This window comes from Trematomus bernacchii, unplaced genomic scaffold (genome assembly GCF_902827165.1).
Source record: "Trematomus bernacchii unplaced genomic scaffold, fTreBer1.1, whole genome shotgun sequence".
In the NCBI taxonomy this organism is placed as follows: Eukaryota; Metazoa; Chordata; class Actinopteri; order Perciformes; family Nototheniidae; genus Trematomus; species Trematomus bernacchii.
This window is the reverse complement of record NW_022987727.1, coordinates 4,154,309-4,434,706: the sequence shown is the minus strand read 5'-3', so window position 1 is coordinate 4,434,706 and position 280,398 is coordinate 4,154,309. Positions and strand designations below refer to the sequence as shown.

The 280,398-nt window shown below is 42.0% G+C and overlaps 9 protein-coding genes across 23 annotated transcripts in view; 4 read left to right on the top strand and 5 right to left on the bottom strand.

Moving 5' to 3' along the window:
• samd11 (sterile alpha motif domain containing 11) overlaps positions 1-2,025 on the bottom strand; it is a 47,249-nt gene extending 45,224 nt beyond the window's left edge. For 2 of the 5 annotated variants that reach the window (XM_034145415.1, XM_034145416.1), the window contains exon 1: positions 833-2,025. In XM_034145415.1, the coding sequence (XP_034001306.1) occupies positions 833-1,532 (700 nt within the window). In that variant the 5' untranslated portion in view covers positions 1,533-2,025. Of the gene's footprint in view, positions 1-468; positions 524-600; positions 670-832 lie in introns of those variants that run through there. The other 3 variants (XM_034145418.1, XM_034145419.1, XM_034145421.1) reach the window with 3 other exon arrangements.
• Positions 2,026-49,984: 47,959 nt separating this feature from the next.
• Positions 49,985-171,694, bottom strand: rerea (arginine-glutamic acid dipeptide (RE) repeats a). 7 transcript variants are annotated; one of them, XM_034144811.1, is made up of 23 exons: positions 171,439-171,694; positions 143,840-143,920; positions 119,750-120,251; positions 111,288-111,358; positions 86,950-87,055; positions 85,372-85,468; positions 83,827-83,931; positions 78,390-78,438; positions 77,529-77,653; positions 76,047-76,146; positions 74,957-75,055; positions 66,767-66,847; positions 57,868-58,030; positions 57,656-57,748; positions 56,993-57,192; positions 56,572-56,730; positions 56,371-56,484; positions 54,893-56,280; positions 54,035-54,257; positions 53,235-53,952; positions 52,473-52,634; positions 52,206-52,374; positions 49,985-52,102 (listed from the first exon to the last, which is right to left on the bottom strand). In XM_034144811.1, the coding sequence occupies exons 3-23, from the start codon at positions 120,105-120,107 to the stop codon at positions 52,069-52,071; spliced, it is 4,614 nt and encodes a 1,537-aa protein (XP_034000702.1). In that variant the 5' UTR covers positions 120,108-120,251; positions 143,840-143,920; positions 171,439-171,694; the 3' UTR covers positions 49,985-52,068. The 7 variants fall into 7 exon arrangements, with proteins under 7 accessions (XP_034000702.1, XP_034000703.1, XP_034000704.1 ...); XM_034144812.1 differs by lacking the exons at positions 143,840-143,920; positions 171,439-171,694 and adding an exon at positions 143,175-143,192; XM_034144813.1 differs by lacking the exons at positions 143,840-143,920; positions 171,439-171,694 and adding an exon at positions 136,194-136,695 and having other exon boundaries at positions 52,192-52,374.
• A 1,863-nt stretch (positions 171,695-173,557) lies between these two features.
• eno1a (enolase 1a, (alpha)) lies at positions 173,558-183,068 on the bottom strand. 2 transcript variants are annotated; one of them, XM_034144798.1, is made up of 12 exons: positions 182,870-183,068; positions 180,615-180,709; positions 178,498-178,593; positions 178,282-178,340; positions 177,469-177,538; positions 176,918-177,051; positions 176,244-176,466; positions 175,693-175,890; positions 175,047-175,248; positions 174,843-174,951; positions 174,674-174,732; positions 173,558-174,052 (listed from the first exon to the last, which is right to left on the bottom strand). In XM_034144798.1, the coding sequence occupies exons 2-12, from the start codon at positions 180,697-180,699 to the stop codon at positions 173,989-173,991; spliced, it is 1,299 nt and encodes a 432-aa protein (XP_034000689.1). In that variant the 5' UTR covers positions 180,700-180,709; positions 182,870-183,068; the 3' UTR covers positions 173,558-173,988. The 2 variants fall into 2 exon arrangements, with proteins under 2 accessions (XP_034000689.1, XP_034000688.1); XM_034144797.1 differs by lacking the exon at positions 178,282-178,340 and adding an exon at positions 177,941-177,999.
• A 6,730-nt stretch (positions 183,069-189,798) lies between these two features.
• On the top strand, positions 189,799-194,542 carry ca6 (carbonic anhydrase VI). Its single transcript, XM_034144794.1, has 10 exons — positions 189,799-189,973; positions 190,490-190,669; positions 191,103-191,251; positions 191,668-191,763; positions 192,522-192,588; positions 192,663-192,820; positions 192,921-193,047; positions 193,177-193,260; positions 193,345-193,380; positions 193,721-194,542. The coding sequence occupies exons 1-10, from the start codon at positions 189,880-189,882 to the stop codon at positions 194,341-194,343; spliced, it is 1,614 nt and encodes a 537-aa protein (XP_034000685.1). The 5' UTR covers positions 189,799-189,879; the 3' UTR covers positions 194,344-194,542.
• Positions 194,543-194,639: 97 nt separating this feature from the next.
• Positions 194,640-205,315, bottom strand: LOC117494106 (solute carrier family 2, facilitated glucose transporter member 5-like). Of its 2 annotated transcripts, none has more exons than XM_034144796.1 (11): positions 205,081-205,315; positions 202,355-202,453; positions 201,838-201,998; positions 201,628-201,752; positions 200,934-201,086; positions 200,109-200,422; positions 199,044-199,154; positions 198,862-198,963; positions 197,510-197,585; positions 197,175-197,302; positions 194,640-195,543 (listed from the first exon to the last, which is right to left on the bottom strand). In XM_034144796.1, exons 3-11 carry the CDS (start codon positions 201,993-201,995, stop codon positions 195,319-195,321), a joined length of 1,392 nt encoding a protein of 463 aa, XP_034000687.1. In that variant the 5' UTR covers positions 201,996-201,998; positions 202,355-202,453; positions 205,081-205,315; the 3' UTR covers positions 194,640-195,318. The 2 variants fall into 2 exon arrangements, with proteins under 2 accessions (XP_034000687.1, XP_034000686.1); XM_034144795.1 differs by lacking the exon at positions 205,081-205,315 and adding an exon at positions 202,567-202,837.
• A 350-nt stretch (positions 205,316-205,665) lies between these two features.
• gpr157 (G protein-coupled receptor 157) lies at positions 205,666-216,962 on the bottom strand. The gene is made up of 4 exons (XM_034145404.1): positions 216,400-216,962; positions 213,250-213,463; positions 212,077-212,271; positions 205,666-208,150 (listed from the first exon to the last, which is right to left on the bottom strand). Exons 1-4 carry the CDS (start codon positions 216,774-216,776, stop codon positions 207,941-207,943), a joined length of 996 nt encoding a protein of 331 aa, XP_034001295.1. The 5' UTR covers positions 216,777-216,962; the 3' UTR covers positions 205,666-207,940.
• Positions 216,963-239,809: 22,847 nt separating this feature from the next.
• Positions 239,810-250,566, top strand: spsb1 (splA/ryanodine receptor domain and SOCS box containing 1). 2 transcript variants are annotated; one of them, XM_034145165.1, is made up of 3 exons: positions 239,810-239,904; positions 245,463-246,407; positions 249,027-250,566. In XM_034145165.1, the coding sequence occupies exons 2-3, from the start codon at positions 245,714-245,716 to the stop codon at positions 249,152-249,154; spliced, it is 822 nt and encodes a 273-aa protein (XP_034001056.1). In that variant the 5' UTR covers positions 239,810-239,904; positions 245,463-245,713; the 3' UTR covers positions 249,155-250,566. The 2 variants fall into 2 exon arrangements, with proteins under 2 accessions (XP_034001056.1, XP_034001055.1); XM_034145164.1 differs by having other exon boundaries at positions 239,824-240,000.
• Positions 250,567-253,867: 3,301 nt separating this feature from the next.
• slc25a33 (solute carrier family 25 member 33) lies at positions 253,868-263,511 on the top strand. Its single transcript, XM_034145319.1, has 7 exons — positions 253,868-254,083; positions 255,869-256,042; positions 258,519-258,596; positions 260,481-260,581; positions 260,958-261,024; positions 261,748-262,028; positions 262,138-263,511. Exons 1-7 carry the CDS (start codon positions 254,043-254,045, stop codon positions 262,335-262,337), a joined length of 942 nt encoding a protein of 313 aa, XP_034001210.1. The 5' UTR covers positions 253,868-254,042; the 3' UTR covers positions 262,338-263,511.
• Positions 263,512-272,255: 8,744 nt separating this feature from the next.
• On the top strand, positions 272,256-277,416 carry si:ch211-150o23.3. Of its 2 annotated transcripts, none has more exons than XM_034145211.1 (8): positions 272,256-272,629; positions 273,015-273,053; positions 273,134-273,442; positions 274,002-274,310; positions 275,072-275,386; positions 275,955-276,104; positions 276,195-276,266; positions 276,819-277,416. In XM_034145211.1, exons 1-7 carry the CDS (start codon positions 272,605-272,607, stop codon positions 276,236-276,238), a joined length of 1,191 nt encoding a protein of 396 aa, XP_034001102.1. In that variant the 5' UTR covers positions 272,256-272,604; the 3' UTR covers positions 276,239-276,266; positions 276,819-277,416. The 2 variants fall into 2 exon arrangements, with proteins under 2 accessions (XP_034001102.1, XP_034001103.1); XM_034145212.1 differs by having other exon boundaries at positions 276,195-276,267; positions 276,823-277,416.
• The last annotated feature ends 2,982 nt before the right edge of the window (positions 277,417-280,398 follow it).

Here is a 280,398-nt window from a genome sequence, read left to right as displayed (position 1 = left end):
TCTACCCAAAGGTCAAGTGTGGTGAGCCAGAGAGACAGCAGCCTACTGTCATCTGTCTATAGCAATCGGTATATTAAACTATGAGGCTACCAATTTTGACCTGGGGGCGACACCCTCCCCCCACACATCCTAACGCGTGTCAGTTCTGCCTGAGTAACTTTGTGTGCGAGTGTGTGTGTGTGATGAGGGGGTGCAAGCACAATGTCTAATTATTGCATAAAAATACTATGCTATAAATGCTCACATATAAGATTACCAGAACAGTATCACTGCTCTGATGCCGTCAAAGTTGTTTTACCGGAAAATCTAATAAACTTCTACTATATGTAGCAATAGATGAAAGCAAATACACAAGTAATATTCAGTTAAAAATCGCAATATAATGCATAATCGCTACATTTACCAAAAACTGTGCGGTTAAGATGACAAACAAAACGTTATTTTTAAAGAAGAAATCTCAAACCTTACATGCGTAAAAGTGTCAACACCCATGCACAAGTGCAGTTGCACTTAACGGAACGATTCATCCCATAATAAGGAAAATCTACTGTCATTGAATTATCTATGTCTAACTTTCCACCTCAGTCCCGGACAGCTTACTTGAAATGGCCCGGTTTGGTGTATGATCCAAGGCTAACTGTGTTCGCAGGGTATGTGGAGGATATGCGCCTTTTCTCATCTGTCTCCTTACGCACTGACTGCTGTAACCCTTTCACTCCAAAACCCAGCACCGAGCCACGAGACCTAAGTTTGAACTAAGCGAGCTCTAAAAAGTGTTTAATTGATGGCTAGGGTGCTCTTTACAACGAACCGAGGAGACAGTTGTCCTTACCTTTGTGTCTTATACTCCGTTTCCAATCTTTGGCAGTCTCTCGTCCACTGACAAACTGGAACTCGTTGGGGGTGAGCCACTCGCCCCGGTATTTAATTGAGGGTCCCTTACTACCTTGACACAATTTATTGATATAAAGCAAAGCCTTGTTTTCCCCGCACTCCACCTCGATGCACGGTTCCCCGTTGTCGAAGAAGGGCTGAAAGTCGGGGATGGAGGAGAACCTTTCCAGCATTAAGTCGTCCGTGTGATGGTGGAGGTGCTGGTGATGCAGCGCCGAGTCGTGGAGCCCCAAATACGCGCGGTGATGGGCGAAAATATGGTCGTAGGGCGGTGGATGCGGGGTCACCACGGGGATAGCGGTGGCATTTAAAGGGGCCAGGTATTCGGACTGGTTGAACGCAGTCAATGCCATGTCGTCTCCATCCAGCCTCTCCTTTTTGATGGCAGGCATGTTAGTGTGAGCCGAGCGCCGGTAACAAGTGAAAAGCTGCTCGCCTGATCCAACTTCAGCGTCCTCTCCGTCAGTGAGTTGGGCTGACCCAGACTTGGAGACGCGCCGCTTGGTTTTACGCAGAGCCTCCGTATCGCCGTGAGACAGCAGTCTGCCGAAGTTGCCGGATAGATTCCCATTCAGTAGTTTCCAGCTCGCAGCGGCAGCAGCGCTCTCCGCCAGCCTCGCAGCTCCTACCTCCCACATTTAATCACGCTCGCTCTGTTAATACCTGACATGGTTAGCCCTGAGCCCCGGACATTATGTTACCTACGGTGATCATTACCAGTCGCAGCTATGCGTCGTCTCTTATTTTTTGTCCTTGGGGAAAATATAACGAAGATTTTTTTTTTATTTCACTATAGGCAAAATGTTGAATCGACTGCAATGCAATCTATAAAAAAAAACGGACTTCAATTTAGTTATGGGAAGTTTTCGAGTGCTCAAGATAGGCTACAATGTAACAAATATTAAAGACAATAAACTGATAAATATACCTAGTATATTTAGCCTTTTACTTAAAACAATGTGGCAAATGGCATTATTTAAAGCCTTAAGCCAAACATATCAGGCTTGATATTCCTGAGTAGTATTTTCGCAGGATTTATGCAGTTGAAAGTTTGGAAATAGTTGTTTTTAACCCCTGTGTATGTCGTAGAAGTCACGCTGAAGTTCACAGACCCAGACCAAACAAGATTTGCACTCTCCGCCGCTTCTCAACTTGGCCCATTTAAACAGCGGAGGCTCGGCAAGAGCCACAGCGAAGAGGGGGGACTGCGAGGGACGGCGCTTCAGTGTTAAACGCAGGAACCATCATTAAATAGTGAGGATGAGGAAGTCCACTGTCATTTCAACCCACGCAACTGATTCTTAAACTCGTTTTAAAAGCTGAGTCTTCATATCCACACATCGTAGTCCAACATAATTTATTATCTTTAAATCGTTTCTTCATTTGTTCAATTCATCTGTGTTTATTGTGTGTGGATTCAACCATCTTCATTATATTCCACCTATAGTGTTACCCCTGACCTTTGCTCCACCAACTTAACACTCAGATAATGCAGCCACTTCAGAGAGCCTAAATCTGCTTAACTGTGTGCAGAACTGACAGTGTATACAAAACTCCTACTTAATCATCACAAAACTTGAATAGGCTGTTTTTAATTACGAAAATCTGACAGCATCGGTTGGTGAGATTATGTATGCTTTCACAAAGTGAGTTGTTTCACTTTGAAATAGCAACAAGGTGGGTCTGTGCTTTAGACTTTTCACACCATGGGTGGGATTCCTGAAGTTATTTCTATTAATAAGAATGACCAACAATTTAGCTCAACATTTTTGGAAGTGCTTTGGTTATTATAACAGATATAACTCCTATTACCACTAACCAAAACGTAACCTTTATCAGAGATCCTTGAACTGTTTTATGACCTAATCATGGGGCTACAAGCAAGTGTAGATGTAAAATCTTTCCAAATAATAAATAATGAATATGTGCAACCGTGGCTGCAAACATGCTGCTTTGAGTGAAGTAAATCCTCCTCAGACTGGAACCACATTTTCTGAAAGTTCTTTCTCTGCACGCTGTCTGCAGGGCATGTTTCCCTGAGCTCCTGGAGCTTGTGAGCAGGACCACATCTGACCCCCATCAGTGAAGAACCACCCAGGTGGATCCACCACCAACACATGGAATAGCCATTCTAGCGGCAGAGGTGGGGTCCAAAGCGCTGTGTGTCAGGGGCCTATAAATCAGGCCAAACTGCCTCTGACACACACAGGAAGGAGGCACGCCACACCGCAGGCGGAAGCGGTGCACGGGCAGGCCAGAGACCACAGCCTGGCCAGAACTGGTATAATGCCTACAGCCAGGAACAAGCAGGCAAACACACGGCAGACATTTACAAAAACACATGCCAGCTACCTCACCAAAGACAGTGACGAACCGTGGACTGGCGTTTTTACTTTAGGAACCTAGGAGCTGTGAGGTCTGAAGGGACTGTAATGGCATTAGTGGGTTTGTGGATCAGATGAAGGCAGAAACAGATTTACCTTCACAGCCAAAAAAACATCACTTATCTAAAAACTGTCTTTAAAGTGAACACTGTCTAAAAAAAAAGAGAATTTGAAAGGCAACATTTTTGTACTAAACAATAATGTCACCACCCACATGTTGGCGAGTACACCTAACAGGAGCAGTGACATAAATCACGAGCTGCTGACATTTATGGCGCATGTTTACAGAGCTGATTCTAGGAAGTGGAACACTGCATTTCAGAAGAGAAGCTCTTTGATTCGGTCTGTATCAAACCAGCCCTCACCACATCGAAATGTCTCGATGGAAACCTTGTTGATGAGTGCGTTGGCGCTACAGGTTGCAACATCGGGAGAGCCCTGATGAAACTAGTCAGAAGGGGGACACCCATGCCCACTCCTTCACCCACTCCCTCTCCCTGATGTGACTCATCCTCATGGCTCATCACAGAGGGGTTCCCCAAACATGTACGTTGACAACAATCTACAAAAATTGGCTCATGTAAACTGAGTAGATTTTTCCATCAGCCTGTGTATCACTTTCATAAAAATGTTTGATATGAGGAGACCTTGTTTAACCTTTCTACCAAACTTTTCTGTCTTCTACAACTACAGTGTGGCCGAATACCAAAATGAAAGAAACAAACTAACCACTGAAAAACTCGTACTTCTCCTACACTAAATGAATTTACAATAAACTAGGAAATACCAATATCAGTAGATACTTGAATTACAATACAATGTTTTTGGTCTAATCGGAAAGGACCTTGCAAGAATGGATTCAGATACCCTAGTTATAATAGTCTCTTAGTAATATTTATTATGAAAAAACCTTTAAATAACAGATGTTGTTTTAGATTTTACAGCAAGCATCTCTCAGATACCTCTATTGTCAGACATTTTGCTCCCAATGTTATTTATTTATTCCAGTTTATATCGGTAAGACTTTTGAAGCATATGGTATTCATGTTCCAGTAACTGAATTGAAAATAACCTTTTTTACTTTTTTTTTTTTTACATTAGACATTTATAAAACTCAGTAATACTGCAATAAAATGAAAATAATAGATGATTGGCTGCTGCTTTTTTGTAAAAGTTGCCAATTTGGAAGTCCCATTACATGTAGAGAATCATGGCTGTCTGTCTATAATGCAAATTGTTTGTGTGGCAGGTATCATGGATCAACGTTATGATGGAAAAGCTACAGTATTTTAATACGGGGCCTATGTTTAGTATTGATTAATTAATGGATTACATGATTTTGCCAATAAAATAAAATGCCTCTCAAAGCTTCATATTACCTGATAATGTGACCTACAGTCCAAAACCAGAAGATATTTTATTTCCTGTCATAAAAACTTGCAGAAACATCAAATACTATACTTTTTTTAAATATGAATCAAGCTGCTCATCAAAACTGTTGGCAAAATGTACTGGTGCTCTAATAAACAGTTAACTGAGTAACAATTAATTATTTCACAATAATGGTAATACTATACTACCAGGCATGACATCTCTACGTATTTCTTATTCAAAACGTTTTGAAAACGGTAACTTTGCCATGTTATAATGCTGAAATCCTGTCCATCCTCCAAATGTATTTCATGTCGTTTCATTTCCTCTCATCGTCCATCGCGAACCCCCCTAACGGGGCCCCCGCCTCTGCGCCGTTGTTGGCAGCGGCCCCGGAGCCGCAGCGCTGCCGGCGGGGGAGAGAGGTAATAAATAACCCGGGGAGAGGAGCGGAGACCGCCGGGCGGTGCACAGTCTGACCTGACAAATACTCACTGGAAAACCATCAGAGAGCGAGAGCCCACCCCTAGCGCTTGGAGCCAGCCTTTCAGACATGAGCTGCAAAATATATAGGCCTAGGCCTGCCCCTACTGGAAAAAATAAAGAAAGGAAGACAGACAGAAGCCTCTGCGTCTCTGCCCCCGTCCACATCCAGACACCACCGGAGACATGGCGAGAGTAATTAACTATTTAGAGCGGAGTATGAGACTTTCTTTAGAAAGCCTATGTCTTCTCCAATTAACATAAAATAGATGATAGGAGTAGGTTAGAGAACAATAAATCAACAAAGTTTGTCTTGAGGATTGAAACCAAAATGAACACTTAAACTAAGACTCGAGGAGCCTAAAAACATCCAAAGAGGTTTTCTCTTGGTCACCAGCTCTGTGACTCATATCTCAATGTTAAATCAAAGCTTGAGCAGCAAGTTCACCAATTTAGATGTAAGGCTACCATGTTGGTAGCCTATATCTTATCTGGTGAGATCACTAAATGGTTTACTGATTCAAATATTTCCTTCCTTCTTTTGCAACTCAGTATGTAGCTACAACAGTATAGGTGATCGCAAAACACTTTTAAATTCTGTATTATGTTCATTCTGTTGCAGCCTGTCCTCCTACAGAAAACGACCATATAGGTCGATTGTTCAGCAGCTTATTACCATAAACTCAGTGGCGGCTGGTGGAAAATATTTTAGGTGGGGCTGTGGAAATGGTGACCAAACAATAGGGGGTTCCGGGGGGATGCTCCCCCGGTAAATTTTTTTGAGAAAAGATCCCCTAAATTATGACTTCTGGTGATGTTAGAGGGGGGGGGGGGGAAGGACAAATTGAGGCTTAAAAATATGAGAAGACTGATCAATACCTCCATAATCTTCAGTTCTTAAAATGTAATAAACTATTCATGTGTCCTACTCATTTAACGGGAAGAAACGCAGCTAACTGATGATATGAACCATGTTTACCGAAACAAAACACAAGTCTCACAAGAAGCGTCTAAATGAGCCCTGAGCGAAAAAATGCTAACGCACTCTAGGTATAAATCAATCCATATACTTATCGGATATGCACAAACAAGCTTATGCTAACAAGCTGAGATTCCACAGATTCTAGAAATATAAGTATCATCACTGAGCGATCAGAACTCGTGACAGGGGAAGCAAATACAGACATCACACGACGTAGCTTTAGGTAGCAAAACACGGAGATATGCTCACCTTTTGCTGTTATTCTGATCAAAAACGAGAACGCGACTGAAGGTTAATCCATAGGTTAATCCAATGTGTCTGTCACTTTGAAACAATTATTGATGATCCATAATTACATTTTTATGTCAAAAACTGAGTTTTCATTAGCTGCTAATGATAGCTTCCAGAGTGTATGACAGCTTCCTGTTTTGTCTCCTTGGATACGAGTCCAAACAACTCACAGACTGCACCGGGCGCTGACGTAGGCGCCCTGTGACCATCAGATTTGACGACGCTGATTGGCTGAAATTATGTTTCGGCGGCATAGTTTAAAGATAGCAACAGTTGGCTTCTGCTGCACTTGCTGCACTCTCAGAGGGTAATGATACAGGGGCAAGGCCAGGCAGGAAACATGTGACTTATCAGTAACTTTAGACATCGTAACACAATTTTAAACAAGATTTTATTGTAGATTATACATTTTACTGATACCAATTATATAATATTTACCTTGTTTATTAAAAATAAAAATAAAAATAAAAAATATATTTTTTAAATATTTTTTTTTAATTTTTTTTATTTTTAATGTGGGAAGAGGGGGGGCGGCGCCCCTAGCGCCCCTATGGGCCGGCCGCCACTAGACTGTATATATAATGATTATTATTACGACCCAGAGTCACGTTTTAAAGTGTAGCATCTCTAGTGGTCGTGTAAGAAACAACATGCTCCCGTTGATTGCAAACGCTCCGGAGATTCTTTTATTCACCAATAACCCTCTCTGGAAAATCCTAAATTGTGCAATAGTTTGGCCATTAAAACGCTTTTTGATTAGATTTCTAGCGAGAAGTGTATATTGTACTTTTATAATCTACGTCCAGTGGATGTGTAGGAATAGGATCTATAGTTTGATAGATATTACGAAGATGATTTGAGGTCTCGCCAGGATAACGTGTATATGCGGCAGCTTCCATGTAAAGTTAGCGTCAACCCTCACGGGGTGAAAACAGTATTTCCGGTCTCGAAGTTTTCATAATAAAACCGGATGTATTCCCCTCACTGTCTAATGATTACACAGTGATATCTGCATTACTCATCCACTAAAAAACATCAGTTTATCCTTGTTAATTACACAATATTGATTGGTTTAAATTGTGTACAATGCTTTTGTGTTTTTAACCTTCGATTCGGAGAAACAAATAGTTTTTTCGGAGTTGAGACACTAGAGTTTCCGAAGACACTACACTACCCAGAATCCCCAGCTATCGTTTGGGACTACAACATCCGCCTTGCTTTACAAACCCCGTGATTAGTCCTCAAGCTCTGTGATTGGATGTTGGAGTGGCAGTGCGACAAGGTTACGCCGAGAGTCAAACAGCTCTTTGAAATGGAATGGAACCATGGCAAACTATCCAAAACTGGACTTGGACGGGTCCATTGTAGAGATCACAACAGTATCTTCTTGATATTTTCTATTCTATATTTCTATCATTGACCTTCTACTTTCCCCCTATTTTGTATGTAGGCTACTCTTAATATTTAAATGTTTTCATCAAATATAACATTCAACAACAAAATTCAATAACGTGCTTTAACCACTAGGGTTAAAAAACCAGTGGTCTAGTGGACCAGTGGTTTTTCCCCCCGGTATCGGGGGTGCGGTGTAGAAGAGGTTAATAAAACATAATAATATCAGCTATTGAAATTCTGAATCCATAGATGTGTCTCCCATCACCCAAAACCCCTGACTATTCTCTCAACTCAGTATATTACATTCTTTAATTCAAAGAAAATCAGTAATATCTTTAAAAACTACGAGTCCTTTTATATCAGCTGTGCACCGTTTTGGTGTAAATATAAATCTACCAATTGGATCAAATATAAAAGTCAGCCGAATTAGTGTTGATACTGCAAGGAGACGTATTGTGTGAAAATAAATGGAAGATGTTGTGTAATTGCTGATATATTTATGATCCACGTCACGTATTCGGTTTCGGCGGCATTTCTTCCAGTTTGTCCAAAGGTCTTCTAATCAAGGCTCTATAAATAAAGAACTACGGCAGATGTGTAATATTTAATGCAGCCGAACCGTGTATTACAATGCCGTTATGTGATGACTTCCAAAGAGAAAAGCAAGAACACTCGGAATAAAGTATTATTTAATTTTTTTTAAATGTTTTCCGATTTCATATCGCATAAACACCATATCCCGACGTGCATTGCGGCTAAAACATCCAGGATTATGGGTAGTTCGATGTTTTAGCCTATCAAAACCTCTGAAAAAAGAAATGTGTCTCTCAGAATCGAAAGAGAAAAACCTATGGGAAAAACACAAAAGCATTGTACACAATTTAAAGCAATTAATGTCGTGTAATTAACAAGGATAAACTGATGTTTTTTAGTGGATGAGTACTGCAGATATCACTGTTAAATCATTTGATCATTGGTTTTATTATGAAAACTTCGAGACCGGAAATACTGTTTTCACCCCGTGAGGGTTGACGCTAACTTTACATGGAAGCTGCCGCATATAAACGTTCTCCTGGCGAAACCTCAAATCATCTTCGTAATATCTATCAAACTATAGATCCTACACATCCACTGGACGTGGATTCTAAAAGTACAATATACACTTCTCGCTAGAAATCTAATCAAAAAGCATTTTAATGGCCAAACTATCCTACAATTTAGGATTTTCCAGAGGGTTATTTGTGAATAAACGACCCTCTGTAACGTTTGCAGTCAACGGGAGCACTAGAGGTCGAAAACTTTAAAACGTGATTATAGGTCGTACTAAGCGGTTGAACAAACAACCTATTTGGTCGTATGAGTTGGAGGACTTGTTGTTCTGTTGCTAGCCCAAGCTGTCACATTCAGTTCAGTATAGCCTATACAAGCATTGCATATAAGCCTTATATCTAAATAGCGAATTTCCACGATAAGATAAGCAAATGATGATTGTGTCTGTGGCTTCAGTGGTCTTTGAAGAAGGAATTAACATACCTATTCACTCAGTGACAACAGTGATTTAATATAGTCACTTCCTAAAGATAAACAGAGATTTGTTTGTGCTTGTACTGAGTAACTATGGTATAGCCATGAAAATACTTTTTTGTCAACTGAAGGTTTTTAGAGATTTCCATCACCACAATAATGGAGAAGAATGAAATTGTATCTTTGGTGCTTGAAATATAACATTCAATATCTCTCGGCACACACTGTTAACATATTTCAAAGGACTGTTTCTATTCAGTTTCAATTCAAACTGCTGACATCCAGAGAACCAAGACACACATTTCTAGCCACTTCTAGTTTGTTTGTTGTTTCCACAAAATATAAGTGAGAAATGTTGTTTGTTACAATAACGTTTGTCCAGGAATTGCTGGGCTGAAGCTCCATCACCAGTCACCTGTGACACAAACATACTACATCCTCATCCATCACCCCCACCTCAACAACCATTACTTCCACCTCACTGCATACTGACTTCATGTAATGGCAAAATGGACGTGATGTACTTAATATCTGGGCCATGACAAATATGTCACATTGCTAACCTACACAGTACGGTACATAATTTATGGTTCACCACTTCATCTATCTCAGTTTTTACACCAATATCCTCTGCTATGTGAAAATTAGAGAAGAAAAAGCTAGCCAACACCACTCCCTTCAGGACAGCCTTCTGTTGTAGTCATTAATACTCTTTAAATCTATTAGCTCGCCTGCTACTTTTTGCTGACTCATTCTCATTTTATCTATCCATGATACTTCCTAGGGGTCCTGGAGGGAGTTTAGCCCTCCTAAATTGGAATTTGTGGAATTTAATATCAGAAAATGTTTCAGGGGATAGTCTCTGGGCTTTGAGTTTACTGTGTTTGCAGACATGGAGCAACACCATACATTAGAGGGGGACATTTTGGATCACAGTGCTGAATTTCTGACTAGAGAAAGCAATAATTTTGGCGTGTCTATACTCTCCATCTGATGGTAGTGCAAAACACCACATCATATTTCAAAACTTTTGTATTCTCAGTATGTGTCCCTAATTGCTCACCAGGCGGAGTTTTTAGGCCCCTGTGTGCAGTCTCTGATCACTATCAGCCCCTTCTTTCACTAAGGTTTAAGACAAATTTCCCCTTCGTTTTAGGTTTCAAAACATTTTTAACAGTGTATGGCCCTGAAAACACAGAGAGACCCTGCTGCTATTTTTGTGGTATAACCTAGGCCTTAAGCTAAATCTTCAGCTGAAAACACGTCCAAAAATTCCCCCCAAAAATGTTTTCAAACTGAGCTAGTGTTGGAGTAACACAGTCCTCCAACTCCAGAATTTCAGAGTTGGCAAGCAGGCAGAGTAACATTAGACCCTGGGGGAGGGTTGAGGGGGGGGTTATGCTGTCGTGCCGGCGCCCTTGGCCTCCCCCGGCGGATCTGGGGGGTCAGGCGGCTGTCTGTGATCCCACACAGCGGCTCTTCCACATGGGATTTATTTTCTTGCTGGATGGGCAGGCAGGCGGCCCAAGAGGATTCTCATTTTAGACCAGCGTCTGTAGCTGTCAACGCCAGCCGACAGAGGCGAGCGGACACCCGACCCCGAGTACCCTCCCTCAACACTCCCCTTTGGACTCCCTCCCCTCCTCCTTCTATTCCCTGTTCACACACAAACACACAGCACATGGACAGCACACACACAGAAAATAATGATTTCACAGCCTCTCATTTTGTCTAAATAAAACGCTCACTTATATTATTATGAGGCTGGAAACAACAAATTAAAAAAAAATCTTAAATAATTGTTTATTCAGTTTTTACGTTTGTCGTTATCTTTGATTATAAAGCACTGGGTCTATCTAGCAAAAAATGCACAGCGTCTCCCCTTCCTCCCCAGCGCCGTTAATAATTTGTGCAGTAAAAGATAGCGTGCCTCTCTGAGTTTGTGGGAGTTATTGGCACAGTATTCCCCACCATATTTGTGCGAGGCAGTGATAGGAACATAAATTATTTCTTATCTCTTCCGCAATCCATTTTTCAAAGGGCTCACTCTGTGTTTGAAGGGTAGCAGCACCAGCAGCCAAAGCCCAGATAGTAGGCTACATTAGCCTTCAAGAGATCCGACTCAGTGATTTCAAACAATGCAATAAGAATAGAACTCATTGATATGGGCAGCGCCATATATGACCATAATTTAATACCAAATTAGGCTGCTGGAATCCAACAAAAGATCAAAACAATGGCTAACATTACCACCGCTACAAGGCACGCATCGTTATGGGTGAGGTTCTAAGTGGTAAAAACTTGCATTATACATTTTTGAGAGATTCAATAATATTCAGTGGTGGACAAAGTGGACAAAGTTCCTAACTGTTTAAAATAGTTGTTAACGTGTCTCTGCGATATGTTTTTTATTGTTTAAAATAACTAAACAAAAACAGAAAAAAACTGCAGTTTTAGCAAGTTAAATAGTCCCTAAATTAGAATTGTTAAATTAGCCCTGCTCTGTCCAATGAACTGCTAAATGATCACTTACTAAAGAATGCAGTAGTAGCCACCAATCTACACTGGGAAAAAACTGTTGAAAAGCACAGTAGTGGCTTTGAAAAGGGGGAGAAGATTGAGCCCTCTGAATTGTGTAGTCCCTGTAAATCACATGAGCCACTTTTCCATAACGAGGCCCCTTTGGTGCTCACCAAAGGTCAAGAGTGTTTCTCTCTGCTGGAAACATGCATAAAGAAACACAAGAAAAGTTTTGAGGGAAATTGAAAAGTTGCATAATGACTTAGCCTGGCCAGCTTTCAAAACACTGTTCGGGATCTGGACATTCACCCGGTATTATATTTCTGGAAAGTCTTCACAAGTGGTGTCACTCTCAGGAATTGAGATATATTCTACAGCTCGGGATGATCTGCAAAGATGAAAATGACAAATGATGAATATCATCCCTCCTCTGCAAAGCATTAATGTCTGCTTGCAAAGAGTAAACCCTAGGTCTCCCAGATATTGATTTTTTCTCCCTGTGTGATGTGAAACCAGCAATCAGCACTGCGGTTTGAAATAGCCCTGAAACTAGAGCTGAGACGTCGATGAGTCGCCAACACATTTCAATTAGCGAGCCGCCCTGGCCGATCTCTCCCCCGGGGCACAAAGCACAGAGGGTCGGCACGCCCAGCCACACATATGGTCCTGTGCTGGCTCAAATGAATCTGATAAGACACTGAGGGAGAAGTTATATACACCACAGCCAAGTATTTTTCTATTTCTACATCATTTTCATTAGGAACAAAATACAAATGTATGCATCTTAGTTAAACCAAACCCAATCTCTAAAGAGTGGTTTGTTTGACACGGGTTGTTGGACAGACAAAGACGGCGCAGTGGGACAATATGAACATGTACCAGCTCACATCATTTGATTTTGTGATGTTAACTGTACTTGGCCTTTAGTTACTGCAATTGTTTTGTTTATTTGTCAAGTTAAAGAAAAAAAAGCAAATGATGTGGTATACACACTTAATTTCCTATAACTTCTTCATAGTAAGATTCCTTTGTTATCTTGTTATTTAAAAGCTTTAATATGAAGCTGCAATATGGACTCACAAAACAACACGGCAGGCCGTTCAAAGTGTGGGTGTGTGCAAAGCAGTGCTCTCCATTGAACACAGGAGAAACTAACGTGACAGCAGCAAGTCAACCCCCCCCCCCCTCCTAAAGGCAATGGTAGGGAAAACTGCATGTAAAATAATGTATTAATCCGAAAAAGCCCATGAAATCAAAACATAAATCCCACATGAATAATTATATAATCATCAAAAATGATTATGATTAGTCACTCTGAGAGGGATGGAGTTGTTTGTTGTGTGTTGAGGTTTGTGTGTGTACAGTAGCTGTCCCCCTCCACCCCCTCGAAGCTGTGAAGATTTTCTGATGCTTCGAAGCCCAAAAATTGGTATTCTAAACAATTTTACTCATGAAAACCGTATTAAAAAAATGTCAAATGGTTCCAGGTCCTAAAAGTAACAAGATAACTGGATGAAAAATGCTTGGTGTGTTTGTCTTTCTGTCTTTCACTCTCTCACTCAAAGCCGTGTTGTTTCTCTCTCTGACAGCTCTCATCAACAACAGCAGACTGGTGTTGGAGTTGTGTGTGTGTGCATGCGTGCTTGGGTGTGTGTGTTCGTACTGTACAATCTCCACTGAGGGGCCAGGGGGTTACGGTGGAGCCACGGGGCCACAACGACAACTCGCTGCCCCCCTCTCTCAGCCCACCGAACTCCTCTGGCCTTCTGCTCCTCGCCTGGCTGGCAGCCCTGCATCAGGCAGACACACCACAAGCTCTGCTCTCTCACCCTCCCACAAACACACACACACACACACACACACACACACACACACACACACACACACACACACACACACACACACACACACACACACACACACACACACACACACACACACACACACACACACACACACACACACACACACACACACACACACACACACACACACACACACACCCTCGCTCCAACACCCCCCCAACCCCCGCTCTGGGACGATCGATACAGCTCTTCGCCTTTCATCTGACCAGAGCTTTGTAGGAGCCGCACTTCCTGAAGAAAACCCAATACAGCACTCCCTCTCAGGGTAGCTTATTCTCCGTGTGTGTAAAGTGTGTGTGTGCACTGAAGCTCGTCTACATGTTCTCATGTAGACAAGAAGGAAAGGTTTGGTGTAAGCACATGATATATCAATTAAAAACAAATAGGGTTTGCTTAATTGGATGGGTATTTTTTTGAAAGACATATGACCAGTTGATACAATATTTACACACGTTTGTTGTGATGCTAAACTAGGTTGAGTAGTATTGCTTGATTAGTGCAATATGACTACGCTCATTTTACGTGTCAATTTTATGCTGCCTTAATGCTATAGAAACAGGAATATCTTAAAGCTCCTGTGGGTAAAATCAATTCTACCTGGGCCGACACTCATGTCTGTGAGAGGGAAGTTCAGTCTTAGTGGAAGATTATCATAAATACTTCAGGCAACATTCATTTCTCTCTCTCAATTTCTCCTCTGCTCATCCGACAGCTTCCTGTGTTGTTCGAGGATTGGGAGTCTTAACTCTCTCTCTTTTCTCTGCTTATCCTACAGATTTCATGTGTTGTTTGTAGAAAGGGAATCCTAACTTCCTGTGTGGGAGAGGGAGAGACCTCCTCACTCAGCACCCAGGTGTTAAACAAGAGGGACTGCTGAGGTCACATTCAGGTCAGGAGGAAACACCACCACCCGGGACGAAATGTGCCACATGTGGAAAACTGGTTAAAAAAAGATGATACCATTTGACGAAATGAGCAACAATAAAAGCTGTTTATGACAGAGCTCTTTGTGGGTCAAACATTTTTCCAACCTGAATGGGAACCCTGACCAACACCCAAAGTCAAGATGAATTCTGATAAATACCCTCAAACTCGAACAACCTGATTCAAACGGGACCTAAAATAACTTGTGGCAGTTTTTTTTTTAACTTACGAACTACAAGAAATAATTTAAATGCTGCTGACAAATTGAAGTAAAAATAATAAACAAAACAAAAACAATAGTGGAAGCGCTCAGGCCATGGACTTAAACTAGAATGAAGTAGGGCTGAACGATTAATTGATTTTAAATCATTGATAATCGATTATCAAATCGCAAAGCCTGCGATTTTTTTTCAAACTTTTTTGTTTTTGTTCTTCTTGTGTGTCAGTCATCCACACCAATCAGAAGTGCTGTGCTCCACATGTACCAGCCATTGTTAACCAATCAGAAGTGGCCCATGATAGAAGGTGATAGACAGATTGATCCAATCACCTGCCAAGTATTTTTGAAAGTGCCTGCCTTTTTCCAAATGGCTTCCAACGGAGCTTTCCTAGATGGTTTGGTGAAACAAACCACCTGAGTCAGGTTAGTAATGCTCCATCACATGTTTCTATTACAGGGTGAATCTTAAACTGAAGCTTGACTTTAAAGCAACCCAACGGAAGTTTCATGTAAGTTTAGTTCTTTCACTCGTAGCTCGGGCTGCGGGGGTGCTAGAGACGGGAGCACGTTGATACGACCTTCCTAGCCGGAGATATGGCCGCATTTTACAATAAACTTCCGTTGGGTCGCTTAAAAACAAATATCGCAAATCGAATCGCAATATCTGTCAGAAAAATCGCAATTAGTTTATTTCCCCAAATCCTGCAGCCCTAGAATGAAGTGATAAACACAAATATTGCTTTTGAGTTTTTAGGACGCCTTGGAAAAGCTAAACCTCCATGGAATAAAAACATAATGCAAAAAGTCCCTATTGACCATGTTTGCAGCTCAAGATGCCCAGTCCAATGTTAAAGAGCAGTATATTTGAAAATGGTGATCTGTGTTTTTTCATGGTTGGCCACCAGGACAAACTGGCAGCAATGCAAGTAGCAGCGGTGCATGCGTTCATGCAACACATTCATGTTTTGATCTGATATAATTAAACACAAAAGGTCTTGTCGCAACGATAGTGAAGGCTTTTTCAGTTCTTCTAGGACCACCTATAAAAAAAGTTTTACATCCTATTGTAATGTATATCAAAATATACAAAAATATCTGTCGGGAAAACAAATTCACTAGCTTTCCATTTGTAGTCCCAAATTGACAATATCAGAAATGTTTTTACAATGACTATGTCTCACTACAAGTATGGGTGTTAGAAAGAATCAGACTTTTTTGTACAGTTACGATTAGACGCACATGCTTTCACACCCACACCCATGAAAAATAGCTCTGCTCAGGATGTTGTACAGATGTTTAGTCTGCCCTGAGCAGAGCACTGCCTGGTGTTATTGGCCCTCTGAATCCACTGGCCTTCCACAGACACCTTGGTCACTGCGTCTCCCCCAGCCCGACCCACACAAACGCACGCCAAGCCTTTGAGGTGAAACGTCAAAGGGTGGTAGGAAGCAAGTGAGCTGTTGCCAGATCCACAATACAAGGCCGCTGACAGGGCCGTATAAACAAGACTGAGTGTGGCCACCAGGGATTGGTACATTGTCCCAGTGGAAATGTCTGGCCCTGCATGACTCAGCCTGAGACACAGCAAAGACACTGCTGTGTCCCAAACTGTTTCCAGACTATCCAAAATAGGCCTGTTAATCCCCGGCTGATGGTAACCAAATGTCAAGGGAAGGATGACAGTGTTTGTTGGTTGTAAGGTAGTTTCCTGGTCAAGACAGAAAACTTCCAAACCTTCGTTCTGGGATGCAGCACATGACCAAAGGCCATACATATGTAACAGGCCTGTTCATCCTGTAGTTATTTACCATGAGCATAAATCAGTCGAAAGCATGACATGATTTATGTATCTTTTAGTGGTGCATGTGTGTTAGCAATGACATTTCAACATTCTTCATTCTCTGATCAAATTCAAGAAAACCTAATTAGACCGTACTGAGGTCATTTTTGATGTTTCTCCCAAGGACCATCCTTTCATTGCACATGATACATGAGCACCAATCAGGCACCCAGCACTGAGTTAAGTGCAGCCATGCTCCCTAGTCTGAGTCGTGTGCGAGTTAAGGACACCCACTTTTCCCTGCAGTCAAGAGGGAAGGAGGACAGGCGTTGGGAAGGGAATAAGAAGGGAGGAGATTCAGGAATGCACGGCAGGGCATCTGCCTTGGCAGGTAGACAAAGTGAGGATCACACGAGCCGGCGTGGGGGTGATTAATGCGCAGGGGAACACACAGGAAGGAAAACAAGACAATAAATCAGCTGCTGGGCCTCCATGCTAATTGTAATTGAAATGAATTTGTCTGGCCCATAGAGCAGGGGATTGCAATTGCTATTGACCAATAGGGCCCAAGTGATCCAAGGGAAATGAAAGGAGAGGGTAGCATGTCCGCGCCAAGATCAATGCAGTACCCAGCGCTGGTATTTGTGCCCCGTAAATAAAGGGTGGTTTGGGGGTTCAACGTGTAACAGCTGAGTTATTACGTGGGCTCCTGCTGTAACTCTGGTCAATGTGATGATATAGCTGTTACTCAGGGTATATAGGATTCTCTGACTTTTGGCCACAATTTACAAGTGAGCTGGAATTGTTTGAAATATTATGTGAGAAACATAGAGGCAAGGCTACAGAGGGGAATTACTCCTGAGATTGCTTCAGCTTGAACCATTTGTTGTTGCCCACTGCCTTGAAACAAAAACTGTGCAACATTGCCCTGTGAATACAGCCTACTTTTAGGCTGCCGTGTTCTAAAACCGCAGTGCTGCCAAGCCTCATGCATAAAGTTCAACAAACTTTTTTTAAACCCCAAACCCCAGCCCATCTCCAAAAGCAAAGCAGTTAGATTCCCATTTATTAATCCAATCACTCACTAACTAATTGGGACATGCACAGACCTGTGTGTATTTGAAACTAATTTGAGAATAGAGGACAAAAAGTCTGAAGTAAACACACGTTTTTTGAATGCGATGCACTCAACGCCATTGAATTGAATTTTTCATTTTGATTATTCCTGTATATGGAGCGTTGTTATAAAAGCAGTTTTCTCACAAAGTCAACAAAATTACACATTAAGAGAAACCTACTCCCATTGACTTCAGGCATGACATCTAAGCACATTATGGGGCATTTGCTTGTAAAATTGTTCAATTTTACAGACAAAATGTAGTTGAGGTAACACAATATTTCCTAAATAAATTACTTACAGTTTTAAATGAACTCTAAATAAAAAACCACACTCAAATCTAAAAGCAAAAGTTCCCTTGGATAAGAGGGATCCATGTTGAGCACCCAACGGAGCGTTTGCTGCTCTTTCCTCTCTGGGATTTGTTCTCCATCTTGTGATCCAATACCGTTCCCCCATGAGACTGCAGATAGCATCCCAATCTCGCTGCAGAAAAATAACATCCTCTTCCATCCATACACATAGGAATACTGAGTTTCATAACATACCCTCATCAGGACACACTTAAATGACACCGTAACTTCGTAGTCTACTCATTCACACTATTTCCAGTATTGAGTATGCAAACACTCAGTAAAAGACTGGGAGTAGGAACTGAAGTGAGTTTTTTTGCTACACATGTGGCGATTCTCCAATACATGTTTGAAATTGCCTTGGAAGATTTCACATGCTCTGCGACAAACTACACAACAAGCACTCACCCCCGCAATTTATAGCTCTTTGAACCCTGTGGGTGCAACGAACAATAGGAAGAAAGCATTGTTTTTAAATTGTCTGTGACAGTGTGGGCTGCTCAGCGCAGAGGCCTTCGCCCTAACTACTGGGGCTGTGTTTGCTAAACGAGCCAGAGCAACACCGCGGAGCCCACAAGGCTCCACGCTCTCTGATACGACCAGGGGCTTTTCTCTGCCTGCACACTGCCTCCACCACCATTCCTCCTTCCCCCCATCCTTCCCCTCCGTCAGGAATCTATATTTCATAAGCGAGCTGTGGAGCTCCAGTGCCCAATTATCAGCAGATAAGGCGCAGGAAGCCCTGGAGCGCCGGCACGGCTATTTAGACGGGGAGGGGGGGGAAGGAGCTGGAGAACGAAAGGCAGGCAGGCAGGCAGGCAGGCAGGCAGGGACCCAACCCCCCAGGGGCACTTCGCCCTCACCACGCTATTTTTTTCTTCCTTCTCGTTTTTTTTCTTTTCTCTCCCTTGCTGACAGCCTCCTCCTCCCCCCCCCTTACCTTAGCGGCAGGGTTCAATTAGTGCTGGCGGCGGCTAGCACCCGCAGCCCCACTCAGCCCGGGAGCTGGAGCCTCTATCAGCACACCAACAACACGCAAGGCTGAGTCCAACTAGCAAACTAACGTCAAGGCAAGTTCTAGGTTTGCCTTACACATACAGGCCTGTGCACATATGCGCACACAAAGAATCTGAGAGGCTTTTAGTATCTCCACCATGAGCACAACAGGGTCATCCATATAAAAAATTCAGTAAAACCTGAGGTTAACTTTTCTTTTGCTATTTTTCTTAAAACCACATGCAGTATAAGATGACATCAGCTATACAACAACAATCTATTGGGAGATACATTACCTATATTAATAATTGTAGTTTATAGTCAGACACATTTTTAGGGAAGTACTTTGAACTATTCTATAAACAAACTGTGAAATCATGGCAACAACACCAAGCATTTACTGTTATTTCACAATTTCTCAGATATGTTGTTGCTGCCTCTTCAGACTGGCACATTTAAGTCAGGACTTTTCACACTCTTCAGTGGCCCCAGACCTCTATTAGCAAGGGGGTAAAACTCGATGTTCCTCTAACATTTTCAGACCCCAACAAAAAAAACACACTCCAAGCACCAATCCTGAGCAAGGTCGGCCAGGGGTCAGGCACAGCTCACAGATACGAGACGGATATCGATTTACTAGAACAGGCTGTGAGCGTGCACACACACACACAAGCGAGCAAACGCACACACACATGCACACGCACACACACTTTCTTTCCCCTCCTCTTTCCCTCTCTCTTTCTCTACAGTCACAGGGCAGGCATCAGCCAATAGATCAGCCAGGGGCAGGAAATGGCCCGGGTCAAAGGGGACAGTGTGAGTGTGTGTGCATGTGTATGTGTGTGATGATAAGACTAACAGCCTGCTGAAAGCCGCTCTCACCCACAACTATCCAGGACCTCCAGGCTGCGCTGATTCAAAGAAAGCTCGTAGCAGCAAAGAAAAAGAAAATAGCTCTGACCGAACATTGATTGAGTATTCATCCTACTGCCACTGATAGACATGCATCTACATGCACAATGAAAGCACACGTTCAAAACACTCTAGCCTATGTTTATGATTGTTTTTCTCGTCCTGTTACAGCGTGCCACCCAAGTCGTCATTGTTTGTCAGTCTTCCTATCAGTTGGGAGTTAATATTATACAACACTTGTCACCGCAGGAGGTTGTGTGTTGCTGTTGCTGTCGCCTAGTAGCCTGTGTGAGGGGATTCACCAATAGCAGTGAGACTGGGGTTAGACCGAGGCTCCAGCAGCCCTGGGTAGACTGGAGGCTCAGCTGCACATACAGCGTCAGTGTTGCATGGGTCGCCATGTGTGTGCATGTGCCATGTATGATTGCTGTGCATGAGTGAATAAGTTAAGTGTATGCCTGAGTGTGTGCACACGTGTGCATAAATGTGCATGTGTGTGTGTCTGTGCTGTAAGTGTGAGGGAAAGTCAGGGGGCAGTGAAGCGGAGGAGGGCAGGCAATGCTCCCAGGCATAGAAAGCAGGCCAACTCCATCTCCCACTATAGAGCGCTTCAAAGAGATGGGGCAGTAAAACTGAGGATGGTAGAGTACGCCCGGCTATATCAGTGAAGTTGTGTGAGCTGAGCCATTTTGTTGTACTAGAATAACAAATTGCAACACACACCGACCCTTCAATATCATTGCATACTTGTATTTTTTGAATGGTGCACATCATAGTTTTTATCATCTTTTGATCTTTTTCAGTATCTAATTTTCCAACTTGAATTGAAGGTGTTCCCTATTTCGGTTATGCAGAATGTTAAAAATCGGAGAAAAATAGTTTTCTCCTAACCATGGCTTTTTTACTAATCCCCCACTGCAGGGTCTTTCATCTGCTTAAACCTCGAACTACTGATAGATCACGTCGTTTTGACAGAGTGAATGGCGGAAACGAGCTACAGATAAAGATTCAGAGATACAGACAGACAGAGAAAAGTCAGGGGGAAGCGAACTTCCCCCGCTGACGCTCTTGTTCCACGGTGAGAATCCCCCGGCCGGTAGCCTCAGACATCTGGTTCCAGTTAGCTCTCGGCACTTTGACGCGTTTCCTGTGCTGCTGCTCCACGCAGCCATGGCCACGACACAGCCCTCCCAACGCCACGACAGCCAAACTCTCTGGAGATAATGTACTATAAATCACACACCCAAATACACAATCAAACACATGTCTATTGTATGTTGAAAATGTCCAGAAGACGCTACAATCTCATTTTTTATTCTTGTTTCTCATTGGCCTCAGTCAGTATGTCATAGGTCTAAAAGAAAAAGTTCTGGGGATAGAGATATCATAACAGAGTTAAACTAGTAATCTGTGGAATTTCTAGATGAATGTCATCACATACTAATTTAACAGAGAAATTAGTGATACTCTTCTAAGCAGAATAGCAACACTTGGCCAGGAGGAAGTGAGGAAGAGTTTTATTTATCCAGCTTAAACAGAAAAACAAAAACAGAGAAACAGATCGATTGTTCACAGGAAGATTGAACAGAAGAAGTTTGGTGAAAAGATGACATTGGAACTGATAAAGATATGACTCTTTTCTTTCTGTAATTTTGCCTCAGTTATTAATCTAAATAAATCAATGCAGTGTCGAACAGGTGACGATGGCTATCTTCTATTATGTGTCCCAGAAGCCATGTCAGTGACCCAGCATGCACAATACAAGCACCCTCAAACTGAGTCACCTTCATTGAATGCAGTAGTTTATTATTTTATCAATTGCATGGCTTCGTACCCATGAACTAAATAAAATTCAGTTTGTTAGATAGATAACTAGGTACTGATGTATGTCAGGTGCTATGTTGTTGACAGTCTGTTTTTGTCACATTACTTTTCTTTTTGTATTTAACCCTAAATGATAACACATTGTCAGCATTAGCTCTGCTTTGTAGCTCTGCATTAAATCTTACATTTTGCATCATGTCTCTGTTTGTTGTTTGTTTGGGGGTGAGTGTTGAAGGTACTGTACTGTTGGTTAATAATAAAGATTTAAAAAGACAAAATAAAAAGGAGATAAGAATCCATCTGTTTCTGATTTTAAAATTGCTGATCTCTAGTCTGAAATGCTGAGGCGTTTTTGCTGCATTTATTTATTTCAGATTATTTTGTAATACAAAACTCTAATATGTTAACAAAATTGTATGCTGTTGTTGAAACGTTTTGTATAAATAATGTCAATCCCGTGTGAGACCGTGTTGGACTGACAGTAGCTGCTTCTGCATATGGCATTGTGCGGCAGATGTCTACTGTTCACATTTCATACCTGAGGGGCAAATTCCTACCATCTACGTTGATATGATAATAAAATACTGAATCTTGAGTCTGATACTCAGGAACAAGGATGCTCTGAGGCATACACCGAATTCTGACCTGTCAGTTTTGGGAACTAACAGCCCGGCATGTCATGTCAGTCACACTGTGGAAGCCTGTAACATTTCAGTGAAACTACCCACTAAATCAACCACAATGCCTTTCAGTGAGGTGATTCCCTGTGTGGGGGAGTGGAAAGGGTGACCCCAGAATTGAGAAATAAATATAAGCGGTACCAAAAAATAGAAATCATGAGCCCACACAGCACTGCTGCTCAGCAGAGGAACACGGTAACCTCATAGGCCACGCCGGGGATTACGAGCAGTGAAAGTGAGAAAGAGGGGGTGAGAGGAGAGGAAGAAACAAAAGTGCAATGAAGAGGAGGCGAAGAGACAGGAAGGAGCTTCTCAAAGGCTTTCCTGCGTTGGAGGGACTCCCTACACCGCACAGCTTCTCTATAAGCACTGTACAAAGAGCATTCTCTGCAATCAAGAGTATGAATGGAAATGTACCAAACGTGTATTCACCTTGGCTGCCTGAATACAAAAGTCAAGCGAGTTCAAATTGACATTTACTTGGGGTGTGTTGTAGACCTGAATAAAAACAAATAAAGGCTGGTAGTGCAACTCCTTTGCATTTCTCTCAATTCGTAGGAAATAATAATATACACCTTTCTACACAAATTCAATCTAGGCTAAAAACATGCTTCTTTTTTTTTTACACTAAACTTTAATTGCTCCCAAACGGGGGTGAGCACGAGCAAACGAGGACAAATGAAAGTTTAAGGAGGCAGTATTGATTTGTGTGGAGGTCAGGGGTAGGTCACCCCTATCAGAGAATCAACAAACAGCCGCCAGCAACCTCCTCAGCTAAGCCAATCACCTTCTGACCTGGTCCGCCGTTACCATGGCAAATGACCCTGAACCACACAGACCATATACTCGGCTTCTTACTGAGTGAAAGCAGCAAAGTGCAGCTCTGCAAAGATGGTTCAGCTCCAACAAATCCTTCACTAAAGGCAGTTCACTATGCTGTTGTGTTTTCTCTTATTTCGCGTCACTCTGTAGAGCTTGGGGATAATTCAGTATCCTCGTTAACTGACTTCAAGAAATATACTTTGATGATTTGATCTTATTGAGTTGTCTGAAAATGTCTGAAACGTTTTTGCTCTACATATTAATGATTCCAACTAAACTGTAAATATAAAAAAACAAGTTACTGAATGTTTTCTTTTACTGTACATGTTAGAAGCATTACACTGGAACACAAAACATATTTAGATTTCTATTTCAATTAAATAGAAATCGAAATATTTTAAATGTGATTGTGTCAGAAATAATAATCTCATCAATATTGTAATACTGCAACCACGAAGCCAAGCCAAATTACTCCCATGTCATGCCCTTCGCAATATCCTCTTTTTTCTAGCCATTTTTGGAGGACAAAATCTCAGATTCATCCCTTTACCCGGTCTTTCCATCTTATTCCCCCTCCCTCCCTGGGAGGCAGGCAGGCGCTGGTGGTAACCAAGCCTCTGGCAGTGTGTTCCTATCCTGCAGGAGCCCTCAGGTTCCAACCTGTCAATATCCCAGGCAGCGTATTGGCTCTGCTGAGGCTCAGTTAACCTCCTCACCCACTGCAACCGCACAAGGGGCTCCTGTCCCACTGCCAACCCAGAGACAAGCACGATCACTAACCCCCCCATGCCTCTTTCTCCAATTCACACCGCGCTTATATCCGTAAAGGGCAGCACCCTGGCAGCAACAGCAAGCAATATGGCAGCTGACGGCAGTTATCTGCTCGCTGACGTCTTAGATGTTTCGGATGACGGTCACGTTGGAAGCTCACAGAGGGTAAAGATGGAGAAGATATTGGAGAAACGTTTACAGCCTGAAGGACAGAATAGCTCAGTGACAAAGGTCCTCAAACACCTTGTCATCTATAACAATTTCAGTGAGAAGAAGGGTCAGAGTGAAAAATAATCAATGTATTAACACTTTCTCAAAGGTATTTTAGACTGATTTGGGAGAAGTGAGTCTAAAGTTGTGAGATAGACAGATAGTCAACGGTCGGTCTTAGTGTTGGTGTGTTTGTAATCTACACATGCATAAAGGCCTGATCCCAAGCGAGGTAACGAGCGTGTGGCAGCATGTCACCCCGTCCCCTCACACTCACACTCAAAACACACACACACACTCCTCCGTGCCTGACTGCAAGGCACCGCGGCTGTCTGCTGGGAGCTCAAGTTACGGCCAAACGGCGGGACAGACTTTATGGAAGCCTCTCTCCCACACCCACTCTCCCTCTCCGCACCGCTCCGGAGGAGGTATCGGGTTGCCGGTTCAGCGCCGGCCAGGCTTGGCGCTGGCGGCTGCTTGTGATCTTGGGTGCCTGTGTGTGTGTGTGTGTGTGTGTGTGTGTGTGTGTGTGTGTGTGTGTGTGTGTGTTTTTTATCTCCCACTCTTTGAATGTATCGGCACATAACGCTGCTGTCTCCTCCAGGTATGTAGGTGTGATTTACAGTGTAGATGCTTCACACTCATGCATGCAAAATCCGACCTCTTCCTCTGCTCCAAAGCACCTAGAATATTCTATACTGCAGTTCAAGGTGTAATAAGATGAGTTTTAAACACAAATTACAAAGACACACGTGTTCTCACTTCGCTCTAGGTCTATAGCCATCCAAATAGTTTGGGTTTTATTTCAACTTGAGATATCAGTCTTTTGGATTCTGCTGCCATCAGTGGAGAACAATGGAGGTGAATGTCATTTGACCGCATTTCCTGGGACAATGTCTGGGTCCTTACATTGCTTTTTATACAGCACAGTTTTTTACTGGTAAAACAATCTTTATAAAGACTATTGATAAGAGGGTTTGGTTAATTAGGCATATTGGAAAGACATGTTGATATTGAGATAAACCAATTTCCATTCACCTCTTTTGTATGGATGGCAGCAGAAATCTCAGTGAAACAGACCTTAACATCTGGAAAATGAAAAGCCAAACTCTAGCATGGCTAGATACAACTAGAGGTAAGTGAAAAATATGTTTTTCTTTGTGTCATTTAAGTGAACTGAGGGCCCCGGACGTAGTATTAAACTTCCATAAAGTTGCCCATAAAATAAAATGGTCAAAATGATCGCAGCAAAGGCCAAGATTACTTGACAAATGTGGAAAAAATGGGTTCGCGACACCCGATATTGCTTTCTTAGATTGACAGAACTCCTCTAGAGCCACAGAATACAATAACCTTAAGACAAACTGTAGCCCTTTGTGTGACAAGTACATTTTAATTCAAAATCAACAGTGCGACCCTTTAAAATATACTTGTGTTTCTCTCAGAATTATACTTACTCAACAGAGAAACATCACCACATCATTAATGTGGCTTCCAAATCCCATGATGCTATCTGAGAGAGAGCAACATGCAGCTCTCCGTCTCTATAGTGTATTTGGAGGAAGCAGTTGCAGGGAGGTACATTCACAGGTCAACATGGAAGAGACCTCCTATATGCAAGGACCTTGTGATGGTCGTGCCGCTGGCTCAGTTGCGGCCCGGCATGGAACGGCACTCATGAATAATGCATGGAGACATCTGCCACCTCTGAATTATAGATCTGTGGAGGCCTAGCATATGGGAACAGCCCAGTGAGTGCTAATGGCTAACTCCCCATGACAAAATATGGGTTAGAGACACGTGAATGATACTCGGGTAATGCAACCTTTCCGTCATGTGCATGTGAGGTGGATGGTAAATGTGATTATTTACATGTCTGCATGTGTGTTTGCTATCTGGAATGAGGTAAGGCTCCAATGGGTAAACAAGTTATTGTGAGCATAAACAAGCATCCAAATTAGCAGACTGACACACAAGTGTGTTTGAGCACAGCACTAAATAAGGGATGTAGCTCTATAGCTAATGTTGCATTATAAACTCTTCCCAGAGGGACAACGAGACCTAAGAACTTCCATACAGGGACCAAAAATGTCGCTGTTACATTACAGCTTATTTTTGTTCAGCTAAACCAGTGCATAAAGCTTTAAAATAGCCCCAGAAACCCTCAGCCAAACAAGAAATGGCTAATGTCTTTTTGCAGGCTTCTTCCTGCTGAAGTATAGTCTTCTTGAATATTCTATACTCTCTGGCTGCCATACCTGCTCTTTAAAGAAGCAGAGATGGGACTGGGGGTTGTAGTAGTACGGGGGGGGGGGGGGGGGGGGGGGGGGGGGGCTGTTGTTGCAGCCCAGTTGAGCAGGAGGCCTGGTCTACCGGGGACTAGTTCGATCTCCGCCTTTCTCTCCAGGATTATCCTCTTATCAGCGCTGCAAAAGCCAGGCTAAGAAGCACCAGTAATTAGCCTATCTTTAATTAACGAGCACCTCGCTCCAAAACCACCCACGGTCCATGAAGGCTCCCAGTTGGAAGGCAGTCAGTGCGGCATAAAGATGAGCAGACTTAATCTTGTTTTTGTCTGAGTAAGAGTGAGTGAATGTGTAGAAAAGGCCAAGGTTCATCTTCAAGTAGCTGGGGCGTCGCAGCACGCAGAGCGTCCCCTCATGCTTCCGCGCTCACAAACAAGCCTTTCTACACCGCAGGTTTCAAAGGGAATCCTACCACCCACCACTGTTCCACTTTGTTGTGCATGTGTGTTTGTGATGTGTATGTGTGTGCATTTGAGTGTATACTCAAGTGTGTGGATTACTGCACTCAAATTATGCTACCACTCACCATCACTGACAGACTTTAATTTCCAGGCTTACTAAAGCCTCCTCCGAATCTACAATGGAAACATATGTAGGAGAAGATGAGGGAAAGAAATCGCCTCCATATCCCTCGATGAGGTTTAGAAAGTAGAAGGTTCACGTCCCCACTCTCTAGATTGGAGGAGTAATATATACAGCTTCATGCATTTATAATAGTTTGAAAAAAGTGACACGGTAAAGAATTACACAAACTTCAGCACTATTGGTCTTCTAATTATTGTGCTAATAGAATCAGAGAGGCCTGGGTCATCTGAAGGGGAGTGAGAGCAAGATGACGGCCTGCAGATGAAAAGAGACAAGAGGAGACGGGAGAGAGAACGCCAGCGTTGCCCTGGTCTGGCCTGGCATGGCACCGCCAAGCAGGGGGGGCTGCAGCGGCCCCAGCATGCATACATTAGCGGTGCTTAGGCACACTAATTGCTTCTCACTTAGACAAATCTCCTGCAAATCACGGCTGCGCCGCCAGCACTGCCCGAGCCCCCCGGGAAGGAGAGACGGCAGGCAGGCGGACGGAACGAGAGGCAGAGGAGGAGGAGGAGGAAGAGGAGGGGGTGGCGAGTGGAGCGTGTGTACCAGAGGCGCCTCGAAGCAGGATGGAGGAGGAAGAGGAGGTGGAGGAGGGGGGCGCTCCCAAGAGAATGGAGAGAGACGAAGAGAGAGAGAGGGAGAGAAAAAAGCTCCAACACTTCAAGAGTGCCTCTTTCTCTCTGCTCATCCATAGTCCAGGCTGAGTGCACCCCCAACCTCTTACACCCCTACCCTCAGAAGCACCCACCGCTGCTCTGCTCCTTCAGCGCTCCATCCTTACCCCCCCCCCTCCACCAGCTCTCAGATCTCTGCTCGGCCCCTTGCTCGCCCCTCCTTTCTCTCTCGCTCTCCCTCCCTCTCCATCGTTCTATAGAAAAGTGGAGGAAAGATGAAACTCTACAAAGAGGGAAAAAAATCAATAACACAGATGGATAGCTGGATAACAGGGTCCGGCATGCTTCGGCGGTGAGGCAATCCAGAGGGTGCCCACACAACTTCCACACAGGCGGAGAGACGGGCAAAAACAAGACGCTGGGAAGAGGGTGGTAATCAGCCTCAGGAAGCTAACATCATCCACAACACACACGTACACACTGGTTCACAAACAAGCACACACAACAATGTATGGCTGCATGCATACACCGACATATACGTGACGGCACACTCAAAATATAAATAAAAACAAATACGCTTGTTAAAAAAAAGTTCACATCCATAAAAGCACTCGTCCTTCCCACAGCCCCACGCAGCTAATTGGGGAAATGCTACAAAACAATAGTTATCAGGTAACCTGAGGTGAAAGAAGATAGCTGTGTGTAACAATAGCATAGATATTATACAAAAGATCAATATTTTAGCAGGGCTTGCATTATTTTACTAAAGTTATTTGAGATATTGGGTGGCTTAAGGCAACATTTCTCTTGTTAGCCGTGGCTTACGGTACCACAGGGCCCTATCAAGAACAATGTCTACAATATACTGCAAAAGCATTGCCTGCATTTTAGGATTTATTTTCAAGATATGAAAACAAGCAGCTGGAGCTAATTCACCTGAGTTTATTAAGTCTGTGTAGTTACCACCATTTCGGAAACTTTTCAACTTTGTTAGTAAGAGCTCACAGCTCTGCAGACTCTGATTGGTGGACAGGGTACAGTGGACTGTTGTCATAAAACATAATGACACTCAGAAGAGGTGAGGGCAGAGCCCACCAAAGGAAATTGACTTCAGCTCAACCAAAAACCTTGACAAAAGCCAGTTTCCAGAAATGTTCTACCTCAAAGAAAATCAAATTATTACGTCACGCTTTCCAAATGTTCCCCTGCACAAAAATAACTCTGGTCACTCAGACCTCTGTGGCCTGTGAGATCTAGGTATGCACTATTATTTTTAGGTTTAATTATCTTTGCTGCCGGTGGGGGCTTTTGGCCCCAATAAAGATTTTCATGGTTAGATAGGCATGATCTTGATTCTTTATGGAGAATAAAAGAATAATAATAATTGTATACTTTACTCTTGGTCAATAACTTGAAAAGCCATTCAAGATGGACATATGTATAAATGACTTACTTCCAGAAGTAGTACTTGAGCTTACTGGACATATTCAACTGCCCCAAAACGCATTGCGGCTCTTCATACCATACAGGCTGCGAGGCGGACAGCTTAAATAATTAACAGCTGGATAAAATACTTAAGAATGATGCTATAAAGGTATACTAAATTATTGAATATTTTTATTTTCCATAAAATAAAACTTGAAAATATTCAATTGAGTGGAAAGGTAATGTTGGTTTTATTTGTGATGACATTTGTATTTATTTAACCTGAGCTTGGACTGGTAATGACCTGGATCATTGCAAGCTTGCTACATGTAACCAATCAAGTGAATTAAGCCCTGCTAACTGTAATAATAAAACCCTCAGTGGTACACGCTGTAAAATGCCTAATGGAGGCCAAAGACAATTTGAGTAATGGTATTATATATTTTGATATCCATTCTGATATTTCATATTTAATGAAGCAACAATTGTTGGTAGTAACATTGTAACACATGTATATCCAAATACATCTTACTGTACCTTACAACAGACGCCTATATTCTGACGGGATGTAGATCTTTCCTCCAACTGGAGCCAGTGCAGATTGGGCGTGATGCTTATGGCAACTGTGGGAGAGGTGAAAGGGCGAAGACTTCATTATAATGAATATCAACGAGGACCCCCCATCCCCCATACAGAAATCACACATAAACATGCAAACACACACACATACATACACACACACACCACACACACACACACACACACACACACACACACACACACACACTCTCACACACACACAGAGATTCCAACCCGCTCTCCTCCTACAGTCCAATCTTTGTGGAAATTACTATAATTCTCTCTTGGGCATAGTGGTGATTTTCTGACTAGGCAAAGAGCCATAGGACTGTGAGGTGGCCGATGGAAGCCTGTTCCATCCCTGTTTAGTCATAAACACATTTTATTGCAAGAAAATTATTTCTTAACTTTCAACATTTGCTAAGAATGACTTGAAATACTCCGTTCATTCAGTAAAGATTACCAAGATTGGTAGATGAATTGGAATTGAAGCTTAATTTCAACTTCATATCTTCAAGTTGCTACGCCACATAATGTGTGTATTTAAGTTTTTTGCTTATTCATAGAAGAGACTTCCAATTATGCAGTTTATACAAGGTCTTTCCTGAGAGGATAAATCACTAGCACCACCTACTGTACACTATAATCGTGACAAGAGAGTTTCCTTAAACTAGAGGAACAAGCTCAAACAGACCGAAGACAAGAATATTTGGTTAGAGCTCCATCTTGTGGAGGGAAACGTATATCTCAACTCACAGCTGCCACTTACAGAATATGCAGAATAATATGATGAGATTTTGATTGTATAACTATTAATAACTGTTGATAAAAGCTCAAATATATTAATTAAAATATTGAAATCAGAGAATATTAAAATTGTGAAATTCATGATTTTATTTTGGTAACCCTTACATAAATTAGAACTGACAGTTAATGGTAGTAGATAAATGGTGATTCACAGTGAATACATCCAGTACATGGCTCAGCCTGGATAACAAAGGTAAATTGTAACTTACATTACAAGAGAACAAATATGTTGTCATTTTTATCTCAGATTATAAGATTTTAGACTTAATATTTGACGAGGATGAGGACTGGCTGAACAATTAAATGTACAGACCAGTTTTTTGTCTTATCTGAGGTTGACAAATATATAGTGTTTTGTATTTGTATGCATGTGTTTGTGAATGTTGTTATGTAAATTCTGCCATTTCTTTAATTAAAAAAGTCTAATTTCTTATAGGGTCATGTAACACTTTGGCACCAAATCAATGCAGCAATGTATTTACTAGAGTGGATAAGTAAGACATAGCCCACCTCAAGAGGTGTTTCCTAGTGTATGTATACATTTCTAGGTTGTAGGTTGACAAGATCTGGATGCTATTGCAAATAAATTATACTTTACAATAAGTAAACTGCAGATTTTTTGACAAAATATTAAAGTCAATCAGAAAAAGAAATATAATACTATACAAATAAGTTTGTCCTACCGGTCCAGTGTAGTCATACAATGCTGCAATGATTTGGAGTCAGAGGGTCACATGACATGGAAGCTGTTGAAAAATAATTAAGAATTTTTCAATCAAACACAGCAAACAACATCTCAAATAGACAGTGGCGATTGGTCATTAGGGGCAGGTGGGGCACAGCCCCACCTAGTGTCAGCAGAAAGTATTACAAATAATGATTACAAAAAATGCAAAAAATAAATCCAAAAATATATAAAATATATTTTAAGATCATGTTTAATCATCTGATTCGTCTGTACATTGCTGTTTTAGTCTGTGTTCTTCTAATTAGTGTCTACAGTGTGTGCCTATTGAGCTGTTTAGAGCAGTGGTTCTCAACTGGTCAGGCCTCGGGACCCACTTTTTACTTGGTCAATACATCGCGACCCAACATTTTGAAGCACTCAAATCTATTCAACAAAAAATCGTGCTGTAATATATATATATACGCTTTTGATCATACAATATTAATAAAAGTGAAGTACAGTGCATATATCCCTTATATCCCTTCACAGAACTAAAGTATGCTTTTAAAAAAGGTTTAATGAGATGATGGAATCAAAGCTGAACTATATAAAAAGGCACACATGCTGAAACCCAACCCCAGCAGGGGGGTCTGGGGGGATTCTCCCCCAGGAGATTTTTAGAAATACTAACATAAACTACGCATTCTGGTACACTCTGAGAAGAAAATCGGGCCTTCAAAATAAAAGTTTGACTTTTTCCCCCAAAAAAAAAAAAAAGAAAAAAAATCCAATTTTTTTTTTTCAACTTTTTTTTCTTCACTCACACATCCGCGACCCACTCGAAACGGGTCCGCGACCCACTTTTGGGTCGCGACCCACCAGTTGAGAACCACTGGTTTAGAGCCATGTGGGACAAAACCTGATCATGCCCCTCCCTCTCACTGTCTAAGTGAATGGTGACTGTAAAAACTACACTGCGCATGCTCAGAGTATTTTCCTATTTAATGTGTGTGGCAAAAGAATAATGACCATAGGGGCACTGAGCTGCCATCCCCACCATACGTCATCTCACATAATTCAGAGCTGATTGGCTGTAAGTACGTGTGCCGCGAAAAGTGTGGTGTGTGAAGAGGAGACGAGAGAGGTGCAGTGGGTGTTTCTCAATCGCGAGTACGCTTGCTTGGTAGCACATGTCTGCCGAGCATCTTGCTTCAGAAGCGAGTCAAGAATACTTCCTGACATTTGGAAAACAAAGAGTGGAACAGGCTAGCAAGTGTGCAGGTGTGCGTCATATGAGAGGCCCCGCCTTACATTTTCTGCCACAGATTTTGGAAATTGGTCCGTGCGCAAAGCATTGTGGGGATTTTAAGACCGCGGAGTCTACTCATGTGCAGCCTCGATATTTCTCCAAACGGAGTACGCCGGGCTCGGTAGATTTCCAAGTATGCTGGAGATTGGAACAGTCCTTCGGCGGCACTCAATGACGTAGTATGCTTGAAATAGTGGCTCTGCAGCAGCTTTACTCGCGATTGAGAAACACCCAAAGAGTGGAACAGCCTAGCAAGTGTGCAGGTGTGCGTCATATGAGAGGCCCCGCCTTACATCTTCCGCCACAGATTTGGGGAAATTGGTCCGTGCGCAAAGCATTGTGGGGATTTTAAGACCGCGAAGTCTACTCATGTGCAGCCTCGATATTTCTCCAAACGGAGTACGCCGGGCTCGGTAGATTTCCAAGTATGCTGGAGATTGGAACAGTACTTCGGCGGCACTCGATGACGTAGTATGCTTGAAATAGTGGCTCTGAAGCAGCTTTACTCGCGATTGAGAAACACCCAGTGACGCGTCCTAAAACCAGGAAGTAAGCTGCGCATGGCTTCCCTCGACAAAAAAGCAATGAGATTTCTCCATAGGATTTTAGAAAATAGCTCGAAATAAGATCTGTGGGAAACGTACCTGTTAGATAAATGCACGTTTTGTTCAGCCGGATAATATCCACATGTCTACCCTACTTTTATAATTTTTGAATTATAAATCTATCGATTAGATTTATGATAGACTTTTGAAACTACAAGAAGATAAGGAGGACTTTTACAAAAAAGTAATGGAGATTTTTGTCCAGAAGGATAGGCAAATGGACTTCATCTTCAAGTCAAGGTAAGACCGCAATTTTATTGAAAATGGGATCTTACTAAGAGAGAACAATTCAATATTTAAATGATACAATTACATTTTTTGGGTATCCTTTTGTTGAACTGTCTGTTTAAAATTAATCGAAGCATCAGACAAAAAAAGCTTTTGAAAATAATATTATATTTTGGTTTAGGTCAAAATATAATATTTGTAAACCTGAAGAGTCAGTGCCAGTGCCTCACCAGCCATGAACCTCACTGCACGTCACAGCAGAAGCTTATATATAGACATCTAAGTTTTTTGTGCCCCACCACTTTTGTACATATAAAAACGCCACTGCAAATAGAACAAGCACATCAAACTTAAATAGAAGAAGCCCTGAAATCCAACACAAAAAAAGGGTGTCCTACAAGTCCAGTTTAGTATACAATCTGGTATGGATTTGGATTCACTGGGTCAAATAACATAAATAAATCAGGACAGCTTGATTGTTTACACTAAAATAATCTCCCAGCCCAGTCATAGTCATTTTATGTAACATAAATGTCATTTTAATTGGTTGACTCGTCCCTATTTAAGGCGGTATATTGTTACCTAGTATCAGTGGTGTTAAGAAACAAAGTACATTTACAATTTTGAGGGACTTGTACTTTACTTACATTTGTACTTCTACTCCAATACAATTCAGGGGTAAATCATGTACTTTTACTCCACTACATTTATTAAGTACCTCTAGTTACTTAGCAGATTTGTATTCATGATGTGAAATATAATCAACACTTAAATTAGACTTTAGTTACACCTAGAGTAATACATTCACAAGCTACCCTGCGCCTGCGGTATACCAAGTCATTAAAACTAGCTGCACCTTTACCAGCTTTGATAACACTTGAATGCATCAATGCTAATAATTAAAACATTTATTATATATTATTCTGAAATGGGACAATCTGCATAATGAGTACTTGGTCATTTAAGTATTATACTTAAAAGTACAAAAATGATTAGCATCTAAATGTAGCCTACAGTATGTTTAGATGCTAATACATTTTAGCTATAGCACATAGCCACCGCTAACTCTAGTGAGCAGCCAATTTAGCTAGCTAAAGTAAAACCGGTTAAGGTCATGTTTTTTCAATTCATTACAAGATAATTGTGTGTGATTGTATAATACCCACTCAGTCTTAATCATCCTTTTAGCTGTGTTTTAGGTGAAACTGTTAGAACATTAAAGCATGTTAGCTTACTTTTGCCAGCTCACAGAGCCAAGCTAACGACAGCTCTACAGCGTTAAGCTTCTTCTCTTCATCATGTTGGACAGTTGTGTGTGTCAAGTATTTTTATATGTTTAATGGCCTTTATTAGTGCGTTACTTACCGTTTCTTGATAAACGGCATTGTTTCTTTCACTCTCTAGTTGTGAACTGTATGCACCTGTGTGTGATGGTGAGGTGTGCCAGCAGGTTGCTTCTAAACTGCTGGCTAACTCCACATCCGGGTACTGGTAGTCTTCGATTTAAAATGTTTTTTGTTGTTGTTTTTTTTATTAACGCAAAGGAAGTTAGAGGCTTTTATTGTGAAGGCACAGTCTACATTTCGTGTTTAGAATATGTACTTTCTCTTTAATACGTTTTTAACAAACCTTAACCAAAGTATTCACTCAAAGTAAATGGTTAACTTTTATGTGAGCAAAATAAATACTCAGTGTGAAGAATGTAGCCTGCCCATTTGTTGTCACTAGCTGTAAATAACCTGTAGGCCTAAAAATGCAGTGCTATTTTACTTGCTACTTCACATACTGTTGTTGAGTAGGTGGACTTTTACGCAAAGTGCTGGAAAAGTAGGCCTAAGCCTAGTCTAGTCAAGTACCCTATATGATATTTATATAACCAGGGTCGGCGTCTTGACCAATGACCCCCGACCTTTGTTTTGTTATCATTACGTGGCTGTGTGTTTAGATGAAAGCCCAGTGGCGATCTGTTCATCTGTTATACTGATTATATAGTAAAGCCATCGAAAATAATATGATATACATGTACAGTCAGGGCCGTCCCTCCCTACAGGCCGATTATGCAGGCTGCATGGGGCCTCACATTGCGCAGGGGGCCTCGGCTTATGAGCTTGGCTTGTGCGCAGTTCTCAGCGCAGTTCTCAACGCAGTTCTCCGCGCAAATTAACAGTCATCATCATGTCAACCACAACACAGAGAAATACTGATAGAAATGTGTGTGTAGTTGTTGAAACATTGCTGACAGAGGGAACTACATTTGAATACAGATTGCATGTTTTGTCTTGACTATATTACAACTATATTATGATAAAATAATATAGTATTTATATTATTGAATTGATTATGATTATTATTATTAGTAGAAGTAGTTTATTTGCATTCATTATATTTTAATCTTTTTGAGGCTAGTATTTGGCAGGAAATGCAGACTTATTCACCTGTAAACGCATACTGAATGACATACGTTTTTTTTCACTCCTGTCGGTTGGGGGGGGGGGGGGGGGGGCTCATATCACAATGTTGCTTGGGGCCCCAAGTTGGCCAGGGACGGCCCTGTATACAGTACAGTACAAGTACTTCTGGGCAGGGGCGGACTGGCCATCGGGACGTTCGGGACGAATCCCGATGGGCCGGTACTGAAGTGAGCCGGTCGGACGATGTGGGCTGGTCGGATAAGTCACTAGCACCCCCCCGTCGACAATTTCCTCGCGGTATTTACTTGCGGCACCGAGGTGGGCCGCTCGGATAACTCACTAGCACCCCCCACCCCCCCGTTGATCATTTACCGAGGTGGGCCGGCGGTACCGAAGTGGGCCGGTCGAGAGTCCCGGGCTGATTTGTAGTCCCAGTCCGCCCCTGCTTCTGGGTCTCTGTGTTTCATTCAAGCTCTGCTCTGTGTGTGTGGCACGAGCGCATGTTGTGAGTGCGCGAGCGGTAACGTGGAATGTTGTTGTTAGCATCTGGTTAGCTAGCTATGCTAACGGCTATAAAGAGCTGTTTCTACACCAAGGTGGAGGAGAGTCCTCTCCTGTCAGACTGAGAGGATCTTATAACGTCAGCTCAGTGAGGTAAAGGACTCTCAGTGTTTAGATAGTTAACTTTAGTGTAAGTTATCTCAGTGGGTCTCAAACGGTTTGGTCACCATTTATGTAAACAAGTGTTTGCGAGGAACACCTTTATATGATTATTATAGTTATTAAAAAATAAGGGAATAAATGAAAAACAGGTATGAAATACTATAGGACAATAACACAAGAATACAGTTTAAAAGGGGAGTGATTAGTAAAATATCCATAAAGAAAAAGTACATCTGTTTACAGTTCTGTTTCATATGGGTGTTGAGAGATGTAGGCTATCCATAGATCTCTTAATTTTGCTTTCAAAGTGCACCAGATTGATGCATTTAACTTCAATATTTAAAAAAAAATCTTCCCGGGGGAGCATGCCCCCAGACCCTCCTAGAGGAGGTTAGGTCCACCCCCCACCTAAAACATGTTCACATGGATAGGATACTAAATACATTTGCACACTTTTTATATGGTGGCCTATTTCCATATGTTTCTGTTTTGGTGGTCGTGCCACAACCGTGCATGTATGCACAAGTCATAGGTGCGCTATAAAATAGCACTACACCCCTGCAATGTGTGTGAAAGACAATAGACTTTACAGCATGTTTTTTGAAATTGAAGTTGCGTTGGTGTTTGTGTGTTGGTTGTTGACGGCAGTGTGTGCCCCCCCGTGGTAAATTATTGCCCCCCCATTCGATTTGTTCTAGAGCCGACCCTGTATATAACCCTTTATCACAAATCACAAATTTGCCTCAAGCGACTTTACAATCGCTACAGGATATTACAGATACAGTTTCAGATAAGAAAAAAGAATGGCAGCAAAAACACCCTTTTACAGGTAAAAATGGGGAGAAACCTCTGAGAGCCACTGAGGAGGGATACCACTCCTTGGACAAACAGGCATCCAATATGTAGGCCTATAGTTGCTAGACATTTTCTATTATTCACTGGAGGATTTTGAAATGCATCGTGGGAAAAATGCTGAAGGAAATCCATAAAACAAAGTGCAAAATCAATGTTGGAATGCATTTTAGATGCAATAGAACTGCATAAAAGTATCAACATCATGTAATAGTTTGTTTTCCATATAGACAGTGTGTACAATTCTAACAGAGACATGTGTAGGCCTATTTCTACTTTTCTCAGTGCTCATGTGTGACTGAGTCTATGCCAAATTATATCCCCTAGCCAAAAACAAATGTTCACACAATGTAGCTACAGTATAGTCACACACATACGAGGTTGCCAAAACTACAAAAATGCATGACTTCATACTAGAGAAATAATGAATTGGGCAAATATTGACGTCTTTACAGAGCTGAATAACAGGTACACCTTCACAATCCTATGTTTCTGTTCCACTAATGAGCACACACTGAAGCAGCAAGAGTCAGCAGAAGAGCTTGGGGGAAAAACTACTTTTTAATATGCTTTTCGGTCCTCTGTGCCACTGAAATACTGAATCAATTTTAAAACAGACCTGCTTTTTGGGATTTCGCCACGGACCCCACTGCAGGCCAATCTGACAGGCAACAAAGACCAAAGAAACATCTGGGTTAAGTAGACGAAGCCAAGTCGGGACAGAAGGTCTTCCTTTTAAAAGAGCCAGAGACAAGGTCGACCATGATGAGATTCACAAGCAACGGTGGTGGAGTTTACACACGATAAGCCTTTGTACACCCAGTGGCATCTCGCTTGGTCTCATTTTCCCTTCATTCCCCTTCACGGGATGCCCTCTCTCACAATGTCAAGTGTTTTCCTTTTTTTTGCTCCCACTGAAAGACATTTGGTTTGTTTAAACATGTCTGTCTTCCTGTAGCAGAGCTAGTGCAAGGATATGTTCTCTTTAATGAGAGTGAGCAGGCAATATAAGAGAGTTTTAAAGGCTTTTACTACTTACTTTTATTCATACACGCCTACACAGACAGACACACAGGTACACAAAAGGCAGCTTCCTTGATTCAGAGAGCTTGTACTGTACTGATATGAGGACAGACAGTTTGCATACCAGCCACATTTGACTCCCACACAGTCACTGAGCTGTTTCTGTCAGCAGTGAGTGGGAGAACATGGCACCACAGCGTGTTTGCTAACAGTAAGGAAACAGAGCAAAACACATACACACACACACACACACACACACACACACACACACACACACACACACACACACACACACACACACACACACACTGCACAAACACAACACTATCACTGTTTACACATTCTGCCTGTTGAAGCACATATATGCACAGAGCAACTGTGCAAACTGCTAAATAATTTACATCAGCATGTGTATCCACAACAGCTGGTAATTGTAGAAGTAACCTGTGTTGGCCAGATATACGTGTATAAAAAGCATCTGTCAGATTTAGTTATTTACAGGAAATACTATTATATTAAAGCAGAGTAAACTCCCTTACTGCTCATTCTGCTCAATAAAATTGTGATCTACATGTTGTTGAGAATCACATCTTTGCAGGAGTCAATCGTTTTCAGATAGTAATCTGATCATATTTAAAGGAAGCAGTAGAGCACTTTGCCAAATCAAATAAATTGCTCCGGGCAGAACGCTTAAATACGTGGATTTAAACTCGATTTTCACTTCCTTTTGAAAAATACAACATTCAGAGATTAACTTTATATTGTCATTCATTTGATATACCTTTCAGCCAGTGTGAAATTGTGTATTTTTTCATGTTTGCATAAAAACAGATAAACTTTTCCAGAGAGCTATATCCATTTCCACTTTTTCCACTAGAGGACTCTCTGCACCACTTTCTAACCTGGCAGCATCGTGGAGAACATTGAAAACAGACGGAGGGGTTACAGCTCTCCCTGAAGAGGGCGGCCTTGTCAAGTGCCTTTAAAAAACCTTTGAAATACATCATCCTCTGCTCACATTTCATGAATTAACAGCTTACATACCTACTGTAAAACCTCACATGGTAACAAGAAAGTATACACTGCCTTGCAAACACATAAAATACACCCAAAATGCTACTTTCTTCGAATTATTTTCCAGGGAAAGGAAATGATCAAAAACACTAATAATAGCATACAAAACCCAGAACAGCACATTAACAAAAAGTCAATCAAATAAAACGAATGAACACAAGCTGTAAAACAGTTTAATGGTTAACTTCAGCCCCCGTGGCAGCCCTGCGTTCAGCTCAGGCAGCTTGTAGCTTGTGTGGTGTGCTCGCTGCTCTTTGTTCTAACCAGAGCATATGCCACAAGCCCTCTCTGCTTTTCCTCAACAGCTGGTAAGCCCATTAAATCTGCAGCCAGCCACCGGAGTTGAGGGCTTACAGGGAGGGAGGAGGGCTCCACTAAACCCTGCACTGTTCCTCCATAACCCCAGGGGCTGCAGAGAAATGTTAACATGAACACAGATAATCAGGATGAGCGGCGTGTATCCCGCTCAAACTAATTTCACTGTGTGTGCTGTGTGCTCTGCATGTGTGACCATTAAAGAGGGTTTCATCCCTCCCAATTCTATCTATTCTATTGATGCATCTGCTCTGTGTGCAAGAGAGAAACCACGTCTACTCATCAAATTCAATTCAAATCAGATTATTATGATATAATTCCTGTCATGTGTTTGGATCACATGGTGAGATGATTATCTGCACGGTATATTGATGTAGTCTGGAATAGAGAAAATGCAGTGAGGTCTACTCCACGAGGTGCCTTTAAGGTAGAATGTACGAGTAGTGTGGTGATTATCCTGCATCCATTCTGCATCATTTAGTGGACTAACACTCTGTTTGTTCTGCAGTGCTGCGCCTCAGGCTCTGCAGCTCAATGGCTCCCAGTGCCTCTATTTGCTGTGCTGCAGGATATCACAACACTATTCATTTCCAGGCTTCACATCACCTCATTAAACTGACCTGTCCCCATACACAGTATTAAAGCTTTATGAAGACTTTCCTTTCGTAGGAAAAAATACTCTATATGCCTCTTTTATTTTTGTCTCATTTCGAGGCTCAGTTATTTGCCTGGATTTGCTTCCCACCTCCATCCCGAGGGGGCTTCAGTTTGTTCGTCACCTCACTGCTCTCAGCTGGTGAAAAGCACCTCAGCCTAGGGATTAGCCACTGCCTCTGATTAGCAGCCCACTGCACAGCAAGGAGGATTTATACTCAAATCACAAACACTGCCAAACAAACCTCTGGACCACAATGCTCAAATATTCATTTCCATCCTCATTGAGATATCAACCTTTTCTTGTCATTACATTTTGTTTAACATACTTGCAGTCCTATAATAGAATACGTTTGACAGCCTGACCCCAACAGATGAATCAGGTCAATGTAACACCTAACTTCTATGAAAACCTAGGGAACCATAGACATTTTATTTTGTTGTTTTAGATGTTTAAAAAAATAAGTCATTTCATGTCTATTTGTGTATTGATTGCAAACATACTGTACATATGCAGCTATCTTAATGTAAATGTTAGGTTGGTTCCTTTAACAAGCACCTTGCATTTTTAAACCTACTTGTGTTTTTTTACGTTATTGTATATTTCTTTATTTTGTTTTATTTAATCATCTGCACAAAAAAAGGTATTGTGTTAAAGCTTGCCTTCTTAGACCAAATATTACAATTTAGAGACCAATTCTATTGTTTGAGATTTTATGTTTTTCTTTGACTTGTTTAGCATTTGTTGAACTAGCCACATCATGTAATGTGGCCAACTTGAACTCTTCATGGTGATGAATTCAAACAGAATATGGAAAACATTTCTGCACAGATATGTCCATTTTCTTTAAGCCATTTTATCTCACATCCTTGTTATGTTGTGAAATGGAGCAGAGAACATGTGGTGAAGCAATAGGTAGAGAGAAACCAGCCTCAGTGTGAAATATATGATGGCTGTGTGCTGCAGAGGGTCTATTACTGCTGAATCTTCCCAGAGACGCTGTTTTCCTCCAAGATAAATTGTACTGCAGGGGCAAATATTGTGCTCCTCGCCTCTTCTTTTGATAACCAAGGTGAGGGTGGAGGCCTGCAGCAGCGTGCATTTAAACATCTTCTTTTGCCATCTCCTCGATGGTGCTTGTCCTCTGGGCTTTGAAACCTGAGTTTATCGGCCTGCAGCCCAGAGAGCACTCTCTTCCATAGACTCGCACTGGAGATGAATTACACAGCGGAGGTAAAGGAAAAAACAAAGGCCAATCAATCTGCGTCAGGGCAAGTGGACAGCCCCACAGCGCAGCAGGTGTATGCTCTGACAACGCCATCTATCACAGGAACGGCCATTACACAAACACAAGGTCAGGCTGCTTCCTGTCGCTTCTGGACCCCAAGCCACAGCATGGCAACCCAAGATGCACCTTCAGGCCACTTGTTGGACCATCCTTTCCTTCGCTGTGGTCCTCACAACAACAGGAGGTGAGGCCAACACTGCAGAGAAAGCCAGAGCTGGGCTTCTCCAAGGTAGCAGGCGTCTGACAGCCTGCGATCAGTCCTGGCCCCACAGACTGATGATAGCTGAGGAAATTGCTAAGGAGTAGGAGCCATTTACCGGCTGTGATTTATTTAGCTTTGGTGCTGTTGCTACCCTGAGACAGGCAGGCTTTATGAAGCCACCACAGCAAGTATGACAGGCTAGGGTCGAGCCCGGGTTACTAGAGTGATGGAGACTGTGAAGGCTGCTGAGGGGAAGCATATTAGGTCAGTCAGCTAATGATACCAGCGTTTGATCCTGAAATCACATCCGTGGTGCTCCTGATGAAATGACATTACACACAGATGATACACACTGGAATCGGTACAGTTAACAGAGTGTATGACCTGCAGAGAGCGAATTAAGTTAAATGTTTTAGTGACTGAAGAAAATATCTCACTAGGACACTTTTGAAATATTTTTGAATAAAAAGTCTACTTCTTATTCGACATTAAACATAGTTGCTTAGAGTAAGAAAAAACAGCATTTTAGTCAATGGAAAATGTAAACAAATCCTAAAATGGGTACACAATTGAATAGTTTCTTTGTATGGGAAAAATATAATGAATTTATGTATGTATCAACTACATTTTTAAGTCGGAATGAAGACCTTTTAGTTAAACATTTAAAGGTTTCAGCTTCTTGCTGTCCCTGCTCTTTGTACTACACTTACTTTTGGCTGGACATCAAATAAATGTGAAGACGTCACCTTGGGCTCTATGAAATTGTAATGGATATTTTTCAACACATTAAGGCTAAATGTTTAATCAATAATTTAAATAATCATTACTTACAGCACTAATGAGAATAAGTAGGTGTAAAAAATAATGTGAGGCATGTAGATAATGAGATCATCAGACACAGATCTCAGCACAGCAGAGACAAAAAGGAAGAAGACTCACACACAGGGCACTTGCAGGCTAACACTAATATAATCATTCATGTTAAAGTCACTGTCAGGAATTGATGGTATGGAGCAGACAATCTCCTCTACAAAAAAATGGTTTGAGTGTTTATCAGTGCAAATGTTAATAATTGTTAAATATGTTAAGCTCTGGAGTGAGCATGCAGTGTAGAACAGGGTTACAGGGGTTTAGTTAAAGAAGACGTAAACAGTCACATAAACCCTGTTAGTTGTCTTATATGCATCATTTGTTGGTAGAAGTTCTGTTAACCTGTGATACAGCACATCCTGTTCTTAACACTTCAGCTGCAGTGTGTATACAGGTGACCTCCAAACAAAGTTAGCCCATTATCCTATAACTCATTAACGAAGAACACAATGAGAAGAGAGATTCTCTGTTTCCCACTTCCTTATAACATGAACCGTACTGAATGGCTTGTTTTAGCAGTTTATATATGGAACAATCATTATATTTAACAGTATCCCACTAAAATAAAAGTACATTATGTTCACCAAAGCTTGTCGATTAAACTACAATATTGGAGTATCACTACTAACTTCACAAACAGACTCTAAGATCTAAATATCTTTCGGAGGTTTTATTTGCTATTTGGTGTTTTCTGAGATATTCCTGTAGACACAATGTGCTTTAATCATTTCCAGCTGTGAGCAGTTCCTCCATTTCCTGTGTTGAATGCGTTGTTGGACAACAATGTCTATTAACAGCACTCTAAAAAGCTCATCCATTTTTTCATGCTTTGCACACTGACGCTCGAGTATACCTATTATTTCCCGAATGAGAAAACAAAATCAAACCTTGCTTGGATAATTATGTAATATTCTAGCCCATCAGCTGCAATAGTATAAAAAGTATTGTTTACAGCAGTGCAGAGCAGAAGAGCGAAGGCTTTTATGGGTTAATAAGCTGCCTGACTGCAAAGGGTGCAATGGATGATATGGCAGCAAAATGCACATGTTACACGTAGAAGTAGCTTTGCACCTCCAGCCCTTACTCCTTAAAGGTCACCTATTATGGAAAATCCACTTTCTCATGTCTTTTATATTATAAACATGTGTCCCCTCTGTGTTAAGAGATTCTGAAAGTTTCAGGAAAAAAGATTCTCTCACTTTTTGTCCTGATCAATTTATATAAAAACCTGTCTGAAAATGAGCTGATCAGATTTTGGCCACTTTATGATGTCATAACAATTTTTTGGGCTTGTGCAAACCATGTAACCATTAGCCAATAAACAACCAAGGTAACTACCGCCAACCACCTGAATCTCCTCCTAGAGCACCATTGTGTTCTTTTTAACCAAATATCTCTCAGAGGGGCGTGGGGAGGGGCTCCTTATTTTCATCTAAAGTAACAGACAGAGAATCAGCACTTTGGAAACAGGGCTGAAACAGAGGGGTTTATGGGATGCTACAATGCATGATCTGTTTGGTATTTTGAGGCAAACACTTCAGAGATATGTTTTGTATATATCTGAGACCTATAATATATTGATGAAAAACAGTATAATAGGGGACCTTTAACATGAAAATATGTTTTCTTACTCACCCTGTTGTGTGTGACATTAGAGAAACAGTTATTACATTATGATTTCTATATTCATGGGATCAGTATTTTAATATCTAAAATACATTCAGAAATAAATGTAGAAGGTTCAGTTCATCTGATGTAAAACTGGTGGAATAAATAATTAAAACTAAAGTACTTCATATGAAGTTCATAATGTCAAACAGACATATCTATCATAGGAATGTCATTGAGCCAGCGTCAGTGCAAGTTGGTATGGGATTTATTATATCCTCTCTGGTTTAAGGACTAACATAATTTGTTTGTAGATGCAAGAGTAAAACAAATCTGTTTTTCAGTTATAAAAGGTTATGAAACCCTCATGACTATATTGGGGTAAACCACATGGCAGTATGCAGACTGTTTCTTTAATCCCTTTCCCTCTCTTTTCCATAAAGCAGAGAAGTAAATCAGGAGACAGCTTGAAGTCGTATTTTAATCTGCAAAATAAATTTGAACTGTCAGAAGAACCTACATCCCTCCACTGTCCCAATACTTTGGGATGACAGCAGAGGACATTTCTGTGGACTACAGCCCCAGCAGTCCACTTTTTTCTTCATATTTTCCAGCGGGTGAACGCTGAATTGAAAGGTTGTGCTGTGAGGAAACTGAAATGTCAGGTCTGTGTGTCTCTGACGGTGCACAGACGCTGCAGAAAGAAACATGAACGAGGACAGTTGGAAGGGCAACAGCGACGGCTCAGTGTGCTGCAGCCGTCCCACTGAACGTTAAGTCTCTGCCAGCTGCATGTTTTATGACAACACATTAAAGAGGAGCCTGGAAGTCTAGCGTGTGAGCCTTGCATTGTCCTTCTTCTGCCAGCGTGGAACCCAACCTGGCACGCTTTCTTGAACAAAGAGTTCCTCTGCAGGCTACAGGCTGTTCCCCTGAAATCTAACTCAGGACAATCGAAACAGAAGGGAGAATGAGGGTGGGAGAACTAGAGGCAGTGTGTTTGTGTGAAGTTTGCAGTAGGCGTCGGCAAAGGCCTCCTAAGGGTGTGTGTGTGTTGGGAGTGGGTGAGGAATGCTTGGGTCGGGCCAGTGGCCGCACTGGGTTGATCCACTGGTGCAGACAAGGGGGAATCCAGATCGTCTACGACAGGAATGTGAGAACAGGATATCATTAGACGCAAGGGAGCTGCAGCCCAGGCCTCAAACACACAGCAGGCAGCAACTCAAACAGACATACAGAGATAAACACACACATACTGGAAAAGTCATGCAGCACAATTGATGCCTGAACTGAACATTAAGGTGGATAAAAATGGCAGCCAACTTTAGGTCATGAAATATTATGCTGTGGTATGCAGAGCTGTAGTTTCGCCCCTTCTTCTGTTTCAGAAATATTTGTATTGGTGCCCAACCTAGATGTATTGTGGTGCTACTTATGGTGGCTCTGGTCTCAGGGAGTTCTACAATGAAAAAAGTTGTTTAAACCTAGTTGTAGCCTATAAAGTATGTTTGTGGCTTCAGAGGGAGCTGTGTGAAATCTGATGAATTGCCTCAAGCAATGTCACTGCATCAGTGGTGCTGAAACCTTTAAAAATGAAAAGAAATTGTCGGTGTGGTCTCAGCAGGCTCCTTATCTCTGCTTGAGGCTAGCAGCTACGTTAGCCGCTACTAGCATAACACACTTGAATGTAACGTCTCAACCATAGACTGTATATAAAGGTCTCAACCAAAACCCCCAGGATGAGCAGATTAGCGTATTGGCCAAACGGTGGTACTACATTACGGTCTACTCCGTGACGTCATTAGGCGCGTTCACACCGGAGTACTTTTCCCCGTACTTTTCCCGTTTAGTTCCGTTAGTACCCCTTATGTTGCGTTCACACCAAAAAGAGTACTTAGTGCCGGGAACTTTTACCCCCATTTTTAGTGCCTGCTGAGAGGTGGTACCAAAAAAGTACCAAAAAAGTACCAATTTCTATTGGCTGGGCGAATTGCAAACCACGCCTCGTAAAACACTGAAAAGTTTTGTGAAGCCGCCATTGTATTTGTGGCATTAGCATTATTAGCATTAGCATTAGCCCCGCGCACCAACGGAGAGAGAATAACTTATGGCAACACAAAAAAAAACATGGGAGCGGTGGAGTGATGAGGAGGTGTCGGCGTTCTGGCGATTTACTCGGAAGGCTTCAGTAGAAGCTGCTGGGAGTCCCAGCAGCTTCTACTGAAGCCAGTCCCCAACTCCGGGGACTTCGGGCGGCAGTATACGCCGTGAAGTGGTTTGCGGCCTGCCAGTAAACCCAAAGCAGAAGAAGACGAAGTGACGTCAGTGGCTCATTTGCGTAATCTTCCCTCAGGGAACTTATTCGGGTGTGAACGCGATCTGTACTTAGTTCCATGGGGGTACTAAGTGCCGGCACTAAGTACAGCAAAGTACTTGGTGTGAAAGCGGCTATATTGGCCCAAAAATACCTTTTCACTTACATTGAGAAAGAAGAGTCTTTTTTAAATAAATAAACTAAATAGTAGGAACGTTTTTATAGCCGTTCTCTTAATACATCCATTGTCTCAACGGAAGGTGATTTAGTTGCATTATGGGTGATTTGATAAGGAAAAAACCCAGAATTTACCATGCATTTATTTTTTTAGAATACGAAAATAAACATTTCATCATGCAGAATGGCTACTTTCAGTCTCATACGTAAATAAATGAGGTTTATCGTTATTAAAATGTTTCAACGCATGCCATATATTAGCCCTTTCACGCATAGAGGCTACTACAGTGGACAGCTTTTCAAAAGGTATTTTCTTGTATATGCATGGGTTTTGATGGCATAGTTGCACCATCAGCCACGACATAGGACCCTATTGCATCATCCCATACACTGCCACTCAGTGGAAAGTCAGTGTAAGTGCATGATACATTTCTCTAAACCAAGATGGACGACAAAAAGCCAGATGGACCAAGAATCACTCGTCGATATCTTGCCAATCCTTTTATGGAAAGCGCTCCCTGCAGGTATAACAATGTTGGTGACATCAAGTAACAACTAAGGAATCATATAATTCATAAATTGTCAAAGTATTGATTTTATGTTTGCAGGAAATTATGATTATTCACCTGTCCACTAAAGTGGACGTCATGCATCACTGGCTATATTTCAACTACAATTCATACTGGTACTGCTGCTGTTCTTCTTGAAAATACTTCATTTGCAATATCTTTTTGGGCCTTAAATCAATATACTTATGTTATTATAATGTAATTTTAAGTTTGCACATCTTTATTTATCATTTTTTCCAAATGTACATGTTTTCAGTTCAGACTTTAATGCATACTGTCCACCTGAGTGGACATATAACACATTATTTTTATAAATTTGAAAAAACTAGATAAAAATAAACTCATAATTCATGCATGAAAGAGTTAGTTAATTATTTTGGATTACATTTATTATGAAAAGTAGCTACATTTAGTATACATCTGCAGTGGAAGAAGTCTTCAGAATTTGTATTGAAGTAAAAGCAATACTTAACTAAACAAATATGTGTTTTCTGTTATACTGAGATCATGAAAAAATGTCCTGCCTGATCACATCATTAAAATGTGCCAAAAGGCCCAACATCCTCTCCTGTTTCCAGTTACCAAAGTTTACTCTGAAATCACTTGTTACTGTATAGACTGGAAGAATTAACTCTGGTGGAGATGATCACAGCTTGTGGGAGGAAGAGAGGGTCATAGACAATATGTGGGGTCTTAAATTAAAATCTAAATACAGTTTCTGTCTTTCATGAAGCAGAAGGTTTATTTGCAAGGCAGCTTTGTTTTTTTACTCTGACTTTACAGGCAGAGTTCTTTAAAGCAGCCTGCAACATGACAATCTAAGTATTTTACCATAAAGCAGACTTTAAAAGTGTATCCTCCCAGGTGCAGTTATCATTCCAGTGTTTTATGGGAAAACCTTGCTTGACCTTTCTTTGGAAAACAAATGTAGTTTCATTGATATACATAAAGAGATGTTTGAAATGCAGGGGCGAACCTCGTTTTAAATAAATGCATGAATGCATGTTTGAAACAAGCTCTTTTGAATTTTAGATACGAGTAAATACCTATATTTGCATGCATCAAATTCCAACAGCTGGGCTCAATTTATTGAGTGGAGGTTTTACCACAGGTTGCTTGTTTTAAAAAAATCACTGAATATCAGTTCACAACTGAAGAGCAAACATGAAAGCATTGATTTTAATTCAGCAACAAACACATTAAACAGTGGGATGGTGTCTGGTAAAATAGCACACATGAAACATCTAGTATCCTATTTAATTCTGACTTTGAATAACACCAACAGCAGATTTGCTTCCTGCGTCAGCACAGCTCATTTTCAGATAAACAGGGCAGCCGCTGAGCTACCCGCTGAAGGAGCGCAGCTACCTTCCGACTGAACGCACTAACAGCAGGCTCCTCTGCAACTGGGCATCACTCTGCAGCCGCCGGCCCAGCGGAGCGAGAGGAGAGGCAGGAGGATGGAGGGGATGAGGAGGCTCCGTGTCCGAGACCTGCTGCAGCATATACAATAACACAGCGAGAACAGGACAAGACATATTGCTATTCAGACAGAAAGAGCAGATTGTTTGAGAATATGTATCCCCTTGTGCCTGCCTGAGGGGTACACACAGTATTATGAGAAGGATTTGAGTTGACACAAGTCACAGTCGCTCCGTCGCTGCTGTGGAGGAGGAGGAGGGGATATGAATTATTCAACCAGCCGCCGCTGCTCGGCTCTGACGTCTTGTTGTGTCTTATGGGGAGGTGAGCTGGCGACAACAAGCAGCACCTCCTCACAAGGCGGCCGTCACATGACAGCCCCAGGATAGAGCATCCAAGGAACCTCAATTTTACCGAGGACAGGGCATCATTTCAGAGAGCAGCAGTAGAATAATAGCTCGCTCTCAAAATGACAGCCATCGCTGCGGCACACCATCACAGATTGCTGGTCTATCACTCCCCACACACACAGGATGAAATGACAGCCCTGCCCCGCTGATAGCAAGGCATCTCATCCTGAGCAAGTGCTCCTTCTGGCTTAGCCTGGCTTTGATGTTATTATACCATAGCAGAGCAATATTCAGCTCTCAGATTTACTACCTGCTGCTGGGGTGATCTCCTAAAGCTGTGTTTGTTTGTGTAGCTGAGAAAATGAAAGGCTGGGGAAAAAGTAAGAAACAGGAATGCTTGATCTATTCTGTAACATGTTTCTCCCGTCAAGCAAAAACTCTATTATTCAAGAGCAAATGTAGGACATGAGTATTATCAAGACAGACCCAGCATCAGTCCCTCTTGCTCAGCTGGAGAATCACATTTCACAAATGAAAAAAAAACAAACAGAGGGAATTAAGCGTTTTCTGCTTTCTTTCTTTGCCATTTAGTGACCGAGCGGTGAGTAATCAAAATAGTTTACCCTTATAACAGGATTATTGTGTCTCACGGCTGATGGGATTTAGCAGTGTGCTTTACCTCAGCACACAAACAGACGAGTTCACAAAGAAATCGATATGATGCATCAAAAGGCAAGAGACAAAATACATTTTCCTGTGGTGTAACTTAGTCGTTTATTTTAATTCCACAAATTTTTCAAAAAAATTACAAAATACTCAAATGGAGAGAACACAGGACTCACAATTTTTCTTATTATTTCTACTTTTTGTTTACATTGTGTCATCCCATGGCGACTACTCATATATACAATAAGCTTCAAGATACCAGTATATATATAAATCTTAGCAGTCAGAATTTACATTCTGCTATTGCCGCTTTGAAACAAGAAGCTAAACCATTGACAACACTTAACATCAAAGGTTTTGGAGACACAAAAAGAGGGAGTAAAAGGCAAGGGAATCGTCAGGAAAATGAGGCAAAGATGATGATGAGGAGAGACGAAGATCGGTGGGAGATGGCAAGACAAAGAGACGGGTTGTTGTCGGAGCTTCAAAGACTTTTCGGATTTGTAAAAAGGGGGTGTGAGTTTGATGACATTTGCAAGCATTTAAATGTAAATGATAGTGCTCCAAGGGGAAGATATGGTCACTTTAAAATGCAAGTACAGTTTCTTCATTTGGTAAAAAAAAAAAAAAAATGTCCATGACGGTCAAACAGTCTTAGTGCATGAAACAAAAGCAGAACTTCTTTCATGGCTACAGCAAAACAAAAACTAAAATACTTGAGCTCATGTGCACTGGTATGACAGGTCAACACAACTTGTAACAGTCAGTGGCACACACAATCACACACACCGAGGCCCAGGAGTGTGTGTGTATCCCTAAGGAACCAAGGCATACGGAAACATTGTGAGGAAAACACACACGCTCGCACACAATCATGACCCTCTAGCTCCTGGTGGTCTCGTGTCGGCAGGCCCCTCCTCTAGTGTCACAGTGAACATTATTACAGCCTAGCTGGAGGATTCTCAGTCGGACACGAGCCCTGCATCGAACATGGGTGACCGGACCAGGTGAAGAAAAAGGGGACGTCAACAACACAAATAGCACCGACTCACAAACCATTCACACATTTAAAACAATCCTGAAGTCATGTTAGCCTCCTGATACAATGAACAAAGATACAACTCAGGTCCTGGTCATTTAAAAAACTTGAAGCATTTTAAAATGTCTTCAGCTCAGCCAAATATGTCTCTGGCGTCCACAATTAAAATCTCTGTAAAAAAAAAAAAAAAGGAGAAATGAAATATTACTCCAATGTCTGGACTCTGTTATTGATTTAAGGCGAAAAGAATAAAACCAATTGAGTGGAGCTTAAGGAAATTCTCTCAGTGCAAACTCTTTCTTTAAAATCCATGGCTTCCGTGTGCACTCCACAGAAACCTCGGTGACTCTGTGTCACCTCTTCAAGTCTTTCAAATGATTAACTCAACATGTTGAGTTTACACATTGTGACAACCTGCGGTGTGTCGAAGGTGTGTGATGAATGGATGTGTGTGTGTGACAGGTTTATGGTTCACATGGTGTGTGTGTGTGTGGGGCTAAATCTAACACAGTGATGTCAGAGGAACGTTACAACTGAACCACAACTCTCTCAGGAACTGCTCATATAATGCCATGGTGCTCCCCTCTGAAACAAGGGATAATGCTTCAAAACAATTATATCGGAGGTTGAAACGACTTGGTTTGGAGTCCACACCTAGTAATAATAATAATTATAATAATAATTATATGTTTATATATACTATTTACAGACTCAAAAACGCCATGCTGTAGCTTTTCTTAAAATTATGAAAAACCTTCAACAATGTATTAAAATAAATGTTGAGTTTAAGATAGCACTTTTTCCATAAACGGCCTGACCGGTCTTGTCTTTTTTTTTGTTTATAAGCACAGTGTCTTGTTCTAGCACCTACAAAAAAAAGTCAGGGAAGCTTGTCATGCAGGAGTCTTGATGACGTTGTCACTACTGGCTATATACCAAAGAAAGTAAATGTCTTGAAAAATTATAATAAAGAAAAATAAGGAGTCCTTGACGGGAACAAAAACCCAATATCAGAAGAATTCTCAGACGATCCACTTGGCCTTTTCTGTTCTTCAAAACTGAATGAACAACTCTGTAACATCTTCCCGTGTCCTGCACCTGTCAGTCGCTGCCTCTCGGGCTGGTTACAGCTGCTTGTCACTCTCCTTTTTCAGCCGACTGAAACACAAACAACAAAGTGTTAATATATTCGGGCAACGGAAGTCAATGGAAAACAAAGTGAATGAATCCAAAGGTTTTATAGTCACATTTTTTGTTGTACCTGTAGTAGTCCTCCTGGCCAGGCATGGGTCCTCCGTGCATGTGATGGTGCCCGTGCAGCCACTGCTGCTCCATGGCCAGCCTCTGGAGTTCAGCGGACTGAGCGTGCATGGCCTGCAGCTGGTGGGCTGCGGACATCTGCGGCGGCAGCTCGCGGGGGTATGGAGTACCTGCAGGAGGCACAAACAGGAGATTAGATCAGGCCATCTGGCAGAGATTGATAGATTGGATGGCCTTAAATGACAGAGGATGTTGGCAGAAAGCCTACCGAAGACTGGGTGGCGCAGCATCTCGTGTTCATGCGGGTTGCCTAGCAGAGCGTTGGGGATGGCGCCGGGGGGGTAAGGGAAGCGAGCCAGGTGAGGGCCTCCGAGGGGGTCTACCAGGGGATGGCCCCCGGAGCCTGGAGGACACACTAGACACTCCCCACCTATTAGGGGGCAGAGAATAAGGTTAATGGTACATTCATTTCATTACAGAGTATCACAGACAGTGCATGCTTTGGGCATTAGTGACACACAGCTTAATATAATGTTCCTCCTCTCAAGGTTGACCAAAAGAGTGCAGGGACAGTGTTACTATATTTATCCTCTGTAAAGCATCTGTTGGCTCCATCAGAAATGTTCTGAGTTTATAATATGCCTTAATCTAATCTCATATGTCAACGCTGTACATTCCTACAGAGACAATTAAATATGAACTTGCTTTTCACGCATGTCCAATAAGAAACGATTTATCTGAGTGCCCCTAGGCTCTATTTTTGGTCCTAAAAAATACTTTTACTTATATTTACTTTATAAATATATTTTTTTATCTCGTCACCCTTTCTATGTCAAAATACATAATTTAAGCACAAGATATAACATACTAACATGAATATCACACACAAAAGTGCAAAACTATGTTTTAATATATTAATTTGAATATAATACAATATATAATCTAGTTGTTAGAATTAAGTTAGTTGCTCTGTTATAATGCAGTATTTATAAGTGGTGTTTGCATGCATGTCTACGGGGCTTTCTTTTACCTTGGTGAAGAGGGTCTTGCTGGTGGAGGTGTAGGTGTGAGTGAATATGCGAGTGCTGGTGGTGGTGTGGCGTGACGTTGAACATCTGTAGGCGGGCGATAGGGTCGTTGGCCACTGCGGCCATCCTCTCAGCATGGAGTCTCTCTGCAGCCAACCTCTCTGGGTAGCTCATTTCTGGCCGCAGCTGGGGCCCAGCGAGGGCCAGTCGCTCACGCTCTAATGGGTTCAGGCCCGGATGGAAAGCTGCGAAATGGTGAGGGCCGGCCATGTGGGGCAACGAGATGGCTCCATGCCGGGCAAAGTGCTCCATGGGGTTTGTGGAAGGGTGAAGTGAGTCCATCTCTGGAGGCTTAACCTCGAAACCAGGTTTCATCCTCTCCCTCAGCTCCCTCTCACGAATCTCCCTCTCGCGCATCTCTCGCTCCCGCAGCTCGCGCTCCCGCATGCCCGGGTCAGCATTGTACAAGCCGGGCATGTGATAGGCCAGCAGCGGGTCTGCGGGGTTGAGGGACACAAAGAACGGGTGGTTTCGATTGTTCGGGGACATGACGTGGGGTCGGGCGTACTCGCTGAGTGTTCGCAGGGCAGGAGTGTCGGGGCCGATGTACGGAGGCACAGCTGCGATCGTAGTGGGGGGCCCGTCGTATTGGTGCCGCATGTGAACAGGGCCGCCCATATGAGGGTCACCCATCCTGCCATCATGAGAGGAACTGGCTTTCTGTAGAGAAAGAAACACCGTGTTTAGAAGGATTCAAAAGAAAAAGAATGGTTACTATGCAGAGCAAAACAAAAGCACTCACCACAGCTCGCTCATGCTCCTTTTCTCGCTCCCGCTCTCTTTCTCGCTCTTTTTCCCTCTCCCTCTCTCTCTCCTTCTCGTCCCTAACTTTCTGCTCTGCTTCCCTCTTGGCTTTCTCCAGAGCTTCCTCTCGCTTCTTGGCCAGTTTCGATGAAGCCAGTGGAGTGAAGTAGTAATCTGTCCTAGCACACGAGTTGTACCCCCGGTCCAGGTGCTTGTAGAACCTGTGGTCATGGGCAAGATAAAACAATACTCAGAAAAGTGGAAAGATGTTGCCGTTCATAAATTAATACTGGTTACAAAGCAAACAAAACAGTATAAAGAGATATAAATGTTTAATTGAGCATGTTGAATAGCAGGCTAATGTCCCATCAGATGAAACGATAGCTTGTATTAGCTTACACGGCTCCATTATTCAAAAGGAAACAAACTCCCTTGATATTCACTTTTGCTGCTGTGTTGAGTATGTATTAAAACCCTCATTGCTATTCATTGGCTGTCTGAGAGCCACTTAAGCACAAGGCAACTACAGATACTCATATTCAGATGCCTCGGTTCACTCGCATCTCACTGTAATTAATCTCCCTGCTCTCCATCCCTGATAATTCCTCGCCATCAGCCTCTCAGAGCTCAGGGCTAATTGTGGCCTTGGATGGCTGTTTTGCTGAGGACATCCGATTTGTTGCTTACATCAAAGCCTTCAAATCTGAAGGCAGCGTGTCTTTGTTGTTGGAAGTGTTTGAGAGCTAATCAGCATCCTCAGACAAGACAGTAAGTGCTGATGAATAGCATCTTGTGTAGGTGTGTGTTTTTCTCTCTTACAGATCGTGTTTGTGTAGAAATGTATGTGCAGACGTACCGTGCTGACTGGCTGGCATGGCTGGGCACATTGACGATGGTAGGCTCTGGGGAGGGGCTTCTCTGTGGGGGTGGGGGGCTCTCTGGCTCCTCCATCTCGTCCAGAGGCTCCTCTTTGATGTGTACAGGTGGGAGTCCCGGGCCGGGGCCGGCACACGGGACTGAGGCAGGCAGTGGCATGGAGATGGAGGAGGGAGCGGAGGAGGAAGGCGGCTGTATGCCAGGCATAGAGTTTGATGAGGTGGGGGGAGGGCCTGACGGAGGTAGAACTGTATTGAAAGGATGCGACGTAAAGGTCGGCTGCGGGGGTCCGCCGGGGTGTGAGGCTGCTGCTGCGGAGGAGGGCGGCAGGGGAGGGGCTTGAGGAGGTTGGTGGCTGGCTGATGGGGGCAGGCTCTGGGACTGAGTGAGAACGGGGGGCTGGGCTGGTGGAGGCTGGAGCTGCTGCCCCTGAGGCATGAGCTGTAGGGGAGGGGGGTGTGCTAATGGAGGATGGTGGATGGGTAAAGAACTGAGGGGCTTGAGGGCAGGAGGTGGAGGCAGGTTTGAAGGCATCTGAGGGAATGGAGGCGCTGAGGCGTGGGGCGGGTGTTTGTGAGACTGTGGGTTGGGCATCTGTGGGATGGGTGTGGTTGGGGGAGGCTTGATGTGAGGCATGGACATAGGGGCGGGGGGAAGGGGCTGCTCTCTGGGAGGCTGGCATCCACTCTGAGCGGATGACTGGGACTGAGAGGGAGGCGAGTGCGGCCTCTGCTGTGATTGGCCAGGGATTTGAAGGGGTGGGACCTGAGACTGACCCACAGGGAAGCCCTGAGGGGGCATGGAGTGAGGGTGAGGCATGTGTGAGGGGCCAGGCTGCAGCGGATGGGGCATGGGAGGCATGGGCCCGTGATGCGAGCTGGGTAATGACGGAGGTGGACCTGGGGGGCCAGGAGGCGGAGCCAATGGTGAATGTGGAGAGGGAAGCCTTTGAGGGTGGAGGGACGCTCCTGACTGGATAAGAGACATTGGGCCTGGCTGGGGCAGAGCCAGGGGAGGTAGAGAGGTGGAGGCCGCTGTGGGGGAGACCTGTGGGGGCAGTGAGGGGGCTGAGGTTGTGGGTGGAGGCAGTGCAGCGGGGGCGGCTGAGGGGCCGGGCTGACACTGGATGACTGGGGGGTGCTGGCTCTGCAGGAGGTGCTGGCTCTGCAGGAGCTGCTGGGCGGACGAGTCTGAGTCGCTCTCGTTGTCCCGCGGGCTGGGGATGCTCGGGGAGGAGCTGCGGTTGTCCTGGTCAATGTCCTTAGGGTCGCTACTGAGCTCCTCGTTGACGCTGCGCCCGTCAGAGCTCTCGCCCTCCCCCTCCCCCTCCCCCTCGCACTCTGAGGGCGAGTCTGGCCGACTGAGCTCCTGAGGGACAGAGCAGAGAAAGGTATTAGGACACCAAGTCTATGCATTCCTTTAAAATAGTATAGAACATCACAAAGACCCCAGACTCACTTGTGTCTTGGACTTTTTAACGCCGGCCCTGTCTGGCTCCTCTGTGTCTGAGGCTCCTTTCTCTCGCGGCCGCTTGGCGCTCTTCATAGGTGAAGGAGCCTCCTCTTTAATCTTCTGTGGAGCCAAAGAAGCAGAGCCGTTAGGAGACATTTCACAAAGACAAAGAATAACAACGTTCCCAGCAGTCTGCGCTGTGTTCACCTTGCTGGGCTTCTTCATGGAGTCCGTCTTGCTGTCAGTGCTGTCGGTACTTGCTGCGCTGGGCGAGGTACGCCCACTGGAGCGCAAATCCTCGTTGGTAGGTGAGGCTCTGCCATCAGGACTGGTCTGCTTCTTACGACCACTACGTAGCGTCGACATCTGAACAACAAACAGAACCATGAATAATGAGGAATATGAGGGCGTCATATATTTGGATATAAGAAATAAAGATCCACATTTAAGTTCCAATCCAATTTGTGTCGATCTTTATTTATAAAACCAACATTTGTGAAACAGTGAATGTCAAAGCTGTCCCTGTGCTACTTCAGGAGCAGCCTATTGCTTTGCCGTCTGGCTCCAGGGACACCTCTTCTATGGTTCCTGAAGGTGAAAATAGAGGGACAGATGAGTGAGTACGCACCGAGCCTCGGTTCCGTCGGGTCCTCATGCTATGCTTCCCGCTGAGTCCATCTTCTTCCTCTTTGACAGGTTTGAACATAAATGGCGGCGGGTCCACAGGCTTCTCTATGGGGGGCAGCTCACCGTACTTCTTGAAGTGAATCCGGCAGTCTGTGCAAAGCAAGATGTTCTCCCGACCCCCGTGGTGCCAGTCCTTGGAGGCTGAGGAAAGCCATTTACAGTTGTGAAAAAACACTCACACGGGTAGTAAGAAGATCACACAATAATATTGTCGAAATAAGAGAAGTAACTTTGTAGTTTAACATCTAACGAGATAAATATCTTTCATGCGGTTGATGAATCAATGATAAATGATCTTCACTTTAAGTAATGTACTAATAAGGTCTACATGGGTTAACACCGTGATATCAGTGTTATTAGACGCCCTAGTTGTGATGGCAGTCTGATCAGATCCTGGCACTGTGAGCCAGCTGTGTAGAAAGATAATGAGGTGAACAAGCTGGGGGCTCATGTCTTATTTGATCAAATTAGATTTTCTGATGCCCATCTGTCACACAATGCTGTGTTGTGAGAGCTCACACTGTTGCTAATAAAGACAGGAATAGCCAAAGTGGTTCTTATTGACCAGTATGAGTGTTTGTAAATGTGTAACGTGGTAACCTACTGGTAGTGAAACAGTGGCGGCAGGCGTAGCCCTTCAGCTCCTGTTCGCTGTCTTCACTGTCAAAGTCATCTTCGCTGGCTGAGCTGAGGTCCACTGGAAGAGAGAGGAAGAAAACAAATGTTACAAACAACCCTGGAAAACCAGAATATATCAGGTCAACATGTCTCCCACTTTGCTCTCTGACGGCCAATGAAATGATCAAATGTACTTACAAAACTCGCTGGAGGGGGGGCGTGAGGGAGTGTTGACAGGAGTAGAGGCTGTTCGCGTCTTGATGCGGCGGAAGACGGGCTGGCGGCGGTGTCGGCGGTGGGCTCGACAACTGGCCGCTTCGGGGGTCTTCTTCCAATAGTAGTAGAAGGTAATAAGCTCTCCCTGAAACGAAAAAGAAAACACATTCACTTAAAAACTGACAATTATATCACAGGAACACAAGCAGTCAAAATATTGAAAACGAGGCATCGCTTTTGACCGCAAAGAGGTGACTCGTGAAAAATAAATTAAAGGTCTACTTGGAAAATCTTCACTGTGAAATATCTGCAGTTCAGATGATCAATGATGTGGATAATACACATTAGCAGTCAGCACAGTATTTCAGTGAAAGGCCATGGAGTGGACAAGTCCATGCCGGGATTTGTCACTGGCCGGGATGTTTATGCTGTGGCCCTGTCTGTCCCAGGATTAGTGGAGAGGCTCAGTGAATGCAGGGATATTAGGATCAGTGCATTGGTGGCTGCCTGGGTGGCAGGAGCTTGAATGGGAACAAAAGAACATGTCAGCCAGAGCTTTGGCGCTACAAATAGGGAGTGAAATGGCTCCTCGCCCCTTCACTGGAAGAGTCAATTGAACTTTAATCAAACATTCGGAGGAGCGCGCTTGCCAGCGAGCGAGGCGGATAAATCCAGTGTACAAAAGGCCGCCAGGAAATCAATACCCAACTGAAACATTAACACATGCAATCATGGATCAGAAAGCACTTTGCTGAGGCAGCCTGTGCATATTAACTGACGCTTGCCGGGCACACTCATGACAGACAAGCCTTGAAAATTGGCGACAGGAGTCAGAAACAATGATGTCGTTTCCTGTGGGGCCTTGCCCTCTTCTCCCTTACTCTGACCTCTCACTTGTTAGTGGTCCTCCACAAATTCATCGAGGTGTGGTGCGTTTGTTGGTTGGCGGTAAGTCACCTGTAATCTTTGCAGCCCAGAGGGCAGCCATCTACGGTCTGAGGTCTGTTAAAACTGCTGCTCAACAAAGCTCCCATGGTTTAATGGCTATCGATTGTTTTCCTTCTTCGCCTCAGCTGAGAAACGCAACATAAATTAGTCAGTGCATTGCTCTCAAAAATGCATTAAAGGCTTTCAGCGACAGCTTAACATCTTACCCCAAAATTGTACAGAACAGGAAAGGATATGATGAAATGGTAAGTGGCAATTTCAAAGTGTAAAGGCTGGTATTAATGAAAACATGAGGGTAACTGCTGCTTTAATTTGTTATCTCATGAAATACAAAGCCACTTGAGGCTAGTTGGTTTCCTGGTATAGGAGAAAACACAGGTCAGGGATAGGCCAGCCTTTGCTCCTTTATTGTTCAACAGGTCGTTTGGATATTTGACATTAAGGAACAAGTCAAGTCTCAATCACTGCTTTGATTGGTAGAAAAAGCTCAACTCAGCAGGCGTAGGCTTGTTTAATAAGATCTCCCTTCATGTGGCTCTTAGGGGAAATTCATATCTACTAGTGAGTGTAGGACTCACGTCTTATCAGGCAGAGCAGAGCCGGGAACATTTACTGAGGGTGTCTGAGCTCAATGACACCTTCTCAAATTTCAGGGTAAATGAAGGTGCTGCGCTGTGTCATGCCGGTGCTCCAGAGGAAAAGTGTCTCAAGACCCACTGCTTTAGTTGGGTGTTTAGTACAGAGACGGTTTTACATGTAGAAGCCAAGCAGAGACAAATATATATATTGTTATAATATCTCCAATTGTTTGTCCATGTTCATGCCAAGATCAGAGCAGCTAATTATGATTATAGCTCTTTTATGATGCCATGTTTTTTTGCTTCTCTTTCAGGCTGGTAAGAGAACGTTCTATTCCTTCCCTGTGCGGCCCCCCTCTTCAGCCCCTCGGCCGGGCAGTTGGAAAAGCAGGGCGCAGGTGCTCACTGAGGGAAGGCAGGCGTCCTGATGTGAAATCTAATTGAAATGTGCAGATCAAAAGTCTCGAGTGTTGCCGAGCGCTGGCTTTGCTCTGTGTCTAATGACTGTTCTCAGCAGTGCCTCTCTGCCTCCTCCCTGCAGGCTGACAACTACACGGCCCCAACAACAGCTTGGCAGACGCGGGGAAAGGTCACTCTGCCTCTCCATCACTTACACTGTGTCAAGTGCCCTTACATCAGGCAGGGGCTAATGAAAACATTAACTTGGGCTTTTGAATGTGAAATAACAGGTGCAATGAAGAGCAGGGTATAAATGAAAAAGGGAAAACAAAAGAAGCCGCTTTGTTAAAGTTGACTAAATGTTTTGAGTTGAAAAGTTATTGCCAGTTAAAAATAAGGAATGTGTTATTGGACATATTTTAGCTCAACAGTCCGCACATTTTGCATACAGTCACTGGCAAACTGTAGTGCATTTCTATTTGATGACTGTCACTAAAGTGCAGTCAACAGGAGTTCGACAGATTACCCCTCTTAGCCTGCCTGAATGTCAAATTTGGTTCCCCTGACAACAATTCTCACCTCATACACTGACTGTTCTTTTTGTCATGCTGCCATATTCCCACTCCAACACTTAAACTTCCCTCAACTAGCGTTTCCTCTCCATGATTGGATGTTTAGCCAGTGACTTTGTACGTAGTTATTGAGTAATGTTTTTGTTTCTTCTTAAAATGAAGATGACAGTAAAACTGAAAAGCCCTCCATGAACCTGCAACTAAAACAGTTCACCGGTATCCGCAAAAAATTCAGGGAAATACTTGACATAGAAATGTAAATTGGCCCAGTCCTCCGCACCATAATTTCCCCCCATTCCTGTAAATCACTGCAGAGCGGTACAGAGTGTGCTGCCACTCCGCAGTTCATAAGATAGTGACAACATAAGCTCAGCATTATAAGGCCTTTTAGACTGCTTCCATCTGCAGGAGCTTTCTGCCCACTGGATTATCCGACAAGGAAAGGGCTTACCCTCCTATCACGACTTCCATTCCAGTTATTGCCACTTAAAATGGTGAGTGAAAATGGATGTGAAGTAAGATTATGTACAGTAATGTTTTCATGACACTCGCTGATGAACAAGTTCTTCCACCATAGTAAAACGATTTGCACTCTACTTAATTAGAATAAATGCCTTTAAAAATAATATATGCTTTGGAGTGTATTATACAAATCGTATTCTGCCATTAAAATACACAGTTTTTATATGTATTTATATGATTATATATGAAAACTATATGTAACCCTGTAAATCTATAGTCGACAGGTTTTAAACTCTGTGTTGTAAACTATCTAATTTTACGGTTTGTAAGACTTCTACTGGTATGTTAGCATGAATCCTCTACAGTTTAATTGCTGGTGGGAGTACAGGTTGCGGCTGAGTGGGAGTGCATGGTCCTGCACGGGGCTCGGTGGGCCTGTATGTGCGGGGAAGGGCTGGGGGTGAAGGCTAAACGTGTGTATTTACACCCTCATCCCCTCTCAGGCCCAGGCCCGAACAGATGGTTTCTGTTTTTCCTGGCAGATTTGTGACAGAGCCACAAAAGGCCCCTGCTTTGACATGAAGCCAAACGGTTAAGGCCGTTACTGGCAAGAGCAGGGGAAGGAGGAGAGAACAGGGGCGAGCTGAGGAGGGGGAGGGCCAAGAGGGAGGAATAAAGAGCCAGCAGTGGACAACAATGGACAATTGACATTGAATCTCACCACAACAACTGGGAAAAAAAATTCTCTGCCAATAATAATGTCTGCTAAAAACTAGAAGGTAGCAGTTTAGCTGCTGCGCATGTGGTTTCTGGGTTCTGGTGGCTGATAGTGAGCTGTGTAAACATCCATTAGTGCTGCATGGTCCTGCGCTCCTCCTGCTTCTGCACAGTCTACAGCCGGAGGAGGGAGAACTGCTTCTTGATTCATGTCAGCGAGGTGAAGGGAGACATATTTCTCTGAGCTAAATCAAACCAGGGTTTAATTATGCATGTGCTCGACCCCTGGACTAGGTATTCTTCATCAGCCGTGACAGGTTGAACAGTATCGTTTCAGTGAGTGGTGCTTGACTTTTACATCCTCCTCATGCTGACTGTAACTGTAGGGGGTGACTTTGTAATTGCCAGTGTGGTTAAGCAGGTCAGAGGTGTGTTTGTGATGCCTGCAGGGCCATTTGACATTGAATTGAAAAATTGCATGTTTATTTATCTTGAGCCTAATGACCCCATTCCTATTAAAGTAACCATTAAAGGATATTGATGATTAAAATAATGCTCTATTACTTCAGTTCAATAGTATTTTTCACATAATATGCAGATAAAACGTTAAAAAACATTCCTGCAAATTGAATATGAATACTGGATTAAATCAAATATATATTCTTTGTGACTGAATAGTGAAAGGACATTGGCTTGTGGAGCAGAGTGCGTGCGAAAAGCGTTTAAATAGACAGCCATCCCTGCTGCGCAGCGCCTTTCTGCTGGAGAATGACTGAATAAGCTCTGCTTTCACAGGTCAGGGATGCACATGCTGAAGAATCAGCACTCGTGTTTTTCCTGCTGTAAGCGCTTTTGCCAATGAAAGCAGATTGGATGGCAACAGTGCCTTTCTGCTGGAGGGTTGATCCTACGTGTTCTGCTGATAAGCTGGTTCCCCCAAAAACCACAACATGAGCCTACCAAAGAACTCAATTACACAAGGAGCCCCGGTTCTCCGTCTATTAGGCTGAAGGAAAAAAAAGGATTTTGCCCACACTCTGCTGTGCTAAATTGCCTGTGGTCGCTAAAAGAACATCAATACGTGCTGGTTGAGCTTCTTTCTGCCAAAAGCGATTTCGATGCCTAAACAAGTTATATCATTTACCAAACACAGAAACGTTCTGTCGCACTAATGAGAGCGGCTGCCAACTGGACCAGGCCCCTGTAGTTTGTAGCTGCTTTAATTAGTGTTTGAACCAAAGTATTTATAATCACAGTCATCCCCAAGGTTCTGGCTCGGAGCTGAGGACATGGCAATGGATTCAATTTGACGTTTGTACAGATTGTACCGGGGCAAACATCTGCTGTGAGGTTGTGTTGGGAACACTGTTCTCCTGTCGGACATCCTGTAAATGACAGGGCCCGGGGTGGGGTAGGGTGAGGGGAGAGGGTAAGATGCTGCAAGAGCCGCTCAGCACAAGCAAGGCACGATTTTAAAGCTGGGGTCGTCTATATTAATTTGAAATGATTAACATGCTCTACGGTCACAGTGCCCTTTGTGTACCGACCTGTTCCGTCACCTGCTGCAAGTACGACTGAAAAATGAAGGGGTCATTTTTTCAGCTTTTCCCAGCTGTTTTATTCAACTGTTTGCCATCTAAGAACACTTGTTTGACTAGTGACGTTAACATGAACCATTCTAACACACTGCCACTGGCAGGAAACAGCCGCACTAAAGGTTTCTTAGAATCATGTTTCCCCCGTCCTATAGTAAATATCACTTGCAGCTGATGTTGTGAATGTATTACTAAAACTGTGTTATATTTCTATATAGATGAATATAACTAAACTTTTCTTAATAAATATTTATTTGATCATTTATACAAAGTTTGACTTAAATACAATAATATCACATTTTTTGTGCTTATGCTTATTCTGTACCAATTTATTGAATGAATTTTCATATTTTTAGAGGAGCAGTCACGAGATAATAAACAACAGGATGCAGGAACGGAGCCTCGGGGGAAACTGAACTGATAAACATTCGGGCATGCACAAAGCTATCGACAATAATTTACAATCATAAAACAAAAGCTTTATGGAGTTTATTAGATTGTGGTTGCTCTGTGTGCTATTGTAAAACATTGTAATGATCTATAAATACATAATACAATGATATTTGAACATAAAGTAAATAAATTGCTTGTACGCGTTTCATGTAACTTGTAACACTTCTCACAGAACACGAAAACACTAGCTGTAATGAATACATTTTTAGACACGAGTTGACTTTTGAGGTTTCTTTTAATCAGTGATCCATATTGACACCTGAGAATAGCCTTGCCCCTAAAATTATAAAAATGTAACAAATTAATACAAACAAAAAAGTTTATATAATCTTTATCCAACATTAATTTCTTAACATTTAACTTGGGAACATTTTCCACCAATGAAAACGCTTGGGCCTATCGACAGTTGAAAAGCCAAAACTTTGTAACTCTCCTGTTTAGATGTATCAGAAGGAGCTGAAACTGATACAAATGTTTTCTGCAAATACTATGTGTTGCTATCCCCGAAAACCACCTCAGTGAAAATATCAGGAGCGGAGCAATCGGATCTGCCATTTCAGCACATTTAGTTGTTTAAACACTGGAAGCTCATGTTGCATGACGTCCTCTCTGAAGGAAATGGTGGCAGCAAAGCGAGTAGCAGACGGTCAGACGACACACCCACTCCCCCCTCGGGGCCTTTATGTGACTTTATATAAAGCATTCCTGAGTGCTAGTCATGCCCGGTGTGTTTACACAGCGCGGGGTGCTTACCCTTGGCACCGGGTGTTTCAGGCGCGCTGGCACTTCAGGGGCAGCGCGGCTATTGGGGGTAGTGGTAGGAAAATAAGGGGCAGACACACGGTACCGGACCTCTGGATATCAGCACAAAGGGTTTTATGCTGTGCGCTCTTGCTCAACGACAGTGGTTTGTGCAGGACTCAAGGAAGGAACATAGTTATTTTTCTGCAACAGCTTCTGATTTGAAGGCTTGGCATGCCAGTGGAATGACAGAAATGCGTGCCTGTGACTGGAGATAATGGGAAAATCTCAGGACCTAAAATAGCTTGTTGTGCTCATGTTTCACAGATAGGATTTTGGATTGAGAAGGTACAAAATAAATAGAGCTTTCCTCGGGGTATTGACTTGGCACTCGGTCAGATCAGTATGATCGCACAAAAGTAAGTTTAATCATAAAGAAACAGTTTATTTTGTTCTGTGACAACCCAGGTTTTTCAGTGTCTTCATTGAGCTAACGCCGCACTTCACCCCTTCTCCTCCGGTCGCTGCTACCCTCCCCATGCTCTCCCAGTCCATTTCTCCTCTTTTCATATGTTTAAAGGGCAGTTTATTTTCCATGTGTTGGGGGAAAATTAATCTCTCTCTTCTCTGTGGTGGTGGCAGGCCGTGATCCTGGAGGAGGTCTATTACCTCTCCTGCCAAGCAGACTCCCCCTCCAGGTTGAATTACATTAATACCTCCTTTATAGCCAATCAACTGGACTAGTTGTATATTTCAAAACCACCAAGAATAATTGAAGAAACGTCTTTGAGGAAACTGTGTTCGTACACTTTAATCTCTTATTCAAGAGGTTCAAATTGGCTTTGAGGAATAAAGCATGTAGCACAAAGGAGGTGACAGTAAAGAATTTTTTAGTCAAAATATGACATGAAATGTAGGGGGTGTTTGAGGAGCAGGGCCGACATATCCTCAGCTGACAGCAGACGAGGACATGAAGTGGCGAGAAGTATGACAAACACCTCTGATTTTCCTTTGATGTGTGTGTCAGCGCTGTATGGGTGCACTTCCAGCAGGAGCAGCCCGACAGAAAACAGCAAGGTCTGCATTGCTTTATGAATCAAAATGCTAGGAATAATTTAACAGCTTAGTCAAAGGTGTGGAGGACTCTGCAGAACATGAAACATATACAGCAGCATGTTTCCTTAGTAGTCGAGATCAAAACCCAACACCTCACTTACAGTTTTCCTTATGCAGATATAACGAGAAAGAGATGATAGTGAAACGCTGCAAGACCGTTTGAATAGCAACAACACAGTCTGGGTGGTTGCTATGTTTTTGTTTCCAACACGATTATCACATTTTAAAAGCCTAGCTGTTGTTTATAATTGCTAGTCCTGGATTTGACCCACTTGTACCATGAAACAAGTCACAGTTCAGTAATGATTAACACATTGACGCACGCACACTCACACACAGAGTGAAACTGACGTCCTTCTCCCCGTGTACATGAACAACAAACAGTTCCTCATAGCACAGCAGATATTGATTCACTGTCCTCTTTAACAACATGTTTGTCAGTGTTCTTAAAACTAGCAGGAAATAAGAAGTATAATGCTCAACACAGATTATAATTTACCCTTTCAGATAGTTAAGCACACAATAATCTGTGTTCACAGTAGAAGGTGCTCAATGCTACATTAGTGGTACAAGTTTTAATTTTCAGGTCTTTTAACTACAATGACTTACTCTTGAAAGCAACACCATTTTGGAGTGAGGGAAGTTGGATTTTATAAAGAAAGGCATGTGTCTTCTGTCTCTATAATTGATCTTCAAGTTGCCACTTTGACATACAAAATACTAAAGTTTTCAGCACAACTATTAGAGAAGTTGTTACTGTTATTCACTTCAAAAGGCTCCAATATGAACCTGCTTTTGAATCCTTGTGAGAGCCATTATGCTACACCTTAGAGTTAACTACTCCAAAGGTCTTAAGTGATGCTGAAACACTTACAATCATGAGATAGAGCAGGTCTGAGATCTGCTTTAACACAGTGGCTCACACCACATCTGCACAGCTTGTTTACTACTTGCTAACAGAGGGTGCTAATTAATGTTCAGCGTGTAGTTTCAGTGGCATCTGTAAGGAAAATTAAACCTTTTCTCTTTTTAGGTATAACACCATTTTTTTTATTTGTTCACGTACAGCATTAAGCCTAGATCTGACAATGATGCAGCTCAGTTGTTGGCTGGAAGAACTTCTTATCAATAAGGCCTCTGGTTAGAAGACAGCTCAAATGATCACGAAAACATTTTTACTGCCTGCGTCTTCCATTAGTTACGAGCAAACCACATGTAGCTCGTACGTTTAGTGGGTATAAAACAAATGAAACACACAGTGAAAAAGTTCCACAGTATAGACAAAATGTAAAGGTCTTACCGTTTCTTTGTTGGGCAGCAGCTCTTTCCGGATCCTGAAGAAGTTTTTGCCGAACTGTCTCAACCCTTTAATGAAGCGCTTCTGCAATTTTTTTTACAGAGGAAGAGGGAGGAAAAAAGAGACCAGTTAGTATCCGTGAAGTCAGCTAAACTGCAACCACATTAAGTTAGAGGCTGACACCACACCAAAAAAACATTGTTTTCCTTTTGCTAGTCTGAGGTTTGATGTGTATCTAGAAATCTCTGTCGCCGTTGAAACTCTGGAGAAAACACAGCCATGTCAGAGCAAAACGAGAGAGGAAATGAGAAGTAAAGCAGAGTGCGACGCTGAGATTAAGCCCATCTTTTCATTTAGAGAGAAAAAACTGTTGAAAAAAATGTAATCTAATATAAAAACATACATGACAGTATACATGTTGAATGTGTTGTTAGTAAAAATTCAAAGTTGAAGTCAGAGCCTAAACTTGAGAGTTTAAAGGCATGAAGATGCCTCACTGTGCATGCTAGACAGTTTCTATTTACGTCTGTATTTTTTGGCAATTTAAAAAGCACAGGAAACATGTCAAAAATGAAAATCAACAAATATACCCTTACATGAGTAAAAGGAATTGAAAGGCATGATGACAGAAATTGCTACTTTATAACATCAGATTTAATCTCACAGGAAAAGGCAATGTGAACATACCACCTCAGCTCACTGAGCACAAAAACAACATCACAAATGGATAAATAGCAAAAAGCTGAACTACCTAAATGTATTTCTTCTCCTTTAAGAGCCACAGACCGCGAGCCATGAATAGCGGAGGCTGAAAACATTCATAACCAGCGAAGCAGACAACCAACAGATTTACTTTCTTGTTCCAGAGGCGAGCCCCGTCTCTCAGTGATCTCAGCCAACCGTTTCCACCAAGTAACTCCAGCAAAAAGCAGATAAAAGTCCTCAAGGAGCAGGGCACACACCTCTACGTCCAGCCACAGATATAGGAAGAATTAGGGAGAAAATCCACAATGTCTCTGACGTTAAATCGCTTTTTTCCTGCTTTTCTTTTACAAGCAAGAAATAGCTTGTCACTCTCTGCTCTTCCACTACAAAGGGGAAGGCTTTACATGTGATCTTTCTGCAAGAGAGCCTCTGGTTCGCAGCAGGCTGGAAAACACGGAGTGGATTCCTGTGCTTCATGTTTGTGCCGAGCACAGCGCTCATTTCAGCCTCTTCTTGATCCTCTAACACCGCATGAGCAGGCTTTATGTCTCTACCCCCACACAGGAAAACCAGGCCCATGTTTGTTACAAAGACTACACCAAAGCTGCCCACTTCATTGGAACAGAAAGCACAGCACTCCTTTAAATGCATTCAGAGCTTTGGGTAAGCACGCACACAGAGGCACAAACTCTACTAGCTGCCAGCCGGAGAGGGGAGGCAGGCTGATACAATTTGTGTGGAGAAAGGTCTCGGACATGGTGGAAAGAGACAAGTGAGAAGGAAAACCAGACACGGAGTGTGTCCTGAGGGACAGGAGATTTTCCATGCCATAAACAGTGCGTTATGTAACCACAGTTTACATACCCAGATTTTGATGGGGAACAAAAGGCCAAATTTACAGAAGTAACACAGCCAGCTGCTAAACACAACTGTCTTTTTAGGAGGGATAATTACAGGCGAGAAAAACAGACCTATATAAACAACAGGAAGGAATGACTGTGTTTATCTCAATTACACAAACAAAGTCAATAGTCTCACGTTTTAAAGTTGAACTGCCTTATTGTGAGGGACAAAATATAAAAGGTAGTCCGAGTTAAACCAGACTAAATAATCCAAAATGACAGGCCTGAATGAAATCTAGACGTTTAACAGCTGACAGCTGAATAGAAGCCGGTCCTCATTACATGAGACAGCAGTTCATTTGCATTAATCAGACTGAAGGTGTAGCAGTTGATTAGCCAGTAGATGGAGCCGTCTCCAACACAAGTGCTCCCCCCAAAACATCCGACACCCATATCCGACCACTCAAAGGGGTGAGGAGCAGATTACCGTTTGGACTGTCAGTCAAACTTCCACAGAGAAGGGCAGAGATTCAGAGGATCTACATTACTACTTTGACAGGCGATGACAAAATTAAGTAAACATTTACTTGAAGAAATCAGCTCCCTTTTCCAGCCAATACAAGTGTCACAAGTCATGAAGTTGAATTTAAGTGCGTAGATAATGACCGTTTTATAAAATGTAGTTTTTTAAGAAAGAGGTACAAAGGATGGAGAGAGCGAGAGAGAGAGAAAGAATTCGAGATGAGTATTTTCAGAGGTAGCTTATTTTTTTTAAGACGGACGGGGATTCTGCTGACAGGATTGAGTTTGGTTTCATCACCGAAGCACTACAACTGGAGAGGAGTTGCGATTGAGATTTCTTTCTTTGCAGTGACGGCAGCACTAGTCAATGATTAGACCTGCCCATACAGCCTGTGTGTCTGTCCTAATTATGTCCCCTTAATTATGTTCCCTGACTGTACTATTTACACAGCCTGTGCGTCTGTCTCCATAGAGAAGCTGTGTGCATGATCCCTCTCTCCTCCCCCCTCTCTTCTGTTTTCTTTCTCTCGCTGGCTCCCCCCTCCCCTCTCCACACGTCGGCTCCAGTTTAAGGCTCCATTTCAGCTGCCTGGGCTCACTGCTCTACAGCCCAGCTAATAAATCATCCGCCAATCTGCTCCCTGAATCGCTCTGCCCCTGCTCCTATTGCTCCAGCCCTGCGTTGCTAGGAAACACAGCGGCAGAGGAGGGGCTGAGAGGGCCGGGGAGAGAGAGAGAGAGAGAGAGAGAGAGAGAGAGAGAGAGAGGGAACGATGGGATGAGGAGGGGGGGGGCTGGGTGGAAGCGCTACCAAATGGCCATCCGCTGAGCAAAAACAACAGGCTTCTCTCTGCGAGTGTGTTCCAGGGAGCTGGCGCTTTTCACCCGCCCCAAGTTTCCCCTCGGAGACTAACAGAGCACTATTGTGAGGCAGGAGAGGAGACATATAAAAGGAGGAGGAGGTCCAGAAAAAAAAGATTCAATAGGCCATTGTTGTGTGTGCGCACTTCCTGCTCCAGAGTTGATTGTTGGGAGTTGTAAAACTGGTTAAGATAAAGCAGACAAACGCGCTAAGATGGTATCATGACGACCAACAGGGCGCAGGCTAAGACATGGAACATAATTCCTTTCTAAATGTCATTAAATGAAAACACAGACACAAGCCAGCCAACGGCAAACAAAGCCACTTTCACTCAATATGGAGCTATTATACTTGACTTGTTGTTAAAAGCTGACCTTTTTTAAAGCCTGCAGTGTGTAAACCCCCGAGGGTGGAGGACAATCAGTCAACTAGCCAAAAGCAACGAAAATCACACTGCCGTCTGTTATAACATATCAGATAGTGAAAAGATTAGCCACGGTGTGCCGACAGGAAATCACAACATGCTTTAAGAAGAGAGGGGAGACCGCAATGACTCTAGACTACCCACATCCTCTTTGCACTGACACTGTAAATAAAAACAAAGACCTATGTTTAGAAAATGTTTTTATATGTTTAAAGAGTTATACGTTTTGATTAAAATATCTCCAAAAATGCTTTTACCGACAAACAAATCCTGTTTTTATATTTACCAAATACCAAACTTGAAGATATATTGCCAGTTTAAGGCAGGCAGAGTAACGTCCTCTGCTTTCCTTCGCTCATACTGACATAAGAGGTGACAGGAAATTCCAGCACACACCCATCCTGCCTGCTATTTAGTTACTAAACAACCCTAAAAAGCATTGCTGGCACTGCACCATAAAATGCACTGTTGACAATAAATCTTTGATGCAGCAGACAACACTCCCTCGGCAGACGAGAAACAGCCAAGTAAAGCTGCTCATCTAACTTTTAAATAATCCACAGCCTGCAGCAGGGGATGCGGGGCGGCATGTTGTGTTTTATCTGCCTGTGGTGTTTTCGGTTGTGCGGTGTGTTATTTGGTCTGTAGGCTTGTGTTCAGCCACTGGGGGGCCGCTACTCTCTCTGCCTTCCCCTCATCTTTCCTCCCTCCCCTCCCGCCTCTGTGCTGCCGGCAGCCTGCTTCAGTCATCCATCAGCTAAAGACACAGGCGGAGATAAGCCGTGGCACGGTGCAGCTGGCGGAGGAATAGACCTGCCGCCCCGCAGCAGTCATAGATCAGCCTCTCCGTCTCTGACATGGCGACACACAGCGAGGAGGAGGCTGCTGCTGCTGCCCATTGTTTATATGGCACCTCCTGTTGGCCGATGCATTATTAGCACCACTTATTTACAATCAGGGCTGACAGCAGCTTCATGTAAAGAGAGCAGGAATCCTTCAGTGACCTTAGCCAAGTCTGCAGGTACAGAAGATGTAATACTAAAGGTTTATTTATTCAGACTTATTGAGACGGGAGAGGAGATGGAGATGGAGGGGGGAGATTTATTGAGACACTCAGACTGTATCTAAATAATAAACAAGCGATAGAGAATAATCAAGTCATATGATACTTTGAGTTTAAGGGAAATAATATCTTAAGATCTATAGGTTGAACATCAGACAAAAGAACCTGAGGCTAGGTGAGAATTTAAGGTTTCGAATATTAGATATCATTTTTTAATATTGTATAAGTATATAGGTTATATTTAAATGCATTTGTGGTCATATTTTGTTTTTTTTATAAATGTTTTATTCACCCACAGTTCATCAACTTACTGAACTTAAAAATAATATTTGAGATGATAAAGGAAGGCTTGTGTGGTAAAGAGGTGGACATGGGAGACTTTGCATATTTAAAAAAAAAGACTTAAATATACAAATAAATAAAGGAGATCCAGGCAGTGGAAACAGCAGTAGGTATTTAGGTCTATCACAGCAGCTGTATATAATAATATAAAATATTTAACTATACCTATAGAATACATAATAAATAAATGTAGCTTGCTTGAATTGCAACTTTAATAAACAACTTGTTGCTTTTCACTTTAAGTGCTTTTGGTTCCCGGTTTAAAAATAGTATTTTTTGCCGTTGAGAGAATTGTAAAATCAAAAGGAAGGAAAGAGAGTGGGCAGTGAGCATTGATTTGGTTTCTGATAAAACACACAGAGTGTTGTTGTGGGAATGCCTCTCTCCGTTAGACTTTAGAAAAAGAAATCCGGCTCGCGACTTCATTTTATGTGGCCCTGCAAGAGCTTGCAAATAATATAATACGTTTATTATACGGTTACATGCCGCTTTACAGAAGCACGTTGCCAATAAACGACATTGTTTGTAGCCTTTATTTAACCAGGTTAAAAAAATCCCATTGAGATCAACGATCTCTTTTTCAAGGGAGACCTGCGGTATATGTCCCACAATGCATCTCATTTTGTGACATGCGCACTGAAGAGACTTGCAATTATTTGCCCTAGACTTTTGCCTTCAGACGTAGTTAATTATGAAGTTATTACCCTATCCGATAATAATCCAATGCAGAGGCAATAATGTAATATAATACATTATGTTATATATGTTATATATTTATATAGTCTTAAAGTTACAACCGGCCCTTTGAGTGCAACCATAATGCTAATGTGGCCCGCGATGAAATTGAGTTTGACACCCCTGCTCTAGATGATCCGGGTGAAATATTTACAGTTTTATATTAATTTGTTTTGTAACAATTGAGATATTTTTCTTTGGTGTAATCTATAATCATCACTGATGCATGAAACAGAGCTCACATCAAGATGATGGATTTTCAATTTCTGAAAGTTGTAATAATAATCTCACAGTGAAAGATCGATCTGTTGGTGAAAGCAGCACATCTTACTGAATTGAAATTATTCTCTGTGCCTGCTAGAAGACAATAACAATTAAATAAAATCCCCCCTTCAACACTCTGTCACTTCCACAAAAATGAAACAGCTAGAAATTGAAAAGGGAGTTATTTTTCCTTTTAAATTATGAAATGTTTTAGAGGTAGAGAGTTCAGATGAGGGTTCAGATGATGTGCTATGTGGCAGCAGCTGCACATGAGAGGTGGTGTGGGGGGGGGTGGCAAAAGAAGTCAAAGGGGGGAGGGTGACAAGTGACCTAGCAGACAGGCTGATGCTGTCATTTCAGCAGCCCCCGCTGTCACTTTTATTCACATCTCTGAAGGAATGCAGGCAGGAATAATGAAGCCCGTCCTGGAGGGGATGAGAGGGATGGAGAGGAAGAGGAAGGGCGGATAAATAAATGAAGAGCAGCAGGGCTGGTTTCTGAGAGTGTGTCAGGGTTGGTGCTGCATTTACACCTGTCCCTCAAGGCTGCAGGGCTGAAAAGGCACAACTGGTGATCGGATCACAGGGAAGTGTGTTTCGTCCTTGGCCGGACAGAGACACGCTGCTGCCCCCCCCGGCAGAGACACTGTGGGGCAGGTGGAGCATCAACAGCCAGCCTGTGAGCCTCCACCCACAGACACTGAACATGGGTAACACAGAGTACTGGACTCTCACACACACAACAGCTCTTCCACTTCAGTTACATGATGCTGTCTGAACAAGATGAAGCCCCTCTGTGAAGTGTTGGTGGAGTCACCTTGACCCGAGTAACAGAAATAATTAAATATGCTGAGGACCCAGGGCTGGGCAATAATACAATTGTCATTGAGTGAAATGATATTGCAATAATATGAACATAGCATTTTAACTGTAGGGATAGAGGGAAAAAATATGTGTAGTTCATTGAGCAAATAAAAACACGTAAAACTGAGTTATAATTATTATTCTGTATGAAAACCATTGGAACGTTTAGGCCAATGCGGTTTGGTTTTCAGTTATTCAGTGCCATATTTTGTGCATTCCTTTTCATAAAATTATCAGTAAGGACTAATAAAGTTTTTCTACAAATTTTACAAAATTATTTAATCTAAATTTCAATATTTCTTTTGTTTTACATGTGATTTCTGTTCTAATATGAAGTAGAAAAAGGACACAGGACATGGCAAAAAACATATATGTGCTAATTTACATGTTCTATGCTATGTCTATTGTTACTATTGTTGTGTACATGTCAGCCATAAATCAAAACTAGGTTTAAGGTTTTTATATAATTTGTGCAGCACGCATGTCCCACTGGATAGGACAGTTCTAAAACCCATAAGTGAATAACTGAAGTGACCGCTTTATTTTCTGGATTGACTAACAGCTCCTACTATTGAGCCCCCCCCTGTGCTCCTTTGGCTGGGGTCTGTGGTCGACCTGCTGTGGTGAATGTGGCAGTGAGGCATCATCAACATGGCCGCTCAGAACTCTGATCATCTTCACACAGCAGTTAAGCTCGGCGCCAGCGAGTATGCATAAATAAAGGAAAACTCATAACTAGCCGAGGAAAGGATGCCTGAGTTAATTTGTTGTGATTCGCTGCGGTCCTGCAGTGAGCTCTGGCTTTATTCAAATGTGCCCATCCAGTTCAATTACAAGATAAATACACCCATTCACTTCCTCTGGATCTGAGCTGCTGGATTCAAAGCTCAACAAAAGACTGCCAAGCGTCAGCATTACCAAACAATATCAAAGTGGAAATTCACACAGAGGAGGAGGAAACACTAACACAGCCTTGTGTTTTCTAAGATCTTCAGTCCGATCAGTCAGCAGTGTTATCTTTAAAAAGGATTGTGTGTACTAACATGTAGTGCAGTGTGTCGTAAAGCATCAAGTCGAAAGCAGCAGCTCTCAGCCGTTCTGACATGGTGTTATCCAGCACTTTCCTCCCACCCGCTTCACAACGTGCTGATCGGGAGAAGGGCTGCCATTTTCTGATTTCAGCCCTTCAACAGCTGTGGTGAAATTCACATCTAAATTCAAATGGAGGCTAACATTACCAGCCCTCAATCTTTTTTCCCCTTTCCAGACTTCCACACTCAAGATTTATTCTGTGGTTGATAAACAGGATGCAGCTGCTCTTGGGCCTTAGAGGAGCTGGAAACTGACGAGTGCTTTTACTGATGTCTAGTGAGACTGGGCCAAGGGCAGCCTGTTTAAACTCTCTCTCAACAGCTCCCTCTAAAGATGCAAAGACAGCTCTGACGGACAGCAGGCACCCACGCAATTAATACCAACATCAGACAAACTCCATTGCTTTAGTATATCCATAACTCTATGTTTTCTCGCACCATATTAATGCATTTCCATATTAAAAGGTGAGGTTCTCTTACCACTTCATCCTCAGACCAGCACTTCTCTATCAGTTTGGGTACAGGCTTCTTCACCAGGCGTTGGAGAGCTTTTCCTGCATCGTAGCTGCTCTCGTGAAGCTGAGGATAATCACAACAAAATATTTCAATTTTCAATTTCAAAGGTTTTAATGTCATAGGCACATAAGCTACAGTGTAGAAATGGTAATGAAAATCTTATGACCCGCGCTCCTCCAACGATGCAACATGTATAATAAAATACAAAAATACAATAAAAAAATAGTGCAAGAAGTCTATATACACGTAAATAGAATATGATATATACAAGAACAGAATGTAATATTGTACAGTAAAATGAAATGAAATAAGATTTATTAGGGTGATAACTATTTTGAATAAGTACATTTCAAGATGACAACAGATTCATGTTTATCGAGGCACTTAACAGAGCTCAGCTTGTAATTCTGATACATAATTAAATTGAATTTATAAAAGGCTTTGGAAGATAATATTTTAGCTTTACCGACACAGTTCATTGAGCTGATTTGTATTGCAAACTGATTTTATATCATTTTACGCGAGATCTTAGAGCGATAAGAGAAAAAGCTGTGCAAAGACCCAAGAACCAGACTGAAAATAAACACCGCAGTGACCAAGGCAATCGCCATGTAGCTTTAAGCCCTGTGTCACATTCAATTTGCTAAAACATGCAGCGCTGGAGCTCTTCTTCTGAAAATAAACAAGCATTACTCATTGGAATTGCAAATAGAGGTCGAGAGACAGTGACCTGTCCGCTATGTTAATTTTCTAGTTTATAGAGTCGGAATATAAATGCCCTGTTTATGATGATTCTAATCTCTTTCTTGTGCTTGATTCTTCGGTATTCATTGTCAATGTGACAGACAAATCTCTCATTATGTCTAATGTATTGCGAACCTCCTCGGATGGGTGTGCTACAGGGGGCTACTCTACAGGCTCAGGGGTCTTATCATTCCCCTCACTGCAGTGCTGCATCATAGATAAAACACAACGGTGGAATTTCTGTAATTCAGAAGCCACATTTTACTGTTTTTTATTATGTGCACTTGTGATATTTTGCATTGCTACTTACAGTGTTAAGTGCGTTTAATGTAGTGTCATCTCGAGAGGCTGCTAAACACCCGTCTTCTGTTGAGCCTCCGTCACACATCCCTGCAAAGGCAGCCATGCTCCTGTGGACACAACACACATCAAGTCAACATGGCAACGGGCACTGAGGTCAATGCAGAGTTGTGTTGTTCTTATAAAAGTACATGATATGGCTGGCTTGTTCCAGCAACTATAATCAATTGCAACATTTTTACTGAGCAAGGCTTTGATATCAAGCACATAACAATGCACAGTATAGTGTAGAGAAACATTTAACACAATAAGGGTCTCTACAAAACTGGTAAGCATGAACACAAATATGATATACATATTGACAGGATAATATTGATTGAATTTCACCTTCAACAACTGTCTGACACAGTGATGTATTACACTGTGGCCCCTGACTAAATACTAACATAGAAACAGGTTGACATATAGTACAACTTTCACTGCAACATCTTGATTTTATCACGATTTTATCCCGTGATACACCTGATGATGTGTAACATTAATAATTAGCACTAATATTCCACACCAGCAGGGTTATTATAGTAAACTTAAAGGGGACCTATCATGCAAAATGCACTTTTGTACGTCTTTTATACATGAATATGTGTCCCCGGTGTTCCAGGGAACTCACCAAGTGTCAGAAAACACAACCCTCTCTATTTTCCTCCATACCCAAATCTCTAAAAAAGGGGCTGCAACGGATCTGATAAAAACTGATCCAGATTTGAACACTGTCCTGACGTCAGGACAGTGGCGCTACAGCTATTGGGCCAACTCCACCAATCAGGAGGAGACAGCCACGGCCATTGCCGTTCGAAAGCGCTGGAGACGCTGTAGTACATATGCCAGGCCTGTAGGTGGTGCTGTTCTCACAGAATCAGCCCTTGCAAAAACAGGGGTAAAATAGTGCAAATTGAGCGAAATGAGGCATGGCTAAAATGCATGATCTGTTTGGTATTTTGAAAAAAAAAAAGTATAAATATGCCTTATATAGGTATGGTCCTACACTATATTATTATAATATAGCATGATAGGTCCACTTTAAACTAAAATAAGCAGTCAAATAATAATATGGTCAAATGAAACAATAATTATTTTTTTTACAACCCGAAAAGATGTAGACGGCAAGAATTTCCGTAAACATGTAACTATTCAAACTTTAAAAAAATTAAAAAATGTGTTCTATTGTGCAAAAAATATCGTGAGAAGGTTTTCCTGTTAGTGTGGTAGTGAAAAGAGTACTCTAGTTGTTTCCCAAAATATGTTATCATTATGGTAATTCCTACACAGTGCTTGACTCTTTGATATTTGAAAGTATTATATTTACTTATTATTTCAATACAGTGAGGGAGTTTGGATCTCATATTTTAAAATAACCATCTTGAACTTCATTGATGATTTCCCTTGGATTAGCAGGTTGGCCCTGTGCAGCCCCGCTGTCTGAATGGCTCACCTTGCGGCTCTGAGGTACATGAGAAGATCACAGTCATTGACCCCCGGCATCCAGACCAGCTCCTCGTTCTCGGTCACGGCCTGGCCCCCAGGAGAGGGGAAAGGCTGCAGCTCGGGGAGCTTTGCCTAATTATGTCCAGGGAGAAGGAGAGGGACAGATGGTGACACACTACAAATAGCAAGCTAGCTTTTAAAAAGTATCAGCTTTCAACTCCCTGTCATCAAGTTTTCACAGAGAGGCGAGGTGGGGACAGCGGGGACAAGTTACAGTCACAATGATTGAGTGATCAATATCCTAACACAACACAGAGCTGCAGTACTCGGATCACTTTCCCTTTTGCTATAAACAAAACTTACCTAAATGTAGTGTTATCATAAATATGTTTTAACCTTAAGCAAGTTTGTATAAGTACACACAGTTATTACAGAAAGCTACACCACATTTTAACTACAGCTTTGGCTGGCAGATGCAAATGTTACTGTAAAAAGCTATAATGCAAACTTAATGCAAATTCCTATTTAAATGCGTCTGCTTTAAAGAATCTTGATTCCATCATGGTTAACTAAAGAAAGTGTCGTATTGTATTACATACACACTGGAATCATTATCTGATTTTAAAGTCATTTGCAGATACATTGTGGTAAATCTGAGTGGCAAGACTATAATACATAAATTATAAGCAATGCCATGAATCAGACTAAATAGCAATTAAGGGATTAGAACTTTAAATGTTTTGTGGTAATAAAATCCACAAATCCAAGACAACTTTGCAGCAAAGAGGCTGCTGCAAGCTGTCTTCAACAACAATAGAGAAATCTCTGGAGTCAACAGCTGGCTGATGTGTGCTGTACAATGACTTACTTGGTGACTGGGTCCCACTCGGATTTCCCCTTGTGTGCTGTTTAGTCGCCTGAGAAGAAACAAAGACAGCAGATTGAAACTAAATATTTACTTGGCAACATTTCAAGGCTAGCTGAAAGAAGCCTGGCTGCATTGTGCCTGTTGAATCAGCTAAACAACACAAAGTACAAAGTCACAACTGGGTATCCTTAGATACTGAAACTTCACAAGAAAATGTCAGAAAAAGGAACATTTCATGGCCTGGTCAGGATCAGATACAGAGCGAGGGGACAAGGGCTGTACCTCCTACTGTGGAAGTATTTTCAGATATGTGAGAAAAGCATATAGTGTTTTATTCTGTAAAGCAAATAAAGATTTCAGGAGAATATTCCCAGTCGACCGTTCCTGCACAGCGAGCTGAGCGGAGCAAATTTACAGGCCTGATATTGTGGATGCAGCAATAAAACAGAATCCCCTTAAAAGAAGTGGAGGTGGGGGGAGCTGGCTCTGCAGGGCGAGTGGCTGCAGCTACAAATGTTGGTAGCCATAGCAACTGCAATTTAATAATAGTGTTCAGAATCTCCAGCTGCAGCGGATTAAAGAAAATCACAAGATGTTCCTTTTGAAAAGCCTTTCCCTCTGTTGCCTAGGTAACAGCGCCAATTTTCATGCAGCCAAGTGCGGGGCGGCCCAGAATCTGTCAGCGTGATTTGCACCCCGAGAAGCTCGCACTCCATCACGGAGAGCTGGAAGAAACCTGAGAGGCCGCAGCCCTCTGGACTCTTTACAGTCCTCAGACCACTAAACACTGTGAAGGTTCAGATCTGACCCAACTCCCCTTCTCCCTTCTTAAACAGAGCCGCAGCTCACAGACAGGGGAGAGCGATTAGAGGAGTAATCCATATACTCTTATGAACTATGGCTGACAGACACTGGCACTGATGATATCAGCACAGGCCAATACAAAAAACCTGCAGTAAATGACCCCGGGCCTGCCAGGAACGCCTGCTGCCCCAGAACATGCCGAAATACTTTATTTCATTTTGTTATAAACATTCCCAGTAGGCTAACTTAATGTAAGGCAATTTGGCAGGCTGTGCGATATTGCAGCAATGAATAGGGCTGATAAATATGACTTTCATTTTTTATCAGCATTTTAGATTCCATATTGAAGGTTTTTATAAAGATTTAATAATACTTGTGCTTTACTTTGAGCAGCATCTCTCCTGCCGTTATTTAACTGAACATTTAGGAATTGTTATTACTTGCCAGTAGCAAGGAACTAACAAATGTAAATCCAGAACTACGAGAAGTAATAGATTAGTTTTTAGCTAATAAAGTCATTTGCATTACTTTAATAACTGATATATCGGTTTTCATAAAAAAAAGGTTTTCTTATCAAACTTCCTAAATGTATATATTTTCTGATTTATTTATTCCTTTAAGACAGTGTGGTAAAAAGAATGTCACCTGGGGCTTTGTGAAACACTGAGTGATATTTTCGGACCTTTTATAGACTGAAGAACTTTAGGATTTATCGAGAAATATATCAATATGATATAAATTGCAGATGGAGGCCCACTAATAACTAACAATTTATATGGATTGATTACATTTGAACGAAACTTGAATAAAAATATAAAGTGTCTAGTGTCTTAATTTCTCTTATGTATCTATCTATCTATCTATCTATCTATCTATCTATCTATCTATCTTACAAACGGAATGTGGTACATTTGTACTTTTTATCTACACTGCTGAATAGTTTTACCGAATGAATGCCTGCATGTAGTCTACGGACTACCTGAATGTGAATCTGTGTTCGTGCTGAGAGGAAAATGTTCTACAAATGTGTTCCTGACAATGTGCAGTCGGCCAAGTCTGTTGGCAGGAGACTGTAAGGATGACAAACGAGGACCTGTGCACCAGAATAAGAACAGCCATGTTTTACTCAGGCAAATCCAGACGGCCTACATTCAGAAGGAATGCTGCTCAGGTCCTAAGAGAGGAGGCAGAATACAGATGTATCGCAGCAGGAAGCTCTCAGGAGTTTGCTTAAAGACTGCAGGTATACTTGAACAGAAGAAGCCTACTGAGGCAAACTTACCAACTATTATTATTATTATTAGGCTATATGTGCAGCAAAAATAACATAATATAATATCATAGTTTTAGTTTTTAGCAATCAAACATGGAAGAAGAAATGATACAGAATCCAGTCTTTTAATTTCGTCACTATTTATAGAGCATCATCTAAGACGTATTAATACTGACTTATTTTAGTTGTTTTCTTTTCTACTTACAATAAGCTGCAAAAAGCCTGTTGCCTAGCACAATAAACATTGTAAAACATGCTCAGTTGTTACACAAAACAAAGTCAGATCTAATTCTGCATAAGGACACAGTCTTGCCGAATAATTACAGGCTTACTTATTAAACCCAAACAAAAACAACGTGACAGTCTGGTCAACTTTCTGTGTGTATGTAATCAAGGATGGCCCCGCCCCCCTCTATCAATTTCAGCCAATCACGGCGCGAGTCTGTGGCACACTGACATAATTGCAGCACAGCAAAACAGACCCAACTTGATGGTATTTAACTACCATGGCGGGCAGCGTGCACACAACACAGCTAAGCCGCCGGCAGAGCTTTGTGTGCAGAGCAGCATGCGCCATGTCGTCCCGATTGTAAACAGGAGCTGCAAAATGGAGCCAGGTTAAGGTTAGCATCTCCGGGTGTATCACCGTCATATAAGCAGACTGGCTGCATATTTATCAGCCTCATACTGGTTAATGCATCGCACACAAGATGCATGTATCTGTACTCTGATAGTAACGTATTAATAGAGGTGTGATGCAGCGGCATGTCTATTATTGCAGCGCAAACGCGTAACGGTATGTGCTCTGCGATGACAGCCTGCATGTTCAAAAGCATTCAATGTTCCTGCTACTGACAAAACGTGCACACTCGCTAGCTTGCTCCCCGACACAAAAACATTCGGTTATCACAATGACAACGATGTGGAAAGCTCGGAAACATCATGCCGTTGGACACGAGACTCATGAAAATGAGACAACGCTTACACAGCTAGTAATATCGGCACGAGAAAGCACGAGAATATAATCGAAAACCTACCTCCGGGGACTGAACAAATCGTCCATTTCTGACATCGAGCCCTAAGGTTGGGTGGTGACAATGTGTGTATATTGCTCGTTGGATTTAACTCCCCTCTCCCACCTATTTTAGGTGCTCAAAATGGAGAAGCACGCATTCGCTCCGGAGAGGTATTCACTGAGCTTGTGCTGTGACCTCAGCGTCGCGAGCTCCTCTATAGACACAACTGAGCATGTGCTGCGACCTCACACAGCACACACGCGCACAGACACACACTTACACAGACAGACAGACACGCATGCAGGATACGGAATTCATCTCTCCGCGTCTGCCTGCGCCATAATAAACAAGAGTGAAATTGCAAGGCTGCAGACAACCCGCTCAGAATACCAAGCGAGGAGGAGAGGGGGAGGGAGGGGGAGACTGAGCAGGGCCCCTGAAGGAGGGGGTTCCCAACAGGCAACCCTCAGTGCCAATAACAGGGACAGCCGTCACTGCAACACGTGAGACACCAAACACCACCAGTGCATAATAACAATCACCAATTTAGCCTGAGCACCGATATTAACTGCTCCATTTATCATGTTTAGTAAACCCTTCGACATTTACATTGTTTCTATTGGGAATAGGTGTTAAATTATTTAAATAAAGCTGTAAAAAACGTATGCCAAAATATTTATTCTAATGTATTTCTCTTCTAGCATTACACATATTAATGAGCTTGTCTTGTCTGTCTTGAGCTGTAATCTTCCCCTGTATTTTCTGCAATGTATGGTTATTATGCAAGTACATAAGTGCATTGTCCACAGTTTTGTGGACCCCAGCTCACAATGATCGTAATAAACTGAACTAAACTGAATTTCAACTGTGTGGAGATGTTGTTATTATCAGTGTAACAAAGAATGTAATTAAATACACAAGATATCATAGGGTATCATACTAACATTTAAAACTCCAGTAATACAATAATATTAAATTGCACTGATAACCCAAAACTACTGTATTATTATGAATTGAACTATGATGACAATTACAAAAATGACCAATAATCAACAATGCCACTAGACATGATGAAACAAATGTAGTGTTTTAATATAAGCGCCAGTGGTTTTTCACAGCAGACATTTTGACTTTCCATAACAGATGAAGAACTGGATTTACTAATAACATTAATGATAGCACTTTTTCCCATTGTAATTCGACACTGAGCCAGCATCCACAAAACACGGATCCTAAACTTAAGCGGATAGGCGAAATTCAATCAATATTAATTGTATTTTTTTTTATGTGCTTTTCATACTGTGAGGTGTCAAAATGTCTTGTGTGAAAAAGGCAGGTCATCCTAATCAAACAAGGGACTACCTGATGAGCTTTTCGTGGATTTTTAAATGTTTTATCTTAACATTAACAAAAAAGATCAATGATTAAACTTGACATGTAATTTGACAAATATCCACAAACGCACCCACAATTATAAAGCCACAGGGTTTTCCCCGGCTCATTTCCCATAATGACACCACATTAGAACCATCCTTTGTGCACTGATAACACTGACAGCAGTAATGAGCAGAAAGCATCATTACACATAACACTGTGCAACCAAAGCCAAAAAAGAAGAAAGCACATGCGTAATGAAAATGACAAAATGTACATTGTTAATCTCCCTTTCTGAAATGTGCCGAGTGATACTTAAAAAAGCAAATATCCCAATAAATTTGACTCATTACTTGATATCTATGATCACTCTGAATCTACCTATATGGTATTTATTATAGGGTAACGTTGTGATATCACTCCATAAATACCCATCTTGTCTCATATAATCTTACATCGGTAAACTGCTCAGCTGTAACTAATGGCTATAGTTTCTATTAAATTGAACCCACCCATTAACTTTGACTTCCTAGCTAAAACGATAATGCGATCAATCAAACGAACAGGATGTTAATAATATCTTTGATAATTGTTTAGAAAAACTGGTTAATGTAATCATTGTTTAATACAGTGTAATAATGCTTCACATTACTATACTATTAGTTAAGGCTTTTGACTTGTGAGCTGCTATTCCCTTATGGGATAGATAATATTTTGGGGCTTTGGAATGTTACAAATATATATTTTTTTATTATTTTGAAGAAATCATCTTGGTCTTGAGAAATTGTGATTGCCTTCATCACTTTTTACTGACATCTTATAAGGTTAAATCAAGAAAGAAATTGTTGGTTGCAGCCCTATTTTAATGAAATGATATGATAGTTGCTGAGAGTGGACCTTGCATGTTTGGCCTGCTAGGGAATAAGAAGGGTCTCTATCAGTTGACTTGAGTGGACAGAAAGCTCCTTACCTGGTCTCTGGGTTATATCCGAGGATATAGAAAAAGGAGTCGATGCGGGCTTTGAACTCCCTGGCAGCAAAAATGTCGGAGAAATGCGAAATGTTGCATTTCCCCCTGTGAAAGAGAAGAAAGGCTTTATTAGACAAAACACCAGCATGACAAAGTGATACCCCAGCGGTTCTAATTAAAAGCTCTTGGGCTGTTCATCTATTGGAAGTGACAAATGCAGCAGCAGCAGCAGGTATGTAGTGCCTGTCTGTCAGTGCCTGCTGACTTTTCTGTGAGACACCAGGCTCTGGCTACTGAACCCATAAACACCAGCTGAACATGCCAGTCTTGCAGATGAGGTGTGGGAGACACACACTGCAGGGGTCGGGACAGGAATTCAACCTGTGCGCCTTCCAACACATTCCCCCACTGCCGAGAGGACGGCTCTGAGCACATCTTGATACCATTTCCTGTTTTCAGCACACTGGTGTCTGGCTCTATCTACATAACAGATATCACAGGCATATGGTGCTGCGGGCCTTGCAGAGAAAAAGTATCTTCCTCCCCCTGAAAAGATTAAAGGGCGCTAAGAAGAGCAGTGTTCAGAAAGCTGTGGCATTACAGCATCCCACTGGAATTCACTCCCGTTTATCTAAAGCCTGGAAAATAAGTCAAATCAAAGGCTGCTCTGTGTAGGAGAAGTTGCAGCTAATTTGCCCTGAAATCAGTGGTTTCTAAGAGACATGCTTCTGACTGCCCACTGCTGTTCGGCTCACACATGGTTTCGGTTAAAGAAAAGGGGAAGTGCGAGAGGTGGTCAGACAAGAATGGATGTAGAGGCAGGAACACAGAATATCTGATTTCAGACCAAGGAAACGATGAAGCCTGTGTTCCTCTCTCCTGACACACAGCAGTGCCATCAGTTTCACCAGACAGGCTCATATTCTGACAGGTGTGTGTATATAGGAGTTGATGCACAGTCATTTCAATCAGTGTTTTAATAGAAGACAGCCTGAGGCATGTGTCTCATTTCAGGCTTTGCATCTTTACACATATGGGCTACTTCTACAGCACCTAGTCCCAGCACCAGAGGTTAGTATATCATTTTTTAATTAACAGAGCAATTAACTGGAATTTTTTTTTAGTTGGTTAATGGAAGTTGATAGAAACACAGCAGTAACACTGACATATTACTATTTTGTTGCCACTGCTCAGAAAAATACAGATACGTTGTAATTGTGTCTTACTAGACAAATAGTAAAAGCCACTTTAAAATGATAAAAATTACGACAGATACAGTTGGATATTTAAAATAAAAAAAGGACATAAAAAGTTAAAGATTATGTTTCAAAATTACCAAGAATTATGCTATCAGGATAGACACATTTACAGATAGAATACAATGTATAAAATAAAACACAGTAGAGGTTTTGAGATTTAAGATCACATTTCTTTGAGGAGGTTCTGTATTGTGTCCCTGGAGTCAAAAATGAAAAGCAGTTTTTCAAAGCTCAGTCCTAGCAACATTCACAGTGAGTGTGCGTTTGTGTGTTCCTGTCTGCTTACCTGAGAGCAGCAGCATGATAAGTGTCCACATAGTCAGAGATGAAGAGTTCTCGACTCCTGACCACGGGGTCTGTGATGACCAGCTCCCGGCCAGAGTCTGCAGGGAGAATAAAACCAATGTACTGAATATATCTACATGACATCATCTATCTACGACAAAGAGGGAACAGAGATGAAGTAGCTTTTGTAGTTGAACACACTAATGAAAATCATGAGCATGCAAGTAACAAGTGCCTCTGCAGAGGTCAATAATCTGCCACATAATTCAATAAAGCCAATAAAGTGCATTCCCCTGAGGTGAGGACTTCATGTTCAGTTCTCACTAGTGAAAGCAGCACCAAGACGGGTTGGCACTCGTCGTGACAAATGACCCGAGAAATGCCGTGGTGTTACCGCTGTGCTCGGGCCTTGTGACATCAATTCTAATAATCCTAAATCCCTGCTGCGAGCGCTGCACTGAAGAAGTTTCTGTAGGAAACAGCACACAGTGGATCTGCTCAATGACATAACTAAACTGATCCATGTCTATGATGTAAGTGATACTTGTATTATTGTAGAAAGGGCAAACCGAGGAGCAAACTATTTTTGCCTTGATGTGTGCACATTGGTTCCCTCTTTTGAACAAATCAATAAATTGCAAAACTTTTCTCAAAATCAATTCATTGGTTTTAGTATTTTTAAAGAAAAAAAGTCACCTGGGAATATTTACCTTTTAAAACCAAATACAAATAAATCAAACTGCTTATAAAAAAACAAAACAACCCAACACTTGTTATGTGTTTGATATTTAAGAACATTAATAACATCATCAAATTAGAATCGGATGAAAAATGTTGCAGCCCATGTGATCTTCAAGATTTCTGTACATTGTAATTACTGTAATATCAGTATATTCACCTTTATTTGTATCACTATGATTTTATTTATTTAACTGTTCACTTCGTGGTATACTGTATTTGCTGCCAAGACTGAGCATTTTTTAATTGTTTATAATAATAAAAATAAAACCGTGAAGATAGTTTTGTTGATAAAGAAAAAGCTATTTTTTCAAATCGAAGTGTTAACTGATTATCCCAACTATTACATGTCTATGTTAAATCAGATTTTCCACCATGACCTTTCCTTGGTGTCATTAGGATTAGATCACAGCTGCTAAAGCCCATGGACAGTGCTTGTGTTCCTGTAGATGTGTATGTGTTAGAGTGTGATGAGTTCACTGACACTGATGGTGTTCAGAGTGTGTGCTCAAAGGCCAAATGACACTGCGGCTTATTAACACTCGACAGTGCTGCTGTCTGGCCTGAAGGAGGGTTACCTGGGGAACAGCACGGAGCCACGGGATTGGCTGGGCTGCCTGGGTAACTGTCTTCTGGTTTATATTTGAAATGCAAACACCTCTTATATCCCACAACAATCTGGAGGCAAATGTGTGTGTGTGTGTGTATGTGTGTGTGTGTGTGTGTGTGTGTGTGTGTGTGTGAAGGAGAGAGTGTTGCGTTACAGAGTGAGTGTATTGGCTTTGTGTTTGTGTGTACTGTATATATGCACATGTGTTTTGAGAACAAAAGGCAGCCTCACCGTTTTCATTGTTGCGATCCTGCACCAGGTGCTGGTAGACGGAGTCGGGCACCTCTGACTGGCGGTAGTACCATTTCACATTCATCAGCAGATGGTCCCGTTTACTCTGCAACACAGAGAGACACACAGCGAGTCAGCAGGAGAACAAAAATGATCGGACACCAAGATAAACAGACATCATTTTGTTTGATTACGATGTCACAAACTGGCCTCTTGGCAAACACAGACGCTGCGCAGTAGCTCTGTTTATGACTCACACAGGCTGATGCCAAAAAGCTTGCAGAGCGACCAAGTCAATTAAAAAGGGATTGCCGAGCATTTAGAGCCTTCATAAAGTAAACAGAGGAATGGCTGTTGCTGGAGGAAGGGGAAATAGAGGAACCGGGGGGGGGGGGGGCATGAGTGTTCAATATCTGCCTTCCTTTCCCTCAATGACAATGCTCTTATGATTTTCAAATACTAAGAAGGCTATTAAGGTTTCCTCGTGAACATGCACTGTATCTCTTAACAGTGCTTTGGGCTTTATATTTTATAAGTGCTGCCACCCACTGGCCACTTGATAACGTGCAAATCAGCAAAGGCGTGTAATCCTTTAGATGACCAGCAAGTGGCAGCACTGAGGTGAGAAAAGAGCTTCTCCAGGACCAGTCAATGAACAAACCGAGAGGGAGGGATAAAGGGGGGATGGAAGAAAATGGTAGAAACTGAGGCCAGTGCTGAGGTGAGAGATGAAAAGGGCAAAGTAGTGTTTTCATTTCATGTTATAAAATATTTATTGTGCCTTCACATAAGCCAAACGGACTGTCACATTGCTTTGGAAGAACATTAGAGAGCTGGGTGCTGGACTGCGACACAGTCATCTTTACGAGAGAGCTGGCCACGCTGCACTGCACTAACCGGCTAAGACACCTGCACCGCCGGTGGATTAAAGGAGAAATGAGCATATGGAAAAACGCTAGAATGGGGAAAAGTCTGTGGTAATCTAAGACAGACAGTGTAACTTCCGCTCCTTCCAGGCTCTAAACTGTATCTGTGTGTGCAGGAACATGAGGTCAGAGAAAAGATATTTAAAGCCTTTAGAGTACATTGTTCTGTTTTGCCACTGGGGAGGAGGCTGAGCACACGCAGCCAAGCAAATCATCACCTCCCTAAACCCTCCAGCCCACCTCTGGTTTTCCCATTTTCTCCATTGCTTCCTCCTCTTCCTCCCTGCCTCAATCTCCATCTTTCTCATTCCAACCCTCCACTTCACCTCCTCTCCATTTTCTTCCCCTCGTTCCTCCCTTTCTCCATCCTTGAGCATGGAGGAGGAACGACTGAGTAAGTGAGCCTGGACGTGTTAAACAGCAGCTGGCACGCAGTCAGTCAGCTGCGTTAACTGCTCCGGATGATTGTGAGATATTGTACACGCAACATCACACAACATAACACAACCGCACAACACTTTGCTTGTGATTCAGCAGAAAGCCATACTGATGGACCGAGACACAGAGCCCCAGAGCACCTAAAACATACGGTGTGTGAAGAAATGTGTGCAATGACGTCATGTCGCTCCCCCTCCCGGCAGTTAGCCCACCCATATCAATCTCTTGTCTATCCAGTGTGTAGACACTGTTGCCTTTTAGACTAACAGACTGCCTGCAACAGCAGAATGAGTAGTTATCCGCTGCTTATACATAATTAATACTGTAAAAAGACTGTAAACACTGTCAGAGTGCTACCTGAACATTTGATTTTCTGCCTGTAAAACCACAAAATCAAAGGGATTTCTGAGAGCTGGGACATAGAGCCTGATGCAAATAGAAAAGCAGGTGGAGAGACGCAATCACACTCACAGATTTTACACCTTACTCATGAGTAGGGCTGCTCAATTAATCGTATTTTAATCGCAATTACGATTATGGCTTGCAACGATTACGAAAACAACGTAATCGAAATAAAACGATTATTTTTTTATTATTATTATTACTTTTTTTTTTTTTTAAATTACTTTTTTTAAAAATTGGTTTTTCAGTTGAATTATACTTAAAGTTCAGGGTACTCAACTGTTAAAAACATACTGTTCAAATTGTTTTTCTCCAATAAATTGATGTTTTCAAAGTAAATGGATAATCGTTTTGAATAATCGTGATATCAATTATTGACCCAAATAATCGAGATTATGATTTTTGCCATAATCGAGCAGCCCTACTCATGAGCCCACAAACTAAAGCACAGAGAGCAAACGTAACTTCAGCTATCATCAGTATCCTCGTTGCTACATAGCTGTCGCTCTCCCGAGCAGATTGCTGTTTAGAAGCTCACAGCGGCGTTAAGCCCTCTCAGGCAAACGAGGGAGGGAGGGAGATGGAGAGACAGACTGAGAGTGCAACATATGGAGCACGTAGTGGGAGTGAAGCATAGCTTTCAATTATCACAATTCTATAAACATGCGGGGTGGAAAAATGAGTAGATGACGCAAAAAGAGAAAATGAAGGGGGATGATAGACAGCTCAGACTCGCCTTACGAACCACTAGTTGTATTGTCTGGGTTTTTTTCTAAGCCTGCCATAGAAAATAACAGAGAGAGAACATATAAGAGGGAACCACAATGCTGAATTGATTAGAGACATTCCACGCTGCCTGTAGAGAGCTGAGCCCCGCACAATGTCCGCCATCTTTGTCTGTCCTGCCAGAGGCTAAACATGGCCCTGCCCTCCCTCCTCCTGGGCCCTAAACCCTGGGAATGCTGCTCACTGCCGAGAGGCCAAAAGACTTACTAACCCACTACTGAGGGAAAGAAATGAAACAAGAGCAGGAGAAAAGAAAAAAGTGCAAGGAAGCAGAGCAAAGGAGAAATGAGGAGCTGGATTAAGGTAGGAGGAGCAGGACCTTCTCATTTCCTCAGACTTACAATTACAACTATCCTCCTCCTGCTTTACTGAAACCCCCAGGGTACAAGGCTGCCCCTTTATTCATTGAGGAGATATAAATCTGAGAGTCATGATTTGGGGGCTGAGCACAATGGTCCCCCTCCTCTCTCCAGTGCCTCAGCCTGGCCTGTGGCATTCTTGGGCATACTCATCAAACAGGGGTTGGATTAAACGAGGGCCTCAAAAGGTTATAAACGGGATGAGACTTTAAGTATATTTCTTGCAGGATGAATCTAAAATCATTATTAATGTGAAACAAATCACTGTTCTAAAAGCAGCCAAGACAAGTCAGGCACTGTGAGTCAGTTCATTCTCCCTCTGACTAGCTGAAGGTGGCTGGCCCCTTGGATCTCTAATGGCTGTGCAGTTTTCTTTGTGAGGCTGCATGTGTGTGCAGTCAACTCTGGAGCGGGGGCCTCTGTGTACGACCACACCACTACAAAGACTGGAGGGGAGAGGGAAATCTAGAGGGCAGACTTTCCTTTTTAACAAGAACAGGCTTTCACATTTTGAAAAGGAAAACCAGCTCTGTTAGGCGTACACTTAAAAGATGCACTTAGTGTGGGCTTAATTCCACGTTTTCAACTAAGAGAGTGTGAAATCAATACAGTGCTTTTTGATTCAAAACCAATGGCAAGGCTAATGCCATTCACGGCGGTAGCAGTGAGCCCAGGCTTTCTCCAACGTCTGTTTAGAGCGCTCTTTACAATACGGTCATTGCCAAGCCGTACAGTGACACAACTCGTTGTTTCAACCTGTAACCCTCAAACCTGATGCCCTATCGTCCTCCTCTCCGCACTGTAACACTAGAGCTTCTTTTAAACAAAACCAGACCCTCTCGCTCCCACACGACAGGCCCCCAGTGCACCTCGTTAACAGGAAACCTCTGTTTATTTTCTCTGCTTTTCAAACACTCTCTTCTTCCTCTGCTAACCCTGTTAGTGACCCCCCCCCCGCCCCGCCCCGCCCCTCCTCCTCCATCCCTCCCTCCCCTCACTAGTGACATCAGCAGCCCGGGATCTAGGACTTCCTTCAGGAGGTGGCAGCCAGAAGGAAGGAAAGACAGATCCCAAAGACACAGACAAAGGAGAAAGCAGAGAGTGAGGGGGTGGGGGGGGGGGGGAGGGAGGGAGGAGGGAGGAGGTCAAACAGACAAGAGCAGCAGCAGCAGCAGCTCAGTGTTAGCAAGGAATGTCAAGCAGTTCAGCTAGGCTAGCAGGTTGCTGGGCTAAAAGCTCAGTTAGCTAACGCCCCAGGGGCACGGGAGGCTCGTTGCGGTGTGACATTGACAGGCAGGGGCTCAAAATGGCACAGGGGGCGGGTTTCAGGAGTGTTCACCTTGCCGAGCCGCAAGGGGAGAGTAAGCACAAGCGAAGAACAAAAGGCTGATTGTGGCATTTGGAGGTAGAGATGGGATCTGGGAGGACTAATCTGCTGCTCCGACATGATAAGATTAGAGAGGGGAGGCAGGGAGAGCCGGCTAGGGAAGATCACACATACACTGGCATAAACACACAAAGATGACGGATCTGATTGGAAGGGTTTTCCACTCGGCTTTCTCACTTCCTCATTTTCCTCCCTCATTTTCTCTCGTCGAGAAAAAGATATGAGCCAGCACTCAATAAGCACTTCCATCTGGACCACGGAAAACACACACACAGATTCAAAAACTGTGCGTGTGTGTGTGTGTGTGAACGTACACTGGCGGGGTACAAGAGATCTGCTGTGCTCACACAATCTACGACATCTCGGTGACTGACAAAAGAGATTGTTCAAAAAGAAATGCCAGCATGCTGTGTGAGCAAACACACACACACAGACGAGCCGATGCACTCTCTTACAAACACACCCACACGTTAACACACACACACAAATAACAGGCTTTCAGGATAAGCACCGCCATTCTTCTTCCAGCCCCTGCAGTAGAGCGGGGCCGGCTGGGACTCTGTGTCAGAGGTACGAAAAAGCACCTCTAAATCAGGCTGTCAAAGCGGGCCAGCAGCAGGATCCCACTCGGCAATCCTCCTCTCCTTATGGGGCTTCACAGTGAGCACTTTGGCTACTTGGAAGAAGGAAGGATAACCCCCTCAAGCCTCCTTCTCTTAGGCACATATATAATAACACTAAACAAATGCTGATTACAATGTCTGTGAGGAGGAACTGCGCTCAGCCTGCTTCCCCGCCTGGCAACAAGAACAAGAGAGTGTGGGAGGCAGAGGGAGGAGGGGGGGGGGGGAGGTGAGGTGAGTCCCAGCTGTGGTGGCAGTGCTGGCGAGACCTTTTGCGCCGTGCCTACACAGGGGCGTCTCTCTCTCTCTCTCTCTCTCTCTGCCTCTCTTTGGCTTGACCTGTTGGGATATTAAATTGGCGCCCTCTGCTTTGAACACACTGGGCCCATCTGTCAGCCCGGCTCCATATTGGATTGGATGAGCATTAGCCTGTTCAAAGTAGGCAGATTTGCTCTTGTTGCTCTAGGAGTGTGTGTGCCTTTGAACACGAGCGCCCACGCCTGCCTCAAATGTAAAACCCCCCCTCTCAAAGAATCAGGCATAGCCTCATAAATCACTTTACGTCGGACTCACTGGTCGTGTCAGCGTACAGATTGACAGCGACACACTTTAGGATGTTAACAGGTCATATGGGGAAAAAGAGGAAGGGGTGGTGCAAAGAGGGAGAGGAGGAAAGAAGGAGGGGAAGGGTTGTGTCACGCGGAACTCACAAATGATATTAATTAAGGCTTGAGGGCCACTACTGATGGATCATACTGCCAACCACACAGGCTCACTCTACACACTGAGAGTCACAAGCACCACACATGACTGCTACCACTGTGTTTCACCCCATGCGGATAACAAGCAGGGCTAATTGCAACGCTGTTTGCTTCATCTGTCCCTGATTTCAAATGTCCGACTGGGAGAAGTAAGTGAATGTCAGAAATATTAAGAAAGATGTTTGATGTTGACCACGATGCCCTGCTTTTATAGACATAGTGTGCCAGTGAGTATCCAGAACACCACCCTTAGCTGCTCGCTCCATAAAACAACCAGGCTGTGTCCAACTTCAATATTTGTCTTTTTCCTCCAACACACTCCCGCCGCACGGTGGTTATAGCCAAGAAATGTAAGACGAGTTAAGTGATGGTACAGAGAGCAGCACCGTGAAAGGCAAAAAGGAGAGAGAATATAAAAAAAAAAAGACATCCACTAATGATGATCATTATCTGCAGACCACAGACACGGAGCCGCAGGGACCTGACAACTTGTGTTCAGTGATTTAGGCTACACACAAACACACAGGCACCTCTTCTTCGTCCTTCCTTTCTTTTAAGAACACAGACTGAGATCCTTGCAGCACTAGCAGGGTGTAGACTAGAATGCAGATCCAAGTGAGACTTCAAATGTAGGCTGTGCAAGGACAGATGGAGGCGGTTAGGAGAGCTCATATCTCGGTGTTCAGATCATAATACTGACTTTATTTCCCAAGCCCTCCCTCTAAGCCAGACGTAGAGTAAGAGCCTGCCAGAAAACATTGTCATTTCTGCCAGCAGTCTTTCATTTAGTCGCTTCAAAGCCATCTCGCTTTGATACCTGGCTTCCTGTGTGTGTCAGTGTGTTTGCCAGTATGTGTGAATGTGTGTGTGTGTGTTTGCTGTAGCCCGGGATGTTCTCTTGAGAGCAGAGACTTGTCTGGTCTCAAGGTAATGCCCATGAGTCAGGATTTAGAGTTACGAAAAGACTGAAGAATGCGGCTGACACAGGCTTCCTTTGTGTTGTGCAGAGTGTTTAAACGGACTGGTGTTTTGTTTGGAAGGCTGTTTGCTTGTGAGCCATTGTGTTAGCTTTGCCTTGTTAGCATAGCCTGGTGAGGTAATGAGACATCTTACTAATACTGACTGGACCCAGAGAGAGGGGGGGCTGCACACGGTGTGCAGTGAGGATATGAATATTAGGCTTGTGTGCATGTGTGTGTGTGTATGTTCTATTGGACGTCTGCCCAGCCGGCTAATCCAGACTCGGCGCGTGTGTGTGTGTGTGTGTGTGTGTGTGTGTGTGTGTGTGTGTGTGTGTGTGTGTGTGTGTGTGTGTGTGTGTGTGTGTGTGTGTGTGTGTGTGTGTGTGTGTGTGTGTGTGTGTGTGTGTGTGTGTGTGTGTGTGTGTGACTACCAGTGGCAGCCTCCTGAGTACAGCATGGCAGAAAAGGAGCTGTGGGCTGATTGAGCACTGTAATGGAAGACAGGAAATGAGGAGGCTTGCTTAATCCAATACTAATCCGATCCTCCCTTCCACATTAGTATATTTCACACACACATTTTACTTTAAGGCCAAACTATAGATGAATGCAGTAGTTATAAATGTGCAGAGCAAATAGGATTAGGGAAGGATATGTGTGTGTGTGAAAGCTGGACAGGTTCTATGTGTTATATACAACTCAGGCTACATTTACACTAATACGTTTTTGTTTAGCGACGCATTACTTTTTATTCCTTCACAACTACTCTGACGTTTTTTAAAACACTACCCATTCAATTTGAAAAATCTGGGTTGGCCATTAAGTCTGGGCGGATGATAATGGAGACTTTTGAAAAGACAGACACTCACATTAGCTTCTTAACTCTTATATTTTCTTAACCTATCATATGCCCTCTGAGACAAATAGGATTTGTGAGTTTGGGCTATATAAATAAACTTGAATTGAATTGAATTGTAAGCAAACAACTGACACTAGTCGTCTAACAGTGATTTATTTAACATGGATACCAACTTAAAGGCCTTGCTGACCTTGTTATCTATGCTAGTGGCTGATGTGCAGTTCCATATTGCATTTTGATAATGTTATGACTGCCTAAGTGCACAGGATGCAAGCTAATATTAAAGCAATTATCGACAATTCTCTTGACCATCAGTCTTATTCAACTTCTGGTTTAAATCACCAGTCAGTCTTACTCTAGTAAAAAATTCACTGGGGCGACAGTAAGGGGTTTGTGTGTGTGTGTGTCACTCAAAAGACTGATGTGCTTTGAGTGGGATGATGGAGGGGTTTTAAAAAAAGGAGCACAGGGTGTATTTATTTGTGTGTTTCTTTGAATGCTTTTGAGGTATTCTCTTTGTAATATCAACTGTCAGTTCAAGTGTATCTATGGGGAGTGTCTGCTAGATTGACTTGGATACAGCTAAATCAAGATGCTTCATGTGTGTGTGTGTGTGTTGCTCTGTATGTTCAGCACACATCGATACACAGCTAATAGGAATATGTATGATCCTTCTCACACACACGCCAAAGCTTATTTCTGCACACACACCCAGACATGCAACCGTTTCTGGGTAAAAACACAAGCACCAACCCAGGAGAGAGAGGAGTGGCAACACACAGCCGGAGATGGAGGCGAGTAATCAGAAACGAGAAGCGCAAACATGCAAAAACAGATCTTAACGCTGCGTGTGAAACCGGACGGACAGCATTGCAGACGGCCTTGAAGATCTCCTCTCATCACCATGAGCAACCAGTTGTGATGGTATTGTTTTATCTAGCCACTACTTCTGCAGATATCCATCTCTCTGTGCCTCCGCTCTCTATCTCCCTGTTTGAAGGTGACCTTGCCTGTCTGTCAGTCTCTGCTGATGACACTGGCCCTATCAGTAATACATCATGTTAGCTGTGTATCAGCCAGATGCTGCAGTACCCGAGCAGTGGGTGGTCTGTCAGGCCCGCTTGCGTTGTACTATATGCAAATAATCACATGCGAATTACCAACCAATGTGTGTGACGATATATCAGTGTGGATGCAAACGAGGTAGGCTGTCAGACGTGCGTGTTAAACAAAGTTCCACATTTTCCACCGCATACAGTCACAAAAATCAAGAGGCTACTCACAGTGATTTTCATGTGAATACTTGGGGAGGAATGGGATTATAACACGGGTGCACACATATTCTCACACACAGACACACACACAGGCCAGAAGCTTTGAGCAGCCTCCTGCTGTGCTGCAACAAGAGATGTATTGTAGACAACACAGCTGCAATAACAAGGCTGGCCCAGTGCTAGAAGGAGTTGTACTGCATGACTCTCAGTCTAGACCGGCAATAACAGCAGCCATACTGTAACGTGATTACAGAGAGAGTTTCTGAGAGTTTACAGGAGCCATGTTTCAGTCCATTTGAAAACCTGTTTAATTGGAACTGAAAATAAATGCTAAGTCGAAGTGAAACAGACTTTCTGAACATGTTTGCCTCCTTAAAGCTTGAGTGTGATTCTTCTACATGTAAATGAGCGTCTGTTACATTAAAGCTCATTCAAAACCGGTTCACACAATGCTAAGTAACCCTACCTCTGCCAGAGAAAGCACTCAAGTCAAGGTGTCTGGTATCTAAGGCAACTTTTCCATCCTGGCGCAGATATGCCTGCAGGTGAAATATCTGCTCCTCCCTGGCAGTCTTTCCAGGCAATTCTCTCAATGATATAGAAAGTGTTGCCATTCATAGCTATGGGCTTACCCGTATAGTATTTACTCTCAGTGCTGGAGGGGGGGGCGACATCTGTACCTGTGTCTCATTAATTGAAATGTTTATGTAATTCTCCTACACAATGAACTCACCACTAGAGGTTTTATATTTCCCAGTGCATACAAATCAGAGATGTTTTGTCTTTATCTTTGACTGTTAAGTGGGTGTGTGGTATAAAGGATAGAATGAGCTAATGAGGCAAAAAAATGTAAATTAAGAAAATAATCTGAATTAAAAAACAACAATGAAAGCAACCACTGTGCTTTTAATTAGATACAACTGATTCATGTTCTAGACATGGTGTGCGTAAGGGCAAGATCAAATGTGTAAGAAGATATCAATTATTGAATTTATTAAGGCAATGAAACAACATGTTCTGCATTAACTTTAACTAAGCTCACACATCTTAAAAATATCCTCAGATTTCCTTTACCATGTAATATGACATTACATTTTTTTGCATTTGATTAAGTAGCAGAGTTAAGATGCGAATGTAAAATGTACCCATGAATAACCGTTCATTTCAAAATGCTGGTTATGGTAAAGAATACAATTGCTCACTAATGGATTGCATGGATAAAAAAAACAAACACTGGATTCATGATGTGCATAGTGTGTCAAACACATTGGTTGTCGTTCACACGCGCACACGGATAGAGCGCCCACCGAGAAAGAGCACGAGACAAAGAGGTTGAACAACACACCAACATCGCTACCCTCCGTAACCGAGCCACATCAAAGCCTCCTCCGCCCATTTATCTCTGTGTGTGTGCCTGTAAATCAAAAGGCATACTTTAAACATGCACACACATACACACACACACACGCACACGCACACGCACAGGCTCAGACTGCGTTTGCTTTGTGCAGCAGCATCCAGGGCTGGGCAGGGGAGGTAAAGGATTTTGCTGTAGACGGGGGAATTACTTGCCTCAGCTCACTCTGTCAAGGAGGAGAGGGGGACGACTGTTTACCCGCAGTGAGTGAGAGAAAGAGAGGGAAAAAAGAGAAAGAAAGACAAGACAGATCACCTTTTGCTTCACTTTCCCCTCACTTACCCCTGCCATCACTGTCATGTGACACACACACACGATCATCGCTGTTTTAAAAATGTGTGTTAGATAAGAGGCCAGGTCGTTGCAATTAGTGGTAACAGCATGTTTAGGGATAACTACTATATACAGGAACTGTGGAATAAATGCACAAACGCATTCAGAAAACCATCTGAGAGGAAAGCCAAGGAATGCACCCACACAAACACACAGATGATCTGTGCATCCCAGTGTGACCATATGTTTTAGGGGGACTTCCTACCCACCGCAGAGGAAGTGTCCGTTTACAGTGTACAGTTCAGTTGTCCGCCATCACATCCTGTCTCCCAGCTCTAAACGGCAATGTGAAGCCTGCTCGGCTCAGCCCAGTCACGGCTTTGAAGTTAAATCAAGCAGAAAGGAGACACAGTTCACCATACCATGCAATCAGCATCGGCATGAGAGCTGGCTTGCACACGCAAACCTCTGACAACAAAGCAGTGGTGGCTAAAAGAGCTTCATGTTCTATAAGCGTGTGTGTGAAGCCTGTCTGTTTTCCACTGTATAGTTGGCAGATTCTCGCCTTTCCTGCTCTATTGTGGCTGTGTGATTGACATCCACCTGTCCTTGGGTGCAGGCTGATTAGGTGTTCTTACAGCTGGCCCTTTGTAACAGAGTGGATGCTTGTAATAGATTGTGTGTGAGGAGTGATATGATAGGCTGATGATGGAATGATCCGGCTGACATTGACTAACAGTCTGTGGAATACAACAGGGCGGGGTTATTGATGACTCTCTTAAAAGTGGGAATCATTGCCATGGCAGCCCATACATTATCACCGGGCAGCCACGCCCACATCACTAGCGTGGACCAATGGGAAGGCAGCTGCCGAGCAAACAATCCCCAGCAGTGTTGGAATGGTAGCGGAAAGGAGAGGAGAATACTAAATGTGCCACTTCATCTGGTGATTGACACAAAGCCTCTTGTTTACTGGCGCCACAGAGATTTGCATCTTTTTACCGTTGCCCCTCCCTCTCTTTCATTTGTGTTCTTCTCCTCTGCGTCCTCAGCTTCACTCCCACAATCCTCTCTGTTTGTGGCAGGGCTGCATGAAGTGGATATTACCCCACCCTGCTGCTATGATATTGATCAGCCTCCACCCTCCTTTTCCTCCTTTCTCTCTCCTCTCTTCATAGCCCACTGCATTGATTCCACCTCTCCCTTTGAGCCCGCCAGCTAGGAGTGATTACACACGCCTCTCTCTCTCTCTCTCACACACACACACACACACACACACACATTAGAGTCTTTGGTAGGAAGCTGGGGATGTGTAGTTTTACATTAAAAGCTATAAAGCTCAGCGGCTGCTGCCCCAGCAGTATGAAAACACTGCTTCTTTTCATTCAAGGCAACCAATGACTGCAAGTTTAGCATAACATATTAGCATAATAAACATTGTTGTTATAGCATGTAAGCATGTAAGCATAGCACGTCAGCAGGCTGGCGTAGTGCCGGCTGTGCTCTGGTGGTTTTTGTCAGGCTGTTGCTAAAGATGGCTGTGGTAGGGCTTGACAGGTGGGCTCCAGACACCTTGTGATGTTGTGCAGAACCACGCAGCGCTGATACAAACTCCTTATATGGACCTGTGGTGCTGCGCTCACAAGCAGTAGACTTGCAGTTAGCCCACAAAGTCTTAGCAGTTAAATGAAACAGCACAGAAAGCGTGTCAGCACTACATAGACAAACTACTTTATCAAAGAGCCAAAATCAACCATGTATAGTTGTAATAGCTCTGAGGTTTAGATTCATATAAATATATTCTAGCTGAGGGCAAAGCTACATGGCCTCAGTGAATTTCCACACCAACAGCTGAGCTTGGCTAAACTGTGCCAGCACTTGCACATGAATGAGTTAAATACCTACCCTCTCCTGTTTACCAGATAGCATCTCTGCTAACAATAGCTGCTGCAGTGCTAAAGGTTTTGGGGAGTCCTAGCTGATCAGCTAATAGGGGCAGTGTCAGCTGTAGCCACAAGAACAACCACTTATCTCCATGTAACCTCTCTGGCAGCAGCAACAATCCAGCAGAGATTTTACCGGAGCCAAAGACCCCACATATTATACACACCCTCACCGCCACTTGGCATTTAAATAGCATTTTAGCGTGGCAGCAAACAGTTTGCACCTAATTATGGGCAGTAGCTGCTGTGTCTGGAGTTAAGCAGGAGCCTTAAACACAAAGAGCAGGGCTGTTAAATCTTTCCTCTTAAGGCTAACCCATACCTCTGCCTCAATGCTGAGATGGACTGAATGTGAATTGTGATAAAGGGGCTCTACAACATGTGAAATGTTATCAGTCAAACAAAGACAAGGGGAGAGAGCAAGGACAGTGTGAGCGTGTGATCAATAGTAGTAATCAATATTCTCCCTCTGTACCTTTCACTGTTTGAATTAGTATTTGTAATGCACTGCAATATAACCTCTTAGACAGGAGAGTTTATTTTTAGATGTGTGCTCTGATAAACAAAAAGCCTACAATTATTCTACATGAAACACTCAATTAGCAGCTTTATATAAGCAGTACTTTGACAAATAAATAGGATTTTGTATATTTATGGCATAGAAATCCTGATTGTACAGGTATGCATGTTAGGAGATTATGTTTTGGGACAAAATGCCAAACAAGAGAGTCGGCCATCTGTTAACAGCAGGCTCCATCAGGCCCCTACAGGTCCTGTCAACAGTCCACAGAAAGAGGGTTGTAAGCACAAGTATGCGAGATGGGGTGTGCGTTTTGTGTAAATGTGTGCATCGCGGCTCTGTGGGGAGGACAGGGCAAGAGGTCACTGTCTATTCAAGGAGCACACCTACTGAGGGGGGGGTCTTAATCACCTCCTACACCATTTCACATGCTCCACTTGCTGATGGAGAAAGCCTCTCGCACTTATCAACAGACTCCATAACCCACTCCGACATTAAATCATTCCATTTCACCTGGAGAACAGAGGGTGAAGGTAGGCAACGAAGAGGTGGGAGGAAGATGAGAGTTGTTGTTTTTTCTCCAGTGTGTGAACTGATCGGACATGCCCACATGCTGGGTCACCATCAGTAGGGCCCAAATCAGCACCCCCTCCCTACAATCCCACAATGCCTCGAGGCACAAGATTCATCACAAGGACCAGACAGTAGAGGAGAGGGAGAAAGGAGAAAGTCTAAGAGAAATAATGTGGAAGAAGGTGAAGAGACCGTAAGATATGAAAACAGCAAATGATGGGAGCCTATAAAGAGTTATTCACCCTCAAATAGGGAGGGCATTATGGCGATCTATAAATGGGCTGTTAAGCTCAATAGCCCAAGGTTAGCTTGTCGCGCTGCTGCAGTGAAAGTCCATGCTGCTGACGTTGTTAGTCCTACCATAAACACTCAGCCGGAACCATCTGGATCTATAAAAAAAATATATATTTGAAATGATTTTTTTCAATTAGCTCCAGAGCAAGTAAGTAGAGGAAATCAACGGCAGACAAAGCTCTAAACGCAGATGGTCTTAACAACTGTATAGGGGTAGAGGGGAAACCAATGAACAAAAGACATGAGGATTTGACAACTGTACAAAAAAGGGGACTTACGGGAGGTCTGTATTTTCTTAATCATTTCATTAAGATAGTGCTTAGGCTAATTTAACAGTAGGCTTAATAACGCAGACTTTCCTCCCTCTGCTCTGTGCACAAGTGTTAACTGCCTGCTGGAACAAAGGCAGCTCTGTTCACAAACACAACACTGCCAAACTGTTAAGTACATTCCTATAAAGAGAAGAACAAAGAGCATTTGAGCGTGGCGGGAGCAGAAATGAATACAGCTACTGAGGGGATAGCACAGCTCGGCCCTTTGATGCCAGGAAATGTCTTTACCATCGCCGGTAGTGTTTATGCTGCTTCATAGCGTACTGTTTAAGATCGAGGCAACAATCACATCAACTGGTAGAGAGAAATCTCACTAGAGATGATGTTCGAGGAAGGAATGGGGCTGAGAGGTGGGGGTTGTGTAGAGTACATGGTGGTTTGGACTGTTGTGCAAGAGTCCCAATAAGGCACACACACCTAAACACAGAAGGAAAAAAGCGTGTGGTAAAGCGTCTCCAAACCGTTAGAGCTCTTATTGCTTCGGTCCACGTGATCCATTGGCGGTGGCAAACAGGCAAACACAATGTGGACTCGGCCATCAAAGCACATGCAACGCCAGTCACATCCATATGAGGCAGAAAACAAATCATCCTTGTTCTGTGTCCCAGGAAAGGCCAGTCTTAATTTGTCATTAATGCAAATCCTTCTGAGGATTTAACAAATGTACAAAAAGTCCTGATTTGACAGAACAAGCTTGAGTTGTGAGCCTCTCAAGTCTCCTGCGTCGGTTATGGAGCAGCTCCAGTGTCTAAATCTTGATGACATGACTGATAAGACTCTTGGTGTATGAGAAGGTTTTTCTGGTTTACAAACACTGACTGAATGGTATTGTGCTAGACGAATGGCATATGAGAGCTCTTAAAAAGAGTGAAATTCCCCTTGATCAAAACATGAGCATATGTGAGCCAGTTGTGTTGCATTAGATCAACAAGCGTTAAAAGATGGAGAGTAGATAAAGCTAGCAGTGAGTCAAGCTGTAGCACATGTACAGCATGTCAGAGGGTCTTGTCTGAGATGGCAGTGCTGCTGCAGGGAAGCTGCTGGAGATGGCAGCCTGTGGTGGTGTTGTGTTGTTTTAATGGCTATGTGAGGCAGGGCGCTCCAAGGTACAAAGTGTCGACATTCCTCAGACCTCACAGCAATCTCTGAAATGTCCTCCCGTCGTGTCTGCTCCTCTCTCTGACCCATGCCCTTCTCTCTTTCCTTCCTCCCCTCGGTCGCTCTACTGGCGCGAGTTAATTTGCACCATGTGTTCTTTAACAGAGAAAAAGGGGGTGGAAAGTAGAGCCCTAGTAGAGGCGTGTGAACCCGATACCACTGTAAATCTCCACTTCCACAACGTTACCCTCGGCCCCTCCTCCCCCTGCTCTCCTGTTCTCTCTCATTCTTTTTTTTATTGGCATGTCACACATTGGACAAGCTGGAAATTACACCGAGCTGAGCTGCGAACCAGTGGTGAAGCACGCCAGATACCCACTTAAGCTGAGAGAGCGGGGGAAAAGTGGAGGGTGGAAAGGAGAAAAAAGAAAGGACAGGAGGAAATGTAAAGTGGGAGAGGAGGAGGAGGTGGGGTAAAATTAGCCGTCCATTTTCAGAGCAGAGGCCAATCCAATTAAAGCTTGACCAATCCACGCAAATGTGTTTAGTGTCTGGTTACTACACTCGATGGTTGGTCAGGCAGAGACAGATTCCCCTCCAAATACAATAGTCACTGATACTAACGAAGATACTTGCAGCTGAAAAAGACAAACAAAGAAATAATGAAGGGACTCATCTGGTTTTCTACAGTGGGAACCATCAAGCCCCAGTGATTGTTAGACACTATGAACATTAGCCTACTTCAAAGGACCCTTCACCCTCTAATTTAGCGTGCAGCCCCCTACGGAGGAGTCGAATGTTTTAATTTCAAAGGAAGACCTGGTCAGGTAATTAAACAGCCCCTGTCATTATTTTCAGGGTCGGGTGTTCTGTAGGTTTTCGAGAGTGTGAGATCTACCTGCCTTTTCTTGACATTTTGTATCTTTGTTTGTTTTTCCCTTTTTCTCATCAAAGCTGATGCCAACAGAGATAGCAGTCTGTTTGCACTTCTGCTCTAAAGATAAAATATAGTGCTCCAAACCGAGTGGCAGTGGATCTGCTTCAGATGTTAGTGAAGACATCAGAGGAGACATTTTCACTTGTGATGTGCCAGAAAGAAAAAGAAAAGTGTCAGAGGAACCGCTGAATATTTCAACAACTCGGCAACAAGGAGTGAAATTAGCACTTGGATATATAATATGCAAGGCGCAAATGTCACCCGTCACCAAAAAAATGACTCGACAAATTTGCATGCATCTGTCGGTGCGAGAGACGCAGCCAAACCGCTGAAAGTAAACTCAACTAATGATCAAACTCCAAGGGGAAATAGTAGGCAAAAGGCTTCTCTGCTGAATTATTTAGCAGAGGTGGGTCAAAGAGGTGGCTATTGATTGAGTTTTTAAATCGTCTTGTGAAAATGCTATGGCTGCTAGCCTGCCCCTTAAGGCTGACCAACCCCCACTGTCCAGAGGCTGCACCCTCTCCATCTGGGAAGGTAATCACTACTCATAAAAACACACAAAAAAAAACATTTTGATTTCTGTTTGTCTCTCCTTCCTTTCCCTCCCGTCTTCTATCCTAGAGAAGAGACCATCCTATTGGCTGAACAACTAGTTTCCATAGCAGCATTTAGCTAATGCACAGGGAGGGCAGAAGGGGTAAGAGAAGTAAGCGTTATCTGTCCAAAAAGATGAAAAGAGGGGGATACGTGAGAGAACAGAGGCAAGGAGCCAGGGGGAGGGTTGCTTTGGTTTCATTCTCAGGAGCACAGCTGAATAAAGCCTGCTCTCACCGAGTCCTGACTGTGTTGTTATCTCAACCTTGCCATTTGAATTTCTTTATTTATTCATCGATGCGCTTCTGTGGACAATCAATCTTACCTGCCTGCCCAAAAGACAGACAGAGCCGTGTAGCTGTTTGAGAGATGCGTGCCTGTCTTCATCTGATTTGAAAAATGCACCAAGCTTGCAAACTGACACCGGAGAGGGACTAGCACTTGTCAGTCTTGCAGATTGTGTCCGCTTAGGAACGTTCTTGCCTAGAAACAGCAGCTGCTGCAGCTAGTGACCCCAACACTTCGACAAAATGACCTAATGCTGCCACAAAGAACGGCATTAATAGCCTCACCTCAATGAAATTTCAAGAGTGCAGACAGCCAAGGAGGGAGGGAATAGGAGGGGGGGCATACCACCTCATAGAGGAGCATTAATCAACGCGGTCATAATGGGGAAAGTCACCTGATACTGCCAAAGCAGCAGTAAAAAATCCTTTGCTCACAGGCGCTAGTCACAGCCAACTGTGAGGGGGGAAGAGGGAGGGGGCTATTTGTCAGATAAATGGAGGTAATCTGAACATGATTTGATCTGTTCAGATTGAAAAAATGATTCCACTTCATGTGTTAACCTGCTCCAGCCGACCACAGTTAAGAAGTATAATGTCAGCTACAATTTCTGGTCTGTTTTCCCTTTGTAGGTAAGTGACAATGAACAGCCATTCAGGTTTTAGAAGCTGTTGTGTTGTGTCTCTATTGCTTTAAGGCTGCGACTCAATGGGGAACATTACAGGCAGAACACTTCAATCAAACAGCTTGCAGCAGGCTCGGCTGGCCGGCTGTGTCTATAGACGCCTAGATGCCCTTGTCAAAGCTGCTTCCACACAGAAAGCAGACACTTAAGACAGCCCCACACACACAATTGTGAAAGGCTGCACCTCCACATGTTCATGTCTGTAAAATGTACCAGCTCTCTGAAAGCAGCCAAGTGGACGGTGGAATTTAAAGGAAGAGCTGAGGATCTCACACACACATGCACGCACACACACACAGACAAAATTGCCCCTAATGAGGGTAGCGCCCCTATCTCAAGAGATGGCAGCGGCTGCTGCTCTACTCGATAAATATTAACAAGAAGTGCGACTGATGGCGGTGCTCACTGATCCATAATTGCATTTCAAAATGTTTGATGGGGGTGGGGTGGAGGGTGGTTGCGCAGGGAAAAAAGTGGAAGATAAAAAGAGGGAACTCAGCCTTCTAGGCATTGACAAGAGACAAGCGATGCCTGTCTAGTCAACTTTCTAGTATCATCTCAATGGCTCAGCACCAATCAGAGGCTTCTTGGTAAAAGAAACGCAGCGGCTGTGCATTACAGACTGAGGTTTCTCCTTTCATTGACTCACTGCTGCATGCATCACAGAGCACTGTGACACCGCAGCTCTACATAAAGGAGGAAATCTGTGGAAGGATCAGGCGGATGGCGGGGAACTCCACTTATCAATGCCATATCGTACATTAAGTGATATTTCTTTGCATGGATCAGAATGTGCGCAGAAAAGCTAGCCGTGAGGTAATTAGCACGTGGATCGCTTTGTTAAGATCATTCTCAGCACTTGGAAATCCATTAGCACTGTACTCAGGGTCCACAGGAAACATAATAACTGCTCATGTTAAGCATCTGTATGCATGCACATATATTTGCATCTTTCTCAAAAAAAATTGACTATGTGTTTTGAATAGGTGGCATTTTCCTAGGCTGTTTGATAAGCACCAGCTAATCCACCAGAATCAGTTGTGTGGGATAAAATAAACATTAATTGTGTGTACACATGTTGTTTACATGGCAAACATGCCTTTGAATACACATGTAACATGGACAGTGACTATGACCTGGCCACACACTGAGAACTATGGATGTTCAAAAGCAAACAATGCATTTTTTTTAAAAATGTGATCACAATATATTTCATCATATTTATAAAATAATTTAAAGTGTATAACATTTTTGTCTAAAATCATTGTATTAAAACACTGCTGAACAATTAGTTCACAAATATTGTACCCCGTTACAATGTTCCATAAAAGTTTAGGAACAAACCTTTAAATTGTTTTTATTGATCATTAATTTTGAAGTATCATCTGCTAATTCGGTGTTTTGGCAATCATTTCAACACTTTTACAAAGCGTAAATGAGGTGTTACCTTTGAACAAACACCAGAAAGGTTCACCTGTCACAAATGTTGTCAAATAGTTTCAATATTTAGCATAGTGTACATAGCTCGGTGAGAATCGTGTAATCACTAATGTTATTGAAAGCTGTTAAGAAAATGTAAATCATTTAAATGGTAGCTGAAATAGATTTTTTAAAGCAGAGATGCAACAGATTTTGGAAGAACATTTTAAACTACTACTGCTTTATTTGTTTCCAGTGATTAAATGTGAATAAACGGTGATGTTTAAAAAAATCTAAGTAAGCTGCAATACACAACAATAATATGAGTGCCCAGAATGATCCTTAGCTTCAGTTAAAACAACTCAAATGTGTATCCTTACTGATTAAGCATCCAGAGGTCACGTGACCCAACATGAACAAATCCTGGTGATGCGAGGCCCAAACACAAATCAATACGAGCTACTGTTTCTAAGCAATTCAGCATCTTTTCCCAGCACAGCTTTTGTTTTAACACATTTCATCAATTAGACCGACACCTATCAATTTCTTTCAATTACATCCACATGTACAAAGTGCAATGTTATCTGACAGTGCTGTAAGCCCAAACAAACACACTCCATCACAGCATGTTTTAACCAGACAAATACAAACCTTACTTTCACACATCTCACAGTGCAAACAAAACACACTCAACCTTGACATAACATAACCTTTCTCTGTGATTTTAAACTGATGAAGGGCAAACAATGGAAACCAATAGATACAGTACACACACACAGTTTACTGGTGGTTATATGACAAAGAAAATCCCTTATCCTTCTAAGCTGATCAGGCCTGTAACATATGAGCTGGACTCCTGGCTCGATAATTACATTGTACATGGCATCTAATTAAATGTCCATAAGCAGGGAGATCCAGGAGTAGGCGTGTGTGTGTGTGTGTGTGTGTGGTGTGTGTGTGTGTGTGTGTGTGTGTGTGTGTGTGTGTGTGTGTGTGTGTGTGTGTGTGTGTGTGGTGTGTGTGTGTGTGTGTGTGTGTGTGTGTGTGTGTGTGTGTGTGTGTGTGTGTGTGTTGTGTGGTGTGTGTGTGTGTGTGTTGGGTGTGTGTGTGTGTTTGTGTGTGTGTGTGTGTGTGTGTGTGTGTGTGTGTGTGTGTGTGTGTGTGTGTGTGTGGTGTGTGTGTGTCAGAGAGATTTGGGTGTGATTGGGTGTGTGTATGTTTGCGTACTGAGCCCCTCAATCCCGTGTTCCCGGAGGGAAAACGCTGCAATCACTCCATTAGCGAAAGAGGGAGCGGGACAGGGATGCTGGGAGAAAGCAGAGGGAGTAAGAGAGAGGGGTGTGGGGAAGGAAGGGAGGGAGGATGGAACACAGCTGACTTGGCCAATAACAGCAAATGAGGTTAGATACAAGCAGAGAGGGAGGCAGGGGGGGTCAATGAGCGTAGAGGACATGGACACAATGACTAGAACATGGGATGGGAGGAGCAAGGGAGGGAGGTGAGTGACAGCAGATAAAGAGGAGTGGGAACAGGGGGGGGGGGGGTTGAAGTGTAAAAACAGACAGATGAGAGAGTGAGAGAAATGGAGACAGAGGAGACAATCAAGGTAAGAAAGGCAGGATTAGTGAAGGGTCAGATATGGCTGCAGAGTGTTCAGTCGCTGCCAGGCGGCTTATTGTCTCAGGTTCTCCTCTCACAACAACAGCACACTCACATAGTGGAAATGTGAGGAACCCGATATACATGTGCAAAAATGGCATGCTTATAATGTAAGAGCATGTAAGCATACACATGTATAAACACATACACACAGACAGACACACACACACACGTGCACGGCTCACTGCATTACGCTCATCAAATATAGATTGTAAACACATTACAAGGTCATGGCACCGCGTGTAAACTGAAACTAGCCCTTGTGGGGAAACACACTGCAGGATCGTTGGCCTTTAATCGACCTAATTGATCACATGAGAGGGATTTAAAGGCAGTTATTTTTTTTAAATACATCTGAGTACACCATTTTGCAGACTAATTCTATGTGCATTTGTAGTTACTCATTTGAATTGACTTAAAATCAAATTTTTTAAGTCAAGTTATTCCGTCATATATTTCTGTTTACAATTGTTTTACTGCTATAAATTTGTACTGCAAATCATTTTATTATTGTTTTTTTTTATTACATCTTCGCTTTTTTCCATGATCTAAACATGGAAGACAATTAATAATAGATTGGCTTCTTTTCATTGTGTTTCTACCATTTATGATTTTGTTAGATATCTAATGGATAAAATGGCCTCCGACTGGTCAGCTCCGTATCTGGGCAGACATTTTAGGAGAAACACACAAGCTTGAAATCTATATGGCTGGATCAATATGTCACAGAGGTTACTGCGGGCACCACAGTTGACACTGTTGATTAAACAAACTAGGGGAATTGATGTGAAATTGTTAAAAATGACCCCAATAATGCTACAGAATGGATTTCCTTTAATCATTGCATTAATGCTGAATGACTGGGCTGTGTGTGTGTCTGTTTCCAGGAGCAACAATAAAGCACTCGTATAAGCCACAAGAACAGTCTAATAATCAAAATCCAGAGAAAGAAAGATAGAGAGACTCAGAACGGCAGGCTTCAATTCTTGTTCCTCACAACGCAGGAGAGATTGATGGCTGCATTCAGGATTTCTACACACCACTAATTGGATTCACAGGTCATTAGATAATGTACACGAGTGAGACGGTTACAGCCTAAAGACTGAGGGAGGAGAGAGAGAGACAGGAAAAAGGGAGAAGGGTGCGAGATGGGCAATATTGATGAGGTTGTTTGGTTCAGGACCAATGAAATGTCGTCCCCCTGTGCTGCGCCTCCAGAGGCCTGTTTCCCCACACAGAGTGGGGGTTGATCGATAATTCGTGCAGCAGGAAAAAAGCGGGGGTTGGAGACAGAGCTGAGAGGATGGGAAATAAAGAGAGTGAGTTGACGTCTAATGCGTGGTTCACTTACACGGATCTCAAGTTGCCTGTTGTCTCTCCTTTTCAATATATTGTGGCAAGAGAAGGAAATTACACTGACCATTATGTGCCACAAAGAAGTGGAATGAGGGGGTGACAATGTTTTCCCTCCCACAGTATGAAGTCTGTGCCCCTCTAGATGAAGGTTGGTCAGTTTATACCAACGTGTTCAAATACAACCTATAAGCTATCACCCTAAAAGAGGATTTAGCACTGGTCTAGTAAATAGAGCTTGAGGTGAATTGTAGCTGCCGTAGTGACAATCTTTTTATGATGTGTGTCCCAGCGACAGAGTGAGCTCATTTAGAAAACACTGTACTTGTTTAGAGAGCCAGCGGGGCTTGTTGTTTTAACATAGGGGGACAAGGGTACAGTCTGCTCAAACACATACAGGCATGCAGATGGCTGTTCATTAATTACAGATGGATGGGGGGGAGCAATAAAAAGCGAGAGACGCTGACGGAGAAAGAGAGAGAGGGGTCAGCTTGTATTCTCTCTCCCTCCCTGGACAATTGCCTCTGTCTGCCCCAGACCTCTCCTGGCACTCTTAATCAAGGTGCAGGTGCGTGGGCTTTTTGTGTGAATGTGTGTATGCGCATGTGCGGCAGGAACACAAGGAGGGGTTCCTGCCGTCTTCAGCACTCTGTAGCAGCACTCCGATTAAAGCCCTGCTGCTGTGGGGCCTGGCTGTCCTCCCCTCTGCAGGGCCTCACGCTCACCTTAAAACCCCTTTACACACAGCCACTGCCCTGCACACATGAAACTAAAGCCTTTAAAACACCTACCTAAAATGCACACACACACACACATATATATATATATATATATATATATACACATAGACTACTCCACCTTTTCCCAAAGTGGTGTGTGTGTGTGGCCTCGGAGCTGACCTCCCATCATCACCCTGGCTGTTGGAAACCATTACTTTGGCCCCCTGGGGCCCGGCCGCCCCCTCACAGGGCCCTCTGCACTCTGCTTCGACAACCAATCTGTTAAAAGACAGAAAATGCTCGCCCCAGCAGGGTTGTGGCTTCATTTGGCAACATATCCAGTCTTTATTCCAAAAGTCTTTGCACATTAAATGGCAGCCACATTACTGCCAACCTGCAGCAAAATGTGTTCCGCATGCATGGCAGCTGGAAACCTTACAAAGCATCAATTAAAAACAATCAATTTAATGCCTCACCGGTAGGTTAACATTTGGTGAACCCTAGATGGAAAATTCACTCCGCCAAAAGAAACACTTGTATGGTTCCACTGACCTCTGTGGAAATCCAATATGGAGCAAACAATTTGTATTCGACATGTAAAATCACCCAGTTTGATAATATAGCATTTCAAGATTATATATTGATCTAAGATAGTCTGAATGGCTTGCAGGTAGCTGTGAGATATTCATGTTTTCTATAGCAGGCAGGATGTCACCGCATTTCAGTTACATCCTTTTTCATCAGCATGAACAAAGGCAAATCTGTCGGCTGACCTCAAATGCAACTTCCCCTTTAGCAAACATTGAAAACGCAGTGTGGGAAAATCAATTTGTCTGTCTGCGTGTGTGTATGATACATGTTAGGTGTCCTATTGCAGAGGAAACAAAGAGCCACTTCACTAAAATGACTGAGCCTGATGAATAAGCCATCCTCTGTAGCAAATTAAAAACGAATAACTTTCTTTATTCAGCAAAAGAGGCAATTTGGGCACATTAGGTTGTAAAATAAATCAATTAAAATCTGGTGACGGTGTCTTTCGTTAAATCAATTAAGTGCATCGACAAACATCTTTACTTCCATTACAGGCATTATTACACTGCCAGTGGATCGCAAAGGTGCTTAATATTCAAGCCTGATTCTCAGAGGGATTTCTTTCCACACAACCCGTTAAAAGAAAAAACCTCCGGACACAAACTGATTATAAATTACATTTCACTATGATTTTTATTCTAATCATTCTACAACAGTGAAACAAAAATGTGCGCACCAGAATCTCCTTATTACAGTGCACGCCACATTGGAGCCCTGATATCTTCTGGCATTTTTGCTCACTAGGAACAGCAGTTGTTTGTTTTGCAGCTTGTGACACGGATGGGTGAGCAGATTAGTGGTGAAACTGAGGCCAGTTCAAGGACACAAGGTCATAAAACCGGACACACAGGAAGTGAAGATGTACTCACCAGCTTGAAATCCTGAATGCTACAAATGAAATAGGGAGTGTTGGGCCGGCGACTTTCAATGTACACACAATCTGCAAGGGAGAGAAAAAGGGAAAATAGGTTAGCTTGAAAGAAGATGTTCACACTTCCCAAAGCTTCCACATAGAGTCAGTAATAGATGATTTTGGTTGCCATTACCTCTGCTGAAAAGACACTTTTCTCCTCGAGTCAAATTCAATTGGAATGTGAGTAATAGGATTAAGGACTTTTGGAGCGCTACAAGGTTGCCTTTCCAAAGCAAACATTACACCCAAGGGGAACTATGTTATTGTTCCACTTTGTATACACCAGTGAGTAATACTGGCTTTAACCCCGCCCCCCTCCTACAAAATGACATCTCCTGTCATCGCAGCTATACGGTACATGTTCAGCAACATTTGAGTTAGCTTAGCAATGAGACCCAAAAAAAAGAATTCACCTCAGGTTTTTAAAATGTTGCCAAATGACATAACCCTCCCAAGTGTTAAAGCAGCCTGCTCACATTGTGTGAGAGGAGGTGGCCCTGGCCGGCTGTGCTGCTAAATTGAATGTGACTGGTGGTATGGCCAGGTCGCGAACCCTCATCCCCTTAACAAAAACATTCACGCTGCAGAGGACAAAAACACACAGCCACTTCTGTGGAGAAGAAAGAGACGGGGGGGTGGGGGACACGGCTAATGGTTACAGCTAAGCCTGCCACAGTACTTTCAAGAAACAGCCAAGGGTTAGAATTATTAGAGAAAAAGAGATTTGAATCCACAAAAGGCAAATTAGCATAATAGTCTCCCGTTCACCTTTTGCTTTTAGCTGAAAGACAAAACCAGGCGTGATCAAACAAAGAGAAAAATAAAGATGTTTTTTAGTTTAAATAATAATCTGTCAAGGACAGTTCTTGTTTGTTTGACAGGAAAAGCATTTGAAAGCCACCGACACTTAATTGATTGAAATGTACAACACACATTGACCTTGCTTACAGATGGAAGCATTGCACCAAGCTCCTTGACTACTGGTTTGGCCTGTTGTTGGTGCAGCAGAGCGAAGCACTCTCGCTCACATTAACAAACACACACACAAAAGGCCATAAACACAGATACTATCTTAAGCTTTGTCTCAAAAAAGCTACCATAGGTAACATTTGCACTGACAACACAAACGTGCCTGTGCTCATTTCACCCACACAAATGCTGAGCTGTTCCTTGCACAAACACTCGGCTCCACTTTCCCTAACAAAAGATGAGCAGCCAAGCTTTTTTCAGTGACTGACAGTGCCATCATCTGTTATTTATTTGTTTGTGTCAACAGAGTTATCGATCTGGCTGTGGTTTATCTTACCGCTTGCAGAGGAAAAGAGGGGTAGCAAAGATATTAAATGGCTCTGACACCCAAGATACCATTTGTAGAGGGGCTGCTGTGTGAACGAGTGCGTCTGTGAGATCATGGCCTTTGTTTTTGAGAGCGTGTTTTTGAGAGCGTGTGTGTGTGCGTGTGCGTGTGTGTGTGTGTGTGTAACCCCAGGGTGGGCTTGTTATCTGCTGTGGGCTGAATGAGCTGTTCCAAGGGGAGGGGGGGGTTTATCGCCCTTGCTGGCTCTGAGTGACGCATTATATCTCTCTCACTACTGCCCTGTTCTCGCTTTACCCTCTCCCTCCTTTTCCTCCCTCCTCTACACCATCCCTGGAAGTCATTTACAAGATAACATGAATGAAAATATCCATCAGTGCTATTGTGTGATCTTTGAGCAACACAGTGGCGTGGTGTGTGTGTTAAGAGAGACGGAGAGAAGCGGATAGAGGAGGAGGGAGCAATAAGAGGGAGAGGGGGAGGGCCGAGAACAAAAGAGACTAATCTAAATGAGATGACATGTTTCGGAGGAGTCAAATCGAAGGAATTAGGGTTTAGTGTCCCTTCACCTCGTCGGCACATTCATTTAGAGGGGCCAGATCTCTGTGTCTGCACCCCAGAGCGCACCACCAGGCATAAAGAGTCGACTGCGAGAGTGAAAAAGATAGGTTGGTGGGAAAAAAGCGAGAGAGGGATCTAGTTTAATCATTCACAGACAGCACGCAAGTCTATTCTTCGAACGTCAAGAGCACATTTTGAATTCATTCTGGGCACTAAAAAGTCGACTACCTCAAGGGCATTTCTCTGAAAACGACGTGAATCTCTGTGAATGTGAAAGTTAAAACCCACTTAATGCACCAGACTCAGCCGTTCCAACGAAAAGGAGGCTACGGAGCTCAGGGAGGTTTGGCGGGGTGAGGGTGGAGGGGGGGGGGGGGCTTGTCGAAGCGGGCCACAGGGTTCCTCCGGGGGTCTGCCTTGCTTGTTAGACATTCCTGCCATTTTGTGCATTTGGAAGTGGGTCTCCTCGCTCAAGTGGAGAAGAAGTGGAAAAGGGGAGGGACGAGAGGTTTGGCTGTGGCGGGGGTCTACGCGGGGGGATGGGCAGTTTTCTTTGGGGTTGAAGTGTGTGCTCGTTGGATGGATGTAGCCTTCGCTGTAGGAGGGAGGACCACAGCGGGGCCTTTGTAGTAGAGTGCTCTCACTCCCTCTGCAGCTGTTAACTTCTTCTCCACCCCACGATCCACTGCCACCACCCAGACAGATCGAGAGCAGAGAAAGTTCAATACTTTGACACGGGGAGATAATCGTGATGCCAGTGGCACTGACACCTGATCCTGGCGGTCACTGTTTCTCCAATTACATTGTCACTGCTGAGTTCAGACGACAGAATATTCATTGTTGTACCCTCATGACACACACACACAGCAATTTTCTCAGCTGTAGCCCTTTGTTCAGCCAGCCATTCTCTCATGGCTGCCAAGCATGCCTAATCTAAAACACACCTAGCCTCAGCAAAAGAGCCGTGTCCTACTCTCTGTATCAAGCTAAATAAGATGCTGTTTAATTTGCTGCAGCGTTTCAGCGGAGGGGAGGGGGAGTTCTTAGATAATATCAGCCTGGCTTTTTTTTTTAACGAGGCGAGCAACAATGGAAGAGTCACATTCTGAACACGGTTGTAAATGCCAATATTTTGTAAACAGTGGTTGGGCGGGTGGTTGGTGCTGTGGGATGAGATCAGCTTGTTTAAGCCGGGCCTGCAGGTGGTTACTGTTAGCCATGAGGCAGGACGCACCTGCATTGTTAAAAAAAGGGGTGCTAGGCTCAAACTTGCAGAGCGCACACACACACGGTGAAGAAGTGCAAGGCTTTAGCAGAGCTACCCCCTTGAGTGTACTGATCCTAAAATTAAATAGCACAAGGAATGCAATAATGGAACCACAGGGGTGTGAGGGGACTAGAGGGCCAAGATACAGAGAGCATGGACCAAAGAGGGAGACTGGTGTTATTACTGATCCAGCAGCAGCTCTGGGAGGGAGACCGGCTGATGACCAAGGCTGCCTTGTGCCACTTCCTGCTGGGCCGGTCCCAGTGGGGGAGCGTGACAGGCAGACAAGGCCTTGAGGCACACGGACACTTTGATTCTTTCCCAACTTTCCTTCCTCTCTCCTCAGCCACAAGCCCAACAACTCTCGCTTCTTCACACTGGAAAAGCAAGAGGGAAATACCTGGCAAGCGATAGCATCAGCTCTCTACAATAGGGCAGGCCTACAGCTGACTGAGCTCCTAAGGGAGAACAGAGGCTCTTTGACAATCCCCCCCCTCTTCCGCCTCTCGGCTAGCCCACGCTTTCTCATTTAGCAGTCGGCAGGTGGTTGGATTTCACTAAAAAGCCCTTTTCCCAGAGTCTCCAGCGTATGGAGAGATGAGAGAGCAGAGAGGGCTTTTAAAAATAGATCGCTTCAGTTAGCGACATGCTACAGATTCACACTGCTATTTCTTAATATAAGATGACTCCAAGGGCTTTTACCAATTGTTAGCTTGACTGAAAACATAGCTAGCCTTTTTAGCACACTTGATGTGCAATGCTAATTGAGCTCCAGCCTACGGTGTCTTGGCTCTTCTTGAATAATCGATCCAACACATACTGAACATTTGACAGGCTTCTCAAGAGGATCTGTACTGAAAGCAGAATTCAAATGGGTTGTGTTCCCATGAAATGGTTTTATTTTACTCTGAATAGAACATCCATCTGAAAAAAGGCCCTTTTGAGGTTTCAATTCTAGGGTACATTCATTATAATTCACGTTTAAAAGGTAAAGGTCATTGTGCTCCAAATGGCATAATGTAACAATATCTAAAGGTTTGGTTCTAGAGCAACAGCAGAGAATAGGTCAGTCAGCTAAGCCCCTACGCTGGCTGTCCTGGTAAAGCGAGACACTTCAAAATGCTATTGCAGGGTATAAGCAGGAATCCTGAAGTCAAATGTAATACCTTTTAAGACCTTTTTTTAAGACCCTTTCCATACATTTGAAGACCTCATCGCCACTTTGAGTTTTAACCGCTTACATTGTGAGGTACATTTTACCTCACATTTACTATATACAGTATTGACTGTCCTTCCTCCTTATCTTCCAACCATTTGGACGCAAACTTGCATTTCCCCATAACGATGTTGTTTAACAACCGGCGTGAACGGACCTTCGCGCGCTATCAAGCAGTGAGCGTGCGATGTCCTGTTCAGATGACGTCAAATCCAACGGGATGCCATAAATAAACTACACAGAATCACACTACACTCCTACGCAATGATTACATTCAGGCACACTTCAGAATACAACCTCTTTGGACAATTTATATACTTATTGAAAACCAGCTACAAAATGTAATACCTTGGAAAATGCCGTTTAATACTTTTTAATAGCCTTCATTTTCGCTAAATTGATTTATCAACTTTTAATACTTTTTAAGACCCCGCGGACACCCTGTATTGTATTATAAAGCTTGTAGAACAATTTATATTGGAAGATGTAGTTTGGTAGAATAAAAACAATTCTTACATGAGTACTGTTTAAAAGAAGGTGTGTTGCTTATCGTAACAACTGGGTTTGGAGAAATACATTCATCTTTTTCAAATGTAGTTTTTGCACCTCAAGTCATGTGACGTCTAGTTTCATTATATTCAATGAGATATCTCTACGCCTCATACTCTGCAACTTACACCAAAACAAACTAGATTGATAAAGAGCACTACAGGTAAGAGGAAGAATACGCATTTTACATTTCAGGATGAACTGATCCTTTGAAGAAATACTCCCCCAACCCTTTGTCCCAAGCGTCTGAATTTCCCCGCCTATCCAAATAAGCAGTAATGGCGATAATCATTATATACGACGTGAGGAAAATTACAGCCGACATATATTAAAGAGAGAAAAAAGAAAATACACAAAGAACATGGCAGGTTTGTGTGACTGCCAACAGTCGGTCCTGAGTTAGAGGAAAAGGAGGAGGAGAGGGGGGCTGGTTATCTAGCTCTACATGTGTGACAGACATACTCCTGCTGCACTGTGAGCGTACAGTGACACACAAACACACACACACACACACAGACATATACACACACTCCCCAGGGTTCTGTGGTGGCTGCGGAAAGAAGCGCCAGCTGTCCACATCAACTGCTCCCCCAACACTCATACACACAAGGTGTTTTTCTCAGACTAGCTCTGTATAATACACTGCACTACACTAACCTATCACTTTCAAAGAAGAAATTACTGAATGCAATCAAGTCTTTATCTCCCTGAAACTAAGTGGGCCGGCTGAGGCAGTAGTGTTGTGTGACATAAAAGCGAGGTAAAGGGGCAGAAGGAGTGGGGGGTGGGGGGGGCAGGTGGTTTCCATTAGCTCTCTCCATTTTAAACAGAGCAGCCAGCCAGTCAGTTAGGAAGGAAGGAGACATGCTATGGCAACCAGCCGCCTGCAGAGCCAGGCAGAGTCCTGCTGCAGTGGAGAGAAGGGATGAGCAATGTGTTTAGTGCTGTGCGTGCTGGACTGAGCCTGTGTGTGTTGAAGGAGTGTGCTTGTTATCGATATGAAGCGTGTCTGTGACTGTCATAAGCACGCTGTGAATGCGTTTGTGGGAGCATTTATACTGTTGAATGTGCAGAAATACTGGTTATCAGAGTACCATGTATGTGTTCGTACCGACACGTTTTTTGTGTGTCTCTTTGCTCCTAGGGTGTCTCATATTGATCCTCCCATGGCAGTGTGTATAATCTCCAGAGAGGGGATCTATAATATGGGGTGGGGGGGCGAGTGCAGAGAACAGGCTCTGGAGGTGCCTGGCCGGTCCTGGGGAAGTGGAGAGAGCTCAGCCACAGGGGAAACATCGATTAGGCATGTCTGTTTCCCCCGCATCAGGTTGTTCACCTCAGCACCCGGCCGTACCAGTGTCCCGGGACAGAGTCCGCTGGACACCACCCCAGACACACTCCTCCATCCTCTCATAACAGCAGCAGAGCTACAGTTAGCTGCAGGTCTAGCTATTGGCTGATTGCACGTCTCCTTCCAGCCTTCCTCCTCCAATCGATGTGCACTAAGCCGCCTGAAGCCATCTTCAAGGGATAGAAAGGCTGAGCAGAGAGATTGGAAGGTGGCTGGAGATTGGGAGTGTGCAGACCTTTTTCGATACCAGCCGACCTGTTATTTCTTTTGTAATGACATGGGCCTGTATGTTTTCAAAACTCCCTGACACAAAAGCAATCCAAACAGTATTTTGGTTCACATTTTCTTTCCTTTTCTGCATCGCTTATCATTACTGACTTCTTCCCTCTCCCCCCTGTCTGGGGTGGTGCAAATCCCTCTCCAGGGGTGGTTAGTTTTACATATTGTGTGTCACTCGACGGCTATAAAGCGATTTAACATTTAGTAAAGCATAATCCATTGCAGGCTTTGTGCCTGCCTAAGCTGCACACATCAAATCTGATTGCAAGAAGGCTGCTAGCACTGACCAAGCAGGAGGAGGAAAACAGGCACTGCACACGCACACATGCACACGCACACATGCACACACACAGCTTATCACTTGAACAATGAACAGAGGAGACAGCAGGAGGTCAGTGGCTGAGGTGGAGGATCTTCGGCGTTGACAATAGGAGGTAAATTACAAACTAGTGTACTGACGATGGGGCCACCCACTACCCAATCCTGGCTCATCCCTAATCCAAACCAATCTAATAGCAGCTCCAGTCTTTGTGGCGGGGGCAGGCTGTGGCACTCGGCTGCTTTAGGCCTGTCTAACTAATTGAAGGAGAAGACATGAAACATAAATATTACCCATCAACCACACACTGTCAGTACTTTGTGCTTGGATGTGGAAATATAAATATTCGGCAGGGCTAATCCACTGAGACGCTTGACTTTGTTTATATGCCTTTTGAATGTTTCATTGATGTGACTGACTGCCTCCGTTTTTTTTTATAACCCCCTCTCTCTACTCCCTCCTCTCCGCATGGTTAAGTATGAGACAAAGCGCCGGTGCTCTCTCTATTAAACATGAAATGCGGTGCAAGAAAATGCTTGAATGCAGTCAGTTGCAGAGAGTTACAGAAATAGCGAGTGAGCAACAACAACACTTGGGTTCAGTGTGACTGCTTGCTTGAGGACCTCCACTGATACCAGAGCAGAGATAATTTAGCCGACAAGATTACGCAGCTAGAAGGCGAGTGTGGGGTGGGGGGGGTCTCGCTGTTTCACTGCACCCACTCCAAATTGTCCCTTTAGTTGTTGAAAAGAAAAAGCAGGGCTGAATCTTTGTGTGTATGGGTAGCTAGGTGGAGAAGAAAATCACCTCACACACTGGCTGTAATTTCCTACATCTTCCTATTAAGTACCAAAGCAATGTGGGCCGCCCCCTGCTACTTGACCTTTTGCTAGCTGCTAGATAAACGAAAAGGCTATGATGGCGGCAATAATTAAGTTGCAAGGTGGTAGCAGCGAGAACCGTCTACACACACATGAATAGATATCCTGACATACTCCTGGCAGTGAGTGTTGACATTCCCCTCGCTAATATAAGCATTTTTTTAAACAGTAGGTGAAAGAGAGGCTATGTTTACAGCTGCGGAAAAGGTTGGCCCCCTTTTTTGCATCAGACATAATAAAGACACTGCACTGCAGTTTAAACATCTCTACAGGAAACTAGAGTACATTTTTGCCCCAGAGAAGCATTCTTTCAGTGAGTCAGATGGTGCTTGGATGAAATCATGATCATGGCTGTCGTCACTATCACATCATCTAGTGAAGCACCACTTTGCTTTATTGACTTAGGCTAAGACAAAGCAGAGACTGGGTCAACTTGAAATTGATTGTATGATGCATTGGCCTCTAGCCTGAGGGAGAGCTTCTGCTGGTAGAGAGCTGCTACTCTGGAGAATCTGCGATAACTCTGCAGCGTATTGCAACTGAGATTTAAGAACATTAATTGAATTCTTAGGTATAACAAAGTTCGATATAGTGAATGGGATGTTAAGAAGTTGACTATCAGTAAACTGGGATAATTGCAGATAAGTGGACACATTACATTAGCCATGGCGAGGACTTACCTCCGGGTCTGTAAACAACATCGTCTTCTGTGATGAAGGAGGTGATTTCTCCGTTCTCTGTGCGCTCGTAGCGTGATTTCTTTTTAGGCGTCTTCTTCTTGCCTTTCTTGCCGGCCTCCTCGCCCATGCCGTTCACTCCACCTGGGGTGCCATTTTCGTTGTCCTCATCCTCACTGTGGTCGCTCTCTGCATAGTTCTTGGCCCCGCCTTCCAGCGTACAGCTGCGTCGGGGCCTGGAGCTCTCGCTCTCACGGTCGGCGTCCAGCCGGCGAGACTTACCAGACTCTCTCTTGTCCCTATCCCTGTCTCTATCTCTGTCCCGCTCTTTCTCTCTCTCCTTCTCTTTGTCGGCCGTCATGATCCGCCACGTGCCTTCCTCAGTCCTCTCACGGCTGGGCCTCCGTGAAAGGTAGACTGTGAGCCTGGGCTTCAGTCTTCTGAATTTACCAGTCAAATCCAGGGAAAATTTGGCCACACCAACAACCCCAGTGTTTCAGAAAAGCTGTGGACAAGAGAAAAAAGGACAATTAGCATATACCCATGTCAAAAACCACTATCCTTACAGTTAATAAGCTACAAGTAGAAATGGTTGTTTTGTGCTGGAGGATATTTTTTGTGGGTGAGAAATACAAGATTAGTTCCCAGAGATCAGGCAGCTGTGCTGACTCTTCTCAACATCACAGTGATTGTTGGCACTCCCCTCAACAATCATGTATACTCTGGAGAGCACTGAGTAGCTTTATCAAAGAACAGCATCTCTGAGCTTCCTGCTCAAACAGACTTCAATTCTTCCAGAGAGGCAGTAAAACAGATTTATTAAAGGGTAGAAATTGTAAAAAAAAAAAAAAAAAAAAAAGAGAGAGTGAGAAAAACCACAACGACAAGCGCTGTAAACACAATAGGCTTAAGGGAAGTCGTAAGTGAATAAGCATAAAGAGCTAGTGCTGCATTGAGGATGAGGCTGGCAGCCAATAGAATTCCTCAGAGATAATGTGTCGAGGGGCTTTTCGCACAAGACTCTGCTTGTCGTTTGCAATGCCACGGGAGACGCAGCATAAAACTCAATGACGGAGTTAACTGGCTAGCTTCTCTGCAGACCATCTGTGATGACACCAGGCTCAATTTTTACTCATCTGTGCACGTCTGTGTGTGTGTGTGTGTATGTGTACTCTGGCTTACTGGACTGAACCCCACACCACCCTCCTCCCTGGCTGACAGTCACCACTGTGTTAATATAAAGTGACAGCTCTGGAGGGAAGAACACAGCAGTCCGCTGGGTAAGGAAAGGGAGAGGGGAGAGGCTGAGTCAGTCATTTACCACGGCCGGTCTGCTGCCATTTTCAGCTATCGTAAGAAAAAAGGAACCCAGCTACTGCTCTCTCTCACGCCGTAATGAAATCCTCCATAAACAGTGAAGTCGGAAAAACAGCACGCCTTCTGCTCCACACTGCCCAATCACACTGTGCCTACAAGGGAGGCTTCTCATTTACTGCCAGTGTTTACCCCTCCACCCCCACCGCAACAAATTAACTAGAAATAGTTATTACAGCCCCCAGAGGGATCAGACCAGGCAATCAGCACTACGTTACCATGGTGGTGATAGCCGGGTTGGAGAGTGAAAAAACGGGGGGAGGGGGGGGGTAATTGAGCCAGGTAGCAGACTTTGAGTGAAAATGACACATCAGTGCATTTATTGAGAGGACTGACAAAATGTGTAATGATAGAGGGAAAGAAAAAAGGTAGAAGAAAGGATGTTGGCACACACACAGACACACGTATCCACACACAATGAAGGGCGTTTGACTACAGCGCTCCTCAGCAGCGGGTGCTGTCATCTCGTGAGCAGACACCAACTGACAGGGCAGCTGCTCTTGTCGTCGGCTTCAACACAAACACCGGGCCTGATTAAACCGCAGCCTCGTCACAGCCCCATTAATCACCTAATGATGAGTTACCACGGCGACCACTGGGCTGCCGGCATATACACACACACACACACACATTAGTACACACCGTGGACGTGAGGGCTCGAGAGTTTTCATGCATTGTGTAAGGGCGCGCACATGGTCGGATATACACCTCCATTGGTGTGCCAAAATACATACTGTGCCCCCTCCTGTGTCCATATCCAGCAGCATGCCTGGGAGGTGTGAGGAACATGAAAACATTGATGAAGGTAACATTTGATAGCACAGTTCTAATCCTGGGAGCTGCCAGAATCTGTGTATGAGCTAAGCACCTCTTCTTCCCTCTAATCAGTAACATAAGCCTCTTCCAGCGAGAGCAACGAGGACCCTGAACTGCTGCGGATGGAGGGCTGGCCCCGCTTTCCTTTGATGTTGTGGACTGCTAAAAGCCTCCATAAGTATCTTTACAATCTAGGTGCTATTAGTTTGCATCTGGATACACTTTACACAACTGCCTCATTACAAAGTCTGTATATCCAATTACCTTGCTGACGTTAACATGATTGTACTTACAAAATTCCTCACACGGACATGCGCTCGCTCTTAATTGTCTTTTACTAGTCAATTAACATTATGTCCCAGTGTCTGTGGTTAATTTGTTGCACATCAGTAGCTGTCGTCTGATGCAGATAAAAGAGCAAGTTGCAAAAACAAACTGCGTGAGTAAAAAGGAGTGACTCAGTGTGAAGTGAAGTGGTAACACTGTGGCAATGAAAAGTCATAATGTATTGATGGCTGACGGGGAAGAAAAGAGAAAGTGAGACAGAGAGAGAAAGCGAGGGGGAAGGCTCTCCACCCACAGCCGGGGAAACAAAGTGCTTAGTAGAAAGCAGCGCTGGCTGCCGGGCCGATGAATAACGCTGCGAGGGGGCAGGTGAGGTTTGGAGCTATTACACATCAATCACTGGGCCAGGACCCTTTGAAAGATACCAGCTGTCTTAATGGAAAAGAGAAGGAGGGGGCAGTGGCTGGAGAGGGGTTCAGGGGGTCTCAGGCAACGTCACCCTAATCCACAATTTACATTAGTGCAATGGAGTCAAGGACTAGCAGCCAGCAGGACCCTGCGCCAATACATTTCTCTTTTCCAAGGCTGTTGAAATGAGACCTCTGGCCTGAAAAACCACACAGTTTGTGGCTCGATTAACACATCATCCCCCACAATGGCCACACAGCAGCTTTCTGTGGCTAAACACAGCGATTTTTTTTTTTGCTCTCTCTTCATTTTCCAAACAGCCTTTTGAAAAGCTATGTTTTATTCATTCCAATCACTCCCACATTTACCCACATCCAAGCTCATCGCTGGAGTTTTAATCAAAACCTGTCCAAGGATTAACATCCAAATGAACACGCTTTGCTTCAGTACCTATAGAGCCGTAGTGTTTTTTTATTTGTATCCTGCCAAATCTTTGTAATTGATTATCTTGGATTGTAAATGTGCACATATTGGACATTATTTCATAAAGCATTATATTAAACATATAGAAATGTCTACATTTAAATGCAAAATAGATTTGAACAACAATGCCACCCACCCAGCGATCCAATTGGTTTAGGGAGAGTCACTAAAGAAGTCATTCGTGGCATATTCAATTGGAGAATTATGAAGTAGTAAAATGTGATTGGCAAGGATTTAGGGTGGGCTTTGCAAAAGGATTGAATGAAATTCTCGCCTGAATGCAGATTAGAGGAGAACAATGTTAGCATGAATATACCAGGGTTATTAACAATGAGGGCAACTCAAATTGATCCGAATAAACCAGCCAGATCTTCAGCAGTGCACAGATCCTAGCTGTGGTGATGTGGAGCTGCAGCAGGTTTTCATCAGCTCCAATCCATTACTCCAGTACGATCTAATCCAAGCTGCCATCCCAGCCCCTCAGAAACAACAGCACAGTGAAAGGCTCAGCTGGAGGCGAGGGGTAGGCCACTTCACGAGGGATTCTCTGTGGTCTCTGCACGCTGCCTGCTTTGTCTTACCTGCCGCAATCATGGCCTACTCTATTCTCCGAGGCCATCTCTGTTTTAGTTCACATTGGCGGGGCAAAGACAATTGTCTGCTCCACTTGTTTTTCAATTCACTGATGAGTAACTAAATCTTTTTTCCCTCTGCTAAAGCTGTGCTCACAAAGCATCTATTTTTAGTCTGCATCCGGGGTTAGTTTAGTAGGTAAAAGCCACGCTCGAGAAAAGATTGCTTGGGGCTTTCCAACATCAACATTTAAACCTGCCTAGAGACTACCATGGTAAAAGGAATAGCTCGGCTGCACGAGAACAGATTCTCATGCACAATGACACCGGGTGCAACAATAAACTATCGCTGTCTAGAAACATAAGGACAATATACAAAATCTCCCTGGGCAGAGAATAGCTTCTTTCTTCAATATAACAGGATACCAATAAGTCGAACATATTCTCTGTCCAGTCCACAGATACTTTCAACCACAGACACGAGGATCAGACTCAGTGCTCCACAGGCTTTAAGCCTTCCCTCCATCTCTAAAGGAAAGCTAAATCCTCCTCTAGTCCCCGTTTGTGTGCTCTCTCTGAGAGCTCCAAATGGCCCTGAGGGGGCCCCTCCACAACCCAAGGTGTCCATTATCTACAGGGTCTGTGAGCAGGACTTCATTTCGCAGCCTAATACCAGCTACTTGAAGACGCAGTCCCTCTCAGTCTGGCAGGAGGAAGCTGAAGGCCATTTCAGCAGCTCTGACTGCTTCACCGGGCATCATGTTTAGACACGGCTCCTGAGGGAAATGCCAGGGTTGTCTATTGTCAACCTTCCCTTTTCCTTTGGACGAGCCACTCCTGAGAAATGTAATTGTGAGCCGGCCAGTAAAGGACCTCTCCCAATGTGTCATTGATAAGAGAGGCAGCAGAATGTGAGGTATGTGGCGGCAGACAGCGCTATCATGGAGGTGGCTATTAATTGAGTTTGCCTGTAGATTTGTGGGCTGCCTATTTTGCGGTGTGAATAAAGTGTCTGATTTGAAAGGATTTCTAGTGTCTTTTACCTCCCGAGAGGCACTGACAATTCAATTTTTTGGTGAATTATCCTGTTGTAATGGAAATGTACTCAGAGGTAAAGCTGGGGTCAGGAGAGATATAAATATGCACTAGGGACACATTCAGGCCTGACTTGCACTTAAATATCTGTATCATATATGTTTCTTTGTGCATTTATCTCTATAAAATGGAGCAGAGCTGTGAAAGAGGGAGGGGAAATTGAGTTGCATGATATTTTCTCAATCAGATGTGTATAGTTAAAAGATTTACTGGGAAAGGGGGGGGGGGGGGGGGAAGCAACAGTGATTTTGTCCTATGTTGGAGTGAAAGGACTCTTGAGATTTAAGTATTTGAGCACTCAATCATGCACCACTTGCACTGATATTCTGCAATCAAACATCCCCACTCTTCTTCCAAGCTCTGCCTATCAGCTTAACGATCCTATCAGTCAGTTCGACTCCAACTGGTAGTCTAAATGAGCGTGGGTAAGGAGGAAATGTGTTCATATGGCTGCTCTATATCCTCCAGCTCCTCTAATCACTATGCCACAGAGTGACGTTCCAGCACAGAGGGAAAAAAACAACATAAATAGATGAGAGTGACGGATAAGACAGCTCTGAGGTTTCAGACTGACAGCACAGGCAGGCAGGGGCACTGAAGGATGTCTTCAAGAACATTTACCAAAAACAAAGCCATTAGGTCAGCACACAAAACCATTTTTCCGCCTTAATTATTTAGCTATGTGGTGGCAAACTCTTCCCTGTTCTCGAGCAGATGGTCGGGGTGGATAAGGACGGGGAGGAGGGGGGGGGGACTCCCTCTATTCAATGTCTTATAATGATGCGAGCCAAAAAACACCTCCACCTCGAGATACCAAAGGATGGTATTACCTCTAATTAGGAAGGGCTATTATTTGATATGCAAACGCCTCTCATCAAAACACAAACAAGAAACCCGACCAACCACGATTAACTGCCGTAGCAAAAATAAACACAAAGGATTTTACCTCCTCTTTTGTTTGTTACCCTCCATGCTAATTTCCGCATTCTAGCAAGCAGAGCTATAACCCACGAGTCCATGTGTGAGCACTGTAAATAGACGGCGTCAGTGAACCGGTTGGAGATGTGTTTGTTCAAGGAAAAAGAAAGCAGTCGGCGGTGGAGGTGACGAGGAGAGTGGAATATTCAGTGTAGCGTTCAGCCCTGTCATCCACCATCTCAGTCGTGCAGGCCAGTGATCCTAGGCAGAGGGGAAGCACCCTCTGCAGTGTGTAGGGGGGGGGGGTGTATAATGAATCATGAGTCTGTAGGGCCTCCATGCAACTAGCCACGCTACAGCTACAGACAGGTCTGTGTTGTAAATATTGCCTTATTCTGGATGCGTTTCCTCTCCCTCATCAAAAAGAGAGAAAAAAAACAGCTAGGGGGAAGTGGCCGGGAGTGATGAAAACGCTGCTGGAACAAGCAGGATCTGAGCTCAGAGCTCCCATATCCTCTGAGGACAGCTCATAAAACATGCAGTGACTGGGACTGGGCCTCTTACAGCAGCAGTGGCATTTTAGTGCCACACACCAACACACACGTAGGCTAGAAATGCACACAATTCATTTTAAAGTGTCGGACCTGCATGGTTTATTACCTGGACCACAAGCAAATGCTTAGGTCTTACCTTAAAAATACACAACAACTACAAAGGGTAACTATGTTCCATTAGCAGCAGGGGTCTAAAACAATAAGCTTTTAGGAAAAAAAGGAGAATAGAGGCTGGAAATGACGCAGTGTACTGTAGTGATCCACAGATTAACTCTGCCTGTTCATGTGTGAAATGGAGACTTGATCCCTGACTGATAGTGAGCTTTGCCTTAAGCAAACACAAGCTGCATATTTGTAATCTTTACAAACACATTCCAACTGCAATATATCGGATTACACATTGCAATTGTTCCTCTGTGTGACAAAAGTAGCACATTAAAAATGCTGCCCGACACAACGTAGCTGACTCTAAAGGCCTGGTGCCTGGTTTTAAAGTGAAGGTGAACGCAGTCGGCTGTGAGGCTGAGCTGCTGTGAATAAGCCTCAGATATTCCTGGAATGTTAATGTTAGGCTTTGACCATGGCAGCCTCTCCGACTTCACCTCTCATCACTGGGCCATTAATAACAATGAAAATACAATTTAGGCCTGTCTATGTCAATAACACTCACTTTTTAAATATAGAAGATATAAAATAAATGATTTTAAGAATGAAAAAAACAAAGAAGAAATACATTTATAGCGCCGGAGTAACTGCACTCAATTACCACGACGTTATGAGACACAATTGTTAACTAATCCCCTGCTTGCATTGTGTTTAAGCACACCATATGCTGTGCTCGTGCATAGGAAATCAGCCTCGGGTGCTTCTGCCATCGCAGTCGCTTAGTGGAAATCTAGGAGGACACCTTTGTGGAGCTACAGCCTTGTTAAAATAGCTTCCCACTGCATCTGCAGGCTTATAAAAAGCCACTGAGCATATTCACTACAGTACAGCATTCATCCAAGTGTACACACGTGTCAATCTAAACTGTGTTGGCCATTGACACGCACACTTACAAGCATACACATACATATATAAACAACACAAAATCTGCTGCTGAGCAACTGTATTTGCAGTGCAGGTCAGACTATGTGCTCAACCAATAAATGGCTGGAGTGTAATGTGCCTTGACCTTCTATCTTTCTTTCAGCAGCTCCTCACATATATTGCTGTCTCTCCTCATATATCACTCGGGCAAATGGCGCCCTTCACCCTGCTCCCTCCTGTCCCCTCCTTAAAAGGCTGAGGGGACATCCTGCTGTACTCAACTGACAGCTCTGGCAGCGTCCTCACCGAGCACAAGGGGAGGGGGAACAAGGCTCGTCGAGGGGAAATGCTGCAATGAATAATTATGTTTCATAACATGCCCCATCCCCCCCCCCCCTCCCTTATTTGCATCAAACAATAATTAATGGGGAACAGGGGGCACCGAAGAGTCTGCTTTTCCGCTTTCCAGAACAAGAGGGTCAATATGCCCTTCAACCCTTTTGTCTCTGCTCATCGTCAAAGCCTGAGACACCTCATCCCTCTAAACAAAATAAATACTCTTCGCTTATTTATGATACTAGTTGCTCTGCTGGAGAGAAAAAAGCCAGCAGTCCTGCTACTCTCAGCAAAACTGTCCGGATCACTTCACGCAGCAGTTCACTACTTCCATGTCCACACCTCTTCTCAGCAGGCAAACTCAACAATTCAATAATGAATATGAAATGCCTCCTAATTGATGTCTATGGGAGTTGGAGTGGCTGAAAATACAGGCTATCGGACATGGGCTCGACTTGATTAAGTTTTTGTTTCACGTATAAAAAAATAATCTCTGATCAGCAGTAGCAAAGCCAGTCCTGATCGAATTAGCTTTGCACTAAGAGCTCCATTGATCTTGGCACTCATCTGAGCAGATGAGACCCAGAGAGAAAGCCAGTAATCCAATAGCAGCGATGGGAAGTGCTTCAAGGACTATGCTGTGTTTACCCACCTATTTCCTACACAAAGAGGCAAGATGTTAGTGCACGCCAGTCACTGGTCTGATTGGAAACCACGGAGCCTTGGGAGCTCCGGTGAAATGAATAAGAGCCGCAGTGTGACCGAAAGCAAGGTACTTGAAAGCTGAAAGTAATTGCTTTCGCCATAGCGATCATGTAATGAGTAAACAGGATGAATCACGCGGAGCCAAGATCAGTGTTTAAATGAGCTGTGCGGTAACATTTGTGTCTTAATGTAGGCTTCACTTCATAATCCAAGCCAAAAATTCAAGGCAGACATCTATTTAAAGGGTGCATTCACTCCAATGTGAGGTTAGAAGAATCAATGTAGGGAAATCTGTCTTAACACTGTGATAACTTCATTGCGGCAAGCATTGATGCAAGCCTTCGCAATCAATTTTGCATGACATGAATGACATCAAACAAGAACCCAGAGGGCAGGGAGCATGTGATATGAAACAGAGCGAAACTAAGGTAGTGAAGGGCAAAATATACAGCTGTTTCACTTGTGGAAATAGTGAAGTGCGCCTCAATAGAATTGGCGATGTGCATTAGCCGTCTTTCTCACACACACACACACACACACCGGTAATCCATCAAGGATTCATGAGTGAATGCTCAGTAACACACTGAGTGCATTTCTCTGGCTCATATCACTGCAGCAAGAAAAGTGAGTGAGAACTCTTCAGCAGCCCACAGACACACCACAAACACACACTACTCTCATACCACACTAATAACCTTGGGCTGTCTACCAATGCCATGACTTTATGGAACAGTATGGGCTCTAAATAGAAGCTCCATTTCTCACCAGCAGTCAGTAACAGCTCTATTTCAGCCGCCCTGTCATTAAATATTTATCTTAGCAGAGTTGTCGATCATACCAAGGTGATAATCATTAAAAAAAATCGAAATCTGGGGGCTTGTTTCTGTCCAGTAGACCGCCTGTCTTCACCACTGTAGCAATAAAAGACCCTATTTAAAAAAAGATTATCTACAAGTGTTCCTTTAATCAGCGCATGGCGGGGCTCTAGAAATCTCTCAGCGACCGTCCCTGAGGAATACCTTTCTCTGAAGCCCTATCAGGCGGAGGATCTCCTTCACCGACAGCAGACTGAGTGGGAGCGAGTGTGTTTGAGGATGAAAAGATGTGCTGCTACCTTGCTATGATGTCCTCTCCAACAATCTCAGAACAAAGGCCTCCATTTTGAAGTGGAGTTATGATGGTGCGACGCTCTTAAAGTCCTCTGTTGCAGTGTGTCCTATTGCTTTCTATTCTCTTTGTTAGGCCGGTGTTTGTTATGCTAGTGAGATAAGCCACTGTTGTGGGTGGCTGCTGGGTGTACTACAGCAACCGGTGTACTGCTTGAGTGCCAAAGCCGACACTGTGGGAGGGATTGTGGGCGTTATAGATCACTAGGAGACAGATGTCCATTCTTGCCCCGGCGCTGACTCAAACACTAACCCCGAAAACCGTGTGTTTGCAAACTGAACTGCTTCCTGGTGGGTCTTAAGTTGATCTTTATCAGGCCAATAGAGTCAGCTCACTTTATCATAGCAACCTTCCTCTTTCACTGGCGCAGGGCTTAGCGGCTTTTTTTGTAATGAAACATAAGAGGTGGAAGTGTACTGTGCAACAGCCTGATAAACATTACAAGCTGTCTTGTGCAGGCAAACAAGCAACATGATTCTGAAAAAATGACACCAGGCTCGAGCAAACAAAGAAATGTGGGGATTGGATGAATGCAAAAAAACCATTAAATGAATATTGCAAATGCCTCTGGAGACGGATGACTGGCAGGGCATTGGCAAGACACAGCATCATTGTCTACAATGAGCGCATTGAGATTCTCCGCTGCACTAAATAAGTGTCATGCTCCAATAAACAGATTCAAACCCTTTGAGCATCTGTTGTCTTAAACTCTCCCTCTCTTTGTTTTACGGAGCGCCGTCACAGTTAATGATCTCCATTTTCCATATATGATTTACATGTTTGAAATGCTTAATTGAGCATACACAGGTTTCTAAAGCAACCATTACTGTCGAGCAGAATCAAAAAGAGCGTTTGGGCAAAGCTAAGGAATTTCATCTCAAAGGCAAGGTTGATCAAGAGGAAACAGACAAGGTATCAGCATATTGCCTTTCAGTTTCTTCTGGTTTACATATCTGGATTGTGCAGTCATCCCTTCCAGAGAGAACTACTGCCAGAAAAAACAATTACACTACCCCCGCCCGGGCGCTAGTCTCTCACCGACTGCCTCGACTCAGCTTGACAATCAAGCCCATTAGATCTTTCTGTGAATTAAAGCTAGTTAATTTAAAGCACTCGCACACATCAAGAATAGTCATTAGCCTGTCTTTTTAGCATAGAAAACAGGAATGATTTGCCGGTTCAGAGAGATGATCTCCCTACATGCAGCCTGGGGCAGCCCTTACTGTCTACCTCATTATTTTTGGAAGAACAAGGCCACTGATGAATCCAGCTGGGTTAAATGTAAGGTGCTCTCGTTCTGACCTGGCTCACACACAGCAGCAGACTGCTGTAAGCCGCTCTTATTACAGACAAAAGAAAATGGAGTAACTCGCCAACACTGTAAATATACGGATAAATCTCACTCAACTAAGCTGTAAAATCTAAGTGGAATTGTTGGAGTACATCCTTCCCACGCAGCTGCACATTCTGCAGTGGGAGAGCTGTCAAATGTTGGCTTTTTGTGGATTCTCGCTGAGCTGACAAGTGCCAATGATACACTGTGAGTGATAAAGACATTCATTCCTGCTTAGAGAGAGGTTTTCCAGATGTGATAGTCTGCAACGCTCGAGTGGTTCATTACCGAATAGAAAGAGCCCCGTTGCTGTGTTTTCCCATTTACGTTGCCACGGTGACAAATGAAAAGCAGAATCACTCACAAAACTAATCAAATGAGTGAGTGACAACAAGTCAATATTTTCTCATTGCGTGGACAAGCAATACATCTACACAGTAACGGGCTGTGCTTCAAGGCTAAGACATAGCTAGACTTGCACCATTATACTGATAATGTGCTGTTAATGTGTCGGGTGCGTGTCTTCTGACTAGTGCTAATAAAGACACATATCAAAAGAAAACCTTTACCAAGTGTGGGCTAAATTACCAGCTCACCAGACATTGTCTAGACTATCTGTACTTTCAACAAACATACTATTTCGTGTAAGGGCTACAAGCCAACAAAGACAGAACTGTAATTGGACATTGATCTGTCGAGGTCCAAGGATAAACAACTCATCCTTAGAGCAGCCATGAAGAGCGGCCAGCGTGTAAACACACCAACCTTACTGAGATGTTAGAGAAAATGGGCGAATTGAAAACTGTGCTCAAATTGTATCCATTTTGCTTTAATTCCTTGGGGTTCATTTGTCATTTTCAAAAGACAGCTTATTTAAAAAAAAAAAAAAAAAAAACTATTATCTTGCTTTTGATTACATCCTTCACAAAAAACTCTCCCTGAACACAAAATGGAGCAAACATCATCTCTACAAGCCTGGTTAAACACAGGCTAGATCAATGGGGAGATTTATCAGCAAATATTACCATTCGATGCCTGGCAAGTAATCATTAAGGAATGGCACTGATGCATTATTCATTGGCTAATGTATAATTCAGACTTAACAGCAGATTCTATGCATACATAAAGCTGTGATACATTTAAACACATTAAATGTTTACTTGCTAAAATAGGATGTGAATGCGCAGCATGAATGCTTCCCTGCTGCTGTCACTCGATTTTATGCTGACATTGCTGAGGATGTAAGCTGGATACTGGAGTATAGATTCTGACAGCCCACTCATCATAACACATGCACTTAAATGACACAGGCTACTGATATCCATGGTGGGGAAGGGGGAATAATCTGTTGTAGTATAGGTGATTGCAAAAATCCCATAGAGCGTCTTTTCTCTTTGTTCGGCTAAGTAAATTACATTTATGATAGATCAGTAAAACCACCCATTACAGTCCTTGCAGTATACCCAATTTTCTTTTCTGGCACATGAAACTTTATGTACTGTCGTTTTATCTGCCTCTGACATTTGCTTGCGTGTTAAAACATTACAGAAGGATTGTGAGGATATTCTTGTTGAGGTGTCAGAGCTGGTGCCAGAGGGACAGTCAACAGGGAGGAAGAGGAGGCAGTGAGGAGGACGCACAGGCTCCATCTGACGGTGTGCAGAGCGGGCAGCCCTGTGGGGACCGCCATTCCACTTTATGACCATGCACTGAATTAACGAGGCCAGATGTCCCCCCACTTAACATGTGTGAAAGTGCCCTCCAATGGGCTCAGCTGCTTTAAGGATGTACAGACAGAGGGGGGGGGGGGGGGGGGGGGGGGGGGGGAAGAGACCGGGCCTATTTTCAATTATCCCAATTTCTCACTCATCGTTGGCTCCCGAGGTTTATGTTAATTAAAGATATCAGCTCTTCTGCTGTGCATAAAACAAATGAGATGGAATTTTCTATGAACAATCAAAGCACCTCTCCGGACCTTCATCACTCTCTATTTCAGTAGGCACCCACCAGAGGGTACTGCCTCCTTAGCAGTGCTACCATTGTTTCACGTGTACTATGTCAATCAGAGGCTAACATATTCTAAATGCGTCACCGCTGAACCACTGTCTGGAAGGACAATAGGTCAGGAAGTGGGGAGAGGGCTCGTTCCATATAGAAATTACACCCGTCTGAAGAATCAACAAGACCCGAAGAGATTATTCATCGTTCGTCAAAACCATGAGTCTCCTTCTATGTTGGGGGATGGAAATAATACCAACAATGGTAAGGGAGGCCATGACTTCTCATTGATTTTCCGCCGAGCTTTGTGACAAGACGGCCCTTGCATTTCTGTATTGTTGGGGTCAGAAGAGCCTCCCACTTTTGACCCCAACAATACAGTAACTGTGAGCCGTATCTTTTATGTGACGGAGATGTATGCAGTACGGCCACACCTCCATAACCAAATAGCTAGTGTTGTAATGTACCTGTATTTATTTGATACGCCTCTAATAAACAGTTTGTGTGAAAAGTGTCAAACATCACATCTGTTTGAATTGATGTTGCTTATTATAATAAGAGAGATGGAGTTGTGTCTTTGTAATCACAATGGCCTACAGTGGAGATATTCAGAAAGCTATCGAGACCCAATCAGACTTACTCATTAGAAAGACAATTAGAGCCAACATTGCATCAATTACAATTTCTGTGATTCTTTATGCATTACATCATGCCATTAAAACAACAACACACAGACAACCTGAAGGTTTTTCTACTAGCTGCCATCATCCTGACACAGGGAGGAAAAAAGGGGGCAGACACACCGCATGGTGCAATCCCAGTGAGGGCCATCATGCGAGCAGATTAAATAACGTTTTTCCAATGCCCTGTCAAACATTCAGCCGCCTCTGAGGAGCTAGACAGCCGTTACAGCCTCACTCTATGAAGCATCTCTCTCTCTGTATGGTCGGAAACAGCCTCTTTGATCCGGATATCGCCCCTCAGACTCCTCAGAGGTGACACTCATACACGCGCCTGTATGTGAGCTGAATGTTTACTAGATCTCTGTACCTTGTCAGCAGTAAGACTTGTGTTTATGAAGGGGGGGTGACTCATAGTGCCACTATGATTCCCTTTGGTTTACATGAATCAACAACGCAGACTGCAGATTCAGACAAAGATCAAATTGCACATCAGATTTAATTTCCATCAAATACCAGTATGAAGCAGTGCAAATAGAAAGAATGTGAAATGATAGCGACAGTTGTATGGTAGTGTGTAGATAATTAAGATTAAGACTGCTTTATTCTTATCTGATAGGAGTCTTACTGTGAAACCCTCAGTGCTCTCTTCCCATACAAATCTCACACAGCAGAACAACTTGGGCTCTTGTGTACAACTCCATTAAGAGGTCGGACCACTTCCTCGTTCATACAATCCACAAGTAGAGAAACTGAATAGCTATCCTAACCTCTGGGGGAGTGTAGAAAATAACATTTCTAAATGTGTTCAGATGCAAGTTTTCCCACATGATAGTAAATGTTATCAACACAACTAAATTGATTTGTATCTGACTACTGGTTACCATCTCAGACAGAGGCCTACCCCTCAAGTCAGTGACCACCAAAACATTAATAAACCTGAAAAAGTCACCTATACGACTTGAATGCGGGAAAAAAACGTATTGTTTATTTCATCATATTGTCATCCAAGAATGGCTGCCCAAAAAAAACCCATCACCTTGAAAAAAAACATGTATGAAAAAAAATAAACATAATTTAGCAAGATTCCTCCCCTTTAAGATACGAAAGCACACGTAGGCACTTCAGCATTGTGAGTTACTGGAACACTAAGGAGAACAACCACCATTCACTTTTGAACTATAATTGCACCACATGCCTTATATGTCTCATATTCACATTCACATGACTTTTAAAACCGAATGAGCCTTAAATGTTAGTAAATGTCCTTTATGCGTCCAGCAATTATACATTATCTGCAGTGCTGGGGCCATACATTAGCTCATGCAGTGACGTCCCACTCAAGTGGATTAATCACATCTAAATCATTAAGCTAGAGGTCACTTCGCAGCTAGCATGGGGACAAATAAAATGCCACAGGAAGTTGAGCATGGTGGAGATTAGCTCCCCACAATTAGCACTGCAACATCTGAGTCCATGTAATAGCTCAGTGAAAAATGCAGCAGCAGGGGGAGGATTTCAGGAAGGGATTGTTTTTATATGGCGGAGATTGAAGCAATCAATGCCCCCCCCCCCCTCATCCTGGATTTGTATCTTGTTTCAGGGCTGAAGCTTTCTTTGTGCTTATGTGGCCACATAGCCTGTGGATTCAGCTTCTGACTGGAGTCACATGAAGACTTACTATGACCAATTTTACAGTGATTTAAGTAAACAAGCCCTCCTCCCCCTTCTACTATAACTGGAAAACATAAAATAAGCCGCCTTTCAGACAAATAACTGTAGTCTGCTTTCAAATCCTAATCTTCCCCCTCCTAAACACACACACACCAGCCCCCCTTGCTCTTTTCAACAACAGGCCCAGATCTACCCCCCCCCCCCCCCCCCCCCCCCCACCCCACAGTGAGAGCTGCATGTGCTTGGGCCAGAGTTCATAGCCTCTGGGGGGCTGAAGGGGGGAAGTCAAGTTAATGTGGTGGTCCTTCAACAGTTTGCTGGTTCAGCCGGTCTTTTTTGCACAACGTCCCCTTCCCTCAACTTCTTTCCATTAGTACAGTCCAATAATCAATTTATGACACCAGCAAGGCTGTAAATCCAACAGCCAATTATTTTTATGTGAAACTTGGGGAAATCCCACCCATCAAAAATGGATGTGCCACTGACTCATCAAGATCCATTTCAGCAGTTTTCCCTGTCAATGTGCAACTTTTCTTTCCTCAAAGTTGACTTTGAATACACACACCTCAGTAGTTTTTGTGTGTGTATATTTCCTGGCCAGCAATGTTTTCTTTCAAGCTCTGGTTTGTTTACCTCATTATTCAGCTTTAAAAAAAACAATTCGCTGCAGAAGCCCTGTTCCAGGCTGGCCAGGTCATGGAGGTTGCCTGAGGGTCTGCTTCACAGTCCAGAGAGAGCCAAGTTTTACAACAATGCAGCCAACTTTCAGCTCGCCGGAGCACTCAGAAACATTTGACTCGAGGTCACACACGCTTCCTACTCCTGGTATAAACAAAATTAATTCACTTTTTGCTCAAAGTCTAAGTACTCCCCGGTTTTTTTTCATCACAATATCCCAAAATTCCGTTAAGTTATCACCCACACATTGCTCTCCCTGTCTGCGCCCCCCACCCCCTCCTCCTCCTCCTCCGCCTCCAACCACAACCGTCCTGCAATCTTTTTTTGTATTCAACTACTCACCCGCCAGTCTGGTGATTTTTGGAGTCCCAGAGACTGCTTCAAAAAGAGTTCAAAATGCGATCCTAGCCCAAGATGACCCACCGAACTTAAGCCAGCTGGGCCACATCCAAGAACCGGGACGAAACGAGGCGAACAAGGACACTTTTTTTTGTATCCCCCCCGGTTTTTTTTTCTCCTTTTAAACCCGCTGCCCGCACGGAGGGGCTCGGGCGAGCACTTGCTTCAACAAAAGACGGTTTCACTTTACTGAATTACTGTTCGCGTCCGAAATGGCCGAGTAAAGGCACTGTAGCTGGTTCCCGTCTCGGTTCTGCTGCTATTCCCTTTGGCCGTGTTGTTGTTGCTGTCGATGATAGTGTCCACATGAAAAGTAACACAGCGCTGTGAGTTGTTTCGAGGGGTAGGAAACCAGCGCCGTTTACAGGCTCCGCTTCCTTTTTCCACACACACGCGCTCTCTCTCTCCCCCCCCCTCTTCTCTCTCTCTCTCTCTTTCCTATGCACACACACTCTCCACGCTCTCCCTATCGCTCCCTCAGTCTCTGTTAAACCCCCCTCTTCCTCCCCTCCTCCTCCTCTTCAGCTGTTCAACAGACGCATCCACATGGCTGACCTAGTCTTTCTTTATCCAGACACTAGTGAAGGAGAATTACCCCGACCACACTCAAAAAAAGAAGAGAACCGAGCGAAACAAAAACATGGACTGGATTCAAATGATCGTCAGGGACAAAAGGGTGGTGTTGGTTGGGGGGGGGGGGGGGCGCCAATGGGGCTGTTGATTGATGGCAGCCCCGTAGGGAAACGCTTCTGTGTGTGTGTGTGTGTGTGTGTGTGTGTGTGTGTGTGTGTGTGTGTGTGTGTGTGTGTGTGTGTGTGTGTGTGTGTGTGTGTGTGTGCAAATGCACCAGAAAGCGAGATGCAAGGCAGCCAAAGTGGCCCGACCTATCAACCGATCAATGGTAACGCTTATGGGAATGTGACTAAAACACTAAGGGAGACAATGAAAAGCCGTGAAAGCTAGTAGTACTAGTGCCTTGTTAATAATGGCTTAATAACACACTACATGTTTTCTCTCTCTGCACAGTGCCACAAAGCAATGACACGTTTTAATGAACGATAAATAAAAAGAAAACATGAAATGATGATCTTAAATACAGGTCGCTGATTTATATCAGAAAACATTAGTAGCCACACGCATCTGCCGGAAAATACACGAGAGGGAAGAGACTGAAAGCAGCTCAGGCTTCTGGAGCTCATTTGCATTTTTGGATAATGAATTAATTAGTCACCCCACCCATTAAAAAGGCAGAAACAAGCAGGGATGATAATGTGAATAGTCCATTAGCAATATTTGGGAGGCAGATTTTAATGGCTAGCAATGCACATCACATCAAATGTGATCCTGGTAATTTTCCAAGGACTCCGTATTCATTTAGTGTTGATTTGAGCTAGAAAATATACATTACGATGTGTTTTCTTTTTAACTGGAATCTGTCAATCTCAATAACACAGGAGAAGCGTGAAAACAAAGATGGACTGCATTGAGTTGTAAATTAATAGGATGATTTCCATTTTCCCGAGCAAGTAGCTTGACACATTTTCATTGTCTTAAACATGATATTGGATCACTGTCAAAAATCCAATTAACTAAAGCAAATAGTTGGAGCACTGGGTTCTTTTTGCACTAAAGCCAAACACTGGCAGCAGGAGCGGCAGGCAGTAGGGATCAATAGCAATTGAGTTGAGGGTGGTGTGCAGGGGGTCTTTCATTGTGCTACAATCCATGTTGGTCGTCTTTGCTTTGAGAGTGGGGGTGTGCAACAAAGTGCTGCTAAAACCTTATCCAGCTCCTGAGGCGACTGTCCTGAGCAGTCCATCTCCCCTCCATATAGTAACCTAACACCACAGGAACCTCAGCTCCTCCCTTATCACAGTATGTATACATTTCACAAGGTCAATGTTTATGATATGTACACACAGTCTGCCTCCTTTACTGAGCAACACAAACATCTAGAGGATCCTGCATTGATAAGAAGCATGTCCCTCCTTTTCCGGCTATATTTCAAGCTTAAAAAAAGTATTCTATTAGGTGTAACGCAAGGAGTAACCAGGCAACATGTTCAGGAGGTTTCTGGGGCTTAACTTGGGCCAAGACAGCAGTGAAGGGTGAGTGCAGTGAATCCTTTCTGAAGGCAGAGCAGAGCAAAGCTGGATTGGCTGGCGGGGCAGGCTCCCCTCCCTGGCAGATGAGATCCCATTATCAGCCAGACGAGAACTCCACCTCCAGGATTTCACAGCTCCTCTGTTTATCACATGGCTCTGTCAAGTTGGGCACCATTAACCGATAATGAAAGGAGACAACCGGTGCAGTTACAAGCAAAGCACTCCACATTCTACAGGCCTAAGCATGTATCTGGGAAGCTGACTGTGTCTATTCAATTCTGTTCAGCATTCAAACGGCCCATCACAATACCTTTTCCCTGAGCACCCCTCCTACAGCTACAGTGCCTTCGATCCGCAGCAGAACAAAAAACTAGTTTACTTGGTGCCTCTTTTTAATTCAGAGGAAATTACATCTAAGAGAACTGTAGGCTGCCTCGGGGAATAGAAATTACACTTTTCCAAAACAGTCTTTGTCTATAAGATTATTAAAATAGAATTGGTTGTAAAAAGTTAACCAAAACCAGTATGAGGGAGAGACACAATAAAGCAACATAAACTATCATTTGGAAATATGTTTTCTTCATCCACATCAAACATAATTAGTACAAGTGTGACTAAACAAAAAGACTGCAAGACAGCCACTGAATCAAAGGCCAACATGAACCCCCCCCCCCCCCCCCCCCCGTCTGACTACTCCTTTTATGGTTTATAGGATTCTGTAGCCACTTACGCTCATTAAAAATGAATACTTAACAAAAGCTGTGGCTGACACACACTGTTTGCTTTAGCCTGATTTCTCCACAGTGTAGAAAAACAAGCCACTCACAGGCTACAAGCAGAGAGCAAGCGAGAAAGAGACATAGGGAAAGTGCTTGGCGATACAAGTAAGTCAGCCAGTAGCTGAAACAACAGAAAAAAAGCGACATGGATGACTTAGCCAAGCCTGTGAGAGACTTGGCAAGCCTCAGAGGCACTGGCCTCTTAAGCACTCATATCTAGTAACTTCATTTAATACATTCACCAGGGATGAGCAGACAAGTTGAAGGAAAAAAAGGGATTGAGAGAAGAAAACGGACTTGTAAACCAAAAAGGAGGGGTAGGTTGTGGCGGTGGTGGGGGTGTACTTCAGAGGCTCGATTTTTAACACATGACTAAATCTCTACAGTGTAACAAGCTAACTTCCCCGCTGCCAAAACATAATACAAAGAGGAAAACAAACTTGATTGGACCCTGAGACAATTTTACAATTTTCAGGCAGGTATTATCTACAGAAGCTGTTCTTCTCATATTAAAATGTGAACAGTGCTTTTCCAGATGGGGCTTTAAAGCTGCGACTCTCTCTTCGCCACACGTACTAAATCCATAAAGAACAAAGACTCAGTGTGACTGCTGCTTCAAGTTACTGTTCCTCATACTGCAGCAAGTGCTGATAGGCCTCCTCCTTCACTGCTGGGAGGCAAGCAAAAAAAGGCTGACTTCAAATCATTCATTGCTCCTTTTAGCCTTCAAGGATTCTTAAGAGAGCACTTTACAAGTTTGGGGAATCCAAAGGGAAAATAAGGTCCTACACGACTAATTAAAACACAGACTTTGCCTGGAGGGGGCTGAGAAGGGGAAGCAATAAAACAATCCTCTCCAATCTCCCAACAAAGTAACTCGAGGAAATTATATGACTAAATATAGTTAACTACATGCTTGTGGATATTAACATTCAACTACTATTGCTTTAGCTAAAAAGAATAGCTCTCTACAGTCAAATTTCATTCCAAAAATGAAAATGGGACCGTCAAGAATAGTGATTACACTGTTCTCTAAACAAGCAAACAACCCTATTATGGTGACAAAACAATCACTGAAAATCCAGATGTCCTCTGGAGACAATCCAAGCACACAGCTAGTAATTAACCTAATACCTAGCCAGCCTTTTAAATGCGATCATTAACACAGTTGTAAAAATGTGAAAGAAGCCGAGGAATGGTATTTAGCTTCAGGCGATCAGAGCAAGGTCTAGCCTCACGTAGCTATCTTGTTTACTTAGCTATTCACAGTCACATTTGGCAGCCTAGCACAACTCTGAAAACCAAGACACTTGTAGGCTACATATGTCTAATGTCTTTTGCCAAGCTACACACAGCAGCCATTTGGTAAAAACTATTGCATATGAAATAATATGAATGTAAGTAAACCTGATTCCAGATGGAGGTAACTGCCACCTGGCAGACAAAGAACAGCCTTTTTAACTTAACAAAATACAGAAAAACCTGATTAAGCATCAGAAGACTTTGATATTGGGAAAGAAAACAAACTGCAGTTAATGTGGGCTCACATTGTTTCCATTAGATCTCAGCTTGCTGAAATGAAGAATGAAGCCACGGTAGTAGATGGATAGCGTGTGAAATGCTAATGAACCAGAATAAACAACTCTGTATGGCAATAAACTAGCACACATAAAAAGTGAAAACAATCACAAACAAAAGCCCACGTGTAATAACTTAGATTCTATTTCCATAAGCCCCTGATTTTCCACATTCTTCAAGCTCTCACATGGACTTTCTATGTCTGTGTCATTCTCCAGGCTAAACAGGGCCTCATTCATCTGAATAAAAGAGCAGTTCAGCCGAGAACAGACACTGAGGAATGAGACTGTATTTCCAAGAAGGCCACAGAGAGACAGAGTGCAGGCTGTGGCGGAAAGAGGAAGTTTACATTTCAGGCAAATCCTTTTGTGAACAAAGACGCAGCAAGATAAACAAACAGTACATGTGTCTGATGCTTAACTCTGGAAGCAGTTAGTAAAATCTTATTCCAGCAGGGTGAAGCTGCGTTTTAAGGTCATCAGCAGGCAGCATGGCGGGCGGACGGGGGTTCGTGATTATGAAAGCAAAAGAGAGAGTGGCGGTTGGGGTGTGTGATCCTTGTGTGGTTACTGTCTCCAAGCTAATCTGCTCAAATAGCCAGTGACTGCTCCATTTCACACAGAGCACATGGCTGTCTCACCTCCATACACTGCCACCCTATGGAGAGTGTGTGGAGGTGCAGCCGTGTGCTTTGACTGTGCTAAAGGGGGAGGTGGAGCAGTCAGAGGCTGATAATGTGCAAAACAAAAACTCCCAACACTATAATTCATGACAAGCATATTCAAATGCTCAATATGATACAACGGGCCACAAAGCTCTATTTTTCTTCCCCCCCCCCCCAGTACCAATGCTCATTCAGAAATCAATTACTCTCCTCTGGTCACACTTGGCTGCTCTCAGCTCTGTAAGCTAATGATTTAGCCATCTAGTTCACAGATAGATACTGATAACAAGAATACGCACATTGGTTATTAGTCCGGGGGATAAGAGTCCTTCAAGATAATTGTTCACATCTTGAACTTTTACATCTTGCCTTCCTCGCATTTATTTATGTTTCCTCCCAATTTGGCATGAATAATAGCAGAGGAGTAATCTCAAAGGCACATTTTCGGTCAGCATATCAGCGCTGGGCTGGGTGAGAAAAGGATTCACAGAGACAGCACACGGACAGGGTGGTGAGGCTGTGTTGTGAGATTAGACTGTTTTTTGTGGGAGCGAAATGGTAAAATGTGTCTTGTGTGCAGCCGGAGCAGACAGTTGGGAGATCAGTGCTGAGGTCAAGAGGAGCCACTTAGCTGTGCTTTGGCCTTCTCACCCCTGCAGCGCTCAGAATCAACCGCTCAACTGTGGGAGTAGATAAAAAGCTTGGCAGCAGTCTTGCAACTGGAGACGGATACATTTGCTAATGCATGCAGGCTTTATTTATGGCATTTTAAAAAGGTACAAAATAGAAATGAATGGGAATAGGTAGGAAGGTGGGAAGCTTGCTCATTAGACAGAATATATATTAGGTTAGCCTCACTAGTGCAGATCCCCAAAGGCACTACATCTAGAGGCTTGTTATGAACAAACAAAGCAATAAACAATGCACAGTAAAAAAAACTGTACCTCTTTCAATTACAGATAAACCATGAAGGTCATTGATTTCCCCCCCCTTCAGTATTATCACTATCATTTAATACGCAAGGTAATGAGAGTTATAGCAGATTTGATTATTTCCCCCCTATTGTACATTATTATTATAAAAGCAGTGAGACCAGAAGAATATATGTCCCTTTGATGTCTCTGGTTAGGATATAATGTGCGGAAATCTGAGGAAAAAAAAGTGTTCGGTGTCATTTATGATTACATGGCGAGACCACTACTCTTTGTCTGTATTGTTTGGACGTTATGAATTAACTGAGCATGGGAGTGTGCTTCGCATTATGCTGCTTTGGACACACAGCATTACTAATCAGAAGTGGTGAGCTGGAAATTCGGCAAATTGCTTGTTTGGATGCACATACTCTGCATAATGCATGAAGCATCTAACATATTATAGATATGTCTGTGCCCTTCTGTGTGTGTGTGTGTGTGCGTGCGTGTGTGTGTGCGTGTGTGTGATAGGAAGAAGTGAGTGTGGGTGTAAAAGATAGCGTACAAGTGGGAGAGACTGGGGAAATGAGAGATAGGCCAGCGCCGTTGATATTGGACATTGAGCAGGGTTGAAAGCTAACAACATGCGGCATGCTAACTGTCTTTATAATATGAACAGCGGGGAATAGGCAGAGGAGGCTTGGTGCATTAAGTCCACGAGTCAGAGGGATGGATTGAGTAAAGATGGATGGGTAGCGTGAAGGAAGAAAAGACTGAGCCAGGGAGGGAGTGCAAGCAGTAGCACTCTGTTCCTGCACACATCAGCAGCAGGAGGGCAGGGATGCGCGGAGGCCACAGCAAGCCAATTACCAAACTCATTAAGTAACCTGCTAGTCGGCTTTGAACTGCAGCCCCCCTCCATAACGTGACTGGATTCTCAGACGCTGTTCTGGACGGTCAGATAGGCGCTCCGTCTTGCAACTCTTTCTTCTTCTTTTTTTAAAGGCAGAAGTGGAAATGGCAAAATGGTAATCACATTTTCACATGATGCATTCATTGGAATGAAAAGTGCAATGCAGAATCACAAGTGAAACCGTTTGGAGAATGATTGGTAGAACTATAGAAGAGTGGCGGCATACAAGGTATCATGGTGCAGAAGAGAGATTTTGCACTGGTTGCAAAGGAAGGAGAAAGGGGTGCATTTAGGGAATTCTAAAACGTAGGGACACAGGCGTGGGTTAGCATGAGTTAGCAGTTGAAGGATAAATAAGTGCTGACAGGCTTGAGCTGTTCTCTCTACTGGAACACAAAGGAGAGGGAAAGATGGCTGTGAGGGGGAGGAGGAAGACAGTGAAGAAGATGTAGCACAGTAAGGGGTGAGGGTGAGAGCACCAAGGGTAGGTAGAGAACGTGATCAAGGCCCAGTGGGTGGGGCAGGAGTCAAAACATTTTGAGGAAAGGAGAGGGGGGGGGGGGGGGGGGGGGTTAGAGCAGAGGGGAAACAACGCTGTGTTAGTCAGCACTCCAGTGTCACAAAGCAATGTTGACTAACCTTGACTGCATTCACCTCCTAGCTCTCTGCCACACTGGCTCTCAACAAGTATTGACACAACGACAGTCTGCAAGAGAAAAACTGAAGGGGAGGAACAGACACACACAGAGGACAGGGGGAAAAAAATAAACATAAATGATGTGCAAATGGAACAAACGAGGTGATAACAGCTTGACAGTAGAGGTGTATGCATGAATGAAGACGGCAGCCATATTTGGCATCGTGTCCAAACACATGGTGAACGCAGCCACTGAAAGAAGCTGCACATAAAATAATAACCCCCCCCCCCCCCCCCCCCCCCCCACCCATCACAGTGCAGTTATCATTTTTCTTTTAGGAGATTGTGAGCATTTATTCTAAGCCAGTATTCATTTCCCTGTTCTCAATAAACCTCTTTGGATACACACAGATTTATGCACTCATACCTGCTGCTACACACTGTTAAACACACACACACACGCAGTCCCCCCCCCTACCCGTGAACCTCCCCATTATCCCATGAGCCCTCTCTTCTCTGCCTTGCTTGACAAGAGCTTGGAAATAAAAACATCACAGCTCTGCCTCGCAGCACCTGTTCAATAACATTGACATTTCACATTCAGCATCCGCACACCGAGAGATTCCCTACATTTACTCTCTTTAACACCCGGAAATGCAACACACACACGCACGCTATCAATCTTTTACATTTCATTGCTAGCTTTTTAACCCTGCACAGACAAGGGATATGTCTACGTGTGCAAGGTGTAACAATACAAATTAATTGGTGGAGGCTTATCTTGGTTTTGTGGAAATAGCGTCGAGTGCAATTGTGTCCTTTTCATGAAAAACTGTTAAATGTAGTCAGTTATCATCCATCAATTATATAAGTGTATTCATGTGATTCAATGGTTTGCAACGTATGGGTTACTTACAAAACCAAATGAATGATGAGGATAATTTAGGGGAAATTGTCAATGTGGTTGAGAATGATATATAATATAGTCCATATGCATGTCATTAAATGTATCTCAGTGTATTATGAGATGAGAAAATTAATGACATTTCACAGACCAGATAAAATGATGAGCGACTAATGAACAGTAAGCACTGAAGGATGATTAGTAGGATTTTGCACTAGCTATTTTTAAGTCGTGGCTTATATCCAACAAATTACCTATTGATGGTAAAACAAGACCGCATTCAGGATATTATTTACCAGGAGTACAAAAATGTTTGTTATTATTCATTCCTTACTCCTGATGCAATATTTCAGCCTGCACTTCGAGCTAAAATGGTCTTTTGAATTTGAAAATAACACCAGGTGTGCAGAGAATATCGCCAGTAGAATAGAGTATACGGTCAAAAATAGCACAAATCACCACAACGACCCTCCAGATAAGCACATAGCATTTATAATCACGCCACGATCAAACTCGACCAAAGAGGATTTGGGGGTCATATGTTAGATGTCAACATTACGTTTTACGTTTTTCTTTTAGATGCACCGGAACACTTTAATGCATGTTTTCATACAACAGTAGCCACCTGAGGAGAATATGAACTGTGCTGAGGGCCGCCGGGTGCCAGGGCTCAATGGTGTCACCAGGTGCAGCCTAACCTGGGTGGCTAAGCAGGGACATCTGTTTGATGGCATTAGAGCCATCACAGCCCTGCCATAACCACAGATTAAATGGCAGTAAATCTGAGGATTAGATCTGAGTATGAATAGCACACATTGATTTTGAAATCCCATGGGGACAGACAATGTGGCCAACAAGCAAACGCACACACGCACACACACACACAGACTCATTTGTCTCACCGTTTTTTGAAATCAGTCCGTGACTAACCCATCTTCATTTTAATCTGCTCATATTTTGGCCTAGAAGCTGTATCAAAATAGTACGAAGCATGTCACAACGTTCCTTTAGAAAACTGCCTTTACACCCAGTCTCTTCCAGTAGTGTCACAGTAGAGCACAACAGACCTAGAAATGTCCATTCCTATATTCTACGTGTGCTCATGTGAGAGCAGGATCACTTCCATGCTCGGAGATTTGAGGGTTATTTTATGTGAGCACCACGAGGTGATTTGGACGATGACAAAGACAAAATGGCCTTTCGTTCTTGAGCTGCCTGGTCGTGGGTCTTAGTATGCAGATATGCAGTCTCACACACTCAGCCCCGGCGAGACCTTTCTGACATGACAATCCCCAAATCCCGCGCTGAAACCTCACTTCCCCCCCCCCCCCCCCCCCACCCCCACCACCACCACGGTCCTCGGGAAGCTGACTGACATCAAAGACAAGCGCCACACTCTCATGACTTTAGTCTGTCTCCCAGTCACAGCCTGTGTCTCTGGCTGTCCACCGCATGCCTGTCAAAAAAGTCGCTATTTAAAAACACCTCGCTCATGCTAACCACTTCAAACACCTTCACAACATAACATGAAGAAACCAAAGATAGCCTGTGCTGCATCTTCACTATTTTCATACTGTAAGAGGCGGGTGTCAAGAGTGTTGGGCTATGAGCAATGTTTCCAAAAATGGTTTCCTACATAAAAGACAACATACTGTTACAAGGGTCCAAAACAAATAGCCATTCTTGGCAAGCAGACCTCCCTCCTCCAAAAGAATTGCATAGGGCATCGTAGCTGAACTAAGCCACGTATCAAGACATTACCTGGTGATTAGTGTGCGTTGTGAGGCAGCTCCATTAACCTTTAAGAAACAGTGTGGAGGCTGCAGTGTCTAGTCAAGTGGAACGCTCCCCTTACTACCTTTCGAAAAAAGACATGAGTGAGAGAGAGCAAGAGAGAGAGTGAGAAACTCAGTGTGACAGTAGAGCTGCTCCTGTTAGGTAAGCACATTGAGCCGTCAGGCCGGCACATTCATCAACACGCAGAACGCCAGTCAGCAGCACCAGTGGGCTCACTCTCCTCTCTGCCACCCTACTGTTACTGTGGCGGAGGAGGAGGAGGAGGGTGGGGGGGGTGGGGGGGGGGGGAAAGGGTGACAGGGAGGCATTTGCAAAGCAGATTTGGATCATTCGCCCCAGCATTTGGCAGTGCAAATGTTTCTATGCATGGTTCGGGTGGTTTTCACAAGCATTACCCCGGCCCTAATAGATGGGCAATGGGCCGCTAATGATATCATTATCATACATGCACTGTAATAGTCTGGACCCAGGGAGTGCCAAGATCAATGGACGGCAAAAAATCTGGATCAATTGATTAGTCTGCCGCTGTTAAGCTGCTAAAACATATTTTGCGCACAGTCAATGTGTTGTTGGATAGGCTGTGAGTGAATTGGGTCTTCGCCTGCTTTCAGAGAGCAGCATCCAGACAGGAGGTTATGCAAGTGGATCTTTGCCATATGAGATGTGAGCTGAATTGGCAGGGCTGACGAGCTTCCTGCGCTCATCTTAATGTCAACCACTACCATTATACACAAAGCTCCAAATTAGGGTTGAAAGGACTATTTATCATTCCTGACAAAGTGAAAACAGAGGAATACTTTTAAGCCATGTCTATTGTCTCTTTTTATTGTGAAGTCACCCAACCACAATGTCAAAGTGGTTTTATTTTTGAAAACCATGAGACGATTGACAAGTGGAGAAAATGTGCTCAGACGTATTCACTGCACAAAGATAGATTGGTTTTGTTCATGGTTGTGTAAGTGTCATTAAATTAGCCTTTTCCAGTAGCAGTGAATACATATTGCATTAGGATTGTAGATCATAGTGGGATTCTGATTTTAAAGTAAATTCTTATTTACACTTTGAGATTTAAAACAGTCTTAATTTTGAAGGAAATGACAAAGGATGTGGACAGAGTTAGTTTGAGTTTGTAACAAGTTCTGAATTATTAAGTGAATGAGTGAAAATACATGTTGACATTTTTTTTAATTGTAGTAGTTACTAGGGTAGGCCTGGTAAGGATTATTATTGGGGGGCTTAATGTTACATTTTTCTTTATCAATTAGCGGATTGAACAGATCAACAGAAAATGAATATTAAAATAATCTTTAGAGGGATATTTAGCAAAAATGAAAATAAACCCTTCCTATTTTTAGCGTCTCATTTGTAAGGATTTTCTGGTTTCTTACTTTGTAAATGTCCTTATGGGATCTGGGAAATTGTAAAATGTTCTTTTCCCCCAATCTTTAGATTAATAAAAAATAAAAAATAAATAAAAATAAACCTGAAAAAAATAAAATAATATTTTGTCATATAGCCATAGTATTTTTGGCTGGGGGAAATATATTAATTAAAGCTAATTAATTAAGAAAAACACAATATAATACTAATCAATATTACACAAGAAAATGCAGCTTCAAAATTGCCACAGAGTTTAATCAACACCTCTCTCATAAAATGCATTTTCAAAGCGTCACAACACTGCCATTTATTGCAGGGCTATTGCATTGGATTGCATTACATTGAACACATATGAACTTATCGTGTCCACCTCCTTAACAACGTTCCTGCTTGAGTCGTCTTTCCCTGCGACCGACTACTCTTAATCATGACTGTAATTTGAGAGCAAGCTGATTGTGTTAGAGGAAGCTGATTGCGCTGATGAGCAGAGAGCTCCTAAAGAGAAGAAAGTGGGCCATCCGCTATGAACAAATTATGACAACGATGACAGGCGGGGTGATATACACGAGGCTGTCAAAGAGACTGTATCGTTTTTAAATGATTGCAAAATGCAAACTGGCCAGAAACAATCGTGTTGGAATTGATCTGTAGTCCAACCTTGAGATAATAGCATTGGCAACAGTTACACTTTTGCATTGCAGCAACACCATTTAAATCACATTTTAGTGGGGCCAATCTACCCACAGGGTTAACTCTATCTGTGGCTTTAGGCAGCGTGGTGCAACTTATTCCAGTATAGAAAGGCTAATGCAGGTAAATCACACCCAGTGGACTTGAATGCTTGACACTTAGCTTCCTGGCATACTAGCTAGCTTGAGTGGGCGAGAAATGAACCCCGTTATGTGTCCTGACATTTGGCCCTGCTCCCCGGCAAATAAAAACATGCCTCTCACTTACTGGCTGCCTTCGCCAACAGCCCCATACATCAACATTATAAAGGAGCCAGGCAGCCTCAAGGTCAGCTCAATTTCCTCCTGCCGTTATGAAGTATCAGAATCACAGTGAGAGGGGGCACCCACACACATGTAAAGAAATGATTTAGGGAGCGGGGGAGGGGAGGCAGAGAAAGAAAGAAAGAAAATGGGGGGGATTTAGAGTGTGAAGGAGAGGTTGTGTGTAATACAATGGGGAACTGTGACAAATCACCAGGAGAGAGCCAGCCTCTTCTACAGTAAGGCTGTGTGAGTGTGGGCATTTTTTTGAAAATGCAGAGAGTATTAAGCCTGCTTGCTCATTCCACACGCTAAGAGAATACAGTAGTCTGTAGTTTAAGTAATAGGATTGAACAGTTTTTGTTCAACAAGCCGATTCCACTTGTGTGATCGCTCAAGTGTAAGTCTGTGAAACTACAAAGCAATTAGGCCGACTGAATTACTACTTCAGAAAAAGTGAATACGATGTTTACCATTTGCTGTAATTAATTTCTAAGCTGTAACATGGGCATAACAGCGACCTAATGCAAAATAAATGTCCTTTTTTCCCCCTTTTGAGATCTGGGCCCATTCATCACATGCCCAAGCAATTTGATAAATTACACAGAAGCATGAAAGCTGATCATTTGCGTGGCAGAGAGTGCGGTGCTGTGTGTTTGCCTCCGCCTGAGTCGGCAGTCATCCTTGGCTGACTCGCTGGCTGAGGTTTGACATCTTCAGCCTGGGGAAATAACAGCAAATTCACTTAATGGCACCACCTCATCTATTCCTCATACAGGGAGAGGAGAGAGAGTTTCTTGAGGTGTTACAAAATGGCTGTGTGCCCTGCCGTCTCTCCCATCCATGGGGCTGCAGGTGTGTGGGTAAACACAGAGTGCATTGAGATCCATCTCCAGCCTTGGTCAGCCACCAGATGTAATTTGCAGTCAACTCTGACTCTTTGCGAAAAGCCAGCCTGCCTGAGCTGCCGATACAAAGCTTTTTGTGGTGACAGCGTAATCTGGTATGATGAGTGCGAGTGTGAGTGTGAGTGTGAGTGTGAGTGTGTGTGTGTGTGTGTGTGGTCGCACGATATGTACGTTCAAAGACAATCATATAGAGTCCTTGACGCATTCACGCTATATAACCATCATGGTCCCTGGTAGACCCCACACACATAACAACAAAGACTATAACACCCCCTTGTTGTTAAAGACTGTTGAAAGAACATCCATAAGATTCATCGGTTTGCAACTTTAAAAAACAACTATTTATCTAATATATCATATTCCAATTACTTGTATATAGACTATTCTTGCACTATTACCATTCTATTCTATTTTATTGTATTTACTTGCACTATTTTATCTGTTTTATTGTGTTGCACTGTTGGAGGAGCCTGTGACCTAAGATTTTCTTTGAAATAACTACACTGTAGCTATGTACAAATGATAATAAAAAGCCTTGAATTTTGAATATATACCTGGCTGCTATATCTCAGAACTGTTACAGGATGTGTATTTTGTAAATTATGTAATTCTCCTTTTCATTTTTTATCTTTCATATTTGTTTAATAAAAAAAAAGCTCCTTGGGTAGCTCTCTTTGGCTCTTTTCTTGCTGTAACAAATGCACGGTTCCCCCTCTGTGGGACGAATAAAGGTATTCTGATTCTGTGCATGGCAGTAGCGTATGCATGTTTATTTTAAAGGTGTAAGTTAGCATGTGCGTGTAAAGGCGTGTCTGCAGGAGCAGAGGTGAAATAGCCCCTCTCCATCTTTACGTGAGGTGTTGCAGAACAATCCGAAGCAGCTGGGAAGGAGCCTGCTGCCTTGCAGTTGGATAACGTCTCGGCGTAACAGCAGGTATGCTATCAGTGCAGCCCCAGTCCCCTTAGGGCTATTTTCAGAGCCTGTGACCCCAGCGTGACTGGCTGGATGACGTCTCTGTGCCAGCAACACAGGAAGAGCAGGACCCCAAAGCACGCTTCTGCTGCTTCCTCTCCACCTACAACATCTCATTCCAGCAGCCCTGAACAGCTTTGCTATTGTTCAGACGTTTTACTGAAATAGACGGAACAGTTCATTGACTCAAGGACTGCAATTTTTCGATTGCTTACCCAATTGAGACAATGCATTATAAATCACTATGTAAATACGTGTCCAATTACCTTAACGTGGATGCTTCAATATTCAGAGAAAGCATAATCACATTAAAACATGCATTCAAATTGCTTTATTCAACAGCATTTTAGGTACACGCACACCTTAATGGCGTGATGAATCACTTTCAGAGCTTTGACAGTATTTTTGCAGAAATCCAACTCCTTGATAAAACGGGCTTTACCATCTGACTCAGCTTTTATGTAGCTGCGAGATGAATATTTAGAAAGATGAGTAAAGCGCAGTGTGATTCCAGACTCTGTACAAAGGCTATAACACCGTGGCAACATGATGGAGAGATAATGGTGAGGCAGAATGCTGGAAGGAAACTGGTTTCGACATAATGTGGAGGAGGTGTCTAAACATATTAATTGGGCTACGCAGTGTTGCGTGTTTATGTAAATCAGTAACCTACATTAACAGCTAATAAAAAAACACATAGAATAAGGTCAATAGCTGCAGGCCATATAAATGTAGCTAATAACATCCGGGCTGCAACTCATTTATTGTCTCCGTTTTATTCTCGACCATACGTTAGAAAATAGCTAAATGTACAACCAACAATCAAAAACCCAAAGATAATCAGTTTCTTAAGACAAGGAGAACAAACAAAATAACACATTGAAGAAGCCGGAACCATCCAATGGTTTGGATTGCTTTTGCTTTAATAGACGGAACAGCTCATTGACTAGTTTACAAGGACTGCAATTTTTCAATTGTTTACCCAATTGAGCCAATGAGGAATCTCTCTGTTAATACTTGTCCAACTTGTACTTGTACTTTAACTTGGATGCTTTAATATTCAGAGAAAGCATAATCACATTCAAACATTCATTCAAATTGCTTTATTCAACAGCATTTTAGGTACACGCACACTTTAATGGCATGATTAATCACTTTATAAGCAAAAGTGCCAAACCATTGGATGGTTCCGGCTTCTTCAATGTGTTATCTTGTTCTCCTTGGTTGCAGTCGAATAGTCCAAAAATCAGCTCCTATCGTCTATCCCTATTGTCTATTCCTTGACCTCTGTGTGAAACGTCACGGGGTTAAGGGATAGCAGATAGGAGAATTCAAAAGGACTTAGGAGAAGAGACTGCGGTGCTTTGAGAATCCGACTGCACTTTCACCATCCGACGTATTTATGATGCGCCAACGGACTGAATGTGCGTCTGCTGCTGTGGGGAAAACTACAGTTTTCTATACAGCGGACTACATGGACGTATTATAATAAGAACGACGGACTACTGTAAACTCATCTAGAGACTCTGCACCGTGCTCTGATGCTGTTGTTTTATGCTTTATGAACGTGGACAACAGAGAAACATATTCTTCATGACCAAAGTTGGAATTTAAATAAAAAAGGAAAGTGAAACTTATGCTCGTCACCCTCTCCCTCCGGTCCACATTAATACAAATGATCCCAATACGTATGATTGTATGAACTATGAAAAGATCTTAAAATAAATACAAATGTATTTATTATAAACGTTAATCCTTAACATCTATCACTGTGTATATCACCATTCAAACATCTTTTAAAAGTTGAACAAACCCAACACAGCTCAGTAAAGACTGTGAAATGTTGACTTTATTTGATCATTTCATATTTCTATTTGATTATAATACTGATGAACGTTCAAAACAAAGCACTTTGGCAAGTTACCACTTACGTTTTAAAATGCTTAATGAGCACCCTAACTTTCATGATATAATTTCTCGGTCATAATCGGTTGTTTCCGTGAACGCCCGACTGTTGTGTGACGGCAAATGCTGCGGCCGCAAGGCATTGTGGGGCAGCATTTTCTCTTTTTCTTTCGTAAAGGAAGGTGTCACTACCCGATCTGCCGCCCTGCCCTATCTGCAGTGCGCATGTGCGAGATGGTCCGCCATATTGGAGAACTCCGTACGGCAACCCAACTAGGACACTTGACACAGTGGCGTTTGGCAAAGCACACAAAGAAAACTAAAAAAACCGAGAGAGATGAGTTCTTGTTATTACAACGTGACTTCACTATTATTTAACAACTCTTTTTATTGGGTTCTTTTATTTGGGGTTAAGTGCATTGTCAGAATAAGTGAGAAATGGATTTAACTTCTGTTAGACAGCTATATGCCATACATTTTTGCATACATTCACAGTAAATATTTATTCAGGCTGCCACTGACATACTTCCGGGTCATTTCACTCCGTTAGGAAGGTTCCTAAGCTAAATGGACTATTCGACCGCAACCCTCGTCTTAGAAACTATAAACTGATTATCGTTGGGTTTTTGATTTAAGTACTTAAACATGTACTTAAATGATTAATAGATACAAAACCAGACAGTTATGATTTAAAATGTGATCATGAGGATGTCATTTAAACGGAAATGTTTTCATTCAGGGTGTTAACTAGACACTAACACTTTCCAAGTCTTGCAACAGCTTGTCTGAACATAAAAAAGGCACACCATCAGTCACAGTGCACACATCTATTGCTGTAGGTCACATTGTGCTCTTTGCATACATTTCCAGCAGTGGTGTCTGTTAATAAAGCAGCTGATAACAGCTAAATAATATCCAACATTCAGCTGATGGATGCCTCCTGTGTGCTCTCCTCTTGTATAAAGCTCTCCCTCCTCTCCCATCAGATTGAGTGGCTTCCAGCTACTCGGCTCCCCACGGTAAGCTTGTCAGCAACCTCTCCATCTCTTTTCTCCGCACCTGCACCTGACACCGCCAGTGTTCTGTCACCCACCTACTCCCCCCTGGAGAAAATGTTCTGCCCCTCCCAGTCAGCTCCCAGCAGCCCCTGGAGCAAGGGACAATTAAAAAAAAAACCGAGGCAAGGGCTCAGTAGAGCTGTCATGCTGGGGCTCAGATGGGACCTTGCTTGTATAGCAGCAGAGGTCGGGGGAGTTTTGTATTGGAGCCCAAAGAAAACAATTCACTGTGTCTGTTGTGCTTGAGATCAACATTCACTGTGGTGCAAGGTGATGGCAGCATATCAACACACTGAAAGCAATGCAGACTGGCTGGGGCGATATATTCAACCCTACAGTATTCACTTCACACTCACACACACACACACACACACACACACGCACACAAATCCACCGCTATATTCTGGTGTCAGCCAATTACAAGCCTGCCCTGGCTGCCCTTGACTACACTCCCTAACCTCCCTCCACAATCCATGTCAAAACCCTCTGCACTGATTTCTTTTCTCCTTTTTTTTGCTTCTTCTTCTTTCACTTGTCTGTCTTTAGGGTGTGAAATATTTAGCAGCCCCCATCCAAATACACCTTCAGGCACAGAGTCAGAGCCGTGTCCCTCCCCAGGTAAAAAGTAATGAGAGCGAGACAGTGGGGGAAGGGTTGGTGTAATATCTCATCAACATTATTAAATCATTGCTCCCCTCGGCAGTCCCTGGGTGGTCTCGAGTTGTGTTATTTCTCAGTCAGGGTTCAGCGGCCTCAGCTCCTAGGGTTGAGTTTGGCCGCTTTGTTAGCCCAGTGCTGTGCTAAGCAGGTGTCAGGGGAGTTTCCCCTCAATTAAGCAAAGGTAAAGTAATGCCTCTCACCGTGGCGGCGCCATGAATACATTAGTCTTGCTGTCACCACGGGCTACAGCATCGAGACACATGAAGAAGACAGACAGCTGGCTGCTTATACCACTGCTGGAGAAGGCTAAGCTAAATAGCACCAGTAATGTATTGTACTTTATTAAATAAAAGCCTGTTTTAGTCCTTAGCCGAAGATGATGGCCTCCAGGATATGAACTGAAAACCTTAATTTATGTGGCTGAATACATCAACATAATCAATTCTAATAATAACCTGAAACAGTAAACATTGTAATAACATTTTGTTTTAGAGTTGCTGGGCTAATGAGTTTGTATTAGCTGTCTGAGTGGATGACACTGGAGGACACTGAATCCTTGTTGTGTTAATTAAAGCTCAATGAAATGATGCCGATGAAAAATTAGCATGACCCGGAGTCTCAGGGAGGGATACTGCCAGCAAAATGGATCACTCTGTTAAGTCGTTGTGAAGGCGTGGCATATAAGAAAAAACTGAAATCAAAATAAATAATTTGAACCAATTATCTGATTAACTAAAATTGGCAACTATCTGAAGAATTAATTACATCAAGACAAGGATTAAGAACCACTCTCAAACTATTTTTTATAAATATGTAGAGTGATTATATAGTTTGTATGTTTGTTATAAAAATCACAGTAACACTCCCAATCACATCAATCCACAGGGTCTTAGTACAAAACATAGTAAACTGCTTCTTGACATTTTCAGCCGCACACACACAACAATCACCCCACTATTTTTCTCCAGCTGACAAAGCCAACTGAAAAAGGGGTTTATAAAAAGATGTCAACAGCAGCAATAATGCATTTTTTGTCAGTCTTTGTGTGAGTCGTACAGTGTGCTGGACGGGCGAATTGAAAAGGGCTGATTGATGGCTTCACTGTAGACTGTCTGTCCACCTCTTTCCCTGATGAGACATGTCAATGTAAAGACACATGAATGCAGCAGCCTGTCCTCCATTTTCTCCTCCTCCCTTGTCAGAGGCAGGGAAAATGACGCAGTAAATACAGACGCTGTGTGCACCGTAATTCTGGGGCCCGCTGCCTTTTATCTGTCATGACAGCTTCTGCTGCTGTTGAAATCAAACGCCCAGGCGCGAGGAAAAAGCTAGTATTCCCTTTAATAAACTGCCAGGCAGAGCAGAGTGAGAGTGGGAAAGGAGGCACTCTGCACCGGCCAGGCTTGGCTAAGCAGCGGCTGAGGGGAGAGCACTCCTGCAGGCATTGGTTGCAGGCATTGGTCCCTGCTGCTCACGAAAGGCTCAGGCAACCAGCATCATCGCACTTACCGAGAGCCAATCGGTCAGCAGGGAGTGTTGGGCACTCGGCAGTGATATGCACACCGACATGAGGACTAGTGGAAGAGATGGTGGGCAGCGCAGTCAGCACCTGCTCCTGGACTAAACCACAGCCCCTCTGAGAGACCAGGGTCAATTAATTACATCCCTCTCTCAATGCTCTCCATTAGGATAAACAGAAATAAATGGAGAGCAATCTGAGAACAAGGAGAGCAGTGAACCTCCAACCCACAGCAACACGACAGACCAGCCCCTCCATCTGCTGATGAATCAATTAGTCATCCGCAGATATGACTGTTTACTAATAGATTCATCACATGATTAACTAATTAACTTATAAATACATTTCTCATCTGATACCCAAATGTGAGGATAATTTCATTTCATTGGCAAATCAATACTTCTGTGTTCAAAATCATATATATGATTTTTTAAATATTTTTTTTATTAACAAAGCAGCGAAAACAAATGATGTGAAGATATTGAGGAATATTTTGGTTATAGCTACAAATATTCTGTCTCTCTGCACTTTTCCAGAAATGGTAACAGCTGATACTGCTGTCTCAGACACTGTTGTTGTGAAGCGTAACACACATGCCAGTTTCTCCTTAGGTTAACACATGCCAGTTTCTCCTTAGGTTAACATAGTTATATCTCTAAGAAATGTTGATTTATAGTTTGCACTGTTTTTTCTGTTAGCATTGTTAGCTGCTAGCCACTGCAGCTTAACTTCACCACGTGAGAGAGCATAGAGGAAGCTATCATTCAATCATAGTTATGCTCTTTCATTCATTCATTCATTCTATGGAGAACTACTAACATGAGTGATCTTTGTGAAGGGAAGGCGAGGGACTAAATACAAAAATATATAATTAATAACGAAAATATGGTTTGTTTGCAGCTTAGTTCTTGCAGTCTGCAATGCAACTACTGTAGGATTGACATCTCATCTCCCCAAGTTCTCCCATTTACTCATTCTGTGTTTTTGTGTGTGCATGTGTATGTGTATATGTGCGTGTGTGTGTGTGTGCGTGCGTGTGCGTGTGTGTGTGACAGCTCTTTGTTCTGACTCCACAGCTGTCATTAACATAACAGAACCAGTTACTGGAAGCTCACATAAGCATTTTACTTACACACACACACAAACATACATACATCAATACACACATCACATCCACCCTTGACATACAGAGAGGGCGGGACAAGAGGGTTGTGCTGAAGGTCCCAAGTCCCCAGTAATAGTGGTGTGATGCACAACTGCTTAAGTTGAGAAAGTGGAAAAGCTAAATCACTAAATACAGTGTTTAGGATGGAGCTCCACCACGAGGCCTCCAACACCATTAACATCCTTCCTTAAATCCAATTATAAACCATGTGTGTCCACATCAATCAGCCATTTTTATTTGAGCCTGTGGTCTTTCTTTATCACCACTCCTGCTGCAGTAATTGAGGCGGCGCTATGGAGAGGCTGTGCAGTTTACCTCCATCTGGGAGGTCAAGAGGAATGCAATTGGTTGACAATGATTATGCTCTGGCTGATTAGGCTATGGGCTACCGCTGAATATTTAGCACTGATTAGACTAAGCCCTGCAGAGAGACATGTGGCTCGCTAACAAAAGGGACCAGCCATAGGGCAGGGAGAGGAGGGGAGCAATGGGCTCAGGCTAGTTTAAACGGATCTTTTCATTTTTATAATATTGTATTTTGCAACATTTTTTTATGACCGTGTTATTAGGCAGTTTTCGCAAAGAGAAGAAAAACAACAGCTGCGAATAGAAAATAATTAGGTGTAACCAATTTCCCATCAAAATGTAACACTATTATACAGGTAAGCAATTCATTGGAGTGTAGACATTTATTACAACCATGAAATGTAACTGCTAAACTCTTCAAACAATGATGGACGTAAAAACTGCAAATAGATGTATACGTTTGCCTGCATGACAAGAAACAATCCATATAGCTCAGGGGGAGAGATGGACACATTAATAAGTGATACACAAAATGGCTCCTCTAATCCCCCTGTGGAGATGCCAGCCCTTTTTTCCTCATCGGTGATTGTGATATTTACACAGAACCTGAAGTGCACTCCTGATTGAAACAGAGGGAGAGGGCGGATGAGGAAACACAGGAGAGATGTAGAAGGAGAGCGAAGACAAGCATGGTGAAAGTAGGAAGATAGAAGAGAAAATGACCAGGAGAAACGACAGCAGGGTGGGAGAGGAAAACAGATGGAGGAAGGCGAGGAGACATGCACTTATTTGCTTTAACTGTCTTGATCCTCAATGAAGAGGTGAAACTGATTAGGTTTATATCAAACGGCTGCTTGTAACACGGTGCCTGTCGCTGAGAGCACAAATCACAGTCAAGTCAGGTTTTCCTCTTTTCCATTTGAAAGAGCCAGCACTCTCTTCACTTGTCTCTCACTCTGTCCTTTATTCAACGCCGCACAGCCTCCTAAAAGCACCGACTTGTCAGAGTGACAGATGCAAACACGACCACTGACCTAAATCACTATTTTCCAGCACATTAACCCCCGTGCCTCAACACTTTTTACGCAAAACACCAACATTCACGACACAGTGCACAATGAAAACGACCCAAAAACCCCACCCTGATGTGTTATCAGTATCACCCCCCTCTTCCTGACTGAATGCTATTCTTAAAAATACCTAAACAGGAGGGGGGGGGAATCACACCGTCAGGCTAAATAAATCACCGTCTGCTGTTCCTAGAGCCACTTTTTCTAAGGGGGCTAAACAAAATTGTTGCCTGCCATGGAGCCTACATGGAAAGGATCAATAACACTTTAATTACTGCAGCTCATGTTTATGAAAAGCAATAATCATTCATTAAAGATGCAGACAGCGGCAAGCAGGCGGCCGGCCGGGCGTCAAGGAGAAGGGAGGGAGGGAGGGGAGGGCTGGCGTAAATGATTCATGGTCTGATATCTCTCCTGTATAATGGGTTCCTCCAGGGGGCTGCTGGGGCTCCACTGCAGCGACCGCCTGCCCGCCTGGATCTCTCCCCGCCTGCCTGCCTCTCCCTCTCCCTCTGCCCGGCTGCTGCTGCCCAAGATTAAAAAAGCCTTCCCTACCATGAAAAGCGGCTCAGTGAAACACACACACACATAAAAGGACGCGACTTGATTCAATATCGCCTGACAAAGTATCAGAGGGGGTGTGAAGGTGGGGGGGGGGGGGGGGAAGAAAATATAAAACCCTTCGAGGGAAAAAAAAAGCATTGGCTACAGAGATACTTGTAACATCTAATGGAATATGGAGAATTTCTAAAGCACCCCCCCCCCATCCTCCTCCTTCACCAGCCCATCAACCCACCCTTCACCCCACCCTTTACCTCCTCCTCACCCGCGAAAGGAGATAGGGGGGGAAATGAAGAGATTAAGGTTGTAACGTGTTGGGCTAATCATAACATAGACAGTTTAGTGCCATCTTGCATAATTAAATGCTTTGCACTAACCACCTAATGCATACTAATTTGGAACAATCCACTCCTGGAGTTGGCAGACCATGAAGCTCCCTGCAAAGGAGGTGCTCGTTTCCCTCTCTGCATGTCTCTGTGTGACACACACACACACACACACACACTGATTTGCCGGGGAGTAAGGTGCTAAAAGGTCAGGCCGTGGACTTGAAAGAAAAGGTCAAGCATTATTACAACATGACTAAATAAACAGGCTGTGCGCGGTCCCCAGCTGTTAGTGATGAAGCCTCTACCTGCGCGCCGTGCTACCTGCCTGACGGGCTCAGTTTCATCCCTTGTCTTTATCCACACATCCCTCCAGCTCCAAGACAGCTGACATGAGGACTGTCATATCCTGCCTAGATTCTTATCCCCCGCTGGCTTTATTGCTCCCTTCCTCCTGAGTCACAAACACACACACACACACACACACATGCACAAACAAAGGGAGAGGGAAGCAGGCCTGCTGGAGCGTGCTTTATATCACATTAATATTAATTGCGGCACTAGCTGGAGTGATAACACAGACAAGATGCCCCTGTGAGGGAGCCGGGTTTTTGTTCACAGAAATACTCATCTGTTGGACGGCCGTGGTGAGGCAGCAGAATGATGAGCATTTCATCTGTAAATTGCCCGTTTTATGTTAAATCGGGCAACCCTCGCCGGCAAGGGGAATTTGTGTGTGTTCGTAGCGACTGTGTGTGGTGGCGCGTGTGTGTGTGTGTGCACTGAGTGATAAAGCAGGATGAATTATTAGGCTGGTGGCTACATCAACAGAAGCAGAAATGTGCTTCAAATAACGGAGTGCTTAAGCGATCCTGCTTTTATCTCCCCTATACTCCTGGCTTAGCTACCTTTTATGTCCTCCACACTGAACTCAATATTCTGTGTGCAATGATCTCTGCTAAAGATGTAAATAAGCTGCTGTGGTGGAGAGAAAACCATCTTTTTCACTAGAGTGGAGTAAAAATACAAATAGAGGTGAAGCCTCTGCGCTGAATCTCTAGCTTCTGTGTGTGCTGCAGGTTGAGCAGGCAGCCGTGGGCATCAACAGATGACAGCTATATCTCTACAGTCCTCCATTTTTACCTCACACTTTCCTCTTCTGTCAATTGCTATTGAAAAACCTTTCACAGTCTATTCAGCAGCCACACAGCAGTAGGGCTTTGCTGTATGGTTCTGTGCTCATTTTCAGTTTTCCCCGAAGACTCATCAGTGCCCAATTACCAAGTCAAATCAGGTTGGCTGCAGAGATTTGCCGAAGACCAGGGCGGACACACACACACACACACACACACACACACACACACACACACACACACACACACACACACACACACACACACACACACACACACACACACACACACACACACACACACACACACACACACACACACACACACACACACACACACACACACACACACACACACACACACACACACACACACACACACACACACACACACACACACACACACACACACACACACACACACACACACACACCACACACACACACACACACACACACACACACACACACACACACACACACACACACACACACACACACACACACACACACACACACACACACACACACACACACACACACACACACACACACACACACACACACACACACACACACACACACACACACACACACACACACACACACACACACACACAGTTTATGGCTCAGAGGGGCAGCGAGGGAGACAAAGACGTGGTAATGCATCTCTCTGACACTCCTTTAAGCGGCTGACCGGATTGTAATCTCCCGGGTCCACTAGTCACACATTACTGTTTCTGTCACAAACAATTAAAACACGCCTGCCGACTCCTTTGCCCCAGGAGCTCGCTTAGTCTTACAAACTAAAAATGCACACAAACCCCAAAAAACGAACATATGCCCTCCATCCTCCTCTACACCCACACCTGCATTCCTAAGCTTCATTCCCAGAGAGCGTCGCACTCTTTAGTCTTTTCTCGCGATCTCTAACAGCAAATTCAAGGTGGATGAGCCTCGTGAAATGTAAGCAGCTGCTTACATTGAAGTGAAAAGAGAAAATAAACTGGGGAGGGGGGGGTGAAGACAACGTGTCCTTTTAGTTTTCTCTGCCTGTTGTCATCCTCTTCACAGCAGCAGCTGTTCAGGCAAGACACACAAAAAAACCTCTGGGAAGTCAAGCAGAGGGAAAGAGACAAAATGAAAGAAAGCAGCACTGTGTATTGTTTTATGTTGATGTTTTCACAAGCCTGTCGCTGATTAGAGGAAAAGCCGGAGTGCTAAATAAAAAAGGGAAACGAGGAGAAGAAAGCGAGGACTGCAGGGTCTCCGAGGGAAGGTCTCCGAGGGCTGCCAGAGGTGCTGCTGAATCTCTTCCCTGTGACAAAGCTGTGGCACTGAGGAGTGAAATGTAAACTCCTGCTGTCAGGAGAGTATTTGGCTTTCATTACACAGGGTCTATGTGTTTATGCGTGTTTATGCGTGCATGTGCACAAGCGTGCTATGAAACCACAAGCTACCTTACTCCACTTACGGCATTTGGGTTTTGCAGTGAGCGCCGGCTTTGTGTCTCGCAGATCGTTTGCTTTGTGCCAAGAATAAAAGACTGAAATTCTGACAGCGCTCTCCTCACGCGCTCAATCACAATCATGAAATCTGTGCACAAACAAAACATCCCCAACCTTGATGAGATTCACGCAGTAGCGCGCGCACCATCTCGCCTGCCGATTGTGTTGTTTAAAATTAACCAGAGCGAATCAAGAGCGAGAGAACGCTGCTCACTAGACCCATCCACAAGCACTTAATCAGGTTGTCATCAGTAGCACTCCACTAATGTATAACTGAAGAGAGGATTTGTTTGGGGGCTGAAATAAGCTCATCTATACAGAGCACTAGGCTTCAGCCATGCCAAATAGTATTTTCTTCATTTGAGAAGGCGGTGAAACGGGGAGAGGAGGAGGAGGATGAGGATTCGGCCTCCTAGTGTGCCGCTATGCCCCAGCTCGGCTAAGTGACAGTGATTCCTACAGTGAGTCGATTTGCTGCTTTTGAGTGCCTGGAAACTTGTCTGGCAGAGTGCTCGCGAGGGAGAAAGATAGATGGGAGAATGAGGGGGGGGGGGGGGGGGACTGAGCCTCACCTCTCGCTGTCTTCTATTTGTCTGTTCATCCCTGGAGGCCTTTGGGCTGCTTGGTACAACAAAGGGGGGGAAAGGCGACAGAGAAAGAGCTCTGCAGCCATCCATAGACAAAGCATGAGCAGAAAGGACAAGTTTACAGGTAAATAGTGAGAAGCAGCTGGCTGGGAGCGGAGGCACGCTCAGGTTTCAAAACAATCCATCACCACTCACTCCTTCACAGCAACAAAGACCTGGCTTATAGCACAGTGTTCACAACACCCAGCATGTCTTATTTTCTATTACAGCTACTCTGAAGGCCTATACATTCGAAGAGCTTTGGTTAACGCCAAATATGTAATTCATATCCAACGTATTACTGACTGACATGCTGGAGGAGTTATGGTTTTCCTGCAAAGACACATGCATGAACACATATCAATGGTGCAAAGCCAGATGTAACCTGACTTTCAGCCATGCAGATGATCACACAATGCCGTTTGGAATATGGGCGGCTGAGTCATTTGCTACATCGCTGATTTAAAAAGGAGCACTTGAAGCTGACACAGAAAGACAACTTTATTGTCATCTTAAGGAGGATCTATGAAATCAATGGGAGGAGATCAATGCTGTCTCTCATAGCACTTTACATAAGCAGCAATTCACATCACAGCGGCCATCTAGCTCACCGATTTTCCTGTGCAGGACACCTCCAGGCAACAAAGCTTCTCTCACTCCATCAGTGCAACAGTCACATCCACAACTTCACTCACAAGGGACAAGGAGGAGGAGGAGGAGGGAGGTAGGTAGCGAAGGGGGGAGACAACACCTCAGGCAAGCCAGATAGAGAGGGCTGGGAGGAAGGACGGAGGAGATAGAGAGAAGGAGAGATTGCAGTCTTCATTAGAGAACAGCAGCTAGCTCCGGCTCCGACTATCCGAGCAGTGGAGTAGGAGCCGCTCTTCCTCTCAGTTAATTAGGATTTCTGCGGCTTCATTTTGGGGCGAGGGACAGGATGTTGGAGGCTTGATTGTCTTTTATTTCACAGCCCAACGGCTCGGCTGCCTCTGCCGCTTTATTAACAAGAGATCTTGCAGATTTACAGCTTCGCAGCAAACATCAATTTCAATAATTACAGGAAAACTGTTAGCGGGGACACAATGAAACACACACACACACGCACTTTCTTTCTCCCCACCGTCACCACTCCGACGCCTCTCCCCTCCCCTCCTTTAAAAAGGATCTCATTTCCATAGATGTGCCCTTTTCATGATTGCATATTATAAACACGTTAAAATACACACACGGATTTTCCTCAGTCACACGCTAAGCACTTCAAACCCTTTACAACCAATCCCTGGCCTGAAGGGCAAAGCAAATATCTGAATGTCACATTTACATTCAACATACAAAAGAGATGACAGACCATTTCTCTGTGGTGCAATTACAGCTGACTAAATGTGGGAGTGTTCAGCATCTGAATAAACTACCTTCTTAAAAAATCATCACGTGAATTAATACGATAAGTATATACGAGCAAGTCCTCTTTTTATATCTTTATACATTGGCAGCATGCCTAGATTTAGAGACTGTCCCCCTTGATAAAGTGCATATGTGAAACAGATCTGCTCTCCGACAACAATTGAAAAAAAGCAATAATAGAAAATGCTACTTTAAAAAGGCGTCTTACATGAGATTCAGAACAGAGAAGCAGAGATTTCATTTGAATAAAATCAATAATTGTGTTGACTCGCAGTGTATTGCCTTCCTGTCTTCTCATCTTGCTCGCTAATGTTTCTTTCATGAGCCAGCCCACTGCATGGTGACATTATAGCTACAGCACTTCCACAAGTCCCCGATGGATCAGGGGAAATGGTTGGCGTAAAACACAATTAGTACGGTCCATATGGCTGCTGGTGGAGGAGGAGCAGGAGCGCTCCCCCGTGGTCCCTATAGAGGCCCGCTCTTTTGTTACCTTAAAGATCAAACTGTTGTCATAATAATGGGGCCATTTCAATTCGGACGCTTTTCTTCGTGGAGCCGCACTACTTGAACAGATCCTCACATTGTGGAATGACTCCTGGCAAATACATTGGCCGATAGCCTAATCAATAGCTCCTTCATCGTGATTAATGGCTCGTATTGAATGATGGAGAAATGTAATGTGAGGGGAGCGTTACTTCCTCATTTGTGCGCTCGGCCCCCATCGATTGGTTATAACCCCCAGTTTTTGACCAATGGAATGTGCTGATAACGGAGCGATGCGTTCAACCTATGTAAACGGAGCACAGAGAAAATGATTTACTGTGCTTTAGGCGCGTCTCATTCTCTGATAGCTCTGTATGCCCTGCCTGACAAGCATTTTCTTGCCTGAGAAACGCAGACACCTTTTACTGAGTAGAAGCGAACAACAACAGCTTGAGGCAACAGATTTATTACAAATTGATCTATTAGATAGCACTGCTGTGCTTCGCTGTTTTCTCCCCCACCCCACCTCCCGCTCTCTGACAGCCATCCCCCTGATGGTAGCTAGAGTGTATCAGAGTTGAAGTGCTACAGTGGCAAATCTAAACCCAATCCTCAGAACTCATTTTCTCTGTGCCGGCTGCTGGAACTGGGGTTTGCACAGAGACAAGATGTCCATCCTTAAAGCTTCGGTCGATCCAGCACCTAAACCCAAGGCTCAGCCAGCTCTAGAGGTGTGCCTCACCTGCAAGGGCGAGCAAGGACACAGTTTACCCGAGGCACCTCGTGAGCATGAGAGTGCAACAATGTCACCGGGTCACTTCCTCATGGCTGCATGAACCCCGGGCTCAGCAATAGCTTGTGTGCTGTCTCCATTAAAACATCGGTCTGTGGTCTGCAGCTCTGCAAACAGACTGTGCCTCATGTGCAGTCACAACATCAGCGCAATATTAGTCACACAGGCAAGAGAGCACAACCAGCACATTGTAAAAAGATGTATGCAGGATTCGTCTCCTGCAGTGTTGAAAATCAATGTCTTGCAAACCCAGTATTGTACAGATGAAAACACATCTTAATAAGCCATTACATCCACTTTAATTGATGACAAAGACATATGTTCGTCGGGACAATAGACTGCTGTTATTGACAAATCTCTTTACAAAACAATCAATTAAATCAACCGCATCATTTAGACTTGCTAATCAAGGTGGCTCTCTGATAATAACAACAAAGTGACTGTTGGTCTTAATCAATGTGTCAGGAGGAAACACAGTAGATCTTTCTGCTGTATACAGAACAACACTATGGCGTTTAGCCAAAAGCAGACCTTGTATTAGACAAGCTAATGAATGAAAACTCTGTTAGCATTCTGTGAAATACAGCTGCAACAATGACACTAATCGATTAGAAGTAGTAGTAGTAGTAGTAGTAGTAGTAGTAGTAGTAGTAGTAGTAGTATACAGAAAAGCTATTATTATAATAATCGATAATCATTTAGAAAATGTTGCTTTTTTTTTTTTTTTTTTTTTTAAATATAGAGATTTCATGCTTTCTTTTTTTTAATACATATTAGCCTAAACATATTTGGGGTTTGGACTGCTAAAACAAGACGTTTAAAATCATTACCGTGGACTAATTAAATGGGATGGAGGTTTTTTACAATTCTCTGACATTAAGAGAAAATAATAGGCAGATTAATGAATAATGAAAATAATTGTTAGTTGCCGCTTACTGTGTATAAATCAGTCAAATACACAACTCAGAAAATCCCCTATGCTTAATGTTGAGCTAACAAAGCAGAGGGTATGGCAGGTTAGGTTTAGTAGCATATTCAAAAACGCATATCTGTGCTGAATAACACTGCTGTCAATTGTTACAATCGCTGATAGAAAACTGCACACACTGAAGAGCTCCTTTCCTGTAATCACCGCCATCTTTCATCTGTGCTACAGAAGAAAAAAAGCACGAGGAGATAAGGGCTATTGCCATCTAAATGGCGTAAATGTGTGCGTTGTTAGAAAGGGCATCATCTAAAGACGTTGAAATATTCTAGTGAGAGCGTATATGTCTATATAAACATCTTCAGGCAGGCAGCTGCAGGGGGTGTGCGCACTAAAACACTGGTATGTATTGTTTGTGTTTCTGCACCACTAGCGCCATGCCGTGTCATTACATGAGGCAATCTCTTACCTAATCAGCACTGACACACACACAGCGGCAAAGCACTCCTCCTCCTCATCTCTCTCCCCCCTTTCTCGCCCTCTCCTCAGGGGCCAGCCAGCTGATCCTACACCATTTCATTTTCCTCTTTCACTGAGATGGCAAATGGCTGACTGTTATTTTTGAACTCTTTCAATTCATGCTTTTGGGCACTGTAATTGAGTAAGTGCTATTATTAGTCCATGTTGCGCAAATGCTGAAAAAAAGGCTAGTAGTAATAGATAGTGTTTAACTAATAATAAGTGAGATTAATGAGAAATCTGTAATACTGCCAACACTTTAATTTGTGTGCAATAACTATCTTAACACTACGTCTTCGAATCATTGTCCTATCTTTACTGTTGCTTTAGACTCCCACATATTAACCCTGTATTTCGAATTATACACAAATACAAGCCCTGATGTACATAAATCACAAAAGACACTGAAGTGTGATGAGATGCAACACTTTGCAGTCTCATTGCCTCAAAGCTATATACAAAATTGAACAAGGCAGATATGGCAAGAACTTCTTTTTTTGCTGTACCTAGGACCTGCCAAGAGGCTGGCAACAACACAAAACACAATGTGCCTCATCAGTGAAGACGTGAATCCATGCCAAGCCCAGCCCAATAAGACAGAGGCGGCATTTGCAAGATGAAGTGAAACCGACTTCACCATAGCTGAGCTCAAAGAAAAAGCAGATTTGATCACATCTAGAACATCAAATACCACCGGCAGTATGTAGCAAGACAGCTCACAATTGTTAACACGGATAGAGTTTGCCGATGCAATCTCCTTGGTACAATTGTGGAGCTGCAGAGCTAGGCCTGAATCAAACAAAGATGAGATATGATGCTTGGATCTCCTCTTATGAGAGGTGAAGGGAAGCTGTCAGAGACCACAAAAAACATCCAGCATCTTGCCTCTGACTTGCTGGGATAAGCCAGTAAGGGGGAGGAGGGGGGGGGGGGGATGCCTGCCTCGTTTCTGCCAGTGTGCCCTGTGCGTGTCAGTCCAATATCTTAAAACAACACATGCAAGGCTTTGCTACAGCCAATTACCCAGCTCTTGGCACGGGAACTAAAAAACATCTTCGGAGAACAATAAAGAGAGCTTGGCTTGTTGTGCATGCTGTCAGTAAATGCTGACAGATTGTTATTTTTAATGAATATACAGCACTTGAATGGCCCATCAAGAGGTCTTCGAGGGAACATTGCTCCTTTGTTCAGAGCATTAATTTTCGATGTAACAGCCAGATATCTTGCGATGAAATTTATATCAAACAATGTGCTGGAAAAAGCCAAATCCATTTATCCACTTGTTTCCCTATTGTGCTGTCTTTGCTGCAGCTATGCATGGTCATTATAATACAACTACAAGGCTCACTTTCTTAATTACAAATCTGACGTCGACAGATGCTTGATTACACATCAATTCCTGTGTTGGCTCGGTCAAGCAGACATTTCAATGCCTACCTACCTTTCCTGCCGACATAATTTCATACTGTTAGATGAGATCCCTGAGCAAAAGTCACAATAAATCCTCCTAATCACCTTTATTTGAAACACAATAGCTTTGCTGAGAGTAAAATGCTCCTTTCAAAATACAGGCTTGCCACTGCGATGACAGGTTATAGCACCGTCTCGTACTGCAACACAATACCACAATGCCTCAGTGCTTTGAGACTAGACCCAGGCGTTATTATGGGAAATCGTTTTTCATGACAATTCATGGCAAAGGAAAGATGATGTGACGGCATATTGGTGAAAAAAACAGCAAGGTGCCATTCTGGCGCAGCATGTAAACATTGAATTCCTGAGCGTGTGTATTCACAAAGAGGCGTCGGATCGCAGTGAAAAGGGATTTTCTTTAACATTGTCTGGCCTTGCCACATATTACTCAGAGAGAGCTGCCATTACTCAAACACACATTAGTCATTAAAGGAAAATAGCAGGGTTATTACACTTCTCTTATCATTACTCGGCTGCCATTACAGCCACCCAGATAGATTAACATTCGATGGATGGGGTGTGTCATTGGATATGTGTCTCAAAGTAATTTTACCCACGGCTGCTCTTGAGATCCCATTCAAATTGAAACACTATAAAACACCCTGACCTCCTGACCCCTGAACTAAGCAGATAATGTGGATTTAAAAAGGACTTTGCACATTATAATGAATGTCAGAAATGTTCTGTTTAAAGCTATATTGTAAATTATCCTTTGGTTGTACCTGAAAAAATCTCTTTCTACAAAAACAATAAACCCAACATTAAGGTGCTTTTCTGTCAGCGCTGTGCTAAAGTAATAATCAACGTATAGCCTGTAATGGCAGCCCTCTGTAAAATAACATAGCATGTTTTCAGTGTAAGTGGTAGTTTAAGAAAATCTAAATCACAACCAGTAAGCAGAGGGAAATGCCAAAACATCAGATTAACCATATGGAGGATATATTTGTGAAAAAGTGTCTGCAATGACTTCATACAGGACATGTCTGGCAAAATCTAATTCATTGTATGCGTTTTGTTTTAAAATATATATTTTTCAAAGCAAGTGAGGAATAGTATATGTTAGTGTTGTTTTATTTTACAACTCACTGTGTGATAGGGCCAAAATCTATATATAGATATTTTCTTAGCTTGTTAAGTTACATAACAAAACATCATGTTTTCTGGTGATTCAATAACCAATAAACTATACAGAATAACAACAAGGTAAAGTCAATTCCTGTATATTCCTGTGTGAAATATATACTTGACGAATAAGATGTACTGAGTATTTTCACATTTAATTTTTTAAGTACATGCGCAAATCAAAAGTAATCAAATTAATACAATAGCTTGATTGAACAACACTGGCGTATTCCCATAAGCAAATTTCTCTGGTGCAGAAAAAAGGAAAAGAAAACACTAATTAGAATTTATTTAACGAAAAAGTGGGTTCCAAGTAGACCTTCACACATTTTTCTCCACCATCATAATGCAGAAACTCTGTCCTGTTTGTTATTACTAATAAAGTAGGCGTTATTGTGGTGTAAAACGATATCTCCATATATAATTTCACTATGATATGATTCCATTAAATGGACATTATTTATCATATTGACTCAAAACCCAGCCCTATAGCTGCAGTATTTATCTCAAAACAATTCTGACTATAGGAGCATGCATATATGTTTTCTTGCCTAACACGCTGTTGCTATGTAACAGACATTACATAATGTGTGTATGAACTTTTCCAGTTCAGTGTCGTCCCATTACCGAGTCATGTCAAGGAAGCCTGAACAGGTGGCAAAAACTGAATAGATATGATGTTGTAATGGATGGCAAGGTAACACGACTGTGTTACGTTGTTTACAGTCATTAAACAGAATGTTGTGCTGAGCATGTCTATGTTTAACAACACTATTCTGTCAGGATATCAGATCATGTATTAAAGATTGCCTTATACACTAATGTGGTGGCACTTTGACAAGTAGGAAATGCTTGTTGTCAACATTAAATTACTTTCTTTCAGTGGACTGAAAATAGCTTGGCATTTATGGAGCAGATCAGATGTTTCTCACGCCTTTGATCATTGTGCACAGTGTATATTCATTATTTGTGGTGAAGTCCACAAATGTTCACGGTTATGTAGTCTGTAAGGCACGAGAATGTGAACAAGTCAGTGAGTCATAAGCACTCAATAAATATAAATCACTAACTATTAATGGCTCTGGCTAGTCAGATACAGAGACAGACATTAACATAAATAGAAACAATCCTGAGAATCTATTTTAAAGGACATACTCTGCATGGTGTCTGTAGCCAAGAAGTGTCCTTTGTTTACCTTTTTTCAAACTTATTATTATTTATAACTTACTCTTACCATAAGCAAAAAGCACACTTAACTGATAAAAGCATAAACCCAGTAAATATAACTATCCCTGTACCTTTGTATTGAAGTCACTAGTACTCAAATGTGTTTTGAACTACTCAGCCTCCCAGAGGTGAAAAGTGTGTGTCAATGCCAGTTTTGCTTACTCTATTTCTGGACAAATTTCTCCCATGAGGATTCAACAAGACTTGCATCTTTGTTTCCAAACGTCAACATGAGTGTGTCGTTATCTTGTGTTGGCTTTGTTTTATCTAACCGCAGAATTAATCACAAACTGTAAGCCAGATAACAATAATTGATCACAAATCAAGCACACAAAGACAGCAAGTTAGCTTCCCCAGCTAACGTTTCCCTGAGCTAATGACAATAGCCGAATGGGCTCAGGCTACTTCCTGGAACAGAGATACTACACTTGGTGATTCAAAATGGGAAAACCGTTGCTATGGGCTGTTGCAAGGCAAGGTGCACGTCAGAACCAAAATGCGTTTTAATAAAATGAAGCCATGTTGTGTGTGTTACAATTGCTCTGTGCTAACCGGTGTCAACGAGCTGTTTGCATCCAGACATTACACTGCTCCTTGCTGGCATTCCCAATCAGTGCTAGTCACTGGCGCTAGCAGCTAACGTCGGTCCATGGTAACCAGCAACAGTAAGGGGCAAACAAGACTATCAGCTAACTAGCTAGCGGATGCTAATAGGCAAATTAGCCAAAAAGCTAGCAAGCAAGGGTGTACGTTAACAGTCCAACGTTTACAAACTGTTCCTTCATATGTGTTATGTTTTGCTCGTTTGCTGATAAACGTCAAAAGGCAAAGAAGACGGCAGGTTGAAGCTCATGGCACTTACCTTAAAGAGCTTGATCTACAACATCTGTGATTTGTTTGATGAGGGACTGCAACAACAAACAATAGCAGCAGCAGAGCAGCAGCAGCAGCAGGGGCAATTAGCCAACGTTAGTTAGCCAAGTGTCGCCACTACACACAGAGTAGCACAGCAGCTGCAGTGCCACCTGTATATATCTTCGCTCATGTAGCTATAGCGTAACGCACTACGTTTGATATAATGCTGTCATAAATGATGGACTTGAGAATACAGAGGGAGTAATCGTTGCCGGAATGCTGAGACTAGTGTGTGAGGGGCACTCAGCATGACAGCATCCTTCTTCATCTTGGGGTGAGAACAGTCGGGGGGTTCTCAAAGTTCAACCGGTAAAATATCGTCACCCACTGGCCAAAAGTAGGAACATCCACAGAGGAGAGGGGCGGTGTGGGAGTCCTCGGGGTGTCTTTGCTTTAGCAACACTTGGTCTATCTTCATCCCTATAAACCTGTGATACTGCCAGACTATATTTGGACTGTCAGTGAGCCCAAATAATAAAACCTCTCTCAGGAGATTTGAGTGTACTGCAGTATTGAATATAGCCTACAGTAAGGGCATATACAATACAATTAAAATGCATACACTAATTCCTTAATTGGAAATTACATTAGAAAACATGGCAAAACAAGCACAGTAGAATTTAAAAGAAAATAAGGACATATTTATAATGAAATGCACAATAAAAAAGGGGGGAGGCAGTGGAAAACACTGGCCATTTCATTTAGAATTGCTTGGTCATGAAACTGTTCATGTTTGAATAACTCTTTCAAACCTATACTTTAACCCCTAAAATAGAATTGAATCTATTGAAAGGCGTACAGGGATTGGGATTATCTCTTTGGTAAAATAACAATTTTTTGAGGTAAACTAAGCTGCAATTTAAGATAGCAGCACATACTGTATATTCCTAATACAAGCCACAATATGTGTCTTCTTTTTGATTGAAACGGTTAATTTTAGAAAATGATGGTGCCTACACAATTCATTATTTGTGTTTGAGGTGCAAAACTCTTTTGGAAAAAATTAGCACACATTAAGTGTTGCAAATAAAGACACATTGTCCTAGTTTGAATACATTTAAATGCTTCTTATTTTTATCTCTATGATGATTTCAGGTGGGAAAATTGTGCCACTTTCTTTTTACAGAAACATGCATTAGATGTGATGAGCCCAGAAAAGTGAAATTCAAATGTAATTTTGTTCGAATTCGGATTTCTTATTTACTTTCTGCAAGAACCATGTCAGTGAAATGTACTGCATATATATCACCACTAGATGGCACAGGTCTCAAGGAAAAGAAATGAACCATTGCAGTTTCCTAGAAATTCATTTAAATCTCAGGCTACAGTCCACAGCTGTGATATCAATTTGGAAGTCGCCCACATTAACTCTTACCCTTTTGAACTTTCTGTAAAACATTAGTCCATTGAAGTGTGTATAAAAAGTGTTTAAGGAAATATGCAACAGAGGATGTTCACAGGGTGATAAAACTCTCTCTAATAAATGCTAGATAGTGTCTTTGTACCAGTGATTTGTAATACATCTCTTTTGTGACGACTAAACAATGGAGACAGGTTCAGACAGGGCACACACAAAACAGGGAATTGGTGTGGCATAGACCCAGCTGGCAGCCCCCCCAGGTGCCATACCACCGGTGAATAGGCCCTCGTTTATCTTGGCAAGGCTCAGTACAAAAAGAGCTTGCAGAGAGCTGCTGAATTCTTTTACCCGGGGGACAGAAATGGCGTCTCCGAGCACTGAGCTCATGTTTCTGCCTCTCGGTGGCACTCGGATTACACCACACAACCTCGCACAGAAAGAAGCAGTTTCTGAGGAGGAGGCCCTTCACTGCATGTACTCTGTGAGAAAGCTATGAATCCTAAATGATTTGTAATCATAACCTTGCTTATCTTGAAAATAATCATAACTAAATTGATATGGGAGTTGTTATAAAACACATCATTGAAGCTGATGCAAGGAAAAACTCAAGACTTGATCTGACAATAAAGTGTAATTGTATTGGAGTCTATAGTATGCCCACAATCAGTCAGCACATTAACACATTGATACAAAAGGAAATCACATGAACGTTTCAAACTATGTTGTTTATTACATATTTCTGCCAACGCTTACAGCAACACAAAACCTTTTCAGATGTGATACATTGCGCATACAGTACTGTCACTACTGCTTGAGGCAGAGACGTACTACAGTTACAGTAGCTCAAACAATCAGTAGAGGACCAAAAATCACTACAACTCACAAGAAACTAAACCAAAGTCTCTCACACGGTTACACAGACACAAACATAGGACCAACACTATTTAGGAGATAAAGCGTAGTTTGAAGATGAGCTGAGCTGTGGTGGAGCTGAGGCTTCTCCACGCCACAGACCACAGTGTTGGACCTTGGATTTCAGCAGTAATCTCTCCGTCTTCTCTCCAGACAGGGCAGGCGACCTAGCATGGCTTTTATATGTGGGGATTATTCATGAGCAGAGGACACACAGGGACCAGCTCAGATGGGGTGCCTGAAGTCCTTGCCTGCAAAACGGGCCTTGGCGCCGAGCTCCTCTTCAATCCTGGGAGAGAGTAACGACAGTTTGTTAAAATGATGGATGGCTCGACACCATTTTTTCCATGTCAAATATCACACAGTAACTGCCATACCAATGCACCTTTGTTTCCCCTTTACTTTATAACAGCCGAGATCCTTATAATACATTTGCATGAAAGCACTTTGTCTAACCTAACCCATCTAAAGTCCTCATGCTGAAACTGTTAAACAAATATTCTACTCATCTAAAGGAAGAAAGAGCCCACGTAAATCACAACATGACTGGAATACTGCAGCTTGTTTTTATTACCCGTTTGCTTTTCACACAGAGAAACATATAGCTTCCTTGGGGAACAGAGTTCCAATAATTTAAATTAAATTAAATAGAACAGACGTTTAGATCTGACTATTAAGAATACCACATTTTTTTATCATTTCAGTTTAAAAACTGGCTATAGTAAATCATATATTATATATATACTGATAGTTTATGCTAACAGATTGTATAAGATATTCATTTTCCTTTTTTTTCTTCCGATATCCAATTCATGGACTCATACTGTTAATAATGTTCAGTGTAACTGTAAATGGGTGATTAGGATTTTATTTAGCCATCAGAATTTGAATGTTTTGGGACTGGACTCACCTGAGCAGCTGGTTGTACTTGGCCAAGCGCTCAGATCGGCAAGGTGCACCGGTCTTGATCTGAAAGAGGGAATAAATGAAATATGAGAACTACTCTGTAATGTGTACTGAAGGCATGCAAATAAAAGTCAATCTAAGAATATTAAATAACTTGTGTGTTTAGTATGTACCTGTCCAGTGCAGAGGCCGACCACCAGGTCAGCGATGAAGGTGTCCTCTGTCTCTCCAGAGCGATGGCTGACCATCACGCCCCAGCCGTTGCTCTGAGCCATCTTGCAGCTAAAAGAAAGAGACACACATTAGCCCCGTCAGCCTGCTTAAACTTTATTTACTTTCTAATATTTTGGTAACACTGCTCTGTTTTCGGCACTCACGCCTGCAGGGACTCTGTGACGGAGCCGATCTGGTTGACCTTCAGCAGCAGGCAGTTGCAGGACTTTTCAGCCACACCCTTTGCGATGCGTTTGGGGTTGGTGACGGTGAGGTCATCGCCCACCACCTGGATGCTGGTGCTGGCTGTGAAATTGCTCCACGCCTTCCAGTCATCCTGGTCAAAGGGATCCTCAATGGACACCACTGTTGCATAGGAACAAGGTAAGAGCAATGTCACAGCCAATCATAAATCAAGCACTAATAAATATATTATCAGAAACCTTAAACCTGCAATAATTGATGTTTTTGACCACTTGGAGGCAGTAGAAACAAGCAGCTAAATTATCCAATATGTCCACCAGCTATTTGCTAAATTTGAAAGGAGTGTATAGTGTTGTGCTTATGATTGACAAGGAACTAAATATATTACATTTGACATGGATAGCTTATGTCCATACCGTTACATTTATGCTTTTTTATATATCTGCATAGGTCCACCTGTTGTTTGTACATGTCCTCACATGTTTGAGTGTGTCAATCATGCTTTTCCTTTCTGTAGTTATATTAAATGGCTCTCATTTATAACTGTCTCTGGGAGCAGTGAGGGTTTCAGGGCTTTGAAGAAGAGGATATATTTTAGAAACCCACCGGGGTAATCTTTGACAAAGCTCCTGTAGAGGTCGGCCAGCTGGTCGGGGGTGATGTAGCGGCTGGGGTCGTCGGGGGACTTGAAGTCCAGGTCGTATTTTCCACTCTTGTAGAACTCAGAGGCAGCCACATCCATGCCAATCACGATCTTGTCGGTGTAGCCGGCCTTAGCGATGGCATGCTTCAGCAGCTCCAGAGCTGAGATAAAAATAACATATTACAGTAGACATTTGACAAGAGAGTCAAAACACTCACTTCTCAGGAATGAGTCACCACTGAATACTCTGCTCCACTGGGGCATTTGCCATATCAGCACCTTGACGTGACACTGGAGTCAGAGGCTGGCTGAGTTTAGGTCTTAATTTAGAAACCATATGTGTGTTGAGTGAAGTACTTCCCTCAGAGGTCTAAGAATTCAATGCCCTCAGGATATTCCCCTTAACCACACAACAACTTTATATGCAGCTGGATGTAAACTCTGTTAGCCTGTAATGAAACTCTATATCAACTGTGTTTATAGTTTTGATTATAGTTTTATTGTTTCCTCTCACCTTCCTTGTTCTCCAGGATGTTGGGGGCGAAGCCTCCCTCGTCTCCTACATTGGTGGCGTCCTGGCCATATTTCTCCTTGATGACATTCTTCAGGTTGTGGTAAACCTCGGCACCGATACGCATCGCCTCCTTGAAGGTGCTGGCTCCAACCGGCAGGATCATGAACTCCTGCATGGCCAGCTTGTTGCCTGCATGGGAGCCGCCGTTGATGACGTTGAAAGCCTGAAGGGAAGCAGAGAGGATTGTCTTTCAGCCTAATGGAATCACAACAGAATTGAAATGTATCGATCAAGTTCAATGATACGTGTGTTTTAGGCCTATTTGCATTAGGATTAGATTAAACTTTATTGTCATTGCACAGAGTAAAAGTACTTAAGACAACGAAATGTAATTAGCATCTAACCAGAAGTGCAAAACAGCAGAAAGTGCAGTGCTGTTCAAGTATAATATTAATATATATATATACATGTGACTGATATAAACAAACTGAATGTATTTACAGTATGAATATTATGAGGAGGTATAAACATTATTTAACAGCAGTATAATAATACATTTTATTTAAGGCACCTTTAAATATACTAGGAGGTAAAAGCAACATATATAGAAATGAGAAACAGTATCAAAATATAGGAGTCTCTAAAAAGCCTGTGATAAATGAATTATTGCTCACAGGGACGGGGAGGATGACTTCAGGGTTTCCAGCCAGGTCAGCGATGTGGCGGTAGAGGGGAACGCCCTTCTCTGCTGCACCGGCCTTGCACACAGCCAGGGACACGCCCAGGATGGCATTAGCTCCAAACTTAGCTGAGGGAGGGGACACACAAATATTTCAATATGTTCTGTGTAGACTGCATTCAAGTAACATTAGCGTCTTCTGATATCTTTATTCATTATGCATGACCTTGAAATAGTTTAGGTTCGAATTGAAGTGTCTGTTGCAAAAACGCAATGTTTGCATGCCTATTAATGTGTTTATTTTATTTTATTGTTTTAAGCTTGTGTCTAAGTGTCTGTTTGAAAAAAAAAAATAACGGGTATTTTAATCTTTGGTTAACTGTCAAAACTGAATATGACTAGTGAAGATACAACCAATTTAGTGTGGAAAATTGACATATTTATGAAGGGATTGCTTCACCTAAAATACATAATGCAAAATCTTTCACCGTTGAGAAATTATTATTATTAAAATAACATAAAACACAAAATGAAGTAGCCTCTTACACTTGTTTTCTGTGCCATCCATGTCCAGCATCAGCTGGTCGATCTTTTCCTGCTCAACAACACTCACACTCTGGATCAGACAAAAAATGACAAGTTAAATTGTAAATCTGGAAATAAGTAACATATACTAGGTTTAATTTGAACTTGTTAGTTAAAAAACACACTCCAATAATGTTAGCATAATCACTGCATATCAGTCTATAGCTACCTTTGATATTAGATTGTTATAAATGCAAAGGTCAAAAAACCCTGATGTCAAATTGAAACAACTGCTCAATATGTCCGTTTTAAGCCTTACCATATGTTTGAAAATTCGATTTATTTTTAAAGATTGTCAGTACTGCTGTAAATGAAACTTTTTGTAATCATTATCTTAAAAATTGTCGAGATGCATAAATGATTAATTCAAGGAACGGGTTGGCCGAGTCTGACACTAGCACAGTGATATTAGTCAAACAATAAATGGTCCTACCTTGCTTATCAGTGCAGGTGCAATTGTTTTATTGATATGCTCAACCGCTTTTGAGACACCTGCAAGGGACAAGCAGACCGTAACTGACCCAGACAGCAGAAGACATGCAGAGCAGGCGGGACAGATGACCACAGAGGACCTCATCCAATGTGTAGATTATCCTGACCAAATATGATTTAGCCATCTATGATTGTCCTCTTTGACATCTTTCTTTCTTTTGAGATCTGTGAACATCTCTTTGTGCCTGTCGAGGTTAGTTTCCAAAAGGCAAAGCCATTCGTCATGCTGCTGTGCACGCCGATTTGTAAGAAGGTAATTCTGTTATTCCACACTTTATTTACCTGGTTACACAAAGCAGGGGCCAAGAATTCATTAACATATTTAACTGCTCTTTTGACTCCTAACAGGGAGAAGAAAGATGGAGGAAATGGAAATCACGAAGGAGGAGATTGGTACAGACAACAGAAAATAAAGTGGTGTTGAAATGACATTAAAGATAGGTAACAGGATGGCGGTGACCAGAGAGGTTGTAGGGGGAATCCGATTGGACAGCGTACCTTTGCCCATGTAGCGTGTTTTGTCATTGTCACGGAGCTCCAGGGCCTCGTAGATGCCTGTGGAGGCACCGCTGGGCACTGCAGCTCGGAAAAGACCTTGGAGACACAGAGAGGACATTTTGAAACAGTCATTCCCTAAAGGGCTGAGTCATGTCCAACAAGACAGCAAAGGACTAAATCAATGTATAAGTCAGCCATTACCTTGACATTCATGGCTGTAAACTATGTGATGACTTTGTGATATTCATACAGCACAGAAAATGCATGCATACATCTGGCATTATGTTACAAGGGGCTACTTGGTATTCAAGGGAACAAACGGCAAGTAAAAGGAGACGCAGTTGAATCTGCTAAAGGCTCTTAATGTCTGTCCAGAGAGAGAAATACAGCATGAGTGGTGTGGACGAAGTCGTACAGGCTGTGCGACAGACGGCTCTGATTTAACAGGGGGAGACAGGCTGCCGACTAAGTGGCCGTTTCTCAATGTCGAGAATACCTGCTGCAGAGCCACTATTTAAAGTATACTACGTCATCGAGTGGCGCCGAATGCTGGGCATTTAACATGCATTTAAACAGTCCTTCGGCGCCACTCGATGACGTAGTATACTTGAAATAGTGGCTCTGCAGCAGGTTTACTCGACATTGAGAAACAGCCAGTGTGTGCAGGCCAAGCCCCGCCCACACATGAGAAGATGGCCATTTTGGGGATTCAACAGAGTGAGGAGGAATTGGGGATGAGCCAAAAAACCTATTGAGTTTGCGCAGTGGAGCGGCCGAGATGGTGTGGGTGTGATGGGATTTAGGGTTTAGGACAGGAGGCTTAATCCAGGTTTAGCAAATCATCTGCATCAAGACATCTCCTGGCCACAGCTGGGCGAAAACAGGATATAAACTGAGACGCCGTACTATCACATCCTACTAGCATTTTATCTGGGCTGAGACCTATGACCTATATACAATCAAAACTAGGGCATATCATAGTGACAGTGGCTGTAAATATCTCTCTAGAACGCCAGAGTAAGCCTGCTGAAATTATATAATTCTAACAGCATAAGAGGTTTTCTAGTATGACTGTGACCGAGTGGAAAGCTGGTTACGTAACGCAGCAGAACACACGTTACGTGGTGTAAATGATGCCAAAACAGGCCTGGCAGACTTAAAAGGGTTTTTTATAAAGAAATAAAGGTGCTGTTTACAGTAAACTGGAGCACTTAGTAAACATCCCAAACTAATGAAAGCAGGGCAGCAGAATGGAGCAGTCGATGTATTGAAGCCAGTAGAGGCATTCACTTCCATGTCAATGGTCATTGAGGTTGCTTCATTAACATTCTCGGGACATTTCATTGGGTTGAGCTGGTCCTTTGTTTGAGCTCTCGGAACAGAACTGCTCGCCAAAAAACTTCAATCACATTCGAGCCATTAGTAAATTGAAAATATTTATCTCAACCGTAGGCAGACGTGTCATACATAAAGATGCTTATACTGCTTCATATGTAGTCCAGTGTACAATAAGGGAGGGAGCTGCAGATTTAATTTACACATTATCTCTTCCTTGCATGCAATATCAGAGATTTAACTAATCTCATAGGTTTGCTAGAAGAACCTACTTTATGAGCTGTGCCCTCAAACAGGAACCATTACAGTAACAGAGTGCTGGACAGGCCGTGTGATATTACAGGAGCTATTTTCACACATCCACCATCTGATCTGACCCACTCTGGGCCGGGAGCTGGCTACAGTGTAGGGCCACACAGGATTGACCATCCTTATCTTCAGCTTCACTAGTTTTCACTCTCTAGACAATCAAGAAAGACACTAAAAATGTATGTCACTTTTATTATGATATTCTTAATGCAGCATTACAGGTGCTGGAAAATAATTACATATTTGAAGTTGTAACTTTGTTTAAATAACCTAAATGTGTGGAGGTTGAAGAAGAACTAAAGTTTGATTTATACATAATACAAGAAGCAGACACTCAACAATGATATTGCATATTTACCTTTTACTGTGCAGCCTTAATTGTACTGTGTTCCAGTTAACTATTTGTGCCACACCTATTTCTTAGCCTACTAAGTAGAGGAACACATGAATATATACACATCATAGTACAGTACCTTTCTTGGTGTAGAGGTCAACCTCCACAGTGGGGTTGCCACGGGAGTCAAAAATCTCACGTGCGTGAATCTTCAGGATCGACATGGTTCTGGTTCTGCGGATGAAACGACAAATCAGTAAAGAGCTGCAGCTATAGGCCAAGCAGACAGACCCCTGCACTGTTACTCAGGGAATTAAAGCTTTGAGTCATAACAGTGAGTTGGCAATAATTTCAACACTAAATGACAAGGGTAATGTGTTTTATTGCTTGAGTTTGAAGAGTATGAATGGAGCTCATGAATGAATAAAGGAGCCACCTGAATCAACTGTTGGAGGCTGGCCAGGATAGAAGGCATGTTAGTCACACAAGGGCGTGGCCTATGCAGCAAAATCTCTGGTACATCTAGGTTTCTTAATATCTCTGATTACAAAACAGCATTGCAAAAAGCTTGCAAAACTGATTTACGAGAACTACTGTCCCACAGAGAACTGTTGTTAACAGCAGTGAAAGGTCACAACAAAAAAATGGTGATTCACTTGGCACACATTTTTGGCTTTTTATTGTCCCAGTTCTACTGTAATAATATGGTATGAAGGTCTGAGCAGCAGAGTAATCCCACAGAGCCTTTGTTATCTCTCTGAACTGCAGTAGCAGAGGACAGAAAATGTTATAAGCTTTACAATCAGGCCTTGACGCTTGTTGCCCTACTGATTTCATTGGTTTTATCTAACTTGCCTATCTATCTATCCACTCTGTATGCATGAGTGAACTTTGAGTACAGCCACTACTGCAGTTGAATCAATGGAAAAACCTCTGTCCCTAAACTTGCCACCGGCTAAACACTGACCCTGTTCTTTAGTTAAATGGAAATATATTACAGTTTACTGGGGCCAGGTTTTGGACCTCAATACTGATACTATTGAAAACTAGTACCTGATTTAAATTCCAAAGGACAGCCTATCAGGATAAGCCTGTTTTATTTAGGCAAGTCATATAGAGTTGGGTGGTTTTTAAACAAGAATGTGTGCTTCTATTGCTAATATGAAAAAATAGAAATATATGTCAATCATTCTTAAAGTAAGGTATTCATAAGACACAGAATTATAGGAGCAAAATATACATATCAGATTTGAGATAAAAGAACAAGAGTAGATTATAACAATATATCCTCTTAATATACATTAACCTAATAACTTTTCTGACCTTCTTGTCAAAGAAAGCTCTTAAAGATATTCTGATGTTCACTATTTTATGACATTTTATAGACCAACTGACTGATTCTTGTAAAAAGTAGTTGATCAGTCATTCAAATAGTTGTTATTGGCAGCCCTAACTATCTATAGCAGATACACTATATTTATATCATGCATGTTTCACGTGCACATTGCAGTAAATATCCATCCTTTTTTTGTTTAATCTGCACTCCATCGTTACAACCGTGGAGAGCGAGGTAAACTGGCAGAACAAAATGGCAGCCACAGATAAATAAATAATCAAGGCTTGATACCTGATATGTGTGTGTGCATTTAAGTCTGGCTTGTTCCTTAAATTTGACTGCATTAGAGTCTGCCAGCAAGCTATATCTGTGTGTATTATTTATCAGAGTAATAATAACTAAAAAGAACAAAATTAAACCTGCAGTATAAACTTACAATGTCACTAACTGAGTGACGCTTTAGAGTATTTTCTGAGAGTATAAAGTAGGGAAATTACTAAAGAGACACACCGAGTGTAACCTCACTACATACAGTAATTTTCCTACAACCGGTGGACACACCCCCAAATCTGCCGCAAGCAACTGGTAGCTCTCATAGCCTGCGTGCAGCCTATGTCTCACACACATCACGACCTGTAAGTCTCTACACAAATAATACACCAATAATGGTTCTTTAACACATTTAGGGGACTGTTGGAAGTTGGTCTTGCAACTTGACGCCCATTTCCCCAAACAGCCTGCAGCTCTAAATGGAGTGTCATCTCGCCAGCTGGCGTTCAGGTTTAAAAATAGACGCTGCGATACAAAACTACTGCATCCTGCGAGCCATAAACCAACCAACTTATACTGTCGTTGATAATACACGATAAAACGCAAAGTATCCGCTAACACAAAGGCAATACTTCGAAGTCATCAGTTGATGAGGAACGCCATGTACAGATGTATAAAAGCAGAGTTAGTTTAACAGCAGATCTAAGAGTAGTCATTTTACATTTTGATAGCTGTTGTCGTACATACAATATGCATATACAAAGCAGAAATAAAGATGTGATAGTTACCTTTTCCGGGCCTAACTGTGTGCAAGGAAGGTGCTGTGTCTCTCTCTCGTGCGGGCAGGCAGACAAGGCGCTCGTGACGCTTCGGACTCGCTGATAAGTGAGCGTGAATCAGGAAGAGACGCAGAAACGAAGCCACGCTATTGGCTGGGACTGGCTCACGAGACAGTGCGAGGAAGGATGCACGTTCACCATCAGGAGGCAGCTTGATTGATGCGAATGTTTTAATTCCTTAGCATAGACACAAACATTATTGTCAGTGAACACCAAACATATGTGCATACAAATAGTAGGTTTCTCTTATTTGGGATGAATTATGGGAAATGTAGTATTTTTTTCGTGTGAGGATGAAAGAGGCAGGACACAAAAAGCTGACGCATTCTGAGTACGTGCAGGGAGGCAGGCAGGGATTTCCGATGCAGTGGTTCAGTGTTGGTCACATGTCTGTTGCGGTCACGTTTTTTGGCTCTGACTCTTTTCCCATCACGAAAATGAGAGACTACAAATGTGGGCATTTCCAACAAGATCAGACACCAAGTAGACTGGTGGTGGTTTTAAGATCAAAAGACGTCTACGCGATTGGATGGGAAATGTATACTACTATTATTTTCTCTTACATCACCATATCAGTGATACAAATACACTTGTGTTAAACGACACAGTGATCCCAGAATAAGACTATTTCAATGTTTCTGCTTTAGATCCACACCTTATTTGCATAACCAATTTGTTATTTTTTTAGCACATATTATTTGACATTGGAAGTGTTTATGTAGGCCTATATATTGTTCCTTTAGAGTTTGAAAATGAAGTGCTACTTGCATGTGTATACATATTGACACATACATGTATTTAGAGAGTGTCAGCACTGGGTTGTGTTGTGAGAAAGCAGAAATAAATCCAAAGATAAGTAAATGGTGAGTTATCCCCAACACATCTTAAGGATCGTCGCTAGAGGACACAGGTGTGGTGCAGCTGCGCAGTGTAGGCAGTGCAGCATCCTGGTTCTGGAGCTACAGTGTGATGAAAGCCTGCTGCAGTGACCTTGAGACTCTGTCAGTGTTAAAACCAACTGCGCCATCTGCTGCTCACATGCTCTCATTAAAATGTCCCTGCAACAAGTGCCTGCAGCAGACATGTGTTATTATGTAGGGATGGAGGAATTTAGTGACTCAATATATTTAGCAAACAAGCAACAACAATTCTCAGTCGGAAGAAAAAACTCAAAAGAACAATCTTTTGTATTTTGAAGCGATGTAGGCCATAATGGACCAAAATGTTCTTTTGACCAGTTAATTTCATTCTGAAAGAGCTGGTATTGTAGGCTAGTAGAAATGGGAAAATGCCAAATGTTAACTTAAAATCTAAACAAAGTTGAAAAATAAATACAGACTCAGAAGACTTTATTAATTACTCAACGTATACTTTGATGTCTTCTTGGAAAGTGAAAGGGCAATTTACGGTTGGTGCAGAATACAGTTCAGCAAGTCAAAAACAACTATTGTTGAGTTTTTGATTGGATGTTCAACTGAAAGTTATACAATTTGCTAACATGTGTTTGTTTACTTTCTTGCTGAGTTAAACAAGACGATTGATACCACTGTCATGTCTGTACGGAAAAGATGAAGCAACCAGACGTGAGGAAGCATAAGAGAGTTGTCAATCCTTTTAAAACATTTCCCCATAACCAAAGATTCTGATGCCAGGCAGCCTGGGGCTGGGGTGGAGGCCAAGCCAACAGTGAAAGCTGCATGTTTTTGAGGAATTGGCTTAATATGAGCTCCTGCGTCTTTGCCCTCTGGCTCCAACAAATCCCCAGAACAGGAATCTACACCCGCTATAATATTGTCAGAAAATATGACATGTTTCCACTGTAATATGTACAATTCAAAAATATTGATGTGTAGCATTATAGAGACGTTTGCTGTATTATAATGTCATTGCCTCCGTTAAGCAGCAGTGGTTGTTCTGGGCAGCTTGCAGGCTTGAATGTTTACAGCTGATAGAGTGAGGCCTTTCTGACGAGCCTTCAGGCTTACTAGACCTTGGTTTAAAAAATCAATAAAGAAGAAAGCCCTTAAATTCTTTCTATTCCTGGCATGTCTTGATCCGAATGGCTCAACCAACAACAGTTTGTGTTCATGCATACAAAATAACTTGAGTCACTGTCATGACATTCTTGTTAACACATAACTTCCGCAGTTATCAGTATCTGATGCATGTCTGCGTGAAATGTCATTCTTCATACCCCCACATACAGCTAAAACTGTTTTTTTAATGGAAAGAAAATGAAGCTGCCATTAAAATGTCAATAACATATCTTCATCTTATTGCTGTGATATATTTTGTTGTTAATTCTGTTATATTGATCTTTTCTTAATAATAGTCTTGTCGATTAAATCATCACAGCCAAAAAAAGTTTCCTTCCAACTCACTGCTGAGTTGATCAAACTGTTGGCAACAAATACTTTTTTCTCACGGTTGATGGAAGACACTGTAAACTGAATGAAATGTCAAGGTACTAACAGTCAGGTTTAAATGTGGCCCTTTGACTGTAACGCCATCAAACATCCTCAAAAAGAGATTGTCAGGAAGTAAGGTTCTTGGGATTTCACCCAGGTACTGGGAAAAATTGGAAAAGTGACATTCAGTGAAATAAATTCTCAGCTGACTCAAAAAAAAAAGCAGGAAGACATTTTAAAGGTCAAACTAAGGGTTCTTGTGATGAGACGTCGTATCTAGGGAGTTTGAGCACTCGCATGTTGTGAATTGGATCATACTTGAGCAGTTGTACTCAAGAAAAATGTAGTTTTATTAACTTCCTAAAGACGGAATCTAATTATTCTTGTTTTATTTTCTACACTTTTTGGTCCCAATGTCACTAAAACCAGCACAGGACAGTTAACATACCACCTGCAGCTCACACCATGTCAACCTGACCATATGTGGGTTTTAAATTACTAGGCTTCCTGTTAGCCTTCAATCACATCATCTAAGTCCAGAAGACCTTAACAACTGTTATTGTCCTCAATACAAAGACAAACCTAGTGATTTACCAAGGAAGAAGACAGCTTCAGTTTATTTCTAAGTGCTGGTGTATGCATGTTGAGCGCCGAGGGGCATCAAACATGTGGCTTCTTAATGATCTCAGACTTTGTGTTAGCTATAAGAAAAGGCTGGCCTGTCACTTCACCCGTAAAGGTCAGTTCTGTTTTCTCCACCTGGGGTTGCTTAACATGTTTTTTTTTTTTTTTTTAATATATAAATCAACCAAGAGTTGATAGCCAAACACAGAAACAACTGGTAATAATCAAAAGCAGACCGCCGAGAGGCTGTAACTCCAATCCAGATAGGAAGGATGTGAGTGGAACAATGAGAGTCTTAAATCAAGGTGAGTGCTTTGATCATTTCATCAGTAACTCAATCAGACCACACACTCACACACACACACACTTAAAACTAGTTCCAATTTTAATCCTTCATTTAAGTAAGAGTTAAAAATGTCGTCAAATACACTAATTTGCTCTTCTTCCAAGAGTTAGATGAACAAAACCACTTTTGTAAGCTAATCGGAAAGCCAGTTAGCTTAGCTTTAAGACTTGATACAAGGGAAAACATAGCCTGGCTCTGTCCAAAGGCCTCTAAATCTGCCTTTAAAAACCTCTAAAGATAATTACTTAAAGTGGACCTATCATGCTATATTTGAATAATATAATGTAGGACCATACCTATATAAGGCATATTTATACTTTTTTTTTTCAAAATACCAAACAGATCATGCATTTTAGCCATGCCTCATTTTGCTCAATTTGCACTATTTTACCCCTGTTTTTGCAAGGGCTGATTCTGTGAGAACAGCACCACCTACTGGCCTGGCATATGTACTACAGCGTCTCCAGCGCTTTCGAACGGCAATGGCCGTGGCTGTCTCCTCCTGATTGGTGGAGTTGGCCCAATAGCCGTAGCGCCACCGTCCTGACGTCAGGACAGTGTTCAAATCTGGATCAGTTTTTATCAGATCCGTTGCAGCCCCTTTTTTAGAGATTTGGGTATGGAGGAAAATAGAGGGTTGTGTTTTCTGACACTTGTGGCGCGTTTCCACTACAGCCCGCAGCCCGGTTTAAGAGGGCTGTGACGTCAGCGGCCCGTCTTTGGTTGCGTTTCCACTTGGCCTAGTACCGGCCGGCGGGTCCTAATTCACAGTTTTTCTGGCCTCATAAAATCGTGGGTCCAGGGCCAGAGACAACGAGGCTGAGTCGGGCTGAGTATGCTAAACTAGAGAGAGCGTCGCTGGCAAGGGGGCAACAACTACAACAAGATGGACATATTTGACCGTGATTTAATTGTAATACACGTTTCAAAATGATGCCGAAGTAACAACATACTGATACCGGTTAGTAAAAACCATGAATTAATGCTTTGTCAAGTCTGCAGACAGACGGCAGGGGAAAAACTTTTTAAAATGCGTGTTTTCTAAATGGAGATTGGCTAAACTAACGCAGTATATGCTCCGACTGTCCACACTCACAACAACGGCCTATACAGACATAAATAAAGCAGCGACTGTATTCACCATGACACAGGCAGTCTGTGGTTTGTACTTGTTTAACTTTTGTCTAGTTTCTGAACATATATGAGGAGTTGTGAGCTCTGAGTGCTAACAGCTAACGGCTGTGTTGTTTTTCTGGGGTCCTCTGAAGATCACGTCACGGCTCCGCCTACACTGCGTTACTATAGATACTGCCCCAGTTTCTAAACTGTAATGGAAATGCGCCATAAAGTGAGCCAGTCCTAACGAGGCCCAGCCATACCGAGCGGGGCCGAGCGAGGCCGTGTAGTGGAAACGCGCCATTGGTGAGTTCCCTGGAACACCGGGGACACATATTCATGTACAAAAGTGCATTTTGCATGATAGGTCCCCTTTAAGTAAGAGTTAAAAATGTCGTCAAATACACTAATTTGCTCTTCTTCCAAGAGTTAGATGAACAAAACCACTTTTGTAAGCTAATTGGAAAGCCAGTTAGCTTAGCTTTAAGACTTGATACAAGGGAAAACATAGCCTGGCTCTGTCCAAAGGCCTCTAAATCTGCCTTCAAAAACCTCTAAAGATAATTACTTAACTTATAACATTACTACTGCTTTATGTGGGGTCGTGTTGGAGTTTTTCGTGAACAGAGGGTAACTCTTGTTTTGCAAAACTTGTAGGCCCATGACCTTTCCCATACATAAACATTTGAGTTTTAAGCAATTGTCATGAATTGTTATGCCATTTGAGTTTTATCATCTAGACACAATCTTTTACGAGGGGTTATACGCAGCACTATTTCTTGGCAGAGGATGCCATTCCTGAAGTTTCCGTTATTTCCAGCATCAGGGTGGAAGTCATTCTCGGCCAAGAAATAGTGCTGGGCATAACCACAAATAAACTGCAGCTCATCTTTGTTGTGCTTGTTTGTCTGCACGGATGTGATATTGCAAGCTCTTTCCTCCTTTAATGCTAAAATAAACTATACCCTGCTGGCAGAGGCTTTATCTTAAACAAAAGGAGGTGAGATTAGCATCACCCTTCTTATCCAATTTCCAGCAAGAAGGTGAATCAGCTTATTTCCCAAAAGTGTTGAAATCTTTTTTTTTTTTTAAACCTGAAAAAAGATTATCCCTTAAGATAATATGCTTTCGTCTTTCATCATGTGCATGTTCTTGCGAAGACATTGGCAAGCTGCACACTCAGACACCTCAAAGTTAAACAGCTCTGGCATGTAATGTTGAAGTGTTAGACATGTTGCAACTAGTGTGCAGGAACAGGTGATTCAAGTCATAATATCCTTGTTAGGTAGCGTGGAAAAGGTAGGACCCAAATGCAGACTACAAAAAGAGGTAACAGGTCTAGAAACAAAAATGAGCTTTATTTACAAAGCTGATGAGCAAAAAAGCATGGCATGGATAACATGGGTAGCACTAGGAATATACATCACCAAAAAACGATCGTGACCAACATGGAGGGAGACAGGAAAAACCAACAATGAACCGACAAGGCACACAGGGGAAGACAAGACTAAATACAGAGAGGGGTAATCACAAGACAAGACACAGCTGGGGTAAGGGAGGCAGAAACACAAGGGCAACAGGTGAACACAATCAGACAATCAGACACACCAGGGAAACTAACGACAGGAAGGCAAACACAGGAAGAAGGATCAGAGAAGACACAAGGAGGAAAACATTTCAAAACAAAGGTGGAAAATGAAAACATAAATTCAAAACCGTAACAATCCTACTCCTTACATTGGCTCTCATGCTTGTTTTTTTATCAGGAAACAGCCAGGTTTTTCAGAATGACTTGCAGCAGCTTTCAACCTTAGTGAGAGTGACATGAATGTGCTTCTTCTGTGGTTTTCTGTGAAGTGTGATGAAAAGTTAATCAGCAAAATGGTTAGAAGAAAGTGACAGCAAGTGCTATTTTAATAATAATGAAGAATACAAATATTCAAAGATGTTGGGACTGACGGAAAACGGTGATGCATTGCAGGCAACATAAGATGTTCTCCTTGTCAACACTGATATCTGATGATATTCCAAAGTCAAACTTTCCGTTTGGATTTGGGTAAGAAATTCTGATGTAAGAGTAGAATAACCAGCTAAAAATTATCAGTTTGAGGGATACATTTCAACATTATTCAATTTAAAATGTCAGATGAGTCAGAGTTGTCCTTGTCTACACTAATACAATACTTATTCCAAAGTCAAACACGACACTAGCTTTTGTTTTCAACGTCAAAACAAATGATGTATTTGTGTTATTGGGTGAGTAATGCTGATATAAGAGCATAGACAGGGAGCAGACAGAGAAGTGTTTTAGATAAGACAGTCCTTCCTTCTCACTTTGGGCCTGATGGGCAGAGCCCTGGGCGGTTTCAGCAGAGGTTTCAAAACCTCCCTCTACTTGCAGTTTAAATCCGAAGGGAAAACCTCTGAGGTGTCACTGTCCTGTGTGAAGGAGCACAGACGCAGCGATGGAGTTCCTCTCCGTGTTTGTCTCCGCGGTTTTAATCTGTGTCATCAGTGCTGCTGGGATCGCTCATGATGGAATACACTGGACATACACAGGTATTTGTATTGGTAGACATTTCAAATCCTTTATTATGATGTTTTATTTATCAAATCCATTTGTACTCCTAATTTAAACACCACATGTAACGTAAGTGCATGTGAGTTAAAGAGTTTTGATGCGTAAAACGTATCCAATGCGTATTTGTTTAGTATAGAAGTTGGTTAAACATTATATTATGCTATTTTTATTATTTAACATTCACGCGAGGCACTTGTCAGTTTGTTTAGAGTCGCGCACTGCATTGGCTAAATGTTTTGGATACGCACTAAGTCAACTTTACAGCGCGGGAGTACGAAATAACTTGGAGTGAATACTTTAGGGATAGGCACATGAACTGCCACAGTATCCAGTCGAACAAGTCGTGTGCTTGTCAATACCACCAACATGTGAACGGGATTCATATTGACAAAGAGTTAATATAGTGCAAAAGTTCGAAAACTCCCTGATGTAATATATCTCTGAGTGTATTTTAAAATATGGTGACGGTTTCTTCTTGATTTTATTTGCCACAGAGGGAGCTTTGGACCAGATGCACTGGCCAACCAAGTACCCATCATGTGGTGGGAAGAAGCAGTCCCCCATAGACATCCAGAGGCGCAGCGTGAGGCACAACCCAGACATGTTGCAACTGGAGCTGAACGGATATGATGCTCAGAGTGGGAATTTCCTCATGTCCAACAACGGGCACTCTGGTAAGAAAGTCCAGCATGAAGTCCAGCATTAACATTACTAACTCACTTATAAAGGACTAAACCACTGTTTTCATTCTGTTGTAGTTACTGAACTATGAGCCAATATGAGACTGCAGATAATTTCAATGTCAAGAATTTCAAACGTTTACTTTCCAGTGAGTAATTAATTTAGTTAATTTCTTTATGGTGTAAAACCCATTTAGCACATACTTAACACTTTACATCAAATATAGAAGTTTGGGGTAAATTATTTCAGTCCTTATGATCATTGTAGTGGATTACACAATTTAAAGAAGTCTTCAGAAATTAATAGAATCCAACTGCTGGAAGATCTGAAATACTAGCAGGGATCAACAGTTTTTGTATGCTTGCTCTGGTGTGCTTTGTTTAGTAAAACAGTTCCGTGATCTCAAAATCTGTATGTTTCCATCAGTTCAAATTGACCTGCCTCCAACCATGATGATCACCAAGGGCCTTCCAGGAAAGTACACGGCTGTCCAGATGCACCTGCACTGGGGCGGCTGGGACCTGGAGGCCAGCGGATCGGAGCACACTATAGACGGCATACGTTACATGGCGGAGGTAAACTTTATGAAAAAAAGAGTTCTGCTTGATAAACAAAGGCGGAGTACTAGATACTGACCTTTAAAGTCTTTAACACACAATGCATGCATCCTCCTCACAAAGCCGGCAATTCATCAAAAAGTAGTTTCTAATTATACTATGTACTTATACTTAACTGTTTAAGTAAACATAAAACCTTCAACTATGCATGGAAACTGTATTTACACAGGAGATTATTACACTGCCTAAAACAAATGTTTTACAAGGGATTATCCAAGTATTTAATGCCAATGTTGCATCAACAATATTATTATTTAAACTTCCATTATGTCAGCCTTGTAGTAACCTTCCAGTAGAAATGTTTCCAGTTACAAAGCAGGTCATCAGGCATGTTTTGGCACCTAACCTGTTTTACACTTTACCTTGTCTTTCAGCTCCATGTTGTCCATTATAATTCTGACAAGTACAAGAGCTTTACTGAAGCCAGAGATAAGACAGACGGGCTGGCAGTACTCGCATTTTTCTATGATGTAAGTAACTCACAAACATTTTTGTTCCCTTTCCTTTATGCTATGCTTTATCTTTTGTCAAAGGTCTATACGGATGCCTGCAGTATTTCGGATTTAAAAAAGCTCTGTCATAGTTGACATTTCTTTTAATTTGTAATGAATGAACAAACAACAAATGCCTCTTGATGTTTATGACACTTTGTTTCAGTCATCCTGCTGGGTTAAAGGCTCTATTGAGTGTTCATTTACAAGCTGACATATTGAAAGTTTTATTTATATATGTCGGCATGAGCTTGTTTCCAGAGGAATGCTCTGGATCGCAGACAGCCAGCGGCTCTCAGCTGCGAGAGGTCATCGCCGCAGCAACACCAGGGCTGGCATCTATCGTGATAGCAGCTCAGAGTGGCTGAGAGTTAAAGCTATTTGGACAAACTCATTTAGAAAACAATGATTCACTGACGTGGGTGTTAAAAGAAGGACAACGCTTAATTATACTCACTCAAAATAAGTCAGATTGGGCAACCAAAACAGCAGTCAGATGATCAGATTGGATTGGATGTTTTCTGAAGGGAGAAAATATGTGAACGATAAAACTATCAACTTCAAAATATTCATTACTGTTTACAGACACACATCCTGGTTCAACTTTGACTTTTTGTATCCTATATGTAACTTAAGCCTTTTGTTTTACAGAATAATCAAGCCTCCTTTCATTCTTTACACACTCACCATATTGTTTTGAGTGAACATCTAAGTTTGAGCTTTGATTTTACCTTCAGGACGGACATTTTGAGAACACGTACTACAGTGATTTCATCTCCAATCTGGACAATATCAAATATACAGGTGAGTGACTGCACACTTAATTGAATCGAACTTAAGTGTTTGAGTCTAATGGGATTTTAATGTGCTACTGACAGGTCAGTCCATGAACATATCAGGCATCGATGTGCGCTCCATGCTGCCCGAGAACCTCAACCATTTCTTTAGATACCAGGGCTCCCTCACCACGCCACCCTGCTACGAGAGCATCCTCTGGACTGTGTTTGATACTCCCATCACTCTGTCACATAACCAGGTACAGCGGATAGAAAGGGCTTCATTACTAAACAAAAAGTCACCAATAAAAGGAAATGCTCTGTGTTGTGATGTTTAAGCTTTCTTCTTTGTGTATTCAGATCAGAAAACTGGAGCACACACTGATGGACATCCACAACCAGACCCTGTGGAATGACTACCGCATGGCCCAGCCTCTCAACAGCCGAGTGGTGGAGTCTTCTTTCCTGCCACGCCTCGGGAAAGGAAGTATGTCCTTTATGACGGCAAAGTGATAAATCAAGAGAGCAATATAATTTATGTCTCAGAAAAAACGTGGGGCACGACTAAGGCCTGAGTCTAATCTTTATCTTCCTTATTCTCCTTTTGTTTCTTCAGCATTTTGTCGGCAAGACGAGATTGAATCCAGGCTGCTGAAGATCGAGGGTCTGATCACGTCCCTTGGAAAGCATATTCATACAGGTGAGTCACAAAGACTGATAGAGATGGCTGGATGTGAAATAAAAGTGCCCATATTTACTTTATTTCTTACTTATTCCTTTTAAGGTGGACTTCACAACCCTTCTAGGCATACTAGATTAGGTGAGTCCTTGTTTTCAGTCTGATTGAATTTGAGATCTAAATGTGTTTGTAACTGTGGATGGTTAAAGGGGGCACTTTTTCATTGCTTGTGCACATTTGGGTATACTCTGCGAAATAGGGCAACAAAGTCAGTGTTTTGTGGACTGACTTGGTCAGATTTGGGTCTCCCAAATTCAAGAGCAGGTTTTTAAAAAACACCACCCCCTACCTCTCCATCCGCAACCTTTGCAAAGTACGAGAAAGTATAAGGAGCATAATATATCTCCTTTAAAAGGTAGATGTTTATTTCCCATTTTTCTCAACTGCCAGTCTGATTTGAGTTGTTTCTGTTTTTCCTCAGAAACTCGAGCTCTGTTTCCTCTGGTGTTACACTTTCAGGGTGGCAGTTATGCTTTGGCTCGCCTCGGCCATCCCATGGAGCTCGACTTCTTCACAGTCTGCATGCACGTGCTGCCTCAGCTCGAGGGAGTCCACACCGTCATCTCCTACTCCAGCAACGGCAACGACAACGAGCTGACCATCTCCATCGTTGAGGACAGGGATTCGAGAGAAGTAGGCCTCTGGATTGGCAACGAGTTTGTCAACCTGCCACACAACGTCAAGTCACACAAATGGGCCAACTACTGCATCACCTGGTCCTCTCTCACCGGGGGAGCAGAGCTGTGGATCAATGGAATGGTGGGGGAGCAGCGGTACCTAAAGAACGGTTACACCATCAGCCCTGGCGGTGTGTTCATCGTGGGCAAAGACCAGGACGGATTACTGGGCATCTCCAACGCAGACGCCTTTGTGGGTAAGATGACAGACATCAACGTGTGGGACTATGTGCTGACCACGGCAGATATCCGAGACCAGCTGTCATGTGAGACAAACGGCACCGTGATGGGAAATGTGTTCAGCTGGGGAACCACCGAGCTCAGTCTGTTTGGAGGCGTGCAGCTGGACAGTCAGTACAGATGCTGAAGAGCTTCTCTTCGCTTTAAAGTTCTGCAATAAACCAAAATATAAGTGCTGATGTAGGGGAATAAAGTGTCTATATGTACTGAAGGTTAAAATGTCTTTCAGGGAACTGTAAGTCAATATTTAATGCAAACTGCATCTTATAACTTTGGCCATGCATTGTATTCATATGTTTGCATCTTCAATAAAGGCTTAAAAGTGACTCGCTGGTTTGTTTAATGACTCAAGTTCACATTCACACCTTTAAAAGGCTGCATGTTATCAAGTTCTACTATATTTTTAGCAATTGAATTACACGAGGATCTTAGTATAACTTGTAGCATTGATGAATTACTTACAATAAAAAGAAAAACAGCAGGTGTATTTTAATGCATGATTCATTCCAAAAACCTTGAAAAAACTTCAAATCAATCACACCTGCTAAGGTAAGAATAACAAATCATATAGGATAATAGATGGAAGGCACTCATGTTATGCGAGTGCACCCTATGTATTCAATATAGCCTACTTGCCTGTTGTCTTTATATTTATATTTAGAATAAGCTTAACATCAATATAAGTTAGTTGTAATAATATATAGTTATAACTCCATTATTACTCCACTGTAGAACATCCTATTGTTAAAAATACGATTGCTCAACATAAAGGACACTTTATTTTATTCAGGTGTTTTCTGCATGGCCACCAGGAATGCATAATAGTGGCTATAAAACAGAGGGTCGAGGTCATGAATAAACCTTTTTGCCTCTTCATTATCTTTCTTCTTGTTTGCTTTATTATCTTGTTTGTCCTTGTTAAGATCTGAATGTTCTGTAAAGAAATAAAAAAAGCCACAACAGCCATGGAAAAACTATAAACAAATAGAGTATGTAAAGATCCCTTGTGAAATAGAAAAGACACTAAATTAAGACGTATCCATTCCATTTGAATCCTCCCCAGGGTGTAGACTTCCTCTCCCCTGAATGGTCTCATTTATCTTCAGAATGCCGTGACCCTTGCTGCATCCTCCAGACTTTCTTTACCCTCTGTCAGAGGCAGATCCCCATCACCTAGTTTGATCTCCACTTTGTTCCTCTTGGCAAACATTTGGCAGTTCTCCAGGAAGGTCTTGTTCTTTGTCTCTGGGACCACAAGCCAGATGTAGATCAGCGTGACCAGGCAGATGAAGGCAAAAATGATGAAGCTGTATGAGCCCAGACCTCTCTGGAGGAAGAGAAAGAGAGAGGAAATGTGATCAGTGTGTCCTCACGATGAAACGTTGTGAATATGTTAGGACAAAAACAGTTGGTTGGACATAAACAGCATCCAAGGTGCGGTAAAGTGCGCCTTGCACGCTCATTTGGTTGGACTGCACTTTCTCTGGTTTCTGTTTCTCGAACAAATCCTCCACTGTTTGCATTGTGGTTTGCAGATGAAGTCTTGAGACATGCATAATGGTTGTGTTTATCTCTTAAGATTACACAACTCAGTTTATTGGAAAACACACAATGACAATTGAAAATGCCCTGAAATAAGAGTGACTAATGCTACTTCTGATAGCAGAGCATCACACCTAGTAATAGTTACATATTTGACTATGATTGGCTTGTGAACTTGTTCAGTCAAAATACTATATCTCTGTGTTGCACTGCTATTAAAGGAGACCGCAGAAACATTTCTTCTTCAACAGATAGATGTGAAAAAAGCTTTTAGCGTCAAACTCCGCACATAAATCATTATGCACAGTGAAGCTCAAACATACAAGTGAAGTTACAATAACCAAAACATATTGTTGAGTGGAGTGGGACTGGAACTAGTAAACATCAATCTTTGTAATGTGTTTACAGAGGAGACATTTCTGATAATATGGATTCTTAAAATACTGTTTTCAGATACATTTAAAATTGAGTACTCATTTCCAGATTGTACAAACCTTCTGTTCTCTTGATGAAAATGACTTATTTTGGCAACAACGTTTTCTTTTTCCACTTTTCACTGGATCCTCTTAATACTCAGACATTACATTATGTCAGTAAAACTCTTGTATCTGTCTCCTTTAAACATTAAGCTACAGCCAATAGACATTTAGCTTAGCTTAGCATAGCATAGCATAAAGACAGGGAAAATAGCTAGTCTGCTAACAAAGGCAATACAATTGGCCTTCCTGCATCATGAATGTAAGCAGCTAACATGTTTTATTATATCTTGTTTGTTTAATATGTACAAAAAATAGATAACAATGTTTAAATGACAATTAGTGATTATGGACAATACTATTTTGTGTCCAGGATCAGTGTACCTACTGGCAACCTCATGGTAAATACAAGACTGTTTCAACAATGTTTTCATGTTTTTAGTTGTAACCTTTATTTATTCAGGTATCTCTGGCCACTGAGCAGCTTCACTGGATTTAAGGGTTAGTGCAGTCCAGTAACAGTGGATTGATCTCCGTTTGTATTCCCCAAAATGTTGAACTGTATTTTCTTTTCTCATTTTAAATGGTGTATTGTTTCAGATGTTTGTTTCATGTTTGACTGGTTGTGTCAATTCTATTATAACAATGATATTGTTTCATATTGTGAGTTTGGTGCTTGAAGAAGGTCTATGACCAAAACGTAGCATTTCATCCACTCAATGCTAACAGTGTTTCTTTTGTTTGGAGGTATTAAAAGTGTGTCTGCCAATCCAGACAGCCCTTCATTCCAATATTCAGTAAAGTAGTGTATCAATGATCATATCACTGTCAGGAAGTGACCTGGAATGCCTTTTTGTTTACACCTAAACATCTGTAACTAATTACATTTCAAAACAACAAACTTCCTTCCCTCCAACGCAGGAGACATTGTGTAACTGACCTCAAGGAAGGGGAAGACAAGGCCAACAGTGAAGTTGGAGAGCCAGTGGACGGAGCCTGCGACCATGAAGGCAGCGGGCCGGGCCGACTGCCTGAACATCTCGGTGGTCACCACAGTAGGAATGGAACCTGGAGGGAACAGATGTGGTTAACCACAACACAAACACTCGAGACACGTCATCACTCTTCAGGGTCACAGCGTGGGGAGGTCATGCCTGAGTGCCGATTTGCAACCTGTATCATTACATGTCTGAGCACATCTAAACAACACTTCAGCTAATGGACAACTGTTATAATCAGGGGGTGTGTAAATAACCATCGCCGGGTCAGACTCACTGGGTCCTATGGCGTGTCCTATAACGTAGATGATGACACAGGCGATGCTGCCGTAAGACATCCACGTCACGCTCTCCTGTCAACACAAAGCAGCAGCTGCAGTTATTATTAACAGGACATCATGATGCTTTTAAACAGGAACATATGTGTAACAAAATCCTGCTAATGGCTGCATTGTGTGGGAAGATTTAAACAGACAGCTGAAAGTGAGGCCTGTCTGATTTTTAATCCAGGTGAGATCACACCGCTGGCTTTGTGGTTGTCTGATGGTCTGTGTTTCCTCATACTTCACTGGTGGGTGACTGTTTTTATGTCCTTAAAGTTCTCATGACCCCAGCAAATAAACATGTCAAGTCAGCACATTTATCTTCCAGACCAACATCCAAAAGGGTAATATATTAAAATGATACACCAGTGCAGTGATCATCGTAGCACAGTGACGCACATCCTGCTGTGTTGGCTTTGAATTCCGGCACTCTGGACCACGAGGCTAAACTGCTGATTTTCTTTTTTTTAAGTTATTCAAAATGCACTTTAAAATATAGATCGATACATTTGAACAAAATCAATTACTCGAGCCTATTGCACCACCACTGAGTCTGAATGAGACATGTCAAAACACATGTTAAATAGTAAGCATGATTTATAAACACACAAAGAATACAAATAACATAGATGGTGGACTTAAATCCAATAAAAAGAGGTGTGTCTTATTTGTCCACTATACTAATAATATCTGGTATGGATTTTGAGTCACTGTGCCACATGATATGGAAGCTTTTGAAAAACAAATCATTAAAAAAAGAAGGTGCATTAAAATTCAATAAAAAGAGATGTGTCATACCCGTCTAGTGTAGTCATGCATTGATTTAGAGTAAACTGGTCACATGATATGGAAGCTATTGAAGAGAAATGAGATGGATCAATAAATAAACCGCTACAGTTTCTCTTTACCTCAGTTTGTCCATGAATAAGTAAACAGACGACTACTGACTTACATTAAGTGACTTAACTGTTCTGTTTTAACTGTACTTTCCAATACAGGACAAGGCTATTTAGCGGACGGGGGTTGCTCTGTAAACATAGCGGCGTGTGCTCAAGTCTTCAACGTGCCCTCTTCTGTCAGATTTTTTAAAAACAGTTTTAATCTTTTTCAAGAATCCCAAATTAACCTCTTCTAAAAATCTCCTATGATTCACATGTCTCCCGACCTCAAGGTCCTTTATAGAGAAACTCTGCTGATTATATATGTGTATGGTGAACCACTAGAGGACAGCAGAGTTACATGTTGAGGCTGTGAGACACTGAAGGTTTCTGATGGTTCATTTTAAACTGTACATCTATGATGGTACCTGGAAGTTGAGAGCGACAGTGAGCAGCACACAGGCCCCACAGCAGATCCCAAAGCCACAGAGGAGGAGCACCCGTCGCCCCGCGGCCTCCACGATGAAGACCTGGTGAGACAAATTCCCTGTTCATAACTATAATCATCTACTCTGATAAGATCAAACGACAGATATCACAGGGTACCTACAGCAGCGATGGTCATGAAGACATTCACTGCACCTGTTCCCACGGTGACGTACTGGATGACGTCCTGCTTCACACCTGCATTGGCATATATGCTGTCTGCATAGTAGTAGATCTGAGGGAGGGAGAAATGCATGTAACACTTTATATAATGTCATTTAAATAATGCATTACAAACATACTCATAGCATAAGTATAGTTATAAGCACTCATAAATGTCCAAAATGTTTATAAAATAATCATTATAAACAAGTCAAGTATTTTATAATGACTTATACGATCCAGTATCATAATTGCTCATATTTTTTGTAATTATCACAGCTTACAATAGGTCCCATTGTAATGATTTAAACACATTCTAATGCATTTTAATTACTGTTATATTACATTTTAATAGGATTATACATTATAAGTCGTCATGGGATCCTTTAGGTGAAGTAATGAAATTCCTGAGTTACAGACGGATTTAGTACATAACAAGTTGGTCATAGCACTGTAAGTGGCCATTGTTTGCTTTAAGTAGGCTTTAAGTGAAAGAAATATCGTTAGATGCTGAGATTTAAATCACTTAAGTGTTTACAGCATTGGTTTAAAGTTAGGGAAACGTTACATTAAGGAAATGTACATGTCCATCATTCAGAATAACAGTTCACATTTTACTGTCTGTCATAACCTGTTGAATCAAATTGACATTTAACCGTAATAATATTGCATTATCAAATATTATATTTTTAATATTATGCAACTGATAATAACTATGATCCTTACAGTGGATGAGCAAATATTAGGATCCATGATCTATAAGCATAGAGGGCCTATAGCTGTAATTATTCACTTTCATTATAATCTATAATGCATCATAAGTATGTTGATGCATATACTCAAAGCTACCAAATGCATTATAGGTAAATAATTAGGCAAGAGTTGGACAACAGAGTTTAAAACATAAGAAGGAGGATGCAACATTACTGTAATTGAAAACAGAAGAAAGTGTTGTGTAAGCGATTCATTATATCTGATCAGAGTAAGTGTGTGCATCAGTGAGTCAGGAACCAGGGCCACTGCTCACCGCGTTAACCCCCGACAGCTGCTGGCCCATGTTCATGACGACGATGGAGATGAGCTGCCAGCGGAGCGAGCGCTGGGACAGCAGGCTGAGCACGGACAGGCGGCCCTCGGCCTTCTCTGATTGGTCCTCCAGACGCATCTCTGACAGCTCTGCATCCACGTCCTCTCTGCCGCGCAGACGCTGCAGAGCTCTCATAGCCGTCTTCTCGTCTCCTCTCTGGATCAGCATGTACCTGGGGCTCTCTGGGAAGAAGGGCAGCAGCAGGAGCTCCACCAGGGCGGGGATACCGGTCAAACCCAGCATGAGGGTCCAACCTGGATACATAGGGAACAGAGATAATTCAATTTATTCACAAACAGTTCAAAATACAATTACAATCAAAATGCACCTTGATAAGCAATCCGAAGCTTGGCAATAGTTCATGCATTATACAGACACATTTACAAGCTAAAAAAGACCTTAGACGAGTTAAATACCCTAAAAACTAAACTAATCTAACCCTAACTACAACATGTTGCCAAAACATAACATTTTAGCAGTTCAAACATTGGTCTAACATAGTTAGGATACAACAAACCCAGACGCATGACAAGGGAAAACAAAATGAAATGCATTTCAGAGTAGAGTAACTTGTTTACTCCCAAGCCATTAAGTGTATTTAAGAGATATTTTCATGACAGACGCTGCCTTAAGCAGTACTTCTAAGACAGAACCAGATAAAGACAACAACATATTTGACCAATAAACAGATACATTAAAATCTCTCCTGAGTCTCCAACAACCAGCTGTTAAGGATGTGCTTCAACATATAAGCGGAGAATTGACCTGTGCTGTTGCCCAGTATGTTTCTGATGCCAAGCACTTGTGCGCTGAGGATGCCGATAGTGATGAAGAGCTGAGGTATGATGCCAAGGGCTCCTCTCAGGTTTTTGGGAGCGAGTTCTCCGAGATACATGGGCACCACGTTGGATGAGAGGCCTGCAGACAGGGAAAGAAAACGTACAGGGAAAATTCACCTCCAAAATGATAGTTTTCAGTGCTCATCCTTTTGTTTTTCTTGCATGCCTCCAGGGTGAACAAAGAAATTAATGGAGGCAGTGTTTAACAACAGCAAAGCAATATTAAATAATCCATTTACAAATGTAGTCTCAGGCGTCCATGCTTTATATGCAAAAGTGTTACAATAGTAAGTTTGCAACATGCATGTGTCGCGGAAGCAGTGAGCATGCAACTGGATGAATAAGACTTGGATTATACTGCACAGGTTGGGGAGAGCTTGGAAACAGATGTTTTGATAAAGTTGTGCTGCTGTCAAATGTGGCCTGCATTTACTTTAAATCAGCAAGTATTGTCTCTGATTTAACAAAATGTTTTACCATGGAGGCAACAAGTTTCCTTTGCAAATTCAAGGTAACACTTGGTGAGTAGTTCATATACAAATGATCATTTTGGAGGTAAAGTATTTCTTCAAGATACATATAAATGACTTCTGGAAATGTGGATTATCAAAAAGTTTAACCTGCACAGATGCCCACTATGAACCTCGCCACAATGATGATCTCATAGCTCTTGGCAATCTCGCTGACTCCCATCATCACAGCAGGGACGATGGAGAAGATGTTGTTGAAGAGAAGGGTGCCCTTCCTGTCCCAGGAAAAAAAGTCCTGTTAGTTAAACAAACACCCGTACAGATTTGGACATTGCATGATACATACATGTGACATATTACCTCCCTAGTTTGTTGACCAGAGGGGCCACCATCAGCGAGCCGAAGAAGCCCCCCAGCGGGTACATGGACACAGTGAGAGACCACAGCAGGGTCAGGAGGGTGCCCTCCATCGGTGCGCCATAACGCTCCATGTAGGTGGCATTATAGAACTGCTGCATGAACTGAAGAGAGCAACACATCATCATATAAGATATTATATAATAATATATATAATATTTTTAAATCTCAGCAATAAACTCATCTCTTTGCACTGGCTTTTAATACTAGTTGAGCATAACATTTGGATACTTGTATGTTTTTTTACATGTCTCTAGTTACTGTGCTTTTTATTTTGTTTTTAATTATTGTTTTATTATTTTACTCCTATTGTGTTATTTTATATGTGTTCCCTGTACAGCACTTTGGTCAATTGAGGTGGTTTTAAATGTGCTATATAAATAAATAAATAAAGATCGAGATTGAGATATAAGAGACACTTTGTGCTAGAGTGAAGCTAGTGTGTTTCTGCTTCTGTTACCGGTGAAGGAGAGTTGACCACAGCCACATTGTAACCATACTGGAACGATGAGCCAAATCCAGATATGAGTGTTGCCAACACCAGGACTGCAGTTAATCTCTGTCGGGGGGGACATCAGTGCAATATGTGAAGCCACTCTTTACGACACAAACATCATCCATCACGATTACTCCACATTTGCATACTGTCACAGAGCAGACAGAACAACTCACCCCTCTCCTCTCCACAGGCTTTCCCCATTCCTCAGTCTGCACCATAGCTGAGATTGGACTCTCTCACAGCAATAATAAGAGCCCACTTTGTTATTACTGCTGCAGTGCATTCTGCCTGCCCTTTGGACAGGAGATCAGAGAGCGTGGCAGTGGTTTACAGCCAGGCTTTAGTTATCGTTTTCATGTTGCTGACAGTGCCCCTCAGGTTCAGGAAGTTTTGTATGCAATACACTCAACATATTAAATGCTGCCCTGGGCTGAATGTTAATATCTGGTGCTTTTATTGCAGTGCACCTTCAACTGAATTAGTTCAATTTCTGAGATCTAAAACTGTCATTTTGGAGTTATGTCATCATCAAATTGATAAAGCTTCATGAGCGTTTTTAACAGGATGAAGACCGGATGTTGAAATCACCAAGAGTTGGAGAAGGCTTTAAAGATAACACACTTTACTGATCTATGATTTGAAGGAATTCTCAGTATTTACACTGATCACTGAAAACATTAATTATCTAGAAAAACACCACAGCTGTAAATCTATTTTGTTGTTTATTTTGTATTCAATTTGTCAGGTGTTGTAATGGCTCTTAACTCTAAAACCGAGTCTGTTTGTCAATACGGCGGCCCTGAAGCGGTTTGCCCTGAAGGTTGTGCTTCAGGGATGCCTCACTACAAAAACAAGTGAATACACAACATGTGTATGTGTGTAAATAATGCTGGTGGGAAACAAGAATGATTAGAAATCAGAACTGTTTGCTCACGAAAGATGAAAAGTTAAGAAAAGCGGGATGCGCAGTAATGATATAACAAAAACAAAGTCAAACATTTTTAGGAAAGACACATTTTTATTCGCTCACACAGTTTATAAATTATATTTTCAACCATTAAAACTAAAAGAAAAACTGTCATATATTCAATTCAACATACGTCATTTTCACTTAGCCTAGCATTCGTTGCAACATAATTGAACACTGTGTTTAACAGGGACGTGCACAGGTACGGGCTAATGTTGCCTGGGCAACGGCCCTTTTGCCCTTTTTGGCTGACCTGCCCCTCTGGAGAGAGCAAGAGGTGTTTTCTTTTCTGTTGTGGCCGAATCAACATGATAAGCCCACAATTAGTATTGTAGCGTCTCGCTGCGATAAAACACACCTTGTCAGCGCTGTCATCTGCCCCCAGTCACGTGACTTTGTTTACAATCTGACAGCTGAAAGCAAAGGACAGCCCTCCGGCCTCATATGGCTATGGTGATCATACCAAATGCCTGCCTGGCTTTGGTGGCCAATCCCCGGGTCAATCTGTCCCCGGAGATGTACCCGTTTTTAAATATGCTTAAGTTGATTTTGAGTTTTCTCCTGGCAGTTAGAGTAGGGGACAAACCAGGGGACTTTACTTCCTCTTGACAGCGTCGGTTATTTACAAAAAAACAAACCCTAAATATACTTGTTATTGTGCTTCTGTCTTTCTGTGTCTTTTCATCTGTAAACTCCCTCAATGGGGCCGCTCGCTTTCTTCTCTTGATCGCCCTCTCTCACATACGGGAGAACCCTTCACTGTCCGCTTCATTGTAGGATTTCTGCCATGTCTCTACCACTTTAGTTTGACCAATTGTCCACATTTTCTCTTTAATAGTCAGTAACATTAGATATTTTAATGAGATATGGACCGCAAAACTAAAAATGTCCCTGGTTTTCATTTAGAAAAAAATTCAAAAGGTCTTATGTTTTTTTTCCGGGGGGGGGTTTCTAGTTTAGAGCAATAGCCCCTCCAAATGTCTGTGCACGTCCCTGGTGTTTAACTACAGGTAAATCATTAAGATGTGGGTCTATTTTGGCTAAATGTCTCCAACATAACCTGATGGATTAGGCTCATGATCCAAAAACAATAACCAATTTGTTTATTACATTATCTTTATGCCCAGGGGGTTGAATGTAACTAAGAACTTGCGTATTTCCACGTTAAGCTACTTTGTCAGACAGCGTTACTTTTTAGATAGTCTGTTTTACCAGCTTTCTGTCCAATGAAAACCACAGCAGTAAAATGCAGCAGTAACAGCTTGTTACCAGAAAAGTACTTTCATCAACATTTAAAATAACATGTATTGCAGCCAGTTATTCCACAACAGTTGTGGGCCAAATTAAAGTTGATTAGAGTGGTTGCAATATTTGTAGGTAACAGTTGGGGGAGCTAATACTGTGTTTGGTAGCATATCTACATGCAAAGGAAGAGGAGAAGAAAGACTTAAAGTCACAGTGCAGTCCTCTGTGTCCCTTTAATATCTCACTGCCTAATTATTCACACACTGAGAACACAGGAGCCAACCAGTAACCTCTCTTTTAATGAATCTAGTGTTTCTGACATTTTATATTACATGCGTGTCTCTCTTCTAATTTAAATAAGCTGTTGCAGCTCTAAACTGTTGCTCATTACCTCTGCTGTGTTGAGAATTGGCTCTATGAACCACTGACGCAGCCAAATGAACAGCCTGTGTTGTGAAAAAAGTACTTCCATTACCTTGACTGGTGAATGGTCCCCCCATGCAGCGTGGCACTCTTTAACTTAATGAATTAAGTGGGCAGAGAGCCAGCAGGAGAGAGCAGAAACCCCTTCCTTAAGTGTTTCCACAAGCTCCAGTTACACCAGTGTCAGCCCAATCTCACAATGACACGATGGATTCATTCCTGCAGGAAATACAGTAAGTGTCGGTCGTCTGTCTGGCCTCTGCCGTCCTCAAGGACAAATATCTGTTTTTCATGTCATCAGCATAAACAGCACTCACTTCTTCCATTTTCCCAGACATGGTATCAGTTATGTTGGTCCTGAGAGGACGACCTCTGCTCGGTGTCACGTTACTTTAGACCATGTGTAAAATTAGATGGAAGGAAAGCTCTTCTTTCTCTCATACAAATATTGATGTTTTCATAATTTCTACTATAAACAGCCAAAAGTCTCCAGGCTTTTGGAATGATATATGAGAACTAACTGCCCTCACTGCCCAGAACTAGCTGCAGAGACTGACTGACCTGATATACAAATTATTACAAGCATATTACTCACTATTGCATTACCCAAGTCATCAAACAGATCAAGACACAGTGGTGGAAGAGAACATTTAATCTTATTTACCAATACTACATTGTAAACATACTCCGTTACAAGTAAGTCATGCATTCAAGATCATCAAGTAAATGTACAAAAGGTTTTCTGAATAATGTAAAATATATTACTTAATGATGTCCAGTGATACATTCATTTGCCCATTACTTTAGTCCTGTAGCTAATGCATGTGGGGATAGTTTGCATTACATCGTGCTAGTTTCTTTGGAGTGTAGAACCATTAAGTAGCATACTATGGAAATACGCAAGTACACGTAGCCCACAATTGTATTTTGCTGCCAACCCAGAGCAAACAGCCATAAATCCCCTCACTGTGATGCCACCTTCTCAACACAAACAAGTGCCTGCCCTCTGTGAGAGTCAAACAAACAATCACTTTAGGATAAGAGAAAATTGGCTGTCAACAAGATGAAAATTCCCCTGCTTCACCTTTTTTCCAACAATCACCACAGTAATGAATCTAATTGTAATGTAGCTCATCATCTCTGAGGCAGGCTCATTAAAACTCAATGGATCTTAGACAATATTTTAAAGAGCTGAAGGAACTACGGGGCTTGTGGTCACATGAGTGTGGTTCAGCGGGTTTGCAGTGACGCCTCATTGGTATGCGCTGGGCCTGGAGCTCAGTGGGGGTCAAAGGAGAAATGAGGCTCACAAGGTCTGGTTTCAAAAAGAGAAGGACGCCATGTGATGCTGCTAGGTCATGCATCCTGACCACAATGACAGTATTGATGTCAAGTTATTTTTTGTGACACGTCAAATACTGATGGGGTTTTGCTACTGCTGTCTAAAAATGTTGCAACTATGAAGTTAGGCAATGATAGGAAACACAGATATAGTTGGAATTAATACTAAATATGGAGCATCATAGATGAAACTTTTAATGTAATGATACAATGCAGAACAATCTTCAGCTTAGTTTATGTTATCCTTAGGGTAATCAATTTAGTTCATTTCATCATATTTCACTTGCAGCTGTTCTTGTTTTATGTTGCTTTAACTTTTAAATGTTTATTGTATTCAAAATTGTACGTTTTTATTGTGCGTTTTTCGGTGAAAAAGATTTTTTAAATAAAAGGTTGAATGTGTATTTAAGTTGATTCAACTCAGAAAACAGTGCCCATATCATGTCATTTACTTTTCTTTATATAGACAGTCAGATGTAATCAAGTTTCTTTCACATATGCAAAGTTATATCGGATATTTGAAATTTGATATTAAAGTAAAAACATATAGGATAATCTACCCAAAATATAAACACAAACAAAAGTGTAGCTGTGATGTACAATTGTTTGCCGTTGTCCTTAGTAACAAAACAGCAGCTGTGTTCAGGTTAAGGTAATTACAGTTACAAAGGATTGTAATGTTGACAGGATTTCACTTTGGAAAATACGTGTGAAATTGAATCTTTTCATATCCCACCTGCAGCTTAATTGTCTTCCAAGATATTTATCCACTATTTAGTGCGTTGCAAAATCTATTTCATTCACCAAAATAGGACCCAATGTGCTGCTGTTGTGCTATAACCTTCCACAAAGCACCACAGCTCTCTAGTAAGACTCAAGAGGCATATTTTAGAGGAACAATGACTGAGCACATTACAAGTAACTCAAACAGAAAAAGTTCACTCAAGCTGACCACAACCCTTCAAGCCAACAGACTTTGATAGTGGTAAGATACGATTGTAGGTGGTTGTTCTCACTTAGTCTTTGTGAAAGTTTAGAATTGGACACCATTTTGTTAATCACAGTGAGAATGCTACACAGGCACTTAAATGTGGGTCATTTTTCTCCATAAAAACGAGTCTGGACAGTACAGTACAGTACAGTGTAACAATATAGAAACTGAATATTCATTAACTTCACAGTGATAATCCTAGAATGTAAGTGAACCCACATATTATGTGATAAATAAAGCTGCTAACCCTTCCCGGAGTGTACAGTTGTTCAAAATACAATAAGAAAAACACCTACAATAACAACTGTAAGTAAAAAAGCACTTTAAGGTTGATGTTTTATAAAACAAAAAAAATCATGTGCAACATATTAAGTATGCCACACTGAAAAAGATTCACCAAGGCAGCAGCACCCTCATCACCAGAGTGCAGACGTGTGACTCCCTGTGACACAGATGTGCAAACACCTGCAGCATCTCCAACCTCTCAGCAGGCACTCGCTGTAATGAGGCTCAAGGTGAGGCAGAGAGCTCCCCCGCGCACCGAATGTCAACCCTAGTTTTTCTTCTCACCCGCAGAATATCATCTATCAGTCCCCACTCGACTGCTGCTGTCTTCTTCTCTCGGTGTGGAGGCGTCCTGTCCGGGCAGCAGCCTCTGAGTGGCGTCCTGAGAGTCCGCCCGACACTTGGAGCAGCAGAAGAGTGCGGCGCAGAGGCGTGTGCGGAGCGGCCGAGTCAGCAGGACGAACATGATGCAGTTGGCTGCTCCCTGCGAGGTGTTCCCAATTCCCTGTTGGGTCCAGACAAAAGCATTCAATGTTTAATGATGTATAGGTGCAGGCAGCAAATATGGTAACTGAATTCAATTATTATTGATGTCTTTTAAGAGAAGTGTAGCAGTAACAGATTATTCAATGGAATAACATATCCCTGAATCGTTTGAATCCAAATCTCTTCATATTATTATCTGACCATGATTAGTTCATATAGCGACAGCAGGCAACAACCAAAGTTGCTGAGAGGCTGAGGCCGGGGGCCTTTCTTGTTTCTCTAATTTCCCCTCCTCGACTCCTCGAATCCTCGGTCCTCCGGTAGTGACCCGGAAATGGTTTTCGGCGCGCCATGTTGAAGGACATCTAATTTCTCTAAATGCACATCGAGGACCGAGGATCGAGCATCGAGGAGGCTCTCTGGAGGAGCTATAATCGAGGATACACTGATGGGTCCTCCACGGCTCCTCCGCGGATGCATTTCCGGCAACAGTGATGTTTAAAAGAGTTGTGATGCACGGCCGGACTTATCTCAGCCAATGATAGCTCTGCATGCATCCCCTCGATATTATTTTATTAACTGCTTTCATAGCGACGCGATGTTTACAGAGAGAACAGCTGTGATGTCCGTGCAGAAAGCAGAGCAGTGTGTAAAATATATATCACTCAGTATAACAGGCCTACATTAATCTATTTGCTTTAGTTTAGTATATCTACAAACAAAGAGTCGATATTTGTCTAAAACCATTTAGTGCTTCACATAATAACTGATAACACAGAGAGTTGCAAGCAGCTATTGTCTGAGATCGCATGATGTAGTGTTGTTAGATGTGCCAAGAGCAAGGACTGTCTTAGGTAAGACAGCTTTTATGTGCGCAGCTCCACTTGCTTGGAACAGTCTACAGCTAAAAATTGAGCAATTTCATTCCTCTGCATGTTTTTAAAGCAAGTAAATGAAATGCTCATTGAAACTATGGGTATTTGTAAATGTTGATAAGTATGTAAATGTAGCTTGTAAATATAATGTATGATATCCTCTATTGTTTTATGTTGTTTTATGTTTCATGTGGAACCTAATTGCTGCAGGTCTCCCTTGAAAAAGAGATCTATGATCTCAAGGGACCAATTTGGTTAAATAAAGATTTGAAATGAAATGAAAAACGTAATTTCCTCATTGTAGCGACAAGATAGGGGGGGGGGGGGGGATATATCCAGTCTCTGATAGTGTTACGTTATTATGCTGCGAGTGCTCTCATACTTGTTTGATTCTGAAATTCTATATATTTATATAAATATACCTATAAATATATATATATATATTTGTGTGTATATGTCCGCATCTGTAGCCTGTTATTGTCTCATTATACCGCACTGTGAATGAATTAAAAGTAAATATACAAGTCATCATGAACACAGATCTGTCCATCAGACAGAGGGCTGTGCCTCCTGTCATCATTAACGGACGTCTCTTTAAAATGACCGCTCAGAGGAGAGGATTTCTCATTTCTCTAACCGCCTGCAGCTTCCCCTCCTCTCTCCCCCTCCTCGGCTCCTCCGCTCGCATCTCCTGTGGGCGGGACTAAGACACGAGGATAGGAGTCGAGGAGGGGAAATTAGTGTAATGAGAAAGGCCCCGGCCCCTGTTTGATATTGCATGACATGCTAAAAAAAGTACTTGCTGAGATCAAAATTCTGTTGAATAGTAATGTAGTTTAATGAAAGAAAAACATGGTGATCAGACATAGACATTGTAATAATAATTATAATCAAAGCAATCATAAATCTTGCGGTCAACAAAAGATACAACGACCCTGGCTGCGTCTCACTTATTATTTCTCATTTCCTCGCTCATCGGTCTCGGTATCACCGGAAGTTGATTTGTCTGCGCCATCTTGAGTAGCGTCCCAGTGGCCTTATTTGTGCCGGAGGACCGAGGATCGAGGAGCGATAACGGAGGAGCGATAGTCGAGGAACTACCGGTCCATCCTCCGGTGAAATCCTCAGACACTCGCCCCGCCCCCTTACTGTGTATCGCTCACTGATTGGACGATGCAGCGCATGCACTGATCTGTTGCTTCTTGACATGAGAGCAGTTTACCAGAGGAGTGAAGAAAATACATGAAACTCACGGGACTCACTCCTCAGTTTATACTGTGTTTTGTTTCAATTAAAGGTGGGGTATGTAATTTATTTCAGAAACACTTTTTGTTATATTCCATGGAATGCTCTTAACATCCCGATAGCAATGAATATATTAAATGCTTTGAGAATAAATACATTAAAAAATGTCATCTGTGGAAGCCATAGTACTGTAAAAAGCACGACCAATCATTTTAACCGGCCCGGCTAAAGTAACTGGATGGCCTACCTGCCTGTCAGCCTTCCATCTGTGCACAAACTTATCTCGTGCCCTCATTGGTCATGTGCGCGTTCGTGTGTGTTGGAGGAGGGGCTCTGTAAGGAAGTCTGAAGGAAGAGGCAGATTCTTTCCGGTTGTGTACTTTCAAATTCTAGCGCACTCGAGCTGGTTTCTCCAAAATTACATACCCCACCTTTAATGTATCATTTAGTTACAAATATGTGATATATCTGAACAACAGAGTGGTCAAAAATCATTTTATTCATTTATTGGAAACATTTTCATGATCGCTTTTTTCGTTTTACATTTTCATTTATTGTCATTTCCATTCAGTCAGTCATTAAGTGCTATTTAAAATGTTAATTTGCTACATATCCACACAAACAAACAAAGTGTGCAATCCAATGAATGTTAATCTAACTGGGTTTTGATAGATAACATATCTCTTTTTCTTCTCTCAATTATTTCTATTGTGCACTCTAATCAATATTAATCAAACTATTGTTTGTTTATACATTTTAAGAATGGCGTTTATCTTTTTTGAGAATGAGTTCTTATTTTATTTAATATATTTGGGTCTACAACAGATGATACAAATGTTTATGTCGGTAAATGTGTGGCGGGGGTGTTTGTGAAAATAACGGGGACAGAGCTGGCTGCTGTCAGACGATCAGCTGTGCTGCGTCATCACAAACGGACGTCGCTTCACGTGACGCTCCGGAGGAAAGGACGTCCCATTGCTCTTAAAACTCATTTCCCTGCTTCTCGTGGTGTCCTTGCGTCTCTCCATGCTTCCCTGGTGGGAGGGACTAGTCGCAGGGAAACGACGCAAGTGAGGGACGCAAGGAATCCATTTAACCGAAGTGAGATGCACCTCCTGTGTCACCCTCTCTTCCACACACACCTCACGTAGGTGAATAGGATTATAGTGAGTGCCGCCCATATCCATGTGACTCAAGCCAACCAACCCATGGTGATCAAACAAATATCTTCAATTAAAACAAAACGTATTACTATATACGTTTCATGGCTCCTACAGTTAATATTATAAATTCAGCTTATGATTGTCGTATGGAATAACTTTTTATTTTTCTGAATTCATCAAATGACCAATTTTTCTGATGAACCGTTGTATTATTATGTTAAATAGTATTTTACAATGGCAGTATCAACATGATGTAATACAACTGTCCAGGAAAGTATTCATCATAAAGGTTTTAATTTTTAACCCAGTTAAAAAAAGACTAACGGTTGGAAATATATTTAGCAACTTTTCAGATGTTTATAAATATCCGTCACCACAGGAACTTTTCATGATGAATGTGTGATGATTCACAGATCTGACAGCATGCAATCCCACCATCACAAGTTCAACAGCACATGAACAAATGATACATGACAGCACATTTACACCCACACGTATGTGCTGTCATACACACAAAACAACTCACACACACACCTCATCTAAAAGGAATGAGGAAGTTTTTTCAGGATATGAAACTAGATGAATGAGTTTAAAGACAATTAGCAAGCATCCTTTATGTTTAACATTTTCAAATAAGGGATTAAAAGAAACTTTAAACTCACATGTAGTGTGACCAGCACCGGGTGCTGTCGGGCCGGGGAGTCGGCGAGCAGCAGGATGAAGCGCACGGTGCTCCAGATCCGCAGCACGATGAAGATGATGGGGATGAGAGTCAGCTTCATATCCGCCATGGAGGAGAAGGACTGTGACGGAGGCCTGGTGGCCAAGATGGGACGGTACTCTGACAGGGCAGCATGCTGTGCAAACAGAGACAAGATTTCATTAAATCTTTTCTAAATATGTATTTATAAACTTGAAGCATATATTCTTAAGTTCCAAATACAGAAAATCGGCATGTCATATCCTACATATAACATTGAGGCTGCTTGAGGGAGATGTGACTTTAGAACAAATATTTTCCATATCAAAGGTCGGTTGTGTCTCGTTCCCTCAGTTTGAATTTGCGCCTTATTTGATTTCTTAAAACAGACAACTTGAAGGCCAAGGGTCCAAAAAACATCTTAATGTTTAGTGGACTTTTTCCTTAGAGAAATTCTTAGTACTCCAGATAGAGAGAATTTTGAAACCGTTTGTTTGCTCATTATATTTGATCAGTTTGTGTATATTGGTGACCCAAACTGAGATGCAGATTTAATATTTAAAAAAAAAATGTATGTCTATTTATACTTTACAATCTATTTCCATCACTACAATCAAAACCTAAATTATCTTTTTCAAAAAACATCTGAAAAGGACTTCAAAAAGCAAAGAATTATAACACTTTGTGGATTTGATTGTAATGCTTCTCAACTAACAAAACAACAAAGACACATTTCTGGGTAAACTTTTAGGTACATTTAGAATGTTTAACAATTTAATATTCCTGCTTAATTTTGAACATTTGATGAACTATGGAAACTTTTTTTTCATCTTTCTCTCTTTTAAGTGTGGCTATTGCTATTTAGTAGATTAGGTGTCTTCACTAGCCATTTTTGACTTCTAACCACTGCTGCAGTGTTTTAACATTTTCACAAGTGTTGTCTTTTTTTATACGGGTACATATGTGCAATTAAATGTAACTACTGTTTATGACTGTAATGTTGTAACTGTAGAATTTAATACAGCAATTTTCAATATCTGCAAGTTTTTCTGTATTCCACTGTTCATGCCTATGCAGTTGTGCATCATAAGTGTATTGAATGTAGTCTGCAGGTACACAAACACTGTATCCTCACCGCTATGTGGATGTGTCTCTTGATCAGGATGTAGAGGACAGGCAGGGTGACGTAAGCCAAGAACTCCCAGATCTTCCCGGTGAGCAGCATCCACAGGATCCGGTCCGGAGCGTGGATCCTGACCCAGCACCAGCCCACCGACACCTCTGACGCATCATAGCCGATCTTGTACAGGCACACGGCCGCAACAGTGATGGCCAGAGGAACACCCCAACTACAACACACACAAAGAGTTTAGAGGATTTAACAAAACAACCTAAAAGAAGTCAACTTGCAAGCTTTAGGAGAGGGGTCAACATCCAAAAACTTTGAAAAGACATGTGACACCATGTGAGACAATAGGCCTGTGTGTGTTAGTGCCCACTGCAGAGTCACCAGTTGTGTTGCTTCAGCTCTGTGTGTCATAAAACCACAAAATGATTTCACTTTAACAAGCAATGCCCATCTTAAGGGAATACTATACTTTATTGGCTCTACATGGCTGATATAAATCCACAATGCACACCCTGTGTGTGTTTTGTATACAAGCCTTGATGAATGGCGGCTCTGTTGTGTGATTTCGAATTCAATGGAGCATTTGATAATTCACAGAAACAAAATTAGAAGAACAAACCCAGGCACTGCTTTGTGTGCCCAGGGGTGAAAATGTTCTTGTGTCCAAAAATAGATCAATTATACGCCATCGCTATCCCTTAACTCAGTGGTCCCCAGCCTGGGGGGCGCCAAAGATCGCAGGGGGGGCGCCAGGCCTCAGATGATTTGAGGCCAAATATCATATTTAGACTTTTTTTTTTTTTTTTTTTTTTTTGTACATATAATTGTAACACAATACATGATTGTCACTAAAAGCCTTGTCTCTACATTACAATAACATATAAAAAATAATTGATTCATTAATTTGAATAAAAATTCAAGTTAGTAGCTATTATAGGCATAACAAGACAGAAATGTATAATTCTTTCTTTAATAGAAATGTTTCTTCTGCCCGTAAAGTGTCCAAACCAGGCTTTTCTGGATAAGCGCATTTTTAAAACATAGTCATTGCCCATGCCGGTTTCAGATTATTTGTCACAGTTGCTCCGATCAGATCGGTCTCCTCCATTTTGTAGATTATTTACAACTTTTGTATCCACATAAACACATCGGCAAAATCCGGCTTACTTTGAGCATGTGTTTTAAACAGTTTAATCCCTTTGTGAATTGTTTCCACTTGCGCCGTCCTTTAATTTCTTCATACAGCAAGGCAAGGCAAGGCAAGGTAATTTTATTTATATAGCACTTCCGGGGGGCGCAACTTCCAACAGGAGTCATTTGGGGGGGCTCTTGGGAAAAAAGGTTGGGAACCCCTGCCTTAACTTATCTTCACAATCAACATGGACAGCTCGTTAATGTGCAGAAGGAAAACTCAGCATTCATAAAGTCTAGTTTATGAAAAAACAAGCAGCTTGCTAAATAGCCTTCAAATGTATGATTGTAAAACTGTGTGATCTTGTTTGATACGGTTTTAATAAAATTGTATTGGGGATTACCCATATAACTTGTAATGCGATTGCCCTGAAATTGTATTATATTTTACTCAATTAAACTCTTTTCAACTTATAATATATCTCTTTTTATATTACCATGTGCTAGTTTATGTCTTGTCTTTATGTCTTTATGTCCTGAATGAAGCTATTTGAATGTCCTTGTTGTTGAAGGCTGCGGTACAAATGAACTTGCCTTGTCTAATGAAAAACAGATTTAGCTCTTTTTGCGAAGACAACTAAGAGCTATCTTATTCAAGCCCAGTATAAGCAAATTAGATAATTAAACCTAATAGTGCAAGATTGGAAATACAATCTGAATATTCATCACAGTGGTACGAGAGTCTGGTCATTATGGTAACATCAATTTACCTATTGTGAGTAAACCTACTACACGTTGAGATCTAGTTAACCTGCCAAATTACCAATTAGTTTGCATCCATTGTTTTACAAACAAAGTATACAGATGTTTAGTACATTCTGAATGAATGTCTTTGATACCCTAGTCCTCGGTTACAAATTGTAATTTGTACACGTTTCCACCAGATTGAGCCATTTTCTCATGTTTGCTATTTGCCCCATATTTCCACAGTATACACCAAGAGTATTGTTGCAGAATTATGTGTTTGCTGCAACGCATGAATACAAGTTATCATTCACTTTTCTCTAACTGTGACCCTCGAACTTTGTATTAAGGAACCTTATTAAATGTGTGCGTATTTAAAAGGTTTACAGTTCTGAAAATAAAACAAGAATTGGTAGTTGTTTCAGTACTCCGGCTGGTTAAAAACAATATCATTTAGTAGAAGTGGAATTATCATATATTTTAATAATATTTCTGACGCAGGCACCCGAACAGCTTGTTTAGGGATGTAGGCCTACGACACTGTATACACACCATAAACACACACATGGATTAAAACATTGTTTTTCAATGGGCAAACTATCAGAGGTGGGAGAAGTACTCAGATCTTGTACTTAAGTTAAAGTAGAAGTACCAGTTTGTAGGAATATTTTTTCCTTATAATTATTGATGCATTAAAGTGTTATCAAAGCTGGTAATGGTGTAGCTAATTGTAATGACTTTGTATTCTGCAGGGTAGCTTGCGAATTTACTCCAGGACTAAAGTAACTGAAGTCTTAGTTAAGTGTTGATTATATATCAAATCATTAATCCAAATCTGCCAAGTAGCCTAGATAAAGGTGTTATATAAGTTTAGTTGAGTAAAGGCACACATTTTATATCGGAATTGTAGTGGGGTAGAAGTACAGAGTAGCCAGACATTGAAATATTCAAGTAAAGTCCCTTAAAATTCTACTTAAGTACAGTACTTGAGTAAATATACTTGGTTACTTTGCACCACTGCAAAGTTACTACACCACTATTACAAATTAACCGAAACAAACTCATGAACTCTTTTTTAGAGTTAAAACAAAGACAAAGTCATACACTTTTCTTTTGCTGTCCAAAATTAATAGAATAAAAATGTTTTTCTGGTTTAAGGCGAATTGTCACCAGAATATCCCAAGATGCTTCAGGGTACAGGTGGGAGACATCCCACTCCAGCTATCTCCAGACTCCACCAAAAGTTATTAGCTCTGGTAGTTAGCATAAGTTAGCAGTTACCTGACGATGTGGAAGCACCACACCAGGCTGTCTGCGGCTCTCTGGTTGGACCGGACGATGAACACATACAGGTACACAGCGATGGCCACGGTCCAGAAGAAGGAGCTGGTGTTGGCGAAGGTGGACACGGCTCCCTGCGCGATGCAGTCCAGCGAGTCGGTGCGGAAGACCCGCCAGACCCCGTAGGCGTAGGAGACGGCGGACAGCCAGTCAGACACCGAGAGGAAGACCAGCAGCCTGCGGGGAGTAGTCCTCAAATCAGCCCAGATAATGTAGGTGAGGATGATAAGAGAGGAGCCCAGGAAGGAGAGTGCACATGAACACAACACGACCACCTGCTCAGAGAAGTACACGACAGTCTCATTCCCATCTGCCATACTTCAGTGAGGTCATACGATGTTTCTGCAAACACTTCCCCGAAGAGAATATTAGTCTATCTACTTTTCTACCATAGTGTCTCTCTGCTTTATTTCCCCTCGAGTTGAGCTAAATGAGTTCACAAACTTCGTCCATTGCTTTTGAGGCAGCCAAACTAACTTTTCTTGCCGTGTTTAACCCCTCCCTCCCCGCCTCCTCTGTGTTCTGTTTACCCCTCGCTGCACCAACAGGAACCCAAAGCAGAAGTCAGTCAGCTGCTCACACAGGCAGACTCATAATGCTCTATTTATGGCACTAATGTCCTTTACTTCTGCAACCCGAAAGCTCTGACTAATTTGTCACGTAAAAACAGAATCCAATTTAATGCCAAACTAGGGTTTTTACATACAAGTATATGCATTGACAGGAAAACATTATTATAGAAAAAATACAATTATGATTATTTTTAGCAAGATATGTATGTACAGAGTAAAGAGCTAGGCAAGTGCAACAATTTATTTTACTGGATGTCCAAACATTTAGAGTATTAGTTAAAAAGGATATGCAATGTACAGATAACAACTTCAAGGCATGTTTTTATAAAATATATATTCTTTCAATTCAGGCATGCTAAACACAGAGCACATGTTTTTTCATTCAGCAGTCACTTATATAATATTGCATCTTATTTTACTTTGTTTAAATATGATTTTCTAAAAACCAAAAATGCCCCTTAACCTTCCCAATTGTCCCAATCCACATTACATCTTGCCTTTTATAATTAAGGTGTTTTACAACAGTCACATAAAATAACTCACTTAAAAGAAAATAAAATGATACATATAAACTTCCTCTTAAAGGGGAACTATCATGCTAAATGCACTTTTTCATGTCTTTTATACATAAACATGTGTCCCCTCTGTGTAAAGAGATTCTGAAAGTTTCAGGAAAAAATATTTGCTCACTTTTTGTCCTGATCCATTTATATAAAAACCTGTCTGAAAATAAGCTGATCAGATTTTGGCCACTTTATGATGTCATAACGACCATTAGCCAATAACCAACCAAGGTAACACCCGCCCACCTTTTCACTTGAATCTCCTCCTAGAGCACCATTAGGCGCTTTCACACCGGAGTACTTTTCCCAGGAATACTTCCGATAGTTCCTGGGATTTTGCGTTCACACCAAAAAGATCTGGAACTCGAACCTTTTTTTGTGAACCTTTTCACCCCTTTTTAGTCCCTGCTAGAGAGCAGGGACTTTCCTGGGGAGAAAAAGGTTCCAATTTCTGATTGGCTGGGCAAATTGCAAACCACGCCCCGTAAAACTCTGAAACGTTTTTGTGAAGCCGCCATTTTATTTTCTCGCATTAGCATTATTAGCATTAGCATTAGCCCAGCGCACCAACGGAAAGAGACTAACTTATGGCAACACAAAAGAAAACATGGGAGCGGTGGAGTGATGAGGAGGTGTCGGCGCTTCTGGCGATTTACTCGGAAGCCAGTCCCCAACTCCGGGGACTTCGGGTGGCAGTATACGCCGTGAAGTTGTTTGCGGCCTGCCAGTAAACCCAAAGCAGCAGAAGAAGAAGAAGTGACGTCAGCGGCTCCCTCAGGGACTTATTCCGGTGTGAACGCCATTTACTAGATAGTTCCAGGAAATAAAAGTTCCGGGGAAAAGTTCCGGGAACTATTCCTGGGAAAAGTACTTGGTGTGAAAGCGCCTATTGTGTTCTTTTTAACCAAATATCTCGCAGAGGGGCGTGGGGAGTGGCTCCTTATTTTCATCTAAAGTAACAGACAGAGGGTGTTTCTCGCGAGTACGCTTGCTTGGTAGCACATTTCTGCCGAGCATCTTGCTTCAGAAGCGAGTCAAGAATACTTCCTGACATTTGGAAAACAAAGAGTGGAACAGGCTAGCAAGTGTGCAGGTGTGCGTCATATGAGAGGCCCCGCCTTACATCTTCCGCCACAGATTTGGGGAAATTGGTCCATGCGCAAAGCATTGTGGGGATTTTAAGGACGCGAAGTCTACCCATGTGCAGCCTCGAAATTTCCCCCAAACCAAGGACGCGGCCTCGGTGGAAATCCAAGTATGCTGGAGATTGGAACAGTCCTTCGGCGGCACTCGATGACGTAGCATCCTTGAAATATTGGCTTGGAAGCCAATATCCTCGCGATTGAGAAACGGCCAGAGAATCAGCACTTTTGGAACAGGTCTGAAACAGAGGGGATTATGGGATGCTGCAATGTAGGATCTGTTTGGTATTTCGAGCCAAACACTTCAGATACATGTTTTGTATATATCTGAGAACTATAATATATTGATGAAAAATAGTATAATAGGGGACCTTTTAAGGAAAGTAAAATTAATATAATAAAATAATGACTTTAAATTATATTTGTGTATAATTTGGAGGTTTAAATTAATAATATATTGTGGACTACATCTAATGATTACTCTCAATATCAATGAACATTTTTAAATCATTTTTTGGTTAACTAGATTATTGTTATGCTTGAGTCTGAAACCATTTCTGAGAACACAAACTAGTGTTTTTTAATTGATTGTTTTAAAATGAGCACATTTATTTTCTATTGATATTCATTTCTCTAAACTCTTCAGCCATTTGCTTAAACTGATATTACTGAAATCGAACTCGAACAGCAGACTTAAACGATGCAGATGAAGCGTGTAATTCATTTCATATTTTTAAGGACCCACTTGAAAACGAGATTGTGCCTCTCAAGGGTTTAAGACGTTTTGAAAGGCAGTCTACAGTAACACACTGCATTACCCATCCAACACGTAAGCTTTCCGTTGTATAAAACCTGAGACTGCTACCTTCAGTGAACAAAGACTTGCTCAGCACTCTGGCCACTGAAAGTAGTTTAATTAAAATGTGCGGTTGGTGGTCACCTTTAACTTCAATGTTATTTTTCCTAGTACTGTAGCAGTTCATTGGGATCACAGGCCTCCTATAACAAAGTACACATTCCAGACATTTGTGAGTAATGAGTAATGTCTGTGCGCTTTGTGTCCAACAGCTGTTAATATTTCAGTGGCCTTTTATTGTAATTGCTGTACCAAAAACTTAAGTGTAAAGATATTTTAAGCCATAAAGCAGCAACCTTGTGTGACAGCAGGACTTTACTGCATCTGCATTGCTGCAGCGCCGAAAAACCCCAACCCTTTATCCTGTTTGCAGCAATGCAGTGGGACATTGTCTCTTTCCTGCAGTGACCAACGATCCGTTTTACAGAGTTAATAAATCGACTAAACATTCTGTGAAAAATAAGTAATGTTTTGGATCTTAAAACCAGGAGCGCCTATACATTCAGCTGCGTCTGTGAAAACCGAAATTAGTGAACACCTGGCATCCAGACAAATTCTGCCTCATCTGCACTCATTAGGTCTGATGTGTTCGCATGGCAACATCATTTTTCAAGGGATCAAAGTGCTGCTTTTGCACAGCGCAAAGTGGTTTATACAACACCATTTCCCCATAATTACGAAATGTATGTGCACTGTGAAAACAAACAAGACAAAGGAATCAATCAGTGTTAATGTAACTTTTATTTACATTTATTTAAAACAACAGTTACATTTATAATATACAATAAAGAAATCATTAGCCTGCAACTGATTAACTTAAGGATCAATCATAGAAGAAGTTCTTATAACTTGTGAGGCATTCTTAGATTAGCTGATAAATAACAACTGAAAAGTAATACATCTGAAGCCATGCTAGCAGAGCCATCATTTATGAATGAAAGAGATTTCAGATTGTTTCAACAACAAAAAACAATGTAGGTTTACATTGCTGCAGTAATCAATGAACAAAAGCATGCTGGGAGGTTGCTCTCAGTCACAAGATGGCAGCAGAGGACCATAACACATTGCAGACGTTTAATCCAACTGTAATTATTCTAGAAGCTGATCTATCTTCAATACATTCTCTATTACATTTCTACAGAGTCAGCACTCATCTTAAAACGTACAGTATAGCAGCAGGATCCATGATTGCTACAACGCTGATGAAGGGTTTTTCGTGATTGTTGTGATCCCAAGGCCTGTTATTGCGAAGAGTTTCTGCGGCAGTATACTTGCTGATTGCTTCGTTTTCACTCCTCACAACAACCAGCTAAGACACTGCCAGAGAAACACCCACAGCAGCCGCGTCCAGCAGAGTGTCCCTCCGCCTGCCCCCCCCAGCAGGATCCTGACTGCTCTGCCGTACTCTTCCACCTGAGAGTCTAGCACTGGGGATGCTCTCACCTTTCATGTCCAGCTTCCTGTGGTTGTTGGCCTCGCACTAAAAGCCCCCGGGGCGGCGTGGTGCCTAAGCCAACAGCCGGTAGCTCTACAAGAGAAGTAGGAAATAATGAATTTAAGTCATGGAATCAACCTAATGTGGACAAAGACATTTTATTATCAATTCTTTTTTAAGTATTAGTTAATCTTTTCGGAAACTTTAATTAAGCCTTAAAGGAACACTGCAACAAACTCATTTTTTGTTAATGAACAGATTTTTCTCTCAATCTTTTGGTCTAAATAATATCATAAGTCAAAAATGTTCTTCCAAGTTTCTCAATGTTAGTTATGTCTTGTTTTCTCAGTCCAAAACCCAAAGTAATTCAGTTTAATCTGATAAAACGCAAAGAAAAAGCAAGAAATTGCCACATCTGAGAGGCTGTAATCCACATATTTGCATGAAATATCACTTTAACGATTTAGCAATTATCAATATAGTTGAAGATAATCTTTCTGTCGTTCAACTAATCTTGGCAGCCCTAGTTTTATATAACAGCATTGCATAGAAGAGTCTACACTCTGCTGCTCTAAGACAAGTGACCAAGAGCTTGTTCCTAAACAGATTCTTCATACTCCTCTGGCCTTTTTTGCAGCATCACTTTAAGTGCACATAACTTGGACAAACACCCCCGAACTAATAATAGACTTGCCATGACTCATGATTTTGCAACAAAAAGCTTTGTCTGTCATTTGAGCTCTTGTCTATGTGAGTGTTAACGGCTGTCTGTTCACATGAGTACTATTTTATGCTAGTTCCTGTACGTTTATGGACCTAAGAGACTAAGATCCCCTTGCTATCGGTTGCATTTGCTTGCTGCAGTGCTATTTCTGGGCCGGCTGACCACTCCATACTGTCCTCTCTCCCTGTGGACTCTGCTTTGCTGACGGGACAACATGGATACTAGAGAGCGATCAGAGGTCACTGACTAATGAAGGAACAGAGGGAATTATAAAGGGGATAGGTGTCGGGAGGGATGTTGGGATGACATGCAGATGGATGAGCGTCCTCTATCTGGAGTATCTTTGCCGCTGAAATCCGCAGCAAGGCTATTTGTAGCTCTCCATGTCTGCATTTTATGACGCACTTTTGGTTGTATAACTGGATATTCATGTGTTTTTGTGGTTGGAACGTCTTGACCTTATCTGAAGAAACAATTTAGGTTCTTCCAAGTAAAATACTTAGTGATGCTGATACTTATGCTCAAAATGTGTTTGTCTCTCAACACACAGACACAAGTGATGCCCACTGTCAAGCACAGAAACACCTCTTGACCTGCTTTCAGTTTGCCAAACGGCTGCATCTGTGTTTCTTTGTAGCGAGCCAGACGCTGCCTTCACTGAACACATGATGAGAGGAATTCCTTCCTGCTCAGCGCTTGATGTAATCCCTAATACAGGATTGAGGAAATCCAAGAAAACAACACCCTGCCTGCTAAATGAATGACTGGCTGTCTCTCTGCATCACACAGCAAACAGCAGCAGCAGCAGGAGCAGCAGGAGCAGCAACGAGCCTCGAATGACAAATCTTGGCCATAAAAATGTTTCAGGCCTCAGGCTGAGTTCAGCTTCACTGACATCATTTTCTCTTCCTATTTCTGCACTATTAGCCTAACAAAAGACGGCTGTGGGGACAAATATGAGTGTGGAGGAAAATGTAAAGAATGATTAGGATCTTCAGATTTTCAATGTTATAAGTCATATTCAATTCACCTACATGTTCTTGTTATACTGATATGACTTGGGTATCGGCTTAAATTAGAGATATGAGTTGCTTGCAGTGGATAACCTATAAGTCCTAAAATAGGGAAAAACCATCATCAAGTTAAAGCTGCTGCAGGAGGAGGATACTAGGATGAATATGATTAAGAGCTATACATATCCAGATGAAACATCATAATACATTTTTATATGCAATCAATTTTCCAATTATTTTGTCATTTAAATGATTGATCAAGGACAATCACCTTTCCCTAAATCCATGGAGTTGTCTTCAGTCACACGATGAATGAAACCCCTTAAAACCAATAAATTCAATAGAGGAAGTGTTTGTTTGATTTCTTGATCTTTGATAAGGGACTCAATAATAATTTGCTTCGAATTTTAAATCCTAAGGGGGCCTACATACATATTTAGAGTGGATTTTAGTATTAGATATAACATTTACTGTAAAGTGTAACAGTACACAACATGCAGTGTTTATTTTAGGCTGGCATCTGTTTAAGTAACCATGAACTCTCACATGGGACTAGGGTTTCACGCTTTACCATGGTAGGAAAATATACGGTTATCATACCATGTACATCTGCTTATCTATGGTATTAAAATAAACTGATATAATTTAGTGTGTATGTGAGCCAAACGTACAGACAGGAGCAGTCTGGCTGCTCTGACACACACACCTACAGGCTTAACTTATATAACATATTATAGATACCTGCTACATTTTTACAGTTTTATAATTCTGTTATGAAAATTGCTGTGTTATTCATTGTAAAGGCCATTGTAGCTGATAGTTTTATTGCAATACTAGCAGTCATTTGTGAAAAATATGTAATTGCGATTATTTTGACTGATATTGTGATATTATTCACGTTATGGAAGAAATAATAACTGGCATTTTCCTTGAAAAATAAATTAAAATAATAATGCTTTGGTATTTGAAGGGGTGTATACCAAGTAAAGATGTTTACTTAAGATTGCAGAATAAAATTAGACTTAGTGAACAATAGGTTTGTAGAAACACAATACTTAATTCAGAATTGCTTTTGAGAATTGTTTTCCCTTTAACAAATATTGCGCTCCCTTTGATTTTGATATTGCACCAGTTCATATTGTGATATCGAATCAATTGGGATTAATTGTGCAGCCCAATGTAATACCGTATGCCATGAAAACAAGATTTTCTCTGAGCTGTATTGTGAAAATATTTTCCTATTGCTACATGGGACACTCCTTACTGAGTCTATAGTTTGTGACATGTTCCACCTACAGGCAACACTTCCCCTCAGTAACACGGCAGTTCTCCTATCTCATCCCCAGAATTGACTGAAACATAAAACAGACCCACCTACACTTCCTGAACATGTCGAGTCCCTCTGCTGTCAGGGCTCATATACTGAAAAACATACTCACCCAGCTAACCAGCATCCCCCACCCTGTGCACTTCACTTCCTCGCTCCTGTCGCTGTGCATTTCTCGGTTGTTGCAGTGTCGGCTAACAACGCTCACTCAGTCATGCTTCCCTGCTCCAGTCCCATTCCTCCACCCTAATCATCTTATGGCTAACAATGACACCAGTATTTACTGTAGAGCCATGTTTCTGAACAAAGCACACTGATGGCATGCCTGGTGCTGCAGCTTAGCCTCTCCTGAGGTTCATGCAGCACAAGTACATTGATCGCTTGATATATTGATATTGATTTTTTAGATGTATTTTGATTTCAAATGAACAATTCATAACCAAAACTGAAGTCATTTTAAAAAGAAGAAGAAGAAAATAGTCAGATGTAATAAAAACCTAGTTGTTAATTTTGTATCTTTAAGGGTAACGTTTATGGACTTTTTTCACTTATGACGTATTTACTTATCGGTATTGTGCTGTGTGTTAATTCTTCAATGGTTTTGTGTCTGTGTGCATTACCCCTGGTTACCAGAAAACAGTCGCCCCAGTAACTATCTGCAGGCTTGACAACACAAGTGAAACACACAGATCATAGTACGCAGGACACTGTTGTCATCTGTGTGATTAATGTGTTTGAGTTTTGTCAGGTACATGAGTTTGTACTGTAGAAATATCAGTGTGACGACGTGGCCTGTCCGACACATCAAAGGTTTAGGTCTTTATCTTCTTTTCTATGTAGAGTGTGTGTAATCATCTGGCTAAAACATTTCATTATCATGTAGTTAGCTGAGACTCAAATCAGCCCGTCTTGTTTTTACCAGATACAAATCAGTTGTGAGTGAAATGAGGAACACGGTACTCTTTATCTCTTTGGTCTCTGCTTTAAGGAAGAGGAGGCCGGGTCCCCTGATGGACCCCGGCTTTCACTCTGAACAGAAAAAAGAAAAAAAAGCAGAAACAGCTGCCTAATTTCTCTGTGAGGATCAAACTGCGGTCGGAAAATGAGCTTAAAGTCCCTTATAGTTTAAGTCTGATACTTAAGATTATTTTTTTAATTTGATTTTTGATTTGGTCTGTACATTTGTCCATTGCAGTTTCTCAAAGCCCAAGGTGATATCTTGTTTTTCAGTCTAAAATCAAAAAATATTCACATTAATTAATAATTAAAATGGTGTAATGGGTAGTGGAAGGGGGTGAGGAGACTTAAAACAATAATAATTTTTCTATTGGTTAACCTTTTTATTATATAGTAAAGAAACAGTATAGCTATTCATATTATTGTCCCAGCTCTTTACTGTTGGTGCTCTGTCTGTGCAGAGGTCACTGTGTGATTGGTAACATTTTGTTAATCGTTTTTATCACACTTCTCTGCATTCAGTAACCCTTTTTATATTAACCCTGGCATCATGTTAGCATCAAGACTCGGCTTGGACGCTTGCACCACGCTTAGATCTGCACACATCAAATGTAACACTTTCTCATACTTGAATAAACGCACAGGCCTCTAAATGCCTCATTGTTACACATTAAATTCCCCCCACCCTAATTAGTGTTTCTGAAGTTTTACTAAAAAGTGCTGTTGTTGCTTTTTCTCCTAATGACAATTAACCTGGATGCTCACAGAAGTGCTAATATAACATGTCAGAGACTTTTATTTACACCGTTTATACACTCACCAGCAGCAGTAGAGCTCTTCTATCCACGCTTGTGTCCAGAGAGGGACCTCTTGGGTAGGGGTCTGTCCACGGGTGCTCTCTCCTGGTCTGGGTCACCTCTCCCTGGCACACTGTTGACCACTTCTCCCTCTCTGTCTCTGTGTCTCTGCTCCACTCAGGCAGCACAACAAGTCAAGGCATGTTCCAACACGCCACCAGCAGCCAGCCGGGTGTAGGAGCTGAGGGGGAGGAGCAGAGGATCAGAGAGGGGGGAAACCCGGGAAAAAACCCACCGTGACTCAGCCTGCTTCATTTGGTTAGCACACACAGTTTCTACTTTGAGCACTTTAACACATGATGAAGTTATTGCTTATAAGGTACATTAGGATTGATTCTCTGTGTGACTTGGTTAAGTACATTTCAAACCAAAGCAGAGGAAGTGAGATGAGGGCAACTGACTGAAAAAAGTCTTAAAGAGAAGAGCATTTCTGATTTGGACTTAGTTGTCAGATCATCTTTGCTGTGTCATAAATCATAAAGAAGTACTACAGTTTTCCTGCAGGCTATGACTTATTTCTCTTTTCGCCCTTTTTACCCTTCACAATGTGGTCTGGCTTTCCCAGCTGATATGAAAACCTCAGTCTTTACTTGTAGAAGATAAATGGATGCATGTAAATGAATATCTTTGAATCAGCTACAGTATTGCTTTTCATTCAGAGTCCTGCTTTTTCTCTACCACAGCAGAATTACACAAGCTGAAAGCAGGCACCAGCACAGCATACAAATGAAAGCTGCTGATTTATCAAATCGTCTTACACAGTAGGTCACATCAATTACACATGAAGCCCCTCAGTATGAATAACAAGACCGTGAACATCTTAGGGAATTCATTAGCGAAGATATGTGAAACCTGTGAAATATGAATTCCTCCTAGATCTGTATGTTTTTTTGTCAATTAGGAATTTAAAAGCAACTGAGTAATGCAGTGGTGGAATAATCTTTGTGCTGATCCGTCAGAATGAGCTAAATATATAAAGTACATTAATTCTATTAAGCTACTGACACATTAAACCATATCAAGTATGCAGAATCATCACCAGCATCCATGAGTGCTAATTATGCAGAGCTGCTCTGATGCAAGCTGGGGGGGTTCACTAGAGGAGGGGTGATGCCAGTTCAGTGCTGCTGTAATGGAAGTTGATCACTAGGCAGATTCTGGGTGCAGTGGCAGGAACCAACTCAGCAAAACTCACCTGCTACAATATGGTTTCAATCTGGCTGCCCGGGCATCTCTAAAGCACCGTACTGCAGCCCATCAACAGACTGATGACCTTATCAATGAAACAGCAAAGTCACTATGATGTTTCGCCAAGAGAAAAACTCAAAGCACTTTGCTGCTGCTCGGAGGTTTGTCTTTTCCCCGCGGACAGCAACTTGAAAAGCCGATAAACTTTGTAAAAGAGCAGAAGAGGCGTATTTGCCTGCAGATACTTGCTTTAATTTATTGCAAGTGGTGATGCGGCACAGCACGGTAGCGTTTTGACAAAGTGCCAGCAGTAGTTTCACCAACTGAGTTTGTTCTTAATTAATTAAAGCATGAGCTATCAGAAATATGGACGATCATTGAGCTAGCCCACTCACAGGAAATTATTTTCTGCACTTTAATTGACAAATCCTAACATAAAGTTACATTTATTCATCTTCCTACCTGGGATAGGACGGCAACCTAGGCCTCGCACTTGGATCTGTGTTAGTAAGGGGGGGGGGAGTCGGGGGGGCAGAAAGAGCCCCCCGGCCCAGCAAGTTCAAAGCTTGCTGCATTGATTACATCATCGGAACTGGAGTGCTGGAACGGGACAATGCACCATCGGGGGGGTGGGGGGGTGGGAGGGGGGAGGGGGGGGCAAACGGCTAATCTCACCATTGCCTCCCTGTGGAGCTTCATGAGCAGTGTGTGTGTGTGTGGGGGGGAGGTGTGTGTGTGTGTGTGTGTGTGTGTGTGTGTGTGTGTCTTTCCCATTCTCCTCTGTCTCTGAACTAAGCTCAGTCCGGTCCAGATTGCGACGGCCCTCCCTCCCTTACATTCACCACCACTGTGTCACATGACTGAAGGACAGTCTGTGTCTGAGAGAGAATAATGTGCATCCCTGTGTGTGTGTGTGTGTGTGTGTGTGTGTGTGTGTGTGTGTGTGTGTGTGTGTGTGTGTGTGTGTGTGTGTGTGTGTGTGTGTGTGTGTGTGTGCGTGTGCGTGTGCGTGTGTGTGTGTGTGTGTGCTATTAGTGGCCAGCACTGCAGGAACTCAGCTGCTGCAGGACACTGCAGGATTGCTGCTCTGCTGCTGGCTCACAGGCTTCTTTTTTTCTCTTCTCTCTCCTCTCTCTATTCACTCAGGCAAATTGCTCAAGGAGGATGGTGAGAGCATGTGCTGCATACTTTTTCAGCAGGAGGAGAGGGGGGGAGGAGGAGGAAGGGGGGGTGCAGAGCATGCCGGTGAGGTGCTGCGCTGGGCAACTGTACCTCTGAGAGGGACTACAGTAGAGAAACTGGAGACGAGGAAGGGAGAGGAGAGTGGGTGGGAGGTGGGGGGAGGGCAGAAGAGAGGTGCAAGGAACATCAGGTGAGTGCGGCAATTTCCTCCGCTGCCGGTGCAGCAGGAGAACTGCAGATGTTCCAAGATGATGTCAGGCTCCGGATGTGGCGAGGACTCAATGTGCAGTTTGCTATCCTGCAGTGTGTGAAATCCAAAGGCCAGAGAGACGCTTTGGACTCACAAAGCTGACGACGCAGGCTTTTTTGTCAAGGTCTTAGCACAGTTACCTGAGGTGAACTCAAGGCTGACCGAGCCTGGCTGGATCCATCACCCAGACCTCGCAGATGGGTTTCAGAGCACATTTTTAACACTGACTCACTTTTATATTAAGCTTTTCCACCCACAAACTATTTTAACATTGCCTTTTGAAAGGGCTCGTTGTTGAGGGCAGTAGACAATATGCAATATGGTATTAAGACAAAAGACGCAATATGGACTTTCAGACTAAAAGAGTCGCTGAGATACTGATGCTCCTGAGATATTAACAAGTGTAACCTCTAAGAGACGGTTCTTATTTGCTTTTATCCAGGCGACAAATAAAATCATGGAAAAACGCACTAAGAAACACATCGATACCTTCTCTTTTGTCGTTTGTGATAAACTCGGCAAAAACAACCTTAAAGTGCTGCATTCTGCCCTGTATCCTCCTTTAGGACGGCTGAAAAGTCCTCGCAGCTAGAGCACAACTTCAAGACTGCACCACAGCTCCCCTGTCCCATGCAGGCCACTGTAGCCTCATTCTCATCCCCCTATTTTCAGCATGAACAGCACAGCATCACTCATGCAATAAATCCTTCTTACCTTAGTCTAGCATCATATTTACTAACTAACACATGCTACCAGAGAAAAAAGTAGAGAGCTGGGACTGTCTTTACTCTCCTAAAAGCTAAGTCAGCAAAGATGAAGGTCCCCGCTAGTGGAGTTTGCATCATGGTTAGTCTTTTTGTCCTTGTGTCTTACAACCAGCCGATATCTGACACGCCGGCTGCTATTTCCAGCCTGTACCATGAGTTAAACATGGATGAGGGAGCCTGACTGCTAACTGTCTGGCTGGTTATTACTGGTGCAGAGGAGGCTGACACTGATCAGACTGAAGCAGCCGGCAGCTTCCCCGCTGCAGGCATGCACACCGACATACGTATATACCAAGTAAGAAGTACACCGTCCTATGCAAAGACTCATGAGACATAAGAGGTAAATGAAAATAAAGAAGAGGTAAATATCTACCTGCAGATGAGTCTCGGACGGCATGGCAGCCGGTGTGTAGAGGAGGGGAACTTCTCTGCACTCTCTCGGAGCCTCTTGGTTGCTGGTGATGTGCCTTCATGGCGCTGCAAAGTTGACTGCAGCATTGCCTCCTGAACAGAATGACATTGTTTGCACTCTCTCTCTCTCCCTCTATCTGCCTCACTCCTCCTCCTATACGCTCTCGCTCCCCCCTCCTCTTCTTTGCACGCTTGCTGGCAGCACAAACTGCACAGCTCAGCAGTGTTCCCCCACTGCCGCAGCAGATCCTGCATGAGCTCTGCGTATCTGAGTGGGATGGGACTTTTAAAGGGGAACGCAACCTCCAGGGTCAGTGTGCGTGCACATCCCAGGTCTGCCCTCCTCTCCTCTCTGTCCTCCTCTGCATCACCCCCCGAGAATCATCAGTGTAAAGGACTCCTCACAAGTGAGCCCCCATCCTAGCACACATTACTCTCCCACCCCCTTTTATTCATTTTCACACTACAGCAAAAGCTGCTTTGAGGTATGAGTGTGCTCAAACCTCAATGAGGAACAGTTTTTTTCCACAGAGGCCATCTCTTCTGATGTGCTGTGAAACCTGTCACAATATCTCTTCAATCTACCTCTGAAAATGTCTTGAAGGAATATCTCGAGGTATGAGTTGTATGTAATTTAACAACACGTAAGATCAGTAATCGTGAAACTGCGTCATGCTTTATACAAAAAACACCGTTTTTAAAACATTAAAACAACTCAAATACGCCCAATTTATTTGACCCTTGGTAATTTATAAAAATCCATTTTCGACCAATTATGTCACCAAAGCATAAACCGGACAAACAGGATTATTGCACAGATCGCAACACATTTTGACAAATTCGCAATAATCACGCAATCAGTAAGTGAGTGTCACTATCTTAAGGCTGCTATCTCAACACTCAAAGTTTCACAATTGCAAAAGGTACAAAATCACCTTCAGAAAAGGGAAAATGTCCTTAATCTGCAGTCCCTATTACCTGCCTTTCATTACTCAAGGTGCACTGCTCTACTGGTGCTATTCTGCAGTGCGCTAAAATATAGAAATATCTTGGCCAACCAAATTTGTCTTTTGCGCGTTGCACAACTCTGTGAGAGTGAGATCATCCATCATTTAGTCAGCCAATAGGGTTGAACTTCTCTTTGTGCAATGTCTTTACACAAAGAACGCACTTGGTGGTACACTTTTGCTGTTTTAGGGGTGACGTTTGCGCTGTGCTGCATGGGCTTTGTATAGATAATGGCGGCTCCATTATGAATTCTGTGCGTTTGAGGCATCAGCAACTTGGCTGTTCTCTGCAGCAGTGCAGCGCATTCTGCTTCTCACTGCAGGAGCCAGGCTTTTTTTTCATGACTTTGTTCTGGCTGGGTCCCTAGTTGAACTGTGATCTTTTGTCCTCTGGTGCAAAATAAGCTGCATGCATATCATATAAACCCTAAAGCCATCAAATCAAGGTTTCTGTTTAAAGCACATTAAAGTGTGTGTGTTATACGAAGGCTTTGCACATTCAATAACTCATATTGCGGCCCTATCAAGATATGCCACTGCTGCTGAATCAGCTAAAATCATATAATGGGACATCTCTGACCACTGGGGATCAGCTGCAAGAGGCTGTCTATATCAGTCAGTGACAGAAGGAATCATAGGAATGCATCCTGCAAATGAACCATCAGCTGAGAGCAAAGCACCGTTCCCTGCATGTAGGATCTGCATGCAGTGCTGCATCAGTCTGCCGAGCCTTCGCAGCATCTGTCCTCTCCTCTGTGCTCAGTGACACCGGGGAAAATGCTCCCGCCAGCATATCTTTCACATAGCCAACGCTTTTCCTCAGTAATGGCATCCCCTGTGATGAATAAGCCATGAGGAGGGGCCCTTTTACATGTCCTATTAGATTACTTCCCTATGCTTTACCTGGCCACCGTCACCTCATCGCCTCTGGCTCCGCACTCTTCTTAATATTCTCTCTGGTTAGCCCAGCCAAGGGCACACTGTGTAAATGTGTGTTAAGGCTAATAGATCTTATAAACGTAGAGATTTTGATTTGAGTCATCGATGCACTTCATTGAATGTGTATGGCTCTCACTAGTGTTTATGTTTTGCATTAAGGTCTTGGGAAAATGACTGACAATTAGCCTTTTTGCGGTTGATAGAACATGTTTGACTTAATAAGTGATTGTTTTTCTTTGTGTGTGGTATCACAGCAGGCTGTCATCATCAGACGTGGGCTGTAACAAAGCCGATATGATGCTGCAAGAAAAAGGGTTATCTATCAAGCATGGACAGTCTTGACGCGTGCAAATAATGGAGTAGAGTCTAACCATCGGCTGGTGAGTTTGCTTCTTTTTTTTTTGCCATTCACAGCCAATTCCTTTGCTTCATTGATCTGCCGGGAAAAGATAATAGACACATTGATTCACAAGCTCAGCAGCTTGCTTGGTTTACACATCAATTCAGACTAATTCTCAATAGTCCTCAGTCAAGGAGGAGAATTGCTTTGACTGACTCCTGGGTCTTTGAAGCTGTAGATTTAAAAGCTGTGGGTGTACAGCACAGCAAGATTTATTTCTGAGAGTCTGACGAGAGTTCAAATAAAAATAAAACTCCAGTGTGCATGAGTTATATTATAAAGCATATTCTCAAGGGGATAGCTGACTTTGCCAATGGAAGAGTCAGAGGAGGTAATTGTGGCTAGCACTGAATTAACTTCACACAAAAAAATCTTTCTCTCTCTCTGCATCTTCAGTCAGTCTGGTGTAGAGATAGACTGAATGCTTCTGTATAAAAGCTGCATGGTGTGTTTCACTGCACCAATGCTTCTTTGGTGACCTCATTTTATAAAGCTGAGCAGATTCCTCCCAAGGCCAAGTGGAGTAAAAAAGACACGCTGTAGACATCAGTACAGGTCAACGTGGTGGTTTGACTGTAAGCTCACAAACTGTAGTGTGAATTCACAACAGATGAATTATGTCAAATATCCTTTTTTTCACTGACATGGAAACCCTATTTTATCCCATTTTATCAAAGAATGACTGAGGACATTACTCAGCCCGATATTAGAGGTCCAGTTTTGAAAGGTAGAGCTCGTTAGTGAAACGTATGAAGTTGGAGGTGTCATCAGTTTCTCCCTCAGTGTGAGAGAGATAGTAGTAAAAGGTCTATGATGGATTGACATTATGTTGAGTTGCTGAACTTGTGACAGCTGGCTGCTCTGTTGTGGTGAGTGAGCAGCGGCTCCGTCAGCTGTGGGTGTCAGCAGCAGCCAGTCGGCTCTCTACTGAGGTGCCAAGCATTACGCTCAGATCAACTTTAACTCAGGGAGACTGGAGTGGCTAGGTAGTAAGTAGTAGGTGTCCAGAGTCATATCATTCCAGTCCAAGGAGTCCCTATGTAATATTTCAAGATAAACCAATAATAGTTCTGTTGGTTTTTGTCTGGATTTCACCTCTGCATTTTTTCTCTTTTAAGTTGACTGCAGTTAAATGTGCACATTGTATCGGAGGTTATGTATATATCCTTTATTTAACCAGCTAAAAAGCCTATAAAGGTTAAGTAAATATTTCCCTAAATAGAGATTAAAGACTTTGGACTTTGTGTTCATCTTATCTGTTGCAGTAGTATGTATATGTGGATAAGCTGTTAACCAGCTACATGTAAATTACACGTGTAAATATTACTGCTGAGTTGCACTTCTTTGAACAACTTCAAGGCAGTTTACACTGAACCAAAATGATCATCTTGAAAGCTTTCAAGGACCTGACTTTGATGAAAAATATCCTCTACAGGGAACTTCCACAGTCCATTACTGTAATTCTGCTATATTTTTTTCAATTAAAAATTTATATTTTGTAATTTTAACGCAGAGAACAGCTTTGTATTTGATAGAAAATGAATCACTATGCTGCATATATAGTATCCAGTATTATTTGTGCCATTTTCTTTGGCATAGTTAGCTAGCAGCTTGTTATTTTGGTCTTTTCCCTGCTGCATTGTGTTCTGCGTTTCAGGTTCTGGGTGGAGTGCTGCACATTCTCCACAACAACCCATGTCATCCGGAGATGTGTGTTGACTCCTGGCCTACATTCACTTCTGCCATTTGTTACCGTCAAAAACAGGTATGGCTCATAGGGACAAAGAAAACCTACGGGCTCCTCCAGAGTGGCCTCTTGATGTGTATATGTATGTCTTTACATGAAGCGTTTCAGCAGCAGCAGCAGCAGCAGCAGCTCCGGGATGATTCCTGACATCTGCACCGTCTACACTAAAAACCCAGACACTCTGAGAAGTCTGCTGCTTAATGAGAGAGTCGTAAACTGGAGGAACGGGCTCATATTCAGAGGTAGTGTGCATAATGAAGGCATACCATTTTAACCATTTCCAACAATGCAATCGTTGTGAGTCTGTGTCTCTGTGCTTTATCTGGAGCAGCCCCAACCACATTAGTTTGCAGCAAATAAATACATCTTTATAGAAAATCCACAATATATACTTTATTTAAAAACATTAGAAAAATGCATTCAAACTAGTTAAAACTGTTTTTTTTAATAACTATTTTCACCAATAGATTAATACACATCATTTTGCCATTGAGCATTTCTGGCTGCAGGGCGGTTTGTGTTCTAAACTCAAGCTGTAGATACTGGTTGGTTTAGGTTTTTAATTTGAATGAAAAAATGCTTTGCCTCAGATGTTTCTGCTTACAGCTTTCTCAAAAACAGCTCATAAAAACAACTTCATATTGATTTGACGCTCCCTTTCGGTCCCGAGCAACACACCTGCCTTTACATAGTTGCATCCCCGAGTAATGCTAGAGTATACATGTCATTTGGGTGCAAATGTAGTATTAAATAGTGAAATATAATAGTATGAAATAATATTGGTGCCAAAACTTACCTTACTAAGCAGATTAGTATTTTACAATTGATTCACACTATATACACTGTCTCTGTCATTGTCTTTGTAACAGTGTTGCGTCTTTGCTATGAGTTACATTCTTTTAGTTACGGCAGACCACTGACTATCTTTTTACATACAATATATTCCAGTGAGCTCCATGGTATAGGGGAGTGTACAGCTTTAAGTGTGGGGAAAGGTAGCTCTCGTAACAGATAAGTATTTTGAAGAAAAAAAATAAAATTGTGGCCTCAGCAGTCATGACGATGCAGGTAAATTAAAACAAATCATCACTTCTGCTCATGCATCAAAGGTATCCCAAGCTCACATTGTCCTCTCATCAAAAAACTGGCCTCTCTCAGTGGGCTCGATATCACAGAACATGGAGGTTATAACTCCTTTATCCACCACAGCCCGGAGGATGTGGATCTGCAAGAGTAAGTATTCACATTCGTAGCTCCATCATTTTTTGCAAAAGTGAGATCAGAAAATATGATATGCATTTCCTTGTGTTCTTAGCTTCTGTTCACACTTTCTCTGCCTGGCAGGAACTTATTGCCGCTGCCAATTTCCATCCTGGAAAAATCCCACGCAGAGCTCGTCGACACACACTTGCCTTACGGAGGCAGCCAGGAGAGCCTGGACCACGTGAGAGCCTGTATCCGCCATCTGCCCAACCTCTGTGTGTCGGATGAGGAGGGCCGGCCCGTGTCCTGGATGCTGTCTGACGAGCTGTGTGAGCTGAGGATGGCCTACACCCTCCTTCAGCACTGACGGGCCGGGCACCTCCTGGCTCTGTCTCGGGCTCTGATGCGCAGGATGAGCTCTGCGGGCCTGCCTGTCTACTGCCACGTCAACCAGCAGAACCAGGCCACCATTAACGCTGTGACCTCACTCGGCTTCTCTGCTTGTCCCAGTATGGAGACCATCTCAGTGCTGCTAATATGCAAGGACAGAGTCTGAGAGAGCCAAACTGATGACAATAAAGTCTGTTGGATGATTGAAACCACACTGGAAAAGTAGTGTTTTATTGTGTAAGTGGAAAACAACTGCTCTCCTTTACTCTGGGATTTCTGTTTCCATGCAGTATCAAGGGGATGCGGGGATGACGTTAAGTCTGTTTAAATGTCTGACTGCAAAGTGCAAGCAAACAAAAAAATAAAATGTTCTGTGACGTAATTTTATGAATATGCGAGTCCTGCTGCTTATTTGTATTCATTATAAAATGCCTCGTAATACAGAATAATTCTTTAAGGCCAGTAGAAATCTTCAGTTTGTGGCGCATGCTGTAGAAAAAGACCCCTTCAGACCCCTCTGCAGATCCCCCACAGAGGCTCTGGTCCACCTGGGACCCCTCCCTGGAGGTGTGCTGCTGTTCCACTGCTGATTGCCTCTCTGTGTTTTAGCAGCAATGCACCATTCAAGTCTGCAGGCAACCTGACAAATGAGCAGCGATCTGAGCAGAGGGGATGCTCGTACTGCACCACACATCCTGTCCCATCCACATGCCCCCGTCCCGCAGTGGTGCACCTCTTCTAACTGACACCCTTTCCTTTCTCCAGCCTTCAAACGCTCTTCACAAAGTCACGTGAGTACAGCACACACTAAATACATAGTTGCTGACGCATGACCACTCAGCTAAACGAGAAAGGAAACACAATCCTGCACATCACATGTACTGCTTTTTTACAGACATGTTAATATGTGTTAAGTTGCACAATTTATCCTTTTAATACTTAAAATCATTAGTACATATTTCATAAATGATCATAACTGCTTGTCAATAAACGTGTAAAGATAGCTGAAACTATTTAGTTAATCGATCGAATTAGAAACTAATTTTATAGTATATGTTTGAGGTCACTTTCAAAGTGTTTTATTTTTTTATGTTTTTGTATTGAAAATGTAACACATTTTGGATTTGGACTGTTAGTTTGACAAAAAAAGAAATTTGAATGTGTTGCCTTTTGTACTAAGCAACTAAGACAGGCATTTTTGTATTAGTTTATGACATTTAAGAAAGAAAAAGAGTTCCAGAAGCTAATGATTTTCTAAACCTCACTATTAATACGCAGTACTAATCTAATAACTAAAGAATATTCTCGTCGCTGGTTTACAATACTAGAGTGCACAGGTCTTATATCGCAATCCATCTAATGAAATATGAGATGTCTTGTCACCTACAGCATGAATCTATTTTAGTGTTCAACCTCCAATACAGTCAAAGGGGTGTAGGATAATTTCAAAAAAGGGTTTTATGCAAACTGCATTGGTTGCAGATATTTACTCATCCAAATGCAGATTTGTAAGTCAGCTCAGAGGAAAACTGAGAACATTAAGTACCTAACAGCAATATTACTTGATGTGGCTTCATCAGTGTGTTTCCTGCAACCATCATTGGAGGACAACATCCTCCCACTGGTGCTCCTCAGAAACTGCATCTCAGAAGAGTGAGGAGCTGAGTGTCTGACGCAGCATGCGATCATTCACCTTGGCTGCTAGTGCTGCTGGGACTTGGTGCAGTTGTCCACACATAACCCCCAACCCCCCCAATAGAGGCAGTGCACTCTGCCAGCCGTGGAGTGGGACGTACTATTGATCCTGCTGAAATGATGGTTTCTAAAAGGGAGGCAGTAAGCATGTCTGCATACCCCTCCTCCACCGTGGAGGGGCCCTGAGATATCACCCAGCTCAGCACATTGCAAAATCACTGCATGGGAAAATGGGATTTTCACTGGGAGATGAGCTGAGGGGAAGGTAATTCAAGCCGCCGAGCTATGTTCCCCACCAAGGATGTAAAATGAGCCATATTACCTTCAGACGCCTCACACAGTGGACAAATAAGGTCATTTTAAATGTCCTTTTAATTCCAGTCTGTGTCAAAGAGAAATCAGACGCCAAACAGGAAAATGCATGAATGCAAAAACACAGAAGTTTAAGAGGAATTGATGAGAAGGATGTTTGTACAGTCAAACATTCATATTTACAGCTCTTAGCACTTCACTCATCACGTGCCGCTAAAATTCTGCAAGGAATTTCAAGTGGTCCTGGATGAGTAATAAATGAATGAAGTAGAGCTTTATGCTGACTGATTTAATAACCTAATGTGAGGCTCAAGCTAAATTGTGTATTCCAAACAATCCACTAGATGGCAACATTCTCCTAATCTTTCTCTCACTCAGGTGAAATGTGGTGCTTGTGTGTGTTTGAACTCATAGGGCTGCAGATTTAGAGGAGCATGCTTCCATTTTTGTATGCTGCACAACATATTATTTGATATTCACTAACTGGGGTCACTAGAATGGAACAACAATGCTGTGCCTGTTTTCATTCTCTTTTATGAATGGACGTTGGTGTGTTAAAGGAGCTCCTGTTCCTGAAGATATGTGCTTGAAACATTAGAAGTGACTGCATCCCTGGGTCGTGTGCGGGGAGCATCGTGCTGTCAGTCCACATGGCCCGCCAGTCACCATACTTAACATTCCCCTGGGGTCAGTGTGTCAGTCACTGGAGTATGATTCTGACTTCCTGAGCAGCAGACACTGACGTTAAGGATCTCCACTCATCTTAATGACACTCAGCTTTTATTTTAAAACAGTGTCAGCGGGGGACTGAAAGGCCTGAAGGTCAAGAACAAAGTGCCTCATTGTGTTCACTGGTGCTGTAACATAATCACAGCTGCTGAAGTTGGTCATATGGTGTGTGTGTGTGTGTGTGTGTGTGTGTGTGTGTGTGTGTGTGTGTGTGTGTGTGTGTGTGTGTGTGTGTGTGTGTGTGTGTGTGTGTGTGACAGAATGGAGTGTGAGAGTTCAATTATGTTTCCGTTCACCATTACACATCACATGCACTTAGGACAGACAATAACCGCATAATTATTTGCAGGAATGCATTTTAGACACAAGTACACTGCATAACAGATGTTGAGATTAGCCATTATAAAGATACCAAGGACACACAGTTTAAGAACCCCCAACCAGAGAGTACCAGAGACAAAGTAAAGGCTCAAAAGCAGCTTTTTATAGTTTCACTAATTAAAACCTATTAAAAACGAACTGTCTAACTGTTAAAATCTAAGGTGAATGAACACTGGCTGTGTGATGTCCTACATGACATCATGTGGGCCCGGTGTAGTTTGCAGGTTAGGTTACACATCAAAAAGATCCTGTGCTCGGGATGCATTGGACCGAAGTTAGTTTTATGTTGGGACAAGACTGTTTAGTGAGTATTTTTCTTATTCAGAAAAAGTATATATTTTTAGTCCGGTGCACAAATTACAACCAATGTATATGTTTGTGCAACAAGGAGAATGATAATATGAGTTTACCCTTTTTTTTTGCATTTTATATACAAAAGGACAGGCATTGTGAAGTTTTTATTTTTTGTCAAAAGGTGATTCTTATGTAGTTTTATTATCATTATTTGATATTACAGTATTTATTTGGATATTTATTTTGTAGCTACAACAAATGTTTTAAATTGAAGCTGTAAATCCAAATTGTGTTTGTTTGTCCTTCTTTTCAAATAAATATAAATGTAAAATATATATATATATATATATATATATATATATATATATATATATATATATATATATATATATATATATATCATTCCAATAACTTGTATATAGACTCATACTGCACTATTCCACATCATAACTTTATTTCATTTTTATAACTATTATTATTTTTGTATTGCTCATGCTCTTATTGTTATTATGTTATGTTATTATGTTGCATTGTTGGAGAAGCCTGTGACATAAGATTTTCAACTGCATAATTACTCTGTAGCTATGTCAGATTGACAATAAAGAACCTTGAACCTTGAAAATGACAATTTAACAATATTTTAAAAGCCATTCGTTTTGGATACTTTCATTTTGAAGTCTGACTAGCTTTTATAACAACCAAAACTTTAGTATTTATTATAGCATTATTGATTATGACGTTTTTCCATTCTATATTTATATTATATGTATATTGTATTCTAATTGTAACAGTATTGTATACTGCGTTGCTTTATACTTTTGGGAAATATTGGAGAACTTCCATACAAATGTTTAAGGATTTAGAATTACAATTAAAGTTACATGGCTATATTGAAATTGAAATGTGTTTCTACCCAAAAAAAAATCACATCCGCATAAACTGCAATACCAACATGAAGCTGACTTCGCTCGGGCAGCAGCCCGTCTGTAGGGAGGTCCTAATCTAGCATAGCAGCTGGGAGCATTTTATCACGTGATGCGAGAGATGTTAGAGAGCAGCCATCATCATTTCACCTAATTCATGTCCAGCCTGAAATGCTAAAAGGTAAGACGATAAGGAAACGGAAAACTACGATGGAGTAGGTGAAGCCTCTGAAGCCTCCCCCGTCTCATCCTGTCTGTTGTGTCCCAACTCAACCAGGTCTGTTTCTCCCCCTCCTGTTTTCTGCTCATATGGTGGCTGCCGAAGCGCTTGTTTCGGTTGCAGTGTTTCTCTTTACATCACATTTACATACTCGATATCGAAAACAACACCCGCTAAGGGTTGTCACTTCCCATACTTGCAGTTTAAAAGGAGTTGTTTTGTCTCCTCATTAACATGAGCCGTGTTTGTTGCTGTTCCTGCTAACACGGTTCGTGCTGCTTGTTGTGTAAGTACCGAACGCTCCAGGTGAACTCAAACAATGTTCCAAATCAGCGGCTGGTACCGTTCGGTTCACGCGCTGCTTCTGTCCTGTGTCCTGGCTGTGGTCGCGCGGACATTGCTGCAGCCAGGTGGAGCCCACGCGGCTACCTGGCCCACTAGTTTATGTGAAGATCGGGCTGCTTTTCCATAAGCTAGCACGACGAGCTATTATGGGTTAACTTGTGCAGAAGGCCTTCATAAACTCAGCTGGTACTTGAGTAGAGGTGGGAGAAGTACTCCGTTCTTGTACTTAAGACAAAGTAGAAGTAGCAGAGTGTAGGAATACTCACAAATACATACTTAAAAGTAAAAGTCCTGCATTCAAAATACTACTCAAGTAAAAGTACACAAGTAATAGCATCAAAATATACTTAAAGTACCAAAAGTACTCATTATGCAGGTCGACCCATTTCAGAATAAGATATATCATATGTTTTGATTATAACTATTGATTAAAGTGTTCTTAAAGGTGCAGCTAGTTTGAATCACTTTGTATGCTGCAGGGTAGCTTGTGAATTTTACTCCAGGAGTAACTAAAGATTATAGTCGAGACCAATATAAGCACACAATTTACCTCTGAATTGTAGTGAAGTAGAAGTACAAAGTAGCAGAAAACATAAATACACAAGTAAAGTACCTCAACATTTGACTTAAGTACACTATGAGTACATCTACTGAGTTACACTACTGGTTATATACTTTGCGTTGTTTCAAATGTGTGATCACATTGAATCGGTCTGCAAAGGACAAAACAAAGAAATGTATTTTCTTCCCCCGCCTAAGGTCTTTTGTGGAAAGTAGACACATTCTTACTTTGTTCTTTTAATTCTGTGAATATTCATTTTCAACAGAATTGTAGTACTACAGGATACAAAGGTCTCTCTACCACTTTTGACAAAAGTCAAAACTGCTCCACCAAATGAAAATCTGTACGACAACCCCTTGAGTCAGCCACCATAGATACCTATTGAAGTCTTGCCAACAACATTGTCTGTGAAACCAACCATTTCATGAAGAGTGAATACAAATTGTACCCATTTAATGAAAATACAGTCCTACAGATTTAAATGGTAAAATCAAATATGGAGATTAACCCAAGTACAAGTGAACACAAGTGAAGTGAATATATTTTCTTCAGTGATTGTAACGTTATGTGGTTTCTTGTTTTGTTTTTGTGACTTGTTTATAACTGATTAAAAAGAAAAGTGTCAAATTAGCCCCTTTCAAGAATCAAACCTAGTTTTAATTTAATTGGGACATAACAATTGTTGTTTTATATTCACCAACAGTTTTATACACTCATAAGCGGTGTATGGATACAATGGATGACTGTCTTTGGTGAACCTTAAGCTTTATGCACTCAGCAGGTCAACAAACAAGCTAGGGCTTAAGTTCAGGTGGGCCCGGTCTGAATTGGGTCTACAATAGAGACAAGTGTTTCCTTGGCTCAGCAAATCCAGCAAGCCCTTCCTTTCATGCATTTTAATAAGCTCCAAACCAACCCGGGGGCCCAGGAGCCCCCAACCAGGCCAGGCCAGGATCCCATCTCAAATGTATCCCCTACCGCCACAAGCAACTTGTTTTTATTCTACTAGTTGGTAGGTTTGTTTTAAATTTCAAGGTAAATGTGGGAAGACATGTTGTTGTTCTTTTAGTTTTGATTTACTAGAGCATGTTGTTGTTGCGTGTTAAGGTGGCCCTTTGCCACGACGGGGGGAGGAATAGTAAACTCCTAGCTCAAATGAACATGTTTCACTCGCCCTGAATACTGGACATGCATTGAAAAAGAGATTGTTTACATTCAGATGCTGGCCACCCGCTGCTTGCTTTTTCTTCCCTCCTGTTTTCCAATTACTGAAGAGACATGACCCATTTAAATGGTTGTTTACTTGCATTAGAAGAAGAGCCAAAGCACTTCTCAATGAACTCTTGTCTACAATTCAATTAGAGTGGCCTTCCCAGCACTGCAGCACAATTTTCCACATTACACAATGCCCTCTTCAGCCAAGCGGAGCTGCAGCTGAGAAAAGATTGAGTGTGTGAGGAAATCCGTGGATTGGTCCAACGTAACGGCTCCGCGGACGTAACGTAACACCCTGCCCTGACTTTGACCTGAGCTAATCCCATTGGGGTTTTAATTAGTTCACTTTTAATTCAAATGTAAACACAAGTTATAATATGTTGTTTAAAAGTATTTAGGCTCCCCAGGAAGTGCCCCCAAACCACTGTGGTCTATTGTAATGGAGATGGTGAAGTAAAGCACTACAGGATTTAATCAGGCTTTTATTGTGAAGTTTCTCCGTTTCCTAATTCTGTTCCTGCCTCATAAAAGCCATGTCTCCCTCAAGCCAGACGTTTTTTTTAACTGCTTTTCCTGTTTCCCTCTGACTAGACAACCATATAATAAGAAATGGCTTGAGTTTTCCCCTCTTTCTTTTTCCTCCTATTTTTGGATGTTGTGGGAATAGTAGCTGAAACGTGTCGGTCCGTGAAGGTGCTGCTTAGTGCTCCTTTTCATGTTAATTAGCTTTCCAGGCCAAATTAGATACATTATGTCATCACAAATTCTAGGATTGTATCTGCTTTATCAAGAAAAGTCGGCGGAGACGTAATGTTTTGAACTGAGGACAACTAATCAAATCAGGTTTAATGTTTGTTTCATGTTGTTTGTGTGCCCCAATCCTAAATGACTCACTTAGCAAAAGGAGCACATCATAACATGGGTTACCCGTTAGAAATGTAGAGCTCCAAACACTCAATGGAAATGATTGTTATATAAACTGCTCCTAATAAAGGAGCTTATGATGATAATAAAATGATTAATATAGACTGCTGACAGACATTGGTCTATATGTTGTACATCTGCTTGATCTAAAGATAAGGTTCAAATTCATGTTAAAAATGTCCCACTGATATGCTTAACATTATTTTTGTTTATCTGCAGTTGCGCTACAATGATGCCACATTAGGCAAAATTGGTCATAACTTTTTTTAGTTGATACATGACATGTTTTGTCCAAAAACATGTCGCACATCTGTGAAAGTATAACAACACAGATTGAATATGTCCAGGCGAATAACACTAGGTTGTTTGTTTTTGAGAAGGCTTGACACTATAGCCTCTTTCACACCAAGTACTTTGCCGTACTTAGTGCCGGCACTTAGTACCCCAGGGCACTAATGGCGCGTTTCCACTACAGCGCGGAGCACGGTTTAAGAGGGCTGTGACGTCAGCGGCCCGTCTTTGGTTGCGTTTCCACTTGGCCTAGTACCGGCCGGCGGGTCCTAATTCACAGTTTTTCTGGCCTCATAAAATCGTGGGTCTAGGGCCAGAGACAACGAGGCTGAGTCGGGCTGAGTATGCTAAACTAGAGAGAGAATCGCTGGCAAGGGGGCTACAACTACAACAAGATGGACATATTTGACCGTGATTTAATTGTAATACACGTTTCAAAATGATGCCGAAGTAACAACATACTGATACCGGTTAGTAAAAACCATGAATTAATGCTTTGACAAGTCTGCAGACAGACAGCAGGCGAAAAACCTTTTAAAATGCGTGTTTTCTAAATGGAGATTGGCTAAGCTAACGCAGTATATGCTCCGACCGTCCACACTCACAACGGCCTATACAGACATAAATAAAGCAGCGACTGTATTCGCCATGACACAGGCAGTCTGTGGTTTGTACTTGTTTAGCTTTTGTCTAGTTTCTGAACATATATGAGGAGCTGTGAGCTCTGAGTGCTAACAGCTAACGGCTGTGTTGTTTTTCTGGGGTTCTCCGCCTACACTGCGTTACTATAGATACTACCCCAGTTCCTAAACTGTAATGGAAATGCGCCATAAAGTGAGCCAGTCCTAACGAGGCCTAGCCATACCGAGCGAGGCCGTGTAGTGGAAACGCGCCATTAGTACCAATCGCGTTCACACCGGAATAAGTTCCCTGAGGGAAGATTGTGTTGCCATAAGTTATTCTCTCTCCGTTGGTGCTCGGGGCTAATGCTAATGCTAATAATGCTAAAGCCACAAATACAATGGCGGCTTCACAAAACTTTTCAGAGTTTTACGGGGCGTGGTTTGCAATTCGCCCAGCCAATAGAAATTGATACTTTTTTGGTACCACCTCTCTAGCAGGCACTAAAAATGGGGGTAAAAGTTCCCCGCACTAAGTACTCTTTTTGGTGTGAACGCGACATAAGGGGTACTAACGGAACTAAAGGGGAAAAGTACGGGGGAAAAGTACTCCGGTGTGAACGCGCCTTGTATGTTCTTTACTGAAGGAAATCATAAAGACCATTTATAAAAAAAGAATGTGGATGTCATACATTTTGCAAATAGTTTTTTTTAGGAAAATCGATTTGAGTACAGAAACAGACAGGACTGCATGTTCTTGGCTTATTCAGGTTATTCAATGCTTGACAATTTGAAAGTACCTAACGAAGCCAATGTATAAATATTTCTATTATCTATAGTACTAACAGTAAGCCGATGGCTCACAATGTATACATTATTATGTGTTTAGAAAGTTTTTGTCTGCTGTGCACACACGTTATTTTACGTCAACAGCAGCCTTTCAACTGCTCATTGTAATTTGGCCAATCTGTACTCTGTAAATAGTCTAATCCATTAACCTTTTCAATCATAGGAGATGTGTTTATGACAGCTGAGTGGCAGGAACTTGTTGGTCTCGTCTTTCTTGGTTGGCTAGACGTTAAAGTGAACTGCCAGGGAGGGAAAACAAGGACATACAGTCTGACTGATTCCGACTTTAGATTAATTTCAGATAGGTCACATTGATTATATGTCTTGGTCAGCAGATGGATGTTTTCTTGCCTTTTTAAGGATAATGTTATCCATGCAAATCTGTATTTCCGTTTACAGTTTCCTGAGTTCATGGAACACTGCCTTCTTTATGTTTCTATACACTAAACATCACATGAGAACAAAGCCACTTTTGAGGCTGCTTAACAGCCCCGCTATAATCTGTTGTCTACTGTTATAGAACTGAATGTAGTTAAACCATTGAGTAAATTTACCATTAAACATGCACTCTAACATTTCCAAAAGGCATACTTAGGATGTTTTGTAGGATCTCATGCCAACATGTCCTGCTCCAAACCAAAAGATTGCTTTTAAGCCTAGTTAATAATGAACTGGTTTGTCTTATCTGATTTCATTTCCTTTAATCTCTTCAGGAAGGCTTCAAACAACACCTGGTGTGACCTTTGCTGTGTGCTGCTAGTGACTCAGTGGAGCAACAAACCTGTTACCTAGGTTGCTGGAGCACAGTGGAGGAGAGGGTCTGTGTCTGATTACTCCCCCCATTAGTCTTTGAGGAGGGGGGAGGAGGGAGAAGGAGGAAGAGGCGGAGGAAGAGGCGGAGGAAGAGGGGGAGGAAGAGGGGGAGGAAGGGGAGGAAGAGGGTGCTGCTATAACCATCCAGAGCATGGGGCAAAAAGTCCCAGGTGGCATCAAAACCATTGATATGCGGGACCCGGCGTTCAGCCCCCTGAAGCTGGAGCTGCAGGCCCTGAGTCACACCAAGCCGTCTCGTCTGGACCTGCTGCTGGACATGCCGCCGGCCAGCGGGGACGTCCAGGGTCAGCACTCGTGGAACAACGACGACCGCTCGCTCAACATCTTCGTGAAAGACGAAAACAAGCTGGTGTTTCACAGACACCCTGTGGCGCAGAGCACGGACGCCATCCGAGGCCGCGTTGGCTACACACGGGGACTGCATGTGTGGGAGATCAGCTGGGCTATGCGCCAGAGGGGCACGCACGCTGTGGTGGGAGTGGCTACGAGCGAGGCCCTGCTACACTCTGTGGGCTACACAGCCTTGGTAGGAAGCAACGCCGAGTCCTGGGGCTGGGACCTGTGCCGGAGTAAACTCTACCACGACGGCAAGAATCACCCAGGAAAAACCTACCCGGCCTTCCTCGAGCCAGACGACACCTTCATAATACCAGACTCCCTTTTAGTAGTCTTGGACATGGATGAGGGGACGCTGGGTTACATAGTGGATGGACATTATCTAGGGGTGGCATTCAGAGGACTAAAGGGCAGGAAGCTGTACCCAGTGGTGAGCGCCGTGTGGGGACACTGTGAAATAAGAATCCGGTACATAAATGGACTCGATCGTAAGTATAAACCGTCACTGTTTTAACATTTTCTTTTATTTCATGAGCGGGAGTGTTTTGCAATACGTGTTTACCAAAGCTGTGGACTTTACAAAATGCAGTATTGAAAATGTGTTGGTCAAAATGTGTGAACACTGGAAAGGTTTAGCATTCAATACATGACTTGGGACCTGCAAAGATTTACTTGTGACTTGCAAAACAATGACTTGGTCCCCGTTGTGATTGTGTCCAACTCTTTAACAACCACTGGCTGAATTTATTGATGTAAAAAAACAAAGGTGGACAGTTTATGGTTTGCCATACTGTCGAAGCAGGACGTGTATCTGCAGAAGGTTACTGTAGAGCAGATTTAAATCAGTATGGCTGCCTTTCCGGATATTATGTAAAGTTGTAAATGTGACATATTTGTATTATTGGCTGACAGTCCAGATTACATATAATGAATATGTAACTGTTCTATGATTAATCTTTTTCTCACATGAGAATGATGTCACCGACCTAATTTTAGTAAGGAGATAACAGATATATCTCAGACTGTAACTTGCCATTGATTTATCTATCAACTGTACTTTGTCTTGGGGATTTTAAACTTAGGTTGCGTTTTATGTCTTTTTAAAAACATCAAATCCTACATAACATACAAGCAACTTGAATTTCCCCAAGACAAAGGCGGCATTTTTTCAATTTGATCAATGGCAATTGTTTAATGGTAAAAGGGTTATGAGCTTTAAATGAGACATAGGTTCTCATGAAAACATGCTCTACTACCCGCATGTCCCAAGTGCTATGTGCTCATTAGATTTTTATGTTCAGCTCGGATCCCTCGACCTACTTTAGGCCTGTGGAAAAGAAGCTCTACAGATGCAGAGATATGCATAAAAGCCAGATCCAATTTGATATGACATTCCTCTTACTGTTGCAGAGAGGGGGAAACCCTGATCATAAAGGCAGTTTATCTCTCCAAATGTAGTTAATCCTCTGGCTATTCAGCTAAATAATTTGTTGGCTTATTACATTAAAAGTGCAAAAAGAATGTACATATTCCTCCAAGTAAGATGGTGTTTTTGCACAGATACTGACACTCGTATCGCACTGCAATGGAAAACCTAAATATACATCACAATGTTTTCTGACAAGCAGTACAAAATGAGAAAAATATATTTTTAATGACAAATTATTTTAATTTATACAAATAACAGAACTATAGAGCAAAGTACCTCAAGTGTTACCCCACTCCTAAATCTTTGTAAACTACAATAAAGACATTTGCTAAATTACATAGATTTAATATCCTAATACTTAGTCATAACAGGAGGGAGAGATTCAAAGCACTCATTCAGATGTGTTGTTAATAAGACCTCTAGGAGGTTTGGTCCGTTTAATACTTCAGAATGGATTTCACATCACTGTGACCTTCCCCTTTGGATATCCTTCCTCCACATAACCCAGGCCAATACTTTTTTTATTTTACTTATTTTTAACCTTCAACTTTCTTTCCGTCTTTCAAAGCAAAAACTGCTTCAATGTAATATCGTAATTGAATGGGGTCGTATTACACAAAACTGAATTTATGTCCCAATCTGATTAATCATGAACATGGAGGACAAAGGTTATAATGCTATTTCATTCGAATTTTGATTGGAGGCCAAGCATCTTCTGTGCTCCCTTTTTTTTGTTAATTCTTTTTTTTTATTCTTGTGTCTGATACTATATACACAGTCCTCTCACTTTTGTCAGTGAAAAGCTCTGGTTTTGTACTTTGAAGTGAGGTGGTAGGAGGTACTTATCTATAGTCGGTGTATTGCCTACAGTAGATGACGTCAGCATGCAACCAGACACAAAGTACCAAGGAAGCTGAGCTGCTGTGTTAAAGGGCAGCAGCAAAACATACTTTAGCCACCTAAAGAAAAGATCAAGATCAGTTTAAGTGTATTCTGTTTATAATATTTATCCATCTCAGACGGAGAACTGAAATCACCGACTCATTTTTTGTCAAAAAAATATTTGATCTCTCGGAATGAATGAGTTTGTAATGACGTCACAGAGTTACACAAGGTGAAATTACTGTTTTCGTCAATGGAGTTTGGAGGCTTAGTTTTAGGCTTTGTGCATATATCCCTTAAGTTCCATGTCAAAAGGGTTGACTGACGGCAAGGTGAAGTGGTGAAAGTATTACAAAAATCCAAATGGTGATTTATTTAATTTTTTTTATGTAGTCCTTTCTTTTAGGTTGCTTAATGGGCCCTATTATGCTTATTTTCAGATTTCATAATTTTATTTTTGCTTCTACTTTGACATGTTTACACACTTTAATGTTCAAAAAGGTTTTGTTTTTTTCTCATATTGCCTGTGCTGCATCACCTCTCTTCAACCTCTGTCTAAAACCAGAGCCCAGTCTGCTCTGATTGGTTAGCTGGCCAGCTCATTTATACTTTGTCAACCGCTTAACAGATGTCCCACCCCTTGTACAATATGTAAGAGCGCAGCCAATAGAAGCGCGAGTGTTGCATAGTGATGTAATTATGTTACAGAAGTAAACCAAGGATATTCACATATACACACTGCTTTCTAACACACCAAACATGCTCTCACCCCTCTCCCCCTCTTGTCTCCCTGCAGCTGAACCCCTCTCTCTGATGGACCTGTGTAGGCGTTCGGTGAGGGTGGCATTAGGAAAAGAGCGCCTGGGTGAAATCCATAGATTGCCCCTGCCGGAGTCTCTCAAGAACTACCTGCTCTACCAATGACGCCGCGGACAGTCACACCCCCTCAGCACACCCTCATCTCCTTCTCCTGTTTCTCTGGGATCCTTCTGGGGTTGAACCCGTTTGACAACATTGCTCAAGCCTCAAAGACTGACTCAGCCTTCAAGTATGCTTCTGTGTCTTGGACACCGTTTGAGTTTCTTATGCTGTTTTTATGACTCTTTGCAATTCTATTCTCTAACTTTATAAAATCAGGAATCACTGAGCACTATGCACATGCTGATCCAGACGATGCCCTGACAGTCACCATGTTGGTGTACCTCTGAGTTTTTAGGTTGATGTGGCACATGGGGTCGGTATCTCTTCTGTGTCCCCTAGGCTTAAAGATTATGAGTTTATATATTGTAGCCTTTTAAATTGTTATTGATTTAGCTTAAATTGTGTGATGGAAATCAAACTTTTGGAGTTGGTGCAGAAATGAACTGACGGCATCTGACCACAAGATGGCAGCACACACACGTCAACCTCTCACATTGAGAATTATAACATGAAATCGTAGTTGCTTGTAGAATTTTTTTTTTTTAAATGAATACTAGATTAAATGGTTGAACACAGACAGGAGATACTGACCACCCCATAGTGAGTCTGTAGTGCAGTGTGGATGAATGCACTGTGAGGCAGCTGAAGAGCAGCTCCGACTCCCACTGCATTGTAAGGCCTCTCTAATGTGGAAGTGTGCTTTGCATCAATGCATCTGACGGGAACAACATCAGCAGAAATGTTAACAGAAGGATAATGTCACTGTGATTATTTGTAGCATGCATCTGCAGGAAATATTTCTCATTACAATCACGTCTTTTTTTTAAATCGGTCACTCCTGCTTCTTGTAGTGCAGTAGATTTCAACCACATGCTGAACGGGCCCAAGAGTGCAGATGTTAATGTTTTTTAATTCAACCAGTCTCTCCATCAGCTGATTTCACTGGTTTGCACATATTCAGCCAGAGAGTGGAAACTAACCAATGAAATGTCCACTGAAGTGGTTCTTTGTAATGAAAACCTGCTACTCTTGGGTCTCAAAGGCACATAGCTGAGAACCATTGATGTAGTGTTTGTGTTTTATGACATGTAAAGGGGGTTTGGAAACAGACAATGTAGGTAAATGGCTAATGTGCCTGAATCTCCAAACTTCAGATTTAGGGCACCATGACGACCGAAAAAGACAATCCGCACAAAGTGCTGCACAAATGTAATAGAAGATCAGATTGTCAGATGCCATATCATAGAAGTGTTTATTAGTATTTTTTAAATGTGCAGGTAGGGTCCTTATTCAGCACTCAGCTGGATGCGGACACACTGCGCCACACTTTATTTTCCTTGCTTGCCGCTTCCATTTTATTTGTATACCTTGTAGATTTGTTTGTAAGTATCTATTAAAGTTTATTTCAAAGTTTATGTTGTGTATTGTGCATTCTACAGAAATCTACTGTGAGAAATGTCCACAAGCTATAGGGGAAAGCCAACCTTTTAGTTGCATAATTTGGCAATATAATTAATTTATGCAAATGATGGTTTCAGCAGAATTATTCTCAGATAAAATAAAGGCATTACACTTTTAAGGCAGTTTATAATTTGCAGTCATATTACATTGAATTCATTTGATACACTATTTCACAATGGTTACCAAAAAATCTTTTGAAGTCCTTTTGAAATTATCTTTCTAAACTCTCACACAAACACTGTATTTACCATGCAAACATCATAATCCACTCTTAAAATGTGTTCATACAAATAAAAAAACGTAATTTTAGTTTCACCACCCAGTCAATGTGGAACATTAGCTTTCAGTAACCAAATCCTTTGATCCCTACATTTCCCTCCATAAATAGTACAGGGCCCTCTTTTAATTATATTTCCAGAAGGTAACTCCTTCCCGTCTAAAAGTCGGTTAGATTCTGGTGGGAAATGTCTCCTGCTCCAAAGTTTTTCCTCTTACTTTCTGCCACAAACTGTTTCCTCAAAAATAATCACCACCTAAATAAAAGCTGAATAAACTTGTTGGAATATTATGTTACATTGGGTTACACTAAATTGCAAGCAAAGGAAAAAAAAAACAGAGACTCACACTTTAAACCTGAGAGATGCTTTTAAATGTACACGATACTAGCACTGAGGGAAACCAATATAAAGAGGGGCAGGGGGGGGATTAGTGTCTCCAACTATGGGACAGTTTCAATGATACAGAAGCTGAGACATTTTAATCCTTGTAATGGTTTAGCTTTCAATATGAGGCACAGGATTAGGTTCATCTAAATGCATTTGCTTGCACAGATGTACGTCATGTTCAGCAGCTGATAAAGGAAACTCAAGAGTTTTCAGAAGCCCCCAAAAAGGATCTAAATTGCAGCTGCAACCTAACAATGTTAAAGAAAACAACTAAATGATTTAAACAAACAAAATGTATATCATGTTTGGTCACTTGGTGTCAGCATTTGCCATTTTCACACAACTTCATGAACAAGTGAAGATTGTTGAGCATGAGCAACATAAATCCCAATGTGACTGATAATCAGCAGTTTAACAAATATTCAGATCCTTTAAGTGTAAAAGTGCTTCAATACAAGTCCTGCATTCAAGATTATTTTGTATACATATCATCAGAAAAATGTACTAGTATCAACAAAACAACGTGTTCTGCTCAGAAGTTTCCCTTGTGAATTATTCAATTATTATAAATTAAATTAGGAGATTGTTTATACTGATGCATAAATGTTTAAGAAGCATTTACAGCTGTAGCTGCAGGAGGTAGGTCATGGGATTATTAATGGAGGAGGGAAGAAGGAAAAACAAAGTCTCCAAACATTTTAGGCAGTTTAGAATTCACACTGAAACTGGATACTATTTCCTCTTGAGTCTCAAACAGGTTTTAAATGAAACCATCTAAGACGTTAAGAAGGGAAATGTCTCTGATTTAACTGCAACATCTGAATTGTGACAAGAAACTCTTACCAGACACACATTTTCTATATTTTGTCTTGGGATCCAAAAGGTTGGGATTCCCTGGTTTAGTGTTATATATTCAAATATATAATTTTTCATAACCACACCAATATGTTTTTATATGTGAACATTTTACAAGTAACCAGAACTAGTATAGACATTCTGAAATATAGTGGAGTAGGCCTACATGTGTGAATTAAGATCAAAAACAAATACTTAAATGAAGTACAAATATCTCAATATTGTATTTAGGTTAAGTGCTTATGTAAGTGTACTCAGTTTTAACCGCTGTGTTGCATTCAATGACAAAGCGTTCATCTTTGCGAGACACTGTTGATTTGTGTTGGTTCACTCAGAACAGTACGCCCTCATTTGGAGGGGACGTCATACTTGCCAATATAAAGATCCTTATTGCTTTCATTACGAACATTGTGTTGCTGTACGTTTGTCACCTAACTGATTATTCTCTCTAGACCCCAGCTGATTTTAAAGCTGCTACGACAAAGCTTACTGTGCGTTTAAACTAAATTACGTCATTGAATATTGATTTTAATTTCTAACAACACCCACCTAATCGTGCAATTTGTGAAATGCACTTCATTGCTCACACCCACTTTGTTTACATGCAAATAACAGAATGAGTGTACACTGTCAACTCAGGATGAAAAACATGTTATGATTTCAAATAGGGCATAAAGAAAGCGCGGATGGTTTGGCGAGACTTTTGACACAATGACACGGATAAAAAAGACAAACAAGGTGATAGTGACTTCTTGTAGATTTAAAGCCTAGATATCAGGGTTAAAGAGTTGCATACCAACTTTAATTGCACACCGCTCATTGGTTCACACAACATACCATAACATCACATGTTCATTATGGCACAGTTAACAGGCATGGAGTCATATTTCTTCTCCAATTGAAATCAAGGTCTTTGTTGCCCTGCTAAAAAAGCATGGGTTGTTTTTCTAGATTTGTTTATCGACCTATGTCCCTTTCTTATCAGAGGAACAACATTATTACAGGTAGACCAAGAGTTGGACGGCGTGTAAAGCTGATAAAGCAACTACTAACAGCAAGATGTGATAACTGATCTGATGAAAATGTTTTGCCTGATGAGACGGTTTATCAAATGTATATTTTCATCCTCACCAAGATACAAGATATGGCAAATTCTTATTAGTAGTGGTCATTAGTCACTAGAAAAGTTAAAAAGAATAGTGTTGTAATAAATTATAAGAATCAGAATGTGTACATACAAGGAATTTGACACTTTTTGCATTGCTTTTAATGTATACGCAGAAATAGACATCTGAAACAGACATTAAAGTTGATGAATAAAGACACAACTAATACGTTTACTGGTTTGTATAAAATATATCTATATTACAAAGCATCAATGACTAACAATAAAATAAAAAGTCTATGTACAAGTCAAGTGTTCTGAAATGTGTAAACTATACTAGTCGTGCAAAGAAAAACATACTAAACTATGATGTAATGTAAAAAAAGAAGAATTCATTGTAATAATAGTGTTGTAAATGAAGATTTGTGTTTTGTATAGACATAACATGATAACACTTGAAACAGTGAGTCAACTCAATCAATGATACAACCTGTTGTTCTCCTGTTGTTTTTATTTGAACCTTTTATTTTCGCAGGTAATAATTGTGCAACATAATTTTAAACAACCGCAAGGATCTGAGCACATGTCCCTACGTCACGGACAACGCCCCCGTCCGGCCCTCCCGTGACGTAAACCGGGAGCAGCAGGTCACCCCGCCGCCGTTGCCTCCGCTGACAGGTCCGCCGAGCCGGTACAGAGAGATAGGTGAACGGCAGCACACCGGGATCTTAAACCGTCCTTTGATACAGACGCTCATTTAACCCGATATATAACTCGACTATGGTGGCTGTGTGAGAGGAAAAAGATGGCACAGAAAGACACGCTGCTGAATCTCTTCGCCGGGGGGTAAGTCACATACCGCTGGTAACCGGAGTAATGTTATAAATAACTTACTGATAAATGAAACACGAAGAGGTACCGCCGACGTTGTGTTTTAGCCATGTATCTTCTTTTGAAAACCCTGTATGAAACCATTTAAAAATGACTCGTTTATCTAACATGTTTTCAGGTTTAAAAACCCGCCGGCTAGCATGCTAACAGGAGCTAGCTCGTGTTAGCATAACACGATCTGACCAATCTATCATGTTTCTTTCACTGTGTCCTTCAGGTGATTTCATGCTAACACTAAAGCCTACGGTTGGGTTAAAGCTCGGGCCAACGTTTGTGTTTGATTTTAACATTTTAAAGGAAAAATCTAGTTAACGTTGTTGCCGTGACAATGCACCACCCAGCAACATCAATGGCACAGCTGTTTGCTAACGCCTGATAGCTACCGTTAGCATGGTAACTATGTCCCATTCGTAATGCAAATAACGTTATGTTCTCTATTGTTCACTATGTAAAACCTGACTCTGTGTAACTCAAGGCTGAAAGTTGTTTGGACGTGGCGCAGTCACAAGACTGGTCAGGCTGTATGCGGTGCCCTTTGACGTTACATAACAGAAAAGCTATACTGTACATAGCCTCATGCTAGCGGTGCCAACATATCATCACCACCTGGTCAAAACGTCCTTGTGAACCCCCAGTTATGATGTGAAGACTTGCTGTGCTATGTATGCGAGCTTTGTGGCTTTCAGGTGACGCAAAGGTCACATTAAAACATGTTCGGCTTGATAAAAATGACGCCATTTTACCCTTGAAGTGTTATGATGATCCTGAGGTTATAACTGCAGCTCACGTTTTATATAACTTTATCTATGCACATGGAGCAAAGGGGTGTACAGCTTGAAATTAGGGACATTTGTAATAGGGTAATTCAATTGTTTACCAGATTGTTTTTAGTTTAACTGTATCCAGTGTGTGCAGTATGTTGAACCTACAGAGGAACAATGTAACCTCGGAAAACCAGCCAAACTTGTATGACAGCCTTTAGTAGATTTCCAGTTACTAGCTATACTTAATCTAATGCTTAATGCTTAACTTAATCTAATGCTTAATGCTTAACACAATGACATTTTACAGGCCAGTTGTCATTCTCACAGGACTTCACCAGTTCCCCTCGATTGCTTATCTTTGCAGTCAGGGGTCATGTCCAACGTGATTGCATGTGTTTGTCAAAATAATGTAATGGGAAGTGTAACTGTTTTCTTTATATTCAATGATAAAACACTCAGACATGGTTGGATAGGTGACTAACGATCAGGTAATTCATAACCAGGTCATTTTTTACTTTGGCTTACATGTTTGACTCTGTCCCTCAGACACAAACATTACAGAGGGCTTTGTCTAATCCCTCCCAGACTTCTTAAATTGTCCCAGACAAGGCTTTGGCTGTACCGCTGTGAACTGTAAATGACCAAAATAATGATGAAAAATGCTGAAATGGGAAAAGTGCAATCTAAACCAGTCTTTCGTCACGCAAAAAACTGACCATGTGCAATTACAGCGTCTGACACGTAACACCTTGTGCACCAGTGTTAGGTTAACTGATCTTTAACCATAATTGCACCTGGCCAGTGTGTGTTGTGAGGAAAAACACACTCTTCCAGTCAAAACAGAAATGAGAAATCTTCCAAATAATAGAACCATTCTACTTACAGTATACATACATGCATTGTTTTTGGTATATTGCTTACTATTTTGTAAGATTTTTATCCTAATTGTCCTTATTTTTATGCTTTTTATTTGCAGGTGTAGTGGTACGGTGGGAGCCATCGTCACTTGCCCCCTGGAGGTGTTGAAGACACGGTTGCAGTCCTCAGCCTTCGCTCTCAGGCCTGTTTTTCAGGTGCAGCTTGGCACCCTAAGCGGCACCGGGGTTATTCGACCAGGGACTGTTACACCCGGGCTGCTACAGGTCCTACGGTAAGAGGAGTGTTTTTGTTGTTGTTAGAAAAACAGCACTTCAGCTTGCTATGTGGTATTTCCCAAGAGATTATTGTATTATTCTACCTGCCACAAAGGAACAATGTGTTCCGTCCTCACAGCTGGTGCATATTTCTGTTTATAAGGACTAACCTGAAGGTGCTGTCATTATGGTCAGCTGGTGATTTATGGCGCATTTCCACTACAGCGCGGAGCTCACTTTAAGCGTGCCGAGCCGTGCGGGCCCGTTTTTGGTTGCGTTTCCACTTAGCGTAGTACCGGCTAGCGGGTACTATTTCACAGTTTTTCTGGCCCCATAAAATCGAGGTTCTTTCAGGGCCAACAGCCAGGCTGAGTCGGGCTGAGTATGCTAAACTAGAGAGAGAATCGCTGGCAAGGGGGCTACAACTACAACAAGATGAACATATTTGACCGTGATTTAATTGTAATACACGTTTCAAAATGATGCCGAAGTAACAACATACTGATACCGGTTAGTAAAAACCATGAATTAATGCTTTGACAAGTCTGCAGACAGACGGCAGGCAAAAAACCTTTTAAAATGCGTGTCGTCTAAATGGAGATCGGCTAAGCTAACGCAATATATGCTCCGACCGTCCACACTCACAACAACGGCCTATACAGACATAACTAAACCAGCGACTGTATTCGCCATGACACAGACAGTCTGTGGTTTGTACTTGTTTAACTTTTGTCTAGTTTCTGAACAGATATGAGGAGCTGTGAGCTTGAGTGCTAACAGCTAACGGCTGATGTTTTTCTGGGGTTCTCATTGAAGATGACGTCACGGCTCCGCCTACACTGCGTTACTATAGATACTACCCCAGTTCCTCAACTGTAATGGAAATGCGCCATAAAGAGCCAGTCCTAACAAGGCCTAACGAGGCCTAGCCATACCGAGCGAGGCCGTGTAGTGGAAATGCGCCATTACTTGTAGTGAAGACCTGCTGAGTTTTTTTAACCTGTGAATACCTCATTGTTAAGGCATGTCTGAGGTGTCCATGTGACAGATTTGTAAAATAACCTTTATTGTTTGGAATAGTTTATTACCAATCTATTGAGTTAGTCCATAAAAATGCTTTAGACAAATTGTCATTTGCGTAATTCTTTATTAGTTTTACTGTTTAGGCTTCAAATCCTTTGCGTGTGAGGATTAAGTACACAGTATCATGTCCGTATTAAGTGTCTTTAACCAGCTGTTTTGGATGGAACAAAACATAATTTTCTACTGGGACTTAAGTAACGCATTAAAAAAAGTGTTTGTTTTTCATCAAAGCCCTTGTATAACTGCTTTGGTTGGTGTAAACTAGAAGCCCCCAGCGGGCCAAGATGAAGGAGGAAATGTTTGAGTGCTGGGTCAGGGTTGTATTACACTGAGAGGACTGAGAAATACAGGCTTGACAATTTCAAGGTTCAAGGTTCAAGGTTCTTTATTGTCAATCTGACATAGCTACAGAGTAATTATGCAGTTGAAAATCTTATGTCACAGGCTTCTCCAACAATGCAACATAATAACATAATAACAATAAGAGCAAGAGCAATACAAAAATAATAATAGTTATAAAAATGAAATAAAGTTATGATGTGGAATAGTGCAGTATGAGTCTATATACAAGTTATTGGAATGATATATATATATTAGGTATTAGATACATACTACTGAGTAGCAGTTGAATGTTTGAAGTTGTTTCAACAGTTCAATTCTTTTAACAGTCTCACTGCCCGCGGGAAGAAACTGTCTCCGAATCTTCTTGTCCTTGCCAGGATGCTGCGGTAACGTCATCCTGGCAAGGACAAGAAGATTCGGAGACAGTTTCTTTAATTTAATTAATTTAAAACTTAAGCTATCTTTCCCCAATGTTCTTAAGCCGATAAAAAAAAAAAATATTTTTGAGCTGTTAGACAATGGTTTGCATTTGCAGAGTTGTAATTGTGTTAAACAAATTCTGGAACTTAAATCCCTTCTCCAGTCATTGAAACCTGCATTTCTGTGTTTTTTTTTTACACTCGTTTTTAGAGAAGATCTGTAGGGTATCAGTAAGACAGAGGTGGAATGTGTAAACACTGATATATAGACAAGTTTTGTAAAACAGACCTCAACCCAAAACACAGTTGTATCCTCCCCCAGTGCGTAACCCAGGCATGTGGAGTTGTTCAAGTTCACTACCTACAAATAGTTTAAAGAACCTGTCGGGGTTGGTCGTACGTGACAAGGCAAGCAATGCGGAGAGCACACCGGGTTTCATGTTTGAACTTATGCAAAATCAGCTCAAGTGAACAGGACTGACGTTAAACTTGTGATGCTTGCAGAGGCTATCATTTACATTCCCCTAATAAAGCAGGTGGGGATAATCCTATGCAGACTTTTGCTATAAAAGAGACAGTTTAACATGTATATGATTAAATCTCTGCTATATAAACATGTTTTTGATGATTGTTCCCTTTTTTGCTTCAGATCAATTCTTGAAAAAGAGGGACCGAGATCACTCTTCCGTGGTCTTGGGCCGAATCTTGTTGGCGTTGCCCCGTCAAGGTACAGTGAGTTCAGTTTCTGCACTACAATACACTCATCTCCCCACCATCCTTACAAATCGCCCTTTTGTTAAACAAAGTCCTGAAACTACATGGCAATCTCTGTGTCAATGATACCGGCTTGTTGGTGTACGGACACACAAAGTCCGCAAAGCAAGCGGTTAAGGAGGCCACAGAGTGCGGCTTAGTGGAGGATTCCCAGAAAAGTCTTTGTCTTTGTAAGGATTCCCTTTAGCACTAGCATGAGCATTAGCTATTCTTCTCACACAAACAGTCAAACAAACACAACACACTAAAACCACCTAAACATTAACAAAAAAGAGCTCATCTTATGTAACTAACAATTATGTAAAGAAGTGAAAACAAAAATGATCATCCTTTTAAACCAAACACAAAAATAGCAAAACATCAATTGTACATAAACAGTTAAATTACAATTTCCTAAATACAGATATTGTATTAACAAAAGTGTTGTTGGACAATGGACCATGGCTCTGTACACGACTCTTTTCTTTCTCATATTTGTTTCTGTTTAAAGTAACATACATATTTCATTGTTTGCATTTAGTCACAATTGTGTTGAGCCTACTAATAGAAAACCCTTTCCTATAATATCTTTAATCAGCGGGTTAGTCTGTTGTTTTTAATTTGTCAGGAGACTTCCCCATGTAACATACCACACCTACTCGCCAAGCAAAGCAAAAAGGAGGAGGCTGTGTTTATATTTTTTACTTTAATGGGTGAAAGCAATAGACTGCCCATATAAACAGGAAGCTGTTGTCCTGGCAACAGCTTCCGAGTTTTTTGAGTCAGCGGTTTAGTCCAGGGTGGTTACAGCGTCTGTCAGCATGAGGCCCTGGTACTCTTATTTGGTTAAACTTCTTAACACAAGTAGAGCTGCAACAACTAGTCGACAAATCAGCAAGTTGATTATCAACAAAAAAACAACGCTTATTTTGCTTCTAATATTGATAAAGTTGCTGCTATTCGATCATAAATATGACATAAAGATGTATTTTCTTAGGCTTGTATTAAAAAGACATTTGAAGGCACTTCTTGCTTTTTTGAAAACCCGGGCTGACATTTCTCACAATTATTTATTTACAAAACATTTTTAGATTACATATTTGTAACAATATTTAAATGGAAACAATCTGAAATTCCAGCCCGGAACACGAGACACGTAAGATGTGGAACCAATAAGGAACTGTGTTTGAGGTTTTACTGTCAGACAGAGAAGGGAATTATGATGGCTGGATAATAATTGGCTGGCTTAAGTCAAACACAACAGTTTGGTCATTTATATGTATACCATGTGAACTTTACCTTTCAAGTGTCAACAAATAGTCAGTACTTTGCCCTGTTTCATGGTTAATAATCTTGGAAGTCACCTTTCCCCCAAAGCAACAGTATAATAATGAACAAACAGTGAGTCCTGAAACATTTGCCACAAACTGTTGATTTAGACTTTGAGACTCTGTCAAAGTGAAAAAAGTCATGGGTTACATGTACTTTCCCCATAGTTAATGAGTAGCTGCAGTGTGATCCTTTGCCCAGCGATTCAACTGTCCCTCTTCTCCACTGGTCAGCTTGGTTAGATCACATTCAGAGCAGCTGTGGGTCTCTGTGGTGCTGCCCAGTGCTTATTCAGCCCATTCTGGTGCACTGACAGTCTTTTCCAGAAGCCAGGGCACGCAGCGGGAAACAGACTGCTCTGGATGCACTCTGTCAAAGGCCAACACAAATCACCAATCATCACATAATATCCAAGCTGTTATAAAACCACATTCACATATTGAAAGTGCACTCCTGTTTAATCACCATGTGTTAATCTTTACAGCCGCTCCAGCATAGAGTTCTCATCAGTTTGTTCTCTGTTTTTCAGAGCCATTTACTTTGCAGCATACTCGAAATCTAAAGAGATGTTCAATGGGCTGTTCGTCCCTAATTGTGGATTGGTGCACATGTCCTCTGCTGGTGTTGCAGGTGAGCAGGCTGCAAGTTAGACTTTGTTACATAAAGGACTGTAAAATGTAATGTAATCTAATATCTAATTCAAGATACATCATTTTAAAGCCTAACTGCCTTGTCCCACCTGTGGATAAATGCAAACATTAACCCATTTTCAAGTCAATAAAATGATCACTAGCTTGAAAAGGGTTATATTTATTACAGGGCAAGTACATTTGACTGCATTATTTTTGCAGATGTAATACTGCTGTAATTCCCTTCAGTGAATTAGAGTGCAACAACAGCACTTCTCACCTTACAACTTATTTATGAGTTACATTGAGGGAATGACATGAATCCTTTGTTACAATGCTCAGCATATGAAGATGCTTCTTTTCTCATCCATCTTCAGCTTTCTTTACTAACTCTCTGATGAACCCCATCTGGATGGTCAAGACAAGGATGCAGCTGGAGAAAAGGTGTGTATCCTCTTACTTTCACATGTCCTGTGTGTGCTGCTTACACTGTTAGCTCGAGCGTGTAAAACAATCCGACTTATTTTAGGGGACCCTGCGTGTGGGAAGGAACTCCATAAAATGTGACCTTTTTTAGAAACCGTTACTCGTGACCGCCATCATGGCAGTGTCCTTGGGTTATGCAGCTTGTGAGACTGAGCGTGTGACCCAGCTCCATAAATAAACAGTGCTGACGTACTGTCCTGTGCGCAGGATAAGAGTCTATATTTACACAGAGCAGGGTAGTAGTATCATGTGAGGACACTCAAGTCTGTTCACACAGTAAAGAACACCTGTTCTGCAACACAACATAGTTGTCTTTCTGAATGATGGGAGAAAAAAGATAGAATCATGTCAACTAAATTCAGTTATGGCTACACTTGTAAAAAAAGAAAAAGAAGGTAACTAGGATGTAACATGCTTTCTCAAAGAGTTGAAAAATGGGTTTTTAATTCATTATTTATCAAGTAGACACTCCTTAGTTTGTAGGACTTTTCAGGCTCCGGGGATAGCAATTCATTATTTTTTTGCATTTTGTAGACTGCATGATTTTTATATATATATATGTTTAACGGTTGATGATCATCTTATCTTTTGCATATTTAAAAAAAGATAAGATGATCATCAGTTAAACACCCCATTAAATGTAATTTTGGCACTAATGAGTGTGACCTGTTTGACTTTCAGAGCCAAAGGGGAGAAGAAGATGAATGCACTGCAGTGTGCCCGCTATGTTCACAAAACAGAAGGTGTGCGGGGCTTCTACCGAGGCCTGACTGCATCCTATGCCGGCATCTCGGAGACCATGATCTGCTTCCTCATCTACGAGACACTGAAGAAACACCTCGCCAAGAACCAATACAACTCCCCGAACAATGGGAAGGAGAAGGGAGCCTCGGTCTTCCTGGGTCTGATGTTGGCAGCTGCTTTTTCAAAGGGCTGTGCTTCCTGCATAGCTTATCCTCACGGTAAACACTTGCATCCAATGTTTGTCTCAAACATCTCAAATCCACAACATAATGCCAGGGAGAAGTATTTATGGCAATGACTTATGCCCTCTTTTGTTTGTCTCTACAGAGGTCATTCGGACAAGACTGCGTGAAGAAGGCAGCAAGTACAAATATTTCTTCCAGACGGGGAGGTTGATAGCGGTGGAGGAAGGCTATGCCGCTTTTTATAGAGGACTCATTCCACAGCTCATCAGACAAATCCCCAACACGGCCATCGTCCTCGCCAGCTATGAACTCATTGTCCATCTGCTGGGAGAGTCTAAGTGAAGAGAAGGCTTTTTGGTTGGGATCTTCCTGCCAAACAAAGGAGGCCACAAAAATCCCACGACACGTTTGGAAAGTGACTTTTGAAAATGCACCACATACCTGGGTTTAATGTGGTGCTACAGAGACTTTTATGGTGGAACTGAAGCAGGTTGTACTGTTATCCAAAGAGCTAAACACATTATTTTATTGAAAGCTTGTTAGTTCATCAAAAATAACTGAAGGAGTTTTGTGGTACTTATTAAAACTCCAAACCTGTGAAAGAGGTCATCTTTTTAGAAGACTAGTGTTAAGTTAATTAAATTATTTTATGTTTTGTTATTTTACCGTGTTTGTTTCATTTTTATCAGTGTACCAACACACATAACTGCGCAGGTTGACTCTCTTAGTTAATGAAGGGAAGTCATTCAGATAATGTGCTAATAGTGCTGTTTCTTGCAATGTAATGAGCACGCACATCAGTTAGAGATTTCCGTTTCACAAATACCATGTGCTGGTTTTGAATTACAGAGAAATGTATCATATTTTCATTAATATATATAGTTATATACAGGGGTATCTGTATGTTTTTCTTTGTAGGAAAAGAGACCTTTTACAATATGAGAGCATGGATGCTTATTTGACCAATGGATCAATAAAATGCATCAAGAAACTTTATTACTTGGTGGTTGACAATACAACAATCTACCTTTTTTTTTTTTTAAAGTAATGAAAGCAGAAGGGCCGAGCACTGTTGTGCTTTAAAGATGGCAACATCACAATACACAAGGGACTAGTTGGCTGTTTATTTTGAAGTCCAAATATTCTGTTGATTTCATTTAATGATGTATTGCTATCTGGCGAAGATTTGACAGAAAAATAACTTGAGATAAAAAGTGTTTTATAGTCAGAGTTCTCTTTTAAGGGATCTTTGTTTTCCTCCTTTTGGGACTATTTTTTTATTTATCCAGCCTTAACTGTCCAGTCAATGCTCTCCTTCGCTCTCTATTTGAATGGTAGTATGTTAATGCTGGGACTGAACATCAGGATGTGTTTTTTCTAATAATTTTCATCCACATACTGTTCATTGTTGAGATGTGTTACTGTCTTTTTCCAGTAATGCCTGCTTCACATACATTCTCCGATCTGGAAACAAGTCTTCCTCATATCATAATACCATATAAAAGTTTTCACACCCCATGGACTTTTTCATGCTCTATTTCTTTAAATCACGGTTAAACTCAGAGCTCAACTTTTATGACTTTGAGTATCATGGAGAAAATAAAATGTGTGCACATTAACCAAGTAAAACATAACCTGGATGCAAAAGTAATCATCTGCCTAAAGTTGGAAATCAATTGTGAGCTACCTTTGGCAGTGTTCACAGTCTTGAATCTTGAGTTGAATTTGTATTAGTTTACACACCAAGACAATAGGTCACAGGCCACAGTTCTCTTTCAGACCGAATCCTGTTTTCGTTTTCCTGCCTTCACAAACTGTAACATGCCTCGAGAGGAAGTGACTCTGTTCCTGATGACTCGTAGTCCATCATGGATACAAATGAGGTACTTAAAATGCAAAAAAAATGTGGTTACAGAACAAAAAACGCAATGTTCTCCAGGCACGAGAACGTCTAGTCATCTCAGACAGGAAGAAGAACAACGCCTTAGGGGACTTATTGGGTCACTTGGTTTATGAAATTACTTCACAACATGAATCAGCATAATGGATGTGTTCTTCCTGGTGTGGTTTTTGTATGATTCATCCACATTGTTCTCTCCAACTGGAAAGAACTGCCTCATGACAAACAAGGTCTAACTGGGAGGGTGGAGCAGTAGGAGATTTGTGTTGGTGTTCAATTTCTAAATGGTAATTTGTGTCAAGGATAATGACGGAGTGCAGGCTACCTATTGCCGTCTGTTCTTTCCACACTCTGAAAAGTGAACAATAGGGTAACAATGTTAGGCCGCCTTTTGCCATTTATCTCTCTTCTTTATAAATGAAGGTTACTACAAGTTTAGACAACAGTATGTGATTGTTAAGTCTACATTCCCTTGTTGTGCTTCAACGTTCAGTGTTTCATTTATAGCACAGGAAAAAAATGCCATTTTACTATTACGCCGTTATCAAGCCTTTATGACCTTGATTAACATAAATATTAAATAGTATTTTATGTCAAAGGGACCTTAATTAATAATAAACTGAATAAGAAGACACCCAACCTATTCCTACTTTGGATTTGGTCCCATATGACATCTTTGCAGCCTACAGTTTGTGTACAGAAGGAACAATTATCATAAGATAAATAACAGCAACCAATTATGATTTAAATATAGATATGCCATGTATTTACTTATTAAGATAGACTTGGAAATGTTATCTAATAACTGATATTTAAAGCATTAGTAGCCTTAGTTATCTATTAACCATTAATGTTAAGTTAAACAAATAAACCCTTTGTAAATGGTTACTTATAACAATTGAGTTTTTTAGAGCTGAAATTATTTATGAGATTTGCTGTGGTAATAAAGCAATAAGGAAAAGGCTATCTTAATTTGGAATAACAGAATAATATTGTATGCGTTGTAAACTTGACTATGAAACAGCTGATAGTAGGCTTGTTTGAGACAAGCGAGACCTGCGCAGACCTGCGCAATTGCGATCAACGTCTTGCTAGTGCGTTGCATGATGGTTAGTCATTTTGTCCGACTTGCTCTGGAGGCTCGCCTACATGAGACGTTGAAATCTCGCGGGACAAAGACGCCCGCAGACTTGAGAGCGAGGCGCGGCGAGGCGGCGCAGTTTCTCTCCACGGGCTGCGGAAGCGAAATGCTTGATGGGAAACGACTTGCTGGTATCTCGAGCTGAGCGCTCATTGGTGGGTTTTACCCCGTGCTGGTGATGAAACTCTCCATTGGCTCGGCAAAAGTGTGTTGTTGTTTTGTGTCAGTTTTACGTCGCCACTTCCATTCACATTTTTCATCATTGTTCCACAATGTTTATCATCATTAAATTAATATCTATATATTTGTATACTACACTTGCACTGCTTACCGTTGTCATACTTTATATATCTTAGCATATTCATACAACACACTGTTAATACTAGGCTAGGCTACTGTGTATATAGTGTATTCATACCCCTCACTGTTTATTCATCATTCAATTTATTCTATATTTTATTCTGTAGATTGTGTACATTACTTTTCACTTTACTGCTTTATGCACTCCTGGTTAGAAGCTAAACTGCATTTCGTTGTCTCAGTACCTGTAATCTGTGCAATAACAATAAAGTTGAATCTAATCTTGAGCAGGAACAAATGTATTTACTTAGTACATATCTGACATTAACGATTAAACACATTTGTCCATTCTTAATCAATCAATCAATCAATCAATCAATGTTTATTTATATAGCCCAATGTCACAAATGTTACATTTGTCTCAGTGGACTTCACAGTTTGTACAGAATATCAGTATGACAATACGACACCCTCTGTCCTTACGTTTCACATCATACAAGGAAAAACTTCCAGAGAAAAACCCACAGTTTAAAGGGGAAATGGGAGAAACCTCAGGGAGAGCAACAGAGGAGGGATCCCTCTCCCAGGACGGACAGACGTGCAATAGATGCCGTGTGCATTTATAAATGCAAACCGAGTCAAGCCGACTCCGGAGGTGGCGTTATGTATGGAGCTAATTTCCTGCCATAACTCCACAAACAAACTAAACAGGTTTTACAAATGCCTTATGATTCACTAACAAACACAATGTGGTTTGCAAATACAAAACACCATCTACAAACTAATGAATTTAGTTTTGCAAAGAAAAAACGTATCTATCAAACAAACACATAACATTTTTCTAATAAATCATGTTTCAGAGACAAATTCAGCTTAGGTTTTACAAGTACACAACTTTTTTTTACAAGTGCACAAATTTGTTTTACAACTACAACACTTTGTTTTACAACTACAAAACTTTTTTTTACAAGTACACACATTTGTTTTACAACTACAACACTTTGTTTTACAACTACAAAACTTTTTTTTACAAGTACAAAACTTTTTCTTCTCACGGCGGAATATTACTGCCAAAAGTCACGTGAGTGAGTCACGTGACTTTTGGCAGTAATATTCCGCCGTGGCTGGCTCATACACAGTCACACATGCTCACTCACACATGCTACACGGCAGCAGGGGGCGCTACTGAGTCCATTGGGAAGACGGGAGGTTGAGCAGAGCATGGAACAGCCCTTGACAGTCTGATGACAGGTGTTATAGTGATAATATTATAAACAAGGTGAATTTAGCGATCACAACGAAAACAGCCAAGACACATATTGAGCCCAGAAAATAAATGTTATTAGGGGCTGTAAATATAATAAGCCTTTGTCTAAAATGGACAACATTGTAACTAAAGAGATTTAAACTATATATACAGCCAGGGGACGTTCGGGACGAATCCCGATGGGCCGGTACTGAAGTGGGCCGGTCGGATAAGTCACTGCTCACCCCCCCTTCCCCCCCGTCGACAATTTCCTCGCGGTATTTACTTGCGGCACCACCGAGGTGGGCCGCTTACTTGCGGTACCGAGGTGGGCCGGCGGTACCGAAGTGGGCCGGTCGAGAGTCCCGGGCTGATTTGTTGTCCCAGTCCGCCCCTGTATACAGCGATTCTGCACTCGGTCAATCAGCTGCTTTTCATTTTTATTCCTGCTATATTCAATGAGTGATACAAATATTTTTTACCACAAGTTCTTAATAAAACTGACACTGTTGGACTTGGTACTAGTTGACTGCAACCAGAAATAAAATGAAGTACTTTACTGTGTACTTTGTGAGTAATCCTCTGTCAGAGTCCCCTCCATAGTACATAATGCATGTTTTTTGCTATCTTTGATGAATGATAAAAATAAAATGTTACCATTAGTTCTTAATGAAATTGATACGGTTTGACTTTGTATTAGTAAGCCTACTACTAACAATACATTGAAGTACTTTTACTGTGTATTTTTTGAGAAATACTCTGTCAAAGTCCCCTCCTGTGAACAAAATCAAGCCACTTCTGCTAAGTTTGATGAGGGAATTCTTTTTTGTTGCCATTAGTTCTTCGTGAGATTGATCCTGTTGGACTCAGTACTACTGAAACTACCCCCACAAGTACTATGAAGTACTTATTGTGTACTTTTCCAGTAATCCTCTGTCAATGTCCCCTCCTGAGTACAAGAATGCATGTTTTTCTTTTAATAAGCTTTAAAAAACATTTCTTCCTGAGACTGATATTGTTGGACAGAGTATTTTAAGAGGATGGTAGACATGATATCAGCAATACTTCCAGTCAGTACTCCGGCAGCAGCATTTTCACACCTTGGAAAGTCTTTAGAGTCTGGCCTGGAATGGATAGCTGGTCACAAATATCCTTCAGCAAAGTAACACACTCTGTCACATGGTTGCCCTCTTATGATGCTGCTGTCTTTTAATATATAATTATTCCTCTGCCGCTAGTTCGTTCCTCGCAGATTCTTCAGTCTCATCAGCCTCATCCTTCCATCAGTCCCAGTTAACGCCTCCAGCCCACTTCCAGTATCTGACTCCATATGATATTGTCCTGATGCTGTAAGGGTGATGCCCCATGATCACAAAATGACCCCTCTAGAGTGCCAAGGACCTCATATTATGTCTGTCATTAATGTTACATCACCCATTAAATCACCCAAAAAATATTTTTTTCCCTCATCAAACTTAGAAGAAGTGGCTTGATTTTGTTCTCAGGAGGGGACTTTGACAGAGTATTTCTCAAAAAAATACACAGTAAAAGTACTTCAATGTATTGTTAGTAGTAGGCTTACTAATACAAAGTCAAACCGTATCAATTTCATTAAGAACTAATGGTAACATTTTATTTTTGGGTCATTCCAGAATTGGAGGACATTTCATGTCCCCCATATAAAAAATCTAATAATCCATGCCCAAAAAGCTAAGACATGCACTTGTTGTGTTAAATATACTTGTCTTGAGACAAGATGCATATAAAGTTGTAGAAAAAGTGGTTTCAAAATATTATTTAAAATATCAAATAGCTCTCGAACACCCCCTAAAATTGCCCTTTTCTCTTGTCCCAGCTTCTTGGTGACCAACTTGCATGTCAACTATAACATTTAAAATAGGGTTTTTATTTACTTTTTTGGTATTATTCTATTGATATATGTGTCTTGTAATGGTAAAATCAATTTGTTAAATCATAAACACATTTTAAATAACAGTAATTTTGCACAGAAGGTGTGTCCCTCAACATGCGCGCAACCCTGTTACCGAAACCTTTTTAGCTTGGCAGAGGAAGTGAAAAAACTGTTTGTCGCATGACACAGTGGAAAGGACATCAGCAAGCCATGTGCTACTACCATGGGTAGACCAAAACTAAGTCCTCTCTTTTATTTGTAATATATTTCCAATCTTGTCACTCTTGAAGGAGTGTGGCACTCATACAAACGCAACCCTGTTACTCAAATTATGAGACAAAAACAAATTAATTTCAAATGTATCTTTCTTTTGTTAAATATATATAAATATAAATATAATATGAAGTGTGTCCATTCCTTGACAATAGCATTACATTGTGCAGCTAGCATTAATTCCTGAGGTAAAAGCTAAAATTAGCATTGATTTTCAACCCTGTTACTTGCAACCCTGTTACTATAATTAGAGTAACAGGGTTAATTCTTCATTGGAAAATATACATTTGATGCCTTAGCTGGGCAAATCACTTTTTTTTATGGTTTATTGTCTGTTTTTCCTAAATACATAACAACAAATAATCAAATGAAAGGTTCATTTTTCAAAAATGTTGGTGTCTAAATTGTCCTCCAATTCTGGAATGACCCTTTTATCATTCATCAAAGATAGCAAAAAACATGCATTATGTACTATGGAGGGGACTCTGACAGAGGATTACTCACAAAGTACACAGTAAAGTACTTCCTTTTATTTCTGGTAGCAGTCAACTAGTACCGAGTCCAACAGTATCAGCTGTATTCAGAACGTATGGTAAAAAATATTTGTATCACTCATTGAATATAGCAGGAAAGAAAATGAAGAGCAGCTGATTGACCGAGTGCAGAATCGCTGTATAGTTTAAATCTCCTTAGTTACAATGTTGTCTATTTTAGACAAAGGCTTATTATATTTACAGCCCTAAGAACATTCATTTTCTGGGCTCAATATGTGTCTTGGCTGTTTTCGTTGTGATCGCTAAATTCAGATGCTGGATCGCTAGAAACACCGCTGTCATGATCAGGCTGGCAAGAGCTGTTCCATGCTCTGCTCAACCTCCCGCCTTCCCAATGGACTCAGTAGTGCCCCCTGCTGCCGTGGAGCATGTGTGAGTGAGCATGTGTGAGTGTGTATGAGCACAACCACGGCAGAATATTACTGCCAAAAGTCACGTGACTCAGTCACGTGACTTTTGGCAGTAATATTCCAGTCACGTGACTTTTGGCAGTAATATTCCGCCGTGAGAAGAAAAAGTTTTGTACTTGTAAAAAAAAGTTTTGTAGTTGTAAAACAAAGTGTTGTAGTTGTAAAACAAATTTGTGTACTTGTAAAAAAAAGTTTTGTAGTTGTAAAACAAAGTGTTGTAGTTGTAAAACAAATTTGTGCACTTGTAAAAAAAAGTTGTGTACTTGTAAAACCTAAACTGAATTTGTCTCTGAAACATGATTTATTAGAAAAATGTTATGTGTTTGTTTGATAGATACGTTTTTTCTTTGCAAAACTAAATTCATTAGTTTGTAGATGGTGTTTTGTTTGTTAGTGAATCATAAGGCATTTGTAAAACCTGTTTAGTTTGTTTGTGGAGTTATGGCAGGAAATTAGCTCCATAGGTATGCACCTTAAAGTTGTTTGAAATCCGCCAAAAAACCGAGAGAAGAAGAAGAAGAAGAAGAAGCCGACTCCGAGCTGTCCGACTTCAGGCGAGCTTTTTGAGACCTCCCCCGGCTGCGATCGGCTATTCTCGTCTACTTTCGAGGCGAGCCGCAGCTCGTCTCAAACAAGCCTAGTGACTTCTCAGTAGCTTGTCAATTTCCTTTATCTTATTTTAACTTATGACACATAATTTATTTGTTCAATACATTTTGTATTGTTTATCTGACTGTATTTTCAAAGTAACAAGGGATTACAGTTATTAGATAAATGTATCCAGGTAAAAGTACAATATCTAAATATATTATAATTATTAAATCAATTATTATTATTTAATTAATTTATATTATTGTATAGGTAGGTAGATTGATAGATACTTTATGATCCCAATTTTGGGAAATGATTCTGTTACAGAAGCATCATAGAGTGGTGCAGTGACGCGTCCTAAAACCCGGAAGTAAGCTGCGCATGAGTTCCCTCGACAAAAAAGCAATGGGATTTCTCCATAGGATTTTGGAAAATAGCTCGAAATAAGGTCTGTGGAAAACGAACCTGTTTAATAAATGCACGTTTTGTTCAGCCGGATAATATCCACATGTCTACCCTACTTTTATAATTTTCGAATCATAAATCTAATCCCTTTCCGGCAGTGGCGGTTCTAGACCAAATTTGACTGGGGGGTGCCGGGCTGGGGCCAGTTATTTTCTGAAACGACATAGACAGTATGAAGTAATTGCGCATAAGAAAACAATGCAATACAGTTATTGGTATTCGTTTCATTAGTATACACATATTTATTTCAGATACTTATAGTTACAGTTTTTACGCTCTAATGCAGGGGTCTCCAACCTTTTTTAGGATGAGAGCTACTTTCAAAAAATAAAACAAGTCGTGAGCTACTTTTACTCCTCTTTTCTTTGTTTTCTGCAGTGTATATATTTAGCACATTTTAACATTATTATATGCTTACCTTTAACCTTTGTGTGCTGTTTGGGTCTGTGGGACCCGTTTTCAGTGTTTACTAAAAGAAAATGTATGTAATTTAATTATTTGAACCTGCTTTATTTGGGGGTGGACCTCACATCCTCTATGGGGGTCCGGGGGCATGCACCCCCAGGAAGATCTTTTTTTAAATGTTGAAGTTAAATGCATCAATCTGGAGCACTTTGAGCACAACATGCATTTATGGATACAGCTCTCAACAATCATATGAAAGGGAGCTGTATACTTTTCAATAATCCAAACATCTTTAGAATGTGATCACAACCAATAACAAATCATTTAAACTTGTTTATTCTTATCTTATGTTACCTATGTCCATCAGAGTGACCACGCCCTAATTTATGCAAAAACGTTAAGACCTAATATAAATAAAAGGGTCGCGTTATAAAACAATTTACTCACCAATCCATAATCATGAAACTATATCTAACTATATCCAGAATAATTTGTATTGCTTCCAGGGGTAGAAACATGTTTATTTCTGCTGTAAAGTTGGGCATTTTAACATGGGGGTCTATGGAAATTGCTCCTTTCTGCAGTCATCGCCTATCGGCCAATAGATGAACTGCAGTTTGGGCACTTCCTTATTGGCCTCCCGGCTCTGCCCCAGAGTTTGCCGCTTGGTATCTATACGGCTCTGGTTCAGACCATCGTTCAGACATTACAATACAAATACTTAAAAGTGGAATAGAGAATGAAAAATGTTATATCAAATATAAACAATATAAAATATTCTGGATAATTCAAATGTTAAAAAAACAAACATAAACATAGCCTACTGTATATATATGAAAAATTACAATAAACAAAATTCTGATTGTGAAATATGTCAATTAATTGAAGCAGAGTAAAGTAGCAGAAATTTGAAATAATCCTGTTGTAAATAGCCTATATGAAATTACATTATATTTAGGTCTAGTACCAAGTTATTGTCCACCTCCGTGCTGTGTGTAGCAGCAGCTCCTGGCTGTTTCTAATGGGTTTTAACTGCAGCGCTGCGGCGGTGCTGACCTCTGTCTGCCGCAGGGAGAACCGCTAGCAGCTAAAGCCTGACCTGAGTAATGAGTATGGCGACCTGACGGTATGTAGTTCTGCTAACGTTATCTCATGGACATCGTGTTATGGTACAACCACCCGGACTACCCTTTATCTCCAGACCAGAACTACTTGCTTGTAAAATAAATAGCGTCAGTGGTTGATTACGCCGTTAGTGTCAGTAAAGTTGCTGAGCCGCTAGCTCTTATTTTTAGTTAGCCACAAGCTAGCTGATGTCTTGTGTTGTCACTAGCTTCAAACGGCTGGCAGCATCATCACCACGACAACTGGCATCCTTCCCACCCGGCCGTGTGATGGAAGGGTGAGGAACGATGCTCCTGCGTATCCTTTTAACAGGTGAGCCCCCTGGATGTAGCCCAGGTAGCTAATAATGTTCAGCTAAGCTTGTTTTCAGCTAACGCTAACTCTGAAGCAGGACCCGCTTGGGTAGTTTATGGTTGATTATGTAATGGGATTATTTAGCAATTAATTTAAGTGAGCACAATGGCATTGGTTACTAATAAAAAGTGAACAAGCGTTTTTTCGCATGTATGACTTTTTGAGATGTTATCAATATGTTATGAGTGACTTAACACTAGAATCTTAACTAAAATGGTCCTAAAAACATTTGGCTAGTGTTAAGTCCTAATAGAAAAGCAACTGAGTGAAGTTAGCTGCTATTGTTGACATTTTAAATCTGAATTGGCCCAATAACAACTGCATGTTTGTGTTTTCATGACAGGACTGTTAGGTGTTCTGTGGGATGGAGTTACTGCTTTTGGTAAGCCTGGAAGTGACATAGACTTGCTTCTTCCTGTGCCTCCACTTTCTGTCTCTAAGTTATCTTCCTCTGATCCACAGGTGGGGTCAGACTAGTGGACGGGGAGAACAAGTGTTCTGGCAGAGTGGAGGTACTCCGCCATGAACAGTGGGGGACTGTATGCGACCACGGATGGGACCGCCGAGAAGCTCATGTGGTGTGCCTGGAGCTTGGATGTGGCTTAGCTGAATCTGCCCTTCATGAAGCACATTTTGGTGCAGGCAGCGGAGAAATCTGGCTGCGGCATGTCCAATGCTCGGGACACGAGGCCAGTCTGACACGCTGTGCTGTGGTCCTCCACAGTGACGCATACTGCACCCATGAGAATGATGCAGGGGTAATATGCTCAGGTAAGACTCTACTCTGTTGAGTCATTCTCTCTACCAATGGCCACTGCCAGGTGGTTGACTGAGTGATTTCTGCTGGGTTGATTCATTGAGCCTATTCTGGTTAGTGGCATACGGAAATGGCAGACACAGCAAAGCAAATTAAGCAAGACGTAATGCCAAGTGGACAAAGCTTGTTTAAAAACAATAAAACATTTGGTGTTGGCTTTCAACTGCTGACAAGCTATTTCACCCTTGTCGAGTCAGGGTGGAGGAGCTTACTTTGAATGTTGTTTTAAAAAAACAGCAACCAATAAATCCTACTCTGGGTCACCTTAGCATTAGTTCAATGTCATAACAGCAAGAAAACCAGCCTGGACAAACAGAATCTGTAAATGAATTATGACAAAACTAATCAGATCTTTAAATGTGAGCCAGATAATAGTCATCCCTTGGTGGTAGAATGAGTTGCCAAACATTGCAAAATCCCTCCCTATCCGACCTCAACCTACCTCTTTCAAGAGTACTTTAACACCTGATGACATCACTGACATTTTTGGATTAATCTGTCCTTTCCTCGCAGGTACGCTTCTAATGCCCACCCTCACCCTGCTGTCACCGCACACTGTGTTCTCTCCTGGCGAGGCTGTTCGCTTTGGCTGCAGTGTTCTGCTGGGTCACCACCTCAGTGACTTCCACCTGTACAAGCATGGAGTGTCCACACCGCTGGTCACTCAGAGGGCGGAGCAGGGCCCCACCCCGGTGGAGCTGACCCTGACCGACATAGAGACTTTTCACCAGGGCAGCTACAGTTGTCGGTACAGGATCAAGAGCGGCTTCCCCCCTCAGCTGCTCAGCTCTCCACCCAGCAACTCCATCAACATCACTGTGGGTGAGTCACGGCCGCATTGTCTCATCCATATTAACTCTGTTTCACCAGAGCTCATTATCATAGCACATTGTTGTGCAACATATGAGACATTTGTTCTCTGCCCAAATAAATCTTTGAAGGGAAATTTCCCACACTTTATTTGGATCTCCAAACAGTGTTGGTGCTAAGTGTGGTCAATTCAAGCAATGAATAACACAGTGTGTGCTATATATAACAAAAAAGCTCCACTTCTGACTATTGAGTCAAGTCTGAGCTGTTGATGCTTGTAGTTTTATTCCGTACCACCAAAATTATGCAGGGCCAGCACTGGACGCAGAAAAAAGATATTGCATCCACAGTATTTATTTACACATTTTTCTGCTCATCTGTGTTGTCATGATTTGTCATTTATTTGGTTCATTGTAGCTTTGTTGAATTAAATGATCATTCATTATACATTTTTTAATTTATGTTGACAAAATCATAATTGGTATTGGCAGTTGCATTCAGCATGTAATGGAAATGTCTTACCAGATGTTCTCCATTTTGAGTTTGTTGTTAATATTGCTCTCACTGGTTACTTGTTAGAAAAATCTTGAGTATCTTGAGTATGACCCAACAAAAAAGGACATTTCATTTGAGAATATTTCGGGAAATTGTAAGGGTTGAAAAGAAAGTTGTAGTTTTATAGTTCAGTAGAGTTGGGACTTTTTTGTTAAGCATGATTAAACCTCTGTATTTTTTGGAATAACCTTTTTAATTGTTCTTTTAATGGTTCACAGTGGAACTCCTGACTCCCCAACACTGGTACAACACGTCCACTGAGGCCCCTGCTGGTTCAGTCATTAAAGGCCACAACTTCAACATCACCTGCTCCACCCCCCAGCAGTACCCTGGAGGTTCCTTCCAGCTGCGTCTGATTCGCTCCAACGGCACCGTGCGCCAGACCCTCCCTGCCCTCAGCCCCTCCGTCACTTTCACCTTTCCCGACGCCCAGAGCTCCAACGAGGGCTACTACTACTGCCTGTATCGGGTCCAGATGGGTGGACGCACCTTCATCTCCAGAGAAAGCCAGCCCCTGCCTATAGCCATCAGAGGTGACACTGACATTCATATAGAGACAGACCATAGATCAATAACATGTTAGAAGAATGACATATGTAAGTAAAGTAGTGTTGTGATTTGGATATGATACCTGCCTAAATATCTTGATACTGATGCTAAAAGGAAGCCACGTAAGAAACCTAAAACATCAGGAAAAGTAATAGAACATTACATAACAGGGCGTTAAAGTGGAAGAAGAGCCTTACAAAGCCAAACTGTCCCACACTGATTCAACTGATAAAAGTTCTTATAAAAACACTGTCATTTTTAAAGTACAAATAGAACTAGGTATAATACCTTGTTTGATGGCATGGCATTGCGATACCATTCGGTTATTAGTATACCATGCAACATTAATGTGATGTGTGTTAGACAACTGAGTTGCAAAACATATATATATTAATCAATATAGTATTATGTATATATTCCTGACTTGTAAAGCTTGTTTTGTGTTACTCTTTTGCAACTGTACTTGTATCAGTTAGCCACAGCAGTAGATGAAATCCCATCGATGGAAACCTATCCTGTATGTTACTTAAAGATAACTGCTCTCTCCCTCAGACCCAGACCCAGTCCTGAGTCCGATGGTGATCAGCTGGATTGTGTCCGGCCTGACTTTTGTGGTGGCCGTCGTCGTTATAATCATTGTGGCCAAGGTGCTGTGCAACAAGGAGAAGAAGCCCACTGAACTGGAGCGAGAGACCAGAACCTGTACGTTTATTTTCCATCAACACCTTTGAGCTATAGAGGTGTGAAATCCTGTATGTGCACAGAAAGTAATATTTGTGCTTCTGTCTCCAGGTGTGGACAACACTTATGTTGCCTTATCAATTAACAAGCTATGACGGGGTGTGCTGGCAACAGAACACTAAAGGTATATAATGTCATGATTCTTGAACATATGATGCCTACAGAATAATATTCAGCCTCCTCCCCATGTTTTGCTGATTAATAGCAAGTAATCAAAAAAGGATTTAATATTTTTCTTGTATTGTGCATCGTGTGAGCTTAACAAAGTATGTCGCAAATGTTACAGGTGTATGTATAACAATATGAACTGAATCCCTGTTACCACATATAGACGATCTCTATTTAACTGATTGTGTGTCTTCTAAAACCAATGAGCACTAGTGATGACTAGTACTTGAAACATGTATTTTATTATGGTTATTCATTTAGATTACTTTGTATTCTGTTTTCATTTGACACTAAAGGATCCTTAGTTGCTTATTAGTTTCAAAAAGTCTGAATCAAGGTTAAAGGTGAAAGAATAAAAGATGAAAACTTCAAAGGAGTTCGGAGAGGGGGATAATATTTAGAGTAAAGGAGATTTGCATCAATGTATCCTGATACACAGGAAATATAACATTCTTAATTGTGCCACACTAGTGCATTAAAGTAAAGTATATTGTATTTTTTCTTCCCGCAGAATCGCTGATGAGTGGACGGTCAGAAGGCTCGCGCTGCTTCCATTGTGGATTCAGTCGGCAGGAGACGTGACTCGCAACCTAAAAGCTCGGTCGGACCCAGTTCAGCAGCGTTTGGATGAGAACGTTTTTGCTGGACTCTAACAAAGACCTCACGCCAAACGTAAGGCTAGTGATTCTGCTGGGAAGAATGGATAGGATTGGCTTTTAAGCCTTGCATTATGGTAAGATTTGAACTATCGACCACAGAAGACTGACTGTAAATAAGGACTTCCAGTTTTAGATTTCAGCTTCACTCAGATTTGGCTACTGCCATGACGCCAGATGTATGGGAACTGTGAGAATGTGACGTTAGTCCCTCAGGTCTGTGTAATTACCTTGTTTTGTATTTATTACCAGGCAACACTAATAACAGCCTCCACTAGCTAATTATGTACTTGTTTCTTCAGATCAATGATCCTTAAAGAATTATAAGATTTTCTTTATTATTTTCAATCCAACCCTACTATGCATCTTACGTCATTTTCAGTTTGTACATTACTGCACTTAAAGTTGGTGGATAGAAGTTGTTGATTAAAATGCTGCTTATGTTTGAGCTTCTGAGATTCACTTAATTTTGTTTGATTTATAGCATCGCAACAAGATACACAAGAGGACAAATGTTTTACTTTATGCATATTACAATTCATTTACTTTTACGTCCTCAATTATTTAAACGTATTGTTGCTCTTGAATAAATTACTAAACGCTTCAAATGTTTACATATACAAGCTCTTTAATAGTTTGAATTATGTAACCGCAATACAAAACACACCACATCAAACTATAGAATGAAAGGTTGGATTATGTCGTACAAATGTGTGATATATCTACTGAATCATGGCATCGACAGCCTTACAGCTTGTATAAACAGTTTGATTTTAGATTGATACCCGAAAACATTTCACTTCTCATTAACCACTGAAAAAACATTAATTATTACCCCAATTATTCCTACAAAATCACTGAGGCACTTGCAATACAGCTGGTTTCAAAACTGTCCCATCTGTACTTTTATTATAATTATTTCTTTAAACTGACAAAAGGAAGCATTGTTGTACCACAAGATAATGTTAAGTACAAGGTTTTGGTCAGTCTTTATATTAATATACACAGTATCATAGACCATTAGACACCGTTATTATCGAGAACTTTAACACTTAAAAAAAGTAATACTTTGGGACGCTAAATAGTTCTGGCCGGTCACACCTTTGACGTTCAACTATTGGTTAACACACCGTGAGATGAGTCCGGGTGTTTTTCCTTTTATAGATAAACACTTTCTCCAAGTTAGTGCCAATGATATAAAAAATAAGTTTCCTAAAACCAGGAGAAATGACAAGTTCTCTTTGATTGAATCTGAAATTGAAACAAGGGTCTTAGAAGTATGATGTACACTTTTATGTAATACTTTAGAATATTGTATGTTGTGGATAAAGAGTGAGATATTTATTGATAGTGGCTGAGACTTACTGAGATTGGCACTTTTTAAAGACACGTCTTATTATGCTAATCCAATGACCTTAAATATCTGTCTGTAAATATTTAATGTGCAGCTGTGGCATTGTCTTTTTTTCTACTCTACTTTTAATTTGGTGCCAAACAGCAGTGAATGCACTGTGCTGTGGATGATCTTCAGAAATTCTACTGTCCAGCTAAAAGGAAGAAGGATTTTGTGCATTGTTTTATGGATATGTCTATAAAGTATCTATTCTAGTAGTGTTGCTGTAGGGAGGCTGTGTCAAACATAAGCAAGCAAAAAACTGCAATTTAAAACGCATACATTATTGCATAAAGCCCAATTTCAGCAATGTCAAAAATAAAAAAAGGCATTAACCGAAATACATTCAATCAATTAAAATCCACAATAAAGAATAACATCCCAATAAAATGAACATGACTTAAAAACAAAATCATTCTATTCCTTTGATGGGTTCATTTGTCTCCATACTGGAAAAAACTAAGTAGAGGAAGACTGCCACAGCCACGAAGAACACAAACTGAACCCAGAGCGGGACGAGGCGGGACGACGGCGGGGCCTTCGGAGTTTCTTTAGGTGGTCCGGGGGTCGATTTCAAATAGGGGCTTTTGGAAGTGGGTGGCAGGTCGTACATGTGGGGCCTGAAAGGGAATGGAATAAATTATGCTTCGGAACCTAATTAAAATTCCCCACTACAAAGAACCCCTGATTTCTGAAGTCTGGTGTTAGCATTGGTTTACTATGATATACCCTTGTACCTGAAATCATACTTTAACGTAATTACGGTCTTGCCTCCTTTGGGCCATTCAATGTCAGTTACACCACATTTTAAACAGCGAAACTATTTTCTGACATTTTTAGACTAAATCATTGTTGGAGGAAATATTCAGATCTTCTAGCAGCTGGTTGAGGTGAAGCTTGTATAGTAATATTTGATATCATGTTGGGTAGTTTAATCTGAAACACTATATTTTATAAACATAATCTTTAACAGCACGCAGTAACTATAGCTGTCTAATAAATGCAGTGGACTAAGGAGTGCCGAGTACAATATTTTTCAAGTTGGAGTAAGACATTTAAAAAGGAAAGTATGGAGATACCAAAAGTACTTTAGTAAAGTCAAAAAGGTGACGCCAATTACATTTGGAAATGATCTGATGACACTGTTTGACTTTATATAAATATACTTACTCATCAGAAAATTCCTTTCCACCGTATTCAGGCTTTGGTCTTGAATAGTTTGAGTAGGATGTCCTGTAGAGAGGGAAATACAACCTCAAATATTGGAATACTGACAACTTCCAGTAAAACAAAAAAGGTTTATAAAGTTATAACTCACTCGTGTTCAAGTTCCCTTTCACTCCAAGCTGGTCTTGACCTCATGTATGACCCACTAGATAGACGAGAAAAATAAGTGATTAAGAAGTATTTGTATTTGATTCAATAAATATAAGAAAGTCATTTAATGTTTGGAGCAGATAATAGAAAAGCTGACCTGTCTCCCGCACCGTCACTCCTGTCCTGCAACATTAGAAGCAGTGATAATAAGTACTGATGTTTGCTTTTAGAAAGATTGAATGCAAACATTTGGTATAACTTATTTATTAGGCATGTAATGGAAAAATACAACCATAAAAGGGTGAACAGAAATACTTACAGGAGTTCTGTATTCATAGGTGACTTCCTCTGAAATTAAGACACAAACATGAATAACATGTATAATTATGTTGCTCCAATTTGATCTTAAGACTGAGGCTCATTTGAATTAATTGTTGTTGAATCCATTTGTACCGGATAATTATAAAGTTCTGGCACAATAGTGGACTTTATTACTGCACATGTATTCATAAAAGTAAAGCTTTAATATTGACTGCTGTTCTGAGTGTATATGTAAAGTTACATAATGAGTTACCCTCTTCTCTGTAGTAGGTTTGGTCAGGTGATGGTTTCGCTTTCTTCCCTTTGGCCATGGCTTCTTTCAGCTTCCTTTCATAGAGACTTCTGGTGGAGTCTGAGAACCAAACGTAGTTTTAGACATTATTAACAAGTGTCCACATGA

Bases quoted from the DNA above. Each gene is read 5' to 3' on its own strand.
- slc25a33 (XM_034145319.1), top strand. From the start codon at position 254,043: ATGGCACAGAAAGACACGCTGCTGAATCTCTTCGCCGGGGG. The intron at 256,043-258,518 runs GTAAGAGGAGTG...TTTTTGCTTCAG, and splicing joins GGGCTGCTACAGGTCCTACG to ATCAATTCTTGAAAAAGAGG. The intron at 260,582-260,957 runs GTGAGCAGGCTG...ATCCATCTTCAG, and splicing joins GTCCTCTGCTGGTGTTGCAG to CTTTCTTTACTAACTCTCTG.
- si:ch211-150o23.3 (XM_034145211.1), top strand. From the start codon at position 272,605: ATGCTCCTGCGTATCCTTTTAACAG. The intron at 272,630-273,014 runs GTGAGCCCCCTG...TTTTCATGACAG, and splicing joins CCTGCGTATCCTTTTAACAG to GACTGTTAGGTGTTCTGTGG. The intron at 273,443-274,001 runs GTAAGACTCTAC...CTTTCCTCGCAG, and splicing joins TGCAGGGGTAATATGCTCAG to GTACGCTTCTAATGCCCACC.
- gpr157 (XM_034145404.1), bottom strand. From the start codon at position 216,776: ATGGCAGATGGGAATGAGACTGTCGTGTACTTCTCTGAGCAGGTGGTC. The intron at 213,464-216,399 runs GTAACTGCTAAC...TGTGTGTTGTAG, and splicing joins TGGTGCTTCCACATCGTCAG to TTGGGGTGTTCCTCTGGCCA. The intron at 208,151-212,076 runs GTGAGTTTAAAG...TGGACCCAACAG, and splicing joins CGGTGCTGGTCACACTACAT to GGAATTGGGAACACCTCGCA.
- ca6 (XM_034144794.1), top strand. From the start codon at position 189,880: ATGGAGTTCCTCTCCGTGTTTGTCTCCGCGGTTTTAATCTGTGTCATC. The intron at 190,670-191,102 runs GTAAGAAAGTCC...TGTTTCCATCAG, and splicing joins GTCCAACAACGGGCACTCTG to TTCAAATTGACCTGCCTCCA. The intron at 191,764-192,521 runs GTAAGTAACTCA...TTTTACCTTCAG, and splicing joins TACTCGCATTTTTCTATGAT to GACGGACATTTTGAGAACAC.
- eno1a (XM_034144798.1), bottom strand. From the start codon at position 180,699: ATGTCGATCCTGAAGATTCACGCACGTGAGATTTTTGACTCCCGTGGC. The intron at 178,341-178,497 runs GTACGCTGTCCA...TCTCCCTGTTAG, and splicing joins AACACGCTACATGGGCAAAG to GAGTCAAAAGAGCAGTTAAA. The intron at 175,249-175,692 runs GTGGGTTTCTAA...CCTATGCAACAG, and splicing joins CTTTGTCAAAGATTACCCCG to TGGTGTCCATTGAGGATCCC.
- rerea (XM_034144811.1), bottom strand. From the start codon at position 120,107: ATGACGGCCGACAAAGAGAAGGAGAGAGAGAAAGAGCGGGACAGAGAT. The intron at 56,281-56,370 runs GTGAGTCTGGGG...TCTGTCCCTCAG, and splicing joins TTAAAAAGTCCAAGACACAA to GAGCTCAGTCGGCCAGACTC. The intron at 54,258-54,892 runs GTACGTCTGCAC...CCATGACCACAG, and splicing joins CATGCCAGCCAGTCAGCACG to GTTCTACAAGCACCTGGACC.
- LOC117494106 (XM_034144795.1), bottom strand. From the start codon at position 202,611: ATGGTGCAGACTGAGGAATGGGGAAAGCCTGTGGAGAGGAGAGGG. The intron at 198,964-199,043 runs GTAGGTACCCTG...TTGTCTCACCAG, and splicing joins TCTTCATGACCATCGCTGCT to GTCTTCATCGTGGAGGCCGC. The intron at 195,544-197,174 runs GTCAGTTACACA...CTCTTCCTCCAG, and splicing joins TTGTCTTCCCCTTCCTTGAG to AGAGGTCTGGGCTCATACAG.
- spsb1 (XM_034145165.1), top strand. From the start codon at position 245,714: ATGGGGCAAAAAGTCCCAGGTGGCATCAAAACCATTGATATGCGGGAC. The intron at 246,408-249,026 runs GTAAGTATAAAC...GTCTCCCTGCAG, and splicing joins GTACATAAATGGACTCGATC to CTGAACCCCTCTCTCTGATG.